The 240,189-nt window shown below is 38.5% G+C and overlaps 5 protein-coding genes across 7 annotated transcripts in view; 2 read left to right on the forward strand and 3 right to left on the reverse strand.

The window, feature by feature from the left end:
- The window catches only part of LOC131974790 (voltage-dependent calcium channel gamma-4 subunit-like), a 19,410-nt gene extending 11,174 nt beyond the window's left edge, over window positions 1-8,236 (reverse strand). Inside the window, exons 1-2 of the mRNA XM_059337262.1 lie at window positions 7,618-8,236; window positions 561-644 (exon numbers count right to left, since the gene is read on the reverse strand). Coding sequence (XP_059193245.1) covers window positions 561-644; window positions 7,618-7,840 — 307 coding nt within the window. The 5' untranslated portion in view covers window positions 7,841-8,236. The remainder of the gene's footprint in view (window positions 1-560; window positions 645-7,617) is intronic.
- A 13,209-nt stretch (window positions 8,237-21,445) lies between these two features.
- On the reverse strand, window positions 21,446-45,959 carry LOC131974795 (voltage-dependent calcium channel gamma-5 subunit). The gene is made up of 6 exons (XM_059337275.1): window positions 45,840-45,959; window positions 33,804-34,044; window positions 29,082-29,168; window positions 26,315-26,455; window positions 25,887-26,032; window positions 21,446-24,568 (listed from the first exon to the last, which is right to left on the reverse strand). The coding sequence occupies exons 2-6, from the start codon at window positions 33,997-33,999 to the stop codon at window positions 24,305-24,307; spliced, it is 834 nt and encodes a 277-aa protein (XP_059193258.1). The 5' UTR covers window positions 34,000-34,044; window positions 45,840-45,959; the 3' UTR covers window positions 21,446-24,304.
- A 7,557-nt stretch (window positions 45,960-53,516) lies between these two features.
- On the reverse strand, window positions 53,517-223,193 carry prkcaa (protein kinase C, alpha, a). 3 transcript variants are annotated; one of them, XM_059337286.1, is made up of 18 exons: window positions 222,846-223,192; window positions 220,308-220,339; window positions 164,371-164,453; window positions 131,950-132,061; window positions 129,174-129,302; window positions 113,621-113,777; window positions 111,737-111,871; window positions 111,418-111,511; window positions 108,152-108,178; window positions 103,887-104,030; window positions 103,602-103,775; window positions 100,080-100,171; window positions 99,574-99,636; window positions 99,113-99,251; window positions 79,662-79,742; window positions 76,669-76,776; window positions 70,435-70,575; window positions 53,517-57,535 (listed from the first exon to the last, which is right to left on the reverse strand). In XM_059337286.1, exons 1-18 carry the CDS (start codon window positions 223,010-223,012, stop codon window positions 57,371-57,373), a joined length of 2,043 nt encoding a protein of 680 aa, XP_059193269.1. In that variant the 5' UTR covers window positions 223,013-223,192; the 3' UTR covers window positions 53,517-57,370. The 3 variants fall into 3 exon arrangements, with proteins under 3 accessions (XP_059193269.1, XP_059193277.1, XP_059193285.1); XM_059337302.1 differs by lacking the exon at window positions 53,517-57,535 and adding an exon at window positions 65,638-65,738 and having other exon boundaries at window positions 222,846-223,193; XM_059337294.1 differs by lacking the exon at window positions 108,152-108,178 and having other exon boundaries at window positions 222,846-223,191.
- A 4,803-nt stretch (window positions 223,194-227,996) lies between these two features.
- LOC131974827 (beta-2-glycoprotein 1-like) lies at window positions 227,997-232,916 on the forward strand. The gene is made up of 8 exons (XM_059337313.1): window positions 227,997-228,158; window positions 228,491-228,670; window positions 229,764-229,860; window positions 229,980-230,056; window positions 230,213-230,398; window positions 230,550-230,729; window positions 230,969-231,166; window positions 231,589-232,916. The coding sequence occupies exons 1-8, from the start codon at window positions 228,089-228,091 to the stop codon at window positions 231,696-231,698; spliced, it is 1,098 nt and encodes a 365-aa protein (XP_059193296.1). The 5' UTR covers window positions 227,997-228,088; the 3' UTR covers window positions 231,699-232,916.
- An 837-nt stretch (window positions 232,917-233,753) lies between these two features.
- Window positions 233,754-238,560, forward strand: LOC131974837 (beta-2-glycoprotein 1-like). The gene is made up of 8 exons (XM_059337322.1): window positions 233,754-233,994; window positions 234,216-234,392; window positions 235,093-235,189; window positions 235,609-235,685; window positions 236,009-236,197; window positions 236,287-236,466; window positions 237,673-237,870; window positions 238,267-238,560. Exons 1-8 carry the CDS (start codon window positions 233,895-233,897, stop codon window positions 238,329-238,331), a joined length of 1,083 nt encoding a protein of 360 aa, XP_059193305.1. The 5' UTR covers window positions 233,754-233,894; the 3' UTR covers window positions 238,332-238,560.
- The last annotated feature ends 1,629 nt before the right edge of the window (window positions 238,561-240,189 follow it).

A 240,189-nucleotide genomic window follows, 5' to 3' on the forward strand; every position in this document is an offset into this window, starting at 1 on the left:
AAAGCGCCTCAGGTTGAACAGATGAATGCTTCCACAAACACTAAGGCCTGATTAGCAGACGTCCCTGCCTTCCCATGACACTAACCAAGAGACTTTATGAGCACATTGAAATTCATCATTTCAGACAACAGCAAAGACGGGAACAGTTGCTTTGGGGTACAGAACATCAAACTAGAAGCCAAATGTGATATTCAGAGTGAAGCTGATGTGAAACCTCAAGCAAATTGGAAAGATGGACTGTAACAACCCCCATCAACCATTGTGTTTAGAACAATTTTATTGTTACCACTCAGGGTGACACGTCTTCATCAAACTACCTTGGTCAAATGTGCTCTCAGTGAGTAAAGTCATGTTTTCGACCTATTACTCATCAGCACACTACACACTCCATCATCTCCATAACTCCAATTACTGTCATGACATCAGGCTTTTATGGGGGAGGAATAGAGATGTCATGACACATTAAGTACCCTTGTGATAACTCCATCACCACTCCAAGAAAAAAAGACAGAGGATTAAGGGTTTAAGTGTTTGAAGATGAAGTGGTTGCAGTGACTTACGTAAGATGTACTCTGAGCTGTCTGTATCGTAGTCGTTATCCTCTGGAAAATGATTGATCCGAAAACAGCTTCCTTTGTTGATACCTGCAGAGAATCCAAAAGCACAGAGTGTGAATGTGACTGATGGCAGTAACAGCATGTGTAGGGACAAAAAGCTAATAACAGCTAAAGGGAAATACTATGTCTTTAAAGTGGAGCAGGAGATTCTCCAAGAGATTCTCCAATTACGACAGATGGTGTGAAAGGAACTACAAGTTGACCATGTGCTAGATCAACACCCAGCTTTTATGATCAAGAGACACATAGGTTATAGAGTCTCTTTTCTGTAAAATAATATCCAAACTGGTGGTGAACTGTCTTGTTTTCACCTCTAACCATGTCAGAAAACATTTGAGGGTAGGCTGCTGTAGATCTGAGGTTCTGAAGTTCTCAAGCCCTCAGGCACCTTCTATTCAAAGACCCAGTCTCTTCACCGAGAAAATCTTCCCTCCACTTTTAACAGAATAAAACATAGGAGCATTATGAATATTGAAAGGTTAGACTTTGAATTAAAAGTCAGACGTCTGATTTTTTGCTGCCGCATGCTGTCATTTCTGCCTCTGCTACTGTGGTAGCTGTTCTGGGGCCTAGACATCCATAACACACCTGTGGATGTAAACTGAAACTGAAAACATGTCCAAAAACTAGACAGATTCTCTCATGCAATGAACAGTGAGAATGTAGCAGCAGTAAGAGCTCTTTTCTATTCTGGTAACAAGGAAAATTTCAACATTCCATCTTGCAAATTCATTATTTGGATGTTAAAATAATGTGATTCAATGGAGAGGATGAATTGACTGTTTGACAGATCACAAATGAGTTAAGGAAAGGCGACTTCCCTAGGAGGAGAGCTAGTGGCAACTCCAGACACGGATCCACAACCCTGGGTGTAACCTGTGTAACTGCAGAGTTAGCTGATCCAGCAGGGGCGGTCTAAGATCAGCAAACGATCTGTTGCTGCTGTTACACAGATTAGACCTAGTGCAGAGTTGCTACCACCGCTAAGTGAATGTTGGGTTTGTGCGAGCTGGATTCCTCAGACAGAAGTGGTTATGGTTACATTTAAAGTAGTTTGGCAAACAGGCCAAAGTATGTCATGCAACAAAAGCATGCCCTTAGTAGTTAGATGCCCCTGGTAATTCATATGGTGCTTAACTGTCTTGTGAAGTGCTGAAAAACTATAATTTAATTCAATAATGCAACAACCAAAATGTACACAGACCTATTTGGATCTTGTAGCATGTGATACTAGCAAGCGACGTGCCAACAAGGTAGGTGAGTAGAAGAGTGCAAGCTAGCAAAGCTCTAAATAGCTGCAAGCTTTTCATGAGAAAAACAATGTATTCAACAAGTTTGTCTTAAACATTACACATTATGCATTAACAGTGAATATAAACAAAACTGCTTCACAGAGTTCCATTACAGCCACTGTTCTCTCACTTAAATGTGCTGTTGCAAATATGGGTATGTAACTTTTTAGTGATTGGATTTTTGAGGGCATGTACACTCTTGCTGTGGGATTATCCAGTGGTGACCTGTGTTCTTAATCAAAATCAATGAGAACATTATCTGTTAAGTGGCAATCACTGGCTGATTCTTTCTATGCCTGAGTGGCTGTTTGCATCCTAGTTAGCAATGTTGTGTCCATCAAAAAGTTGTGGTAGACAGCTCATCTAGATGAATTACAAGTTTTGTGGCGGAAATTACTTATGAACTCAGAAATGCATTCACCTTGTTAGAACATAGAATGCATGTGATTTGTTTTGATGAGTAAATGCTGAATGTAAACAAAACAAAACTGATATTGTTGACAAAAGGCACCTTTGACGTGTTTCTTACCAAATATTGCAACAGGATTTCATTCCAGCCGTCAGCACAAAATTCCAATGTCACATTTGTCTGCTAAATTTTCATGGCTAATGTCTGAGGCTGCTGGGGAAGAGAGAGTGAAGGAAAAGCAGTGATAAAGTGATGAAACATCCCTAACAGCCCAGACTCTCAGAGACTATCTCCACTCTCTCAACCTCACTCTTCCAGTCTCTTTAAACTCTCATCTTCGGTCTCTTTTAACAACACTCTTACCACTATCATGTCTCAATTATCCACTTCTCTCTCTCCCATGTTTTAAAATGTTTTCACTTCAACCCCTTTTCACTTTTCCTTTTGATCTTTGAGCACATTCTCTGGATCGATACAGAAGCGCAACCAGCGTGTAAAATAATCATTATACTGTGTGTGTAACATGCATGTATTTTATATCCATAAGATCAGTGTTTCAGTGTAATTGGGTGTCATCCAAAGAAGGATCTGGGGAAAAGCAGTGACAGGTGCAGGGAAAAAGAAAAGAAACAATCAAGATTTGTAATTGTACAATTAAAAAAAGAAGTTGTTGGTGTCAAATAATTGCATTAATGAGTGATACATAGGAGGCCAGTGAGTTAATAATCAGAGGAATGACGGTGAGAGAAACAGAGAGAGGAGAGAGAGAAAGAGAGTGAGCTCAGTAGGGGAGGTATCTCCCCAGAGCCCATCTGTCTGAGAGACTGGAGCCCATCTTTTATTACTCAGCATAGCTTCACCATGGCAACCTCCCCCCGGCAACCCAGAATCACATTTCTAACTCCGCTTCTCAGAGGACGCCTTTGACATCTTACTAATGCATTCACCAGACTAACACACACACACACACGCACGCACATATGCACGCACATACGCACGCACACACACACACACACACACACACACACGGGTGCCCCACAGAAACACACCAACAAAACAGGAAACCACAAAGCAGCTTTTCTGACACAACAATCACATAATGGTGATTAGGGTAATTTTTTAATTATTAGATATCGCAATGAAACTTCTCAAACTGATTACTTAAATTAAAAAAATACTTTTTTTTACTTTTCTGCAATCTTATGTTCAAACATTGAAATGATTTTATTAAATATGTGCTGAACATTGAATAAAGTCAGGTTAAAAACACTTTTATCACTATATGTATCAGAAAATACGGTCACCAGCCATACAAAATTATTTTCGCCATGTTAATAGGAATAAAATATAACATAAATCAGGCTATGAATGATGTGTGAAGTGTGTAAAAGCGACTGAGTATTTTTAAAAGCACTATATAAATCAATTACTATTATTATTATTATTATTATGAAAACCTTCAGAATATAGATAGCAATGAAACTGGAGAGTTGGGTTATGTAAGTGCTACTGAACTGAAGATTTTCTGGCTCAGAGTATGAGAAAAACAAACCAATTTTGCTTTTAAAGACAGCTTGAAAAAATGTATTGTAAAATGAAATATTTTGTGAAAGGCACTGCAGTTGAATAGGGTAAAAATATAACTAATAGACCTGCTGAAGACAATTATTTTTTCTATCACAAGTTTTCTGAAAACGTATGTCTAAACATGCAAATGATGCAAAATTATCTAATGCTAACTTTTTAAGAAGATATTTACAAATGCAAAATGACAACGTATAGTAAACTACAAACATAAATGTGTATTTATGTTTTTTCTACATTTATGGAAGAAAAATAGCCCAAAATCTTCAAATTGACCACTACATGATATAACAATGACTCACAGCAAATCAGAGGGAATTGTTCATTTGAAGTCGGACCAGAAGTCTGTCTAAAACACATCATATCTTTTCCTGCCACTCCAGCATGCTCAGCGATCAGAGGGTGTCTGCCTTAAGTGAGAGTTCTTGTCGTATTTCAGCATGACTGGCTGAAGAACAAGCCTTCACTGTTTCCTTTAAAAGCTCATTTGCCATCAACTTCAGTGAACCGCCTCCTTGTTCAACAAGACACAACACTCATACAGAAGTCTGTTTTGCACAGGAGACAGACAAGTGAAATTTCTCCTACAAGGTTAGCCAACATGTCCCGGGGCTTACCCATTATTTAAGCTGCACATTTCACCTAATATAACTTGTTGGACTCCATCTTGTTATTTGTTCCTGGAAGAGATTCTCTCTCAACTGGGCAATAAAATGAGCAGATGACTAAAGCTATGACCCTTATCCAGTCTTTCTTTCTCTCAAAACGTACACAAGCTAGGTGGGAACTCAAATAATTTGTTTTTGACATTTGAAGAATGCATTTAGCCAAAGGAGGACTTAACTTTAGGGAATGTCTCCCAGCTGCCTATATGTATGAAAGTCATCTTGTCATCTTTAAAGTTTGAGTGTTCTTTAAAGTGATCTTTAAAGTCTTAGATTGAATGTCATGAACACTTTGATTAAGCCTTGAACAGTCCTTTGGGCTCAGCTAGCATCAGTTGTAATTACAGGTGTGCCACCAGAGGCCAGTCAAATTTCACGACACTGTGGCAATAGTGCTGATGTGATGTATATGTAAGATAGAAAGTAAGAGAAGAAGTTTTGTGTGTAACATACATCCAGCAAGATATGCGGCGAAAGAGAAGATGGTGAAAAAAAAGGTGACTGATGAAGATAGCGAGCGAGCACTCCGTCTCACTTCTGCTGATGATACTCTCAAGGGTTAGAAGCGAGCGAGATGGAAATGTATCTTTTGATTAACTTTACAGGAAATCCATAAATAGGAATGCATTTAAAATTCCAGTACGAGTAGTTACAGTGCAGAGCAAAAGTGCGTGGAGTGTGACTTTTTAAATGGCTGCATTCAGCTGCATATGAAACAATCCTCTAACCTCAAAGCACTCATGCCATAAATTCATCTAAAATGTTACATGGTTTGGCTGAAATCCAAGTTTTCCCATATGTCAAATTCTGCCCCACAGGAGTGTTAGTGCCATTTCCACTTGCATGAGATCAGCTGATCACCTTAATGTAATGGTCCTGTCTTAAACACATTGTGAAACTGTTGCCGTTTGGTTAGGGTTAGGTAACCAGCTTCAGGTTAAGGGGAACAGTACCTAGGCACCACCCCATGTGCCACCTTGTTATCCCCGTCTATAAATCCAATCTGCCCTTTTAGAGGCAGGACCAGAAACTTCTCTATTTTAATTTTTGTTGGTACTTTTTTTAAACTGTGACTGTACTTTTGAACATGTTTTCTTGAGTATGTAGCCCATTTTAAAGGCAAAATGTATTTTTAAGAGCTAAAAGACCAAAGGATGGAAGCTTTACACTATAATTGCATGGTGCAACTTCTGTTTAGTGATTGGTAGGTTTATTTATCTTGAATTCCAATTAAAAAACACAGAGATGGGAAATCAATGTAATTCTGATGTGTGTGTACACACATACGTACTTCATGCCAACCCTGCCTTAGTTAGGTCCACTACTGGGGCAGTTTAGAAAAAGTTGTTTAAATAAGGTAAATAAATGGATGTAACTCCCGGAAGTGAGGTAGCTAGTGTTATGTAGGTGTGACATAGCAGTTACGTAACTTGTAATAACAACATTAACTTTTGGTTTCACACTGGACATGAAGACTGGTCTCCTGGCTCAAAGGAGCACCCTCAGTGGACCTTGTCATTATTATTTTTTTTACTAATGACAAGGTCTTATATTCGACTGCTTGGACACTGTTATGTCACTTGCACATTGATGGCTTTTATTTTACAAAGGCCACTAGAGGGTGCTGCTGACTATAAACATAAATAAGGGTTGTTTTGACAAGTGTTTTCTTCTGATCATGTAGAACAATGGTGATGGAAATTTGTGATAATTTTGCTACATTAAGTGATATGCTTATTATCAAAGAGCCAAAATCCAATCACAGCACACTACAAATGGGAACATCCTTTTGGCTAGAAAACATATATAAACTGTCATAAACATATCTAACTACCACCAAGAGACAAGTGCGTAAACATCCCAACTGAAAGCAGAATTTAGTTGATCAGCTTTTACAAAGAGAATATTTTACAAGTCAGCAACTGACTATTTCTAGCGTAAAGTGTGCCCTGATTGGTCCCCTGCATCTGAGGTTGTCAGTACAGTTATTTATTTATTTACTTACTTGGCTTGTTAGTTAAAAGGAACAGTCAGAGTGGAGGTTTCAGCACCAGCAGCAGTGGACAGCGCCACAACACTGATGGCAGACGTCACTTGCGACTACTTTCACGGATCAGCTGGTTGATCTCATTGATCAGGCTTCTCTCTCCAATGAAGCAGTCGCGCGCAATGGTGTGCAAACGTGTCCAAACAACAACTAGCTGCTCAACAAGCGCAGGAAGCCCAGCCCGAAACTCCTCAGGCGTGTGTAGTGGGGAGCATGGATAGGCTGCACAACAGCTGAGGGAATATTGACAGGATTTCACGGAGAAAGTCACTTTCTTGCTGAGACTAATGCAGTTGAAGATTATTTCATCCGTCTATGCAATTTTATGGAAGTAGTTGCCAAGCAACCATATCGAGTTAAAGAGAAAATTGGGGCGAATCCTTAAATTATTGCTGAGCAAGCGATATTTCCTGTCCGTAACAAAGTACAAAACATTAAACTTGTCTCTACGTCATGATCTGTCAATTTAGCCTTTTTTTCAGTGATAAACTAAACCATTTAAAAGGAAAACTGACGCAAACGTGGCATTACGCACGCACAAAACCGCCTTTGCGCGCAACAAGCAGCAGTTTCCCTCCATTTGTCCTCTTAAATATCATTCACAGATAACTTTGTTGGTGTTATTGCTTTTGTTATGCTGTTTAACGCATTGAACAATAGAGATGATTTATAATGAAATAAGGATGCGCCCCTTGTCAGAGTTTTGGTGCGGCGTCACCAAACAAAACACATTTTCTTTTCTTTTCTTTCTTCTTCTTCTTTTCTTTTCTTTCAAAAAAATCTAAGCTTTTCAAGTATTTTCATTCTCTTCCCTGTTGGAGAATTTTCTTGAATCCAGTTTATTTCAATGACAAAACAATCACACTGCGTACATTGTAAAACAAACAACCAGAAGCAGAAGCTTGCTCATCGCTGGACAAGTGCTCACCTGTGCCAATGAGCACAAAAAGTAGCATAAAAGTTTGCTGAATAACGGCTACTAAGTTATTAGACTTTATTTTACCTTCGATACAGCAGATCCTCCACAGCCCGGAGTGCGTCAGGTCGCCTTTGACTTTCTTGGTTTGCATCTGGGTGTCGTCCGCCGAGGCATTAGTGGCGTTGCAGATGTACGCCCGCGAGTAAAGCCAGTAGTCGGTGCCGATGGCGATGGTCATGAGACTGAACGCGGCGAAGGCCCCTACGATGGCCAGCAAAGTCTGAACCCCTCGCTCACACCATGCCATGGCGTCTCATAATGTGTGGCTCCTCCACAGCAGCTTACGCACACGGCGAGGAGCGCATGGTGCCCATGATCGTGGTCAGAGAGAGGAAGCGCTCGCGTCTCGCGGTTTTTCCTCTTCTCAAGACAAGTCTCGATGCTTCAACTGTTCGATTAGTGCTCCTCTGCTCCCTAAACTTCAGTCGGAGTTCAATCCAAGTTTCAGAGTTTAGCACGATCGCAGCTTTCGTTGACTTCCTTTGAGTTGACTGGACACAGCGTCAACCCCTGCTACAGGTGGGAATGGAAAAAAAGGGTAACGCATCTCTTGAACAAACACACTTTTATGCTAAATTTAAAGGCAGTTTAAAACAGCTGTATCAATCACACGCTGCTAATACTTCTTTACAGTTTACTGTTCAATATTAGACTGCACGGTTTAACAAAGGATGCAGCATCGTTCATCCAGACCACACCTTCCACGGGTGTAGCCAAACCAATGAGAGGCGGCGGAGTGAACAGCTGCTGGAAGTGGAAAACATCACAGCTACACATACAGTAATGGTAGATAGCAGGAGAATTTAGCCACTTTCGTACTTTGTAGTTTGTAAGGTTTGTAGTTCTGTTTTCACATATAATAAAAAAACAAAACACAGAAGGTATTCATCCACCTAAAAACAAACAAACATACACATGCATGTTCTTGTGGTTAAACTGGTTTTAAAAATGTTTTCCATAACATTTAGAAATCAAGCAAAGGATAAAAACACCACTGACAGCAGAGGAGAGATTAGAGAGATTTGGTTTGTGGCTGAACTACTCTAGCAGCAACTTAAAAGAAGTTGAAAGCATCACCACTGATTAAATATTTCTTAAAACTTCCATCAAAACCACTTTGAAGTTGGAGCAGTCTGCTTTGCAAGATCACCCCCCTCATAAGAGTAGAAAAGTAAGAAATAAATCTTCGCCACAACCAGAAACGAATGTACTAAATGAAAGTCTAAAGTGTTCGTTATAGGGTCAGGCCTGTCGCTTTAAGCCTTGGGCTGTTTGCAGTTGGGGGTCTCAGTCTGTAGATGAATGTTTTTCACACTGACACAGTGAGAGAGGGGGCCAGAGAGGGCCTGCTGGGTTTGGATGGGGCTTTTGCTGTTTGTACTGTCCAATCTCTTGGACTGGGAGCCTCATCCTTAAAATCCCAGAGTTTGAGTCACTTCCTCGTCCATGCAATGACAGCAGAAAAGTAGAGAGTGTGTGTCAGGGTCCGAAAACTGGAAAAAGTGTGTGAATAGTGATGATCAGAGGATAAGGTGAGGAAGAAAGGAGATATAAGTGAAGGAAGGGAATGGAAGGGAATACTTTTAGTCATTTAGCAGAAACTTTTATCCAAAGCAACTTACAGGGAAAAAGAGTATCAAGGGTAACAATCAAGGTATAGTGCAATAAGAGCCGTTAGTGCAGCAATAAATGCTAGTGACAATTCTTTAAGGAGTAGAATTGCCGTGTGGTGCTAGGAGAGAATATGCTCTCTGAAGAGCTGGGTCTTCAGATAAAGAAGTAGGATGCAAAAGGAGTCTGCAGGATGATGGGAAAGAGCTCACTAGTTTCACATTTTGCATACTAAGACTGGAAAGTGACAAGAATGTATTTGTGCCATATTTTGGCTGTGATGCAGCAGAGAGGGCTTAGCTCTCAGTTTGTGGATCAAGCTGGAAGGTGTCCACTGGACGTCAATCATCTTAACAAAGGGGTGAGAGTGGGGGAGGCACAGCAGGCGATCAGACAGACTGAGACGTGATGTTTTAGATTGCATCATCAAACTGAAAAATGTGTACAATCCTTGACACAGCTGCTCAGAAATGTTTTACGAAACCACCTACCGGTGTTCTTTCTTTCATGCGAGTCTAGGGTAGTTTTTTTTTTTATTTCATTCCCAAATGCTGCCTTGCCTTTCCAGCTTGGTGCAGGGTCTATATACAAAATTAAGTCATGTCGATTTTAGAATGACATACAGTACAATTGTTTTTTTCTTTCCTTTTAGGAGCTTGGAGATAGCTCCCATGATCATCTTGTCGAGTTGTGTTTTATATAACCCAATATTACATTTTCACAACAAGATTTACAGGCGCATAGAAGCTATAGCTGCCCAAACTCTGAGCAGGTGTTTTGTCCTTCCAGAAGATGATTTATAAAAGATCAGGATAAAATGTGCACCATTTAGTAGCAATACAATATACAATAATCTTCTGTAAGATTATAAAAAAACAGCATTATAAATTGAAAATTAGCCAAAGAAAAGGGTCAAATGAACAGTCTGCTGAGATAAGTCGAGTGAAATAAGATAAAAACCTTAGAATAAGTATGATAATGAGACTTTTTTCCACAATGCTCCACCTGATCAGGGCCCAGAACTGTAACTGTAAGGGACCCCTCATGTCATCTGAACCCTATGAATGAATAATTCTAACCAGAAATCAATGTAAGATAACATAACTCCTTAACTTTTTGACAACCTTCTTTTTCTTTCGGTACCTGCAGTTAGTTCAGTTTTAAAGCTACAGCTGGTATGATATGAAACTAGAAGATCTATTGGTAACAAAATATCACTCCAAAGTTATGCTTTTAATGAGTGAAAAACTGACTTTTCAAAGGGTTCCCTTGACCTCTGACACTAAGATATCTGAATGAAACGGTTTCTATGGGTAACCATGAGTCTCCGCTTTACAGACACACTGTCCCACTTCATCTCAGTCAGTGTGTCTGTGGTGCTTCCAATCATATGCTGTATAGTTTTCTAGTGCTTTGTCCTTGGGCTAGTTTGTTTTGCATCCTGACAAGATGTGATTTTATTTCTCAGTGAAGAATGACATGCTGACTTCTCAGCTAGCCTGTGTAAAGTGGCTGTGATAATGAGACTTAACAGAGGCCACTGATAATGAGGTTAACTCTCATCACTGTGTTCCCAAGTTCTTTTCAACTTCACTGCTTCCACTTTCCACTCCCCAGCTCCTCCATTGTCCCTGCTTAACTAGAGAGAGTGCTTTTGGCACAGCTTGCCATTTCACTCTGGTAATTGAAGCCTTTGCTGCCAGCTTCCTCTTTTCTCATGTTGTTTTTTCTACCATACAGGTTTTGGCCAGTGCAAAGAGCGACTTCTCTCTGACCTTGCTGAATTCGTTCTACAACTATGGCAGTTTAAGTGTTTCTAGCGTTTCTTAAATACCTTTTTTTGCATTTTTTTTCCATTCAGTTTGAGTAGCTGCCATAGTCTGGCCTATCCAGTGATAGAGATGAATGCTGCATGTCTGCCTGGCGTACATCATTCAGTGAATGTGCTAATGTGCCAGGGCTAGAAAATTAGAGACCCTACCTCGGAAGTAGTTGGGTAATTTCTTTTGAAATTATTTTGTCAAAATTCAGGGTGATTTTGGCAAAATTGTAGGGTGTAGGAGGAAGCTATTTCTTTTCAAAAGCAAATTAGAGAAAGCGGAACCAAGTAAGATAGAGGAAACATTAAAACTTTGGATTTGAAAAGTAGATATACAAGCCGAGTATGGTGGCAAAAGTTCAGCTCCCATTCAAAGAAATTGATTTTAGGACTCTGGAGAAAAATGCACAAAGCAGCAGTGAGGGGATTTTGATATGTGTTGTTTTTATCTCTGGACCTGGACCACAAGCTACAACTGTTGGATACATGCTCTGAGTTTGAATAATAGTCATATTAAAATATTGGTTACTCTTAAAAACTGTGTTTGACGGTTGAACTGTACAAGCTGCACGTTTTGATATACAGTCATGGAAAAACTTATTAGACCACCCTTGTTCTCTTCAATTTCTTATCAATAATGATAACAACAAAAATAGATCTTACGAGGTTTATTTAAAAGCTGATATGTAGCCATTTTTCATGGTTTTCTTGATGATGATTTTGGTATGGAAATAGACTAGATATCAGCTCTTAAATTAAACTCCTATGCGTTATTTTTGTTGTTATCATCATATTTGTCCAAACAAATGTAACTTTAGTTGTACCAGGCATTAAAATGAACAAGAAATTGAAGAAAACAAGGGTCTCATAATTTTTTCCATGACTGTATATGACATTGTAATATACACTCCTGAACAAAATCAAGAGCTTCAAAATGCAGAAAGAAGAAACAGGAGCAAGAGACAAAAAAATAGAGTAGGCAATTGAATGAAAACTGCATTTGAACTCAAACAGGCTGTTCATCACGTGATCAAAAGTTGAAAGATATATGGTATGACTGACAAAAAGGACTGAATAACAAGACAATGTCAATGTGTCTTCCATAAAAATATGAACATGATTTGAGAGAATTTTAAAACACTCTTGTGCACCACAACTTGCTCGGTTTACAGTGAACATAACAGAGGATCATAGTCATTATTAATAGACGAGTGGGGTAGTACTGTGTAGCTCCCAGGTGTAAACTACACAAGTAGTTAACAGAGTGAACAGAAAACATTCATGCTCATCATTGGCATTTTTTAGATGAGTGTTTAAAGATAATAACCACTTAAATCCTTGTTTTCTTGCTCATCCTTTTAGTGTTGTTCAGGGATGAGGTAAAGGCACATGGCGGCTGCCTGCTGCAGTCACCAGCAAGATGTTGTGTGTGCAGACAGCGCCTGGAGCAGAAGAGAGAGATAAAGAGCATATGAGATTGGGCTAAAAGAAAGCAAACACAGACTTCGCCCTTAGGCTGCCAGAGGCTTGCTATGCTATGACAAGCTGTAGTTTACACCAGCATTTCTTTCAGTTTTTTCTCATTTCTCACAGTGATATAAATGATACTCAGGTACATATTTAAATGAAAATTCCAGCTCATTGGAGCAGGGTTTTTAAAAAAAAAAAAAAAAATGTATTTATTAATCTTAATAGCAGCAGTAGTACTCAAAAAGTAATTTGTCGGATCTGGGAACAGATAGGGCAAGGAATAAACAGACAATGAGACAGATTGTAGACAAAAATGAATGTGGATGATAATCCCTCATTACACAGGGAAGCTGTGAACGTTAAAAGTTTCCATAAAATCTATGATTGTCTCTTGTTCATGTTGTTTGTGATTATAGATCTCAGAAATATACTTGGTCAGTAAAATATCTTAACTTTTAAAAGCAATGATCAAAACTATGATAAAAAAACCCAAGCTGTAATAAACGGAGAGAGAGGAATAAGAGAGCTTTTAAAGTGACTTTTTCTGAATGAAAAGATGCATTTGAGCCCTAGTAACAGGTTGAGAAAGACAGAAACAGACTTTTCAGTTATCTAATTTTCCTACCCGTTTAGCACAGAGTGGTATCAGCACTAAAGCCTTCAGCCCCTTGGTGGTCACACAGCCCTCAGTTTGGACCATCTGTCTTTGTGACCGCTGACTTTTTAAAACCTGCACGTTTAGGTCAGTGGCAGCAAGCAGTTGCTGCTGTGGGTGGTTTTGGGATTTTGAAAAGGGCTGCATGTTGACAGGCTGTTCTTCAAATGCTAATTTTCAAGTCCCTTGAGTCCAATCAGGCTTTGAAACGGGCTGCACTACATGGGTGATTAAAAACAGGGATTTCTCTCCGAATATTTTAGGAAGCAAAGAGGTTATATCTTCACATTAAGTTGTTTTGTTACTAATTGATTTGGCAATGAGTTTGGTATTTTTCCACTTACAAAAGGTACAAATCAACAAGAAAATAAATTAATTTCAATAAATAGTGATGGGTTTAATAGAAAACGCAGACAGACTCTAAAGCAATTGCTTTTGAATGCTAAGATGTGTTTACCCCTCAATCGTACCTCGACCTTTCTTCATTTCTATTTAAGGGGGACGAATGAAGTGGAGAAATTAGCAGGAAGTAGGAGAGGCTGTCTGAGTGCTAACCTGTGCTGTACTGTAGAAGGAAAGGTTACACACTGGCCAGAAACTTTCTAGTTTCTTCAGTTCATTGGCAGCACATCACCCCCACCCTCATCCACCTTCACTGGCTCCTAAATGATGCATTGAATAGAAACTCCTCCTCCTGACCTAGAAATCCCTTTTACACACCATCCCGAAACCTGAGGTCCTCTGATTTAGGCCTGCTTATCACCCCCCATGCCAAACTAAAAACTTTTGGGGCCTGGGCCAGTTTAGCATGCTAATCTGCTAACATAAGTAATTTTCTGGTCATTTCAGTATGCATGCTATCATTCATATTTTGTACATTATGAAATTTCTAAAAATATGTTCAAATGAATCCATTGGTTATACCTTATGCCCAGTGCTTAACTCGAAATAATAAAATGTTTAGTAAGTAAAAGACTAAAGCTACAACGAGCTTCAGGGCATGATCATACGTGCAATATTAACAACTGATAACAAAAAACTGCATAACCTAGAAGCAACAAATGCATGCACTAGTTTTTCATCTTTCTGAGACAGGATGTGTCTGATTTTTGCATATACAGTACATAGGAGAAAATAGCAGTCATTGTAGTTTGTTTTGTGTGGGAGTGAAAGGACACATCCTGATCAAAGATAACTCAGAGATTCCTTACAATGATGCTGGAGGCCAGGGTGATGCCAATGTGAGCAACTAAGTCTTTAAATCATGGGTTTTGGAAGTGTTTGTAGCTCTAAAATAACTTACTAAAATAACTAAGTTTTGCCTGAAGTTTAATATCAGGACATTGTGGGTCATCCAGGTCTTAAAGAGATGCTTGAATTTTGGTTAGCTGATCAGTTTAATGTGCCTCAATTGCTGGATATAGTTGGGTGTCGTCGGCATAACAAATAATGTTCAGTTCACTGATTCAGATTAGATCCAGAGCTCCTAGAAGCTTGCTACTAGCTGGCCACTACTACCAGCCTATAGCAATGGGTAAAGCCTAGCCAACCTTTTCTGTTGTGGACTTATGGGTTTCCTTGTGTTATTCTAAAATGTGTGTATGTGTTTTGTTTTGTTTTGTTTTGTAATTACATTTATGTTTTTGCACCCAAACAAGCCTGATCTTTTTGGTGGTGTTTCAACACACAAAACAGATAAAAGTATGAAAACAAGACAAACAATGAATACATACACCCATCAAACCAACCAATTATTATCATCACCAAAGCCCATGAATCTCTGTGATTCATCCACATGTAGCCTTTTCTCAGCTACAGTGACATGCATGACACTGTAGATACAAAGTGACTGAAGGAAAACTGTTAGTTTTCTCTTTTTCTTTATTCTTCCTCTCTCCCTTCAGCTTTAATGAGTAAACACAGTGATTTATTCCACAGTGTACAGCACACTGACACATTCTCGGGACCAGTGTTTTTACTACCAATCAGTTAAAAAAGGAAGCTGTGCACAGGCCCAATCATGGCCCAAATGAACACGATGTGCTTGTTAGCAACATCCCTCATGGAATTGATTCCCTGCTTGTTTGTCCTTAATTTTGTTCCAGTAACAGCTTCAAAATGTTGCTTCTTTCTCTGTTATTTTACCCTACAGCTGTTGTGTGCTGTCTCCTCTAGTTTCTAAAATTATACTAAGACAAATAAAACTATATTAACAAATGTAACTATCTGATTACTATTTTTTATATTTCATTTTTGTGTAGTATTAGGGGTGACATCAAAACGCTCCTGTCACAAAAACTTAAAAAATAAATCATTATCAGCTTGTGTAGGCTTGGATATGGATACTCTATTATATTTTATACTATTTTGTCCATTCTTTGCAGTTGTAGAAGGAGAAGTTTTTCAGTTCTTTGTGTATCTCAGTTGAATCTTAAAAGGTCTTTGGTTTGTTCTGGCCTTAGATTTGAAAAGCAGGGGGTTCTCAGTTGGAGGGAAATAACTTGTTCAATCGCTGAGGGAAGAAAAGCTAATCATTTGTGTGTAAACTAAACACACACAGGCCTACAGATCATGTTACTTCAAATTCATTAATTATCAAAGCAGCGGAGCAGAGAGGCCATTTACAGGAAATTCAGCAGGAAACATTAAAAAGCCACAACTGACAACATTAATGAGATGCCCTGACAAACACACAGCCTTGGGCTCTGCGCTGGCCAGTGCTCGTCCTTCAGACCTCCTGGTCAAATGGACCTGCTGTATTTTCAAACAACCTATTCAACAGAAGGCAACAGAAGAGTTTCCTTGTTCCACGGGCAGATAGGGAAAACACAGCAAACAGAGAGATGGTGAAAAAGACGTAGGACTACTAAGGGGAAAAGGCAAGATGGATACATAAACGGAGAAATTACATAAAAGGATTGTGTGTGTGTGTGTGTGTGTGTGTGAGATGGACTATCGATGCATTATTCATGACTTTCTTCCTTGGTCTGTAAGGCTGGACCCATGGGAGTTACTGTATGTTTACATCATTATGGAATTATAATTATATAGATTATTCTCTTGGCCTTTTACCCTCCAATTGAAGTTATTCCATTTTTCAGAGTTATTCATTTAACCTTACTTCCTGCCCACGCCTTCCGGGCAGTATTGTATCAGCAAGAAAATTAGCCTATAAAAGAATGAGTATGAAACTAAGATAAATATGAGATTACCGCTAATATACTGCTCTATAATACAGACGACATGTGCATTCATATTTAAATTGGTATTCAGACAATGCTACACCAACCTGCAGTCAGCATTCTGTCAATTCTCTGTGTTTTGACTTTTGAACTTTTTTTCAGCCTTGTGTGACTTTTTAGCTCCACATAACATCTGCCATGGAGCACACACACACACACACACACACACACACTAGAGGAACAAACTTGATTTTCCTGTTTTTCTCACAGGCTCCCTTCACAAAAATATGCTGCTGTGAGCAGAACCAAACAGCAAGAACCATTTCCACTAGCTTAAATTTTAATATTTTAAAAAAGTAAATCAAATAAGGAAATAACCTGATAAATACCAGTTATATTTTACATGTTTTTCTGACCTTTAAAAGGTAATGATATCTTAAGATGTTGATACAGTGCCTAGTATTCAGTTGTCATTGTTCATTTCATATTAGCAAGGTAATTCTGAATTAAATACATTAAAAGGCATAAATAATTTACAGTTAAAATATATATGCCTAGAAAAGATATTTCATGGTAGGTTCAGTATTTGAAATTTCTGGTTGACCTTCACCGTGAAGGGGAAGAAGGAGGTGTGCAGAAGAAGAATTAATAAAACAATAGCATAGCTGGAGCAGAGACTCAGACATGTGTGTGATAGGTTACTAACTTTCTTGTGTTTATTTGTTTCTGTTGGACTGTTTAGTGCTAGCTAGTGGAGTTAGCTTAGCTGTCACCGTTGTGGGAGCTTGCAAAGGACTGTTAATGCAAGCTTGCTAAAATAAAAAAATCTAAAAAGAGAGTGCACTTAGTTTAAAAATCCCACATTCCATTTATATTTTTGGCATTGAAGGAATTATTATCATTACTATTATTTTTTCCAAAATGAATTGTCTTTTTGAAGGCTTTGACATACTCAAGCAGGCAAGTATGCCCCCAACAAAGTTAAGAAAACTTAGTAATGTTTAATAGAATGGAATTATATTTGACCCATGAGAGGTGCGAGTGACAAACATCAAAAGTACTTCTTCTTCTATTATACTCTTTTGATACATATGGTAGTGTAGTTTGTCCAAAAATATCAAAAACAACATAATATGTGAAATCTAAAAATGACCCCCTCAAAAAAAAGTCTTACCATAGTAAGTCGATATTTGTCAAAAATGTTCAATTTATTTCAAATGCCTAAAAATGCTTCAAATGGGTCAATTGTAGTCTGTTGATAGATATTAGAGCATCATATTGCCAGAAATGACAGAAAAACAACACATCATTTGATGTCCAATAACTGAAAAAAAGTCAATTTTTGTCAAAAATTATCACATTTTAAAATGCCTAAGAATGATAGAAATAGCCCAATTATACTCTGTTGATGCATGTGTTAGTATAGTTTGTCCAAATATAGTGGAAAAAACACCATATTATGGGATGTCCAAAATGACCCGCTTCAAAAAACAGTCATATTATAGTATGTCGATTTTTGCCAAAAATTGTCAAATTTTGAAATGCCCACAAATGCTTGAAATGCTTCTATTATAGTCTGTTGATACATGTGGTAGTATAGTTTGTCCAAAAACAGTGGGAAAACACCATATTATGTGAATTCCAAAAATGACACACATTAAACTCACGGTTGTAAATATACATGCACTTTTTTGTTACTTTGTTACATGAGTATTTTGCCCTTTATTTCAACATGCGGTTTACATGATGTTCTTGAACTGATTCTTTACATGAAGTGATAGCTACACATGAATCCAGTTAAATATTTTCCTTGACATTCAGTTGACATTTTTATAATTGCAATGAAGATTAATATTTTTCATGTCATAGTAAGAAAATGGCACAACTTGAATGTATTTTGTTTCTGCACTGAAAACTTGAATAAATGTGTTGTTATTTTCAATAATTGTATACATATGCCTTCCTTTGATCTGTTGGAAATATTAAAGTTTTTGAAAATTAACTAGTCTCAAAGACCACCCTGAAACTTAAAAAAGTCCACTGTGGATCTTTTAAAAGTCCATCATGGAATTTGATTGAATTTGAGATTTTTTTAACCATGGAATCCTGGGGGCCTGATATATACATACAGTATATACTGTATTGGCAAGTTATTCTGACATAACTTGGCTAACATATGAATGAGTATTACAACAACAACAACTACTTGATCCTGACAAAATATTCACAGTTGAATAATAAAAGTACCTTGAAGATTAACCTTTTTCAGCTGTTAAATAAATATTAGAATAAAAAAAATATATATATATTCCAGATAAAATCATCAGTTCTTAGTCATGTTCGGGAATACTAATTCCCCCCTTTGTTGCTGGTATAGATGTGACTGTTTTATTTTTATTTAAATTCCACAACCACAGAGATCCAGATGTGTTCTGGATTAATTTGGGTTACAGTCAAACCTTACTGTAGCTCTGTCTTTATACAGAGCCTGAATATTAGATAAAGTGCTGCAGAGGATATATCTGCACTTTATGGAGATATTGCCTGACCAGACAATCTACCAATTAATTGTGGCCTTGATTCTTGGAAAGCAAACAAACCTCAAGTGGGCAATTTGCACTTGGTAATACAGACACCACACATTAAGTGGCCTCCGGCAGAGTGAGGGGGCAGGGTCCAGGAGGAGCAGAGGATTGAGGAGTGCAAACTTGCCCTGAAGCAGGCCTACTGATTTAGCATAATGAATGATGATTATGTGAGCGTAGAGAATTGCAGTTGGGCTTCTGTCAGAGATATAATGATATTATTGTTTGTTTATTTACATATAATATTGCAGTGAACATTGTGCACAGGAACGCCTTACAGATCACAGTGCCCTCTGGGTGAGATGTGGAGGTGAAGTTTCCGCTTACGCTTTCAACCATTAAAGGTCAATCTCACAATAATACATTGAGTTTTCACTGTATTGTAAAGAAAGCCAGTCTTTAAACAAAGGATCTGTAAGACTGTTTGTTACAACATTAACTCATGTTATTTGGCAAAAACATTAGAAAGTAGTATAGAAAACATTTTAAACATATTCACTTGTATACAGTGCCTTCATAACTGCAGAAGTTGGAGTAGAAAAGTTTAAAATCCATTTCTCAATGTCATATTTCATACATTTTGGAACAACATAGAAAGAATGCATATGGATTAACTAATATAAATGTTTGAATATATAACTGGACTTTTATTTGGCAGGCACCACAACACCTATTTAAAAAAACAAACATAAAACAACCCAACATTTTTAAATTCAAATTCCATTACATGTTAGTTAGGAAAGTTACCACCACTTGCTTTTCAATGAGAAAGCAGGTTGCCTTGTGTTTCAGAATGGAAACAGAGAAACAAGAAATTCAGTGAAAGTGCTAAAAGACAAGAAAATAAATAAATGTGTTAAATCAGTTAATATCACTCTGAAAATAGCTCTTCCTATTGTACATTAAGCACCACTACGTGAAGAGATGAAGATATCTTGTAATGTAACTCATCACTGATTACTAATGGGATGCTGTGTGTCTCCACAGAAAGGCCACTAGATGAAGCTGTTGTCAAGGTACTGAGCCTTCTCTCAGCAGCAGCAGCAGCAGCAGCAGCAGCCAGAGGACAGTTGTGTTTTGAATTCAAAAATAATAAAACTAATTGCTTTATTCCTTCATACTACAGCAGAGCAGGGAAAGTTAATAATCTAGATTAAATATGAGTGCACAACTAAATGTGTAATAATTATCACCAACAGTGAGATTTGCAACACACAGTTTCATTGTTGGGGTTATTAAATCTGGGAGAGTGCCAGCTCAGCGGGTCAATAGCTGAAACTGCTCATTCAGTTTGTGTGCATGTTGGTACATGATGCAGATTAGATGTTTCTATCCTGCTGATAGCCCCATTACATCTCATTCACCCAGATGGAAGAGTGCCAGTTCTCACAGTCAGAGCAGCGCTGTGTCTGAATCACTGTGGCAGAGATCTAACCTTATCACTGTCGGAGGGGAGGGCCATGTTAATGTGGTTTGATAACACAGACAAATACTTAAAAAACTGAGTAAATCCTCTTCTATGACAGTGCAACTTTGTGGGAAAGAAATCACATTGTGATATTCTTAAGCCAGGTTTTTTGGTAAATCAATTAGCTATGTGAATGAACTCCAAAATCAATGAGAATGTGATCAATGTTACATCATAAACAATGTTTTCAGAGGTATCCACCGTTTCAGGCTTTTTCTGTTATTATGTTACTCTTACCATCTGAGTATTTAGAGCTTGTTCAAGGGCTTTGTTACTGTGACACAAATAATATTTTTCACAGTTTGCCCCTAAGTCATGAAAAAAGTACCAGCCGAAAACTGGATCTTAGAAGTACTGATTGATGAAAATCATTCATTAAAGAGGGCTGAGGGCCAGAGGGGCACAAAAATACCATGTCGGACCAATATGAGTTCTGTATATCAAATGAGAGTACTCAGTGAGATCTTTTCAGTGCCAAAAGTACACAACTGAAATGATGAGCCATAGGTTTCAATTATAAGAGAGCTGAAAGGCATAAGAGTGAAAGAGGGGTTTTGGGGTTCAGGTTCAGGGCTTTTTGACACTGAACATAGTATTGTGGGTAGAGCATGCTGGCTACACTTGCACAACATGACACATATACATACATATGCCCATATTGTATTGTATTGAGTTTACTGGTAAAATTTTGTTTTGTTTTTGTTTGTTTTTGTTTTGTTTTGTAAAGTTTGTGCCAAAAAGGCTAATTTCACTCATTTGCCTTTTTTAAAAATGTTAAAGAAATATTAATTTATTAGCTGAAACGGTAGCAATATTGTTTTCGGGTGATGCTCAATTCAATAATACAGAAAGGTCAAATATTGCCTAAAATTGAAAGTCAATAGTTGACTATAATGTGAGGAAATTTTATTGACTTAAACTGGACTTAAACGTTTTGATTGTAATTGACTAAAACTAGAATAAAACTATGAAGTAAAATGATTATATATATATTCATTTTACTTATATATAATACATACATATAAACACACATGGACATTCCAGTGATACAAAACACAAGCCTTTTGTTTATCAAATCCCATTAAACTTTATTTCGTTGAGTATACATATTCCATTGCACATTTAACATCATGAAAATGACTGATTGTAAAAATACACAGAGATTGACATTTCATTTCATGTCTGACAATGACACCATCTGAATACTTTACATTTATATAAGTATACCATTATGCAAAAACTCACATTCTCAATGTGATGCAGGAGGCAAAGCAGCTGTCACATATACTGCAGATGAATCTACCAACAACAAAACTACTATATTTTTTTTACATGTACTTCAATCTATACAAAAATGAATCTATATACACACTGATTTCATATTTACAGTGTTTAAAATAAACAAAATGAAACTGGTCTATATACCAAAACAGAGTGAGCATAGCTTGGCACAGATTGTTTGTTTGTTTACATGTACTGCAGGTGGAATACCATGATCCAGTGGTGAAATGTTGCATGCCATTAATAATACGTGGAGTTCACACCATGCAACATTAAATACGGACAATAATCCTAATTTTAGTAATATATCAAAGTAACAAAAAATATATTGCACAAGACAAAATGCTTCTCTGTAATATGTTTGTCACACTGCATGAAATGTTTATATTCAATAATTCACCTGTAAGCCACTCAACCTGGATACAGCTTCTTCCTTGGCACACTACATGGACTGCAGTATATTTGTATGTCAAGCATCTAAGAATACTCATTATTATCGGGGGTAAATTATAAAAATATGCATCTATAATTTGGGTAAATAAATCTTTGTAGGAGAGGTATTTTAGTATTTGCAAAAACAGTCCCCTTCAATTTCCTTCAGCACATCTTACATTCATAATGGCTCCATTTCAAAATAGTCTTTAATACCACCTGAATCATTGACATTCTCTATCAAAAACCAAACAGACTCCCTCTTCACCCCTTTGGCCTTATCTTATTTTTTCAATATATAATAAATATTTTATAACTCTTTTATAACTGATAAACACAGTCAGAGTTGCAATTCTGTACTGCTTGTTTTCTTTTTAAATGCTAGCTAAATACACTTTTTGAATAGACCACTGCATACATGAACCATAGGTTCTCAGATAATATAAAAGGTTTATATACATTTGTATGGTTTAAGCAGTCCTGCATTATTCATAATAATAAGTTAACAATCTTAACTTTACAAGAATATACAATGAAACACTATACGTTTATATAACCAATAACATATTCAGATTTAGGCCATGAAAAAGAATGTTACTCATATGCCCTGACTAGCAGCCTATAATACAAACCTTTCCTTTGGTGTCACTACTTAAAGGTTCAGTGTGTGGGATTTTGTGGCATCTAGTGGTGATGTTGTGGATTGCAAACAACTGAATACCCCTCCGCTCACACCTTCATCTCCATGCATGTCGAAGAACTAAGTCGACCTTTAGGTAACATAAAAAAATAAAAGGCCCTGTTTGATTTGTCTGTTCTGGGCTACTGTAGAAATTGGTGCCCCTGGTGCAACATGGCCACTCCATGTGTAGATATGAAGGGTCCATTCTAATCAAACAAAAACACAACAATTCTTAGTTTCAGGTGATTTAACACTAATGAAAACAAAGTTAGAAATATTATATTCCGTACTGCCATTCATAAGATCTCCTTAAATCCTACACAATGCTCTTAAACTGCTGATGGGGACCAATGAAAACAAGCTTTCAAATAAAAACTTTCATACTATGTAATTTAGCTGCACATAAATATGTAAATACAAGCAAAGCAAAGTCTTCCACCCTTCAGTGGCTACATACAAAGTATGGGCTCCTATGCAAATGACCTACACCTGGAATATAAATACTTGCTGTTAACTAAAAACTAATGTGACCTGCAAATTGTTGATACAGAAATCCTCACAGGGTGGCTTAAGAGATGAAGTTTATATGGAAGGTCACAAACCATCTGTCACAAGCCCAGCCTGTTACAGCATGTCAGTTAAAATGAGCCATTTGAATGGTTGAAATTTACATTTAACATTTGTTTCATAAGCTCTAACTGAGTTCTAGCTTCACATAAACACATGATGTGTCTGAGAACAGCCGCGGTATAATATAAAAGCCGTTTTCTGCACAAACTGAGAAGTGAGTGAGAGTTGCACACTGACAGCTGGTGCACATGGACAGTATGTAGAATAATGAGCTATATCAATTTGATTTTGACCTTATCATAAATACAAAGCCTGCACAATTTGTGCAATGATCTTACGAACAAATTGAAAAAAAAAGGTTGAACCACCTTTTATGATAAATTATGCTAATCAACTTTTCCATTCACATGGCAATGTCACTGATTACTTTGCGGTTTCTGGCTGGTTGAAAACCAGCCTCTACATCCATGGCACATAGTTGCCAATCTAATTCTTACCTCTAACCTAAAGTCGCCATATCTGCAGATGTGCAGTGGCGTGTAATCCTGTCAAAAAGCTGAAGCAGTACTAGTGGACTTGCACACTGCAGGTTGAAGCTACTCAAGTTACCCAGTTCAGATGTCTTTACCCTTCAGTTTGTCATTTCAGCCGGTTGCTAGTCACCTATCACAAAAACTAGAGAAAAAGCAGATAAAAGTACAACCTGGTCAACCTTTCCTCTCTTATTCTCTGACAGCTCTCTCTGAATCAAGCGGAGAATAAAGTGAACTGGCTACCCCTCAACTTAAGTTTGCTCCCCATAGAAGCAAAAGTGTAAATAAAAAGATCAGCAGGAGGGAGGGTAGAGAGAATCAGGTCATAGTCAGGACACTTCAAGCTTGATAATATAGAAATTATCAAAAAAATTACTCCAAAATCCAGATAGATAAAACCTAAACAACCATTTATCGTCTGCCTCAGCAAGGTGACGAGGACATTTGTTCATACTCTGGACACTTGAGGAGAGCAGGGTAGTGGGAGGAGTTCATCTGGAGGGAGGCCTCAGAGGAGATGGAGGAGGCACTGCGGCCACGTCCGGCCCAGGCGTCTGGATGGAGGAACTGGCCGGAGTAATCTGAACAGTTGCTGAGGCGAGGCCGGTAGAAGCCCTGATGGGGCCGGTACATTTCCTCTGCTGTGTAGCGCTTCATGAACAGGTACACTGACATGACACCTGCCGTCTGGGGGGAGATAGAGGCAAAGAGAAGTTTAGGCTCTAAAAAACATTCATTTCAGAAATTCAGGTCATAACAGCATTTTCACCATTAAAATTAGTAATTTGTCATAAAATAAATTGCAGCTGAGAGACCTTATTATTTGGTGATTTTGCCTATAATCACCTGCAAAAATCAGCCCCCTAAAGTGAACATTTGAGTCATGAGTCATTAGTTATTGGATTGCATTTGTTTTTTTCTTTTGTCTCGTTTTCTTCATGTTCTTTAAATGACATCATTTTTGCAGAAAAAAATGCACATTCAACATTTGCTCTCCCTGTGACAACAGATTATTGTGAATGACTGACTGCATAGAAAGCAATTTGCAGACCTTCGCTGCTTGGTTGAAAGCCAGAATCAATTATCCACAAAAACAACAGAATAAACATATGAATCATCGCGTATTAACCCGACATTATCATCTTTTATGAGGACTTTTTCTCACAACACAACAGATCACAGTTGTTAATATCTGAAGAAAGGGAATTAGCAAAACTGAAGAAGATGAATTTGTAAATGCCTCATTTGTGCTACATTAATTTTCAGTTCTTTTGTGAACAATGACTGATTACAGCTCTCACACAAAGAAGACTGATTTTAAGTCTTTTTAGATACTAATTTAAGGATAAATGAGAGCATCTGTTGAATGTGCACTGTAAATCCTGAATGCAACAGATGAGTGAGGTAAACTAGCAAAAGCAAACAGATGCCAGTGCTGTCATTTTGAACATTAACACAACTAGGGATGCATAATAGGGATTTTTTTTTCAGCTGATGCAGATAACCAATTACGTGCCTCTCACAGCCAATATCAATAAGATAACCATTTTAAACATTATTTTAATTTAAAAAGGAGTTCATAACCTGCAGTTTATGCACTCTGGGGGTAAAAAATGCTCAGATGTAGTGAAGGTGGATGATTTAACTCTGACCTAACTACATCTAATGAACATCTCTATTGTTAACACAGCAAAACAAAGTACAGCTCGGGCTATACAATTGATTATATATTTTTTCTTGTAAAGTACATAAAGAAACTTCACTGTTTTGAGGTAATCTGTCAAATAAGCCATGCCAATGTAATAAACACTCAAAAAGACCCAAAATTAAGGCTTTTAAAGAACCAAAAGCCTATGGATGCTTATTATCATTTAGTATCGACTATAATTTCATTATTGGAATGATGCATAATAATAACAATTTCCCATTACTGGCCAATAATTGATCGGCTCATGTTGATATACAGTACATACAGTACACAGAAGCAGTAAACAGAAACAGTTACCTCAGTGAGCAGGAAGGAGATGGCAGCAAAGGCAAATGACCAGCCGTACTTATAGCTGAAGTAGGCCTCATTAGTTTTGGTTCTGTTCAACATTTCATCATTAATGTTGGAGATGTACAACACCAGACCAACCACTAGGGAGAGACCTGAGGGAGGCAGAGAGAGAGAGAAAATGAAAGACAAACTCTAATGACTATGTATGGAAAGGTGCAACTATTGATAACATCTTTTAACAGAACAGAACATATCAATATGTTCTGCGGTGTTCCTTTAAATACATTTAGTGTCACTGTTCTGTTATATATAGAGCAGATATACGAAGGATGGCACAGTCCCCTTCTCATATGCGAACATCACTTTTGAATGTTTTTGTAAGTGTGATTTATTGATTTGGGGATGTTGTGAGTAAAAGCCAAACAAGTGAGTACCTGACAGTATGAAGAAGATTCCAGAAACGAACGCCAGGATGGTGCGATGGGGTCGGATGTGGCCGATGTTACTGAGCACAAAACCAATGAACATGAAGAAGAGGCTGACCAGCGGGAAGGGCGTGGCAGAACGAATCATCTCTGGAAGAAGACAAGGAAAACTGATCAGCGTTTTTGAGACTGAATTAGAAACCTGCACTTTCACCGATTTTGATTTGATATACAGCAGTTGTTGACTACATTTTCTTCTTTTTTTGTAGCTTTGTATTGTAACTTTATTGTAATTTTTTCCCTTAAAGCATCAGCATGATGTTTTTTCCACTGAGGCTGGTCTTACTCGTTGAGGCAGCATCTCATGGGATTAGGACATGGTTCCTTGTTTATATCAAGAGGAAACTAGACCTCCCCACTGTGAGAAAATGGTAAAGTACATCCCAGAAGTAAAGTGACTGTGTACTTCTTTCCAGACCCCCATGTGTTCTCCATTACACAAAATGTTAGCCCTCCAGCTAAGTGGACCAGATGTTTAAGATGTTTAAGACCATAACCTTAATGGAATTGGTTATTTAATTTGTTGGGTAAAGTTTGGATTGAGTGGTAAAGTTGGCTTTTGTTAACATAAACTCTTGTTGAAAGGATAAAATATGGGAAAAGTGAGTCTTTTTGAATTCATGTTCAGCCCAAAACATGGGTAAAATCACTTCCAAATAGAGTTGCAACTATTACATACAGTATGTTACCAACTGGTCATCAAACTATGGAACTGCCATTGCCATTTAAGTCATCTTAACCAAATAAATAAATAGTTATACCACATTGCCTTACTTTATATAAAAAATTATATTTAATAAATATGGACTTAAATGGCTTAAATGGAGTCCGCACATTTTGTTCTCTCATATTTTCATTCACCTTTTTCTGCCTTCTTCACCTCCACACCTTCAGAAACATTCTCCTGCCTCCCACTCCTATCATCTGCTTTTCTCTTACACTATTTAAAATAATAATCACACCTTTGATATTTTTACCTTGCTGACATATTAGGCACACCAGAAAATGGGTGGATCAACTCTAAGTGTTTTCAATATTAAAATCCCCACAACCTTGCATACTTTAGTTAATGAGGTCCCTAATGTGCTATGACAACCTTCAGAGTGTTGAGAGGTGTGTAAATGTACCTTGATGATCAGCTACTTTACCTTTATCTATTTCTCACTTCTTTGACACTAAAACAGACAGCTTGAAGACACAAAGGACACAAGGGTGAAGACACTCTCTGTAGTCCTGAAGGCTTGTCATCACAGTAATTACACTATGTGTATTCTTGCATTTCTTCCAGCAGGGGTCCTCTACAAAATGAAAATGGCACCCTTGAATTTTTCATACGTTCTCAGCTCTTATCTTGAGTGGATGGCAAGCATATATGGCAGCAAAGTGCAGAGACGTGACTCAAGTCACGTGACTTATACTCAAGTCAGACGTTAGTCATGCATACTGTATGATGACTTCAGAACTGACATTACAGAATCAGTAAGGTCTTATTTATTGCATACCCTTCAACACTATCCCTACAGTACCATTGGCTTGGAAAGGGCTGTAGACAGACATCTACTACCTCAGTGCTGCCTCAGTGACCGCTGGTGTTACCAGACACTTCTTTCACCTGCCAGCCATGTGCCTCACTGGGAGGCCCTAATGCATTGGCAGTCCAGGCCATCTCCCCAGTACCACTCACCACTGTGCAGCTGCCCAATAAAACATGGCAGACTGGAACTTGATTCTCAGGGCTGCTAAAATGCACATGAAGGCGTTTTACCAAGATCCCAAAAACCATTTAAACAGCCCAGTCACACCTGTTCTGATTTCTGTCACTCAGATTAGAGATTTTAGAGATTCTAGGATTGTTTTGTTCTCTGCTGTAATACTGTATCCTCATATCTGCACCATTGTATCCTGTTCACCACCCACTAGTGCAGTGCAGGACTTAAAACAAGAAAACTCATGGGCTAAAACTAGCAGGGAGGCTGGAACCTCTTTCACATACTGCATGAAACAATAGCATAAAGTAAATATTGCAATTATTTTGTTAGTCTTAACTTAAACATCCAGTTTAACAGTTATCACTGTTTTACTGTTGCTTCATAGTACAAGCAGTGTACAGCAGTGATGGCATGGGTACCGAAATTATTTTCTCAAGTAAAAATAAAAATCACAGTTTGAGAAAAACTACAAGTAACAGTATAAAAGTACTTTACTTTAGCTACTACTGAAACCATGTTAGGTTAGACCAAGCTTTTATGGGCTAGAAGCAACCTGCTAAATCTATTACTAGGTTCTGAAGGCCATTATTTGCTATAAACATGAAACATTTGCAGTGTTAAACACATGGCAATGTTTAGGCATCAAAATGTTTTGGTTAGGTTTAGGAAACCATCATGGTTTGGGTTTAAAAATTAAAATGTAATCTCACTTAAGTTTCACTTCTGACACTTTTGATTAATCCATCCATCCCAACATCCTCTGTATGCAAACTTTGATGTTACATTAGATACTTAATGTATACAATCTCACATGACTTCCTCCCTTGCTCTCTTCATACCTTCTACTGCCACTAGAGGTCCCCACCAAACTATTTACAGCCTACTGAGCCAACCAGGAGGTAGACAAGGGCCCTACCGCTCACATATTTGGTCGTGATTACCACTGATAGCGCCCATTTAATAGGCTGATAGCATTCAAACAAGGTGCAGAGTGAACAGTCACTTACTCAGGACACTAACGGTGGATTCAGAAGTCATCTGGACATTAGTGGGCATCACATACTCGATGGTAAAACATCGGCCTTTCTCCTCTCCTGGAACAAAGGACAGGGAAAGAAATATCTTCAGTAGAATTTCATATAAATCTTGAGTGGAAGTAGGATTCAGAACTACAGATTAGCCATTGAATTGTTAATTAGTCCAGTGACAAAAAAGTTAAATTACAGGAGCATGTACAGTATGCTAGCATGGTATATAGGTTGCCCTTGCATGATGATGCCTATCTGGAAAAAAAGTTATGACTGTTTTCAGTAATTATACAGGATTTATTTTCATACACAGGCATGAATTAACGTTGTGCAATGGCTGCAACGCAATTTCATCTTTTTCCTTTGTGAAGCTGTTGAATTCCACTTAAAAAATGACCTCACAGCAAGTTGCAAGTGAACATGAAATCCTCAGCTTGTTTAATACAATACACAATTTCTGCTGTCAGAATTTGTGTGAGGAACACCCAGCATTAGATTTAAGCACCTTTCCCTTTATCACTTTGACACATATGGTACAAAGTCTAGCACCAAAACACGCTGACACACAAATACACACTATTGTAACTGAAGTCCTTCTCAACACTTTATTAATGCTGCACACTAGGAGGTGTTGGATAAGGTGATATTTTGTGGCTCAATATATGCAATTAGCTTCAGTAAGGCAAGTTATGCTATCACATTACAAGACTAAGGGTTAGTTCAGATTAAACTTAATATGAATAAATACATCCAACATTAAATACTACCATTAAGCATTTGTGAATTGATTACAGTGCATGCTGATAATACTTACTGGTACATAGCTGAACTACTTTGGCTGTATAAAATATGTACATTTTTATCAAAATCAAACTCATAGTTGCCCATGAGGTTCCTAGAACAATTACTCCTTACAGCAAGCATTAAATGTTCCCAGTGTTTTATAATAAAGGCTGGCCTGCCCTGAAAAGCTCACCTCTGCCAACAGCATACAGTTGATGATGTATTCAATAAAACATTGAAAATATCAACCTTTAATGGGTTTCGCTATTGTTTGTTTATGCCATCATTTAGTAACTATAAATCAGTCATGAGATGAAATGAGTCAAAATCAGGGTGGTTTACCACTGAGGCTAAACAACTTCCTGTCAAGAACCCTGGGATTTAAATGCTCTGAATGCATCGTAAATAATGTAGATGAATGAGGACTGAAAGAGTGAAAATAAAACATGAAGGCAAGAACTGGAAGATCAGGGAATGTGTAACAGAAATGTAAAGGGTATGCGAGAGCCTGTCAATTATCTCTCTCCCACTCTTGCCTTTTATTTAGCTCTTGCTTTTGGCATTAAGTACAAATTTAATCAAAAATAGAAAATAAATCCTCACAGTTCCAACCTGTTATGTAGTGTCAGTGAAGGTCTCTATTGTTCCCTGGGCTTCCTCTCTCCTGAGTTATTGAAACATTACTTAAAGGTGTGGAAGGTTTCCTTAGTAACAGTCACGCTTGTCACGCTTTGTGTTGTAGTGTGACTCTGAAGCTAGTGTTTTTTTAATTATTATTTGGCAGAAATAATTCTCAGTCAATTCAAATGTAACTGCAACAGAAGGAAAATGTTGATTAGGCTTCATAGAGCAGACTTAACGGGTCATTTGTAGTCAGTCTTGAAGGACTCCAGCTATATGCCAGGCTTACAATAGAAAAAAAAAAACATTTGTAATGGAATGAAAATGCATTAAAATCTATGCAAATGCAATCCTAATAATACTGTCAGGCAGCTCCTGCAAAGCTGAATTTACAGTGTAATTCTATGAAGGGGGAAATGTTTTGTTATAAATATTACAAACAAGAAATATGTACATTTCTAAGAGTGGTTGGTAATTGCAGCACAATACAAAAACAGTCCAGTACCCTATATTGTGCATGATATACAGAACTCCCAGTCACAGACTAACTGCTGGCTGTAGAGATCCTCTACATGAACTTGTGCTGGAATAAACAACCAAACACCCGATGAATTCAAACCAAAATCAATACCAACCAAAACACCATGCAACCTCGTTCACGTTCTTTGACATAACAACATACTGTGGTAGAGTGCAGCAATTGTTTCTGGGTCAAATCAGAACAGTTAAATGGGCAATAGGGCCACTCAATTGCCTCTAAAACACACACGAGATCATTAGTCCATTTATACTGTGGCCTGCTACACAGCAGGGAAACATTTGTTACCTAAACTGGATTGCCTACATTTTTGCCTGACAGGGCAGAGCGGGTCAGTGTGGAGCAGGGGTCATTGGGTTAATGGAACAATTTAACAAATGGAATAATACAGTTGCATTACAGGATGAATGAACTGGTATATTTACAAATGATTTTTTTCTAAAAGACCAAATGAGGAACATCATTGAGTGCAATGTATTACATCTACAGTACACAACAAGTATGACAGCATATTGATTCAGTTAACTGTTGCCATCACCAGAGAGACCCAAGGGTTAGAGCAAAAGTTGATACCTGGTTTACTTTGGGGCAACACTTGTCTGGAGGGTTGTGTCTCTAAGAGAAGAATAAAATCTAACAGTTAGTGTTTCTTTTCCAATCAGGACCGCTAAGCATGCCTTTGTAATTTTCGAGCTGGGGAGGAACGCTGTTTTGCAAAAAGGTTTCAAAGCATGCACTGTGGAAATATGCAGTTTTTCTGACTTTATGTAATACTTGTTTTTCATGTGAAATGCCATGGAGGAAAATAGATGCAGGTCAAAGAAGGAAGACAGAGGAAAATAAGTCAATCAATTCAAGCTGCCTTTGGTGCCACAGAACAGAAATCAGCAACTGGGTAAGTCATGAGGGAAGAGATCTAGCAAAGCCAGCCTTTCAACTGGAATGAAAATACTTGACACTTGCAAGGATGCACCTTAATATAAAGTTGAGTGTTAAAATCAAATATGACAGGAAATGTACTGGTCGCTGCACAGAGGTTACAGCAAAGTTAAAATAGTCATGCAAAGCAAGACTAGTGTTCAATACTTGAAGCAGTTTACTGGTTAAAGACAGACCTATCATGGTCAGTGAGTTGTTGATTGAAAGAAGTTATTGACCTATGTCTTTCCATATTTTCTTGCTAAAGATCAAGGTGGTGCTGCTGAATTTACTGATCATTCTCTGTTTACCGTAAATACTTATGTAGAACACTTATAGTCCCATAACAATGGCATTGAAGGGACAGTTCATTCCAAAATCAAAACATATATTTTAACTACCTGTAGTGCTATTCATTAGGGGTGTAAATTGTGTGGGTCATCACAGTACAATATTCAATAGATTAATTTGCCAAAAAACTTGTTAAAATAAAACCTGTTACATTTATGTAACTCAAAAACCAACTAAAATATGGATTTACCATTTTATTTCGGAGGTCTTCTGAGTATTTAAATAAAAAACAATACATTGTTTTTTTACTACTAAGAATAAAATAAACAGTTCACTATAAAGTGCCACATTCCATTTAAGTGCAAATGGTTAACTTAAAGAGGTTGTGATAATCTTTAAAGTATGGACATAGATAATTCCTAAGGTTCAATCTGTTTGCTCAGTTTACTTCTGAAAACAAAACAAAGAGATATGCATCGAGAGTTGGACATATCAACACCAACAATGGATTTGAAGAAATCATGACCCGGTTTCTCAAGATTATATTAGTATTTTATATTGCATAAGGAACTCTACTAGAAAGAAAACATTAAACTGCTCACAGCAGGTTCTGTAATTATCGTGAGTAAATGGGTCATAATTTGCTGTTGAGTTTTTTCATTGTATTTTTCTGTGGTTTTGAAACCACAGGCTGAGTGGTGTCTGGTTACATTACATTCAGTATGTCTGCATGTTTCTCCAACACTCTGTAACTTACACCAAAACAGTCAAGATTGATAAATAGCTCTACAGATGAAAGGAAAACATATGTATTTTTGATTTTGGGATGAGATGACTGTCCCTTTGCATACAATATTTTCATGCAGAATGGCTAGGTTGGCTACTCTTGTAACAATGTGTGTAGTGTGTATTTATTTGTGCCAGAAGTTTGTTTGCATGTATTTCTGAGTGAATAAATGTGCAAATTTAGCTTGCACAGGGATCTTCCTCTCTTCATCAATGGAGACTGTGTGGAGAGGGTCCCCACCTTCAAATTCCTGGGGACTCACATCTCAGAGGACCTCTCCTGGTCAAACAACAAATAAGCAGTGGTGAAGAAGGACCAGCAGCGACTCCACTTCTTGAGAGTACTGAAAAGGAACAGACTGGAGGAGAAGCTGCTGGTAACCTTCTACCGCTCCACCATCGAGAGTGTGTTAATGTTCTCCATCTCTGTGGTTTGCAGGCTGCTCAGCAGCTGATAAAAAGAAGCTGCAGAGGGTGATAAGGTCTGCCGACTCATGCTGTTTTGTTGTTTTGTTTTGTGTTATGATTGTCATAACTATGCACCTTATGCAGTGGCACTTTCAATTTCGTTGTATAGTGAACTATATAATGACAATAAAGACTATTTGATTTGATTTTGATTTGATTGATGAATCTGGTCTCTTTATTTTGTCTTTTATCGGCTCACTACCCAATTGGTCATAAAACTCTGTCACAGAGCAGATCCGACTGAAATTAATGACATAAATGTAAAATATGTATGTTTAGACTTCATACTAACTCACCAGCCAAGAAGCAAACCCTCCAGAGGCCAGAGTGGAGGGACATGCGTACCTCAGTGCTCTGGTTGAGGGGAAGGATGACGCCCTCCTCCAGGTAGAGCCAGTAGTCGGTGCTTACAGCGATCCCCAAGAGGCCCAGGGCGCAAACAGCGAACACGCTGCTCAGCAAAGTCAGCGCCTTCCTGCCACATAGGCTCATACCACAGCCTCAACAGCAGGGGGGCGCCGCTGGCAGAAAGGGGATCTGGGAGAGGGAGAGAAACAGAAACATCTTTACCATGGTCCCCAAAGAAACAAGTTATCAAACTGTCCTGAAGGAAAGAGGATCGGAAAACTGGAGGAAACAAGTTAAGAAACAAAAAAGTACAATGACATTTTTTAGAAAAGTAGATTTTTATTTTTGAGAACAATGCTTGCACATGCTGTCCCCTAAAAAAACAAAAGGAAACAAATTACTCCACTGAGTCACACTTTGAAACCGTCATCCAAATGACAATGACAGTAACATACATGATTAATGCATAACCATGTGATTAATACTTGCGGAAGATGGTGTGTCTGTGGGTTGTTGGATGGTGAGACAGTCTTGCTAGAGTATTATTATTCCATTTTAATGCAGGTTTATAATGGAGATCTTCCACAGCTGTCTCCAGTCAGAGATGAGTTGGACATAAATGGAAAGTAATAAATGGGAATATAATAAAAGATAGCCTTTACAAAGGACTTTCTTCCTGTTAGATGAGAAAGAAATCTGGGAAAGGGTCTCTCTTCTCCAAGTCTCATTATAATTTGAATAACCACATTGTGCAGGGCCAAAAGCTTAGCGGGGCATGTTTGGAAAAACATTATGTAAAGTTTTTCATTTGACTGCCCTCATGTTGCCTGCAGCCAAAAAACTGCATAACTCATAACACTGATAGTGCTCAGAAGAGAATTGATTTTCCTACATTTTCTGCTAAAATCTCACACAACTCCTCATACAAATCTACTTTTACACTGTCACATTTAGTGATGCAGAGGCAGCACTGCAGATGGCGTACAGTATGTGTCACTGTATGAATGCTTGCGCTCATCACACAATGTGATGGATCTCTTCGTATGATCGCTGATGCCCACATTTGCCGGAAGCTGGAGTGCTGGGGAGCCTGGCATAGGAGACGTGTTGAAAGGAATTGATTTTACATAATGAGTTCTCAGTGGGCTGCCATATTGAGAGCCCACTGGGAGACTGGAAAGATGGAGTGAATATGTCAAAGGATTTTGAAGTTTTCACAGGATTCATGTCATTTTTCTTCTCTCCAAGGATCAACATCTTGTGCCATGACTGGATGTAAAGCCTCGGTAGAATAGAGTATGGAGATCTCCACACATCTGGCAGCTTGCAGTGCAGAACGAGTGTCGAAACAGACGGAGCAGTCAGATGTAGAAGCGCTGGGATGTGGTGCTGCTAGTGGTTATAAATAAAGCTTTTAAGAAGATGCAGCAACTAGTGTTTCATCAAATTCCATGTTTTCAGCTGAGAGGAGACACTGGCAATAAAATCCCTGAACCTCTTATAGCTGCAATATAGATTATAAATTAGCCTTACCACACAAATATCCAGCCATCCATCCCTTTTCATTCACTTATCCGGGGCCAGTTCACAGGGGCTGGGTTCTGCTCTTGTAGAAGCCATAAAGCTCTTAACTCTTGAACTTGACATTTCATTCATTTTACGGAACATTTACACAGAACATGTCTACTGCTGCCTCAGTTGCTTAGTTGCTTAGCATCTTCTGTGCTCTGCAATGTAAAATTTCTATTTTTGTCAAAGAAGTCTGGTACATTAGATAATGGCTTTAGTCCCCATCCCCTTGGGTGCATGCTGACTGCCATCTTCTATAAGTGATACACTGACGATGAACAAGTACCTTATAAAACAATTTCAATAGATTAAAATTAACCCTTGAAGTTCCTATTACTCATCTTATTTAGCCTGAGAATAATAGAAGGAGGCATATTTCACCTCTTCCATTTTCTAATGTGAAATTACTTTTCTAAGATATGTGAGTATAACAATAGCCTTGATTCTATCCTTGAGAAATGCATGATTTATGACCACAGTCACACCGCAGATAATATAACTTTTTATGATACCTGTTTAAACCAATGTTACTACAGAAATTACACACAAAGAAAATTGTACAATTATGCAAACTCATTTCTCAACTATTTTTAGGCAGTCTTCTTCGTGTCTCCTCAAACTGGACTGATGGTGATTGGAAGCAGATGCACGTATAAGCAATCAGAGTAAAGCACAAAGGACCAGCATTAATGAGAAAGAACCAACATTAAACCTCCTCAGCTATTTTTGACCCCGGTGCAATCAGTGGCCATTCATTTACAATGTCCACGGCTCTATTTTCAGTCATTTAGCATCAAGCTTGAGGACAAAATGCTACTCTCCATTCATAGACCTTTTTCGTGTCACTGCGCAGGACCAGAAAGCTGTTTTTAGTCATACAGCATAGAGGCTCACATTGAAGTGCTGATTGCACCTAAATATGGGCCTCCACAAATAGGGTATCATTACTGAAAGAGTAAGAAGAGGAGTGATTTAGGCTGGCGGTACCTTTCAAGCACTGACAAAAATAGACAAGAATAGTGTAATAATAGCGATGATGCTTAAAATAGCCACACTTATTATCACTGAATTTTTTTTACACTTGAGTCTGAATTTAAAAGTTTAAAAATGGGTTAAGATAGACAGCATAATGAATAAAAGCAATTATTTTACCATGCCAGGTAGCAATTAATCAAAAAAATATTGTATATCAAAATTTAAAGCAGCTAGCCATGAGCAGGAGAAGTTTGTCTATTTTGAGAACAATGCTCCATGAGAACAAGGAGCTGCTGAATGACACTGTAGCTGTTTCCCCCCCAAAAAGCTTTCTCTTGAAGACAATTACTTTTTTAAGTAGGTACAGGCAGTGCTGAGTAACACTCCCCTGCTTAGCTTAACTAGGAGTTAAGGATAGAAGTCTGCGTTTGGACATTTTTTTCCCGTTATTTTTTCCCAGTCATATAAGCAAATTACTTAGTAAAAGAGCTAGAGGCCGCTATTGCCGTTTGGGTAAAACTCAAACATAATCAACATCAGCAGCATGTTTTTCTGTGCCAGCAACAGTGCCTCTGATAAAACCCTTCACCACTCAGACCACCACATGAGCCAACTTAATAAGTATTACATTTCTGTAAAAATTCGTTTAAAGGTAGGCTACCATTTGTAATTACTGGCCCCTCATTCCAAACAAATAGGGGTCAGTATCTTGAGTGAGGATTACATGATTTGGACTGTTTTCATGCTGTCTGTTCGCTGGCAAATCTGGCTACACCTTACGAATTGCACATTTAAGGGGTCCCTGGATTCATCAAATGTGACTTAGCTGGCCATTGTTGACTTGGAAAGAATAGCATCTGATTAACCCAAGCCTTTAACTTCAGAAAATGCAATCAATTAATGGACAGAAGGCCTTCAACGAAAATGTTTGTTAATTTCTGTTTCACACAGGTTTTAACTTAGATTTAAACTAGGCTTGTCTCGTCTTGCTTTGCTTGGAAATTATAACAATGACAGGCATGTGTGTACTGAAGTTTCAGGATGAGACCCCCAACATCCAGACTACACACAGACACACACACACACACACACACACACACACACACACACACACACACACATTCTTGTACTTCTATCTTTGTGAGGACCCTCATTGTAATAGTGAATTCCTTTGTAAGGTTATAATAGTTTTGAGTTTTCCATTAGTTTTAGTTTTAATTTTGTTATGATTTTTTGTTTTCAAATTCAGTTAGTTTTAATGAGTTTTTAGAGTGAGTTTGCTAGTTTTAGTTGAGTATTTATTTTTTTGAAATGCCTTAGTTTTAGTTTTTTGTAATGGGGTATTTGTTGGGTGGGAGATTAAAAAAAGGTCACAGTAAATTTTGCCTTTATTTCCTTTGTCTTATCCATCTTCATCATGTATGAAAAAAGTTGACAAAGACAAAAGTGAAGGACATTTTCACTATAATTTTAGTTAGTTTTGTAACCACACAATACAGTTTCAGTTAATTATCATTATCATGTAACCTTAACCTTTAAAACAAAGTCTGAAATCTCCAAAAAGCCTTTAAAGAAGTGAGGACCGGTCGAAATGTCCTCAATTTGCAAAAATGTCCTCACTCTGTTGGTTAAAAACGTGTTGTGGTCCTAACTATGTAGGAAGTACAAGAACACACACACACACACACACACACACACACACACGCACACACGCACACACACACACACACACACACACACACACACACACACACACACAGTGTCATTGTATGAAATCCTTCATGAATACTAATATTTCTACTTATTCTTCTGGCTCTAAAGGATTATAAATGGTGCCTGATCTCAGTTGAGAAAACAGGTACTCTTATTTTTCAGAAATGTTTTTCATTAGACGTCAAAGCCACTGCAAAGCCTTGTTGTCCTCCCTGCCTGCCAAGAGAAGAACATGTCATTGTCTCTCCTGCATAAACACCAGCATTATTTTAAACTGTTTCAATCTGTGACCATACTCGAGTCCCCTCATCCCTAAACATGGTGATTAATTAAGCACAGGCCTTATCAATTGTTTGTGTCACCTAAAAACAGAAATATTAATCAAGCTCACACATTTTTACTAAAGAAATTTAATATCCACACTGTAAAAACCTTTTTCAAAAGGATTTTACTAAAAGTAAACAACTCATTTTCAACCACTAATGTGATACTGAACAAAGCCACTAGGGGTCCAGAGGCCATGCTGGCTTCAAGTGAGGCAGAGGCACACCACTGCTAGAATAAAGGGCACGTCATCACCAAAAGTAGGGCATTCTGTCTACTTTGTTAACATGCAGCTAACCTCCTGTCAACCTTAATTTAAACAGCTTACCGCCAAAAATACCACATTTTCCAAGTACAAACTGGAAGTCCAATAGCAAGGCAAAGAGTAACACAGATGTCTCTCCACCCCTTTCAAATGTTGTAGAATACTATGGAGAAATACTGACCTCCAGGGAAAATCACATGTGTGATTGGTCAAAAGAAGTAACGGAAAGGAGAAAGCTCACCCACAATGCAACATGATTTTATAAATTATATTTTTTTCTGGAAAAAAGAATATAAAGGCTTGTAAAAAAGCTCAGGATGACAACTTTTGTGTTAGGCAATTGTGATCAACATGATTTAAACACATTTTATGATATAAGAAACAGCCTTTTAAAATATAGTGTTCTGAAGCTAGTGACGTTTCTTGGTTATTGATGGTGAAACAACTGCAAAGACAAACAATATGTCCCAAACTGGTAGGACAACCATTTTAAAGAATGAATGGCTGTTGAATTTGCTAAAATAAGCCAGTATTTATTTGGGTAGGCATGATGTTTGATTGTGGATTTTTTTTTTAAATGTATCCTTTTCTGACTTAATAAAAAATGAGTTAGTTGTCCTATCCAGATTGTCCTCCCCCATAAAAAATTACCATATAGTTTGTCTGTGCAAGCAGTTCATAACCCATATTTACTGTCATTGTTACACAGCGATCTCTAGTAGCTGCAGTAATTATGATGAAGTGTATAAAGAACGACACAGTCCACATTTGCATGGTTGTGTCAAACAAAGAGGACACTCACCCAGGAGACCGCTGTTTATGTCCTTTGTCAGACCAAAAGTCAATGTTCACTTTTTTAACATACTAAACTGAGCTCTTTTACCATGTTCACTTATAGCTGGTACTCTCCAGATGTGATGCATTTCCATTTGGGAGTTATTGCCAAACAATCTGTTCTTTAATTTTGTATGAATGTTTGTATGGATATTTGTTGGACCTGTGCCTGTAGTAAACATCATTGATTGTCACATCAAAACAACTGACACCATAATTTGAATTAGTCTCTGTCGAGGGTTTGTCAGTGTCAGCATGGATCTCTTTTGGCATGCTTATTTACCCAGCTACTGTGGCTGTAAGAGCGTGGCTCTGAGTGCAGTCCCTCTGCGTCTGATGCAGACAAGCGACTCACACTGTGGGAGTTAGTTGTTGTTGGTTGATGTTGCCAGGGCTGGCTGGAGGAGCCTGAGGACAATGGCAGTCCAATGCACAAGAGAGGAGATATGCCATCAAGCCATGGACACAGCTGGATGAGGCTGGCAGCCCCCATCATCAGCCTACTGAGATCTGCTTGTACAATTTTAGCAGACGTACCAAAGGGAAAACACAACACATGTCTACAGTATACACATCATACATACTTTCTTACATGCACACTTGTGCATGAAAAAATCATCATACATTAAAGTGCATTTCAGTGACCCACAAACTGTTTACAGCCCCTCCCTGTTTTCTTTGCTTAATGTGCCGTGAGTATTATGGAGGGACTTTGTCACTGGTCATAACAGTACTTAAAAGGATGATTATTTTTCTGTTTTTTGGCTTTCCAGAATGTCTTAAAAGCAAAGCTTAAATAATACAAAAGACACACATGGGTGACAACCATTACGCACAGACCAACAGCGGTATTATTTTTCGAGATGTGACTTTTTAAAACTACTTCATACATAGAAATAATAAAATACCCAATAATAACCTTAATTTAAAAACTATCCTGTATGTAAAAAGTAACCTGTATGTCATACAGCTAGGGCTGACCAAATAATCAAATTTTATTTCAATCATAATTTTGGCTTCAAACAATTATAAAAACAAGATAATTGAGATAAAACAATTATTCTGCTGCATTCCGTTTAGAAACACATTTTGTCTTGTATTATAACTAACTCGCACAACCCTTAGTTTCAGCGCTGCACTTTCAACCATTTTTTGTTACTAGTTACTGACTAGGAATATGATGAGTATAGTTTACCAAAATATTGAGTATATGTTTTCTTGTTTTCTGTAGGTTGTGGCAGTGCACTAAAATATAATAGATATTAATAAAATAATATTTTTTTTTTACATTTGGTTTATAAAAGTCAGCGGGTCATCATGTTGAATAATCAGGACCTCAATATTGACAAAGATAGTTGACATTATGGTTTTTGCCATAACAGCCCCATCTCTAAAACAATTACAACATGGATGACATATTATTTATAATTTTTGAAGTCATGAATAGTAAATATTGGAGTACACCGTATAGAAATAAACCTACACAAACCTACATAACCACGTCAAGCACATCTAAAAAATATTTCCCCCATTACTATAGTAACCATTATGTCAATCTTGAATGCTGTGGGTCTTTTTTTTTAAGGAACACTTTTTAACCCCTGTTAATTGTTAAGTAATTATAATAAAGAGTTCCTACAATACCCAGTTTGAACAGAGGCATGCCTTCTTCTAGTATATTAAACTAGGCCTTGCAGGATAAATATTGTAATGGACTGTGTATCGATTAGAGCAACTGTTTGTTTTGTCAATAACACAACATAATATCACGATCATCATCAATTCTTTTGGTTCTTTTTCTTTGGCTTGGTTTGTTATTCTGAAGGACTGTAAACACAGCAGCCATTTGTTGTCTGATTATGTGAAAGTAACAGTTAACGTTATATCACAGAGGACATTTTTTCCGTATGCTCTCATACATCAGCCATTATGTTTGAGCTGTGCCAGCCTCCACCAGGGATCGAACAAGCAAGAATGATTTCTCAGTGGTCTAATTTTCGAGATGCCTCAGCCCCCCCTTGAAGGCATGCCTACCAAAAATGAAAAAATACAAATCTCTGCTGTGGGCCAGACAACTTACAATGCATCATGTGGCGAACAGCAGAGAGAGGTGGCGGTGGTGCGAGCTGTCAAGATGGAAAATGAAGTGGAAATTTTGATGTCATCTTTTTCTCACCTCTTCTGCACAGTGAATTCACAAGATTGAGGGCACAAAATCAGTCAGCTGGCTGTTAAATGTTGTACCACATTTGCATAGAAACAGTTGAACCAGTTGACCTTGTGTAGAAGGAAGTGTTCTCTTCCTTCGCCCTCAAGACTTTAGAGCAGACTGCATCAAAACGCAGTACATCTGTAATGTCAGATCATCTTAATTTGATGGGGCAGCTCTGGATATAGCCCTAGCCCTTCATGCTGTTCCAAAGGCAGTTCCCTTATGTCTTTTAGCAAATGGTTTTGGCTTTGAGCTGTCATCCCCTGCGTATTCCTTCATACAGTATCATGATCAGAAAGGGTACGGATAGCTTGTCAGTCAGCTTGTTCTCTGCATTTTAACATCTTCTGATAAGCATACATAAGTAATAGCAACGATATAATGTGGAGGCAGAACAAAGACTTTAACCGTTCTTCACTGCAAAAGACCCTGTTTGCTTTACCAAAATACTGTGTACATCAGGGACAATAATTCTAAACTGCTTTATTCTGCCTAGACATATTTGTAACAAAGATGACAGACGGGTCTATTTAATCTAATAAAACCAGTGAATGGCACAGGAGTGATCTCTAAAGGGGTTAACACTCAATAGACTCTGGCACAGAAAAACAGTGAACCACAACACTAACATCTATTTTCCCGTGTTTGTTGTGGGAACAAGTATCCCATTTATAAGTGCTTGACTTGGCCCTGTCGCCAGGCAACACTATACTGAGTCCTCCGAATTAGTGAAGCATGAATGGACTGATGAGCAAGTTCCAAAACAAGGCTTTCTATTTGGTAGTGCATTTTACATGCTGGAGTGGGGATACAGAGGCAAACAACAGAAAAATGCAGAAATACATGACGGAAGATTATAGAATAACATATATATTACACACGTCTTGTAGGCGCTCAAACACAGAATAAAAACAAGGAAGTACAGCTGCTTGAATATGAAACTGTAAAATATTGATTTTTTATAAACTTGTGTATGCTGTAATATATAGTTGTGGCAGCAATCACTTTATGCCGCTCCCCAATATAACAGGAAATGAATGTGTTATATATTAATCTTCTACTGTCCATTTCAGCACTTTCACTTTCAGTAACTTATATTTAACACACTTCTTGGTTACTGTATCAAACTGTGCCCCCCTAACAGGCATCTCAGTCAAGCTAGGAAAGGCTACTTCTCAAAATCTACTGGTTGTATGGCATCAGTGTTACTGCTGTTTGGTAAAGTTTCTGATTTTGGTGGATAACTCACAACTGCATTTTTTTCTATGTGGCCCTTTATCATAGGCTGTCTGCCTAAATTGGCACTTTGTCATCAAAACTTTGGGCGACCCTGCTCTTATACACACTAGTCTATTGTACAGTTACATTTGTCCACATCCAGAAGAACTGAGTATAATTCCTGTAGGACCTCCAGACAACCAGAGTCTGTGTGCAGCCACAGTAATATATATTAACAATCTAAATTAAAACTAAATAGTGGATCAATGTCACAATTTAAAGTTTAGAAATATTAGAACCACTATATCTTGCACTAGAGCACTAGTAACTCAGACCAAAAAGAATGGGTGCTTGGCCACACGCGTATTGGACTCACATTCACTAACATGCACACAGCCAGCCAGACTTCAAAAACAAAGACCAGAAGAGCTCAGATTACAACACACACAAAGGAAGTGTAACTTCATTCTCTGCTCAGGATGTCATTATTCCACTTTATCTTGACACAGAAAACAATTCTTTGCTGCTATATTCATTTCCAAAGTCTTAAACATTTACTGTGTTTGAAAACTTAGCACCTCTCTCAGCTTTGATCACTGTGTTCAGTTGTTGAGGACATTCCCATCAGGATGTTAATTTGAGCCTGAGTGATCACTGAAACCAGCGAGGTACAGCCAAGACAGTGGGCTGAGGCTGCAGGGAATGCTAATTTACTGTGCGTAACACATTTCTTTAACTGCTCTGCATGCTTCATTTCACCCTAAAAATAGTGAGTGATGTTTTCAGATCATTAAGAAAGGAAAACAAGACCCTATCCCACGGAAAATTGCTAAGCCAGACTCCTTTTTTTTAATAAATATGTATTCTCTTTAAGTCATGAACATAAGCAAAAAAATCAGGAATTACCAGTTTCACTAACCGAAACTTTATCATTTTTTTCTTTCTATCTTTTATTAACTAATATTGCCATTAAGTGATATCAAACAAACTGTTTGTCATAGCTGATGACCTACAGATGTGTTTACTTGTCGGCAGGAGTGACAAATTGGTAAACTGTGAAGACTGGTGTTGCTGAGTTAACAAGACACAGGGGCAGAGGGAAATGGAGGGAGACTGCATGCTTTTAATGGCAGTATAAATGGACAAGGCTATAAAGCCCTCTGTGGATCTTTGAGCCTTTGAAAATCTGCCCATTATGACTGGACTGTAAAACTGCATGAAGACTTGCATGTCAGAAATAGCAAATACAAAGATCCACTGACAGCCAGGGGTTTAATGTGTTGTTCAAGTCAGTAGTTTAGCTTCTAAAACACAAAAAAAAGATTCAAAGCAATGCTTGCAAGATCAATCAAATAAATTGTCTAACAAACAGAAGGGTTTACACGTAGGTTAACTGACCTTTAATTAAATCCTGAATTTATTGCCTTTTACCTTACTGGATAAAAGGCTTGTACAAGAAAAACTGTCCATAAAAACTGAGTTGCCAATATTACAAATGGAACTTTTGAAAAACTGAAACAACATAAAATGTTACACAAGCAACATTTCTCCAACTTTGACCCACAGTACTACAATATTAAGTCCAGATAACATGGACAACATATTATATCAGTGTCTGCCTCACTGCAACAAGTAAACAACAATTCTCATCCAGAGAGGGTGTGAGTTGGCAGCCTGTATTGAACAGTGGCTATAAACCATTTTTCTTGTGCAATTGCAGAAAAATAATCCCCTGCCTGCAGCCCACACTATCTCTGTCTAAATGTGTGCTATAACAGTATTTGTTTGGCTGGCACTCTGAGGGGTGGCTGTCAGCCAAGTAGGCCTGTGGGCTACTTATTTGTTAAGCATTGTTTTCTTTGAGATAACTTTTTGTGGCAGTGGTAAATGGAAAGAAAATATTTAAGACTGTTAGTTGCTAATCAAATTACATAGTATGCAGCCTCCACAATAAACGAAATGTCAAAAAGCATGATAAATTATGAATATTACAATACATGTTGGTGCTTATCCTCCACATCTGTGTATTTATTAATTTTTTTCAGCTAATTTGCACTTTAAACGTAATTGTAGTAATTGGTCAGTAGTATCAGTGTGTTTAGCCGGAGTCTGTTTGTTGGCTGGATCCACTATGAAGTAATCAGAGCCAGCTGTTTGTTACGCCTGCCGTTTAATCTTTGGCTCGAGCTCAAATCGCTGTCCGCGGTCCTGAAGCTCTCACTAACGTCCCCGTGCTGAACAAACAATCAATAATGAACTTAGTCTATTGAGCGAGTTGTTACCCACGGATATGGGGGAAGCCAACTCATCTAACTCATCTTATTTTTTTAAAATTACCTGTTAATTGTTAGCTGCTGGAATAAAGTATCTATCTATCTATCTATCTATCTATCTATCTATCTATCTATCTATCTATCTATGATATATCTAAGTTATATTCATGTGTGTTATTACGACCATAGGCTTGGCATTTGGTGTAAAGTTATTAAATTCTCAAAATTTCCGTTTTCTCTTTATATCCTTTCGGTTTCTTACATCTTAAAAACGAGAAGTAACATCACACCACTCCTTCTCCCTTATAACTCGATTAGCACATCTACTGTGTTTACTACGAGTAGACTCTTCACACAGAGATGAGTCAAAGTGATGGTAAAAGCTTCCACTCTCATTACGAGTGCAAGGAAATTGTAATTTTTACGATTCAAATATGCAAACACGCCACAGTTTTACTCGTATAAAGCAAAATATCCCAAATATGACAACAAACAACAACAAAAAAGCATTCCGCGCTATCTTTGAAACTATCAACTGCGTCTCTCTGCCCAAAATGTCAAATATGATATTCATCTTTAGAAAACTTAAATTATGTATTACCTTCACGAAGAAGACTCTTAAAGGAAAGCACTGTTCTTCCTCTTCTTTTATTCTTTCTCCTGTTGTTTCTCCCCGCTCAGTCGCTCCGTGTTGTCTCCGGTTTAGCGCGCGATAAGCCTGTGTGACGGACGGGACTCGTTGCTGCTGCGTGTAGTTTGCGCACCACATTCACCACTACTATCCAAGCCAGGACTAACCGCGTGGCGCGTGGCACGTGGGGCCAAACTCTGCACTCCATCTCTCCTCAGGTGATGCTGCGTGTGATGTAGTGACCAGTGTGATGTGGGTAATGATGTGATTATTGTGCCATTGGGCTATATGTAAATGCAGGATATTGCTTGGGAGCACATAAAGAAGTCTGGCATATTGGGATGTTTTTTTCCAACTATGACACTAATTAGAGTAAGGTATCTTTTCATCAATAAAAAAATAAATATTAGAACAGGCACATACCTGAATTGTTTATTAATTGTTTCGTTTTTTTCTCCCTACGTTCAAAAGCCATGTGGGTAGGCCATGTATTGCCAAACATAATAGCTTAACCCATAAGAATCCAGGTGTGACGGTTGTAACAAACACTTTAAATCTTCTATAATCTCCCATATTCAGCTTCAAGCTTCACTTTAACTCATTTAATTGCTAAGCGACATATACTCAACACCCTATTGTGGTGGTCATGTGACAGTCATGTGACTGTGACAAGAAGTGACTTCTCCAAAATGTGGCTGTGACTGGGAACAGAAATCTAAAAAATAAGCAGCTAATTTCAAAAAGCTTATTTTTTGTTACTAGGCTAAGTTTAAACCCATTTAACAATTCTAATCCGTTAATAGGGTGTCCTTTATTGCATTTAACCCTATTAGAGTTTGTTATTTGTTTTTATTTATTGTTTTATTATTATAATGTTGCTTAAAAACAAATCTGACTATTAATGTCACAATTTTGATAAATGCTGTGGAGATTTTTCTGTAAGCAGAAAAGGTGTCAAGTTTATTTATATTTAAATAAGAAATATCATAAAAAATAATACCATAAATGCCTAATGTGACATATATGTCACATCACAGATCTTTGACAGTTAGGGGTAGTATTTAAAAAAAACACCATAAATGTGTTCTATGTGGTTTTCTTTCAAGGATAAATGGGTCTGGGTTCTTATGGGTTATCCTTTCATGTAGCATCATTTTAAGTATCTAGAACACATATTTGAAAATGCATCAAATGGTCAGTTTAGCTGGCGTTTCTCAACGTTTCTCCTTGGGGGAATTTCCCCCCAATATCCCCCATCAGGGGCAAAAGGCAAAATTGGAAATTGGCCTCCCCAATTAGTTTAAAGTTACTGTCATTACAGTGCAGTCTGATTGAAATCAAAACCTGCCAGCATGCATTATGTGGATGTCTACTAGACATCCACATAATGCATGCTGGCAGGTTTGACTTCTAGACAGGAAAAAGCTGCCAGCTCCCAAAAAGCCCCCATCTATTTTTTTTCCAATAGAATGCTGTTCTAATATTATATTACGCAACCAGATTTCAATTGCTATAGTAACACAGCAAAAAAAAAAAAAAGAATGTTTATTTGCTTCTTTAAAAAAATGGCGGCAGTAGGAAAACACATCATAATAAGAGTTAACACTGACTCTGATGATAAGCCTTTTTGGCAGTCTCTGCTTTTCTTCCCTTATGTTTCTGCCCCTGTAAATTGGCTTCCACATTGAGACACAAACTGTGGTTTTGTCTGAATTTTGCATGCTGTGCCTTTCGAAAACCGAAGGGAGTATTCTTCTGCCAAAGAAAAAGTCTTCAACAGAAACATTAAATGGCTTTGTTTTTGTTTTGTTTTTTGTATTGCCACTCCTCAGTAAAAATGCATCTACTATGTTGGTTCACACTTCATGCAGATACAGGTATATATTGTCCATCACATGCTTCTCCATGAAGTCAGGAATCTCATGTAATTGCAAAAAACAGTGACTGGACAAAAAAGGATGTAGTTATCTATTTAAAAAAGGAAGCTTAATTTGTGCTAAATGTGAAAGTTTCATGATTGGTCACATGTTCAGGACGGCACAGAAGAGCTGCTGTCTGATTAAATTCAGCACAAAAGTCTCAGACCATATGGACATTCATCCAGTCATTTAGGAGCATCTGGTGAATCCCATGCATGTATATGACTAACGGCCACATTCTGTTCCTAACAGATCATATAGTGTCGGAGTGAGTGAAGAGGCTATCATTAGATTGAAACATAACCTCTCAATGACCTCACAGGACCTTTCTCACATCATTTTGCATCACCTCTTCTCTCAGAAGCTCATTTCTCACACATTTCATCATATATACTGCTAACAGAAAGGTGGTCTCTCTTCTGCTATTATCTCCTCTGTTTTGACCACCACACATCAAAGCCTGAAAAGCAAAAATCAGGCAGGCAGAGCACAAACGGCAAACATGAACTTTCCTGGCATCCTGCAGGTATTTGAAAAATACTGATCTCCTGCTGACCAGAGCAAGGTGAAGCAAGAGGAAGGCTTAAAAAAGTAAACACCACAGAACAAAGCATGCCTTCTAGTTTTACTTCAATAATCCCTTGTAAATCAGAGTCTCTTGTCTACAATAATGTGGAGTTGATTGGACACAATTTTGACGACATGCAGAGTCAGAAAAAAAATCTTTTACATAATATAAATCATTCAGTCAGCTTCTGATAAACACCATGGCTCTGTCATCAGACTGTAACGACAACGCATCTGTTTTACTTAAGGCCAGAACAGCTCTCAGAAAAAGACAATATGGTGGTATATGGTTTAGCTCTACCAGTTTCATAACAGATGAATGTGTATGTAGTATATGTACTGTATGTGTGTGTGTGTGTGTGTGTGCATATGTGTGTGTGCGTATGTGTTTATATGTTTGTGCAATAGAGTGAAGATGTGTGAAAGCAGTGGACTGAAACATGTAAGGTTTTTAACAGAAAACTCACACACCAGCTGGTTCCAGAGTCAACACACTGCGGGGCTTTCTCTAATCACATGGCAGCTATAGTCGGTAAACATGTGAAGAAATGAACACAAGTTTAGTCATTTTGTCTAGTATGTGTTAGCATTACAGCTATATTCTAAGTCAACAGAGATGAAATCCAGTTTTAATTGTTATAAACAAAATGCAATAATTAAATAAAATTGGAAAGATGTTTTTTCTGATGCATAATGTTATATTTAAGTATGTAACAGGCTCATATAAGAACAGCAAAGCAAGGATCGAAAACTTGTGTATAGTATGTCATCACATTATCATAAATGAGTCATTATATGTCATCAAAAGTACATGAAAAAAGTCATAGTATTCCATACATTTTTCATAAAAAAAAGTATGTTTTAGGATTGTGGGAGGAAGCCAAAGGACCCAGAGAAAACCTATACTGACAACATGCAAACTCCATACAGAAGGACCCAGACCCAAATTTGAACCTGTAAACCTTCTTGCTGAGAGAAGACAGCACTAACCACTGCACCACCATGTAAACCTAGTATAGTAGGTCATCTCATTATCATTAAAAAAGTGAAGTATATATCATCACATTTTCATAAAAAGTCATAGTATCCCACGCTGACACAGGGAGAATAGGCAAACTCCACACAGAAGGACCTTTGAACCTCTCATTGCTAATCACAATGTTATGATACACAACAATGTGCTGTAAAACCTCCTTCTTTGCCAGCTGAGAGTTATAGTAATTATGGGTCCTTGTTTAAGACAGCATCAGTAAGATAAATGAAAGCTATCAAGTGAATAGTGAACAGTCTGAGGATATTTATAGTGGCTGCAGTTTTGTCACTATCAAGATAAAGGAGAGTCCAAAATGGAGAGGTCAAGGTTGGAAGAAATTAGTGGAAAACTTTTCAGTAATCAATACAGCAATGGGGAACAGCGGTAAGAACTGGAAACTGTTTTTCTTCTCTGAGCATTACAGTTGATCTCTTCCAAAAAATGAGCATATGCATCTTTCTATCAGAACATCTACAACTGTCATGGCTTTAGCTTCTATTTCATGAAAATATAAATCTGTGACAGGTATTTAGTAAGGTGAATTGGGCTAAGCTGCTAAAAACTCAGTGCAGCCCTTAAACTGCCAAATTGCCTCAACATAAGTCCTGCTTCACAAGAAAGCCCCAGGTGTTTCTCAGAGCCCAATTTAGATGAAAACTAGTAGAGATGTTGCAGTGTCAGCAAAGCAACCGGGCTCCTTCTTCTGACAGCAGTGAGTGCTGCACTACTGTCTTCCATAACTAACACCCCTCTGCCTTCAGCAGAACTTAAGCTCACCTATCCATCTAATGAAGGAGTCTGGAACACACGCACCCCACGCACACTCACACCTCTGCATATGCATGAAGTCATTACTCACATGGCATCATAAAACTATACATGATCCATAATGATACATGCTTACTCCCACGCCATGGACATGTATGGGGACAAACTCTTTCTTCAAATACAATCATTTTGTGCAATAATTCAGCTGGACCATACTCTTTTGTTGTTTTGCGTCTCTTTGTAGTCGTTATACATCTTTTTGTGTCTATTATAAAGTCATTTGGTATGTTTTTTTGGTATCCCTTTGCACTCATTTTGTGTCTATTTTCTGTATCTTCTTTGGTCTTGTTTTGTGTTTCTTTGCATTCATTTTGTGTGCCTATGTTGTTTTTTTGTATGCATTTGTTGCCATTTTGTGTCTTTTGTGGTAATTTGTGTCTTTTTGCAGTAAATTTGTATCTATTTTGATTGTTTTGTGTTTCTTTGCAGTCATTTTGTGACTATTTTTGGTATATTTGTGTTTCTTTGCAGTCATTTTGTGCCTTAATGTAGTTATTTTCTGTCTTTTTTGGTCGTTTTGTGTTTCTCTGTAGTCATGTTGTCTGTTTTTTGGTGTTTTTTTTGTGTTTTTCTGCAGTCATTTTGTGTCCATGTTGTTATTTTGTCTTTTTTGGTAGTTTTGTGTCTTTTTTGGTGTGTCTCTTTGTAGTAATTTTGTGTTTTTTTGTGGTGGTTTGAGTCTCTTTGCAGTAATTTTGTGTCTTTTTTGGTCTTGTTTTGTGTTTGTTTGCAGTCGTTTTGTGTCTATGCAGTCATTTTGTTAAATTTTTTGGTATTTTTGTGTTTCCTTGCGGTAATTTAGTGTCTTATTTGGTCACTTTGTATTTCTTTGCAGTCATTTTGTGACCACATGTATACATTTTGTGAGTCTTTGTGGACTTTTTATTTCTCTTTTTAGTTTATGATTATTTTGCATCACTTCATGGTTGTTACCATCTCTTTGGGTGAAAATTTAACAGGAAAGCAAAAATAAATACTTTGATATAATATAATTTGCTGATTTGGCAAAAAATAAACACTCACTTGCAGACGCATGGATCTCATTTTCCTTTTTTTTAATTTGCATTATCATACATTAGGTACAAATGACACAATCAATTACAAGGTAAGTAGCTCAGACTTGTTTTAAAGGTTTCAGGCTGACAGGGGAAGAAGAAAACAAACATACACCATTTGCAAAATACAATATATTCTTTCTTTTACAGTCTATGAAGACATCTACTGTAAGTCATTTATGTACAGGGACAGGGGTGCTGAGATAATAAATGAACAAAGAGAGGAGAGTTAGAGACCGTGTTACTGTAAGGGTCACGGGATAAGGCATTCCTGCACATCATGGATCCTGTGCTCTGTATGGCCAAAAAAGATGGCAGCTCACCTCAACTCTCTTATATCACAGCAAACAGGACACAGCGGAGAGTAATGACTAACTACAAAGAAGAAAGACGTCACACAAGAGTCATCTAAAGCAAACAGGAACATAAAAGGAGGACTGGAAGAAATACTAATTAAAAAAGAAAAGAAAAATCACATCAGACCTCTGTCTTAACATCCTCCATTTAAGATCAAATCTTTACATCAGAAAATTACTTCATTATCTTCTGGCCAGCCTAATTAAATTCAAAACAAAATGCTGAGGAGATCATACAGAATGTAAACAAAGTAAAACACTAAATACATTTGGCTAACTCCTTTCCTATGAGGGTGAACCAGTACAGAGGAGGAAAGGGTGGAATTGAAGTCGACTATGTTGAGCGAATAGCACGAGAAAAATCAACTGTTTTCCTGACCTGATGGGATTTAAAGGGTGAAAAAGGAGGAGCACGCTGTCGATAAAATGATGGATTGACTCGGCCCAGGCACTGAGGAAGGAGGAAGCGGTAGAGTGACAGAGGGCGTTCAAGAGAAGATGAGGGAGGGATGGTTCAATGTGACGAGGCACAGGGGTCGTCCTTCAAACAAGCCATTATCATCTATCCTTTTCGTTCATTTAACGAAACCCCATCAATCACCTGTTCATTGTTCCTTCATTCCTCCAAGATCATCCTTTGATATTGTCGATACACATATTAGCTCATTACATCATTCAGTCGTTAATAGGCACAGGGAGGTAAAGGTAAAGCAAGCAGACACAGGAGGATGAGTTAGTTTTATGGCTGTAAAGGTTACTGGCGTCAGTCAACAAAATGTGCTTAAAATTCTGATTTACAGACCATTTGATGGGAAAAATAATTGATGTTAACAAAGCGTGCAATGTTTTTTTTCTCTCTTTTTTTGAAACTTTTATTTACATTCATTCATTTGCAAGAGATGCTGAAATGCTAATATGGTGTAAAGCGAAGCAGAAATAACTTTACTAGACTACTATGACAATGGATTAAAATACAAGTTGTGAAGTAAAGGTAAAGTAGTAGGGCTGAACAATTCAGAAAAAATATCGAATTGTGATTGTTTTGACTGATATTGGGATTGTGATACAATTCACGATATTTGAGGGAATTGTAATTGTTCCATCATTATTCTGAGAAGGATTTGAACCAAAGTTTTTTTTTCTTATGTCTGTAAAGTGAATACGATTTGTAGGCATAGATGTCTCTGCAGCAACACAATACTTCATTGAGAAGGTATTTTGACACACATACATATATATATATATATATATATATATATATATATATATACATACATACATACATACATACATACATATATATATATATATATATATATATATAAAAAATAATAATTATATATATATATATATATATATATATATATATATATATATATATATATATATATATAAAATTATTATTTTTTTTTAACCAATATTGTGCCTCCTTTTATTTGGATACATCACATGTCCAGATTGCAATTTTGATACATTTCTATGAATTGTTTAGCCGTGGTGTGGAGTAAAAATGGAGTAGAGAGTTTGAATAAAAGCGAGTATGATGAAGGTTAAGTTGAAGATGTACAGTATGTCTGTTCAAGATGGGAAAGGCACACAAGGGGAGAGTAAGTCATATTTTTTTCATGCCCACATTGACTGTGACTAAGAACATTATTTAAAGACGATCGGGAAGCAAGTAGTCAGAGATTCTATTAAAGGGATGGATCTAATAACTCAGCACATACAGAGGTGCAAGTTGAAGGGTAAGACTGTTGCTGAGTGAACTCCGAGTATGTACAAGGAATATTTTCTCTCACGTCTGTGAAATTCACTGTGGATGTTGAATCAAATGCTCCACAGGTTGAAATGTTTTTCAGACACAACTCTGCCCAAGGCTAGACAGGGAGGGAAAAACTAGTACCGTGTATGATGAGTCGTTTATCGAACTGACTGGCATCTTAAGCGTACTGACACAATGTGCACTGGTATACTCATGGCAGCATGCTATATGTTATGTGGCCAACAGAGTGTACAGCAGGAGTGGCTTCAGGCAGCTCTCAGGCCTGCACAGGGGAGAAGCTGCCACAAAGAAGAAGTCGTCTGTGTGACTACAGCTAGTGCAACGCTGCTATTGTCGGGTTTCTGGCGGTTTCCAGGTTTGGCACATGCAAAAGGTTATATACTATAGGAAACACGGTAGGAGAGCACAACTCTTAGAAAAACATGGAGAAAATATTACAAACATTTCAATAGTTCCTATCTCAGTCAGATATGATATATTCTCTAATGTGATACATCCTTTGAAACATTCCTGAATTTCTAGGCAGAAGCTTGAGAAATAACAATGACCACACTGACAGCAACTGACAACAGCAAAAGCAAAAAATAAAATAAAAGGGACAACATTAAGATTATAACATAAACTGCATTCATGGACACCAAAAAGCGAGTGGTCCCCCTGGTCTAGCAATGAGCAGTGAGTCACAACTCACCACAGATTTGGGTTCAGTGTTCCACATCGCCTTATAAAAGGTAAAGCTGATCTAGATCCGAGGTCTACGTCTCAGGAAAGTCTTTTATAAAGTTGTTTTAGAATCAATTTAGATTTATAAACTATAATAACTGTCTATTCTATGTTTTCTAGCCCCTGTGATCTGCATTCTTTTGGGAACATCACTGTTGTTTCCCGTTCCTGCTTTTACACAGTTTACAAATCAGCCTGAGAATTAGGCCTTCGCTGCTTCATGACTTCTACCAGACTGTAGCCCTGTTTCCATTACATTTTTTCAAGTGAATTTTGAGAAATTTTTAGATGTAGAAAAAAAGGGATTCATGGTATGTTTTCATCACCTGGTTAAAAGTTAATAAACTAGGCTATAGCACCCTTTGGTGCTAGAGGCTACAGATGGCTGTAATCCACAAGTAAACAGAGGAGAAGACCTAGATACTGAGAACCAGAAACCAAACAAGTTGCCTTGGCCATCTAACCCATCTATATGAGAAAAATGGTCTTCAGGAAATTTGGTGAAATTGCTCTTAATTTGTCAGCTAGAATTGATATAGTCTGAATCAGACTGTATCAGTTGGTTAAATGTTTGTACTTTGTAGTTTTTGTAGTTTGTACTGTATTTATTGCACAAACATTTCAAGAAGGGCAAAAGCCAACTCAATCAAGGGTAAAAACTTGTTTGCGCAGAATAATTTTGATTAAAATATATTTTTTCATTGATCTTATCCATTTCCAATCAGCTTTTCTTCAAATTTCACAAAAAATATAAGAGTGGAAACATGGCTTTTGTCATTGAAACTTGATTTATGTGCAGTACAGTTACAATATTCCTATCACCTTTTAAAGAGTCTAGCTGCTCGAAAAACAGCACATTACATTTGGCCAATCTGGAGCTATACTTTCAGATACTCCACATTTAATCTATCCTTTGAGTATCAAACATTCACATGCTTGAATTTTGACACTTTCCACCTTCCTGCAAAGCTGTCACGATTGGACTCCTTTGGAAGCAACATGAATCTAAGCTATGGCCATTATTCTTCAAGAAGGACAAAGCAGGTACAAACTTTCAAGACAAAGGACTGATTCTTACCTCTAAACTTAGGTTTTGAGTGGAGCATCACTTTGAGGTTGTACTGTAACTCTTAGGACTGTTATACATATTAGCATGCAGCCTTTAGCGGATCACGTGCATGGATGATGCCTACCAACAGCATGCAGATACAGAGGGACAGTCAACAGCCAGACACGCATTCAATCAACACACAATTTGCAGTCAAAATCATTGAATATGATTAAAGAAAATAAAAGTTTTGATAAATCTGCCAAAACAAGTAGAACAGATATATGTTGGTATAAAAACTGTAACTTGCTATACTCTTTTTAAATAACTTGTGATTATTTACAAAGGAGTTAGATAGTAGACGCATTAAAATATCAGTATCTGATCTAATGGAAAAATATGTATGAGATCACAAAGAATAAGAGAGTAAAACTAATCTATTGTTAAAGACATTAAAGAACCTAAAAGGGATGCAAAAAAGTAATTAAACATATTCCTAATGAAGGATGAGTTTGTTCTCAGGATAACAAAGCATTGTAAGAAGAAATGCTCCTATTGATTTGCAACTTCTGCATCTAAGAAAACTAACAAACGTGTTTTATGTACGCTTCTGGACATGATACTGTATGCAATATAACATTGGATGGTTAATACACAATCATATGATGTTATATTCCAAAAACAAACAACAGTTTATCAAAATGTGTTTTTTGTTGATACATTTATGACCAATAGGATGCTTTGGAGTTATGGGCATCGGGACAGAGACGGTGGTTAACACTGACTAGTGTTAAAACATGACAAACTGTAAACGTTTTAGGTTTGATTTTTTTTTCTTCCTTTTTTTAAGGTAGATATAAGAATGTTCTACCACTGCCCACTTACTAAACGGATTACTGTGTGTCCACATAGTGTCCACAAAATTATTGACAAGGAAAGGATACAATGCAGCTCAAGTTAGGGCTAGAAAATAACCGTGTGAATTATTACTTTTAAAAGCAGTAAAATGGGATGATAACAGTGAAGCTAAGAAGCTTAAAATTGGAGCCAACCCTGACACTTGCCTACAAATGGGTGACAAGTCTCTGGAACTCTACTGGAGGGATAAAGACTATTCTTATAAAAGATATTCTCTCATTTGGTGTTTTGACGATGGTGGTGGAGATTGCCATCTAAGACATTGGGGAATTGTCATTCTGGAAGAGACCACCACCATCAGTACATAACTATTTCATTATAAGATAAAAAGAATGTCATATAGGATATCAGTTGCTTTATTCATTGTGTTTCTCTACTCATTCAGTTAGGGGTTTCCGTTAATTTGTCACCCTTCTGTAAGTGTCTCACATATTTGCATTTTTACAGGCTGCATATTATCTAATTACACAACTGTTCGTTCTTAAGTTGATTTGCTACGCACACTGGAAGTTGAGACTGGCTAGAATCAAATTGTACTAAAATAGACTTTTATACCATCACCATGAAATCAAAGAAAACTGTAAACATGATACAGGAAACATTGAATCACAAGGTGCTGTATCAACGCCTGCACCACCTGTCCTTCATATTTGGCAAAATGTCTACACTGCCTTATGTGAGTGCTTTTCAGGCAGTCACATAATATCTAAATTCTGATAATTATTTATATTGAAACTGCGAACCACCAACTAGATCTTTGGACCATAATAATCCATTGAGATTTGTAGGCATTAAAACATTTTCCAGAATCACTTAATCCATGGCTTGAATGCTATCTTAGTTTAATGCTCATCTAATATTGTCTGGCTTATATAATATACAGCCAGATATTAATTTATTCTTTTCATCATGTACTCTTCAAGATAAATAAGGCCTGACAGCCTTCTGTCTCAGTGCCTCTAGTTATGGCTAACCTTCATTACAAATTGCAGCGTTAAGGAAGGACATCCTAGTCTACAGTGCATGCTCATCATTAAGGAAAGGAAATTATTTCTTGTAATGGCAGAGAACCAATCTAATGTATAGAATTTATACTGGCAAATATATTGTAAAGAACATATAGGTATGCCCTAGAATGCTTATGAATAAAACCAATAGATAAAGGTTTTATAGTGGGCCTTCATCACATTGTGGTCAGATGTCAGGTTGGCGGTTGCTTTAAGTGGGTGGCAGTGAGCAGGGAGGTTCTTCAGGGAGGTTTCCCGTCCTTCTCATACGCTGTTAGTGAGCGATGGGTGTACAAACTGTGGGTTGATGAAAGAGAACCCTGCAAACTCAGCCTGGTCGATGTTGGCGATAACGAGCTCGTCGGGCGGTGTGAGCTGGGGCTGGGTGCGTGTGAAGAACTTGTCAAAGTTCTCTGCTGCTTTGCCACACTGTAGGAAAAAAAGAGAGAGGAGAAGGGCAAGTTCAGATGTAAGGTATGTAAAGTGATATAAGGAGTGCAAGCAGACCGACATGACAGAACAGACATGGAAAATCTGGAGCACTGGAGGAAGTGTGCGCATGGCAGTTCTGAAAAGGCGAAAGACAAAAGAGACTTCTTGGAACTTTTTTAACAAAAGAGCTCAAACCATAGCATCATCAAACATCAGCAACCACTACCATTGTCATCACCGATCATATTCCTTAATAAAATCACACTGGGCTGTCAACTGGACAATGTGCATGGACAATACAACAAGCAACATTTGTGCGTTTTCTCACATCAACCTGTTGACTGATTACAATGCATTTTCACCTGCCCCCTGACCTACATAGAAAAACAAAGAACAGTTCACACCTGATCCCCCACTTTTCCCACTGCTACATGCAGTAGGAGGCTCACAACATCCGATTACATGCTCTACATCTCAGTCACCTGTATCGCAATGCACCGTTCTGCACGCCGGCACAGCTGTGGAGCAGCATTGCGGTTTCCAGTAAACATGGCCCAGGATTGATTCTATGGGAGGAAATGGTGTCAGGACCTCTGCAACAGGGCACACTGTGTTTGCTCTAACCTCATAACTTGCTGTGATGCAGCTCCTTTATCTCAGCTCAGATGTGATAAGTTCGTACTTTTGTGCATTTGACCCCTCAGATCGTAATTATCTTACAGAAGAATAAAAATGATTCCTTGAACGAAGATAGCAGCAGCATCAAGGTCACAAAAGGGTTAATTAGTGTGTTCATACGAGGGAGGCAAGCTGTCAGTATTTAAAAGGAGACATCAAAGGTTTCCATGTTAGTATGATGAAAGGATAATCAAATTAAATCAAAGACATGGAAACGGATCATGTCACATGGTGGGTGAATTAGCACTTAAGAGAATTTCTCAGCAAAGGATGTTCATGTGCATGTTCAGAGAGGTGGGTGTACATCTCATTTTGTTGCTGTAGTGATGCTCCGTCCCGACTGAGAAAAATCACACTTGACATGTATGCTTTCATGACAAAAACAAATGTACTGATGTTGCAGGTGCAACTTCTATCGAGTTAAATTTCCAGTGTGTAGGATTTAGGGGGATCTATAGGCAGAATTTGATTATTCATTCATTCTTTCATTATCCTTAACCGCTTATGCACTTGGGTCATGGGGAGCTGGAGCCGATTCCAGCTGACAATGGGCGAGAGGCGGGGTAGCCAGACTATCACAGGGCTGACATATAGAGACAGACAATCAAACTCTCATTCACACCTATGGGGAATTTAGAGTCACCAATTAAACTTAAGTGCATGTGTTTGGACTGTGGGAGGAAGCCGGAGTATACGGTGAGAACCCACGCTGACACAGGGAGAACATGCAAACTCCACAAAGGAGGGCTGCAGGCTGGAGTCGAATCGGCGACTCTCCTACATATTTATACTTTTATTAGTGCAAATCACCTGAAATTAGGAATTAGGATATGCCCTTCATATCTACATAGGGAGCAGGTCCTCTTCCATGCAGCTGGCCATGTTGAAACCACCATGTTTCTGCAGTAGCCCATAAGGGACAAAACAAACCCTGGCTCTAGAGAGGGTCTTTTGTGTTTTTATGTTACCTGAAAGCCACTGTACTTTCTCTACACTCATGGAAAGGGAAGGGTGATTTAGTTGTATTTAGAAAGTTTCTGTGATGATTAAGTAATATAGTGCAATTTTTAGGTCATGTAAGAATACTGACATTTGCATTTGTATTGCTAATCTGGTCAAACCAGAGCAAAACCACATATTGCAAGACTTAGTCATCTTACGTGCTATTTTAAATGTTTTACTAAGCGATGCACACATTACCAGATGATGATAAAAAAAATTACACCAATGTCTGTAATGTAAGCTTTTTGTCTAATAACCATTTCCAACACTGGCAAATGGATATAAGACCATGGAACATGGAAGCCAGATGTTTTATCTCCTTCCAAGTTAATCTCATTTATGGTGCTGTATATTTCCTTGCAGTGATTGTGCGCTTGCCATTCGAGGTTATCTGTGCTTTCTTAGGATTAGCTTTTATGGTGGATCTGCTCACGGGTGCACTCTCTTTTTTAAAAAAACATAATTGCCAGCATGCCCTGTTCCCTACCTACCATTCTTTTCATGGAGAAGAAACAAGATGAGCACTTTTGTTATGACTGATGTCAGGCCAAACCACACAGTCTGTCTAAAAGAAGTTGATGTAGCCTCTGTGACATCACCCATTATTTTGTTGACCGCAGTTTTAAAGCCTTAGCTTTTTTGGCATTTTGGCCATCATCATGTTGTTTTTTTGACGCGTGAAGTGACCATAGTTGGACAAATGCGTGAAGGTGGGGAGCAGCAAGGTGTAGATCTGACAGAGAACATTAAGACACAGCATAACTTGCCTTATTGTCTATTTTTCTTCAAAATGGGACCATAATCTAAAAAAAATGTGTTGAAGAAGGCTCAAAATGTGTGCTTGAGACCATAAACTAATTAGGAAAATGTTTATTGAGGTAATATATCCAGTGAAAAGTAGGGTCTTTTTCTCAATGACTTTAATACAATTAGACTTCTAGTGGAGTCGCCTCCTGCTGACCATTAGAAAGACTGCAACGTTACAAGACTTGAACACTGACTTCACTGTGGAAGCTACGCCCACTTCTTTAATACAGTCTATAATCTAACCCTGCACCAGCACTGTAAACATAAGACCACATATTTAAGAAAAAATCTGCAAACCTAGCCTTTGCATTCATAAATTGAAAGCTTTTAGTATCGGTACTTTATGTTCTTATCTGATCACTGTACACCTTTTAGAGCCTGTTAACACAACAGCATCAATGTAGAAATGTTTCTGTGTCTATAACAGGCTACCCTACAAATACAATATGTTTGCTGGCTGCAGTATTCCTTTTTACTGAAGCAAATCTTGTACAAATGTTATTAGGACATAGCAGAGGAAATAAACTACTTGGTCCATGAAGAAGATTTTTTGTCTCTGCTAAGTTATTCTACTGGACAAAGACCAAGAAGAAATGAGAGTGTATGAGTGAAAGAGCAAGGCAGAGAGCAGGGCTGTACATAACATCTTTCTCTATCCTCATCAGTAAGTCCACCTACACACCAGGCTCACCTAAACGGATGCATGCATTCCCAAACACACACAATCATACACCCCAATATGCACACACACACAAACACACATATACTTCATGCTAAAACCTGGTGCACCACTTGATAAGTATTCATGTTCCCTTGGGAGCTACTGTTCTGTAGCTGGCTGTGAGAATAATCGACTTTGTGAAGCCAAATGCCATGGGGCTCTGATGCAGGGCTTGAATAGAAAGAAAGGAGGATGGCAACCAGAGCACCTTTGGCACTGTTGTCATAGAAATAAACACTGGTGCATTAAACTCAAATGGCTGTTGTGCCTGCAAAGGTAATATTTCACCAAACATTACATCAGGGTTGAAGGTACTTAAGCATACAATATAAAGCATTCAAAATTAGGATATTTAACAGCTTCAACATTACCCAGTGATTTACCCCGCTGTCTAATGCTAGTTGCTTGATGTCTACTCTCGAAAGTATAAACCCTTCTTAAACCAAAAGACACAATCTTGCAAAAAAAGTTAGATTAATATAAAAGACTAAATATAGATAGTGGATAAAACTACTGTGACATCACTCATTTTTAACACAACCAAAATGCTGCAATTAACTTTCAAGAACTGAAAACACACTGTAAGGTGAAAGTACCCTGAAGCATACCCTGGTGTAGCATCTTTTTAACTCTAAATGGAACAATTACTTACAAATTCAGCATCATGCTGTATTGAAGAACACTTGATGGAAGACATTGAGATCATAAACTCTATAGGAAAATGTTTACTGAGGTAATAATTCAAGTGAGAAATAGGGTAATTTTCTCATTGACTTTAATGCAATCTAACTTCTTTTTGCAGCCAGTGGTGTTGTCCCCTGCTCGCCATTATAAAGAATGCAGGTTTAAGGCATGCAGATACAGAGTTTAGCACTTGAATATCATGTTAGAGGTGTCTTGCTGTATGTGTGTAGTGCAACCCTGATTCCAAAAAAGTTGGAGCACTGTGCAAAACGTAAATAAAAACAGAATGCATCAAATTCAGAATGTGTATATATTTCCAAAAAAGAACATTGGGTGAAGGTTGAAAAGGATTTGCAAATCATTGCTCTCTGCTTTCATTACATTACAGTGTCCCTGCTTTTTTTGGGATTGGGGTTGTAACACTGACGACACAATATTAAGCCTGTTAAACTTTTCCATGACAAGATAGATTCATCACCATCTATTTAGCAATGTAGAAGCCTTTCCAACTTTGTTTTGTCCTCTTTTTTTAAGTAGCAGTGCTATAAGCAAAGCCCTCTTGGCATCTACTTATTTCTGCTTCACCAATCCTGTTCACTTCTTCAAAACAACCCAGCAGACAGAAATCTCCAACATCTAAACATCTGTCCCTTTTCTGGATGATAAGAGCTATTACAACTGACTGAACACCAGTGATTGCCCTTGACTATCAAAGTCACATTGACTGACTGACTCACACAGGTTTTTATCGAGTACAGAACCTGTAATCCCAGTGGAATTTGTCTACACTGCAGTGCTACAAGAAACATGTACCATGGTACACCCATTTACATCAACTTTAATCGTTGCTATATGACTTCATGACGTGACCTGGCATTGAAACTCTTGACTAACTTGTGACTAATTGACCTTATCCACTGCTGTCCTACATTCACAGACAAGAGATGCAAGTGTGTGTTGCGTAAGTGCATCCCTGTGTGTGCAAGGAACTGCTTGTGTGTCTTTGTTTAGGGACTTCTTCCTGTGTTGGTAAAGCAAACAGACAGTGGTTTGAAGGTACAGACATTTCCTTTTTCATTCCATTTTTTTTAATGGTGAGGCGTAATGAGAATGAAAACATAAAAAATATTAAGACACAGACATTTCCACACTCTGTATGTGAGTTTTTTTTTTTAAATGTCCTCCCATGACTGTTGTCCTTGACAGGTGACGTCCACTCCAAACCACTACCACCCTGTCAGAGTGGAAAGCAGGCAGGACATACACTTTAAGATGTGTGTGAGTGTTGTCTCTGAATGTACCACACGGCAGATACCTGATGGGTAATCTCCACTGCTGTGTCTCTCCGTATACTTGTCTTCTTCTATCCATCACTGACCATCCGTCGCTCAAGTGAAGCAACACATTTCTCACTCTGACCTCCACTGACAATTGCCAGCACCAAGATGTGCCTTTTTTGGATCACAAAACAGTGACTTCTTGTGACATCAGACCTCTGCTCACAAGCGAAATACCACTGTGTAAAGTAAAGCATATGTGGGATGGAGCTTCAGCTGCCAAACTGACACAGGCTGAACGATTTGTCGAATTTATTTATATTAATTAATTCTGGTCGTTTTTAACAGGAACAATGTGGGATGTTGTGGGGAAGTAAAAAGTTATGAATATATTTTTCTTGAAACAGCATTACAGTGTGAATACAGGACCTTTTATAGACTAGGAACTATTTTATAAGAGCTGCTCTCATGAGATAAGTGAAGCTGAAAAGATTAGCCTGACAAGAACAAAAGGAGAAAATTAGATTATGAACCATGGTCATGAAAATCTGCACCACTGCCTTTGTGATTTTTTCCAGATCCCTAGACTTGCCCTTTCAGAAAAGTGCAGCGCTGGTCTAACATCTCCTATTTCCATTGTGCTATTCAGCCAACCCTTATGGGGTGAGACCGAAGCTATTACACTGTTGATACATCCTCACATACACGGTGACATATTGTCCTACATGGGATTTTTGACCTACTTTCTCTCATCTTTAATCTCTCTCCCTCTCTTTCTGCAAACACAGACGCGCACGCCTCTGCACTCAAGCATATTAAAAGAACACTCAGCTACTTTGGATGGTAAATGAGTGCCTGTATCCAATAAGAGTTGTGCCATGACTCTCTCTCCCGCTCTCTCCACCTCCCTCTCCTTGAAGTCACTGGCACGGGAAGCTATTCTGTTTTTGTCATAATCTCCAGAGTATCCTGCTTTGTTCTGATGAATTGTTAGCTTGACATTAGCAGCGAACAGCTTTTAGATGGGCATCAGTCCTTTAAATTGATTGTATCTCTAACATTCGGCATCTCACACAAACAACAAACATTTTTGGGGGAATTTTGGGGTGAACTGTCCCCTTTAACATATATTTTATGAACTTTAAACAGAAATAAAAATATTTTTAATCCATATACAGTGAGTAGAGTGGGTAAGTAAATAAATTTACAATGAAGTAATTTAGTTAGAATTTGAGTTTATTACAGAAATGGTCCCTAAAATGCTGCACTATATTGAATTATCTACTACTTAACTTTCACTGCCTTATTCCATGAATGTGTAATGTAAAACATCACAAAGGACATTTGACTCCATGGGTTATTGGTGCATGTTCCAATGATTTTTTTAAGACTTTTATGTCATTATTTTACAGTAATCATAAAATGATTAACTCTTGCATCTACACCGATTAAAAGTTCATATTGGCAAATATTTTCAGGATGAAAAATTCATACCACACGTGACTTTGTTTACAAACCTCAAAGCAATTACGAATTGCATAAACCCAAATGCTTCTGACACTCAACATCTATTGAGAATTTACCAATAATTTTTTACCAAAAATGTGGTAGAAAATACCATTTCTCATGACTCCAACTTAGGAAATAAATAATGAAGAAAAGAAAATACACAAACAAACTGAAACTGCTCTCTGTGATATCCCATAAGCTAAAAGAGGAAAGGCAGACATGCTCAGTCAAGTTGCAACAGCCTGTGTTTCTCATTTTCTTACAGCTACAGTGAGTCACAACTCATCCATATTGCCATCATTTTCTGTGTGTATGTGCATCTCTCTCTGTCTAAGTGTGCATGTATCCCATCAGGCATGCGCATCCCTTCCTAGGACACTGTTCCAAGACTTCTGTGCAGTGACTAAGTCCTCCCACTCTTTCTTGCCCCGACTCCCTCCCTTCATTCACTGCTCCCATCACTATCAATCAGCAGCTTCCGATTTGACCTACTTTCTCCATCCTTCTCTGCTCCTTTCAGCCATGAAGACGTCCATCCATCCACAAGTGGGCATGAAACGCGTGGCCGCTAATAGTGTTGTACTCAGGAAATTAACCTGATTTAAGGTCGACACTGCTCGCTGGATGTGGCTGACATTTAATTACGCGCTTGTTTTGTTACCTGCAGTATAGATGGCTGCACAGTGACACCATCCAGAATTTTAAATATGGATCAACAATAACTGAGCCTGCACTGACACTCATTCTACCACACACACTGTGTCCTCCGTGCTGTCTGAGGCCCTGATACAGATGGTTTGAATGTCTCAGCTGGGTGCAGCCGGTGTATTGATTGCAATTCCACAGCTGTCACGGGCGGATGAAGTGAGATTGAGCGGGGATAGGAGAAAGGAAAGAGAACTAGGAGTGGATTAGAGAGGCAGGGTTAGACCTGGTGAGGGGTGAGAGGAAGGTGTATTATGATGCCATTTGGTAGCAATGGACTCAAATACAGGGCTGTATTACATGGTATAGTGAGATGGACACAATGGATTGTTATAGAACAGGTTACGGTGGTAATAGAGAATGCTCAACAATGCTTTCTTATTCTTTTTCCACCTCTCTCATCTTTCACCCTTAGCTGCATCGAATATCAGACCCATGCAAGCAAGCACGGTGCAAAATGACATGCACGTTTGCATGCATCCACCTCCCTGCAACTTCAGCGTGGACAAATATACAAGCACAGAAGCTTTCCTTCCTCCCTCCGATATTGATTACCCCCACCGCCCCACCCTCACACACACACATTGCAGCAAATAGACACAGAGACGAGGCGTTCATGCAAGGAAATCTTCCTCCCCTGCTTTTCTCAATCTCTTTTAACCTTCACTTTCTTGAACCTTCCCACACACGTACATTTACACTCGCACATACACACACAAAGCACACACAGCATTTCCAGGACACCCAGCACGTCCACTCAGCAGGAGACTACATGGACAAAGAGGTCAGGATTCACCTTATTAGAGGAACTGGAGCCCTTGAGGGTTGAAACAGAAGAAAACTACAATATTTAAACTGAAAGTTTAACACACACACACGCACACACACACACACACACACACACACGCAGGACACTGAGTGACCTACATATCGTTGCACAGTCTACATGAACTGTATGATTCTGTGTATGTATAAATATGGAGGGGGATGATAGAAAGACAGAAAGTGAGTGTTCCCTGCATGATCATGCATCAGCTCAAGGGATTTCAAAACTACTTCTTATTGTGCAGCAGAATGTGAGCTATATGAGATATGCATTCATAATAAATGTATGTTACATTAATTATACATTCGGATGAGAGGCTTTGAATTTACTTACGGCCCATATAACACATGCCTGAAGAAGCCTACGCTTGCAGCTGTTATGGCTATACAAAACAGTGTCATGTCAAAGCAGTATTATAGTCCACATCAGACGTCTTTTTGTTTAATGTAATAATTCTATTTAGTAAGCATAGCCCCAATTCATCAATTTAGCTGGAGAATATATATAACTTTTGCAATACAATGCTAGTGTAGTTTCGACTCTGGTTTTAGGGTACTTGTAGGCCTTGCCATGGGGAAGGCCACTTTGAAAATGTATAGAGTAGCTCAACATATTAACATTAGATCAACTGAAACTCTCAATTCATGTTCGTGTGTAACAACTAGATAGTGCTCTAGATAGAGAGCACAGAAGTTTCAACAGTCCAAATGATTAGCTAAAAGTAACGTAATGAAAAAGGGCAAAATAAAACATAAATGGTTGAAGTTATTTGCTTAAAGTACTGACTGAAAAGTAAAAAAAAATCTTGAAGTAAATCTTGAAACAGTTTAAACAGCTAAAAATATTAGATAAATAGTGAAAATGTTAAATGTTTTTGATAAACAGTTAGCTAAAACTACTGGATACATGGCTAAAAGAGTTAGCCTAAAATAATGGATAAATGGTTTAAATAGTTAACTAAAAGTAATGTAGGCTATAACTAGCTAAAGTACTTTATTAAAAGTGATGGTTAAATGGTCAAAATAGTTAGCCAAAAGTAATGGATAAATGGCTAAAATAGTTAGCTAACAGTAATAGATAAACGATTGAAACATTAAGCTTCACTCCAAGTAGTTGGCTAGTGGTAGTAAGCCTACAATTGCTGACCAAACCAACCAAAATACTGACAGTTGTATGTAATAAAACAACAGTATCCACTTTTCTGTTAATAGTGTTATACATTTGGAATAACATTGGGAATCGATGAAAGGGGTATTTGACTTCACCTAATTGTAGAGGTACTTTAGACTAAAAAAGCTGGGAAAAAATGACTTAAAAGACATTTGACAGTGGTAGAAGACTACACTAATGCTATGACTTCCTCCTTGCGTCATTCTTTACATACATCTGGTACCATTAGAGACTCTTAATGGGAGTGTTGCAAAGGACAACAGTCAGATTACATCATCTATCTCAACACATGAATACATCCTGTATAATGCAGTTACCCTAATATGATGACAGCTACTGTAAAACAAGCTGTAGGTCTAGTAAAAAACAAGTCAATAGTAATTTACTACACATCTCCAAAACACAAAGAGTGCCAACAACACTCTGTGACACATGTATTGGTAGACATGTGATGCTTGTGTAATACAAGAACATGTATCTTGTGTATACAAGAACAGTAGTATTATATCATACTGTAGGCTCACAGAAGCCCTGTTATGTATTATGTATAAATTACAGCGACCTGATGGTGTGTACTGCCTGTTGACCCCCATGACCCTGCTCAGAACAGTCAGCTGCAGGAAATGAATGGATGGATGTTTGTCGTGCATCAAAGCAAACAACAAGTTCTTGGTAAATGGCATGTAATTACAGCACAATTAGAAGCGAGGATAAGTTTCAATTAAAGTGAGGTTACACAATAAAGCCACGTCGTAACATCCACCTGTGTCCGCAAGTGAACACTGCTAACAGTTGTCTATTCTGTCCACCTTCAAGCTCCAACAAAATGATGTCACTTCATTGAAGGAATCACCTTAATCACAAAATATGTTTTTCAACTTTTGGAACTATACAGATAGTTTTATTTGCTTAGATCTTGAGACTTTTGGTGTAACACACCAAATACGAAAACTACTTTTTAGTTTGGGACAATTACATGAAAAGTCAATGCAAAAACGCAAATAAATCTGTAATCTACACTACATGGAAGTAAACCCCCCCATCATTCTAGAATTTCATGAAACACAAGATCCTGCAGTCAAGAAAAACAAGATGAACATTTGCTGAGCGTTTGGTGTGAGCACAGCATTATGTAGCTCTGGTAAATGCTTCAAACTGCCCTTTCACATCTACAGAATTACAAACCATCTTTGCTCTTTTGTCTTATTTTTTACAAGATGTTTCCCCGTTATTACATATAAAGAAGATCTTCTGAGAATTATTTATGAAGATACATTTTTAAACAAGGGGCATGTTGTAGTTCAGTGGGTTTCATGCCAAGTGCAGTACTTAGAAATAATGGCCTTATATATGTTCATATATATATGTTCATATATATATATATATATATATATATATATATATATATATATATATATATATATATATATATATATATATATATATATATATATATATATATATTTTAAGTCTGACAGAAGTTTTAAATCAATAGTTTGCCAAACAAGAGATTCCAAAACACTGACAGAAACATGTTTGGTGTGGAGAATGTAGCAAAACAATACTTATGGACATTGTGTGTGATAGTCTTATTTTACTTAAACACACTTAGACAAAGAGAAAAGGAGAGGGAAGGGGTGGCCTGTAGTTTCTAGTTAATCTGCTTTTACAGCAATACACTGTGTGTATGACAACTTCAAATTTCATATAAGATTGTGTGATATGCATATGCATGCATATGTGATCAGTTTTATGAACATTTTTAGAATATTAACAAATGTAGGATTTCCTGAAGTGATAAAGTGAATTTTAAGTGCTCTAAATGAGATTGGATAAAATGTTAATGACAATCCTTAAGGAGAGTGTCCCTATCGTAAAATGTGGCATGCAAAGATAAGGATTATCTGTATGTGTGTGAGTGTATGCTTGGGGGTGTGGTCCTTCAAATAATCTGAGGAGTTCAGATTTAGGCAAGAGATCAATAACAGAGCGGTAAAGACAGGAATATGTTTGTGTAAATCTCAGTTTAAGCATCTCATTGATATTCCACAAAGTTGGTGTTTAACACATTATATAACTTTCAAATAATTTTGTCTGGATTTCTACATTATGCACCACCTGTTACTTTTCATTTGAACACTGTGTATTTAACACTGCCCACTGAATACGTGATCATGTACTTTCATCATTCGTAAATATAAATCCATCCTGTAGTCAACACTTAAAAGATATTGAAGTAAAGTATATATAATCACTTAGAAAAAAAAATAAGTCTTGTTTTTCCAGTGCAAGCAAAGTTTTCAGAGTTTTGAAAGGGTCAGATAATAATCAAAAACCCAAAGAAATACAACCTCAGTAAAGCTGAGAGAACAAAATGCAGCAGAATCAATGGCAATGAGGCAAAGGAAAGACAAAGTGTGCTAATGCGGTGCATGGTGCAAAATGCAGTCAAGTGTGCTGTGTGCAGTGAGTGGTGTTGAACTTTTGGTATTTTTGGGGTAGTAGACGTTGAAGGGTTCAACACATTCTCACACCTAAATGACAGAATAGGTCTTTTGTTTGCCAATGACACCAACAGCACATATATAAGTGTACTATTTAACATTTGAACACCTTGTACAAGTTGTATAACAGAAGTATGGGTAGATTTAAACACCAAAAGTACTTGGCAAGGTTTAGTCAAAGATCATCGTTTGGGTTGAAATATGTTTCTTTTGTAGGTCACGTAATACATGACATGGTTATGTAACAATGTAGTTACATACATATGTTATAATAACTCAATGTGACTTTTGGTTTCGCACAAACACGGACAGTGGTCTCCTGGGTGAATGTCCGACATCTGTCTGACCTAGTCATCCACCACGACCTCTTCCATACACGGATTTTGCCACTCTTTATACTACACTTGATGTCCTCATTTGCTCCCATTACAAATTTTCACACAAATAACCCCACATGTATATATGTGCTGTATTGTTTTTTTATGCTCCATGTATGTCATAGTTGATAGAGTCATTTTTCCATCTCAGCCAAGGATAAAACACTTTTTTGATATATTTTTAACTTTTATTTTCCAAACGTGTTTTGCCACTATGACTTTTTGATACCAAGATTGAAAAATGTGATGCATCACACCTCATGATGCTCCTGCAACTGTCCCCCACTATTATATATAGTTGTGATGCACGTGTACTGATCGGGTTGAGGTAAGTTAATGACTGCATCTCAGGAAAATGCATCTTAGCCGGCTCCATTCTGCACATTGCACCATGCACCCATATGAAAAAAGAGCTCGAAGTAGCAGCATTCCCTTTGTGACAGGAACAGACAAGTGTAATGGGAAATGTGGTCTTATTTGAATGAAGACGAAACTCATGTTAGAGAGGCTACAAATCATCGTCACCTTGGTTATAGTAAAGTATACCAATCGGTTATGTACTTAATCAGACTATGAAGTGTAAATTAAACCCTGAGCAAGTTGCCTACTGTAAATGTGTATAAGCACAGTACTTACCACTTTGGGCTTGAAGGGCGGCTGTATTTCCCTGTTCTGGAGGCGTTCCCAGTCGATACGTCTGAAGAAGGCGTGTTCTCTGATGTCCCTCTCTCCCTCAAGGCCGCAGCCCAGACGCTTGGACGGGTGTTTGGTCATCAGCTGCTCATAGAAATAAATAAAAAGGAGGACATTCAGTTAGAACAAAGAATATAAATTAAAGTCACTCAGCATAGCAGTAGTGATTCATCTTACTGTGTTGAAGGCATGACTCACATAGGATTTTTATTGGTTTCCACAACTTAATAGAAGTCTTTTTTATTTGTTTAATTTAAAAACTGGAGTAAATTTCACTTTCAGTCATACAGAGCGCAGAATGCAGATTTTAATTTTGCAGTTCACAGTAAAAAAATGAACATCAGCTGGATGTATCGCTCATCAGGAATGCCCTCACTTTGTTTACTCCCACATCTGTGTTCTCTCACTGATGTGTTTTGTAATGCGATTCCACCTCGTTTCTAGGTCAGTAAGTGACAGCAAAACAGATGGTTCTGAAAAAGAGTGATATAATTGTTGTTTTTTTTCCCCCTGTCCCTCTGCTTGTTCTGCCTTTAGAGAAGTGCTGCCACTTCGAATCGCACCACAGACAGCATGAGAACACAGTCTGCACTTTGTTACAAAACAAGAAAATAAAAGCATAACCAACAACAAACTTTGTCCCTGTGAGATTATGGAGGAGCATACTGCTTTATTATTTTAACACAATTATCCAAATAATTTGTCAAAAAAAAAAAACAAGCAATTTAAATTTGTCAAGCTTACAATCTTGTTGATTGCATAAACACAACATGAGTTAGTCTGGAGGAGTAAACAAACCTATTTTAAATGCATTAAAGCATTTCCTCCTCATAATGAAACATATTTTTGACTGGCTGCTTGTTTTTGTAAGTGTATATATGGGATTTCATCAGTTATATTTACATAAAGATTTTTGCATTAACACTCCCACCTCACTGCAGTGATTTGTCCTGATTGAACTGCCAAGGAAGGGAGAGATGACGGACAGAGAGACTGGTGGGTTTCAGTGCTGACAGTCCAAGGACAAAATGACTTATTCATGCACTGCACTCTGAAATGGAAATGGTGCTTTGTCGGATTGCACTAGTTTAAATGCCTAAATAAGCTCAGTTCCATATTAATGTGCCATACAGAGACACACATGACTTCAGCACCTCCAGTTAAATCCCTAATCTGTGATGCACGCCTTCACATGCAGCTCAGTCACCTTGGCAGTTTTTCTGAATTATACTATGTGTTTTGGAATCATGCTAAGGGTGTTTTATTGTTCTTACACAGAGGGAGGGCTCTGTAACCAATGTGAAATTATCTTACTAAGAAGATTAATACCACTCTCATGTCTGTATGGTAAACATGTACACACTCCACAGCTGCAATGGTAACATGGTTGCATTGTTTTTGGTTTTTAAACAACCGTGAGAGATGACTGGCAGCTGACGACAACATGCCCTTGCTTTTCAGTAACTTTGTCAAATGCACAGAAAAAAGTTCGGGAAACAACCTCATATAAAATTCAAGCTGTCAATGATCCCTGACACCTCGCTCTGCTCAGATATTTATGTATTCATGCAATGCATTGTATTGCATTGTGCAGTATAGGTGTTTCTTTTGTTGTGTTCATCCTATGTACGTATATATGTAAACTTAAATTAACGGAGACACTACACCTGATTAGGGTGAAATTTTAACGATTGATTGATGGATAAAATAATCAAACTTCCCCAGTTGATTAATAACATTAACACAATTATTTTTGTGCATTACAAGTTGTCTAAAATTTTACTTTGTTAAATATACACTAATTTGCATACATTTTCTGAACAGAAATCTGAAGAAAATAGCATCAACAGCCAATAGAAATAGAACAGCCAACATATTTCTCACATTTATTCCTTTAAGATAATTATTTTCATCTTACATGTTTTCTGAAATTTTACATTTGAATATGTAAATGAGGCCCTATCTAATGCTAACTTTTGGTTAATTTATTAGAAGTACACAGACACAAATAGACAAAGGGATTTAAAGATACCTAAATCTGTATTTTGTTTTCTTACACAAGCCTGAAAGAAGAAAAAAGATAATAGCCCAAAATCTTAAATTTATCATTGAAGGTACAAACTAAGTTTAAAAAATATACATCAATGCCTGACAGATTTTCTTTTAAATGCTTTTCAAACCTTTTCAAACTTTTTAAATGAAATGCTAAACTGTCAAACTTTATTCAGTGTTGAATAACTGCTTGCAGGATTTGTGCAGACCAGCTTTCCTGCAGTGAGCCCTATTGACATACAGGCCTTTGGGCTGGGCCACATCTGAACTAACAGTGCATCCAGCTGGCAGAGTACATCAGACAGCTGTTGACGAGGATGAAAAAGTCATTTGCAGCTTTCTGAGTGTTCACAGGACTGTCACTGAGAGTGAGAAAGCATCCTGCTGCAAACACGCTGCTGTCACCATTAAAAAGACACTCCTTACACACTGAAATGTCCTTGGAAGTGACTGACTGCTGGCCTGCCACCATGTCCATCAAACACTCATGTTCCTTTTTTTAACTTGTGTAAGTGATAACGGACTCCAGAAAAAGAAAAGTTGGTGTTGACATTTCTTGTGGAGCATTTGATCGTTCTGTCTGCAAACTGTTAACACTCAAATCTCAATGGCTCCACCACACCATGAACTGTCAGCCAAAGATTTGGTTGCTTGTGTTCAAAAAGTGTACGAAACTCTAAAGTTACCCTGCTGTTTCTGCTAAGAACATCAAATCGCTGGATTTCACAGGACAGGAGAGAAGGGAGACAAAGAGAAACAGAGAGTGATGTAATGAGAGAAATCAGATGGGGTTTCTGGGGTAGCAGGGAGTCTGGCCAGGTAAAACTGTGTGATTCAATACATCAACAATCATCATCCTTTAGAACCCAAATTACATCTAAGTCACTATTTACACTCAAAACACAGTTTTCGTGTACATCTGTCTCATTCTCATTCTCCCCCAGTAATCATAATGAACTACAACAGCATTCCAATGGGCGACCTTTAGGTAGAATCCCATTACTTAGATGGATGTGTATCTACATCTGTGACCTATTTAGAATGTAATGAACTGTACAGTAAACACTGGCATGCTAAAAATAGAAAATGTCTAGCTGCACAATAAAACACAGATTTACTTTGCAGTTTGTGTCCTTTTCACTGAGTTACTCTTGTCATCCTCGACTGCTTACTCTGTCAAAATCTGTTTTTATTCCTTCCATGCTTTATCTCCCTCTAACCACTGTCTCTTATTTCTATTTTTTTCATTCTTACCATCCCTTTCTTTTTTTTTTTGTGTGTGTCAGGCTGCTGGCAAGCACTATGTATCCATTAAGAGGAAGTGCTGCAGCCATGCCAAACATGGGTTGAGATGGGGACTTGGGCTGAGACCAGGGCGCGCACACGCACACGCACACACACACACACACACACACACACACACACACACACACACACACACACAGCTAAGAAAATAAAGGAGGGAGAAATGAGAAAAGGAAAGAGGGGGACAAAAAGAAACAAGTGGAGTTGAGGAAGGGACAAAGAGACAAAGCGTGTTAGTGCACAGCTCATTGAATTCGCACTGCCTCTGGACAGAAATAAAACAGCCACTATGGCTATGAAATTCCTGGTTTGCACACACATAACACAAATATGTGCTTTTCTGTAACCCTTGTAAGTATTTCTGTACAATTCAAGGAGAGCGAGCTTTATTTACACATGTTTTATAATCTTGATGTTGTTTTCTTCAGTTACCAACAGTCTCACTGCATCTTCTGCAACCTGGAACTGAACCAGAGTTTCTACTGCTACTAACAGGAGCAACATGAAGAATGCATCTTAAGTAATTACCAGCCCAGCATGTGTCTTGTTTTGTTTTCAGCTTGTGAATCTGAGTGTGTGCGTGTTTGTCATCATGGCAAAAAGAGATTCTGGAAACACCTACTGAGGCAGGAACTACCACAGAAGCTGAATTTAAGTACTTGCTAGTCACGAAACGTTAAAGACGTTTAGTTCAGAATAAAATGAAGGCTGAGTATAAAGACGGGTGCGGTCGGAGCAAGGGCTTCAGAAGCAAGGAGTGTAGATGGAGGAGAAGACATGGGGTCAAATGATGTCATATCATTTGGGTACAACTCCTGGGCAGTAAAATCTGTCCTGCACCTGCTGAAAGGTGCAACAGGTGCCGCACAATCATAGGACACCTTGATCTTTTCAGGCTGAGTGCACAGTAACTAGACAGAAACCATCCTATAATTTCTGATATTATTTATAACCCTCCAACACTGCAATTCTAGTTAAACTGTGCATGTTTTGTAGCCCAACAATATGACATTATTTGGCCCCATGTCTGTTTCCTTGGTCAGAAGTAAGGGTGTAGGAATTACGGAAGAGGCCACTGGCCCCTGCACTTTTGACCCCTGGCCCCAATGATGTCACAGCTGGTGTGATCCCATCATAACATGATCTCTAGTTTTTGCCCTAGCATTTTTTCTTTGAAGTGATGAAGTGGGGCAGTGTGAAGTGAAACAAAGTTTCAGTGATAAGTGTTCTAAAACATCTGATATATATTTCTTATTACGTTTTTTTTCTTTTTTCCCTTTTTGCTTTAAAACATTGCTGTTGCCTTAAATGAGACAAAATATTTGCCTGCTTGACTTGTACTGACCCACTGTACTGGTCAGCCCCCTCTGTCTCCATGGTAGTGGAAATAGAAACTCATTAACACATCGCAACTCAAAACCCAAATCAGTTTAATGTAATGAAATAAATTCACCACTGAGGCCAGTGCTGGGCTAGAACAATGAATGCCAATCCATACAGAAAGTATAGTGTTGAATTTCAGCATGAAGATTTTAAAGATAAGTGGTACTGACTAGAAATGAATCAACTTGGCTTGATCCGTCTCATCTTGCAGTAATCGCACCACTCATTATAGGTGCAAACGTATCTTTCAATTAAATTTACCATTTGAGACTAAATGATTCTTCATTTGTGGACAAACTATCAGCAGCAGCAACATAAAGTCTAGAATACTGTGACAAAGTCTGCATGTGTGCACAAACTGGGCAGAAAACAGAAAACAGATATAAAGAGATGAGTTAAAGGGGAGAGATCGTTAAAAAAAAAATCTCTCTCAGCATGTATATAAGTTCTGGCAGAACCTGATATTTGAATGAACAGTGGATGCTTTTGTCCAGAAGCAGTCTGATATAAGACAGCTGTTATGGAGTTTTCATGGTGGGTTTAACTGATAAGAACAGAAATGGTGTGTTCAGCTGTATAACTGATGCTTTGCTGATCAATTTAAATAAAGAGTTTCAGTACACAGATTGATGACATTTGTCACCAGTATTGATGATCAAAATTAAAATACTTCTAAAAACTATATTTTTTTCTACTGCACAACTTAAATGTTTTAGAATTTCAACAGAACAACACACTTTGTAAAATGGCCCTAAAGCATTTGCATTAAACTTTAAAAGACTAAACTCATGTAGCTTCTTTATAGAAGGTGCCACGCTTGTGAGTAGTATGCTGGATGATCTGATAGGTTTCCCTTTAATGCTTTAATAATGTAAATGTCACAGACACGAGAGCTGAGCGGGAAGTGGAGAGGAAACTTGTAGACGGATTCTCAGACAGTATTTTTTTTTTAAAAAGCCTACACTTCATTCTTACAGCAAATGGAGCTAGACTTCCCATATGTTACATCTAACTCCAGAAGGCTAAAAAAGCCTTCCAGCAGTCTGTGACGCAGCCTGTCAGTTTCTCTCCGTGAAGTTGAACTAGCAGGAAGGGCTTGTAGCCGTCTTACAAGAAGAATTATTTTGGCTTCAGTGAGGAGCGTGAAAGACACAGAGCTTAAAATGCTGATTGAGGATTTTCAACCCAGGTGGGAAAAGCTTCAGGGAGAAACAGTCCCCGTTGAACAGGACAATAGGCTGAAAAGGCAGGTTTCATGTCAGACAGTTTTACAATGTGTAAAACGGAAGAAAAAAAAAGGAAAAAAAACACACACTGACAGCAGGAACAATGTTACCCTTTAAGAAACTGACTTACCTTTACTATATTTTTATGGATTTTGCTTAAAAGCAGAAAATAGTTTATAATGGCAAGCTTTTTTTAACCGAGTCCACTCACCCCTTTGCAGATGGAGACAGCTTCTTTGGACAGGGACTTTGGGTAGGACACGTTGTGCTCCATGATGGACTGGAACAACTCGTCTTCATCCTCACCATCAAATGGAGGCTGTGGATGGAAGGAGGATATTGAGTGTTGTTGGTGTTTCATCCATTTTCACACAAATGACACAATCTGCTATTTATGAGTGTGAAGTGTGACCATGTCGCACCCACACAAGTTTTTGTGTCATTTATGCCCTCTCTATTTTACAGGTAAACCAAATTTAGTGAAAACTGTTTTTTCCTCCGAAGATAAAGATAAAAAAGGTAGAAAACAGGACACGAACAGGGTGCCTAGAGGAAAAAAAGGGGAGAAAAAGAGAAGAGAACACTAAACAACAAAGACATGAAAAAGAGAAAACAACAAGGAAGAGTGCAGAATTCGTGCGAACGAAAGTTTCACAGGAAGACCTTGCAGGGCAAATGGAGTGGATGACCCAGCTTTTTCCCCCTGCTCACTGGGTGGTTATCATCAGTAACCATAATGTGGGTGTTTTGACAGTCCATAAAATGAATTATTCGTCATTTCCACTCCACTGGCCCCTTCGGGTAGAGATAGCCTGTCTGCGTCATGCCCTCTTTACCTGATTTCACACAGGGCAGGAAGGGAGGGACAGAGGAAGTGAACATCTGAATAGGTAAAAACTTTTGTTAATTGTTTAACAGCTGACACTTTGAGTTCATTTAAGGATGAAGAACATGCCCATCTTCATGTTTTGTTTTGCCCTTGCATGTTCTTACACTTTGTTTTTGGCCTTTTGGAATGGAAGTAACTTTATAAAAATATGTTAATAAGTCATAAATGTCTTAATAAGTCATGTAGTGCTGAATTTTAGTAACATGTTTTATTAAGACCTGTAAAATCTTCTGATGATTTTTTAAATTTTCTGTAAAGAGGAAATGTTGATCTTGAAGCGATTAACACCATTAGAGAGATATGAGTGAAAAACGATGTAACTGTGGAAAAGTGAGCTTTCCAAACGGGTAAGAAGTGTCATAAACAAGTGAGAAAATTAAATTCCATAAATTTTTCATAAATGGTGGGCTGCACAAACAAGGATTTATTTCTAAACCTGATGAAACCACGTTGCACCAAACTTAAAAACTAGGTTAAAATTATGAACATTTGAATTGAAACCTCTCTTTAAATATCAGTTTAATTTTTACTTACTTAAGATTATATTTAATTATGCTGCAACAACACTTCAAATTCCAATTTAATGTGTGATCTGTATTACCCTTAAACTTACACTTGAGGAGGTTTAACTTTTCAAATGGCTGCCTTTTTGAGATGGATTGAGCAAAGTAATCGTTCCTCTAAGTAAAGTTAAGGGACAGACTAAAGCCAATTCCCCAGCTGACACTGGGCTAGAGGCGGGGTACACCCTGGACAGGTCACCAGACTATCACAGGGCAGACACATACAGACAACCATTCACGGTCTCATTCACTCCTACGGGCAATTTAGAGTCAGCAATAAAACCTAAGCTGCATGTCTGTGAACTGTGGGAGGAAGGCAGAGTACCCAGACAGAATATTTGATAGTTTTGATCAGGACTGAAGTTGATTAAAAGATTTAACCCAAAAAAAGTTGGAAAAAAATATATATATGTGACATTTTCATAGCGTTTTTTGGAAGTGGACATGTTTGCCATCAAGTGGCCATAAAGGGGTTTTTACATTTTAAATCTTACACTACACAAAAACTGTAAATGCATCAAAATCAATTATGTCGCTAATCTTTAACATATCCAAGGCTGTGATAAAAACAAATGCCCCAGCCAAAAAATATTTATTATATGGAAAAATAATACATTTTCATGTGTTTTTTTCTTTGAAAAACAGTGACATTGTGTAATCAAATTTGAAGGGTTAAAATTCTCAAAATATTCAAATGTTTGGTAGTTTTGAGCAGGGCATAAGTTATTTAAGAGGTTTATGTAGAAAAAAGTAGAAAAAATATTAATCTGTACATTTTTTATTGCATTTTTTTTTGGGAAATTGACATTTTCAGCCTGAGGGGTCTGAAAGGGTAGTAAATTAAAGTTTCTATCTCTTAAAGTTAAACTTGAACTAATCTTGGATTAAATAAACCATTGTTGGTGTAACCCAGCCTCAAAAACATAAAGAACACAAAAAGGGTCAGACTGGCAGCTGCAGCACAGCTCAAGCTTGGTGCTCTTCTTCAGGAGGCAACTTCAGAACAATATTGACACTGCATGTCCTCCTTGTCTTGACTTGGTATACCTGTATCTGATTCCAAAAGAAACTTCTTCTTAAGCAGCCAACACATTATTGATACGTTCACTTCAGTAGCCCAGAGCACTGTTCAGAATATCGACTCGTGTTCACAGGCAGCACACCATGCTGTACTGTATCCAGGAATAAACAAACAAACTACACAAGTAGGGTTCCTAAACAGGTCAGTAGTAACACAAAAAATGTAAGAAATATGAGAAATTTACTGCACTTAGCTTGTGCACAGGCATTACAAACCAAAAAAAAGGGGGATGAAAAGCAACATGATGGCTGAAGATGAGTTGTAGCCAGATTTTTTTTTTGTGTTCTTTGCAACCTTTTGGGTCGGCTGAAAGTGGCAGCTGATGCAAGCTCTATATAAGGCATACATAGCATAACAATCATAAATTTGTAAGCCCAGCTGACCAAATTTAAAAAGAGGCGAAAGGTTACACTAAATAGTATACGGCCTGTGATTGGAGGGTATATAGGTCAGTGTTTGTTATTAGTGTTGGTGGGAAGGTCTTAAGGAAGGACCACCTGAGTACATTTAGGCCTGCGTAGAGCCTTGTGGGAATAATGTGGGTGTGAGCAGTCTGTCAGCAACCTGTCTGTGTAAAGTTGTAGGCATTATCTGTAGCAGGCAATTACATAACTAGTAATGTTTGCGTGTGTATGTGTGTGTGTGTGTGTGTGAGTGTGTACACCACTCACCTGTCCTGCCAGCATTTCGTAGAGCAGAACTCCATATGCCCACCAGTCTACAGAGCGTCCATATGGCTGATATGCAATGATCTGTGGAAGAAGTAAGAAAAAAGGTTTAGAAGTTCAGCCTAACTCAAACAACTTGACTCAGTCATGTCAAAGGCATTTGATATTCATCAGACAACATTGCACTACTTTACTGAATCTGTTCATAAGTGAGACACTAGAAAAATGTTCTGAGAAAGACTGGGATCCATTTTTAAACTACTTCATATGAAAAAAATCAATGTACTATGTGACCACTTTCATATTGTGACACTACCTGGTAAACCCAGATAACAACATAAACGTTGGATCTGTAGATTAAATATGCAGCTAGTCATACATCCTAATATTTCTGCTTATTATTCATCCATTGCATGTTTCATCATGACTGGTGTCCCCTAAAAAACAAGCATATGGGTTGCTTGCACAGTCAGCAAAATACGACCCATATTTACGTTTTAGATTGTCCTCACTTCGCCCTCTAGCGGGCGTAGTAATAATGACTGAGTTGAAGTTTAAATGGGAGTGGTGGTGGTTGATGGGTCCAACAAATGGAGAACGGGATTTGTGTCCCATGTGTAAACAAAAGTAAACGATGGGATTAAAACATCACTGATCTTCTGTGCCTCACGTTTTCCGCATCACTTTTTACGTAAATATGTCACTTCTGGTAGTCACGTTAACCTAGTAACTACTTCACTTCCGACATTTACGTACATTTATTTATGGTTTAAACTGTCTTTTATAATGCCTTACCAGGAAGTTTCTGCCTTGAACCTAGGTCAGTGGGTCTCTAGCCTAAATTCACAGAAACAGCAGCCTTTTTTACAACCGCAAACGGTACATGTATGTATAATGACGTGTGTGCTATTTTTCAGAATGCACGGTACAGTGAGCCGCTAAACGCTCATATTAGTCGTTATGGGCGGTATTGACAAACAACCTATATCGTTCAGGTTGGAGATCTTGTTGGTTTCATCACTATATTTGGTTACTTCTGTCTCCATTTAGTGTAAATACAATCAGATTTTAAAGAAATAGCATGCTATTCACGCACAAAGTATGCCCTCCTTCTGTGTAATGTAATTTTGTCTTATTAAATCCAGCACAAAACAACTCTCCATTGTATTATCATCTTTATATTTTAAATTGCATTTGCTGTATGTGAACATGATCAGGTCTCCCACTAAAGTTAAATACATGTGACTCTAAAACATTTTAGCCATATACTCTGTGAGCCTCTTCCCAGTATGGTTGCATATCTTTGCATGCTTGTCTCATATTTATCCAAATCTAAATGACTGTGGTATTGTGGCAGTTCAGAATGATACATTTATTCAATGCAACATCAAAAGTTGTTGCCAATTTGTGCTTATCTAAAGTCTTTGATACATTACCAAATGGTAAAGTAGGAGACATTTTTTTTATAGAAATATTCAAACTGAAGTTTGACAGCACTGAAAATCCTTTTTCATGCATTAAGAACTCACAGAACACAGCTCTTCAAACAGTGATCTGACCTAGACAAAGAATATGTATAAAGCAGCAGTGTGACCACAGCTGTGGGCAGAAAAGCTGGATGCCCCCTGAGTCACATTTATTTCAAATTATCTGCAACAATAACTTCTGCCATTATTGCCCAAGGAAGATAAGAAGCTAGAAATCTTTGATGAGGAGCGAGCATTTGGTACGTAGGAAGTGAATACATAATAACACACACAGAAGAGTCACTGTACTGTATATCATTAAACGAGACACAGAGACAGCTCTCATAAGATGATGTTGCTGCAGCTGAAGCTGAAGAAAAACAGTTCACACTTTTTCCAAATAAAAACAAGCTCAAGATGGGAGTAAACAGTGAAGCCACTGTGAATAACACTCTTACTGGCAAGTGTTCTCACATTTGGATGGGCTATTTTTGACATTCGCATTTTGTTTGTAGAGTCCTTTTGTCCAAATGTTATGAATACTGTCAACAGTAACATTTTCCTGATGTTTTTTGCCCCAATCCTAGGTCAGTGGTTTTGTAGCCTAAATTCACCAAAACGTCAGCCTGTTTACAACCATGAACCGTACGTGTGCGTGCTATTTTAAGAAACTCTATACTTTGAGCCGTGAAATGCTCATATGTTTCGTCATGGTTGGTAATGACAAACGACCTATTCTGTCGTTTAGGTTAGAGATCTAGTGCAATATTGATATTACACCTAGTGCAAAATAGTTTACAGCATTGGTATCTTGAGACAACAGAAAACAATTGCACCACTGACCAAGAAAAACCTGGTCTAAGTCAATGGCACAGTATTTTCCTGCTATTTAATTGGCACATTATTCCAATAATGTCCATGCACTCTGTTTGTTACACACAAGTGGACAAGCAGCAGTCCCCCTGCTCCGTTCAATAGGTTATTGTTGCATTTTCTCATATTTAGTCAAATTTAGTTGTTCATGAGACAGAGGTTTGAGAAAACCTAGGAAAAGTGGAGTTGGTAATGCACTTGCACCATGGGCTATAGATCATTAAAATAATATCCAATGTCTACTGATAAAGGACAAAAGTGATCCAAATTTCCTGAATGTCATAACTCATGAAATAATTGCTACAAAAATTGCATCCCAATAATATTTGGACACAGAGAGAAAACAAAGGAGGTCGAGACACAGGAAGTGAAGGATATCAACAAAAAGAGCTCGTAAACCTCCATAGGCTTCACAAGGAATTAAGCCTCTCTCCACTGTTACATGTTCACTGGTAACAAAATGATTTTCCTTGGGTTTCTCTGACACTGGCCAAGGTTAAAGCCTTCACCCACGTTGATCCTATTCACACCACTCAAAAGACACACATAGTGTATTTACATTCCCACTCACTTACACACCCGACCATTTCTCTGGAGCCTCTTGTGCCATGGAACAGCAGTTGCTGCAGCCATGTGCATGCAAGCAATTCAGGCTCACATACAGCACATATGTTAAGTCCAAGCATTCATGCGCATGCAAACACATACAGGAAACATATGGTGACCCACACTCACAAACAACTTTAGATGCATAACAGCAGTTGGGTCATGGGGTACATAGTTCTATGGCCTTTGCTGACTAACGTCTGACCTCTGCTGCACACATACTGCCGCGGGACTCTCCTCCATCAACAACACACACATATACACAAGTATGGAGAACATAATGTATAGGAATAAACAAAAACTTAACATGCTGATGACACACACGTACATATGAAGCAGGCATACAAATGTGCGCAAGCGTGTATAAGCAGGTCTGTCCTTTATCACTCTATAACCTTCGCTGCTTAACACCTGACCTCTGCCTTGCCCAGGGGAGCCCCCACACACACGCACACAAGAACACTGAGGCGGACAAACACACCTCCAGCTCTCCACTCCGCTGTCATGACGCTGTCCTGAGGGTGGATGGGAGCCGGCTGGACATGCAGTGCATTCACGTGTTTACCCTCATACTCAGAGGCATGTGCACAAACTTGCATGCTCCTACACTAATGTGTCTTTGAATGTCACCATAACTGTGAGAGTTATAGAAGCAGAAAGAATGTATATAGCACATTTATTGTCACTGGCTGTGTGGCGTGACCAGTTCTTCTTCAATGCTTCAAAATTTCTCTTTTTATTCTCTTCAGAATTTTGACATAAAACTACATGCAAATATCTCTGAAATTAGAAAAATATACAAAATTATACTAAAACCATCCTGTAACAATATGTTAAAAAAAATCTTTGCCCTTGTGCACACTTTAAAATAACTTATTTTGTTATCTCAGACGACAAAAATGTCGTTGACATGAAATAATATTGGAATACAGTGTTTTTCTTTTTTATTTAACCAACTTAAGTCCAGATCATCACGATCAAATATTTCTTCAGTTTCATTATTTTAACCCTAAATGCCAGTTTGTTTACATAATGCCACTGTTGTGATGGGAAAAAACACCACAGAAATTGAAATATATTCTGTATTATGTAATTTCTTTTTTTCACAGTATGGAATATGTCAATGATTAGCAACAACACATTTTAATTTTTCCATTATAGAGCAGCAATAACTGGAAACCAGAAAAATAGCATGCATTAGGGAAAATATATATTAAAAAAAACGTCAATCTGGAGAACATTAGTAACAACTACAATTCAAAGCTAGGGCTCGAGATTGAAAACCTGCTGGTTTAAATGAGATCCAATGCGGACATTTTGGTCCTGAAGGGTCTCAGTGTCTATATTTTGTGAGATATGTGAAATGCTTCATATCTCACACTTTTGCACTTCCACACTTCCACACCCTCAACATATCTTGTTAGGAATGCAATAGAAAAGGAGGCATTTCGGGTGACAACAAATTATTCATTTACAGGGCTGTCATGACATTATTTTCCATGCTTTCAGTTATGTGAAAGTCTCTTATCACAATACCTCTATCCTTGACCCTTTTTTTTGACATGTTTCATAAACTTCAGAGGCTCAACTAACGTAAACAACATACACACCTTACATAAGCATTCACACGGTCACCTAACCCTTAAAAGCCCTTCCTGCAGACCCCCCATGTGTTACAGCCCTGCAGTTCACAAAGATGAGGCTCGTTTTACTCGTCCTGCTCGGCTGCTGCCTGTCTGCAGCGAACGTCCTGGGACACGGGTTCACTGCTATCACGCTTACTCAGGATGAGTCTGCTCAAGCAGATAGCTTCGCTCTGCTCAGCGAGATGATGGCCGTGTTGGATGAACAGAGAAATGAGCTGCGCCACACTAAAGAGCAACTGGTGCAGCTGCAGAAAGTACAGGGTATGTGCAGGAGGTGGTGGTGCGGCTGTATGCAACATTAGATTTGATAGAATCAATAGTATTATCACATAATATTTCACATTCACTCATACTGCATTGCAACGTTTGTGTAATTTACTGTACAGAACAGGCATCCGGGCAGACACTCTATAACAACCAGGGGGAGTCACTCTGGGATCAGTTGGACAAACTAAAGAAAGGCTATACAGGTGCAGTTACACAGCATAACACAAAATCAATATGTTCACAATATATAGCCATTTTCCATGGTTTTCTTGATAATAACCAAAATCATTATCAACAAAACCATGGAAAATGGCTAGATATCAGCTCTTAAATGTCTTCTTATGATCTATTTTTGTTATTATCATTATATTTGTCCAAACAAATGTACCTTTAGTTGTACCAGGCATTAAAATGAACAATAAAGTGAAGAAAACAGGGTGGTCTAATCTTTTTTTCCATGACTGTATGTTTCTTTTGACATTATTCTTTGTTATTATTATTTCTTTATTATTAATATGTTAAAAAGACCATGAGGCCAGGCTGAGAGTCATTGAGATGCAGTCAGACGAGCAGAGGAAGCAGGTGCAGCAAGTTGTGCGACAGTATACAGGTAAGATTACTTTATCTACACGGTCGGTCATAAAGTTTGAACAATTGTGTTTTCAGACACAATCCTCTAATTGTAGTTTCATTTTCATTGTGATATGTTTGAAAGAGGTTGGTAAATAACGCTTTGAGAAGATATACACTTTATCTGTCAAGAACAAATCACATTGCCACAATCATTACCACATCAAATCTCAACTGAGGTACATGAGCACTTCAAAAATAAAATAAACAAACTTTTTTTAAAATATAACCAATACAGTTGACTCCCTGTATGCACAGTACATTCATGTGTTTCCTCTAATCCTCTCTATTCTGTGCTCACTGAGCAGAACTGGAGGCCAGACTGAATGCCAGTGATTTGGAAGGCCAAAGTAAACGAGTGGAACAACTGCAGAGAGAAAGTAAAGGTAATACAACAAACAACTCAATTATTAATGAGCTGCAAAGTAGATTTCCTCCTCATCTCGGCTCATCTCATCTCGCCTCGCCTCATGATTTATCTCTGACTGAATGGTTGAAGTCATTCAGTATTTATTCCCTCATTTTTTAACAAATAGAGTTGAAGGCCAGACTGGCACAACTCGAAAATGAGCTCGGAGACACAGACGCGGGAGTGAAGGCGCTGCAGGCTGCTGATCAAGGTACATTCATTTTGCATGATTATTTGTATCAGTATATATGCAGGATATATATTGGATGAAAGGTAGAAAGTTTTTTGTTTATGTTTTGCTTTTTGAAAAAGAATGTCAGCGTGTTCATGAAATTATCTGTGCAAATAAGTATTTCATCTTTCAGATCTGGAAGCCAGATTGAATGTCACTGATGTCCAGGCGGAGACGCAAAGGACACTGGTGGCACAGATACAGGTGGATATTAAAGGTAACACACATTTATGGATTATTATATGAATGTCTCCTTGGATGGGCACCTAAGTTTGGTTAAATCTGGCTTTAATTTGTTGAATTTGGGATCTATGTTCTGTCAATTTTATTTTTCAGAGTTTGAGTCCAAACTGGAGGCCAGTGAGAGTCTGGAGGAAGAGCTGAACGCCCGCCTTCAAAATGCAGAGACAGAGGTGGAGGCTCTGAAGATTACTGATCAAGGTAACAAGAGAAAAGGAAAGAAAGAGAATAAAAAAGGTCAGGTCCTTGTTAAAATACATTTATGCAAAAATGTGAGAACTTGCTCCAATAGATAACATAAACAAGGAATTATACAGTTTTGGAAAAAAATATTGGACCACACTTGTTTTCTTAAATTTATTGGTCATTTTAATGCCTGGTACAACTTAAGTTACATTTGTTTGGACAAATATAATGATATCAACAAAAATAGCTCATAATAGTTTAATTTAAGAGCCATTGATATCTAGCCATTTCCCATGGTTTTCATGATTTTGGTTATAATCAATGAAACCATGGAAAATGGCTAGATATCTGCTCTTAAATGAAACTCGTATGAACAAATGTACCTTTAGTTGTACCAGACATTAAAATGAATAAGAAATTGAAGAAAAAGTGTGGTCTAATATTTTTTTCCATGACTGTATTTCCCTTTTGTTTTATTAACCTGACCTCAATAAACCCTACTCCATTGCTCACACAGTAACAGCAACCTGTATATGTAATTACAGTCTCATATGCTATCCATCATTCATTTTTCGTATTTTTTGTATTTTTTTATATTCTAATCTTTCTCCCCTCTCTGAGTAGAACTGGAGGCCAGACTGAATGCTAGTGATGTGGAGGGACAAAACACACGAGTGGAACAACTACAGAAGGAAACTAAAGGTAACACAACAAACAAGTCAATTATTAACACAGAGAAATGGAGTACTCTTTTCACCTCAGCTCATCTCATTTCACCTCATGATTTATTTTTGACTAAATGGAGAGTCATGCATAATTAATTTCTTTTTTTTTTCCTTTTTTACAAATAGTGCTGAACATCAGACTGACAGAGCTGGGGAATAAGTTCGGAGATGTGGACACAGATGTGAAGGCACTGCAGACTGTTGATCAAGGTAAATAAATCACATGTTTACCACATGTTACCAATACTATATAATTGTATTACAAACTGATGTTTAGCTTTGCAGATCTATTTGTTAAGTTGATCATTTCGACTTTATTTTTCCATGTAATGACCAGAACTGGAGGCCAGACTGAATGCGACTGATGTCCAGGCAGATGTGCAAAGAACCCTGGTGGCACAGTTGCAGATGGAAGTCAAAGGTAACACATGTAGAATGGATATTGTATGTGTGCACTCACATTATGAGTAAAAACATATATCAGTAAAAAAAAGACTCAAGACTGGGCTGTTGAAATCTTGAATTAATTCCATTCCTTATTTCAACTGTCAGAGTTCGAGTCCAGACTAGAGTCCAGTGAGACTCTAGAGAAGGAGTTTGCTGCCCGACTTGGAAACGCAGAGACGAAGGTGGAGGCGCTGAAGACTGCAGATCAAGGTAAAGCGAGAAGTGCATTGCGGACATTTTTCTGTAGCTGCCATATGGTTATAAAATATTCATAATATCAAGACTGTTTGAGGGGTTACCCATAGGGCTGGGTATCAGTGGGTACCTTTAAGGTATTGACCAAAATAACCCAGTACCAAGTAGTATTGAAACTTCTCCAGTCAAACGATGCCTGCATTCTATCCTTGTTGGACCTAGATGGAGAAAAAAAATACTATTTGTATGGTTTTTCTTGCAGCCAATGACATGTGATTGGTGCACTACCACATCAGCTACAACCCATACAGTCTGGTGTCTAGTTCAGGGTTTTTAACAGGGTTGGCAGTTCAGTATGTAATGTATTATTTAAAAAATGAATTTGGATGGGGAGGAGATTCTGAAGCTCGATGCTTCCATTCACATGTTGGGTATTAAATTAAGTGATTTAAAAAAAATATATATAAAAAAAAGAAGACCTTTCTTTGTATCACTTTAAGGCTATTGGTGTTGGTACTGGAATTTTCATTTTTTAAATTCTCCAAAGAATAAATGTCATGATTTTGAACATATATATGACCAGACTGCTTTAACTTCCAAACCCCCTTCCTTCAACCAAAGGGTTGGATTCCAGGTTGTCAGCCAGTGAAAGTCTCACTGGAGATCTGAAAATCAGCCTTGAAGATACACTGAGTCAAGTGCAGACACTCGAGACAGCTGATCAAGGTACAGTAGGCCTCGGGTGTCAAAAATTACATGTGAATGAGTAATGATGCCAGCATGGTGATTGAAATGTTAAGTATCGTCTAATTGTTTCTCTGGTTTAAATGACATATAATGGCTGATTTCATGCTGTTTTTTCCTCCACTACAGAGCTCCAGTCTAGAGTGGAAACCACTGAGGGCCTGGCTAAGGAAATGAACATGCGGCTTGAGGTTACTGAAACCAAAGTGGAGGCACTGGAGAAAATGAATCAAGGTAATAAATAAACATTTTATGTACAGCTACGAGCTTTTTTTTAAACACCACTTCACTGCCATAATATTATCAGGCAGTTCAATCAATAGTGTATATTTTCTAATCCCTTTCCATCTCTCCCACGACTCCCACAGACTTCGATGCTAGACTGGATGCGGCGGAGCTTCTGGGCCAGGAGATGAACACAAAGCTCGAAAAAAACGAGGCGAAGCTGGAGGAGCTTAAAGCAGCTGATCAAGGCATGCAAAATATTGTGATATATTAATGTTCTTTACTGTATTTTTCCGTCTGACTTCAGAAGGAATTTGATTGTTTGATGTATTTTCATGATAGAGTTGGAGGCCAAACTGGAAACGAATCAAGCTGTGCAGGAGGAGCTGAAGGATAAGGTTGAGCAAACAGCTGCAGCAGTGGAAGAAGTCAAGACAACGATAACTGATGGTAAATAAATGTATACATCAGCATTTGTTTTTATGTGTCTATTTTGGCCTTTAAGACAATATAACAGCTGTATTTGCACAATTATTTATATTTATACAAATTTACACAAATAGACTTTTGTTTTGTGTAGCTTTAGAAAAAAACCCTTATTGTTAGTATGTTCTTTGCCAGAGTCTAGCAAAGAAAAATACTAATACCAATTCTAAAATACTAATAAAATAATGATGAAATAATTTTAATTTGTCACTTTGTGCGCCTTTATTGAGAAAGAATGATAGTGAGAGTGTAGCGGTGGAGAAGTGGTGCATGCTCTCCCTACACATAACAATGAAATAACGTTTTGTCTTGGGTTAAGATTAAATAGCAAATAATTGTGTATAAGTCAGTGCTGCTATTGAAGCAAAGAGTATCCAGTAACTTTGATATAGGTACTTGATTTGTATTGTATGGAGCATTACTATACTTACTTACTTACTCAGAAAAGTAACAGAATTACAGTAATCAGTTACTTTATAAATATTTACCACCAACACTGAAGTTAAAAAGGTTGCTGCTACAGTTGCAGATCAATGTCTTGTTGGTATTAAAACATATTGCAAAGGTATTAAAACCGGTATTAAAGAGTAGTCAATTCAACTTAATATTTTCTGTATATACCCTGTAGATAAAGTGGCCTTCTCAGCTGCACTGGAAGAGAACCAAATGCACATTGGACCGTTTAACACAGAGACCACGCTCATCTACAAGAAAGTCATCACCAACATCGGTGACAGCTATGATCCAACAACAGGTAATGAACTGCAGGAACCGCATTATGTAATCACTGAATTAATTAACAGCTTCCTTGTTTTCCACCACCCTGTCATATTGTGTTAAACTTCATACCTCGAGCTCTCATTTATCAACTATTTCACTTCCTGTGAATAACATCATTTTTTAAAAATGACTTATCGCACACTTTCTTCTTCAAACTTCCTGTTCAGGCGTCTTCACAGCCCCAGTCAGCGGAGTTTACCACTTCACCCTCTACTCTCATGCTAACGGAGGACACCCTGGCTTCTTGCTCATGTACAAGAATGGTGAGGTTGTTGTTGGCACCGCCGAACATGCAACTGCCTCCGACCTCACTGATAACGGCTCTAATGGGGTGGTGCTGCTGCTTCACAAAGGAGACCAGGTTGATGTGCACATGGAAGCCAAGTCCTGGGTCTGGGCAGACAGTGATCGCAACCTCTGTACTTTTACTGGTATTCTGCTGTACAGTATGCCCAGTGAGGTGCCCAAATCCATTTTGTAACTTCAATGTTATACTTGCAGACCATGTTGGGCAACATTACTAGTTTAACTTCATTTCTCAGTTGCATCATTGTTTTCTGAATCAAGAAGCAATCAGTATATTTACTATTTTACTGATCAACCACCATGTGGTCCATAAAAGCTGCATTTTCCCAATTATTTCTGAAGCTAAATTGCAGCAAAAACACCAGTTAAACATGTAAAAAGCTAAACAAAAGGCTATATTTATTTTCTACAAAACAATTATAAAAGTAGGTGTTGGGAGGTGGGGGGTGCAAAAGACAAACTTAAATAAATAACCAAAATTCACTTCATATGAGAAGGAAGTGGTTGAGAAAGAGTGAGAGAACAGAGGGAAAGTTGAAAAGTTTAGTCCAAAATACACTGAACGGAGTATTTTTTGCCAACTTATCTGTTTGACTGGTTTTATTGGCACCTGAGATAGCATTGACTTGGAATGAAGTTGGTCCAAAAAAAAAAAAGAACAAGAAAAGGAAGGGTCAGGGTAGGAAAGCTTAATTTATGTAGAGTAACTGGTAGCTCAGCTCTCCACACTGTCCCAATAGCTCGCCCAATAAATAACCTGTTTCTATATCCTTTGTACATGAGACTACATTATGCTCTTTCAAGATTTCAACTGCACTTTGTTTTTTCAAATAAACTGCTATTCCAGTTATGTTCAGTTAATTTATTTATTGTCACTCTACACAAAATCATTCACATCCGATCTATAATCCACAATGTATCAAATGAGCTCAAATGAGTTCATACAACGTGTATTGTACTTAGTGTTCCATCAGTGAATGTGTATAAGTGCCTCGAGATCATACACACATGAAACAGATTAAAATGAGACTGTAACCCAGAGTGACAGCACAATGTTAAATTGACGCCCATCCCTTTGCATGGAAGAGAACACTGTGCCTTGAGAAGGTGGGAAGTGCTAAGCCTTAATCCTCAGCTTTCCTTAGTTCTTTGATAAAAAGGCAGGAAGACACAGGAAGGAAAAGCCCCTTTCCTTTATCTTGCTTCAGTGTTTTAAATTAGCTCTAGAGTCAAAGACTCCATGGTGAGGGAAACCTCTGGGTGAATTCCCACAGGTTTCCTTTTCAAATCCTGCTTCCTGAAGGAACCATGCTGACCTTCAGCCTGACCTGACAGCTGCCAGAGAATCAGCCTCTGAAGATTTCTTTTTCACTGTTGACACACTTAATATGTGTGAACAGGGATGACTCCTTATCCTTGTTAAGTAAAAGCAAAACAAGCTTACTGGGAAATAGATATACTAACTTGTTTTGGTTTTCTCTAGTCACCTCCAAACAAAAACAGCACAGATGCCATATATTTAATGAGGAGAGTCAAGTTGTTTAATACTCAACTGATTTGCTTTAATCATGACAGGGTGGACGAGGTCAGTGCTAGACAGCTCATCATCAAGGACATGTTGTGGCATATTTGTTGCAGTGTGTCACTGAGATTTGACCTCACAGTCTCTTAGAAAAGCACGTGCAATAAGGGAGTATAGCGTGGAAAGCATGGAGACACATCAGGTCAGTGTTGCAAGGAGATTTGCAGCCTCATGTCGGTTTGTGTCATGGGAATGAAAACAAAGAGGAAGAAAGAGAGAGAGAGACAGAGAGAGACAGAGAGAGACAGAGAGAGAGAGAGAGAGAGAGACAGACAGACAGACAGACAGAGAGAGAGAAAGAGAGAGAGAGAGAGAGAGAGAGAGAGGGAGGGAAAAAGGGAGGGAGAAAGAGAGAGGGGGTAATATCTCAGGGAAGAGAATCAGATAGCGAGAAAAACAAGGTTTTCTTTTCTAACACTAAGGACACTATAACTTTTAATTATTTATTAAAAGTAAATAAATATTAGCATAATGCATGACATCCCGTTCAGCCTCAGCTGCTTAGAGGCTAATTAGCAAATGCTACCATGGCACCACTCTAAACTATGAGGATAAACATTACCTGCTAAACATCAACTAGCATCACTGTAAACCCCTAGCTTTGTAACAAAGAGCAACACAATTATTTTTGTCTTGTGTCATTAAAGCGATAAGACAACAGACAGTGAGAATCAAAGTTAAACATTTAACTCCATTCTGCATACTTTTATGGGTTCTTCAAATAGAAGTGCCCAGTTAGCCGTTAGCAAAAAGCAGGGATGATTTAGCTAAGCTTTGCTAGCTGGATGCTAGCATAGGAGAGTCGTTTGGAAAGCAAGAATTAAGAATATTAAAAATATTTTTTTCACTGGTTTACCTCACCTGTCTGACAGGTAACTGAAGTTGTTGTATCACTCTCGTCAATGCCACCAGACACAAAAAAGGTCTGCCGCTGCTTGTGACTTTAGGATCTGATCTAAAGTGCCGTCCACAGTCCAATTTACTGCTGTGTCAAAGTAACCTTAGAAAAGATGGCTGATGTTTTACAAAATCAGCTTTGTCACATTTTGTTGCCTGTGATGGTAAATCTGGTGCAAATTTAGCATTTAATTGAATCTGTTAGTGGCTCTAACTTATACAGAAAACGTTATTAGAAGGGTTTGGGAAAATAGCATTTTGACTCTGAAACATATGTACTTTGACTAAAATGTATATGTTTGTATTTGAAAACATAAGAAACACTACAGAATGAGGAAAAAATAGTGATCCCTTGAAAAAAATCTATAGATTCCAGAAATAAATATTTACTGCTGTATTCTGATGTTATTGTTGGACTGTCACAATGATTTTTTCTCTCAGCCGTCACTACTTGCTGTGAAGAAAGTAAAAAGAGAAAGACTTAAAGTCAGACGAGGACGGACGAATCGGATTCACAGTCATAGCCAGTGTCAGTAAAAGAGAGGCAAAAAGGATGAGAAAAGAAAACAAAATAAAAAAGGGCAGAGGACAATTAGAGTTCAGTAAAAAGCGACTGTTTAGATCAGTTTCAGGCCATCGTGCACAGAGCTGCGCTAATGTGACGCTGCTGTGACTCGCTGCCCTTGCCACCCATTGCCTGTCTGCACCAACACCAGCGGACATTTACAGTTTCAGGCACGGTGACCTTCGTGCTCTTATAACCAGCATGTTGAGTCTACGTCTTCAGCCTTCCACTTATTTATCATGTCCAAAAAGATGTTTGTTTGCTATTTCTGTTTGCATTAGACTCATAAAGACATAAAGTGCTCTCTGCTACAGCCAGGTCGTGAATGATGGAAAAAGACCATCGTGACCTGTTTTATTTTATACTTTATTGTATGAAAGCCTCTGGCCAGTCGAGCTGCTCTGATTCACTGCGTGTGTAAGAGTATTTGTGTGCAGGGAGAGAGGGTAGTTTCATTATGTATAATAAGCTTATAAATGTAGGATTCTGAATATATTTTCTCTATAATGTGTTGTTGAGTTAAGACGTATTTTATAAGACTGTCGGAGTATCTGTGTGCAGCTGTCTTAATTTGTATACCTGTGCTTGAACAGTTTGTGTGTGTGTGTGTTTTTGTGCGTGAGCATCGCTGCAGACATTTCTCCCCCATTAGCCCTAATGCTTCATGACAGTTGTGGATCAGACTGCTAGCTATTCAAGGCTTCTCTCCTCACTACACACACGCATACACACAATTGCACACAAGAAGGCTTCCAACCCCTGCTCCCATCAAGCTCATCCTCCATACAGAAACAGTATGGTCGAACACTACAGCGCCCTCGTGACCAACAATGTTATAGGGTGCTACGTGAATATCTGCCCTTTTGTTGTTATCACATCCCTGTGAGGACTGTGTGCTGTGGAGCAGATACAGAGTGCATCAGGCCGTGCTTTAATAGTCTGTTTTTGAAAGCTTTTTCAGTACTATATGTGCCTGCTGTGGTTGGTTTCCATTCTATGGTGATATTACTTTCTTTTTTTTTTAAAAAGAACTGGATCAGGCTGTACTCGTGTATAATTTCCTATGTAAGGTACTGCACTGGAATTCATAGGTACCCCACGGAAATTTGTTGTTAGAAGTTACAGTATGTCTGGAAATGTGGTTTTTTTCATACGCCCAATCCTGTTCTTATTTCCTAACCTTGGAGAGTGCTTTTAAACCTAACCATTTCATAGGATGCCACAGGAATGAGTTCTTAAACCAGGAAGTAAGTTAGCATTTTAGCACCCTGGGGTCTATCCTCTCAAACACAATGAGGATTTTGAATGGGTTTGAGGTTAAATGCCTGAAATAACTGGTATGTTAGCCTCGTGCTCTTGCAAACCCTTGTACATTGTAGATAAGGTAACTTTATTAGGCTATAGTTTCGCCTGTCAAAACCGCTGGTTAGCTTGTCGGAGACAGTCTGAAACAAAGCAGTAGTGACGCTCAAGTCATGCGACCGTGGTGTAATTCTCAATGTTTTTACTTCTGTCGGCTGCATTAACGCTATATACATCATAAAAGTGGTGTTCATTTGTGAAGATTATCCTGGTGAACAAAGCATCAGAAACACGTTTGCCACAGAGCTTATTTTCTGCAATGATCCAAAATTCAATGCAGAAATCCCATAGGCTAATTCTCAATAGACCTCATGGTGATGCTGCTTTCGGGCTGGCCTACAAATATGTCATTTAGTTTGCTCTCTATAGCTTGAACAACATTTTAAAAACAGCAATCGTGACACATGTCAACAATTTGTTGTCAGCTTGTCACATATTTTGTAGAATATCATCCGAATCCTGCAGGAAAAGGTTTTGTAGGATTCATACAAACTCTTTCCTGAGAATACATTGGTTGGTAACACACATTTTTCAAAACTGAGTTTATTCATTTAGAACTCTTCACGTGGTCCGGTGCTTTTAACACATGTTTTTAGTAAACAAAGTTTTTTTTAACTGATTTCTCTGTGTATTTATAATCCATTTTTACATTTTTTCCCCAAGTTTGCATAATACTGAAACCAGCCCCAACTGTATTCATGTGGTGAAAGAATAATTGGACTAATTAACTAATTAATTAATGTTTCTATATTAAGGCAAATAAAAATATCACAAAGAAAATTAATGTCCCAGACAAACCACTTACAATATAAGATTGTTTTGCATATTACAAGTGCTGTTGGTTTTACTCTTCTCCAATGAGCATCTAAAAAGCAACACTTCTGAAATGACTACATTTGTACTATATCACCCTCACACTATAAACACCCCAGCCAGTCCACAGAGGAGTGAGCAGGGAAGTGGACACCCATGCCTCGTAATGCCACACTGCAGTGGGGACCAACTAGGGCGTAGAGGGAAATGGCCCTTGTCAGACAGTTAAACATTCTCAAATACTCTCCTGAAATGCCACACAGCTATCATGAGGCCACTCTTTCTCATTTCAATCCTTCATTTCATTTCTTCTCTCCTTCAGCGTCCAGCTACCCTTGTCCCCTTCTGGTCTTTTCCTCAAAGTTAATACCTTATGTCACGTTTGTGTTCCCTTCTCTTCTCTTTATGTCTTCCTATCTCTTTCTCTCTGTGTCAAAGTCATTGAGGTGTAAATTCACATTAGTGTGAGCATTCCTCCCAGACGGGAGTTACCAATGACTGGCTATATAGGTCAGAATAAACAGTGTACAACCGTGTGTGTGTGTGTGTGTGTGTGTGTGTGTGTGCGCGCACACGCATTTTATCACATGTGTGCTGACAACCACTGCTACATAGAAATGTGCCCCCTCATGGAGTTGTGAGCATGTGGGCAGGTGTGCGTGAGAAAGAGAAGTGTGAAAATATTTCTCATCCCACAGCTATCTCACACATACTGAGATACAAACACGCATAAACCTGCTAACACAGTTTCATTTCACTATCGCAGCTCATAGAAACACAGACATACAATAGACTTTTCCTCAATCAAGGTGACTGGGGGGTCCCCACCTCTGGTGACTATATTGGTGGATCTCAACCATGGCTGGAATAATGAAAAAAATCAAAAACCCTTTTCTTCCCTAACCAATAGTCCTTACCCTACACTATGCAGGCCACAAATGTCCATTCAGATAGGTGGAGGAGCTTAAATCAAATCCCGACAAAGGCCTGAAAAGTGAAGCCAATGTGGAAGTGCCTTAGACCTGCATTCTTTCTAATGGCCAGCAGGTGGTGGGGGGACTCCATTGGCTGCAAAAGTAAGTCAGATGTATAGAAGTCTATGAGAAAATGACCCTTCTTTTGTCATGATTTATTACCTCAGAAAACTTTCCTAATGAGCACGGTCTCTGTTGCTAGTTTAAAGTATTTTTGAATACAGCATGATCCTCTTTTTGTAAATTATTTTCCCACTGAGAGTAAAATAGAGAAGGTGTATTTTCAGTTCAAAAGACACTCTAAGGAGTCGGCTATTCATTTTTGCATTTTGCAATAACTTCTGGTTCCAAAAACAAAAACAAGAAGGCAATGGTCAAACATATCAAAGTCAAGGCTTGAAAAGCGTTGTCCACCAACCAGTGAGTGACCTTATGCTGGCTTCACCCACTTCTTTAATTTAATCTATGCCTTTGACAAAACTCTTAGTTGTTCATGACTGATATGAAATCTCCTGGTTCTTCTGTCACACATAATTTAAGGAGCAAATCCCCTTGATTATCTCTGAAAATGTCACCACTGTGAGACAATTTTTAAGGTCAGCCTCCACTTAGAAGTGTGTGTTCAAATGTATTCATGATTGGGTTTGTGTGCGTAATGAAAGAGTGTAAGTGCACAGATATCTATCTGCGTATAAAGATTTGTATGCATTTGATGCTGTCCTCCATTTGACTGTGACAAATCATTTGTGTGTGACTTTGCATAAAGTAGACAGTGTGACATTAAATATGTGCATTGGCTGACATTGCTATGGAAACAGTAGGTGCTCTGACCCCCTGCTGTGTCATCCCTGGCTGGCGCATTAGTGTCAGTCTGAGTCTGAATGGTCACAGCATGTTCACTCTGCGTCCGTTGGGTGGAATTAACCTCCCAGTCTGTCAGAGGGGGTTTTAGAAGGGATCAATAACTCAACCCACCATTAAACAGAGCCCAGATAACTGATAATGGCTGGAGAGTTGGAAAAAACTAAATGGGCACAGTAAGTATAAACTGCAGCAAGCTGAATCAAATATTTCCTCTTACTATATTGGGTCAAATAAAGAGGGACTGATAAATAGATTAATGGCATTGAATTATGGATACTTAGCCTGGTTTCCACATTCATGAATCATAGGCAGCACTTTTGTTTAGAAACTCTTTGGGGATGGCACTTTCTGTCTTTGAGATGGTTTAATTGTGTGACTGCTTGCTGCAACAGCTTGGTCAGTGTTAAACCAATGCAGAAATAAAAAGGCAAACTAGGTTGCTGTGTCCTTAAATTAGTCAGTAACTTCACATTTTTGAAGAATGACAAAACTAAGATTTCGCAGTCTGTAAAAATAATTTCATGTCACCATTTGTCATTATCTCACGATTATGTCATCAGTAGGGATCACACTTAATTGTGTCATAAACATTAAGAATTACAAAATCTTGTGTTCCAAAAGTTGGCAGAAATGTGCTTGCTTTTTCTGCTTTACTTATACTCTAATCTGACATTTCCTAATTTGAATTATCGTTTTTTAAGTTTACAATGTATTTTATTTTGGCAAAGACCTTGTTTGGGTTTCCTAGAGCAATGTGTTGATTTATACCCAGCAACTGACACAGTATCATGATGGAGATTGTCCTGAATAGTCATCAGTGGGCTTGTCAACCATTCAGTCAGTCAACTTTGACATATCCTGTCAAAACCTCTTACCATGAGTGAGTGCAGGGTCAGGCTCCATTCACTGGGATCGGATCCAGTCTCATTTATACAAAGTTGCCACATCAGCTGATGAACAGTAAGAGACTTGATTGATAGAGATTGGCACTAAAATGGTTAATAAATGGGCATACACTGTTATTGCTGTATGTAAACATGCTAGACTAATCCTCCGTGGGACCAACAACTACAAAAGACATATTCAACAAGGCTGTGTCTAATGTATAAATGGTGTTATCCAATGTCAATATTGTCAGTATTTTAGTAGGTGTAGGTTGATATATATATATATATATATATATATATATATATATATATATATATATATATATATATATATATAACTATTACTATGCATTTATATTCCTGTGCTGCTGTAACGCAAGTTTTATTATTATTTATTATTTTAGTTATTTTTTTCTGATATATATAGCTTTTTCAAAACCAATATGGCTCACTTCAAAAATGTAGTTTCAAAACAAAACTTCTCATATGATTTTGACATCAGATGATTTGCTACCACTACACTTCGTAGTGATGTTTGTTCAATTTTAAACTCCATCCATCCATCAGTGCTGATTTTCAAAACCAGGATATTAACGTGTGCAAACTATGCCCACATTTTGATCTTGATGTTGCCAGTGAATGCAGACAAAAGCAAGCAGGTATCTAAAGTGAAATTGTCAAGTGAAGTTGATATGTGTCCTATGAAATAATTATCGCAGAAATGGACAAAAAACAACAGTCTGATAGAGGATAAAACTTGCTCAGGAGAAAACCCACTGGGACACACGGGGACCCCAGCTTGTGTGTTTGGGTTATGTTTGGACTTGCCGGCGGACACACTGGGCGTCTGTCTGACTGCTGATGCTTACGTCATGAGAGAGCGCTTGCATGTGTCTGTGTGTGTGTGTGTGTGTGTGTGTATCTGTCCTGAGGCAGTGACCTTAATCTGGAGCACAGGGGTGACACAGGCTCAGACCAGACAGTGACAGAGATGACCTCATGCATCAAATCACGCACGCGCCCACATCTCTCCATGCTCAGCCTTACCTCTGGGGCTATGTAGTCTGGAGTGCCGCAGAAGGTGCGCGTGGTCACTCCTTCTATCATGTTCTCTTTACACATGCCAAAGTCTGCAATCTTAATGTGTCCCTCAGAGTCCAGCATCACATTGTCCAACTTCAGATCCCTGAGGGAAGCACACAGGCATTCAATATATCCTTGAAGACTTTTCTTATAGAATTCCTTTCAGCAGCATACTTCTATTTCTTAAACTATTTGTTATAAAATAAACCCAACTTCCTGCTGTTGGGTGTTTTCAAGACAGATGTAATAAAATACTGGCTGTTTGGTTGAGCTTTCACTATCTGATTTTTAATGCATTTTATCTGTAGTAGTAAAACAAATATTTATTATATCACAAAATGTCTGCATTGTACTTTAAATGGAGCCACTGAATTCATAGTACAGTGCACACTGTGTATCAACTGTGTATACTAGTTAACACTCACCTGTAGATGACTCCTTTAAGGTGCAGGAAGAAGAGACCAACAGCGATCTCTGCTGCATAGAACCTGCAACAACAACCACACATTTACAGACTGAAACACGAGGAAACGTGAATTGGCTTCCAGAACCTTTTAAGCTTGGCTGCATTAAAGACATAACTGCATTAGGTATATCACACTTTTGACAAGATGGCCATATTACAGTACAGGACAGTAATAATTAAGTTTTCACCTTGAAAGCACTATACAAAGATGTTTTAGAAAACTTCTAAATTTTCAAATAGAATGAACATGAAATGTTTATTCATAGAAACAGAATGAAAGAAGATTGAGCCATATAAAAAGAACAAGTAGTCAGTCAAAGGTCTTTGCAATGGCAACAGTACACATAAAAATGGCCGCCACTCTGACCAAGCTGCTATTATGATTTGAATGGGAATCTCCATTCTACCTTCTATTTCTATGTGTCTATTGACAGTTGAAATTATTTGTAAATTGACATGTCTTACACTGCCTGAGGTTCCTTGAACTTGCCAACTTGTTGGATATGGTACATGAGGTCTCCCCCATTCACATACTCCATGACAAAGTACAGACGGTCCTGCAGTCATAGAGATAGAGAGGACAGAAGACAGAGTTTAAATATGCAACATAATTAATGTGCACAAAAAACAACAAAGCACACAAAAGCAATATTCCTACAATTCTATTCACTGAACAGGAAGATGCAGCTCAGTGTTGCAACCTCCCAATAACCCAGCTGTCTGAGTCACTCCATCGTGCCTGCTACACTTTCCATGACAAGGTGACCTAAAAAGCCCACAACAAAGCGCTTCATGGAAAAAGAAAACACTCAACACAGACATCTGTCAGGAGATATTCTCTTTGTCTCATAGTGCTGGTCCCTTACTGTCCATGACAAGTTTGGCCTGACCCTGGTCACGCTGTGTTTGACAGTCCATCACGAGCAAAACACAAACCAGCCAATACACATAGCAGCAGACCCGTACTGGCGGCAAAGCTGACCTTCCATCAGCTTTGACAAAGCAGATCTGACCCTCACAGCACTACAATGACGGACCCTTGAGCATAATGCACACTGCCTCCTCTCTTGATCTCTGGAAGTCTCACATTCAACTTTTCTGTAGGCTTTGGTCTTGCAGACGTGGTGTTTTCACTCATTAATGGGTCAGAAAATATGCTTCTGCTGGATTTGATTGTAATTAATTTTGACAACATGCTGTCTTAGCAAACAGACAGCAATATACTGTTGGTGTATTTCAGCTAATTATGCTAAAATGTCAACTGGTGGCCCTTTTGTCTGAGGACACAGAAATGTTTTCTCTTTGTAGTGTTTGTTAATGAACCTAAACTTAAATCATGAGTGTGACTTTATACATTGTTTATATGCTGTGGTAACATTTAGGGACACATTATTGGCTGATGGCTTTGACATGACCATATTTGGATAAAAGCGTGGAGCTTAGGAGGAGGACCCTAAGTTATCAGCTAACTAGCTAACATTACTCATTTTTAGATGACTAAAAATTAACAAATAACTTTGACCTATCAATCCCAAGACAGCCTCGCCTTAAAACATACCCTGCTTTATCAATTATACAAGTGATTAGGACAGCAGGGAGCGGGCGACTGCATGTCGACAACGCTCAGTTACAAAACCAACGCACAAAACGGCGGCGATGCCAGCAGGTTAACACCGAGCAAAGCCAATGCAGTTCGTGGGGAGAAAGAGCTGTTCGGAGACGACACCCACAACAAAACTTGCTCCGGGACCGTTAACAACCTCCCGCAACAACAGAAACTGAAGCCAGATTCTCAGCCCTTCAAGCCCAAACTTCGAGTCGGAGCAGGGGGCACCAGAACAGCGGGAACCCCGCCAACTCTGACCTGGGCGACAGATTGGTGGCTTCTGTTCGCAGCCTGTCCGAGCGCCGACCAGCCAGCACGGCCTCTGGCTGGACTCCACCCAGCCAGAGGCCACATGAAGCTGCTCGGGATGAAGGAGATTTTGGGCTATCTGAGCGGCCAGGAGCGGCTGTCGGAGGAGAAGCTGACCCGAGGCAAAGTCAGAGTGGTCATGGAGAGAGAGGTGGCGAGGGCCAGGCCGCTCTAAATGGTTCCATAATTTATAAGCATTATGCTGTATTGAAGAAGACTTGAAACTAGTGAGTGAAAATCTACAAAGTGGGTCGTTTTCTCATTGACTTATATACAATCTGATTTCTTTTTATAGCCAGTAGAGTCGCCACCTGCTGGCCATTAGAAAGAATTTAGGTTTAAGCTCCTTACTTTTCTCAGAACAAGTTATAATATCTTAATACAATAGTGCTGGGAAGGATTCCTTCATTCTAAAAAGGCTGCAAAGAAATTGTGGAAATACTAAAGAGGCTGTGAAAGCGCTGTTTTTGTATGTGGGAGAATGAACTGTGAACTGTGTGTGTGTGTGTGTGTGTGTGTGTGTGTGCGTGCGCGCGTCTTCATGAATATGCTATGAGTGATGCCAAGCTGTGTCTCTTCCTATTTCCTCTGTCAGCCTGCTGGTGCTACAGCTCTAATCAGCTGCTATAGTTCAGTTTGGCCTCTCTGGGAATTCTAACTGCTTATAGATGTTGATTTTACATCCAGTACAAACTGCAAAGCTCTGTGGATTTACCAAGAGGCTTTCTGATTTGGTTAAATTATGATTTATTTCACTTTTGGGACTGAAATGCCTGTAATGAGTGGGACATAAAGAAATTCACACAGCTGCCACTTCTATATCTTCATGCAATACCTCAAAAATACAGAGGACTATGCAGAGAGCAAGTTACAGATCCCTGGTTTTAAGTTGCCAACTACTACTTCTAAATGTAAATTTGTGAATTTCATCAAACCTAACATTAACTGATACAACTTTATTTGTCCTGAATGCATCAGACTGTGTTCAAAAACCATTGAGAGGTTAATGACTTTTCAGTGTTGATTCTGTTATTACTTACGGAAACTTACTTTAAACTTTCGATTTAAGCTTCATGTATGCATTTTGGACTTACAGTTCTTCTGTTATGGTATATATTTTGGCTCCAAAAAAATCCTAACTCACCAACAAGCAGATGGGTTTCAAGAGGTTAACACTAACTGAATGTCTAACTGGTGACATTTGAGAGCGCCATTACATGACACAAAGCCTACATGTGTCAAGAAAGATCCTCATGTGCATGCAGACCAGTCCACCAGCTATTATTGCCTCTATTGCTGAGATTATTACACTTCAGGTGAATCTTTAAGACAGTTAAGCTACAAAAAATAAAGGAACTTAATCTGAAGAAGATTTGGTTTAGGATTTAGGAAGTTCCATTTCCATTTCTGGGTAGGTGTTAAAACAGAGCGGTAAGAAATATTTCTCCATGGCTGAGTAGACATACATGAAGAAAAGTAAGACCTGTAAGTGTATGGCTTTGTGCGTTTACACGAGCCACATTGGCCAGCCTTGGTTCTTTAAATCAGAAGATCTAAAGCTTAACAAGGCAAGAGTCGGAATTGAAAACAACTCGTATTACAATTCAAAGCACACACAAAGTATGCATGTGTGTGCACACGTCTGCATTTGTGTCTGTTCTTATATAAGCAAGCACAATACACTTCTACGAATAGACGCAAGTGTGTGTGCATGCAGGAAGTACACAGTTCCTGTCTCTTCTCTTATACTGTGCTCTCAGGTTGTGTGGTCTGGTTTGGGCATGACTCAAAGTCAACACACACACATGCATGCATGCACGGACAGACTCATGCTGCTGTCTACACACATGCACAAACCTCAGCCTTCTAATTAGGGTTTGTTTGTTTCCCCTTCTCTCTGTTTTTTTTTCTTTTCTCTTTATTGTCCTTGTCATACACATCCTCTACTGCTCTTGACCACACTTCATGACTAAGCTGTTTAGCTAAAAGCCCCTTCATGAATTAATCTGACCTGACCTGACCTGACCTGCAGTGACTTGTCCCCCTTGCGTGTCCAGGAGCATTTTACCTACCACAGTCTGGAAGCACGAGTGGAGATGTGTGAGGAAGGGCGGCTTGTCCTGCTGGGCCAGGACTCTCTTCTCCACCATGGTACATTCCACGTCATCGTCCTGGATCACCACGTCCTTCTTCAGGATCTTTATTGCATACAGCTCGTCAGTGGCCCTCATCTCTGCCAGCATGACCTTCACAAAGGCAGATACAGAAAAAAAGATCATTTCTTTGTATATCCTATCATCCTTTAGATCTCATGTTGTTTGTTTCGAGTGACACCAAGAGCTCCACAGCTGCCTCACCTTCCCGAAGCTCCCTTTCCCCAGCACAGCCAGGAAAGAGAAGTCGCCGAGTTTGACCTGGTCCAGGTTGTTGTTGGGCAGCTGACTGGAGTGGCTGTCGTCAGTCTCGGTGATCACCTTCTTACCTGGGCCTAGCTTGGCTTTCTGTACTCAGGGAACAAAGGGCAGTGTGTAAGAGATACACGTTTTAAAATGCACTTTGAGTAACACACACACACAACATTAAGCTTCACTGTGTTGTTCAGACAAGATGACTAATTCCTGAATTCCTAAAATGTGGACCTTGTTTTAAAAGTTATTTGATGCATAAAATGTATTTAAAAGATACTGAACCAATGGGAAACTTAGACAAAGCTTCTCTGTGGTGGATTCCTCTCGAAGTGACATGTGAGAAAACGCTTCAGGACCAACACACACACATTTCCCTGGTCGTTTTTTTCTAACCTCTTAAACTCTGGATTTTTCACCAACATTTTGGGGTAAATTCACAAGTTACTCCAATTTTTCCAAATCCCCCATATTACCTTTGGAAACTTTGGTTTCTCCGCTAGAATTTTACATTCAGTACGTTTAAGCAGACCTAAACAGAGCTTAAGAGGTTATACAGTTTTACCACTATAGCCAATATTGTACACATACATATATTATATTATATCTCATATGTTTGAATTGCATTCCTAAAAAATATCCACTACATGTGCTCACACACTCACACTGCTCATTTGCTCACTCACAGCCCCAATACACAGATTGATAAGCAGAATTCAGAATCAATGGAGTGAAATGAGACCGCGATTGTGGAGCAGATACACACAAAAATGGCTCCATACAAACAGATACAATTTGTGTACTGAATTGTGGCAAAAAAAGGATACATTGACATTTATTTCTTTTACCTTATCAAATTATAGAACAATAAATAGTAAAAGCTGTAATCAACGCCTTCTTAAAACATAGTGACAAGTATTTTTTTATTCAAATGAATAAAAACCTCTATTTTCTTTTGACTAAAAGGACGAAAAGTGAGAAAGATGACATATTAATACAGTAAGTAAAAACTTATTTGGAGTTTATATTTGAGACTTGGAGAAAAAACTAAAATAAATGTTTCTCTTTAGAGGAATATTTCACTTGTCTTTATATCACCATATATACAGTCATGTAAAAAAAAAAATATTAGACCACCCTTGTTTTCTCCTTGCGTTTTTGTTCATTTAATGCTTGGTACAACTAAAGGTACATTTGTTTAGATGAATATAATGATAACAAAAATAGCTCATAAGAGTTTAATTTAAGAGCTGATATCTAGCCATTTTCCATGGTTTTCTTGATAATGATTTTGGTTATTACTGCTGATTTCATCACTGTAGGAAAGTAGCACGGCTGCTAGAATAACAAATCTTTTTCTATGTGCATGCACATCTGGTCATGACAAGAATCTTCCATGTTCACCTGTTTTCTAAAGATTATCTTCTATGCACTTTGTTCATGCCAAAGTCATGCGTAATCTCCCAGTAAAGCAAGATGCTCCAAGAAGAAAACGACATTGCGTTATGATATATAATACACAACTTGGTGGTGGTTTGAAACAATAATATCAGTTGTTTTTTTTTTACCTATCTGCACAAGAACACAACCAAGATCACCATATCCAGTAATCACACTCAGCCAAGGCCAAACACAGATCCAAACTCATGCTGACCCTCGACACAATTTATAATATAATCTACACCCATATGCTATACACAGAGTTTAGCTTTAGCACTATAATAAATTGAGTATCCCGTACTGCTTCCTGGCTATAGAAGATCCTATTTTATATCTGTGTAAGTAACAAGGCATTCATTTTGAGCACTTTCATCCCACTGCACCTCAACTAGAAACTATGCCAATGAAGGTTGAAACTTTAGCTTTCAATACACTACAAAAATCTGTAAATTTAATTTAATTCCTGAAGAGGAAAAACTGTGTGATATCAAACCAGCTAAAATAAGACACAAAACACAAAATAAGCCCAATTAAAACTATTTAAAGCTATTCTGAAAGAAATAGGACATTTAACTTGCTGAGCAGCTTTAGTTTGGTTAATGGCATCTACCACAGTCTGCTCTTAATCTGGGAGAGCAGCAGAGAAACGCAAAGCAGAGCAGACCGCACTACATCACAGCACACCTGTAAGCTTTAGCCAGTGAAAAGAGGCTGGCCGAGCCGAGCGAGCAGCAGCCTTACTTCTTCCGTCTCAGACACACCTGATAAGAGTCTTCCTCAACCGCTTGGTCCTGAAACCACAGGGAGAAGGGAGCCAAAAGGGCCGACTCACTTAGTACACTCGAGTAAAGGTTTGAGCCACAACGGCTGACTCAACCAAGACACTTTTATTGGCAGATAGTTGAGGGCTGATTCACAGAGTGCAGCTCATACACACAGATACACAAAGAGAATATGAATGAAGATGCAGTGATCATAGTCATCAATTCTTGCCCTCATGTTACATAAAACTGATTCCAATGCTGAAATTTGCATCAGTAGAGAAAAAAAAAGATCTATCAAGCCTTAGAGGGATAGTTTGTATATACTAAAGTGGCATTGTAAGAGATACTTATAGTCAGTGTATTCCCTGCAGTAGATGGCGGTCACAGCCACTTTGAAGAAGCAGGCAGGAGTGCCTGCAAGCAAAGCAATGTACTGCTGACGGGGGAAGTAGCAAAATGTATATTACACGCAAAAGTATTGTCACCACTTTACCTTGCTGTCATATAGCGGATTTAAGCTGTGGAAACTGAAGCAATTCTATGCTATTGTCAAAGCCACCAGACCCTTTAGAAAACAACTATTTTACCTGGCAGAACATTAGAACTGCTTGCTTATTATGATACTTTGGAGGCTGGTAGATTTGACAAGAGCATACTCTATGCGTCAGAGTGCTGTCTGACAGCAAATTACTGCAGTGACAACATTATAAAAACAGCCTCCACATAAGGTGGTTAAAATATGTTTTGCTGCTACCCCCATCCATAGCAGTACATGGCTTAGCATCCATGCCTGCTTCTCTAAACTGGCAGCATGCCGACCGTCATCTACTGTAATAGCTCATACAATCCCACTTCAATTAATACAAACTTAAGTACTACTGAACAACTGAACCACACCTGTACTGTATCAACAACATGTCAGAATAAAAAGTACAAATAAGATCTACAGATGTAAGTGAGAAACAACTTAATGTTGATGTGGAATCCTCTGGTAAGAAGAAGAAGCAAGTACACACACAGATGAAGGCCTAGTGACACTCTCTCTCTCTCTCTCTCTCTCACACACACACGCACGCACGCACACACACACGCACGCACACACGCACACACGCACGCACGCACGCACGCACGCAAGCATCGCACGCACACACAGGAAAACAGCTGCTCATTGTTCTGACAATTGGACTGGGCAATGCATGTCAGGTCAATGCTGACACCTAGTGGTGACAGTTTGTTTTGCTTGTGTTCACCAAACCAAAGATTTTCCCAGTATGAAATACTTGTGTAGTTTTTGTCAGTCTAAATGTGAAGTGAGAAGCAGAAAATACAGTAGAAAAAGCTTAAGCAAGTTGTGAGACAAATTAAATTAGCGAAACATCTGTAGTGGCAATGACGTGAGCAAGATGTGGACAGACGGAGTGATCCAAAGACAAGAACACAAAGACACACGTGGACAAATGCATAGCCATGGATGGTGAGCAGTACATTGTAAGGATTTACTAACAATCCTCTGACAAACTCTGAGGGACAAGAAGCAGGGAAGACAGGGAAGAGCTAATGTAATCTCACTGGACACACCTTTGCCCAAGGGCTCAATGATGCACTTGTAATGCACAGTAAGTCAGTTACAGAAAGGTTGATTTTTTACTATTATCAAGTACAAAAAAAGAAGCAGCAACTAAATGTCCATTGGGCCTGTACGAACATTAATTTATTGGACCAGTATTTGCTTTTGGATTCATCTTAAATTCTTTTCCCAAAACTCAACCCACAACCAGAACAAATTGTTAGTAAATTGGATCTATTTGCAGTAGCTTGGAACCACATACAAATGATCAGACGTGAGGAGAGGTGAAGGAACATGTCACCACAACAAGACAAGACAAAAGAGGAGAGGAGAGGAGGGAAGAGGAAAAGAGTGGAGAGGAGAGGAGAGGAGGGAAGAGGAAAAGAGTGGAGAGGAGAGGAGAGGAGAGGAGAGGAGAGGAGAGGAGAGGAGAGGAGAGGAGCTACCTTTAGACTAAAGTTAATTTGGCAATCCTGAGAGCAGGGGGCAAGAAGGGGAGAGAGGAAGAGAGAAACTCTTGCATTAAATATGACAATGTGACACAGGATGAAGAAGCATTTGTACAGTATAAGTCTCACCAAGCACACAGGAGGGAGCAGGAAGCTAGGGGAAGAAAAGGGAGAGAACCACAGAGGGGTTTATGAAGAGGAAAAAGGAGAGAGTACTTTCTCGAGGCCACAGAGTCCAAAAAAGATACAACAAAGTCAAGTGACACATTGTAAGAAGGATGAAGACTGAAAAGCTTCAAAAATAAAAACATGTTGTTTAGTTAGTGTGTGCCAAACAATTATTTTAAATGATAATGGTACATATATAAGGTTAAAAAGAAAATTGTTGGTTTCGAGTTCAAGACTGCATAAAAGAAGTGGACAGCCTCCAGGTCTGAAAAGTTAAGCCAATGCGGAAGTGCCTTAAACCTGCATTCTTAGTAAAAGCCAGCAGGGGGCAACCCGGCTGGTTGCAAAAAGTTGTAAAAAAGTCTATAAGAAGAACTGACAACAAGTCTGCTTGTCGTGCCGTTTCTCGCTGTAGAGATTCTGCATACTCAAGTGAATTTGATGTGATTACTGTTGGAATCCAGTGAGTTCTGATGATACGTCATGTATTTTACATCTTGACGGCTCCACTGGTTCACATTGATCTCGCCTCAAATAGTCTTGCCAATTTTATGCCTCTATTACTACCTCCACAGACATAACAGAGGTGCAAATATCATGGCTTGAAACAGCAGTCTGAAAGGGGCTTATGACTAAATGACCCTACCTCTCCCTTGGTTTATTACCAGTAAGTTTATTATCTCAATCACTAGTTTCAAGTCTTCAATACAGTATGATGTTCATTTAGTAAATTATTGTCCAATTAAGTGCAAAATAGATAATACAGCTTTAGGGCCTGACTATCTTGTGATTGAACAGTTGGTGCCCATCAGGACAGAGGTTAAGCAATATATTACTGTGGCCTTGTGTACGTTGAAATAGCTGTGAACTTGTTTATGGGTGTTTATGGTTGATCCAGAACTTATCTTAGAACTTTGACAACTTTCATAGTTTGTTTTCAGTTTAGGAAGTTGTATTGTAACATTATGGTAGCAAGCTAGCTAGCTAGTGCTAGTATTAGCTGGTGACTTAGTATTTGCTATGTGGCACCTGGCCCAAATGGGCTGGTAATCACCCTCTCGTCCAAATATAGTCACTTCTGGCTCAGGTTGGCTTTGGCCCAAAAGTAAAACTTGAGGCTTCAAAACTGTCAGCAAACCGTGTCAAATCTGGGTGGATATGTCTACTTTTTTTATCCAGTCTATGGTTCAAAGGTGATTTATGGTATATACTATACCTGCAGAATGTCTACACTTTGGGGACTCAGAGAGCATACTGTATTAAACTACTGTGTGTATTTTCGAGAACAAACGAGAAAAGGGTTGGGATCACCTCCTTTTTGTATCAGGTGTTAGCGCACAATAAGTGCAAGCTTGTGTGTGTGAGGAGAAGAAATGACCAGCTTTTGACAGTGACACAAACAATACTTTCACCTCTTTTTTGGTCTTCCTTCAGCATAACATTAACCTCACATCCTGTATGAAGATGCAAAAACTCCTGTCCTGCAGTGAACATGTTTTGTGTCAGTTTAATTACAGTGGTGACACTTAAATATTTGGTTACAAGGAATAATGTCAAATTTACACATTTTTAAATATTATTATCATTTATAGATAAATAAAATATGTATAAAGTGTTTTTTTTGCGCTTTTATGACCAAAATTATAAAAACTAGTGCTGGTTTCAAACAATGATGACCTTTCCAACATCCAGCCTTTCCATTCTTTCTGCTTTTACCCCCTTTTCTCCACTATATGTGGCAGAAATGTCATGAAAAATAATTTCCCAGAGACCTCGGCTCACAATCAGAGGAGCACAAAGAGAGCTGCTTCACTCTCAGCAGGTCAGACACACCGATGCAGGGAATTAGATGAAAGAAAAGGCAACAGTGTCTCATCAGTGGTGGCCTCCACTGAAAAGGGTCTTTTACAGTGAAGTGTGTGTGTGTGTGTGTGTGTGTGTGAGTGTGAGTGTGAGTGTGAGTGTGTGTGTGTGTGTGTGTGTGTGGCATTTGAGAAGGGGAAGTTGAAAAGAAAGATTTACCTATGATTAGATACTCTAATACTCTTCATAAAATTCACTTTAAGCATCATTCCTGGAATTAAGACGATAATCATTATCAGCATTGCACTTCATTACCATTTGATTGAGAAAATGATTTTCTATAAATCATTTTGGATTCTCATTGATCATTATATAATTAAAAAAGAAAAACTTCAGGGGGAAGAAAAGGGCTGTTCATAAAAATGTTTCCATTCATCATAAAATTTCCATAATGACCAAATACCTACAATCTGTGTGTCTTAACAGTTACAGTGCAGTGAGAGCTAGTTTGTTGTCCAGTGAAATCTTATATTTATTGTAACATAGGTTGGGTTAAATTCAGTTTTTGACTGTTGTATGATGAATAACACAAATTCAATCTTTAATTCAACAACTTGTGTTACTATGAACTAAAAAGTAAAGAAAAAAAAGAAAAAAAAAGAGTAAAAAATAAGTACGGTAATAACAAAAAAGTCCAATTTAACATATTCAACTATCCAAGGCAACTATCATTAGCTGGATTATTAACTAACCAATGGTACAAACTCTTGAAAAACACGATCAAGTATCAAAGTATCATAGGCCTTGCATCAAATAACCAAATCTTTAACAAAGAAAATGCTTCTGTAGATTAATAGACAGCTGTCACTGAAACAAAAAGGACATATCAAAGGGCTTTTGGTGGGCTGCTTTGATTCAACTCCAGGCTCGAAATCTCTCTGATGGAGGAACAAAACGCTAATAATCATTGACAAACACACAACTGGCACTCGGGAGGTCTTTGAAAGCTGCAGCTGTCACACTGTCATTTTTAATTTAACAGCTGTAGCTACAAAGACGTGAACATTTGATGTGATTTCCAAATTCTATTCCACATGCTTGTTTTAGAGCTTAGAATGGCTGGACCAGCCATGTGCACAGTCATACTCACCCATTTACAGAGCATTAAGGAAATGTTATCCGGATGGGATTAACAAGGTTAGTGTGATTCAAGAAAAATGTTGTCAGTGGTTAACAGCTGAGTATAATATACATATAAAAACATCATATATTTTACATGTTACAATGCTCACCTCAAATTTCTGCCTGAGTTCCTCATTCCCGTCATCTTCCTCTGAGATGGGAACATTGTAGTACTCCCCCTCCTCCTGGCACAACAACTTATACCTGAAAGAGAGACACAAGAAGAGAGGGATGGTGGGGGAAGAAAGACAGGGAGAGTTTTATTGTTCAATAAGCGTTTTCTGTCTGTTCTAAGAAGCTCACTTTTTATTGTGTCCACAACACAACTAGGAACAATCGTAGTTCTAAGAGCTTAGAACTGGCAACTACAACACTATGTGATCTGAAACAATACATGAAGGTCAACAACAACATGGAAGATAGCATTACCAGCCACAGACTGGAGCCTTCATGAGCTCTGATACTCCAAAGGAAAGGGCACCCATGAAGTCATTCCTGGTGGTCCTGTCCCAGTCCCACACCTCCACGGACAGCCGGCGGTCCTTATCTGTAGCCTTCAGCTTGCTATACAACACACAGATGGTACACATGGTGGTTATGTCTATATGTCTTTTTTTCTGACACAGTTATACTTGAAATAAAATAAGTCATATAATTGTACAACACTGCACTTCTTTGTTATATGGGTTATTATTTGCAGTGGTGGTAAGTAACTAAGTACATTTACTCAAGTACTGTACTTAAGTTCAATTTGAGGTACTTGTACTTTACTTGAGTATTTCCATTTTATGCAACTTTATACTTCTACTCCACTACATTTATAGGAAAATATTGTACTTTTTACTCCACTAATGACTTTTAGGTCGAGATTTCACATAAAAAACACATTTAAAGTGATTCGGCTTGTTTTTAAAAATAATTAAACCTCATAACTGTATATTATGAGGTAGTAGTTGAAATGAGGCCTATCTTGATAAAATGAAATGCTGCTAACATTAATGCATGATAATAATAATAAAAATAATAATAATAATAATCCAATAATATATTTAGAACATATAAAACAATTTGAGTGGGTCCATTCTGCATAAAAAGTACTTTTACTTTTGATACTTTATGTACATTTTGATGCTGATACTTTTGTACTTTTACTTAAATAGGTTTTGAATGTAGGACTTTTACTTGTAGTCGAGTAATTTCACAGTGTAGTATTAGTACTTTTACTTAAGTAAATTATCTTATTACTTCTTCCACCACTGATAATTTGTAGTAATAGAAAAAGCAGTGGTGATTACACATTGATAAATATCCAAAAGTGTAGTGCAGCCTCTGGTCAGACAAAAAGGGTGTTTCCTCTACAGCCCAATACCCGGAATGAGGCGGGTCTCACTCACTGAAACACCCCTAATCTGAATATGAGCCGTCCTGATTGGTCTTTTTTGGCCCTGTCGAAGATAGGGCCATTTTTCTCCCCTGAAAAAAGCCTGGTTGCTGATTGGATAGAACACTAAGCAAGATGTGACGTAGTACTCGACGCCTCAACAACACTCGCCATTTGTAAAACCCAGCGAAGCAGTGTTGCCAACTTAGCGACTTTTCAGACCCACTTAGCGACTGTTTTTCAAAAAAGCGACTAGCAACAAATCTAGCGACTTTTTCTGGTGTTATTGGAGACTTTTGGAGACTCATTCTTACTCTTCTTAACGAGCCACAGGGGCCGGTGGCCGGAGTCGAAGTGGCCCAGTCCTCCTGCAGCAGTCTCTCCCACCTGCAGTCACAGAGTCGGAGGGGATGTTAACCCCTTAGCGTCCAGTCTGTAAATTGCTAACAGGCTAACAGTTAGCTCTGTAGCAGTACAGTGTGTATGTGCTGCAGCAGGAGGTGTTCACTTAGCGATCTCTGTTTATTTAAAACAAGCACCGAACACTCTGTGCACAGTTAGCGATGCTGGTTAATTCACAATCATTACATTTATGATCAGTGGAGACGCTGTGCATAATTAGCCATGCTGCCTTTTTTATGATCAGCTGCTGACGTTGTGCACAGTTAGCAACGGTGGCCACAGTTGTCTACCGTGTTTAATCTGTCGCTTTGTGATCACAGATCACGGTCGAAACCGTTGCTAAGCGATTACGCGATGATCGAAAACCATATGTCACCCCTGGAGTCCCGTAAATCCCTCTGGGGGCCTTTTGTAATGGAGACACGCTGAGTGAGTGGACATTTGAGAGGGCGTGGCCTGAGACTTTCCCGGTGGCCACTCTTCCCCCTAAAGGAAACACAGCTAAAGGTGACAACAGGTCATTTACTCACAAGTTAAAGGTCTCGTTCCATTTGGGGTTGAGGTTGGAGCGGATGGTTTTGGTCTTCTGCTTGGTCTCATTTTTGGGGTCTGGTATGAGCTTGAGCTTGACATAAGGGTCAGACAGGCCATTGGGGTCCATGGGAATCAAGTTTTTGCCTTCACCCACTGATGAGGAGATAAAGAAAGACAAAGCTCTTTAGATGAAGCATCTTCAGCAAAAAGGCACACATACACAGATAAAAGCTCACTTCCATACCCCAATAACACAAAAACAGTACAAAAAGTAAATAACAGAGCTTTTTAATTCATCTTAAATGTGTAGCTGTATGTAAATGCATGTACACAATAGAGATTAACTATTTCCATATTACAAGTATAATTAGAAGCAAGAACAGGTTGTTTGAAGGTAAGTGAAAACTAACAGAGTAAAAAATATAAATTGGTCTATAGAGACACGGATTAGCTCCATAGAATTTAGGTGACTGTAAAACCAGTGTTTAATTTGCACCACTGTGAACCACACCTCAACAACATGTTGAGCTGTACGTTATTATACTGCTACCTGAATTATTAAATTAGCCTAGTTTCAATAGCTAAATTAACACATTTTCTTCATTCATAATGTGCGTGCTTTCTACATTACAGATCATATTGGGCAGGAAAAACAGATGCTTTTTTTAAAGCAACAGGTGAACATCAATAGAATAAATTGCAGGTGTTAGAGATCAAACAGCAGGTCACGGCCTATGAGGGGTTGCTTATAGTTCCCAGCCATAAAGGGAGCTAATGCAGGATGTGTTATTAGAACAGTGATTCAAAATTGCAGGCTGTGACATGCTTAAGTAGGCAAAGGCTCTCTTCTCTTCCTCCTGTATTTAGCTGTTCAGTAAACAAGGGCACATCAGGGACATTAGCACTCCATTAGCACTGAGCATTGGAGCGCTGCCAGACCTGAGCTACAGTACAGCGCACACACACGCACGCACACATACACACACACACACACACACCTTTGTACTTCTATCTTTGTGAGGTCCCTCATTTAAATAGTGAATTCCCTAGCCCCTTACCCTAACCTTCACCATCACAACTAAATGCCCAACCATAACCCTAACATAAACCTAATTGTAACCTTAAGCCTACATCAAAGTCTAAACTTTTAAATGTCCTCGCCTCACAAAAATGTCCTCACTCAGTTGGTTAAAAAAGTGTTACGGTCCTCACTATATAGGAAGTACAATAACACACACACACACACACACACACACACACAGAGTTACACATACTGTGCTTATCTACACACAACGCAACCCCAAAGGAACAGTGTGATTTCTTGCCTTGCTTGGCTAAGCCTCGGCCTCTGGAGACCTCAGCAGCCACTCCATATGGCCCTGTCAGTCACACCACAATGGGAGTCTGGGTAGCAAAGATGCTAAATGACCTTTGACCTGGAGAGGGACGGCACAAAGCCAGTATGTATAACAGAACAGCTAAAGCCGGTGTCTTAGCTGGAATACTCTAAATGAGATATTGACAGGATTAGGAGGGATAAGTGAACATAATCAATGAGAGATTGTCACTGCTGAGTTAACACAGCAACTGTTGCAAAGGCCATCGAGAGCAACACTGAGACGAAAATAACAACACATACTGCACGATTCTTTCTCTCATGGGATGCAGCAAAAGTTATACAGTACAGTACACTAACAGCCAACGAGGTTATGTTTTCGGCTCAGGTTGTTTGTTTGTCAGCAGAATTATGGAAAATCAAGAGGCCTGATTTTCACGAAATTCGGTAGAAGGGTGTGGCATGGTTCAAGGAAGAGCACATTACATTATGGGGCAGATCCAAATCACTGGGTGGGTACAGAGATGACTTTTTACTTGCATTAACATTGCAAGACAGGGCAATAGTTCAGCATTCATGTTTATTGTTCATTAACTGGATTCTCATTAGGTGGTGCCTTTGGGACTGCTAATCTTAGACATAATACATGACATAAAACATTCCGGTAAAATACAACATGGAACAAGATTATGAGTTCCAAGCCATTATTGAAAAGCAGATAACTGCACATTTGAGGAGGTTTATTATTCATGTGGTGTCGGAATATTTTGCAAATGTGAACGTGAAATCATATTTTACATATTTCTTACCTGATCAATTTCCTTTGCTCTTTGTAATCTCATAACTACTGAAAACAGCTATCAATGTGTTGATTCAATGCTCCATGTTTTTCCTGCAATATCAGTTAAAGCTCATGGACAAACCAAAGTTGGAAGAACAACTTCCCAACTCTGGAAATAAGACCATCTGAGGAGCTTGTAAATGGACTGTTGGCCTTATTGGAGTTGTGCACTATCTGAGAGCCATTTTAGTTCATGTTATGATGCTATTCCATTATTTTATCCACTGCTAAAATCCTACATGACAAAGTTTTATTTCCCCATGTGGTTGCACCAGTAGAACCAAATGGCTATTTAATAAGCCTTCCCTTAATATCTTCCCATTGTTTGCTTAGATTCTGAGCAGCCATGGAGAGGGATTCAGGTGTTGAGTGATGGTAAAGAGGTGTGAAGTTTGATGAGAGATTGAGTGAGCTTCTGCAGAGTAGATATAAAAACACATACTGAGAGAAAGAAGAGAGACATCGAGCAGCTTACAGCAATAAGCAACTCGAGGTGTGGGAAGGTATTGAGCGAACCTTAGCTGGCAACCCTCTGCCTTTGCAGAAATCCAATAGAGAAGTGTAAAGCCTGTCTACAGGCACCAAAGAACAACTCACTGTATACTGTATTTGCACTTGAGTGCATTTTTATATGGATGCACTCTACAACATAGAAGACACAGGGACAAGGCTGTCTTGCTGATTTCTTTGAAGTTGTGATAGAAATTGAACCTTGATACCTCTCCCTCATTCCCATCACTTTGCATTTCATCAAAAGAGGTGGAATGAAACAGAACTGAATGTAATATGTGGGTTTATTAAGGGTTTTCACATTTTGTCCGTTTCATCTTCTTGATGGGATAGCAAATGGTCTGTGCATTCACTGCAGAAGTGGTAAAAGTAACAACCGTGGGATAGATGTTGATGTGTGCCCGAAACACCAGCTGGCTGCTCATATAGCTTGTGTATCTGAAGAATTATTTTTAGTGTAAACTCTAAATAGACTGATGGGATGCATGTGGGATGATTTAGCAGTGGCTAGAAACGTATACAACAGGAAAAAATATGTAGTGGACATTCATAAGCACTCATTAAATCTTAACATCGTCCTGTCTTGTAGTAATGTACAGCTGTAGTGGAAAGTCACCCTGACTGTGATATTAATCCACAAAGACAATCTATGCTGAATGTGCTGTATGGTATAGATGTTACATCTGAGTGCAGTTCCATGCAACGGAGGCTTCTTTATGTAACTTCTGTATGAAATTCTTCCTTCTTCAACTTTTAACTTTTGCATTGTAAAGGTCACGTTTTGAATATCATACACTGGCTGTATGCATGCAAAGCCACAGCATCCAAATTACATTTGTAAAAAAGCCTTCAAAGAGCCCTACAAAGGGACACTGTTCAGTGTTTGTGTATGAGACTTTGGGAAATAATCAGTGGTCAAGCATGATGTCATGTCTGAATAATTAGGTAAATGGACTGCTTTTAGTCTTAACAACCACTCAAAGCGCTTTAACACTACAGACAGCGCTCATTCACCCATATACACACATATAGGCAAAGGTTTAAATGGTGACTAAATTGCCCGTAGGAGTGAATGAGAGCATGAATGGTTGTCTGTCTCTATGTGTCAGCCCTGTGATAGTCTGGTGACCTGCCAGGGTGAACCCTGCCTCTAGCCCAATGTCAGCTGGGATTGGCTCCAGCCCCCCGTGACCCTAGTTCAGATAAGCGGATAGAATAATGGATGGATGGATTAATCATCGTGTGCAGGAAGAGTGGACTTGACTTTATCTCCACTAATGATAAAGGAGATGTCAATACAAAACAAAGTATCAAAGTTGTACTCTAGATATATATACACTTGATGTTATGCTGGACAATTATGGGATAATATCTCCATAAAAAATGTATATATAAGAGTATTCAAACTGGAACTAAGGTGCCAATATATAATCTTCTTTTAAAGTTATACTTTGTATTTATCTATTTATGTTTTTACTATTTCTGATAGTGAACCCTGATGGTATGAATGTGTGTGTAGGCTGAAATTGAAGTTTCCTTTGACCATAACATTATGAATTATTGATATCAGACAAGAGAGCATTAAGTATCTCGTTTATGGCAAACTGCATTTCCAGTGATGACCAGTAGGGGGCATTCTAGACCGTCCAATTTAGCTTGGCTGGCCCAGAGTTTTTCCTTCCATATAACTGTGTGGCACATAAACCAATCAAGGTGTGTATAGTCCTAATTTCTTTCAGACTTACTGCAGAGCCACAACCTCACAATCCAACTTATTGTTGGCGCTGACCATTCCTAGAGTTCAAACTATCTTTGTTACATAAAAACAATTGTACTGTAGTCAGTTATATATATCTCAAAGCGCACAGTGCCTAATGACTCCATTACTTTGTGTACAAGTGAGTTAGGAAACCCATGCATAAGCGAAAAGAAGCTCACAAAAACACTAGGACAAAGGAAGCAGGGGTGTGTGTAGGGGCCGTAACATGGTTGCTTGGATACGAGTCTTCACAACTATCTTGGCTCGCGTTTAAACAGCAGTGCAAGCATCTACAAAAAAACAAGTTGAACTCTGTTCTATCCAACCATGCTCCGACTACTCTGAGCCAAGCTGAACACCCACCAAACATTAAATATGTTATTTTATGACAGCTTAGTATTTAATCAACATCTTAAACTCATCTAAACTTATGATGGCTAATCACAGATGATTTTACTCTGTAATCCTGACTGCCTCTTGAAATCTGCTTCCAGTGAGGCTTGCACTGCATCTACTGCAAACTAAATAAAGTTTTACTCCCTTTGACTGTCACATTTAAGACAAGTCTCTACAGACAGATTTTATTGTTGATTTCCTGGTCACACTGGGTGGTTGAACTGATGCACAGCATGTAGAACACCCAATATGGTGTAGACTGAAATTACTTAAGAAGTGCCAGTAGGGCTGGAAATAAAGTCTGCTCTGTTTGGCTTGCAGAAAAACAAACTGGGAAAAAAATGAATCAGTTTATATTTATCGCTTTGAAAAAGGCCAGCAGACAATAGAGATACACTTCTGTCAAGTTTGTTGCAAAATGAAATTGAATGAAGAATGAAAGACAAAACGAAGAAGAAAGAAAGGCCAAGCGAGACAGAAGGAAAGTGAGACGATGAAAGGCAGAGGCATATGTTAAAATGCCGTGAAGACAGAGCGCAACACGCTGAGAAGAGGGAGCTGTGGCAGAGCAGCAACGACAGACTGGGAATACCAATGACATGACTTCTGGGAGTCTGGCAGCAGAAATCACACGGTAACAAAGTTCAGCTGTTCTATGAACTCCTCAGAGACACTGAAATCAGTCTGTATGTGTGTCTGTATATGTGTCTTAATATGTCGGTGGCAAACGACAAATGGTTCATACCAAAATGGGGAGTTAGAATGATAAGAATAAGCACCCCGGTTCTTACAATGTCTTACTATCAAAGAAGGTGTGTGTTTTCTCACGATTGAAAAAAAATTAATGATTTTGAGTTAATTTTTCTGTGGAAAAGAGGTTACACAGAAAATTTAAAAACAACATTCCCATCAAAATACGAAACCATCACCCCCCTAAGAACCATTCCCCTAGGTTAGTTGTACAAGCAGCCTTTTAAAACCTATATTTACACTTATTGTGGTGGCAATCTCTTGTGGCCATAGTAATTATGACAGAAGCAGAAAAGATAGTGAGGTGATGTAGCATAAAGAGCGACAAGGTCCTCAAAGGGAGGAGGTCAGGGTTAATGGATGGGTCAAACAAAAACAGGAATTTCCCCCAGTAGATCGCCTTTTCATGTGAAACCAAAAGTCAGTGCTGGATTATTTTAAGTAAACCTGTAAGTGAAGTTACATATCCAACTATGCCAACATTATGTACATTAGCCATACACTACATTAGTCATATACGTAATAATGCCACATACTTGCATACTGAACAATAATAACATAACAAGCAAAATATTTATTTCAACCCTAACCACAATCTTTTCCTTTACCTAACCAAGTAGTTTTGTTGCTAGTTTAGAAACACTCCTGTGGGTCTGATAGAGAGAAGGTGGGAACAATCAACTTATGTAGTCATACGGGCTGGAGGACTGTTAGTGTACAATCCAAGCCAGTGGGGTATTTGAGGAGTCACTTTTCGATCTTTCATCGTTAGGATCTGCGTTCCTGCCCTGCACAAGATGTTTAAAGTGTTCCTGTGTCACTTTGATGGTGCACAGTGAGGCAATAACCAACTCCCTAAATTGCAGTCATTCCTACGTTCTATCAAGAGTTTACGGAATGTGTGAAAGCACACAGACAAACACCCAAAGCCCTGTCTTCAACTGACACCAGATGACCCTAACTCTGAAATGAGGCAAGCCATGTTTGTTCTTCACCTCCCTGTGCAAACACAGTCTGTAAACCACCCTCTCAGCGTAACACTGTGCTCCTCCGACATCCCACTGCTTAAAAACTGCTAAATAGCATGCTGAACAGCAAGCCTGTTGGCCTCATATTGTAATATTACATCAGCATAAAGGAAGTAGAGTGACCAGCATGCCTCCAGTATTACACACACAAGATGACTTTTGGTCTGTATGTGCTGGAATAATCACAGATTAATTTCTTTAAAATTGGAAGCATAATTTTCTTTTATTATAATATCTTCATTAAAATGACAGGACTGTTGTGATGGATTATATCTTAATTACAAGCACACAGTTAGATACAAGAAGCAAACTGCGGAACATTAAGACAGGACACTGCTGTCCCAGTAGCCAGCTCCCTGCAGTGGAAAAGTGCTGGCACTGGTACAAACACAAGTGCTGTCAGCTGTTCCATCTTAACTCTGATTCATTGGGAAAATGTAATAGCAGGATTTTACGTAAATTTTCTCTTGGCAAGAACCTGTTGGCTTTACTGCACTGCAACTCTATAAAGAAATGGAAATGACTGTAAGAAAAGGCTAAAGAGTGGAAGCAGTGGCAGTAAGTCAGTCGCATTCAGAGCATAAGGCAGTGATTATCAATAGGCAACCCGCAGGCTGCATCCAAACCCCCCCTGACGGAAACCTTGATCACACCCCAACTCTGCCTTCCAGCAAGTCTTCCTTGGATTCAGGGAGCCAACAGTGGAAGGCAGGATATCATTTTTGTTTGAATAATTGGCAGACTGAATGAAAAAGTTACTGGTAAAATAGAAATGATGAAGAAGGGACAAACTGCCTCTGCAAATCAAATTTCCAACTGTCCTTGGACAAATCATGTGTGACGAACACTTCTATCAGGAAAAAGAACCACATCTAAGCAAAGGGTGATATTCCATCAATGAAGCATTTGCACAAACTGTATCTTGTAAAAAAAAACCAACATAATATTGTGCACTCCTCTACACACATTAGAAGCCATGAATGAAAATTACTAAGACAACTAACTAACATGGCTGCTATTCAGAGAAACTTGGACTACAGGTTGTTTATACAGAGCACAGAGGAGAGGGCAAGAGTGGTTGAAAGTAGAAGGTGGTTTAGTTCCAAAATTAGTAAAACTTGTGGGCACTTGGTAAATGTTATAAATATAGATAACATTTGTTATTTGTTTTTCTGTTTTTAATGATTCGTGGTATTACAAGTTTGATATAGTGTACAAAAGAAAATTCTGAGCTCTCCAGACCTCTAGTCATGGAGATGCAGGACTTATATATGTATTGTTGTGAAAAAGAAGGCAGTGAGTTTACTGTGACAGCAGCAAAAAAAAACATCCTGAAACTTCTTGGGGTCCTTGGGTTAAATAAAGTTTGAGAAATCACTAATTTACTGGCATGCAACCTGTGACCAGGAAGTTGAAAACTGTGGTTGCAGTGCATTCTGATATCATCTCTTGCATATATTTCTCCTGATGCATCTATAGAAAAGTCAGCATTAAAGTTTCAAAAGCACGTTTCTGATGTAACACTTTTTACATGTGGCCAGTTATCTACGGTAATAATAATATGCCGAAAGCAGCAGCAAAATAGACTTATTATAAATGCAAGGTAGAATGATGTTATAGCTGCACCGGCCAGAAGTTGTTATCAGTATTTAGGCTGCATTTTGTCTTTCACTGTTAAAGGGCCGCTACACCTCCAGAACGTTCAAAAGTAAAATCTAGCTTCCCTGATCCACCCACATCTATATCTACTCTGAGCACCAATCTGACCTCCACACACCTACACTGCACCTACATATAAAACACATTGACACCTACAGCTGCATTAGTGCAGCAGAACACATTTGGACTTCGAGGCAAGTCGAAAAATCGAATGAAAAGGTTAAAGCAGAGTGAAGTGAGAGGGAGAGCGGAGGGCTTGTTAAATGAGGCTTTTCTCCAGAACTGGGTGAGTCAACGAGGGAACAAAACGGAAATGTAATTATTACCACTGTCTCTCACACACTCCCAGAGGACTTGCATGTGGCAGGGGTGCGTGCACACACATACACTTTAAAACACGTTGATGAGGAGAAGTAGGAATAAGGCAAAATGGACTGAAATCACAGAAATGGCCTCTCCCAAGTGTGCTCTGGATATTTGCATGGAGTCAATGGAACAATAGGGTGCCTGAAACAAACACAAGGCTGGCTTTCTCAGCACCAACAGACAGAGAGGAGCTGTGTCCCTGCAGGAATGAGAAGCGGAGGACGAGGTTGGTGGGCTACGTCTGTCCTTCAGAGACAGAACTTGTTTTGTCTCCTTCCACATCCCTCCTCCCCATCTCCATTTCACCCTAATTGAAAAAAATGTTTTCTGGAAACTGCATAAATAATCTGTGTTTCTCTATGATTCCTTATGTAATCTAGCCATAAAGTCTGTTTGTTTGTCTCTATTGTTTTGGTTATAGTGTATGGGTTTTATAGTACAGCTGCTTCCTCTGACAGGCAGGTCACTTCCTGTTGAACATTTTGGCTCTGGTTATTGGTGAATCACAAAAGAAACCTTTCACTCAAAGTTAAGTGTGTGCACTGAGGGTTGCTTGGGGGATTCTTGCAGTAATTACTTTGTACTTAAGCTTTCCCTCTTGACTTCAAGGCACCATGTTACATTGCTTTTTACAGGAAAAGTCTCTCCACATGTTTTGTTCCATTATGAATTGTTGTACCTCTGCAGGGATTACAGACTTGTCTGGCCTCCATGGATAACAGGCAGTTATGTCCAGAATTCTCGCTATAAAGTCTGCTGGTATTACAGAGACTACTCATGTCAAACATAGTCAGATAATTCATGGAGCGCAAATGTTCATGAAAATGTTTTTTTTTTTTAGGAACATGTGCTTGTGCTTTTGACCAAATGTGCATCTCTTTTCTGAGTGTGTGTGTGTGTGTGTGTGTGTGTGCGTGCATACAAAAAACTCTTTTCAGAAACAACATCAGATATCAGTGTGAACTTTGCTCTTAAACAGACTTCATCTGGACTGGGGAACAAAAAGAACCATCCTCAATAGAAGCCAAATAAAACAGTTTTCAGTGCAATTCAAGCATGTTTTTCAGCTGGCTCAAATGAACCTTTTTGATGTCTGACAGAGAAGAATGGGAACTAAGAATTTGTCTCAACTGCTTCACCCTCTGAGCGTAACATGTAACTTGCCCAACAATTTAATAGTCTGGCCTTTAACCCACACGAGCGTTCAGTAGACCAAAACATGTGACACCATCACTTCAGTGGATACATGGGAGGCTATAAATTTATTCCTACGCTGGTGAAGGCAGAGGGTCCTGCCTTCACAGGATTAACACCATGTAAGCATTTTAGGATTACACAAGCTATGCTGAATCCAGCTGGTCTTCTTTTTAAATGTTTGTTATTGCATCTATATCAGCAATAATTGCAGTTGTGGTTGCACTGGTTTCTCTGGAAGACGTTATTATTGTCAAGCAGCAGCTTGTATTTTACGTCATCATCTACAACATGGTCCCTGATTGGTTGTTTACGTTGTCAACTATGGCACAGCCTCTGATTGGTCCAATGGTACATCTTAATTTCTTAAAATAAGGTGAAATGGGTCAAAGGCAATCAAGACTATCACATAGAGCAAACAGACATGTTGAGCTCATGTGATAGGATGGTTGCTTTACAGGCAACAATCATTACAAATAATTTACAAATGTAAACACTTGAATGCAACACAAAATCTAAAAAAAATAAGAAAAGTGAAAAATTATTTCTGTATCTGCCCTATGATTCAGATATGCTAATATAGTGGGTCACCTTTGGCCCACGCTACACATTCCGCCAAGTTTTCTATAATTTGGACAGTATTTTTTTCTGGAATTCTGCTGAGAAACAGACAAACATACCAAGATAACATCCTTACATTACTTACTTATTTTTAATATTTTAAAATCGTATGTGTTCAACACGTGCATATATAGAACACAAGACATTAGCGTAACATTTAAAAGTATTTACAGATTATACAACAGTTAACGTAGCCCTGGTGTCTGCACAATATTTGTGGATGAAATTCAGGCATGCAGTGCAACACACCCTATTAAAAGGCACACACTAAATCTGAAAGTGATGCAAAAGTTTCCTCCCAGCCATCTACTGCAGCTTTTCCCTTCTAAACCCACCACCAATGGAAAACAATTCTGTTTGGCAGGCTGTCTGCAAGGCGTCTACAGCAGCTAATGTAATCGATGATACAATCTGGCCTGAGTGGGCCGTAGTGCTGGTACAGCAGTTCTATACACACGCCTACGCACACACACACAAGCAGAAGAGCACATGCAAATGATAACATGCCTGTTTTGAGCACATCAGGAAATGGTTACTATGTACCACAGAGGGCCAAGAGTCCGCACTACTGCAGGTGATAATGGTGGTTTCCCATCCCTGGTGAACACGCATACACATTCATGTGTCCGTGCACACATACAAAAGTGTGAAATATGCATTTTTTTCACACATACTGTATATCATTATCATGTGTTTACAGTCTCTGGCAGTGCGTGATTCAGAAAAAATAAAGTGATAATGGACTAAAGAAGTTACAAAATCTGAGAAGAGAGTCAGTCAGTGTTGTAGCCTTCTTCTTATCCAGCAGGATATTATGACTTCTTGAATTTCTTTGAGAGCAGATGAGACTGAGCAATAAGTTCTCCAACATAAACGCTAGAAGAGGTCCTGCCTCAGTACCACAAATTATGGCACGTAGGCACGTATCGTGGCTTGCGTTTCAGGGTACATATTAAGGTATTACATGCGGTACAACGGCATGTTCTAAAAATATCACACACGTACGCCCATGGTTGTGAAAAAAAAGGCTGTGGATTTATGTTGTAAAACCACTGACCTTATGTTTAGGGCAAAAAACTTCTGGTAAGGTGTTATCAAAGAAAGTTTAAACAATAAATGAACGTACGTAAATGCCAGAAATAAAGTAGTTACAAGGGTCATGCGACTGCCGCAATTTACGTAAAACGTGATTCACGTAACTTACATAAAGAACGTAACTTAAGTAACTTAAAAATCATTTACTTCTGTTTTCATAGGGACGCAAACCCTGCTTTCCTGGATGAAAGGTTGTAGCTTGTTTGACCTATCCACCACCCCAGCCTCCAATAGACTGTGGGAATCTGCCCTTTTAAACGTTGCTTGGCTGTCAATCACTATTACATCAGCAAGATGGTGGCGGCCCCTGAAATTCGTAAATATAGCTTGTTTTTCGCTGCCTGTACACACAACCTATATTGACGCTTTGACAGGAGGACAAGCTGGACTGAGGGTCCTTTTTAAACAATCTATAGAGCACGGTCTAAAGTGCAAGGCGCAAGTGCATTTAGGATGTGTCCACTATTGCTAGTTAAGCGGTGCATGACGTGGGCACAAAGCACGACCCGAGGGGCAAAGAGGTTGTGTTTATTCTCTTAATTATTCGTAGGCGTGTATGGATTAAACCAGTGCCATCTCCCATCCCCTTAAAAAGCCAGGTGCACCTGTAGCTGATGCACAGCTATTTACATAGCGGATTCAGCAAATTGGAGAAGCGAGAGGTTTTCAGCCTCCTTCGTCTCCCAGTGCTCTGTCCCATCAACAACTCTATTCGAGCAAATGCACTGATAACCTGTCTAAATGAGTAGCGCTGCTGCACATCCTTTTGTGTGTAATAGTGATGATAAACTCTAATATCATCCGCACCATCCACCCCCACCTACCTGAATTCATTATTTCTCCAACTTAGAGACCTGCACCGACATTGGTATTTCACTCCCTCTCTACCAGTCTCCATAAGATCTGTTGCTTTTTAAAATCATGAAATTTAAATTACGCATTGTATTAATCCCGTTCATGTGTTTTGTTGTACTTTGCCGTTTTGTCCAACTTAGATTTCACCTTGAAGTTCAGTTCTCTTTTTCAGCTCTATAACTGTAAACATCCTTCTGCCTCCAAATGCTCAATAATACTCCTGTAGACATCAACAGTGTATATACAGCATTAACTGCACATATTCGCAGATGACTGCCCTGTGAGACATTAATGCATGTTAAGAGGTAACACCAGATGGAGAAAGAGAAATGCATGCTCTCAGCCCAAAATCTCAAATAAATATTTGTGCATTATTTGACCAACTCAATATGTCTTCAGTTGAACTGTGTTTAAACTGCTGTCACTGCTAAGCTATTACAACACTTGCCCATGAAAGCACTTTAGAAGCTTCAAATTTATAAACTATTATAAGATCCTGATATGATAGACAGTATTTACAGTAACTGGAAGAAACACAGTCTCTGGCAAAGTAAACAAGATTTGAGTGTGTTTGTGTGGTACAGACAGTTATGAGAAAAGAAAACTGGCCAAAGGTGATGGCCAGACAGATTTGGTGAGATCATGCATGATATTAATCATGCCCGATGATAATGAGCACAGAAGTTTCCATCTTTTTTTCACTGTTTTGAGTTGCAACTGTGTGCAAAAATACAAAAAACTGCCAACATGGAGAGCAAACTTTAGTGAGCTTTAATGGCCAGATAACATGCAAAGAAATGTCGTGAATAAGACAAACATGCACATGACATTTTGTTCATTACTCAAATCGATGTTTTCTAACGTTTGTGTTGTGTAGTCATGGGTGTGTGTTGCACCACTTCCCTGCCCACATTCACTCTGTCCCTGCTGGTGATAATTTCATAAGTGAATAAGTCAGTGAAGTTCAGTGCCAGGGTCTTGTGATTCACTGACTCCTGTTAGCCAGCTAATTGAATGATTATGTGTCAGCTCTTTGTCTACTATTGTTCTAGCAGATGTGCTAATGCACCATTACAGCCAGGGGATTTATAGCATGCCTCGAAATACAAGGCAAAATAGGCTCCTATGCCAAAATACACTGTTATACTACACTGTTCCTTAATAAACCCATACAATGCAACCACATAGAAAGTTTATTGTTAGTTAAGCCAATGTGCATGCATTTTTCTTCCATCCATTTTTTAGTCTTCTAGAGTGAAGAGTCAGTTTTAATCAATTCTATGCAGTTTTATTCAGTTTCAGTCTATCTGTGTTCCTGCACAGAGGGCTGCACAGTATGAACTGCCACATGCAGGTAGATTCGTGCATCATCATTACTTCATCACAATATGAACTAAAAGGGCACCTGGAGAGTGCAGACCTCCACCAAGACCATGCCCTATCTTCCAATGTTAAAGTGAGAAATAATTGCTGTAACTGCCCTGTGATTCTGATCTGCTAACAAATGTTTCTTCCTTGTTCCATGTTACACGCTTTCACCAAGTTTCATGAAAATTGTGCCAACAGTTTTTCCATTATCCTGCTGACAAACAGACAAACAAGCAAACAAACCGAACTGAAAACACAACCTCCTTGGTGGCAGTAACTAGTGCAACCAGTCACTACTCATAACAGAGCAGCTTTAGTGATGCATCCAGATACAGCCATGTTGGAGGGCCACAGCTCTCTCACACCAGTATAAAACAGACACTGTTCATTTTATGCTACTTTAAGACAAGGATTCAGAAGATCACACCATTTGATCGATTATGCATGAAACTTTCTTAACCACAGTAAACCATGTGAAATAATTTGTGATTTACAATCTAAAATAATTAAGACTGCATCTTGTCAAAGCAATTTTTGTATCTGAAAAAGGGCCAAGGTGTGCAAGAGATTAATAAACATAGAAAATAAATAAATAAATAAAAACAGTAATAAACAGCAAAGCGTGGGAGGTTCAGGTAGTGGAAAAAAATAATTTTATGGATAGCTTATTCGGCAAAAAAAAACTTGCAGTTACAATTAATTCTGCTGATATTACTCATGCCAAAAAATCATGTTTCATAGACACTGACAAGGAAGTAGATTTTGTCAGAATCTTTATTCAAGGGGTTAATGTATAGATGAGACATGAAATGCAGATGGGCTTACTCTATTTCTGGCTGTTTTTTGGCAATAACAAATTGCTCTAAGAGGATTTCTAAAGAATGTGAAACATCCCTGGCATATTACATCACCATTGATTACACCACATTAAGTAAATGCTATTAATAGCATCTCATTATATCCTTTTCTGAGCTCAGTAGGCAAGGACCAGGTGTGTCTTTGAAACCGGAGACATTAGTAATTAAAACTGGCTGGCATAGCCGGTGATATGATCATGTAGAATAGCCTTCAAATGAATAATGGGAAGCCAGTTTATTGTAAAACCACAACTAGAGCACTCAGATCCTGTCTTTGTGTCATTCTGATGAGACATTAATTAATATATCAAGTGTTCAATTTGCTTTTGCAGAGAAATTCTGTTACATCAGGAACTCCAGCCAACACAGCAAGTCGTGACTGTTTAAAAAAGGTAACAACACGAGGCCCACGCAGCAGACCACACACCACTGCAGGACTTCACATTTGGATTGGGATTGCCTTCCAAGCGTGTCGCAACTGTGAATTGTTTCTTACAGAAGAACGGTGAGCAGGAGGGGCTCTATCGATCTGTGCACTAAAAGGGAATAGCCTTTGCAGCATACTGATAGCTGATAGTCGCAGGGCCAGTCATGCATTAAGTCAACACTTGGATTTACCGCATCACAAGCACGGTTAGGAGGAGGACAAAGGTTCAGTTTAGGTATAGGGAAAGTGAATGTCTGTCTGAAATTAGACAGTCGGGGTTTATCAACAAAAAACGGTGAGCGTTGATATTGATCCAGGGTCTCAATCGAAATAGAACAATAGCGTCTGCTACCACCTACACCCTCATCCCAGCATACCTGCAGTGACACACATACACTCACAAACACATCGCCATCAAGCATCTGACATAAACACACATCGGTCCTTTCTAAATCCATTCAATCCAGAGAGGGGCAGTTCGACCTACCTGTGACCTGCAGCTTATCCACAGTGACCTCACACTTGAGGAAAAGACGCCCCCTCCTTTCGGTGTGATCGGTTCCACACAGGCTGGGCACGTTCATAACACACTGTTTATGGACATTCATATCGCAGGCTGGAGGGACAGAGAGAGGAGATAAAAGACATTAGTGAAGACAGCTTTATATAGATACAGATTAGCTTCATGCACTTGATCCAAATCAAACACACTGAATGGCTCAGACTGAAATACTGATGGTGTTGTATGGATTATGCCAAGGACTGAAACTGGCTTATTTAATGATTATATAAAGTTTTTATTTGTGTATTTTGAACATATTTTTTTAAAGCTATATTATGATAATGATCCACAATGTTAACAGAATATCTGAGTTTAGTTAAACACCATATTATATGGCATATTACATGTGTATGGCCTATAGTTTGATGTTCAAATACAGAGAGCTGATTCAACCCTCTGAATCCATTCATCAAATTCACCAGAAGCCAGAAAAGCGGAAATTATTGTCAGATTTTCAAATGTAGGACAGTCCTTGAATGTGTGACGAATGCTTTCATCAGAAAAAATAGCCAGAATTAAACTGAAAATAGTGAAAAAAATCACTTTTATCACTTTCTAAAAGCCGGATTCAAAAATTTGCACAAAAGAAACCACTTGAACTAACCAGATCCTGTAAAATACATTAAATTATACACTCCTCAACACAACTGGGAAGAACCTTGAATGACTCAGCAGAGACCAGCATGTATGTGAGGAAAAAAAAAATTAGTGAAATTGTGACGGAACTGAAGGCTGTCTCTCTACACACAGTGTAGAGAGAGCACAAAAGAGGTTGTATGTAGAGTTGTAAACATATAAATAGTTCAATATTTATAGCATGTGTGGAGCCAACCTTTTCCCCCATTATTGGTTACACTTTTGCACATTTGGAATAATGTTGAAGTCATAGATTCCAATGTTTCCCCCATTTTTGTAAAATGTATGTTTGTAAATTATCAAAAATGTCACTTATTTTTCAGTTTTTTAAATAATGTATTACATTATAACTGTGTTATACTGCACAAAACACATGTTTGAGTCCTCCTTACTTCTACCCATGATTGTGCTCTTTCCATAAAGTTGCAGGACTTTTGTATCACAATGAAAACAAGGCCCCAGTTAGTAAATGTATGACAAAAATGCCCTGAAACTGCGTGGGTTTCAGAGGGTTAGTAATGCCCTCTAGATTTTCTTTATCTCCTGTATATAGGAAAGGATTTTTAATTTCCTTCCATGTATCATACATATTGGCACAATATTAAAGGATGTTGCTTTTTTTTTTGGAAAGCTGCATGAAAGAAGAGATAACAAGGTTATGACCCAGATTAAGCCCTGTGATGTCATGCATACATGGCATGTTTGTCAGCCAGCTGAACCACCCTGCTGTGGATTGGGAACAGTTACCAATGGATTACATCATCATGCCTGCAAGTCACTAGGGAAGTACATTTTAAAAAAGTGTCTCTGTTGCTATCCGATACTCTATGGGAAGTATTTAATTTTTTGAGCATCACTGTAACAGTCCTGTGCCTCAGCGCCACTTAAAAATACTACAGTGCAATCTTATTGTGGTATGATTAGAGGTGCAATTGATCTGCCAAAATAATTTGCCGCTCCACATCGCTATTCATGTAGACCCTGGAGCAATCATTAGGCATAACTGGTGGTCTGTAGCAGGTGGAGGATAATGTATTTAGGAGCTCATTAAGGCATTCAGACTAATCCACTAACAGAAGATTAAAGGGAAGAAGAGTGAGGGAGGGATATTAATAAAGACTTGATAAAGCTTTTCATAGCGGGCCCATTCAGGGTGCACGGAACATAGCTGCAGACTGAAAATAGACCATGTGTGATTTTAATGAGTGAACGTGAAAGAGGATGGGAAATGCAAAGGCCAATGATATTCAGTGAAGAAGAACAATAGGATTTTTTGACACTGATGCTGATAAAGTGGCTCTAAAGCAGACTCAGAGCATAATCTGTGGAGAGCTACTTATAGCAAACCATTATTTTCCTATGTGTGCCATACTTATGCCTCATTGACCTGTAACAGTGCAGGATTCATTTCTCTCGTTTAGGGTTTGAGCATCACACCACTTGATACGCAGAATTGACATTACGGGTGCGACAGTCCACACCAAAATCAAATATACATACTTTTTTTTCTCAGCTGTAGTTTTTTTCATCCATGAATGTTGGAAGGATATTGGAGATATCATCATTGTCTTGTACATAATGGAACTAAATTGAACTAAATGGCACTCGATGCAAAAAATAATACATTCGAAAAACTCAACAGCAATGTCTCTTTCCGAAATCATGACCTGGTAACTGAGGATAATCTCACTTGTTGTGAGCAGTTTCATGCAGGAGCTATTTTCTTTCTACTGAATTGCACCCACATACAGTTTAATCAGGAAGAGGGAAGCTAATAACTCAGTACTGCTACTCACACAGTGATACAGACAGAAAATAGCTCCTACATTTAATTGCTCACAACAAGGTCTGTGGATTATCTTGACAAGGCTGTTGACATTTTCAAATGTATATTTCTGCACTTTAAGCACCAACAGAAAGTGCCATCTAGTTCAATTATATTCAAAAGTAGACAGACAGCTCTATGGTTGATATCTCCAACACTTTGCAACTCACACCAAAAGAATCTAGATTGAAAAAAACACTACAGGTAAGAGCCAAGAGTGAAATTATATGATGTACTCACAGTCGCACTTCATGCCCTGGTGGATGAGACCATAGAGCAGAGAGCCACAGTGGTCACAGAAGGTGGGGCTCCCATAGGTGTGGATCTTGAACTTGTGCTTCGTTCTGGGATCCTGGAAAAATGGCAAAAAGAAAGAAAAAAGTCATTAAGAAAGCCTGAAATCATGAAATAACTGAAAAGGCAAACCAATTACCAGCTGTCAATTAGTTACAGCTCTAAGAATACATGCTCTATATGTAAGGTAAACACTGGAAACCAGGAGGTATAAAAACTCTGATTATGTATTGATTCAAAGTTGAAAAGTCAACTGCAATAACAGTTAAAATGATTAATACTGCTTAAGGCATTTCTCAACACAGTATCATTGTCAGTGGCCTCCTGATGACCCCAATAAGAAGAATGGTTTAATAAAGGATTTTGACAGTTTGACATTATGTTCTGCAAAAGTTGACAGATATGAAAATAGATGTTGGTGTTAAAGCTAGTGTGTAATTATAAGTTTTGCATACATTTTGTTAATTTTAGTTAATTTATGCATTTGTAAAGCTGTCATAGTGTTGGAAGAAGAAAAACTGCATTTTACCGAATCAAATGCCGCTAGAATGTAATAAAGAAATGCTAATTAGATGAAATTCAGTGCATCCCTGGACTAACAATGTTCTCTATATGTCGGAAAAAATAACTTTGTTCTGTCAGGCCATCATTTAAAAAATTACCCTGAAAAAAATGACTCCAGTCAACAGCCACTCAGCTTTCTCCCTCTGACACTCACACGTTATTGAAGGAAAAATGGAAGTTGAAATCAACCTTCTGCATCACAGGACACCATTGTGTGTGTGACGGAAATGAAAGTCACTCGGCAAGACAATTTATCGCTGATTGCCAGCTGACCGCAATCACCACTTCTTTTCTTTTCTTTTGGAACTTGAAGTGTCAGCCAATCAATCTGCAGCAGCCTTCTATTAAACCATTGTTTGGAGGTCGTCTTGCCAGCTCCACTGGCCGCATCAATGAGTGAGAATAGAGTTGTTTGAACTCAGTCGGCTTTGCACTGAATTCAAGAGCGGCAAAAAGGAAATACAGCTCATCGAACAATTACAATTACATGATTTATTTTTAAAGTTATACATATCTAAAGTTAAACCAGACAGGATTAACCATTACTCCATTGTAACTGTCATAAACTTCAATGTATGAGAATGTGTGCACTGTACAAATAACCATGTATTGTTGTTCCTTTGGCCATTCAGTATGTGCACATACTGAATGTGTAAATAGTCATTGAAGCCAAGAGCTTTTCATTCATTACTGGCCTCCCATTATCACAGTTCATTGCTCCAGGCTCTCTACATAAATGCTATAATAGTCAGAGTGAAAAACATTAGGGTTAAATGCAGAGTGCACTGCACATGAGTGTGTGTGACTGGGTACTCAAAGAGCTGCTGGTAGTAAGAGCCTGAATCATGTCTTTGTGAAGATGATACACTTTTTGCTTTCAGCTTCTGCTGTGTTTTACTATTTTCCTACCTGCAGGACAGAGTCCATAAAACTCCATCCTCTGTTTCAGTCCCTGGTACTGTTCTCACATGCTATGAAAAACAATTTGCATGTTTATATATTGAGGTTTATGTTTTTGTTTTACGAAGATGATGTGTCTCTTATCTAGAGGATGTCCAAATACCAGGAAAAGATATTAATTTCCCAGTCAGATGTCGCAGGTAGAACTGAAAAGCCTGAATTAAATTGTGAATTAGTCATAAAGCAACCCCATCAGGAGTTATCAGACAGCTGTTACTTTACTATACCAGAGGCCTTTGTGTTCTCTAAATATTTAGGTGCAAGAAATTCTGCCTGATGTTTTCAGCTCAAAATTGCCCCCAAATGAAAAACTGTGGAGTGCAATGAAAGAATCTGAATGGGCTTAAAGGCCAATACAGAAAGAAGGCCATATGGTAGGCAAGGGATTTAAACTGTGTTTATGATTAAAGAGCAAGGGAATAAAAAAGGTTTAGCCAGGATTAATCTCTCAGTTCTTTAATTAAAAGTTCTGTGACTTTATAAGTTACTGTTTTGTTTGCATGTTTGTTGTTCTAATAATCATTTTACTCATCTGTCTATTATTTTCTCAATTTCTTGTTTGGTTTATAAAATGTCAGAAAATTATGAAAAACGTCCAATCCAGTTTCAAGGGAATGTCTTTAAATGTTTTGTTTTGTAAGTCCAAAGTCATAGGTGATCCAGTTAGATATGTATATAAGGAAATATGTATTTAGGAGGCCAACAACTACATTATCTACCATTACTGCATGAAAAGTTATATTAACATTCGATTAATAAAATAGTTTGCGATTTTCTTTTTTTAACAAACTCATCATCTACTCAAATTATCGTTGCAGCTCTACTGTATGCTGACACTGTTGTGTGAACTGAACTTGTATTGTAAGACAACATGAATGAAACAAATCATCTGTTGGTGTTAAATTTGCATTTATTATTCCTGAAAACCAGCTCGGCAATTTGCAGTTTCAAGTAAATACAGAGTCCATCTTTTTTTCATAGGGTGCTCATCACCACTGGCCTGGCTTGCAGCATCCATTGTAAATTTGGAAAATTTGGATACTCAAATAAGGGAAATAGTAGAACAGGCAGCGATGGGGGAAGATGAGGCAGAGTTAGGACAGGTCAAATATTCAACTCAGCTGACAGAGAGGGCTTTAGTGGTTGAGATGACAAATTAACAAATTAGAAATGTTTCAGTGGATTGAGCGGAACAAAGAGTGTTGCTTTAACTGAAGGAGACTGTCTCCCCTCACTATCCTCCGCCATCATCTTGCTGACGTAGCAGTAATGATTGACGGCGATGGAGAGTTTAAAAGGCGGATATCACACTCGAGACGGGAGGTGGATGGGTTGAACCAGCAGCAGACTTTCACCCAGGAGAACGGGGTTTGTGTCCCATATGGAAAAAAAAGTAAATGTTCCATTGTTTATGTAACTTCTGTAACTTTCTTGGCTCACGGTTTGTGAATCCCAATTTTTTTTACACAACTTCTGTGGCATACGTCACCCTCGTAACTACTTTCCTTCCAGCATTTACAAACATTTATTTACTGTTTAAACTGTCTTTCATAACGCCTTACCAGGAAGTTTTTTGGCCATAAACCTAGATCAGTGGTTTTGTAGCATAAATTCACAGAAACTGCAGCCTTATTTACAACCATGAACCGTACGCATATGTAAAATGATGTGTGTGCTCTCCGCTGACCCGCTTTTGACAAACGATCATATGTGTGGTTATGGGGGGTATTGACAAACAGTCTATTCTGTCTATATAGGTTGGAGTATCTTGTTGACTCAAGATAACAGCAACCCCAAAAAATAGTACATCAAAATGTAACAATAATAGCTGCTCACTTTGTCTCCTCAGAACTTTTATAACTGAATAACACATGGTGTCAAACTGAACAAATGGGTGGGTGTTTAGTAAATGTTTTTTTAATATGTTGAACTAGTAGAACCAGTTATCACCCTGTTTTAATCTTTTGTACACTGAGCAGTCAATAAAAAAAGAGTGAGGAAGTCAATGCAAACATCACGATGTATGCATCAGTATGGCCCATATGGCAAATGTCACTTAAAGGTAAGTTGTACAGTACAAATCAATTGATTACAATGCCACTGCAGCACTTACTGTAAGTCATACAGTGTAGGCTCCTTGTCACATGTATACATTCATTCATCTCATGCACTCAACTCGCAGGTTATAAAGACTCCCTGTAAAACTGGAGGACTGCCACTTTTCCAAGTGCCCGTTCAAAGTGTTTTCCTGCTCATTGTCAAATTGTGCTGCACTGTAAATCTCTTCCATAGCTGGAATCTTTTTAAGCTTTGCATTGAGAGTGTTATCCGAGTAAGTCTGCTTTTCTTTAGCTGCATCCATTGATCAGACAGTCTTTGTATTCGCTACAGTTTCATTTTCTCAGGAAAGAAAGAGACCATTTTTTCTGTATCTTAAGAAAGACAATATCTAATGAAAAATGACTGAAAAGAGCGTAACCCAAGAGAAATAAATCATCGGTAAGGAGAGCTGCGTGGCATATATCTCAGTGAGAGCTGACAGTATCACACGGTGAGGCACCACACTGATCAATGGTGCTGTTTGCCATTTGAGTCAGTTTGACATACTGGCCTCTGGTTTAATGCAACAGAGTCTCATTCAGGCTCCTCAGATCTGGCTTGCAATCTGCCATTTCTCCGCCTGTCAGGAGAAATGCTTCCTTTGTCTGTCTTTCAGCCGTCCATTCGTGTATGTCATAGGTAGAGTAAGTACGTTTCCTTACATGCTGTAGACATACTTAAACAACTAATTTTGATAGACTATATTACATTTTGAGTAGCATAAAAGTAAAATTTTAAAGGGACAGCAATCCAGCCCAGGCCTCCTTTTTCTATTGGAAACTAAGGAATTGAAAAACATCTTAGACACAGCTTGCAGCCTGCATCTAGGACTGAAAACTGTCCAGGAAATTTACTTTTTATTTTTGTATTTTTTTTTACATGCAGCAAATCTCAGCCCTGATGAAGTAATCACTGACTCATCACAATTGATCAACAACAAACCAAACCATCCACAGGAATTATTGTCATTTAGTGATAATGAACAATAAAACCTCTCTTACCTCTCTCCATTTCTGAAAAGTGAAGCCAATGCAGAAGTGCCTTTAACCTGCATTCTTTCTAATGGACAGCAGGGGGCGACTCCACTGGTTGCAAAAAGGAGTCTGATTCTATGGAAGTCTATGAGAAAATGACTCTTCTTCTGACTTGATTTCGTACCTCAGTAAACATTTTCCTAATGAGTCACAATCACTAGTTTCAAGTCTTCTTCAATACATTCAGTTCCTAAAAGTTAACATTTAGGTCACCTAAAAATGACTTGCTGCGTACAACTTTATTTTAGCAGGTTTATAAACCATTGATGAAATGTTTGTACAGTGCTCATAAATGCCTTCATTACCTTCTTTTTCTGCTCTACGTTTCTGGATGAGTCTGTGATTGCTAATCTCACGGCAAAGTGTTCTCTGACTGCCAAACTAAAGTCTTCTGACATGAGCAGTTAGATGCTGATGGTCTGCTTATCTGAGATGCCCATCATCTTGAGTGACTTTAAACTCCTCCATCACATATGACAGAGTAAAGACACAGTAGATGCATAAGCAACACTTCACAGCTAAGGCAATCTGCAGGAAGAAATTGATCTAAATCAAATCAGTCAGGTGGAGTGTCGTGACTGACTTGCATTAATTAAATTTGGGTGCAAAAGAAAACACGTATGCAGGATGTGGCTTTGACAGCAGCTCTGAAAACTCTCCTGCCTGCAGCTTGGTTGCTTACCCCAGGAAGCTACAATGACCATAATATTTTTGTCATTTTGTCAAATTATCATGTTCATGAAGAGGGAGTGAAAATTACACAATTACATACAGTGCACACAACCAATTAGCTGCCCCAACCCTGCTGCGTACAGGCCAGCAGTCAGTGTGTTAGTTAAGGACAGACAAGAAAGAGGTAGACAGACAGTAGAGAGATAGGAAGAGAAAGAGAGTGACTGTGCCCCAGCTGCACTTACTCATGTCCACCCACACACAGCTGATCCTGAAGGATAATCCTCTCTCACCCCCCCACCCCTCCTTTGCTTTGTTCCCTCCATCTACATGAATGAACTATGGCGACTAAGAGCCACATTCAGCTGCAGATGGATCATACATTTTATCAACGGTCACATCAGCTTTCGATGGGTGAAACATGGCTTAAATGTTCCCAGAAAATTGAAAATACTGACAGCAAAAAGACAGAATGATAGCAGGTTAACCAAGGTGATGGTGGTGAATCAGCACAAACGTCCAGTTCCTTGAGCCCTGAGAGCTGCTTGACACAAGTGTGGCTGCCAGAATGTAAGAAGTGGTCAACCAGCGCGACAGACCGTGAAAACTGACACCTGCCCTCGTGAATTGGCAAAATTATAGTAAGTCTGTAAGAGTGAGAGTTTCGATGTGTCAAGCTCAGTTCCTGTTTGTGCTGTGTCTATAGCCATTTTACACCAACCAAAAAAAGCAACACAAATGTCTTCAAATTGTTTTTTCTCTCTAACCAAGAGTCAATAGTACTACAGGTCTACAGCCAAACTGAAACTGTACTTAAATGATGAATACTAACATCAGCAGGTAAACATACTCAATGACAAAGCTTTTTTGCGGATGTTTAGAAGGCATAATGTTTCCATATTCACCCGCTTAGTTGTGTTCATGAGCTTTAAGTTGTAATGTGGAAACAACGTGGAGACTGCAAATACGATGTGTTGTCTTTTAATACTCAAAAGATATTTAATTACCCAACAGCATGCTGATAGCAACTTCCAGTATTTGTGTGAGCCATGAGATATGATGGGGGAACTTTATTCTGACACCACCTCAGGTTTTTAGTCATAAACCAGTATTGGACTAATTTAAATTTTGACCTGATGGTGGCACTAGAGGAAAAGTCAGAGGATGATCATGAGCTAATGCACCTGATCATGCAGATGACATAAGTATACCAGATTTTATGGAAACCTATCTTATAGTTGTTTGGACATATCACTTAAAACCAGAAATATAAACCTCACAGTGGCACAAGAGGATCAGTTGAGGAATCCCCAATGTCTTCATCATACATCTTTTCTGGACCAGGAATGTCTTTACAGCGGCTGAGCTATTTCAGTCTTTACCAAAGTGGTGAATCAGTCATTTGATCAACCACACCTATGACCGTTCAGTTAAATTACACATAATAATCATACTAGCTACTGCATCACTTTCTGATTCTCCACTAGCCAACCTCTCAAATAAAGATGTCAACATCCAGTCTGGATTGGTGTACACTCTCAGCTGTGACTGATTAGCAAGTGCCATTTAAAGATTCACCAGGGCAAGCTGTAATGTACAGAAAATTAAACCTCTAAATGAATGTACCCGACTACACATCACTGAGCACACTGGGTTGTCCATTAACACATCCTTTCTGTGAGCTGTGGGATGGCAGGGTTTACCCCTGTGGCTTCTGTCCCCTATTACAGCCTAATTGGGTCTTAATGGGAAATTCAAGACAGACTGGGTGGCGCTGCCCTACCAGAACAGCAGGGAAAGCAGAGCATTACGCCAAAAGCAATGATGAGGTCCATCATAGGCTCAATACAAGAAGGTCATAATGGTAAAACAAAGCCAGGGGGTGTTGGTGTTGCATGTTGCTGGATGATGCAGCAAGGAGGTTGCCCTTTGGCTACAGGTAATATGAGAGCCAATAGGATTGATGTGGCATGAACAGACAGGGAGCATCATGTTGTACATAGAGTCATAGAATCTGGATTGAGGGCCTCAATACAACACAGATGTTATTTAGTTGTATATGAAAATGTTCCCATTAAGCCAAATTTATAGTTAATTCTGATTAACATATGGAGAGTAATCAGTCACCTCCATTTAATATCAAACAGAAACAATTACAATGATTGATGAGGATAATAAAGAGGGGTATTGGTTAGCATTCTCGCCTCACAGCAAGATGGTCCCACAACTCCGGCTTGTGGCTCTTCTGTGTGCAGCTGTGGCTCAGTTTGTAGATCAGTTTCCCATTGATCGGACAATTGGTGGTTTGACCCCAGACCATGGCAGCCTACATGTCGAAGTATCCTTGGGCAAGATGCTACATTCATCGGTGTGTGAATGAATTCCCAATGGTGGCAGGTAGCCTCGGCCACCAGCATGAATGTGTGTGTGAACGGGTGAATGAGCGCAGTCTGTAATGTAATGTGCTTTGGATAAAAGCGCTATATTAGTGCAGTCTTTTTACCATTTATTTTCTCCCTGTGTCAATGTGGGTTCTCTGTGTGTCCTCCGGCTTCCTCCCACAGTCCAAGGTTTTATGGTAACTCTAAATTGTAAGAGTGAATGAGAGCATGAATGGTTGTCTATCTCTATGCATCAGCCCTGTGATAGTCTGTCCATAGTGTACCCCTTTATCGGCTGCAGCCCCCCTGAGTTCAGATAAGCTGTTAAGGATAATGGATGGATTGATGAATCCAAGTAGGACCATGGGTCTGAAAAATGAAGCAAAGGTGGAAGTGCTTTTCTGCTGCTCTTTGAATGACCAATTGACACTCCTTTCAAAAGCAAGTCAATCCCCATAGACCCCCATGTTAAGATGCCCAACTTTACTGCAGAAATAAAGATTTTGACAGCCTAAAAAACAAAAGAGTTTTGGTCTCTGTAGCTTCTTTCCCCCTTCATGACAACTGTATGGTGTTATCACAGGTGGCATGTTTCAGCAACCACTTTTGGATTACCCGGGAGTTCAGTGGAGTCATGCACTGCCAAGTTGGTGACAGCTGAAGCCAACAAGCCTCACGATGGCCCTTTAGAAACCTACGGGCGAGGTCACGGAGACTGAGTCCATGTTTTATACAGTCTATAAAGGAAACAAACTTTTTCCTTTGATATGTGGCAGTGCAACACATTCCTCCACCACAAATGCACCTTAGCTAACATTAACCATTTTTATAATGGTCAAACTCCCTCCTTTGAAACATTTACAGTCATAGAAACAAATTATTCTTAGTTCAAATTCATAAAGACAGAATTGGCAATCAATTTTTTTTTATTTTTTTTTCTTGTTTTTTTTTTCTTGTTTTTTTTTCCAATATACTCAGAGCTCATTTTCCTTTAACCAATGCCTATATTTATTTTGTTATTCACCTTGTACTAATCCCAGGCTGATTTGCATGTGAAGCCACAGATCAAAAACAGACACAGGGCAGAAGGCTGATCAAAAGCTGGAGGCAACCAGGAGATAGAGATGAAAACAGAAGCACAGGGGGTCAGCACACTGATGTCGGCTAATTAGACAGCCTCTCCAATCCAGTTTAATTAGCAAACAGGACGCCAACCAGCCCTCGTTAATAAACAGCTTGGCAGGGTGAAGCTGAGCAGGGGCTTCCCAGCAGAGGGTGGGTGGGTGTGTTGGGGGCAGAGATGGATGATGTTAAAGACTAGGGTCACCCTCCATCCTGCCTCCATCCTGCTCATCCTTCTGTTTAAGTCACAATGGGATAAATAATGAAATCTAGTTGTCTAATACGACGTAGAAAGCCTATTAATTTTACAACCCTCAGGACACTGGATTGTGATTTTAAGTACCTGATAAAGTCTGGTGATTAATGACTCATTTTGAATTCCATTACAGAAATGGCAACTTCATACCTTAAGGAAAAACATGTCAACATGTGACAACAACATCCTTTGTTTAGAACCATGCAGGGACGTTGAATATTAATACTTTAAATATTTCAAGAAAAGCAAAATCTCTAAAAAAAATAATAATGAGGACTAAAATACCTCTGTAGCACCACTGTAGTGTTAATCAGAAGGCCAGATGCTGCAGCTACATTTACCTCATTTCACTTAAAAGAAAAAAAGCCTGTAATTGAGACATTATTGCACTGTGCATCTCACATCTGGTCAACAAAGGGAACTGACACCTGCAGACCGCATTTAGAAAGAGCAGCAGACTGGACAGACACAGGAAAAGAACAAAATGAATGTGGAGATTCTCATCACAATGCATTTTAAAGCTGGCCACTACAAATTAATCCACTTATTTTGGAGTGACAAAATATAGTTTTAATTGAATGTATACATCAAAGGGTGAGGAAATAATCACATTGTTATATTTACATTTTAGAAAACAACCCAACTTATTTGGAATCTGGGCTGTATGACAAAAGGTATTATGGGCTCACAAAGCACATTAATAAGTACAGTAAATTAGCATAGCTAGCAGGTATAATTGTCAAGAAATGGCACTAACATATGGGCTGTGAAGCTACCACACAGATGCAGTATTACACAAAAGATTTCTGAATTTACATAATGCATTCTGGAAACTGAAGAGACTTGGAGACTAAACAAGCAAACAGCATTCTGCAAACTCCCACAAAACAATTGATTATGTTAAAATATTCCTCTGTTTTCAACCGGTGTCCATTTTATGTGGTGTAAGCAAGACATACTCTAGATATGTGGGACACCATACAGCTTGGATAGAAGATTTTGGAGGTGCAGACAGAGAGGGAGACCTGTGTTCTCCTCTGAAATAACCCCCTGCAGGGAAACTTATGCTTTGAATCTGGAGACATCGATGGTAAAATAGTCAAAGTGGGACAGAGAAAAGACAGTCCGTAGGTTTAGATGCACACTCTGAGAACTCAGGTTACTCAACAAAACATTTAACTATCCTGAAGTAATCGTTTTAATCTACCACTGCCCTCATTTTGGAAGCATTTGTTTCTTATTTTAATTGTAGTGATACATTCCACTGCCTCCTTCTGTGATTGTTTCATTTTATCAGCTGCTCAGTGGAGGATATCAATTTAGACTTCTACGAGTTACTTTGTGTTAGTTTCATCTTGAGTTGGACTTTGCATTTATTCATTAATTCATTATCCTTAACTCATTATCTGAACTTGGTTGTGGGGGGCTGGAGCTGATCCCAGCTGACACTGGACGAGAGGCGGGTACACCCTCGACAGGTCGGCAGACTATCACAGGGCTGACGACAGACAACCATTCACACTCTCATTCACTTCGGGCAAAATAGTCACCAATTAAACCTAAGCTGCATGTCTTCGGACTGTGGGAGGAAGCTTGAGGACCCAGAGAGAACCCACGCTGACAGGAGGAGAACATGTAAACTCGATTTGAACCCTGCAACCCTCTTGCTGCGAGGCGAGAGTGCTAATCACTACACCACAGTGTAGCCGACTTTGCGTTTAATTATTCTGAATAGGTGGATGTAACACTCTGTGGTAAATTTCCTGTAATCATGCCACTCTGCTGTCTCAGCAACAGTTCCTGTCTTAAGTCTTTGTCATGCACTAAACGTGAAGCCAATTAGAAACGCAGTAATGCGTACATGTCCAATTAATTGTCTTTCTCCAAGCAGGAGAAATACAAATGCATGCACACTGAGTTAGAGTGTGACTGCTTGCCAGTCTTTGAATTGATACTATTCTCTAACAAGATAAAGACTTGTCTTGTTAAACCTTCTACTCTAAAGGGTATAGCAGCTATTCAGAATCAACTGGCAGGTCTATTTTTGGATTTTATTGCACGGACGAATAAGAAATGCAAAGTGTGACAATCATCAAAGAGGCTGGGTAGCTAATACAGTCCACCTGTATCCCACAGAGTCAAAAGAGATCCACCTGATGTGACATTTGCAGCCAGAGAGAGAGAGAGAGTGTGAAAGGAGACACACTGATTGTCACTTCATCTTTGTCGACTCCTATATTCATTCATCTCTTTGACCCATCTGTTCCCTACAGGACTGAGAAAAAGGTTGTTGCTTGAATGTGAACAATTTATTTAATATCCAGTGCCAGACAAGCACTGACCACCACTAAACTCCCCACTGAATTCTCTCTCTTTATTCACACCCTCATCTAATGCCCTCTTTTACCCATCATCCCTGACTGGGAGGTGACATTTGAAATGGATGTAGCAGGAGGCTACTCCAGGTACCAGTTTTTGAGTCACTCTCTCTCGTGTGTGTGTGTGTGTGTGTGTGTGTGTGTGTGTGTGTGTGTGTGTGTGTGTGTGTATGCACTGCTATAGACATATGCAAATAATCTTGGAAAGGCATAGCAGGGTGGCTTTCAATTACTGCAGATCGCTGTATTGGAAAGGGTGAGGAAATATTTGTGCTGTAATCTCCTAAATCAATAGCTGCAGGTTGGTGAATTGCCATCAAAACAATTACTTAAGGGCTTTTTTAAATGAGCTATTTTGGTTGATTTTGTTGAGTTTTAGTAACAGTATCTTCTACCTGTGTTAAATATTACCAGACTAAACACAGCAACTGTTACTCATTGTCAAAACCCCTTCACATGTTACTAATGACGCCGTGACGCAGTGTCTGTGTCACCTAATTCTGTCACTGTAATTTAAGTGTAGCCCGTCCAATTTTAATCATATTTTTCATCATATTAATCGCATTTCCCTCCTCCCATCAAACCCTATTGTATTAGAAAAAAACTGTGCCACTCACACATCCCAGTCACTCATGGATGGACACACACATGCGTGTTTTTCGAAATGTTGAAAGCACCATGGCAAATAACACGGAGTTGGTATGACTCGATCAACCAGCAGCAATCAGCAGCTAGCAATCACTTTAGTCCCACAGACACACAGGCACAAACACACACTTTGCTGCTGGCTACCTTCTAGTAAATATATCCTCGCCTTGGACGACAGCTATATAAGTAAAAGCTGTGGTTGCTAAGGTGAGGAGAGGCTTTGAAGAGAACAAAACGAAGCTATCATTTATCCAGACATGAGGTGTTGGGCGAGGCAAGGTTACTATTTTTAGCGTATAAATCACCACCCTGATTCCTCTTGGCCTTTCGCTAAGCTGCTGAGTGCTGAGAGGGAGGGCAGGTTGCCACCACAGCTCACAGGGGGTTTTCCTTGCCGTGTTGTATCTGTTAACACATCTGTCTGCTAGCAGAGCTCGAGATAATAGCTGACATTTTTAACTGTTGTCACGGCACAAGTTGCCTTTTGGACTGACTTTGTGTAATTTGATGCCATCTATCACAGTGCTTGAATCATGGTGCTTGGAGGCTCTTGTTCCTGCAATATTTATGGACAAGCTTGACAATATGTAAAGTTAGTTACTCAACCCTTCACTGGTTCAGAAGCTTAGATATTAAACATTCATTGAATCACCAACAAAGCCTGCTAAAAAAAAAAAACATTTTTTGGGAACGCATTCAGCAGATTTTTTATTTTCTGCCTTTAATTTAAGTTCTTTGATGCAACACATCTAGAAGATTTTTGCCTATGTTCATTTAACAAGAAACCTCTCTGAGTTGTAGTGACGATTCAACGCAAAATCAAGGCATCCCTTGTGGTGTACCTCTAGGGTCGTTCCTGGGTCCACATCTACTTAATTTAGTTAAATTTAGTTCATTGAGACACATGAGTAGATTTGAACTAAAGATGTGTGTTCCAAACCATTTGTCTATATCTGCTCAATCTGGGGATGATGTTTTCAGTCTAAATATAAAATCAGTTCAAAATGACGTCTATGTCATTAGAGTCAATTGAAAAGTAAAAAATATTCCTTAATATTTAAAAAAAAATAACATTGTAGAACAAATTCAATATCTGTAATAAACACAATATCCAACATGTATTTTTGGAAACCTCGTACATTTATTATTTTCCTTTTTTAAGTTACTACAGTCCAAGTCACATTTGAAGTTAAACATCTGCATTTGCCTCAATAATGGCTTTCAGTTATCTCTCTTCAGTTAGCCTTCTTCACACATAATTCCTGTTATTTCATACTGGGTTAACCTTTCAGCAAATGGTGGTAATGAAACACTTATAGATGACATGAAACTCAGACTCATTTTCAGGACCATGGGGGAGAACCTGCTTTTGTCTGGTGCCAAATGTCTTGAATTATATTTAATATTGAACAAGCTCAGCTGTCAAACCATCCCTCTGTTTGGTTGTCCCTGTAATGTTACTGCATTCACAACAAAGCCATAAGTGCATTTTTCCTGAAATATTAGGGCTAGGGTTAAGTCTTGGGGTGGCATGTGCAAATTTCAGGCATAGGCTGCATGTGTGTATGGGGCTTCTGTTCTGTTGTATTTATAAGAGTGTTAAGAAGTTTCTTCCAGCTGAATCAGGAGTGAGGTGTTTTTTCTCTTCAGCTTTCCACTCCACAAGAAGGAATTAGCCTTTTAAAAAGAAGTTGTTGCACACAGTGACACAAACAATCCGAGAAATCTTGTGTTTGAACAAAGTACATGTGCCATTACTATCAACTGAGAAAACATAGCCAAGGTGTTGAGGAAGACAGTATGTGGGCCCTACTTAATAACAGAGTCCTTAACTCCCGCTGTGTTGAGCAAGCCTTTCTAAACCTCCTGCTGGACATCAGACCCAATTCTTGTGAGGTATTATGGACACACACTTAATAACACATATAAACATGAATATACAGGGAGGACAATCATTTAAGTATGATTTATAATTTCCCACTGTCATTTTTAAAATTAATAATTCTGTGACGTTGTCGGTCACCTGCAAGGGCATTTGTAATGTTTGGCTGTTAAGTGATTACTGTTTGCACAACAGCTTAGCAAGAACCCAAGTGTCTTACAAAATATAATTCATAGACACGGTTTATATAAATGGGCCACTGAGAGAAAGGCTCTGCATGAGACAGACTAAAGTCAGCTTTGAGACCTTAGAGCCCTTTGAACAAACTCTCCAGCTTCCCTTTGCACAGCTGGAGAAAATTGAACTCCAAGATAATACAGCATCCGTACACACTGAAGAGATCTGTTCATTTGCAGATGCTGGGTCATTAGCATAGCCGTGCACACTTGCTGTGACTAACATCCACAAGGTCAAGAGAGGACATGAGGATCTGTCACGGCTGTCACATCGGCTGGAAGATGACTGCACTGTTTACTACCTACTATTCCAACCTTTTTTTCAGCAGGGTAACAGGTAGAAAAGAAACAAGGGGAAATAATGAAAAAGAAGACCTGCAGGTTCATTCGGTCATGTTGCTAACGCCAGAAGCCAGAATAAATTGGCTTATCAGACGCAGACCATCTGTCAGGTGCTTAATAATTAAAAGAACTTCACAAGATGTGTTCCCAAAAAGTTATTTAATAGCCAAAGTCTTGGCAGAGTCTTTTTTCACAGTAATGAGCCAGCAGACATGTAGCAGTGGCACGGCTGTTCACCTCTGCTTTCTGTGGTCTTCGCCCATGGTTTGGATTGCAGGAAACTCAATAAAAGTTAACTTGTGTACATGCAATCAATTTAGAGCCTGCACCTGCAGCTGTGTGTGTGTGTGTGTGTGTGTGTGGTTGTGCGTTTGGGGATTTATATATGGCCTGGAGGAAAAGATACTTTGGCTTCTTTAGCCTTGTTCTTTTACACTGCTGAACATCAGGTGGCCAGGGAATTCAGCACATACACTATAGTGCCTGGTGTGAAAGGGAGTGTGCAAGGAGCTTCATGAGGTGTGCATAGAAAAACCGAAAGATTCTAATTTTTATGTTTAAAGGTGTTGTAAAAAGGGAGATTCCAATGTATTTTTTGATTATAAAGCAAGTCTAAAGGCTATATATACTGTGAGAGTTTCAAAATGCTCAATCCACAGAGAAACACACACAGCCCATAATCCAAAATTGTGCCTTTAAATGAGAGGTCAGGAATTCTGTAAAGTTATGATGTCACAACCATGCTGGTAGAAAGGGACGCTGACCAATCAGAGAAGACTTAATCAAACCAATCAATGCTAAAATGGACCACTTCAGCCAGAGGTATACAGGAATATTCAGACAGTATTGGAAAATAATGTTTTTTAAGATAAAACCATCCTACTCCTGGGATCTAGAACTTAATCTAACTAATAATAAGCATAGGAAATGCAATAGGCCAACTCACACATGCTTCTATTTACAGAAGTCAGGCCCATGTCTGACTGAGGGACAATGACTTTGTTTAAGGAAATGCTTCCTGTGTTGACAACAATGGCTTAGAGTAAAAAATCTATTTAAAAAATGCTGAACAAATCCACTGGTGGGGACTGCCATTCACATACATTTTTAGTTTAGTTGCTTTGACGCACACAACTGTTTAATTTCTCATACTTTTTTTTTAATGTAACATAGCACCTCAAGTGAATTAGTAATCTACAATGAGCATCATGATGTTTGTCAGCTGGTGAGTCAATATTCCTTCAATCATGCTGTCAACAAGAGATGAAAGGAGCAAAGTCCTGAATTCAGACTTGATCCAGTACATTTTGTGATAGTAACTAATTTATGCAGTAATCAGTTGATCACAACTAAACAATCATCACAGAGGTTTAACGTAAGAGTTTTAGTACAAATCTGGCAGGCTTCAGCAGGCTTCATTTATCTGTCGACCTGTTGGAAACACTTCAAAATGATCACATTCCAGCTTCTAATCAACTGCTGTTTTCTTGGTGAGTGCTCAGCTAATAGCTTGTTTTTCCTCGCCTGTTGCACTGCAAGTACAACTGTAGTTCACCTGCGACGAATAGCAAACAAGTAGAGAGAACTCCACCAAGTCTCCTGAGATACAGAAGGAGAGCGAGAGAGGCAGGCTAAACTATCTGGAACTTGTATCATTCTATTTCTGGGGTTGAGCTTCAGACCTACTGCTGGTTCAGCTTCGGGCCTCGCTGTTACATGTGAGGTCAAGTTTAGACTTCAGACCCTCTAAGGCTTCTATTCTAAGCGTTTTTGTGTTCGCTGACATGCAGGACAGTTATAGCACATCTGCCTGTTTGACAGGATCTTTAAAAATTACGACGGATTAGGCCACCACCCAAATATAGTCGTTTTGCTGCACCCAGGTTAATTACAACACATAACATAAAATATTGGTAACAAAGGTAAGATATAGTCAAGAATCATGGATCCCCAATCTCTGAACAGTGTAAAATAAGTTTATTTTTGAGTCGCTTGCAAAGAACTCAATATAAAACTGAGGTTTTAAAAAATGGTAATTTATAGGCTGAAATCTGCAAAACCACTGTGTGCCTAAGACGTAGATTAATGGGTTATATATTTGCTGGCAGGCACTGGTGAGGACAAACTCACGTCCTGCAGAAACCGTGACACCGAGTTGATCCGGGGTCAAGAGCAGTTCCAACTCTCCCATGCGCTGGTCATTAGTAATACTCAGCATAGTTGGAGCAAGACTGGATACCAAATACTTGCCGTAAACTAACCTCAGAGGGACGGATGGAATGTGTGCTTGTGCGTGTGTGCGTGTTCGGTGCACTGCTGTGTGTGGCTTTAATGCACTGCACCGTCTGCACTGAGTGTTTGTATTTGCAAAATTTGTTTGTGAATTTTTATTATGCTTTTGGGGCTTTGTTTGTGTGTGTGTGTGTGTGTGTGTGTGTGTGTGTGTGTGTGTGTGTGTGTGTGTGTATATTTCTGGTTCCCATCATACTGAACAAACAAGGCCGTGACTGTTTAGCCTCGAGAAGCCCAGTGCATTCTGGGTGCTTCTCGCACACTGTCAAGCTGTGATGTGGAGAGTTCTTAAAAGGTCCCTATTATGCTAGTTAGAACTGTGTAATATGTCAGATGGGCCTTTAAATCAAGATTATGAACTCAGCTTTTTTTAAAAACACACACATTCAGCCTGACTGAGCTTTCTCATACCGGTAGTTTCAGCCTCATTGACTATTGACACTGTTTTGAGTGGGCGGGAAGGCTATGTTAATGAGGTGCTGCTCTGATTGGCTGCCTGATTAATTGCCGTGGAGGTGGCTACACTCTCTCTCAACTGTGGACGACCGTAGTAACTATAGTCTGCAGCTAGCAGCCATTTCACCGTCACCAGACAGGTACCCGATTCACATGTAATGTTTGGGACTTTACATGTTTTTAAAATCACTTCTTAGAACCCACTTTTATAGACTTGCTTTTATGTAATGCTTTCCATCTTACTACTATTTTTTACTTAATACTCTTCATTTGTCCTTCTAATTCGATTCTTATTACTTTATCAGTCTACTTTTCCTCTGTATCTGAGAATGTCTTGTGATTGATCGTACACTGTCTTTTATTGTTTTTTTTTTTAATGCAAGAACCACTACTCTAGCACTGCTCTTGTTTTTTACATGAACTTCAAGCAGACAAACTTTCTGTGCAGTGTGTGGTAGTATATGTACAGTGTAGGTCACAGTTTATAAGAGCTGCCGCGTTTATTCATGGATAAAGCTGTGCTGGCCCCCTCCTACGTTACCAATCGTAAGTTTGGACACACCTCCTCATTCAATGTCTTTTCTTTATTTTCATTATTTTCATCATTGTAGATTAATACTGAAGACATCAAAACTGTGACAGAACACATGGCATTATAAATCATAATAACCCCTTATTCTACCTCCAGGTCACTAAGGTTGTTTGACTTGGGGACTTGTTTGACTCGGTCCAGCAAATTAACTTCTGCTCAGGGGGGACAGTGCTTTTGCTGTTGCAGCCGCTAGATTGTGGAAGGGCATCCCCCTACCTATCAGATCTGCCCCCTCCATTGACTGTCAAGTCCCGGATCAAAACATACTTTTATTCTCTCTCATTTGAGTGTGAAAAATTTTAGACTGCTTCCTATGTTTTTTATTTGTCTCTTTGTGCTGTACTGTTTTTATATACATGTCTTTTATCTGTACAGCACTTTACTGAAGTTGTTTTAAATCTGCTTTAAGCTTGACTCATTAGAAAATGTTCTCTTGTCTTGCTTCCCAGCTGCTGGGTAATAGGGAAGGGAGAGTCTATGGGATTACAAAGCAGAGAGCCCTCTGTCCAAAGAGCAGCTTTTTCTCCTCCGACTGGGTTTCAAAATGTCGAAATGTCGGATATTCTTGCGGTCAGAATAAGTCTGTGAATAAAAACTCATGACTCATGACACATAGTCTTTAGATGCACAGGGCTGTAAGACTTTAGTCCTTGAAAAGTGTTTTTAAAAGTCTTTTATTGTATAGTAGGCATTAGTGATTTCTTGACACACAGTAAGACAACCGCCCAGTGGGTGGGAGGTTGTTGCTCTCAGTTGCACATTACAGGTAGCATTAAAGAGCTATAATAATACCTGCAATGAGTTCTTCCAGCCGAGAAAACATCAGTTGGAGAACAAAGCTGCACTGTGCTGTGTCTGGTTGTTCAAATTACAATAAAACTCAAACTCAAACAGGGCTTTGTGTGTCCAAAACTCTCAGTGTGCAGTGATCAAACTTGTACACAACTGTAAGCAGATCAACTGTGGTGGCAATGCATTTTAGCTGAGAAACTATGCTTCTGGCTCTTCTTTGGCTGATATCTCCATAATGGCACATCTAAAAGGATTCCCTCTGATTCTGAGGGGACTAAAAAACTGGCAGATTACCCTGCCACAGAGCCACCAGAGAGGTTTTCAAAGGGGCTCTCAGGCACAGACCCACATGATGGTAACTTCACACACTTCCATCCATTTTCAACAAGAGTTGTACGCAGTCCAAATGTCACATTATATATACTTTTTTATTGGGTCCATGTCTTCAGAGTTTCATAATATCCTTGTATGTACATCAGCACAGCACAGGGCTAAGTTTTGACAATATCTGCTTCAGTGCATCTCTTGGGTTGTCTATTATTCCCCAGAATAGACCTTGCTCCTGTTCTAAAGCTTGAATGTAATGACAAAGGCAAATGATAAGACACTATCTCTTTGATTGGCTCACTGGGCTTCCTGTTAAGCTAGTTGACAGTCAAAACCATTGCCTCCACTTAAAAGGTTACTACTGCATTTCTCTGTCACAGTGTGCAAATGGATAAGGGAAACTTGATTTCAGGCACTGGTGATGACAATTTTGCTCTGTAGGCAGCAAAGAACAAGGCACAGCATCTTGCCTGTCTATTGCCACATACATTACAGCTTTTGTGTCTATATGTATGTGACTTGGTTGGGGATGGGGGGAAGCAAACCTTAAACCTATGCCCTTTTACAAAGACTTAAAACTGTGCATTATTGTAAATATGTTTCTATAGTTTTTAAACAGGTTCCCAGTCTGATCTGCCCATGCACCAGTTGCAAAAACCAATATGGCAAAAGCCATAAGATGCTTCAAAACTGGAGTCCACAGATCATCACTGTGATTAGTTCTTCTATTTATATATAGTTCAATCCAATTCACAAGGCAGACAATCAAATATTAAAATCTTTTTTTTAAAAAGGGAGCATAAAACGTGAAGTTGCAAAGTGTTTTAATCAGGTTTTTTCTTATATGTATCTGTATGTATGTGTGGAGAACAACGTAGGTGTGGTGTGCAGGAAATAAGAGTCTGCGTTCTCTGTCAAACAACAGTATATCTTTCAGAACTGCATCAGTGTTGAAAGGTCAAACGGATGACGCACAGGTGAACAAAAGTTTATTAGAAGCCGTGGAGATTTACACTTCAATGTGCCGATTTAGATCAAGGAATGCATTATTCCAATGATTAAATTGTAGCCGATGAAAAGAGCTGATAAAACAAAGCCAAATTGCTTTTATTGATTTAGAATAGCTGTCCCCCAACCCTTTTCCATAGCAGAACAGTCTACCATATGCTTATTGCTATTTCATCTGCAGACTAAGCAGCCATAGGCTATTGGTTCTATAAAATACTTTAATTTGGTATTAAATACATTGTCCGACGTGACATTAAATACATTATGGTAAACAATTTAATTTGAATCATTTTGCAAAGTTTAATTAGATTTGGTCATGTCAGAGTTAAAGGATATTACATCATCCCTCTTTGCTCAAAACATCTTAGCCTGTATTAGCATCAGGTGTGATTAAAAAAACAGGTTATGAACTTCTTTTTCAAATACAAAACTGTGACACTACCGGTTATCTTATCAGTGTTGCCTGAAACAAAATCTATACTGTGCATCCCGATTTAATTCTCCTCCAATGGGAAATCTTTAACAAAGAAGTGATTCACAAAGCCATCCTCTAACACACACAACACACACACAAAACACAACACACACACACACACACACACACATTTGAGAGTACAAGTACTTAAAACCTTCCACAGCGTCTCCCTCAGCGTTTAAAACCACATTCATTTTAGACGGGCACGTCACAGACCATTAGCAAGAGAGACTCAAGATCTGTTAGTGTTCATTAGGATCCTAGAGTATATAAATACCATCAGCAGGCAGCCCAGGGGACTCTTTATCAACTATAAGTCAACAATGATAAACACAGCAAACAATGATATATTTCTGTGACAAAACAGTATCTCTTATTTCTTAACCCATAGAGTGAAACAATTGATTTTGTGAATCGGTTAAAAAATGCAAAGGACAAAAACTCAGGTTTTGGACAAATGAATCTAAATTAAAATCTAAAACCTGTTTGAAGAAGAGTAATTGAAAGGAAATGGGCTTCAAATAAAGGTGAGATTTGATCTTCAGTTGTAAAACAAAAATTACCTCACATTGTGACACTGATAGACACAAAGAGTACAAACTTTCTGGTCCACTGATTGCCTGGAAACCAGACAAATCTGCCAAGCTCATTTGTATTTGCTATGGCAGATGAGTCCGGGCACTCTCCTGTTCAGATTCATTTCCACCGGCTCTGACCCCCATTGGGCCAATTTGCAGGTTTCATTGGATGACTGACGTCCAGCGCAAGTCATAAAACTCAGATCAAACTATCAAACTTGGCAGCATCGGTCAAATATCAATCAAGATTCTCGCCTCAGATGTTTTCAGGACCACATTTTTGGTGACTGTTTACCTGAAATTTGAGAAAATTTGTGACCAAACCGCCATGTTTCTCCTGCTTGAATACAGACCAAGCATCACCCCACCTCGCATGTGTCAATCAGCGCTACGTCACATGTTTCGTTGCTACTGATGGTTGTAGATCTACTCAGGGGCATTTTTATCTGCACCTGTTGATAACGCCCCGTAGAAAACAAAATTTGAGAGTTGTTCCAGACTAATACACATTTATTCCACTGACAGCCTCTCTATGGAAATCAGTGGGTAATAAGTATGTAAATGATCAATTAAGACACTTAAAAAGTCAGAGAAGGATTTTAATGTCAGCAAAAGGCGCCGCAGCAGATGGCACTTTCTTTGGAAATAACACGCTCAATTACAAATGTCAGTTAACAATTTGAAAAGATATTATGGGCAACAAAAGTTGAGTCTGAGTCCTTAGCTGCTCCCTGAATTGTTTGCGAGTCCATAGCATACACTCTATTCTCCTAGAGGAAGAACAATATAAGAATATAAAAGAGGACATACAAATCCTCTGGGTTGAGAGTAAACTTTGCCACATCCAAGCTGTCACAGCATGTCAAAGCCTCAATACGAGCATTATTTGAAGAAGTTCCACATCAACAACTGTACATACTCGTAAAAAATAGAAGAAATGTGGTTGGTTTTGTTGAAGAGTTTGGTTTGGAAGGTCCTGATGTATCTAATGAATCTGTGTACGGACAGCAAAGGTTTTGATCATATTTCTGTTTTCATAGTTTTTTGATAATTTGATAGTTCATGTTACGACTGGAGTGGATTTGTTTTTGCTTTCTCTTTGTCTTCTTCTTAGTGTTGACTATTTTCCTTAGACTTCTTTTCCTAATTGTATGCATTTTGTTTCTGTTTGGTAAAAAGGGGTTAATTTAATATTGTCACTTTCTGTTTAGAAGGTAGATTTGAGTTCTATTTGGTCGTTTGTAAGTTATTATTTCCTTTCTTAATAAATCTTTTTTTTGCTGACACTGTTCACCTAGATAGTCAACTTAGGGACGTAACATATTGGGGGTTCTTTGTAAAAAGGTGATTGGTAATTTGACTAATTGTTTACCTAGTGTTTTTTTTATATATATCATCTCCAGTGGTGTTGGTGGTGAGTATTTACGTTGGTGGGCTGGGCAGTTTTCAGTCTTTCCTTCGGGCACAAAATTTATTATTTTGACTATATAATTTTCTGGGTAAATCCTGGGCAGGAATTGATGTCTCTGCTAGGGGTAGGCTTTTTTTTAAGGGCCCTTTTGCAGGAGTTGATGCTCCTCTCTTACTGCTGAGTAACCTTCATTTACTGATCCAAGAGGTTTGAGGCTGGAAGTCAATACCTTCTATCATTTCAGTGTTTACATGCACACATGAAGCTAATAATAATGTGACGTCAATCACAAAAAACACGGTATTCAAAGGTGACTTTCATCAACCAAACCTAACTGAATTAAGCTGTTGACATGAAGCGTGTTTGAGCAGCAGTGTCCTCATAATCGCATAAAGATAAAGGTACTGTTGCGCAAATAACATAATTGGAAATCAATCCCTGCTTTTCTTCCCGGTATCTAGGGAAGCTTCTGATAAAGGCTATTTTTCAGCAAACCACAAGCACAGACACAACCTGCTCTATAACAACAGAAACCAGACATAAAAAGACAGGGGGTATTAGGGTTAGAACACGCATCAAACAAGCTTCTCATGCTGTGTCAAAAGAGCAATAACACATCTCTTGAACTGCCTTTTTACACAGTATCTATGGAGCATGAATCTCTAGGGACAGACAGTTCAAGAAACCTGTTAATATCCATAATCTAACTCCATAAACACTTCCCAGACAGATTAATAATCACATACTGCCTTGTTTTTATGTCTGTCACAGAGCATGAGAACCTAATATGGCATCTATTCTCATCTGTCTGTGGTCGACTCTGCTTTCAGTGACAAAAGCTTAAAGCTTAAACCTCAAATGTGTATTATGACTAGTGTGATATTATCTCCACATATCATCATGTGGGGGGTAGAAGTGGATTTTGAGATTGCCTCTGTCAGCCCACACATTTGTTTGTATTTTCCTGTGTTCCCCTCGAGAGACCTAACTCCTTCAGGGTCTGAGATTAGAAAGTTTATGAGCCAATGTCTTATCAGATACAGAGCATACTGCAAGGCAGAAGTCACAAAATATGATGCACGGTCAATATTTTGAGGGGAAGTACATCAGCAACTTCATTAAAATGTACCATTTTGTCTCGGCATAGAAGAAAAGGCACATGAGCTGAAAACATTGACCATCTATCAAAGCCTAAAGTCATTTTTGTTAATAAAAGCAGAAGCCCTGAGACAAAACAAAATCATCATCCAACAGATCTAGTTTCAGTGCATCGACAGTAATTACCAGGAGGATTGTTCAAACAGGGTGCATTACAGCAAAGATCACGGGATAGGGCTTGACATTTATGCAGTGCTTTATGTTGTCCTAACTGCTTTATTATCAGGAAATAATCACATTTCCATTTCCCTCTTCTTCTTTTTCTCTATCCTAAACCCTTGTTTGGTCAATGATCACCACATTGTATTGCCAGTTATGTGTCTTTTTTCTTGTCTTTAAGGATTTTCTTACTTCTTCCTTGATTTCTTACCTACTACGCTCTCTTTGCAACTGGTGTTTATGCAGATATCGGATGACGAGCTTTGCACACTCATCTCTGACAATGAATATAACTTGATGAAAGAAGCCAAACTTCATTAGACACACTATATGAGTAGAGTACATTCATTTATTCCCTGTAGAAGGACGTGAGAAGCCACTATGTGTCTCCTCTCATGTGCCTGGCGTTCTGCAGGCTGCAGTTCTACCAGCTACCAGGCACAGAGATAAGCCTATCTGGCTCTTATCACAGTGTGATTTTATGTGCATGTTTTATGTGTTTGCATCTTATAGTGATTACATTATGTTGAAACAGTGTACCCTGACAGGGCTCTGCACGACTTGTCACCACTCACACAACAAAATAAAATCAGTGCACTAAGCAGATTTATGTAGCATCGGGTTTCTTTGTGACCCTGCTTCCTTGGAAGCAGTGCCATGTGCCAAGGCCTCCATAGGGGTGTGTGCTAAAAGCATGTGCAGGGATTCGGCTCAGTAAGGAGTGGGAGGCTGTCTTATGCTGACACTGATATAAAGGCTATTATGTCACAAGAAGCTAGATTTACATTCAGATACTTTTTTCTGGACTCAATATTGACTTTTGTGCTTTTTTGTGTTGTGTTTGCTGCAAATGTTTGACAGGCAGTAGGAATTGCCAAAAAAAAAACTATATTTCCCAAGCAGCCATTCCAGCTGTTCATATGTTATTTTAATAATAAAATAATTTAACGCATAAGGTTTATCTCATTGCAATGTTTTGTTAGCAGAGACTGAAAGTCTATTTTATTTGTTTTGGTTGTAGTTTATTTATTTATGTTTTATTCATCAAGGAAATTTTAATATTTCTTTTCCACATTTCAATTCCAATGTTTAATATTCTCAAGATTTGAAAATCCATTGCTGTGGAAAAGGATATACTTATTATGCTCTTATATCGTTATAAAAGTAAAACAACATCGATACATGATAGTTTCTGGGAAAATATATCGTCCTAAAAATGTGTTAAGGTGACAGGCCTAGTTGTATGAGGTACTTATCTATAGTCAGTGTATTACCTACAGTAGATGGCAGTCTGACCAACCCAAATTTGGAGAAGCAGTCAGGAGCTAAGCAATGTACAGCAGTGGGCAGGGGGCAGCAGCAATATCAATTTAAGTATACACTATATTTAGAATATTTTCATAGCTACAGTATATATTGCCGTCAGACAGCCATGTTTAAGTTTACGCAGGGGGGACTTGTTGACTATGCTCTCTTGAAAGCCACCAGACTCCATTTACAAAAACAGTAATTTAACCTCACAGATCATGGGAGTTGCTGTGTGTGTGTGTGTGTGTGTGGTTAGTTGTTTATGTTACTGTGTGACTTTGGTGAACCCTTTAAAAACACAAAAGTGACAAAATAACACAAACAAACTTAAATCTCCAGGCAGCAGTACACCAGCAACGTCTACGTTGTGTGACTCCTGTGTTCTCCAAGGCTAAATTACTATTTTAGTTAATGGAGTCTGGTGGTTTTCAAGAGAGCATTGATGGATACAACAGCTTCAGTTCCCTTGCTGGAAATAGCTGTCTGATGGCAAGTTACAGTGGTGAGGTGAGAATGCTGAGATTGAAGCCATTAAATTCAGTCTTCAAGGCTACAGACTCCTGTGACAAAAACAGTATTTAAACCTTGCAGAAGACAGGAGTTACTGGCCTACCGCTGCCTCAATCAGTTAGTTTGTTTGTGTTATTGTGGAGTTTGGTGCTTTTACTCCTGACTGCTGCTCCAAACTGGAGGTGTGCCAGCTGCCATCTACTGTAGGTAATACACCGACTACGGATAAGTACCTCAAACAACCCCACCTCAATAAATCTGAACTGTCCCTTTAAGTAAAAAAGCAACACAAAAAATGGATCCAAACCAAAGAGTGGAAACTATATCTAGAAAACAAGATAAGAAAAATAGAGAAAGAAAGATAAAACAGTGCACCAGTGGCTGCACCAGTGGCTGGCTGGCATTGGTGAAACCATGACCAGGTGTTAACAGACAATTTCAGGCCAGAACAGGCCTGTTTCAAAGAAATGGCCGACACCCTCACCAACGGGAAAAACGACTTAAAAAACAAACAAATGAAAAGCTACATTGCCTGTGACAACCCAAGATGCCTGTGGCACAGATGATGTAATTTAGCTCCACTCCAGTTTAATCTTGTTTTCAATTCCCAATAAGAGTCCTTGTAATGAGAAGGTGTGCTTGGGAACAAGTCTTGTCACCAGAACACCTATTTTTCCCAGACCTGCTGGGGTCTGCCCAAACCATCTCTTCCTGTGTGATTTGCCCTTTTAAATATTACATCACTGCTGCCTACGGCATTATTCATTAATATTACAAATTAGATTTCTCTCAGATTAACTGAGGGCCTGGTTACACCTTCTGACTGCATCCTTTTAGTGATTTAGAGGGTGTGTTTTGGATACCATTTAACTGGTTGATATTGTAAAGAAATAAGGGTTTGAGCTCTGCCAGACTGTCACCCTGAGGTCAGTTCTGTCTTTTTCCAAGCAGAGAAAACAGAAAGGCCACTGTGCTACTGCTTAACTATGTTACTCTGTCACAGATATCTGTGCACTGAACAGCCCAGAGGGGCTAGGGCTGATTGTCTGTATATGTGTGTGTGTGTGTGTGTGTGTGTGTGTGTGTGTGATCAGAGGGGAAATCAGTGCACAAAGACTTGCAGATTGCCCCGGGTCATATGTGCTGCACTGGTTAAGTGGACATCAATGATGCAGCAGCCACACACCCACGCCAAAGCAAGCACATCAAACCTCTTAGTTTCATCTGCTGAGCCCCTGTAGTGAAACGGGAAGCTCTTACATTATTGATAGTCTTGTCCTGTAAAGCACTGAACTTACTCGACCTGCCGGTAACGTTACACCCAGCAGGCAAACGAAAACAATTTGTTAGAGTAAGTGCTTTAATCAGACTAATTGATACTAGCATGGATTGTGCTTATAAGTCATACGATTACAGACTCCTACAAATGAACACTTTAAGGCCAGTTTTTGATTACAGTGGTTATAAGGTTAAATATGCAATTTGGTTGTCACAGATCATATAGTTATAACAGTAGACATCTAGAAAGAAGAAACCCACAAAAGAGTTATATTTCAATCTCAACATGTGTCAGCAATGTCATTTTATACTCCACGACACTGTGCCACTTGGCTGGCCTTTAACAAAACATCACTATGGTGCCTCGAGGCAAACAGCAGAATATTCAATTAAATTTGACAATTTGTTCACATGCTCCCAATAAATAAAAAAAAACAGCAAACAAGCAGCTGTCTCAACATAGTTCTGTGCATACTATTTTTTTCCATGTACTTTTGGGAACATTTTTAATGCTATGATGCAATATAAACATACTTACAAGTTATCATTATCTGCTTATATAATTAGAGTTATGAGCACGCATACATATCTGTAATGCCTTGTAGAAATAATCACAGCACATTTTATAATGACTTATTAGGAGGCATATCATAATACTTTGTTATTTCTGTTTTTTTGCAAGCCCATGTCATAAATGCATTATAAACAAAAACCTGAACCCTAAACGCAACATCACATTGTAATGCATTTTAACAGTGATTATAATGCAGGGTAAGAATATTAAGTTACAACTATGGCATTTTTAATACACTATGTTCCTCACAGAAAATGTCAGTAATTGATGAGCAATTATGAAGTTTTATGATTTATGATGTATTATCATTATTGTTATAAAGCATTATGAATATTCACCAGTGGTTATAACTATAATTATGCAGTGCTATAAACAGATTATAAATATGTTCATTTGAGAATGTATGCATGTATGTATAAGTTGTTGTTTTTTGTTGTTTTTTTTACACGACAACTTCAACAATAATGTTAAATCTGTCATGCAGAAATCCAGCCAGTGACCAGACAGACATCCACTCCAATGCCTGTGAAACTGGGAGATGAATCAAGTGTTAGTTCTCTCCTCTAAGATGGCACACTCAAACTGAATCTCAAACTGCACCACTGAATGTGCTCTGTGCAAACTACTCAACCGACCATCCAGAGCAATTCTCACGTGTGCACATGTGCATATCAGCAGCCTACCCTGCCCTTGAAACAACACCCTGAGGCTGTGGCTGTGAGCTTTTATTCATGGTAATTTTTCCCGGTCAAACCAAGGCTAGCCGCTCATGATAAGCTGCTGCTGAACGAATCCGGGGGCATTTTTTGGCATCTTTGTGCACACTTTACTTCTTCTGGTAGCAGAGTTATAAAACACACACATGAGTCATAAAATGCAGGTAGCCTAGATACTGCAAATCTTCAGGATATTTGCTGGCCATGGGAGTTATTGCCTTCCTGGATTGCACGCCTGGGAGGCAGCAAGCCATGTAATATGTGTGGTTGCCCCTGGCAACAGTACTGCTAAGTGCACAAAAATGTATATTGAAAAGGAAGCATCAAATATTCTAATAGAGCAAGAGATAACACACTCACGTATTGTAAAGAAAGACATTTGGTTGGTGGTGGCCATGTGGCCACATGATTTGTTTTAAAGTCATAAAACCAGAGAGAGTGCCTGCATGAACAAAAGGCTGAGAATAATTTAACAGTCTGGCGCTCCAAGTGAAGTCTGCTCTAGTCAGATTGGATTTCTACACATTAGTTCCACGTCTGTGAGGTGTTAGTATATTATCTGAGTATATAATACAGCACATTATCCTAACATGTAAGTAAGGCAATGATGAATGCTATAAAGTTAGAGGCTCAAAAAGAACTGCTTGCATGTATAGCGGTGAGAATTCTTAGCAGTGAGGATTTACATTAAGAAAATAATTTGAAAAAAAATAGAACTTTTAATGTATCAAACAGGAGAGAATGGGGAGCTTCTAGCAGACTAATTAACACAGATGCAATTGCGTGTACTGTGCAACATTAATTGGAAAACTGGGGTCACTGCAAGAGACAGATGTCAAACGTGGTTAAATGTCCATTTTTATTTGCCGTGAGGGGTCCCTCAATCAAAACAATAACACACCAAGATGTTGTGAAGTAGCGTGGGATGATGGGAGCTGAAGGGCCTCAGAAATAAATCATGCTCATGGACGAGATTATTAAAGTTTTATTCATTGTTGATTAGTATAATTTATTCATGTCATTTCATTGTAATGAACGAGTCAGTACTTTTACATGACACTTGAACAAAACAAATTATTGCCTTAATCTGACTATAACTGGACAACTGAAGTGCATGTAAACGTGTTAGTCCAACTGATGTCGGTCGCCTGAGGTCAACCGGAAAAGGGGCCATATTAACCTGGTGAAACGACGCATATCGCCACCCAGTGTTGAGGAGGAGGACATGTTCCTGTCAGTTATTCAATTTTCTCAGTTGCATGTAAACTGGGACAAGGGCAGAAGTCCTATTAGACGCCAATATCCATTTTTAAGCATAGCTCGATTAAACTGTGCATGTAAACGCACTGAGTGGCAGTTTGTTCCAAAGAAATTCAATTTTTATTTGTTATGCTAGCTGACAAGAGTGTGTGGAATTTTATTCATTTAGTGGCTGAGTAGTTAGCTTGCTAAATCCACACCTCTCTCCCCACCTCTAGGAGACTAACATTACTTCACCAGGATGTTTAGTTAGCCGATGTAGCAACTGAAATTCAGCCAGTGCACCCCCTGCCCCACTCCGGGTCTGATCCCAGACTTCCCACCAGATCGGCAAACTTTCTGAAACAGCCGTTAGCACTGCCGTAAACCAGCAGCCCACTGTGAGCTCCAGCATGAGGCTTGAGCTGGCAACTGAAGCTCCAGAGCTGCTGCTGGAGGAGCAGTTGAATGGTCAACGTTTGTATGACTGTAGCAGTTGTGTCCTCAGGGAAGGACTGTTTTGACTGTTTGGCTTACAACTTGTTTTTTATTACACTACATCTGTTGTTCATGTAAGCATCTCATGGTATATAAGATGTAGTATGTGGTGCACCAAGGGGACATGGGATGCACGATCTAACTGTGTGAACATACCATTAGTGTACTTCCCATACAGCTACTGCAGCTAGCATTATTTGGTGAATTCAATCTTGTTGTTACATTGTAACTTTACGCTTTAGCTTGGGAGCTGGAATGAGACACTTGTCTTGGTAGCACAGTTTGGATGGAATTAGCATATCAATAAATCAGGTGTCTTCTGAAATACTGTGCTGCAAAATGCAATTCAATTAATGCAAAATTTAGAGCAACAACAGTGGGCAAATTGAGCCTTTGAATAAGATTATTGAACACTGAACATTACTGGATACATTCAGGGTAATGTAAGTACAGTTCAACTAATTATTTAACACATGTTGTTGTTTTTAGACATTTCAATGTGGAAATATTACATAGTATATCTTTAAAGTCAATTTTCCTGCTTGAGATGCAACTGATGTCCCCTCACTACTCAAAACCCCAGTGCCTGCTCGAATGAAGAATCCCCTCGGCTCAGACTATTTTCTGCTGTTACGGCTTCTGTGTCATCCGTGGCGTGCTCTATTTAAAGAGTCTGGATTGATGATCTTGAATGACACACTGACATATCTCCAGTTACAGTGGCCTGGCTGTGTCGCTGTAACGCTGAGAGGCTATGCATGCCTGACAGGCAAGCAGGCATGTAAATGAAGTTTCACACTTAGCAAGCAGGTAGGTAAAGCAGTGGCTGGTGGCACAAAGCCGGTATACTCGCAGCTGCAGAAAAGGGGAACGAGAGATCATTGAGTCTGTCATATACGCAAGAGCTGATTTATAGCGATCATCTCTAATAATCTCATGGTGCAATGAAAGACCATTTTAATGCATTTAATGTTTGTAATAGAGAGATTATGGTATTCCTCAAGCCCCATTTTTAGATTAAATTACTCAGCAGAAAAAAAATTAAAAAGAGCTTCACTGAATAATATCGAGAAGCTACACTAATTTAAAATTAGCATCTCTACAGTGTGCTCGGTACATCTGGACTACTATAAAATTCTATCTAGAGTCTTGTTTTTCGTTTTATATTATCATTAGTTCAGACAGGTGGAAGCAACCAGCTGTATTGTGTGTTTCTCTGGCCAAGGCGGATGTGGCTGTGTTGGCTTTGGCCACCACTCCTACATTTCCCATCTGTCTCTGGGACAAAGCAGGTCATTGCTAATGGCACAGTAATCTGCCAATCGGCTTTTCTATGGACTCAGAGCTGCTGGGTGATTTATAAATATTATTTCGAGTTATACTATGAACCCCATTACCTCTCCGAGGTCACTGTCAGTGTGTTAAGATGACACAACCTGATTTTCTAAAATGTTTTTAATTCAGAGGAAGAGTATTGACTGCATTATCACAGGGAGAGAATAATCTGAAGTTTTGTTCTTCTTAAGGGGTTCGGAAACAGTGACTCACCAAGTGGAATATTTTAATCACAGTGACTCAATCGGAACATTAACATTGGATGAATTGAATTAGCCACCTGCTGCTCCTGTAATTTAATCATAAATCGACTGAATTTAAAATTTGAATGGCCTTCTTTGAAGGGATACTACTAGAGTCAAAGATAAGAGGTTTACTTTTGAGAGCAATAGAAGTAAGATTCTAAACTTGTATTATTAATGTGAACTATATTTTTTTTCTGTTTTATCTGAATTTTATCATTTTTAACAATTTAGATGTAATTCAAACTTCTTTTTTCCTTTTTTTCCTTTTTTTCATTTTAGAATCTTTGCATTTGGCCATAAGGAAAGGTGCATACAAAAAATAATGATCAATAAATACATTTAATTGAATTAACTATATATTTTGATTATTTATGTGAGTGAATTTTATCATATCTAACAATCTACATGTCATTCATTTTTTTTCCTTTATTAAGAAATGTACAAAGACAGTTTTAAGATTGTTGCATTAGACCATTAGGTAAAGGTGCATACGAAAAAAAAGATAAATGAACAAAATTAAATTAAATTAAATGAAGGGGTGGGACTCATATTCTCTATTATGCTACGAAGAATGGTTGCTTTTTGATTTTTCATACTTACATAGCTTTCAGCAAAGACAAAAATTCATTATGAAACATACTAACGTCATTCAAGCTGAAACTTAAAAACAACGACAAGGACACACAGCAGCTCCGCGGATGTCAGAGGGAGTACGAGTGTTCAGTTAAGAGGCTGCATACTGTATTGGTGACACTGCATATGCACTTCAGTGTAATGACAGGAAAGGCACCTCGTCAGTGACAAACACGTGAGAGGGAACAGCTGGGCTTTGGTTACTTACGTCTGTGTCGGGCCCCTTATCTGCCCCTGGGCAGCTGAATGTGACTAATTCATGGCACCTCTTGTGGACCACAAAACAGCAAACTGCAGGGGGAGAAAAAGAGACGAGAGAAAGGCGTTAACACAGAAAGATTGCGAGAAAAATAAATATACGGACAGATGGAGACAGACAACAAAAAGAAAGAAAACGTGAAATGGTTAAATACAGTATGATTACTGATTGATAAGTAGACAGACAGCAAAAGGAGAAAAAGATTTGATAACACTGAGAGGGATTGGAGAACCACTGATGTCTGGGCTAGGCTCTTTACCATGTGTCCAGATGGCCAGTCCTGCCTGCAGGCTGACTGCTCTTATTGCACAGTACAGTGCCACCTCCTCACTGACATGACAGGAGCTAAGGCAGACACCACACACACACACACACACACACACACACACACACTCATCCACACACTTTTGAAGGCGCACCCAAATGCAGATAAACACATCCTCAGACTGACACAATTGCTGAACATGTATCCACATCCAGGCCTACACACACTGTCAGAGCACACAGTGTCACTCTCGTGGACAAACTGCCAGGTCACTGGGTGCACTGTAGTCTACAGCCAAGCAAGCAGCAGACTCAAGGAGGAGGAAGGCGCCTGTTACTGGCTCTCAAAAGACGTCTGACACCAAGACGAGACAGGGCGAGGCGGGCTAATAACGTGCAAGCTGACCAGTATACATGACAAAAACTGTCTATTTCCACTGTTCTGCATTGCATGTCCTCATTTGTTCACCATGCATGTGCAAGTGTTATGTGTTATCTTCTTTCCTGTAGACAGACAAGGACGCCCCTCCATTTCTTCTAAATGTTTCCAAGGCCGACTCTTGCGGCATGAGATGAAAGCATCTGAATTGGTGGTTTTCAATAGTCTTCACTTAGCACTGAGTGACCCTGAGTAGACTCCATTAGTGGTTTTGTGTTGCATCAGTGATGTGATGCATTTTCAGAGGCCTTGCTTGATTTTTTTTTCCAGTTTCACTGCCGTTTCAGCAGAGAAGCAAAGTAGTGCGCAGCGTCTTTGTCTCTCACTCTTGTACATGCATCCACCTACAGATCACTTCCTGCTGCATCCCTCTTACACAGCTCCACCCAAGCACAAAGTACTGAAGATGAGCTGGGACAAAAGCCTCTCACAGCATCATCATCAACAGAGACTCCAAAAAAGGCACATGAACTCACCAAATTAACAAGTGACATGTAAAGAATGAAGGTGATTCCTCTAAAGGTGATGTCACCGTTATTATCTGGACCACTCACACTTCCGGGGCCATTCATGCTTTATGTATTGCTTCCATAAACTACCCGTTTATGTCCTCATTCAGTCTAAAAATCTAAATCATGATTTAGCCATGCAAACACAAACTGACATTATTATTTTTGACTTCTGATCGCTGTTGTTTTGGAGTGAGTCAACCCCTCTACACCCATCCACCATCTGTCCCATCACAGAGCTGCCTCCCCGAAAAGCATGAGCAAAGACAGAAATTTATGAAAGTAACACACCATTAGCATAGCAAATATCCATAATTCTTGATGCATATTTTGCATTTAAAATTGTATTAGATTCAACTGAAATGTGGCTCAATTTACATTCTTAAAACACATTATTGTCCAAGTTATGACAATGTGAATCACTCCTGACTTGTCAAACCGAACATTATAATAATTATGTGTCCCCTTTGTTATTTTCTTGATTTACACACACATATGCTGCAGCTCAGTACCCCAAGCAGTTAGGGGTGCAGTGCCTTGCTCAAGGGCACCTTGGCAAGGCTCTGGGTTTAAACTAGCACCTCCACAGCTACCAGTTCACACACCACACCTATTCTGTCTGAGACTTGAACCGGATACTCTCTACTCCCTACAGACTGCACTTTATGTTACACAAAGTATATATTACTGTATATATTACCTACTGAGTCATTGGTCATCAACAATTATTAAAACATACTTAATATGTTAAATCATCATAAAGCTGAATCATCGTCTATTCTTTTTATGTCCATTAATGTAGCTGGTTGCTATCCTGTTTCTGTTCTACATATAACAGCAGTTTTGCTCTTTTGTTTGCAGCCACATTGCTCTGCAGAAAAACATGTTGTGAGCTTTCTGCGTGCATAGTCTGTGACATCAGTATTTCTCAGAAGGCAGCAAAAAGAATCAATATTTATTCGCCCTCTTGCTAAGAAATGTCAGTGTTCAGCAGAGAATTGGAATTATCAAGCCCTGCTAGAAGCAACGTGATAACACATGTGGAAATACACTGTATTTACTCCAGTAGATATTTGATAAAATTACTGTTAACTGATTAATTAAAGACACGTATGAACACGTATGTCCCTGACACTGCCTATGGCATTTTTCTTCAGTAGAGGGTTGTTTGATATGTGGGTGGCAGGCACCCAGGGTAAACAGTGTCGTAGACATGCTTGGGTCAATACTAACAGTATTGTTTGGATTTCCTCTCCAGGTATCAGTTCCATGTTGAAATTTGCCTTTCTTTTTGCACAAAAATGCTGCGAGAACATCAGTCTCAGTATTAACATTGCTGATTGCATTGTGAATATTTGATTAACATGGTTTGCAAGAGATGCATCTGAACATCTGACGCTGTTTAAGAACTTGGCAGGACCTGCTAATGTTTTTCTTTGGAGCATTTTCTCTCCAGCACCATGGCTACACTTGTAAATATTCACACAGAAGCTCCAGGAGTTGTTGTTGTTGAGCCAATCGACTTTCCCGGCCAGGATTTCTCAAGTAAAGGACTAAGCAACTGCAGCTCTGTGGTCACTAGCCAGCTTCTCTACCAATGATGCCACAATCAAGAGATAAAAACAAACAAACATAAATATATGCCATAGTTTTGACTAGATCTGTATCTCAGGTAAGAAACCAGAATACTTTAGAGTAAAGGTGCACGCATGTTTGTATTTACATGTAATTTTATGATGGCAAATCGATACAACCCCCTCACCCAGGCTTATTACACCACCACAACTCAACCCCTGCTACCCCTCCATTCCTCCCAGGAGCTATCAGTCAGTACAGTCAATAACCAGCATTAAAACCATGACCCATAACTCACAGCACTGCCAAACCACAACCCAGACATGTCATTTATCTCACTGATTCAGTATGTCCATAATTCATCCTACAGTAAATAGCCCCAATTCACACCAACCAACACAGGCCAGCACTACTTCAACCAAACCTTTGTCTCCTTCTATTGATGAAGTTTGAACTTCTCTATGGAGGGCTAGTTTCCTTGTCCATTTAGCAGTCAATGCTAATCAGCAGCAATGATTCTCATGGATACTACGAGCACTTTGCTTCACAGAATTTATCCTGCTAAACGCTTACCAGGCATGCATATTCTAAACATCTTATAGAACATCAGGCATTTTGGACAAAGCAGAGACTTTCTAGATTCATATAATGAATTGCAACAGCCCCCCGCCACATTACTCTACATGTCCTGGATATGCCTCATTTTAAATTCATATTGGACTTTATTTTTAAACTCTATATCTATGAGGTGGTGAGCCTGCCCCTACTCTTGTGTCCTTGATTTGAGGAAGCAAAAATGTTGTTGAAATTAAGATTTTGTTGCATTTATGACTGTTATTGCAAGACAATTAGTCTTATTGTTCCAGAAGAAGCCTGGTTGAAATTAGACACATTATACAGATATAAAGTGTAAGCTGTAAAACTCCTCTCCCTACTGCATGAAGGAAAACTGATCATTTTTATCATGCATTTTATCATTTTTGCAATATATGGAAAATAATATATTTACCATCGTGTGCACTATTATGTTTAATGTCAGATAATGTTAACATTGTGTGCTATAGGATGTTCAAAACCAGGTGCAGTATTACTTCTTATGTGCAACTAGAACACTTTATTTATTTATTTTTATCACTTATCTGATATGCTTATTTTGGAAAGAAATCCAAAGAATTTCCTTTAGGATTAATAAAGTTCTAGCTTATCTCATCTTTATCAACATCCACATTCTATACATTCTGACCTTTCTTCCAATGTGCGGAAGATATGTTGCTATGATTTCAGGGGTAATTGATGCAAAACCTTGATGTAGACTGTGGACTGTTTGTCAATACCACCCATAACAACTCATATGAGCGTTTGTCAAAATTTTCATTTCATGGCTCATGGTACAGTGGAGCGTTCTAACAGACATTTTAACCTATCTGCCCAGAGTGAGACATCTGTCATTTAATATCCGCCTCGCCGTCAATCACTACTACTACGTCAGCAAGATGGCGTTGGAGGAAATTCTAAAATTTAAATATGAGTCATATTTTTCTGCCTGTACAAACACCCTATATTAATGTTTTGAGGGGAGACCAGTCTGAACACATCAAATAGGCTACAGTACATAAGTACCTCTAAGTTGTTGATGAAATTTAAAGAAAATACACAGATTTATGTCTCAATGTTTGCACCATTTTGTGTGTCTACAAGTGCATAAATAAGACTTACAGGAAAATATTTCATGAAGTGGATACAGTGTGAGAGAACACACTGTTATCATCAATAAAATCAACCATTATTTTAAAGGAACGTGTGACAGACGAAGAGTAGGAAGCAGGAGAAGGTATAGATGTGAGCTGCAGAGGTGAAGTGAGAGAAATAAGGAGGTCAGAAGATGAAGGAGGTCGAAACTCATCGGCTTGTGCTGTTCTCATTAGAGCTCGGCTGCCTGTGACTGGTCCTCCCAGCGGTCTAGTTCTGGGGCGACACATACATCACCTCTGACGCCATCTTAGTGGAACATATCTATTAGGGCGCTTCATAGTAACTGCAGTACAGTCAGGGAATAATGTAGTCCAAATTTCAACATGGGAATGGTTAATTAGTATATCAATCCAAGTTGTTAATCTTAGCAAATCATTAGGCTACTTTACAATGCTTGTAAAGCAAGAAAATAAGGCAGATTGACAGCATCAGGGGTCAATGTTGTCCACCTTTATTAAAAGCTGTTTCTATTAGTGGCTATTGGATTAAAATAGGGACTTTGGGGACTGTTTCAATCGATATAAAGCAATTAAGTGTCAAAGTCATGTATACATGTAGGTGTACCAGTATCTTAAATGCTGCAAATAAGGAGATTACTGGATATGAGGTGTTATCTCTGACAACAGCTTAGTCACCTTTGAGAGAAGGAAAACAGCTAGGTTGCGTTTTTTTTCAACAGGTAGGGGAAATGTAGATATTTATCTGACTCTGACGCACAGTAATAATTCTCTTACTCTCTGGATAGGATTAATTACACAGCGAGTGAGAGTGTAATGAGGGTTTTCAAATCAATACTTATTGCCTTCCAGCACAACAGACTGAAAAATCACTTTTCTTCCCAAAAGATAACATAGCTCAGGCCCACTCCTTACTCCCACTCTGGAAAATCAATTTCTTCTAAATCTTTTCCAGGTCACGAGTTCATAGGAGCAATTTCCTGAATACAGGCAGGAAATGAGAAAAGGGGATGATTTTCTTTGGTATGTAGATGTGAATTATTTCAGAGATACCTCACTTAAACAAAGGAAATGTAGTGGAGAAGGCCTTTTATATCCAATTATCAAAAGGCCCCACAGCCCACTGGTGCTCCTGACAAAAGCTTCTCTTTCCAGGCTGAGAAGCTTTTATTAATCCCAGAGGTTCTTATCTCCACTTGAATGCTTGGACCATTTTCACCACTGTTACCAAACACTAACTCCACATCCATGAAAAGGACAATGAGAAGAATCATTAAACAGGAACCATTTAGATCTCAGGACAAAGGTGTATATCTAAATGGCTCGGATAAAGGTTTTTATCCACGACTTGATATAGTTATATGCAGCTTTTTTGTCATCCTAGGAGCACTGCTGGTACAGATGCCTGGCCAATCAGACATGTATTACAATCTGCCAGATTTAGTTAGTAGGGTGTCATATGTACTATAATCTGAACCAATCAACTGCTAAATGATTGAACCAAGCCTCACAAGAAGATATAATGTTTACATGGTCAAAATGAGCACAATAATGGAGTAATAATGAACACTGCAATTTAAATCTTTACATGACAGGGTTTTTTTTATACTTTGTACATTGAACAGTATATCACAATTGATTAGTGTAAGAGTGGATTACATTACAAATGGAGATACATTTTACAAAAAGAGCCTTTCCTATTAAAGGGGACCTATTGTGTTTCCCCTTATTTTCTTTCATATTTATAATGTATAATATACAGATAAAGGTGGCTGAGGCTACCCTAACTATGTCCATGGGCTATCTTGCTCAAGGATACTTGGTCAGGCGGTCAGGGACAGAACCACGACCTTCCGATCAGATCTACCAACTGAGCCACAGCAAACATGGCCAATGTGTCGAATAAGCAATAAATGTATGTAAAAGTTGTCCTCAGTGTGTGAAGACTAATCACGATATGAAGCAACATTCTAAACAACAATGGTGACAGTGATAAAGACGGTGATTGACAGATGGTTCCTCCAATCACCTGCCAAGTATTTTTTCGAAATTTTAAAACCTAGGATGCATAAAGGTGCTGCAATAAATAAAGTGTTATTAACATTAAGGGATGTAAACATTTTAGTAGACAACTCAGATAGAGGAATAAGCATAATGAAGTCCCCCTTAATGGTATCTTTTGGGTTGCAATTTCATATAGACATCGATGTCTTAAATTAATCTAATATTATTTAGCTATCATGAGTAAAGCTAGAAGCTGAAAACTGACAATGCTACTAAAACCGTCCCCTGCAGCGACCATGGTTTCAGCTGCAGTTACAGTGTCGATGATAAAATGATGTTAAAGGTCAACAACATGAGGTGGCTGCCTCGGCATTATTAACATCATTTATAAAGCGTTTCCACATGATGACTCTATTCAGTATCATAATAACCTGAAGCACTGGATATTAAAGCTGACAATATTGTACATTAATGTAACAGGGGTCACATCCAATTTATAACAGGATGCCCATTCATCATCTGAACTAACACCATGGCAGAAAATGAAAAAATTATAGAGACATTATTTAGCATTTTGATTTATGGCTACTTAAACCTGGCTCGATCATCCCTGTCTTTAAGTAAAAAGAGCTGCTGAAATCGCAAGTTCTGCTAAATCAATTCACCACTGCTTCCTTCTGTATTACTAGATACTTAAACATGACGGGTTCTGAGTTTTGATTATAATGTTGGCTTGTCTACATGGTAATTATAGACTGGCTGATTGTACAGTAGCAACTTACACATCAGGTTTTGCAACTAAGTTACAATAGATGAGAACTTCCCCTTTTTCTATTATTTACATTACTGTCATTCTGTTAATACTTTGATAGTGACATGAATGCAAGACTATGTTTGGGAAATAAATTGTAACACACAACAGATCAAAGTTACAATAAATCTTTTTGCTGCCGATTCCGATTTTGGCCAATACCATTCAACATACATCTTCAATGTGTGAATCTTATTTTATTGAAAAACAATAACACAGCAGTAATTTTCTTTAACAAATAAAGGAAATCACAATGTCTGAGGTAGTTAATAAGATATTGAACTTAAAATAAATAGCAACAATTTACAGGACAAACTAACAAAAGAACTGCAACCATAAATAAAGTGTCCTGGGTTTTTGGTTTCGTTATAGTACAACATACATACAACACAGTCATGCAGAAATATGTGTAGGTGCAGACTTTCAGACCTTTGCGGAGGTAGATAAAATCGCTAGATAAGATCGGTTTGACGTAAAAGAATCAGCCGTTCGCCGATCCTGCAAAATTAAGGAAATCGGTGCACCCCTAATAGTAAAGTCATACAGGAGAGGTAATTGAGAATGGCAATGTGTAAGATCATCAATTACTGCTAAAAAGGCTTTCATGAGAACACATAAGTAGTCAGTGGGTCTTGATAATTCCCCTAGGAATGTATTTTAATCAAAACACAATGAAATATTTTACAGCATGCTAAGTTATAGTATATTTTCATCACATTTTTAGCATGACTCAAATGCATACTGTGTTTGCAATAGCAATGAAATATCCCTAAACATGCAATGAAAATCTACATATTTTGTTTTGAGAGAGACAAAGGACAGACAATCCTGTTCAAGGGCTGGATGCTTCGGAGTTGCGACGGATCTCAACTCAACAGATGAAGCCATAAACTCCACTTGTTTGTTCTCGTTAGCAGGCTGAATTTATTGGGAATGGCAAGGCATTACAGGGGAGTGGAAGCTTTGTGGACATATTTGCCATTCAACCTGGTTCACTGTTTGCCGATCACGCCTCATGTGTTGAAGATAAACACCATGACTCGTACTGTAAACTTGAGTACCATGGAACCTGGCCTAGTTTCTCACCCGTATTTACACTTTACACTCAGCTGTTTAAGGTCAACGTCCTCGTCCTGAACTTTGGAAGACGATGGGCTACACCCTACCGCGCCGTTAGTTTTGCTTTCTGTGAGGCCAGAGCGTCTTTTATGGAAGTCAGGGGTTCAGCTTGGCCTTTGATTTCTCATCCACATCACCCATAAACAGTATACTGTCACCGGCAAATACCTTCACATACTGCTCAAAGAAAATGGAAGAGGAGAAGATTGTTTGCCACTGATGAAGCAAACTACCTTGTAATCCCAAATGTTTAGAGAGGCATGGGCATGCTGGGACACAGCATGGATAGTTTCCAAGGAAACAAGGAGGTTATCAAAAGAAATTAAGGATTGTATATTACAGCAAGAATTAAAGTCTTGGGCACAAAACTGAAAGGAACCACTCTTATTGGTAGTCATTTAAACATGTATTTATGCTCCTTGAGTATTGTTTGACTGTATAAATGTCAATTATTACATTTAAAAATAACATAAAAAACTATACATTCTAATTTGACAGTAATGGACATATACAAGCTTGCTTTATACAATTAACATCATGAATACATTTTTAATAGACCCAGAAAACAATAATTTCTGAGCAAAAAGTCCTCAACTGCTGCACTATCACTGACTAAGAGATTGCAGACACAAATGAAAATATACACAGAATCACTCCATTTAAGACAGTAATTACCCTGCCTTTATAAACATGATTCATAGGTCAGCTAGTTTACAGTACGCATAATCAGTGCACTATCAATGTAATCTTTCTTTTGTTTGCCTTATTACAAACAGCACATACTCAATACGAGGCAGTGAAAAGGCACAGGGGAAAATTCACAGAAATAGTTACCATATTCGGCAGAAAGCTAATTCAAAGAATCCATCTTAAAAAAGCAATTTAGTCTAGGAAATGTTCTCTAATGCCCTAGGAGAATTTCTACCAGCGTCCATACCTACAGTATCAGCTATTCTGCGAAATGGAACTTAAGCTGCATTTAGCAATCACGTTGTTTACTGTGCAATGAAACAGAGCTCAGTTTGATATAAGCTCACACACTCCAGCTGAGAGGCATTCACATTCTCATTAGTCTTTGGACACCATTGTGGGTATTCTTTGCCCATAAACACGTATTAATTATCAAATATTCCCATCAAGTAGTTATATGGTCTTTGCTATGAGGCCGGATGAGCCCAAGGCCGATCTCCATTCCTGTAACTGCACTGTGCAATTTTCAGACAGGCATTTATGTAACCAAGGTCTAGCGGAAAAAATTAATTTGCAACACATACAAAAGCAACTCAGGTCCCTTTCAACTGTACCTTCTTTAACACTGTACATGGATCTTAAAACACCGACACAGCTTGTAGGCTGTGACCTTGGACAGATTGAGTTAAAGAGTGTGTGGGAAATTTTCAAAAGATGATTTTTCCATGCGCGCACTGCTGTCTCCAAGTTGTTCTAAAGACTGAGGTCTAACTACAGTAATGCTTGTTTATATGACTGACTTCCTCCCCTGCACTTTATTTCCCCATGCACTTTTTGAGCATTTATACAGAAGTTCCAATGAAAATCCGCTACGTTTTAATCTTTGCCCGAATGTCTCCACTGGGGATCGAACTATTGCAGAGAAAGATTTTCAAACCTGATCCAGTTCAGGGAGCAATTGTGCTGACCAAGTTCTGTATTCAAAATAGCATTTATGTTCCATCTGTTATCAAAAGCTCCTGATTGTAATGGAGAACATTGGGGATTTACAAATCAATGCTCAGGAAAAATGGATGCTTATAGTGATGTCTATAAGGAAATATATTTTGGGCTGGTAATTGGCTGATCGTGAGAAGGAGTCTTATCCACACTACACACATAATGCAGAAGAGTGGTCATGAGGCATGGCATGCAATGAAAGAATGTGGATTACTGTCTGCACAAATTACACAATGGCAACTGAAAGAGAACCCTTGCAGCCATAATGGTAGACTTCTGTGCAACATGTAGGACAGAAACAGCAGTGCAGAGAGTCAGAGGTACAGCAGTTGTGAGGGGCTGTTCTGAGGTGAATGGGGCATGTGAATGTGCACATTAATCATCTTATTCTCCATTCAAACTGAAACCTAAAACGGCAAAGGCTTTGGAAATAATGGTGGCAAGATAACGTCGCAAAAGGTCAAGAGCCAGCACTTGTGAGCATGCCATTCATCATTTATGATAGTACTAAATACAGAAAGTCAGTGAAAGAATTATAGCAGCATTCAGAACGATGTTTATAACTGGAAAACACATACAACCTTGAAAATATGAGTACAGAAAATATGAGAACAGAATAATAACAGAGATAAACATTCAATAAAACTATAAGTTCTGACTAATCCAATAATAAATATTAACTTACAATATATACAGTATTTGTTCAAAGGGCATTCTTTCTATCTGCATTCATGTTTTGAATTTCTCATAATGAGAAAATCCAATATATTTGGAATAACTGTGCCAAGTGCTGCAATTTTAGAACTGAAAAACAGATCTGTATACAATACATTGACCAGGCAGTGTACTTATGAATGGGAATACTTGTTGCACACTCTTTTCTTCCTTGATAATAAGTATTTGCAGGCCACAGTCCTTTGTGCTGATACAAGAATGGTTTAGAATTTACTCTAAGTGCCAGTAATATTATATTGAATGTGATTCAGAAATAGCCCAAGTTTAAATGCAGCTGAATTGATTATTGATAAGTTATGTGATCAATGATCGTTTAGGAAATTGCTCACTGTTAGGATGGAAAGAATCCAATCCTGGCAGACATTATTTATTATCCATCCTGTTGATTGGACTCACCGGTCCTTACCGTAAACACAGATGGGCTTGGATGCAGTGGGATGGCAATTCATCGAATTAAACTGGTTTTGCGTGCCGAATGGCTTGTGACTCGTTTAGGTGTGCAGGTGTGTGAGCATGAAAAACATTCTGCTCAAGATGCTGCTCATGTCTGCTAACCGGCCCTTGATAAATGCCTGACTGGCTCCTTTGAGGTAAAGAAGGCCTTTTCACACATGACTGGCTTGTTTTGAAGAGCCAGGGTGCTTTGGGCTGTATAATAAATGTTTCTATAGACGCTAATGGCTTCTGCTGGAAGAAAATCAACAGATAGGGACAATCTTCCTGGACAAAACAAAACAACCAGTGTGCAATTATGCAGAAATTGCAAGTATGTAAGTACATAAAAATCTATACGGGTTAGAGAGCTGGTTGTTGTTTTCATGTCATCTGCACATCATTCTGGTGGCTTCTAAAACAAAGAGTGAACAAATGAGCCAGAGGATGAAAACTGTTGCACACAACACTGGACTATAAATAATCCGCACAGCCACAGGACCATCTTACTTTAGGCATAACATGCAGGACGCAGCCTCTATACATCTTATTCTCTGGCATTATAGTTGTCCTTAAAACAACCCCATGGCTGGTCCAGGTGACCTACCAGCCCTGATCTTTCTTTAGTTCTAGCTGTGTTTCGGTGTGATGCTTGGTCAAGTGTCACATTTACATGTAAACAAAGAGAAAGACAGGTCAAACAAGTCTGGCCAATGACAGATACAAGAATGAGAAATCACTTGAAATTCTACACTCACCTAGTACACGTGAGACTGATAGTATGCATGATCGATACTACAATGGACAAATTGATTTCCCTCACCATGTAAGGTCTTAGCAGTCAATAAGTGTCATGGGCATGACATTTAAAACCAAACAATGCATACATTTCCAGTTCAAAGCTCAAAGTCACTGATTTTAAAGCAGCTTAAAAACCCATGTAGACCATCCCAACCAGCAGGACTGTAGGGAAACAAAGTGGCAAAGCTGTCAGCCCACATCTGTTCTGTAGTGTGAACAGGTTCTCAAAAAGGACAGAATCCCATTGGGTGTGAACATTTGTTCTCCCATGAGGACAGCTATGTGAGCCAGAGACAAACCTCAAGTGAGCCTGTGTGGAACATTGTGGATGGACAAGGCTTGTTCTTCTCTTTAGCGACTCAACACTTCCAGTCGAGCATATCAGTGGATTAACCTGACTTGGCTTCATGCCAGCTCTCACACTGTGGCTCCCCAACGCCTTCAGCTTCTGTGGCTTTGGACATTGTGTACAGTGAACATCCCTGAGGACGCTGTGTGATGCCACAACTCAGCCATGCAGAGCAAAAACAGAAGAGATTGAAAACAGTCCTGGGCTCCAACAACGACCGAAATGTTGGCTTGAATGCCAGTGATATTAATTAATAATTCATTCAGACTAAAAAAGCTACATCCTTTTACTGTCTATCCAACATTTTAGGGACTGCTGCATAAAGGCATAGCATTTCCAAGCTGTCACAACACTTCAGCTGTCATGTTGGAGGGAGGTGGTCCTGCCTGGCTTTAAAAAAAAGCAAAAAGACAAAAACTAAGCAGCGTTGCCAGTAAAAGTATCCAATTGGTAAACCCTGCAGGAATCTGACTGTAAAACTGGCAGTTTTTACTTGCTGAAATAAAGTTAATGTGCTTTTGCCTGAAGTTACTTCCCTGTGTTAAAGTTTTATATCTGCAGATTTATGTTAAACTGCTGAGTGGAGACTGAATTGCCAGTAGGAGAGATGGATAAAGCAGATACAATAAATTAATCTTCAAGGCTACCTGACAGTGTTGCATCAAGCTTCCTGGACTGGGAAGCGACTGTAAAACAGTATTGCACGTAGGGTTGCAAAATTACAGGCATTTTCAAAGTTGGAAACTTTCCATGGGAATAAACAGGAATTTATGGGAATAAACAGGAAATGTACATAATTGAAGGTTGGCCGTTAACAGGGAACTTACATATAGTTGGGTAAAATATATTTTAGCATATTCTTGACTAAAGCAACCAGATTTCATGCAAGTACACTTTAATATCTGCTATTCCTCAATCACATGCACATAGCACACTGCTTACTGCAGGGCTACTGAGGCCACGCCCCCTACTGAAGCCATGCCCCATGGGGTACTTAATTTTTGAATGGGACGGGTCGGAGGAGAGAGTAATATTTAACTTAATATTCAAGTTTTTATTGTTCAATGAAATAATTGATTGTTCAATATAATAATTAAAACTTGATACAACTTACAAATAAATCAGTTGAAATGCCATGTTTTTTCAATTTTGAATATTACATATGTCCATGGGAGCTAACTTCCTATGGAAAGTTTCTGGAAATTTTCCACCCCTTTGCAATCCTATTTGTAATTGTTGTACAACACCTTGGGGACCCGACTTGTACAAATGGTTGTTGTGACAGAGCTACCTTTCCAGCCTATATGAAAGTATTAAAAGACACCATTCCAAGATCCTTTCTAACAGTCTGATTAATGGGAGCATTGTTACTTGTCTCCCCCACAAACTGCATATGGGAGCGGCTGCCATTAGTTGAGCTAGAGCTAATCTCCATTAACAGACATCTGCAAATTAACGCAGCATCTGTAGGCAACAGGACCACATTTTGGTTTTGGAACCGTTTCCCTCTGTAGTCTGAGTACTACTGACCAATCATATTTGAGCGAGCTTTAGTCGACTGCTCTCTGTGCGGAGAACAAAAGAGACGGAGCACGCCTCTCAACTCCAACTTCATTCTCAGCTCTCAAGTTGTTAATCGGAGTCTAAACAAAGACCAGTGCATGGAGGAGGAAGAGAGAGAGTCTTGGCTCGGGTATCAGTTGTCAGCATATGTGAGCTGGCTACGCCCCCCAGATGCCAAATTATCATCAGACCGATAGCAGATGGGTTCTAAGACTGGGCTAGAGCAAATGAACTCCATACCTTACAATATAATGCAATTTGCAATAACTGCATCAAGAAATCCATGCAACTCTTACAAACAGCCATAAATACATTATGGTAGTCTACAAATCTATTATTCTGCTATGTCCTTTGCTGGTAAAACATCAGTAGACATCACCTCACAGCTGTTGTAGCCTTTTTGCACTGGCTTCCAGTATGTTTAAATAGATTTTGTGATTTAACTGTTAACTTTTAAAGCTCTTCGTGGGCTCTCTCCCCGTCACATATCTGATCTCTTACAGTAGTACTGAATGCACCAGTACGTACAGGATCGAGAGTGCAGGCTGAAAACTAAAAAGGGACAGAGCATTTACAGTCTGGAACGATCTGCCTGCGGGAATCAAGTTTGCCAGTCAGTGATCTCCTATCCTCAAAGCATACCTTTATCTGAGAGCCTTTCCTGGATTTACTTGAGTTTTAATTTCCGTTTATTACAACCTGGAAATGGAAAAAAAGTTGTCTTATCCAAATCTTACCTTTTAGTACACTGTATTGGTTTTCTTTATACTTCTCTGTTTTCTTTTAAAACCTGATTGTTTTATGACTAGATTCCGTTGTTGTTGTTGTTATAGATTGTCTTCCTTCATTCATTCAGCATAAGACAACTTACTGCATTTCAAGGAAACTGCTGAACTCTTCATTCCCTCTCTAAGAAGATGACGTCATCCTGATCCTGAGCACTACACTGTACCACATGAACCATGACGATGTGGGCCTCTCAGACCCATCTATGACCCCACCTCACACACCTATACACATGCACACACACATCCACTAATCCTTTATGATTTATACAACAAGACTGGCTAGTCAGTGCCAACTTGGCAACGCAAGTCCTTCATTTGAAACTTGAAAACATTTTTCATAACAGATGAAATGAATGTATTTTTTAAAACTCAAGCTGCTGCAGTGTTTCTCCAGAGGATCTCATACCAGCTCTGTAGCATATCTCTCAGCAGGCTCAGAGGGCTGGGCCCAGCTTCCTGTTTCCAGCTCCAGGCTAGCAAGAGGAGAGTCACAGCTGGTTTTTATTTGAGTTGCTTTTCCACAACATACACACAAGGTCTTACATTTACTAAGCATACAGATCTTTTTGTTTTGTCCAAAGGTATTTATCATTTGATATATGGACCGATTGAGAGTATTGTAAAACATTTAATAACACTATTGACGTATAAAGATCTTGGTACAGAGTTGAGTACTGCACTACTCTGTCTTGACTGCCAGCTATTAGGCATGCTGCAACATCCTGCATACAAACATTGTCTAATTTAGTTAGCAGCAAATGGCTTGCAAAGGCCCACCTTACACATGCAGTCAGACTTACTTAGACAGTCTTATGTCCTGTCTTACTAGACAGCACATTTATCACATATTATTCACTTGCAGATACATTATACATGCTTGCATTTTTGATCAAATCATCAGGATGTTTTACCATATAAGTCTAAGTTTTCTGTCCTCAGACAATTGTAGCTCCCTTGGGAAACTGCTGTGGGCAAATGTGCAGCATTTGAAGCCAATTAAACTGATAAAGAAACATGTGCAGATGGGTGTCCAATTTTAGCATAAATTAAAACTGTAAGTTGTTAAAACAACATTTTGTTCTTAAATACATTTGAATGAACAGGTTGTTTTTGCTGCCAGAATACTCGTAATTACATACTGTATTCAGTCCGTAATTAGCAAACTTATAAGCAAGCTTACCCTGACTGAGAGCTGAAGTAACTGATAGCGTAGAGTCTTAATGGGATTTCAAAAAGGCAGGGCTAATCCAAAGCACAGCCACTTAACTCTCTGCTGGACAAGGAAAACATGCCCAAGGGAGGCAAGAAGTGACACTGCTATTAGCAGTAAAACAATGTGTCTTTAGGCAAAAAGTAATTTCTGGTATGTAGTTTTTCAAGTAAAACATAACCTTAAGGGTGTAAAAAGGATAACAGCTTCTTTAGCAGCCTTGTAAATCAGGCTAATCACTTTATATATTCAGACTTGCACTTCAACAGATTTTCTACTTTAATTGACTGTTTGGACACAAATTTGTGTACTGTGCTTGACCCGTCATGTTAGAGAGAGCACATTCACGGCTGACGTGCTTTTAAACACCTCTCAAACCAGGTCCTAGAAGAAGCTTTTGTCAAATTCCTGAAGAGTCAAATGTGTCAACTTGACATTTGCTAGGAGCAAAAACCGCTCTCCCAGCAATACAAAAACATGTATGTGAAGGCAGTGTGTCACTGTATTTGTTATTTAGGACATCCATTGACATATGTGAAGATTTCCCTTGTCTGGATAATAAAGGAATCAATTTTTGTCCCCTTCAATAATTCACCGCAGTGCACTGACATTTAAAGCCTTTCATAATGTTTGACACCTTGACACAGTGACACAGAGGGACATCTCTGTATCATGAAGACACATCGGTGTGCCAGAGAAAGATGCTGTTAAGGTTGCACTGATAAATAAGTGGCACAATAAAATTCATTTTCTAAAGCCTTCAAGGATTCTACTTTAAAGGCCAAAACCGAGACATCAATACCACACTGACTGGTGAGAAGGAACCCTGCTGCTTACATTTTAACTGCTGTTGTAGAGGGAAAGGAGACCCTTTTTAATGGTGTTCGATTTAGACCTGGGTCATTTTCCAGGGGTATTGACTGTGATTTAATTTTATAGTGTGTGTATTCTATTTATTACTTATTGAGGCACTAAATAAGAGTGGTGTATTTTTGATCATTCCATTAAAAAGGTGCAATTTGGAAGCCATCAATCAGACCCAACCATCATTTTTTTAAATTCCCGTTTTTTTCCAGTTAATTTCTGTTAATTCATATGGAAAGTTTCCAACTTTGAAAATTCTCAGAATTTTTGCAACCCTAGCCCTGTCTTACAAATTGCAGCTTCGATTCTTATCCTGACATGCCAGACAGTTTGTTACACAAAACCATCTGAGAAGACGTCATTGGAAACTATTTGGAAAAGGCCAGGCACTTTCAAATATACTTGGCAGGTAATTGGATTACCATTTGTCTATCGCACATCGTTAACTTCAACCAATCAGATCAAACTATTACCAAAGCCAGTAGGGCATTAACACCTTTTCAATCAAGAAAAGCCTTCAGTGCCATTCTTTGCCCGTCTTTCAATACATAAATAATCTCCAGTACTGATATGGCTGATGCTATTGCATCATCTATGCTAACCTCTTGAGGAGCGGTTACTTTTGTCTTGAAGGAACAGGGACATGATTGGTCCGAACAATTGGTGGTCCAGACAAGATGAAAAGCTGGATATTCTATTATTATATTTTGAGAATCCAGCTTCCATGGAAGGAACCTTAATTCCTGCAGGAGCACTTACATTTCACCATAACACACTAAATTAAACATTACTGTATTCACACCATATTCCTTTATATTATTACAACACTGTAATCCCTTTTCCAAAACCCTAGAAGACTTGATGTAATTGTGTGTGGGGGTAACAATGCTAGAATGGGCTTTTCTTGTGCTTAAGCAGTCTGTTTTAATTTAGAATCACACTCCTCTGAGGAACCATGTTCACTTTTGGCGCAGAGTTACTATTGATAAAGTGTTGGGGTGGGAGAAAAAATAGCAACAGGACGTCTGGTAGGGCTTTCTCATTTATCTGCTCATCTAATTAGTCAGCTTGTGTCAGCTTAGGAACAGTTTGAGGAGCAGCCAGTTTTCAAGTATCACTCGGTTAATCAGGGGCTCAAGGCAATGGTGCTGAAAGAACGGGCAAACAATCCACTTTTAGATTATTAACAAGTTTTGATACGGAGGAGGACGAAGGAGAGAGAGAAAAATGAGAGTGAGCTAATGAGGGTATTGAAAGAATTTGATTTTTTTTTTTTTCAGTTTTGTGCTTCTGCAACAAGACAACAAAAGTCTGATCTCAGAAGCACAAAGCAGCTACAAAACACTTCATCCTCTAGACAGTGTTTTGAGGCTGAAATTGGATCTACAACCTGCAATTGTGAGGTCAGACAATGGGAACTCAGGAGCAGACTGTCTAAAAGCACCTCATCAACCATCAGAGCTCCCAAATTACATTTGATGAGAAGAGCTTCAAATTAGGGGGAACCACTCTTTTAAATCAGCCACACAAGAAAGGCTGGATGTGCTAATTGATCTATTGTGCAGAGGAGAAAAATCTACAAGATTCTTTAAAAGAAAATGCAGTGGCTGTGTCAGACTACTTTCTCTGCTCTGAAAATAACAATGCGTGTAACAATAGCGTATCTCTTGGTCAAACCTGTAAAAGTGCTATTTACATAAATATGTATTAGCACATTGTCTCTGAAGGGTGACCTTTCCCTGACGTTGTTGGTGTTTTAGGAAACATTCTCAGAGGGTATGCATTTAACAATTACAGTAAAAGTATGGTTACTGTTAAGCTACTCTTATATATTTTACTATTATACTAATTCTATTATATAGCATTCATTCATTTTTTTTGGTGTATTAAAAAAAAGGTATATATATTATTTTTTTCTCAGGTATAAAATTCTATTACTATCTCTAATTTATTTAATATGTATTAATTGTATTTCCATTTATATTGTTATATTGTTGTCTCATTTTTATGTAATGTATTTATATTTTCTATTTTTTTATCCAGTGCTATTCAGTTTTGATTTATTTTTATTGAAATGTATTATTATTATCATCATCATCATCATCATCATTACCATTATCATTATTATTATTATTATTATTATTATTGCTGTGGTATATTTTTCCTGTTTAATTTAATCTTAAATACATGAAAATACATAATAATTTATGTGTTTATTTCAATAATATAATGGTCACTATAACTATCTCTCTATGTATGGAGGTATCAATCTACCTCAACACTGCACTGAAATTTAGAAACTGATTTGCTGAGCCATGTATGCCCTGAAAATGTTAATAAACAAAACAGTGGGGGAAAAAAGGATGTAGAGGGATGTATATGTGAGTATGTGTTGGTGGTCCAAACAGTGTCTAAAAGAATAATGAATAAAAAACATATGTATATTAAGAAGAAAATAAAATGACAAGAAAACATATTTCAAGGCGTTTTTTTCACATTAAACTGCCACAAACTATTAGTGTAAAAAAGATTACCTTAATGAGCAAAGCACAGCAAGACTATCAAGAACTGCGTGCAAGCAAAGAGGCCCCCTGACTATGTCTCTGGGCCTGCAGACAGCATGCGTGGAATATATTACTCATTACATGTTGCTGCATCCTCATGAAAACTAACCCCATTTATTGATTTAATGGAACAAATCTGAGCAACACAGCACGTGGATCCTGGGATGTGAAATTAGGAGCGAGCACTGAGGGGTCTGCCCTCGCTCGCATCTTCTCTCTATCTTCACAGCCACCACTGCCGATGCTTCATGCACAGTAGATCTTTTCCGGCTGAGTTATTGCTGCAAATGGAGCCGAATGCATCGATCTCTGATAATGTCCCTGCAGTTCCTGGTATTGCTCTTGGATATAAATCACGCTCAACGACAGAACGGACTAATAAATAGAAAACACTGTGACACCGTTTTAGAAAAAAATAGTTTTTTTATTGGCAGTATTCTGGGATTTCATTACTTCCAACGCCCCCAGAATGCCTGCAAACACTTCATTTCTGTCAGCTGAGGCCAGGACGCAGAATAACTCACAGGCGTGAAAGCATAGCCTACAGGTTTGGACCTAATGATGGCAGATATACCACTGATTAAAATAGGAAGTACATATAAAAGGAGCATCAATACATGGTAAAATCTCCCCTCTCGTATTCACCCTGCTGCTAGCGAGGACTTCTCAGCACATATAACGTCTCTCTCCAGAGTGCACTGTATATGAGGATTCCTCTGGAGTGTAGAGGGGTGTGTCTGGTTTCTGCACACTGTGTCTTACCCTCACTACACTGAGAGACGAGGCTTTCCCACCCAGGAGGATAGCGAGCCCGACAACAGCACATTTAACAACTACTGCAGTCCGGACTGACATACTATACAAAGACTTATAGTGATTTCTGGATTTATTAGCTTTTTTAGCAGTTCAAAGTTTTACTACGCACTTCTAATGTAATAAGCCAACCCAGATAAGAAACAGTGGCACAAAAACACACACGAAGATGCATGTGCATGCACACACTTCACACCCCGCGACTAACAAAGCACACACACACTGTTACACAATGGTTTAAACCTTCTCCATGCTCCTGGGGGGGTCTAGCATTGCAGAGGCTATAAATAATCATAGGAGATTACTGGGTGTGGGGGCAGACAGCCTGATTTATGTCACAACCTTTATCAGAGTGTAAACGTTCCAGTTGATGTTCATTACCCTACAGATGAGCCGTTTAAAAGAATAAAAACTAAAAGAAAAAGTGTCTGGCTGAGGTCCAGGTCCATGTGAGGTTAAAGAGGATCCTTCACAAAATGAGGAACAGATTCATTGCATTAAAAATTAATCGGCAGCTTATTATCTCAGGTACAGAATGTGAAATTATGACGGTTCTAATCATAGGCTTAATTCTCACCAATAATATCCCCACACAATAACTCAACTCAAATTCAAGATGAACTGTTTTTAGGGAGCCAGTGAGGCTAAATGGAATTGGAGATTATTGTTAAGGATTCATTTCACTGTAAATCACTGAGAGAGTGTGTAGTTCCATGAGTAATGTGTCACTTTTCTCACACAACCTTCAGTTAGTATGTCATTGGCCTTTTCCATCATGTGTTTCAGTGTCATCAGGTGTATTTCCTGAAAGTTGTGATTTGAAAAACCACTAAAAAAGGAAGTAAAAACTGCATTTGTTTAAAAGACACTTGAGTGCATATCATAGTGCTCAATAACTCATAGATTTATTTATTATGCAGGCATAACGGCATGTGTTTATTCAAAGCAGAGGTGTCTCCTTTATCGAATAAGAGGATACAGCATTCAGGTGTCACTTAACATCGCACTCAGGCAGCAGGACACATACACAGAGCAAGTGTGTGTGTGAGTCTGCATGCATGAGTGTGTCTTTATGAGCCCCGAAGGCACATATTGATTGGCAATTGACTGAAGATAAGTCTGACTGAACAAGTTCATAAAAGAACTGTATTTTCCAAAAGTACCTGAGCCCTTGTGATTAACAGGCAGACTATATCACTGGCAGGGTGTATTGATGAGATACTTAATCAAGTCAATCTAGCAGGCCTGAGGAAGCAAGGATTTCTAAATGAGCCTCACCTTAAAAATACCTCTTGCAGTTTGAGACTTTAGGCTGAATGTCTAGAACTAATTTGAACCATGGCCAAATTTAGAAGTCCTTTGTCACTTTCTAACATACCGGGAAATCCAATTCTCAGAGAGTTTGAGAAGAGTGATACCACTCATGTTTGTACTTTATGAAGCTTCCGCCAGCAGCCGGTTGGCTTAGCTTAGCATAAAAACAGGAATGAGGGGAAACAGCTAGTCTGGCTCTGTAGTATCAGCACTGCTACATCTTAATGATTACCACAAGTGTAAAAACATCACAGGGTGTTTATGTGCCGGTGTTTTTTCTTGGCTGGGTGCAATACATTTTGGGAGTCTTGTTGTGTCCCTGTACAAGGGACATTTACTGTTCATATATAAAAGCATATAGCTTAACTCACCAAACTGTCTGTTAAAACCGTCCTATCAGGTGAGCGCAACATTTTTTTATTTCAACAAATTAAGATATAGTCAATTAGTCGGCATAGTTTACAATGTAACAGGCCAATCGGGGACTGTGTTGTACATGATGATGTAAAATTGGCCCCTGCTTGCCAATTCGTTATGGCAACTCCTGGAGAACCAACACTAACATTAGAGATTTTACAAAAAGCAGCCATAACTTCAATTATTACCGAAACGGATACAATACAAAAATTAAAAATCAGCTTGTAGAAGGCTGACACGTTTTTGCAGTTCTACTAGCTGGATTCGGCATAGCATGAACATTTATCCGTGTTGTTTTTCTCTTGGCACGATATTTTTTTGTTTTTGTGAAGACATGACGCACCACCTCGGCCTTCACCACCCTAGGAAAAAATACCTCTCTCTCTCTCTCTCCCTCTATATCTATATATATACATATACACATATATATATATACATATACATATATATGTACATATACATATATATGTACATATACATATATATACATATACATATGCATACATATACATATATATACATATACATATATATGTACATATACATATACATATACATATATATACATATACATATATATATACATATACATATACATATACATACATATACATATATATACATATATAAATATATATATATATACATATCAATATAAATATATAGATATATAGATATAGATATATATCTATATATATATCTATATATATATCTATATATATATCTATATATAGATATATATATATATATATATATATATATATATATATATATATATATATTTATATATAGAGGTTATATCTATCTATATATATATATATATATATATATATAGATAGATATAACCTCCGATGTATCCCATAAACAGTGTGTCACATGTCTTGTTTTGTCTGTCAAAGGAAGTACTCCCGCCCAGCGTCTGCCTACTGAAAGTGTTTGGAACGAGGGAAAGGCCAGACTATCACGTAGAGTAAACAGAACAGAAACAGAAGCTCAGATGTTAAACAAAACATTACTGCCTTGTTATTATGTCATAATAAGAAAAAATATAATTACATACCACACATATTCTCTTTACTGTTGTAGTGCAGGTAACATGCTGCCTATTTTTAAATGAAATAATCGAGACGTTTTCTACCATGAGTAATACTTTCATAGTCGTCATACCATCATAAAAAGCACGGAAACGTCAACAGGTGGTGACACTAGACAAGCTTCCAGGATTGTAAATCAACTGAGTCATTTAGGTTTGACTGACAAACTTACATACAAGAAAAATTGTTTATTATGAACAAAAAAATCGTTTATTATGAACCAATTTAAACTGCATAACAATGAGGATAAAAAACAGAGAGATAGAATGGAAAGATTGATTAAGCACATGAGACACAGACCCATGACCCGAAACAGACAAGGTGAGCGGGAATAAAAGGCAACATGAGTGCAAGTTGAGTAACTGAGAGGAGAACTACTTGACCTGTAAAAGAAAAGGTCAGCTCCGACAAAAGGAGAACAGGAGGAGAAAGAAAGCGCGAAAAGAAAAGTAAAAGTAGAATATATTACAATGGAAAAAAAAAAAACTGTGAAATATGAGAAAAAAAATCTACAATGACTAATGAGAAAAAGATAAAACTTTAATGTCCCCTATGGTTAATTTTGGTAACAAAATGAAAGACCCCGGAAAAGAGGTGTAGAGAATGTGAAGAGAAATTTAAAACATGCCATCGCAGCTTAATTACAATGGCCTGTTATGATCCGCTCACTCAGACAGTATATCCTCTGTCCCTTCAGCTGCCTCAGCTGTGGTCAACTGGCCAGAGAAACTGCTTATTGTGGTTCTTACATCCTGCAGTCAGACAGGACATTACTCTCCGCAGCCTTCCACTGAGTGGGCCTGTGTGGGTGGGTGTGTGTGAATGTGCGGGGAGGTGCACACCACGGAGCTGGAAATGCTCCAAGATATCACTACAGCATTACTGCCACTTACATAACTCAGCCTCTCTTCTTATTTCCTCTGGGTTTTTTTCTTTCTCCATCTTTCTTTTCACCCACTCTGACAGCAAGTTTATCTCCAGCATCTCCTGTTGACTTCATACTTCACTGTCACACCAATGCCAAGGCAGCAAGAGCTCTAACAGTTACTCTGCGGTTTTTGAGAAATTGCATTAGCCCAAAGCGGCAAAGGGAGCGCAGCTATGAAGAGGCCGCCTCACAGTGCACTGCTGAAATCAACCACATCCTTTGTAAATGTTGCAAACAAAAGGTGGAATAAGGAAAGCAGATCTACCGAATGCAAATGACAAGCTCACATGATCATGGTGCCTTGAATGCAAACAGGCCTGGATTAGTCTCGTCCCTGAATTAAAATATTTAAAGTAACAGTTTAATATTTAAAGCCAAGTTAATATTTAATTATATCTAATACACCTAAGCAAAATTGATTGAGTATATTAGCAAATACAGCGCCATCCACTTACATCCATCTGATTGGATTTTAATTCCCTTTCTACGGAGATCTGAAAGGAAGCAGACGAGGGCAGATGGGAAGCAAAAAAACTGTCGACTTAGAAACTTTTAGTACCCAACAGATTGCATTAAGGTCTGCCAACATGGCCATATTTGAGACATGTCAGTTCAGAACAGATGATGGATGAGCTGGGCAACTGGAACCCTGTGTGTGTGTGTGTGTGCGTGTGTGTGTGTGTCTTCCCTCTGTGTCAGCTTGTTTGGATGTTAACCTAAGCCTCTACACATTTGGGGCCATCCATATCAGGCTATAGCTTCCTGTCACAGAAAATAACAGCCAATAATGGAAGAGCAGGAAGAAGAAAATTGGTGTAAAGGAAGCAGTGACTGATTACATGTCAGGAAACGGACGTTTTCTAGTTCATCTTCATAGCAGCCAGCTGCCAAACGCCACAGTGCGTGGATAAGTTGTCGGCGTTAAAGGCAGAACAATTGAGCGACACATCAGCGTGATATCTAGCTGGTCAGTCAATAATGTGCAACATTAGGCAGCTTGGTACTGAGGCAATATTTTTGCATCACACTGCCTTTGGGCTACATACAAATTACATTATATTAAGGCAAAATGTCTCACTCATCAGACACGCTGAATTTGACATTTTAGATAAAGCAGGAGTGTGAAATGAGTGACGCGTCAAATTAAGGCCCCGGAGTCAGAAGAGTATGAGTGGCAACTGAAGGCAGTAATTAGTTTTGTAGTTAAGATAGGAAGTAGTAAGCAAAATTGTCAAGAATAGCAACATGCCTTTGGAGCAACATATTTTCATTTTCAAATAATCTATCATTCATGAGATTGAGAATCAGGTGTATTTATTCATTCAATAAACACTTCATTGTGAAAATGGCTCATCTGAAGTTCCTAGAGAAGAAGAAAAGCTTTGCTCAGTGTGCTGTTTGAATGAAAATGACTTTCAATTTATGTTCTGGTACCCTTTCTGATAGGAGCTGTGCAGTTCTTTGTTCAGTAAGACAAAAACAGACATAGATTTTGTAAATATGGATGATGCACAAAGACTGAGTTGGCTGTTTACATATAAAACATTTGCTATTACTTGGACAAAGTCTTGGAGAAAAAAGCTCTTTCTGTGAATAAACTGTAGGTTGTAGTGCAGTTAATATATCGAAACTGTTATTTCATATTGGTAATTTGTTGCAGTTTTTTTTTTTTTTTAAATGGTGCTATCCTATGTTGGATGGACCAGATGTTGCATAATACAGAAATAAACATTTCTGATTTGTGTTTGCAAGCTGCACACTGTGTTACATTATCTGAGGAACAAAATTATTAAATCACTGTCAGCACTTACATACACAAAGTAGTATTTTAATATCCACACACATTAATAAAACCTTGTGTTGCACAAAACACACACACACACACACACACACACACACACACACACACACACACACAATAGCAAAAGTCATTCACAAAGCCTGTGAAGTGATTGAGTGTCACGTAGCTCGTTCATGCTGATTCATGTCTGTAACACTGCAATTTATTATTTTTTAAAAAGATGATGACGTGAAGCATGTAAACAGTCTGAGCCACAATGGCCACTTCTGCCAGTCATGACTTCACACCCAATGCACACTCTATCCAAGCACGCACATTTTTCCCCCCTCTGGCTGTCTCCTACACACAGACTAAAGTACACATACACACACACACACACACACACACACACGCAGTCAGCACTGTCAAACTTGTCAACCTTGTAACCACCAGCAAGTCACGACTGACACAAAGGGAAGCAAGCGGCGGCTGGTGCTAAGTGGTGAGGCGGTTGGGGGGGAAGGAGGAGAAAGATGAGGGTGATAATGCTAAAATTAGTACTCTGAGAGAAAGTGACAGATGACCTCATGCTGGCTGTCACCTCGCCCCGCCACAGAAATCGGGTCATCTGGCAAAGGCCTATACCCTCCCCTCCCTCTTCCTCCTCTCTTTTTTTTCCTCTATTTCCTGGTTCCTCGTCTCCTACTCAAAATAACCACATTTCTCTCTTTGCTGGACCTCAAGCCAGAGTGGACTTGGCTCACAGAGTGCAATTATTCACGCGGCATGTTCATTGATGTCGAGATCCAAGGGAGAAAATAAAAATAACCAGTGACAATAACTTTCAGTTTGGATGATTCAGAAGGTTATTAGTCAGTTTCGTATGAAACATGCTACTATTCTGTATGAACTATTGATATTATTTCCTAAAATTGACTCAAAGCATATGAAATGCAACAAGGAAGTACCTCCCTGAACAATCCTGCCTTATTAGTCACTGCACATTGACCTTTTCCTGGCCCCACCACGACACACACAGACACAAACTACACATCATTATCAGCCCACCATCTCCCTGAGCAAAGTTCTATTCTGAAGGGAGAGGCGCCATAAAAACCTCACAATGCAGCAGGTATTTTCAAGGTCCAAGACACCTGAGGAAAGGCCAGAGCTCTGGCATGGACAATGCTATCGCCTTATTCTGCTCCCATTTCACTGCTCCTTCCTGTATTATGTGCCACTCATGTACGTCCCCTGAGGCAGGAAAAAAAAAGGTTCAATCTCTGTGTTAAGGTGCAAGAATAGAAGCAGCTGCACCACCACAGTGGCTGTCAATGCATGAGGGAGACCGTGTGCACAGAGGGGGTGACAGTAGAGAGACAGCGGGGTATAGGTTTGTGATTGTGACGTCAGGAGTAACAGAGGTGAAGTGTGTGTGTGTGTTTACATAAAGCTGACAGGGCAGCTAGGTTAAGCCGACAGAGTGTCTGCAAGCAAATGGAAGAATGGGAGGACAGGGAGGAAGTGTAAGCAGTGAGTATTGCCCATCTATAGCTTTAGAAAGCACACATGAAGAATTACACAAAAAGCCCTAGCAGTTTGTGTATGCAATGCATTGTTGTTTGTGTGATAGTTGTTGTTTTTTTATCTTAAAGATAGACAAAACAATTGCAACTATTCCAAATTACAAATACGGTATTGTGCAAAAGTCTTAGGCAGGTTTGAAGAATTGATGCTGGTTTGAAGGCAAAGGGTTGTCACACCAAATATTGATGCATTTTCTTCTATTCACTCACTTTGTATTTTGTTTATGAACAAAAAATAACTATTAGCATTTCTATTTTTGAAAGCATTCTTATTTTACAGCATTTTTTTCACACCTGCCTAAGACTTCTAAGTACTTCTGCACAGTACTGTACATCAGGCTGTCATAAAATATACAAAATAAAATGGAAACAGTAAATCGTACATGAGATTAAGATGAAAACTAACTAAATAAAATATATATATTGTGTTTTTTTATATTTGTATCACATTTCAAGTGATATTCCTCAAGCCAGTTGAGCAGCCTATACGAATGTGTTCCAAGGCAGCCAGCCAGCCACAAGATGTATGCCACAGAGATAGTGCAGGTGCAGAGGAGGCTGTCCATTTTTTCGCAATAGGTTTAAATCCTAACATAAGGACAGTTTGGATCCCTTCTGTGAGCGGTGGAGTCAAGTCACTCAATACAGAGGGGTTGCCCAAAATGAACTGGGGGATAAAGGGATATTTAAGCCATTCATTTTTTGCATCATGGTTTTCACAGCAGTCCGTGATTTTGGGGCAATTCCAGAGCATCTGCACTTCAGTACCATCCTTACCCAAACACCCCAGCATGTTGTTCATATGATGCTTCTTCTAAGGTTCTTATTTCCTGCCCTCAAACTAAATGCCATCACAGAGCCCCATATTCTTTATGTCTTTCTAAATCTGCTATCAACTGCATAATTGTCTAAATCCATCCAGGTTTTTATCTGCTTCCGAATGTTGTTTGCTTAAGAATGCCTGAGCTTTAGTAAAAATTAGTGCCGCAGCTCAAGACGCTGCCTCAAGCCCTCACTCATGTTTGACTAATATGCTCTATGATAGCTGTGCTGTGTAATGACTTCAAGGGTGGACATTGCTCAAAATAAGCACAGATTTATTTGACACACAGGATGAATTACACACTGAGAGGGGGCATTGGGGCTGTCTAAGATTTAATAGTTTGTGGCATGAAGAGCTTGCATCCTCACTGGTTTTGGATTTGTATTTTATTTGCCCCCAAACTAACAGCAGCCTTCCCATTCCTCATCTTCGTGATGGTTATCACCGTCTTTATCAGTCTCATGGGGATGTTGGCATGCTGTTGCTGCAACAACAACGTCTTGCCAAGAATCTTGTGTGACTTAATTTTCTGGCTGCTGGCAACAGTGCTTCCTTCATTCCTTTACTAATTGCTTTCTTCATTCATCTATTGGATTTTTTTTATTCCACAGATATGCATTGCAAATAAAAACAGCAGATGCACACTTAATATAATATAACAGTTGTTCAGAGAACCGGACAGCCTGAATGTAAAGCTGGGGTGTTCTTGAAACTAAACACTTTGTACGAAATGTCGTCCAAGAAAATGACAGAAATATTCAAATTCTGTTTAACCATCACGAATAGCTCTACCTTTCACCATCAGAAAAACTATAATGAATGTTTTTAGCGCCTCAAGCAAACAATTGACATGTCACTCTATACCATGTCTTCTGTTCCACCCTGTCCATTAAGATCACACATGAACAAGCCCCAGGTCTTTCAGCATCCAATGAAAGCATGTAACACTGACTTGACACAACATTAACACTGGCTGCCACATGTCAGGAGCCTCCCTGTAGCCAGAGCCTCTCAGCTAAAAATCACAATCAACTTGCAAGTCCAGTTCTTTTTAAATCAACACTGGGAAAAAACAAGCTGCAGTATACAAAGATGGTGCATTCACTACCAAATGAATTGGGCACAACGGTATAAGAAGTAGACAGCTCTACTTCATTGTGACACAATGCAAAAGTCAGATTTAGTGAAACACATTGGTGCAAGGGTACTGTTATAATGGTGCACTGATGGTGTCAGTACCAAGGTTTCTCAAATTTCAAGACATTTCCTGTATACACCATTGCTTCCTGTTGCAGAGTTGACATTGCCACCAACAGTATTTCCCCAAGCCACTCCCAACTGGAAGCTCAGGAAGTACGACACTGCTTCATGCTAAATAAACACTCTACAACCGTTTTGGTCTTCCTGTTCTGTGCTGTAAAGCAACAGGCCTGTGTGCTATACATCAATACTGCTGTCTTTTAATTTCTTCATCAATGTGGAAAAAAGTGTCTATGATGGGGAAAAAAGTGAAAGAATAACCAAAAACTTCTATTTTATTGGATTAACATAATATCAATAGACACAGTCACCCATAAAGTAGGAATACTTTTGTTTTCAGACACAATCCTCAGTTAATTGTGGTTCCATTTTCAATATGATATGTTTGGAAAAAAATAATAATAAAGTTTGAGAAGATATACACTTTATCTGTCAAGAATAAATCTCATTGTCACAATCATTTTATGGAAAGAGGTAAAAAAAATTATGGGCAAACTAGTATATTTATTTTTTCAACATAATAATCTGCCAGGTATCCATTTTTTGCTGTGATATTATACAGTATTATTAGAAGAATATTAGTATACAAAGTTGTCAGGTGCATAAGTCAAACATTTATGAAAATATAATATGGTAAAGATTATAAACAAAATAATCCAGCAAGGAAATTTCAGCAGGTACAACTAAAGCAGTGATGAAATAAGGTAATGCTGACCTGCTATCTATCACTTTAATGAGAAGCTTTGCCACCATGGGAAAAGACATGGCTGCCAATCAGATCTATTTCAGTAAAAACCAAAAGCTTAACCGTAGTTACGAGGTCAATCCTTTGACCATAGTTAAGCTTGTGGCTTAAATAAAAAAAATCTGACAACCCCTGCAGTGGACACACGGAGACAGAGTGTCTGAGAAGGAATAACTGAAATAATTTGATGATTAAAGAAAAATGCACTTAATTAGCTTAGAGATCCTCAGGTGACTTCATACGCAGTATGGGGTGGAAGAGCTGATTATATTTCAGCGAGCAGGGGTTTGGCAAGTTGGAAATCTTGTTTGTCAGAGGAGTGAAGAGTGTAAATGCTGCAAATTGAGCATATAAATGCTTCAACTTTCACAGTATGCATTCTCTCAATATCCAAGACAATTTCTGTCTGCACACCGTTTCCTGTGTTAAATGTTCTATAGTAAGTGTGTGAGTGATCTTTATACCCAGCAGTGCTGAAAGAATGCAAAGCCTTGCCCCGAGACCTTCTGCTGATCAGGCTCAACAGGACACACCATTACCATCTGTTCTTTTCGTCTATTTTTTCAAGTCACGCATGGATATGAAAATTAGATAAACAAAACAATAATACAAATGATCAGAAGTTTTATGGACACCAACCACGGGAAGTAGCTTCTGAAATTCTCTTCTCTCATCAGGAGATCATCAAGAGCTGAAACGCTCACAAGAAGAAGTCTGATTGCCTTAAAGGTGAGCGTGTTAGAGCCAAAGGACCGAGCTGTGGGGCTCTGATTTTTAACAGACCAGTGGCCCAAGAAAATAAAATGATGAGGGGTTGGAAAGGACTAAACCATGTGGGACAAAAAAGCAGACAATGGAAAGTTAAAAAAAAACACTTTATGGATGTGGAAACTCTGTAAAAGGAAAGGAATGGCTTGTTATTATCCTGGTACCTGATGTGTGAATAATAAATAAAACAGAAACAAAGATCAAATTTAAATAAAGGAGGTTCTATTTCAGTTTTCTTGAACTAAAATGTCAGGCCTACATAAGAGCAGGAAAGCTAAAAAAATGGAATTTGACTAGTGCTACTTCCTTATGATAGCACTATTGTTGAGAGCTGAAGGGGGAAAGTAGAGTCAGGACAATTTCCAAGAAATACAACTTGGAATGTTTTGGTTGGCTTGAAAAGATGCTGATCCAAAATCACAACCAGAGAGGACAAAGAAAAAAAAATTGCTGGGATCCCTCTTGTACATTCAAAGTGGGTAGTCAGCCTTACCCAATGACATTTGAGGTGATAATACAAGAACATTATCTAAATGAGAATCAAGTTGCAATTGCGCACCAATTCTATTCTCAAATTTGCACCTCATGGTGGCGCTAGGCAAAAAGTCAGGGGATCAGTATAGTAGGATTTAATGTCTGGGAGCTACTGATGTCTGAACGAAATGTTATGCAAATCCATGGGGTAGTGGTCAAGATATTTCAGTCTTGAAAAGTGGCAGATCGACAAACTAACCAGCCGACCGACCGCCGGACATCCATAGAGTGTGGCGACAAACAATTACTAAACAAATACTATACTGTTCCTCAACATCTTGCTGAGAACAAACACATTTCTATTATACGAGCAGCAGCAGCGGCTGTTAGACTGAACAAACAGAAAAGGATTACCGGTTAAATTCAGCAAACTAAACTGTGAAGAGCTCACTGTTATTAAAATGTTTAATAAGTCAACATCGACCTGTTAAATCCACTTATTAAAACACCAATTTAAAGACAAGAAAAAAAAAAGTAATTCAACTGGAGGCCTTGAATGTTTATACAATAGCTCTTTTGTCAATTTTGTCAGCAGGAAATGAGACAACGTAAGAATCAAAGGCATGGCATGTCATAGTTGGGGTGTTTTAAGGTGAAAGCTAAGTCATATTGTCTCGAAAAACCTTCAAATGAAGAGTTATTAGCTGAGTAAGGCATTTGTCGAACATTTCAGGTGAAAGTGTTCACTTTATGCAACAATTGATGTCTGGTGTAGACTAAATTCCAGATGTGTCTTGTCCTGACATACCCCTTTTTTTCGACAAGAACCCTGTTCAGGTCAATGTACAATGTACTCCATAAATTTTAATCCTCAGCAGAGGGGATTAAACACAGGGATTATACAGTCATACAGACAGTAAACAACAGAGACGGCGAGAAGCTGTTAGCTTAGCTCAAAGACACACATGGCTGTCCACTTTGTGCAGGAACCCCATACAGACGACACACATACACGTGAACATGAGCAATTCAGCAATTTTGTAACCACAGTTATGAAAGGGACACCTCTCATGACTGAATAAACAGCTCTAACACCTCACGCTATATATCCACCGTGACTCATTCCTAAAGGGCAACCATCAAATGCTGACTCATGGTGTGGACAACAACAAGTGCTCTCATCTCGCTTCAGGAGTCTATTTGCTTTTCAGTGGACCCATAAACACCAGAAAATGCTCCGTTATTCAGGGTCATCCAAGGGCCACCTGATGTGAACAAACAACACATCAACACCAAAAGTGTGTAGTAATAAAAAAAAGTGTAAATAGATTTTTTATTCATTCATGTCTTACAAATGCTGCTGTCAAGACACATTGTAAAATACTATCATATCAAATGAGGGTTAATCATTGTTATCACCTAGCAGTTGGACAATACAGGACAAGAGATAAAGAGACAGAACCCAACACGTAGAGCATGCAATAAATACTCTAAGACAAACTGGACTAAACAGAAACACAATTCAAGGGTCACTTTTATCGCTGAATTATCACTCCATGCAGAGTAGCGGCAGTCACTCGTGTGCAGGTTGATGAACTGCAGAGAATGAACATGAACAAAACAGGTCCAGATAGGATGATGCAGGTCAGACTGCATAACAAACACATGAAAACAAAGGAAAAGGCTTTCTTTCAAAATATGATGTAACTGAAACTTAAAGGAGCAGTAGTATTTAGGTGGATTTGTTGGCAGAAACTGAATACAATAATCATAACTATGTTTTACTAGTAAATAATCACCTGAAATTGAAACTGGATACAGCATTGGAGGCAAGGCCCTGTTCATTCCTATGAAAGTTGCTCAGTGGGGCATGAAGCCAAAACTTCAGTGTTTAAAATTACTCCAGTCTTATTTATCTTTAGTCACTAGCATTTCCTTTAACCCTGCCTTTCATATTGGTGGACTTTACAACCCTAAAGACACTAAAAAATAACATTTCAAATGGGGGGTTAGTGTGTTAGTGTTAGTTCTGGCAAAATTGTACCCATTTTTTTTCTGATCTACGTTGATCTGACTGAAGTTTCTGTGCAAGACCCCCAAAATATTTGGGGGTCCATAGCAACACATGACACAGCGGGGTGTCCTGGCAGCTTGATCTACAAAGGGGATGGGTCCTGCGGACTAGTTGCACCACCATGTTTCTAGAGTTGGCCAGAACAATGTTGCACCATATAGATATATAGTGGTAGCAATCTGCAACCTACACGCTGCTCATTTAAGCCACAGTAAGCATGGGGGACTCATCTGCACTTGCACCTCCTATGGGGACATACAGTATCTTAGTAGCAGTCTAGACTACTTAACTACGTCTTTCTGACAACATAGAACATGTTGCTTTCAGACATTAACGCTCTTTCCTTAAACAGATAAATTCTTGTGTGTCGGTGTAGTTTCCTGTTGATGCTTTAAACTTTGTTCTCAGTCCAAACAAACCTCACCACTGTTTTGTTTGGAGAGCTTTGAGGCATATTTTCATGCTTAGTGCATTTCTATGGATACTGGGCTCATGATCCAGAGTTCAAACTAATGTACCAACCATGCTTGTTAAAGCCACTTTGCTCTAAGCACAATCAGTCTGGCTGGATGCTTCAGTGTGGGGGAAGGTTGCAGTGAGGATGGTGATTGCTGGGCAGGTTTGAGCATCAGGTCATTTTTAAAGACCTTAATGGTTAAAATGTTGTCCTGTCTTGATTTTGAGAACATGCCATATTCTGTGTGCATTCCTCTTCTTTTCCATTTTACCATGACATGGTTCTAACCAGTTCAGCAGTCATAATCTTCTTCGTTACCATTTTTTCTATTCTCCTCACATCCTGTAAGTCTTTCATTAATGGCAGCTAACAGCCAACTGTCCTCTTAGCCAGTCACGAAACATGTTCAGCAAACTACCCAAGCCATTATGCTTTCATAAAATGTCTGGTGTTGCTCTAAATACATAAAAAAAAGAGGTTTTAAGTTAAATGTGTTGGATTTGTTGAAGCTTTCTAGTTTGGTGAAATATCAGAACAGAACATGGAGAGAATTATTTTTCCCATTTACCACTAAAACCCTTTCCCCCTTTTCACAGCAGAATGGAGGATGAGCTGCTAGGGTTTTGTTGTTTTTTCAAACTGCACAGCACACTTCTGTTGAGAAAATGTATTGTTTTGTTTTTTTATGTTTACACTTTTACATCAGCTTAAAGTCACACCACTTACAATCTCATCATGTCTTTGTGCAAATGGATTATAAAGCACTTTGCAATCTGTGGTGGGATTAACTAGGCATTTAGATGATCTATTAAAGGAACAAAGGGAACTTTTTAAAAATGGATTGTAAAATGCTATTTCCACAAACTGTGGCAGGCTAACTGCACACAGCAAAACGGAACTGGACTTCTATTGAACATTTCTGTCTATGATGTTTTAAAAAGCAACTGTAAAACAATTGAAGAGGCGTTAAAGGAAGTATGTCACGTTCCAATGTGTTGTTTTATTTAATTATCAGTGTATCAGTGATTTATGGTAATCAGTTTCACAAGTTTCCTCCCCCATATCAGATCAAAGGCAAAGATGTCACGTAAGAATGAATCCAGAACGGATAAAAAATCCCTCTGGCTTCATGGTTTAACTTCTGTGTTAATCATTTACTGTATTATTAAGCATTACTGAAAAGGAGTGCTACTTTCTAATCCATATGCCCAGAAGTAGAATTGCCATTCATGAGCACAGACCTCCGCCAAGGCCAATGGTGCATTCAGGTAATCCTTATATGGTCCCATTTCACCATGTTAACAAAACAGCATCTCAGTGGTTCTCTCCAGCTTTGCTCCCATGTGCAAGAATAACAAAAAACATTAAATGTCATCCAAATGACACAAATATTACTGTAACAGTGTGGCCCAGTTGTTTTTTCCAGTTTGCAAAAAATTTGAAAATATACATAATAGACATTTTTATATCCTTTTGACATTATATATCGTCATATCACCCTGCCCTGGCTTTAAGTCACAATGTAGAAACAATATGGACACTACAAAGAACATGTGCTTTACTGCTCCAACACACTGATAGCTCTCTCCCGTCTTTACATGCAATGAAGAGAAAAGGAAACCAATCAAGTGAACCATGAAATATGATCAAGAAATAATTTTCCCGATTTATAACAGCATTTTATAAATGCAGCACAAATGCCCTATCTTGCACTGTTAGAGAAAGTGAAAATGAATTTGTGGATCTGCTCCTTGATTTAGTTCCAGTATGAGTTTTTCAGTAATGCTGCAAACAAACAAATCATTCTGAAAATATAACCTCCATGGCGGATTCAATAATAACCAGTGTCTTAGAAAACTGTGAAAACTGTTGAAACTTCCTTTCCAGAGTGATGTGTTTTAACCAATGTTCTGTAGATTGACTGAAACTAAAAGCTTTATCCTCTAGAGTCAACATTTCGCTTCACCTACTACACCGCTGTGACAGTCAATTAAGGATGGCAAGCATTGACACCAAAATCTGGTCTATTGATGTAGAATGGTGTTCAGGATCTTCAATGACAGATTTGGTGGACCTGTACCAATCAGACAGTAACAGAGTGTTTTTAATCATGTGTAAGATTACCCCCACTGGCATTTCCAGAGGGAGGCTAAAACTATCGAGATGGAAATCTGAACAGACTGAATATTCACACACTGGACTCTTGACTCATCGATTGATAGATCCTGTCTAATTAAGAGAGGGAGCTGTGCAGAAAGGTTTCCAAGATAGAGAGCAAAGGATCAATATTTCTGCCATGCTTTCGTAAAAAACAAATGTTCCAACTGTCAGATCCAAGAATTGTTACCAGCCCTGCATGTGCTTGAGATTGTACTTTAAAAATCAAGGAACTAGTGGCATTTATAATTGTCAACATAAAGTATAAAATCAATGTTTCCATACTTTGATACAGGCTTTTGACAGTGGTTTCTTCAGAATTCAAGATAGAGGCTTTTTTGTATTCAGTGACTAGAAGTTCATATTCAAAGTCTGTTCAGGTTGTCTAACTCAAACAAGCTTTTTTTCATTTAAGGTCTGAGTCATACTCGTGATTCATCTTTTGCTACCAGCCATATTTGCATTGATCTCTGAATGGATAAATTGAAAAAGACTGATCAATCTCAGCACTTCAGGTTAACGATCCGGATTTTCTATTTCAGCCTGTGACATTCAGACTGGTATTTTCCATCTTGGGTAAATTAACAACACAGTTGTGTTGGGGGACACTTCTGCAAAACCCATCACATATTTTCATGTCCTGGTACAGAGAGGTTGTCTTGGTAAAAGACAATCAGCCTCCAGATGAGGGCTCAGCAGAGTCTTACAAACAAAAAACATTAAAATAACTAAAAATGAATGCTTTATTGCTATTCATAGGATTTCACTCTCCAATTTGATGATTATGTCGCACTGTCTGTAGATGAGACAGAAAACATTAAAAAAAAAAAAACAGTAAATTACTGTAAATAAAATAGTGAATGCTGGGTATAAGGCATTACTCCTCTTCTTCCAAATACTACAAAGATAGACAAACAATGGTGAAGGGAATTAATGATGCCATCTGTTGACTGGCTTCACTAACAACCAAGGAAGGGAGTCAATAAATCAATATAAATTGTTTAACCCCGCTACCTGAACAACAGCCTTTTTCGAAGATAGAGCACAGACGCACACAGACGTGTATCCTTGTTTCCTGGTGCTCTGTGAACTGATTTTAATGACTTATCATAAGGTACAACCTGTCATGTAGTTATGCCATTAAAAGACTGAACAGGTGACATTTTCCCCAAAAATTCACTTAAAACCCACTGTGTACCATTAGGTAGCAGATTGTAAGCAAGCATCCAAAAGGAAGCTATTGAAATGGCAAAAACAGCACTGAAGGGACGCAAATATAACAAGATGAAACTGCCGATGGACAAAGCGTGTTCCAAAACGAGCACCTTGGTCAAAAGGTAACGCTTCTGGACTTGTCAAGCTGCAGAGGAGGGGTCAACTTTGAATGTTTACAAACGGCAACAGACGAATCCTACTCATTGTGCCTTTAGCATGACCCAGGGTGCTACTTTTAATTTTATCGGTTGAATGAATGCCATTTGATTAAGAGACAGGAAGGGCCTGCAGTTCTTGACAATAGCTGGAAGGCATGCAAATTACACAAAGACAAAGGCCTCTTCCAAAACAGCAACTGAATGGTCATGTATCAAACTGCAATCCAATCAATATCAATATAATCAAAGACACCCTTTTTACATTCTCGACATTTTCATTGTTGAAAACATCTCCGTTTTAATGAAAGGGATCTTTGTGTAACTAGGGTCAAAAAACATCCCACCAGTTCACAAACCTGTGTAATCACCCTGAGTTGAGAGTAAATGAAACAGCGACTCTGCCTGTTCCATTTCCCCTATCTTTTGTTCTTGGTACAAACCTTCTAGAGCTCTTCCATTAGATAATGCCATTATCACAACAAAACTCAGGGCAATTAAATGCAGATTACACTGTAATTCAGAGCCTGGTGCATTAGTCTGTGCCCCATCATGGAGCTATCTAATACACCTCTAATGCATTCAGACAGTAATATCCCTCTCTAATCCTCGGTAATGTTCGGTACTGCACCTCCCCATGGATTAACCAAACCCTCTCAGTTTTAAAAGCATTCTGATCCGCGCCCAAAGTGGCATGCACCTCTGGAAGGTACACCTTTTATTAAGTTGAATCCGTGCCTCTCAGAAAAGCAGTAGTTTTACAAATGTGCATTATCGCCTTAGCAATAGTGTGCTTGGGGTAAAATTAGGTCACTTACACTTGAAACAGTTCAAACAGTTCATTCCTGCACTGCTGCAGGCTACTTAACTTTGTTATGGTTGATAGAATCGGAAAATGAAAAAAGTCTGTACATCATAGTCACAACATATTGTTACCATCCACTGTGGCCTTTAACCTCCCACAAACTTCCACTCTTGTTCAGAAAGAAGAGGTTTTGAGCTGCTGTGTGGCGCCCAACAAAAGCTGCAATGCTTCAATTTGAAAAAGCTTACGAGGACACGATTCCTCCAAGATTATACAATGTACAACCTTCAACAACTCAATATGACTGATGAGCCGCTTATATAATAGCCTACTTGTATGTGCTGTTCCTGTGCACCCAGAACAAATCATATTACAAGCTATTTTGAAGAAAAAAACAGATATGATATCTTTTGCAAGATATACTCACTATTATATGTCATTGTCTGTTGAATTCTGTTAACTGACCCAAAGCTCTTCCCTGAGTAGTACAAAGTACAAATCTGTTGCTTTTTGACTTTTGTTTTACATCGGGCATTGTTTGGATATAATGAAATAAAAGTGCCATCTGCAGTGTAAAAACTTGCATAGAGAAACTGCTCACCGCTACTACATCACAAAGTGTCTGTAAGGACACATCACAACCATAATGACGATGGTTAAGAGCCAGAGAAATTCAATTGTTCATTCAGCCGGAAGCATTAGCAGGAGCCTTGTTATGATCTCCCCGCTCATGTTACCTCTGAGTCACAAAGATATACCCATGATCTGTGTAAACAGAATGACAGAGAGGTAAACATGCAGACAGGGAAAAGACTACCAATTGTAAATAAAAGGCTTTACAGTCATTAGCTACAAGAGAAAACAGAGTTGCCATCCTTGCCATCCAGCAGCACTCTCTCCTTACAGCTGAAGCAAACCTGGTCTGCATCAGCACCAAAAACACAACATGACTGGAAGCACTGCAAGAAGCAACAATAGCTGTTATAAGCAGTTTTATAGATTTTTTCATCCAATAAAGCTGTTATTCAATATGTACAGTATATCTCAGCTGAATCACACTCGTGTTCTTGGTGGATAATCACTTACATAACACTGTGTCCACCCGGTGATTCCACTATCAAAATCCAGTATACTTGGTAACTGTGGTCTGGGTTATTTCAGGGCTTCAAGGTGTCCGCCTGAGGACTGCTGGCATGTTTACTGTCAAACCACCTCAACTTCAGTGGGCAATACAAACTCAAGGGAACAGGCATGGAAAGAGAGGCAGACACAAAACGAGAAACAGGTCCTCCCTGTTCAGGCAAATATTTAGTTTCTGAGCTAAAAATACAGACTTAATTAGATTTCTGTCCGTCGCTGTGTGGCATGGATTTCAAATGCTACATTATTTTGGTCAGAAGTTAAATTGACAGTCTTTTAAGTCCAGATGGGAAGGTCATCAGCCTGCTGGACTTCTGGATGAAACTACATTTTTCCATTTTATTGCATAAAAGGCACGAGTATAATGAAATGAGCATGACACTTCTTGACAGTTCACCACTAATGCCTCTATAAAAATGTGAGACAGGAGTCTATCAACACTATTTTTAACCTGTACTGTATTGTTCTTCCATGGAGATTGCCACCTGCGTTCTTTCCTAAATGGCTACAATTCCAAACATATACATATACATATACATATATATACACATATATATACATATATATACACATACATATATATATACACATATATATACAATTGGACAAATATATATTAATGCAATATATATATATATATATTGCATTACTATATACTTGTCCAATTGTATATATAATTTTATATTTGTTATTATTTTCTTAATGTTTATCATAATAATAATAATAATTATTATTATTATTATTATTATTATTAATAATAATAATAATATTGTGGCATTTACAAATAACATTCCCTGCCAAAGTAAGCTTATAAGAGACCAATTTTTTGAAAAAGAAACCAGAAACAAGAGTAAACATAAATTAAAAATAATAATAAACAAATAAATAACAAAAGGTAACCAACATATGAGTATCAAAATCAAACAACCATTGCATTCTGTAACCTTTAACCTAAATATGATACAATAACAAACCGGGCCATATGTGTGTATGGATTAAGATGACAGCCACCTCTGACCACTCCCAGAGAGCAGATGTTGATACACAGACTTTTAATAGTACTTCAAATGACTTAAAACCGGTCTGTATGTGTTTCTCTGCATTTGTTTGTGTAAACTGGAGCAACTAATACAGCAGAATGGACAACATATTTTGCATTAAGTCAGGCTTTGCGAATTACATGCTGCTGTTACTAATGGTGATGATCGAGATGAAAGAGCCCAATGATATTTATTGCGGTTATTGAGTAGTCTGTAATCCACAAGTGATCAGTGCAACTGATGGCAGCAATCTGGCACTTTTGCGGCGGTATAATGTACTGAACGAGGGGGGATGGTAATCTACAGGAGGTTAACAAAAAAGCCTGCAGTCAGTTTAATCAAGAGGAATGACTGATGTTAGAGTGGAAGACACTAGGGTAAACAGTTAGAGCATCTATTTCCCAGTTTCATCTCAGGTTTCTCATTCACAAACTCCCCCGGGATGTGACAAAAGAATTTGGTGTTACAAATCTGTCTGGGTAACTGACTGATTTAATCTGCTGCTTCCCCGATCAATTCCACAAGCTCGTTATTGCTTCTTCGGACACCAGAAACATTTCAACAGGTTTCCAAACTGTGTTGAGGGTGAAAAATCCATTACGGCTCCACACCTCTGCAGCTTCCAAGATCAAATTTCAAAGACAAGAAAGGCAGGAGGGAAAAGAGTGGAGGGTCATATGGCCCTATTTTACTTCACCTTATTAAGAGGAAACATATGGGAGGTTGTAAACACATTCACCCCACACATGTACCCAGGCTGCTTCATATATGAACAATTCACTCAACCATTTAAGCAAAAACACAGGAAATTGGTGCATGTTTATGTGAAAGCACTAAAATCAGTTTGTATAGTAATGCTTCAATTTTCTTAATGTGTCTTTGCCAAGCCTGCTCTTTAATGCTGATGAGATGCATGCTACCAACTAAAGGTCAATTCTACCCACTCAGCATCTATAAATCTACAATGATATGGAAGACCACAATTATCAGAGAGTCCGAGGAGATCCTAGAGATGTTGACATGTGCACATTGCTTAAGGTTTATAACCATTGGTGAAAAGCAGCATGCTAAAATTGAGGGTTTAACTGAGGTCTGTGTTAAATGGCAAGACAGACAGACCAGCTTAGGGACACTGCAGTCAGCCCATAGACCCACTTTGCATGCAGACAGATGTGGGATTTGTGGCCTGTCGATGTCACAGCATTGATTCAGAAGTGAAGGGAAGGATTGTTCCCTGCTGCTCACATCCAGCCCAAAAGTTAATCCCAGTAAGCGGGCACACTTCCTACGAGTAAATGACAGAACAACAGGTGGTCCCATTCACAGAAAAACAGCCTTTTATTAAAGTACAAGCTCACGTTAAGCTCCCATTAAGCAACTATGATGCTTTTATGCCACTCAAAACATTACCATCAACAATCTGAAAGTAGATTTAACAATGAAAACGCAGAAGTGACTTTTAATGTCTGAATGGATGATTCTAAAAACCATTATGACATCTGCTCAGGTCATTATAGTGGGTCAAACTAACCTAACTATGCAAAACTGGTACATTCTGAAAGGACACAGTGTATCTGCAGGGATAATGTGTCCTAACACTGGCTTCACAACAGCTACACTTACCATCCTGTTGTTTCCAAGTGCCCTCAGCCTGCCTCATCACCTATGTTATGTTCCTGCACTTGGCTGAATGCCTTTCAACAACACTCAGACAACTCGACAGGAATGTTGCATCCATATTTGACGGCAGAGAGGGCAACACACTGAAGTGATAACATGGTTTGTGGCTGTGTTGCATTATATTGTAAACATAGACAAGCAGAACAGACATTACCATTCAGATATACATAGCAGGATGGTCAGAGTGGTGGCCATTTTTTATATGTACTGCTGCCACTGGTGTACTGACTGTTGTAACGGCTAACTTCCACAAAAATTGGTAAAAAGTGGCTAAAAAAGTAAAATTTAACAACTTAATGCTTCATTTACACACTCCTGTTGAAGCATAAGAGCACATTACTATCACCTAATAAGTGCCTTCATAAGCAACTTCTTTGTGTCACATTAAAGCGTGGCAGGATTAATAGGATAGCTAACAAACTAGCCAGCTGCCTACTAGTTGGCTAGCTTGCTAACTCTACCATTCTTTCATGCTACAGTGGTTACCAAAACTGAGCCAAACAATGGACTTGTGGCCAGCAGAAGGTCCCTTCGCCTCAGTTCCCGCCAGGATAGTTAGCTAACTAGCCAGCTAACTAGCTAGGTATGTAGCCAGCTAGCTAGACAGCTAACTGCTGACACACTTTATGGCCCCACTGACGTGTGTTGTCACTGTAACAACTAATGACAATTGCCATTTATATGTACCAGTCAAATGACCACAACAAACAGTGAAATGTCTGTTCTACTCCTATACAATTGCAGTACACAGGCTGCTGTCAGTGCAGAAAAAGCATCTTAGCATCTTCTCTGATGGATCCCCATGTAGGATTGCTAAACAATGTAGCTAAATAGTGAGTCAAGAAATAAGACTATTCTGGATTAGTCCTGGGACACATTTGATACACCACAGTGCCACGTGTTTTATGGATGTTTATTAGCAAAGACATTACTGTGGCAAAGCAATAAACTGAAAATAATTTCCCATGATAAAAATGACAAATTTGTATTCAAGCACTGTTAAACTCACAAGCCACAATAAATATTAACTATAACCATTCTTGACAAGCCAAAGGGGGAATCACTGCGAGATGAGACTCACCACTTTGGCTCACCATGCTGTATCTGCATGCTCTCATCCTGATTCCATTATGACCAGGCTGCCAAACGCTTCCTCCTGCAGGAGCTCAAGTTCCCCGAGCAAACACAGAGCAGACACCACTACACGAAGCTTCTGGCAGGGGTGCTTTCTTTCACCTGACTCTACAAGGGTATGTTGTCTATACAAATTTATTCCACATACATCAATATATTTTTTATATTGTTTGTTTCTGGTTTACAGGGCCAAGCACGGAAATTTAGTGCTCCCTCAGAACTGATTTACACACTCACTGTTTCAGTTTTTCTCGGTTTTATATCATATCATTATGGCATCATTTTATATTTATACACTTATTATTTATTGCTGATTGGTATATGGAATTGTTTGTTTTATTGTTGATTTTATGTACAGCACTTTGGAGACGTTTGTGTTGTTTAAATGTGTTCTACAAATAAAGGGGATTGGATTGGATTGGATCAAACTGAATATCTCTGGGCTTTGGACTCACAAATCAAAACAAGCAAAAAATGAGTTGCAGCCCGAATGTACACTGTGCAAGCACACACAAAAAAACACTTGTACTTAAAAGTAAGGGCTGATGACATAGAGGCAAACTTTTTCTTATATGCAACATTAATATTAATTCTCTCATAATTACAGCAATACAAATGTATTGGTTGGTCAATATTATTGTCCGATATCAAAGACATATCAGTATCTATTGGTATGAATCAATATGTTGTCCACTATGCACAACTTTTTTATACAGAACATATAATGAAGACAACAATGCATGCACAATGTAATGTCCTTTCCTCTTTCACCTTAAGATGGCTTAAATGCATGAGTGATCAGGCAGTAAGGTGTAGGGCTACTTCTTCATGATGATGATGTTGTTGATAATGTAATACATTGCATAAATTATGTAGAATAATGTAAAATATACTTTTATAAAGTTATTTGTTTGAGAAACCAGCCTTCTAAGTACCTTTGCATACACATATTGATGCACAATCCACATAAAAAGGTCTATTCTCATTCCAGCTGAATGATTGACATTGGTTACCTGTTAATATTTTCCAGCTAAAGATCTGTATCAGTATATGTCTCAAAAATTCCATATTGGTAGGACTCTACCCACAAATACACATCCTACCATTCCAAAAGCCTGTCTTACTTCGGTTACATAAAGTCAAGGCTTCAGAAATGATGTCAGTTCCTTAATGTCAAGCATGTTTGCATTGAGGTTCAGACATATTTCCCTACAGAATCCACCACTTGCCCCAACAACAGTTGAAATAACTGGGAATGGAGTGTAGGCCCAAAACAAATACAGTCTCTGAGCAAAAATTCAAGATCACAAATCCAAAAGCTCAGAGTTGTTTGTCACAACCTGACTACAGTTCAAAGCCATATGATGCTTTGCTAAAGCTTTGTCTTCCAACTGACAGAGAGACGGAAAAATCTGACCATTCAAATGCAATGTGACATCAGCATGACAGCAGGAACATGGACGTCATCCCACCTGGGACTGCTCAGTCAGTCCCCTTCCTGCACTCAAATCCCCTTATCAAACTGTGAAACCGATTTGGGCTACATCATGACAGCATGCAATCAGGAACTGAACAGGGTTCTATTATCTCATGACAAGCAGGTGTCAGAGGATGTATTTCCCTCCATGCAGGAGCTGTCCTGTGCCAAGAGACAAGCAGATTTGCATCAGCGTGTCATCCAGGTCTCCATGGAAGCCCAGAAGGTAATCTAATACAAGTTTAGAGGCAGGGACAGAAGAGCTGCAGCAAGGGAGCAACAAACATCACAACTCTGTTTCAAATATTGACATATTTGACTGAACATCAGCGCTCAGTCACATAAATTTACAAGCAATATTTATAATGAATGCTCATTTTGTAAGCACTGGGATTTACATACTCCAACACAGTCCCTCTAGGCTGAAAAATATCACAAACAGCAGCATTCTTCTGTGTAACAAAACTACCTTACACAGTGCCAAACACATTACAGCTATGAGGCAGAATTTGGAACACAATAGGACATTTCACCCAAATGCATGGTGGGAATTCATGTGATAAATAATGCAGACCGCCATGATGGATTAGTCTAATCTTAATGCAGCTGGTCTGAATTGATTGTCGAGAAACAGGAAGAGAGACGAGAGGCTTTCAGGGAAATCCAAGATGGCCATACAATTTACTTTGGCAATGTGGTTTCTGGTCGGAAACAGCATCTCTAATTCACCTTTCAAAGTTATTATTAAGGAGTGACATTCATTTGTAATTTATTAGCTTTTTTAATATTTGTCAAAGGCATCCTTCTACAACCGTTCTGACAGTTAACAAAGAAATCATCATCTTTGACACGTGAACGTCTTGCAGTCAACACGGTGCAGACGGTGATACTGCACACTGGTGGTCCGAGTGTGTGCGGAGGGTCTGCAGAGGTACTGAGTGCCAAGCCATGCATGTGAAGTCACATACAAATGTGTTATATCCAGTTCAGTTGCAGTTGTTGTAAAGTCGCTATCAGTAAATGACCATTTCCAAGCTCAACTCAAATCTTCAGTCTTCATTCTTCTGACTACAGATTGTCAAAATTGCAGCTGCGAGGATGTTCCAGTCTCTCTTTATGGGCTCGCTGCTTACTTTAGAATTCAATTTTAAGACCTTTCTGATCGCTTTCAAGGCTCCTAATGGTCTTATATCACAGACCTTATTCACTGGCACTCAGCCCCTAGCTCTCTGAGATCTGACAACAAATCTTGAATATCCCACGATTACGACTAAAACTAAAAGGTTACAGAGCTTTTTCAGTTGCTGCTTCAGAACTGTTGAGCCAGTTGCCGTCAGATATCAGATGTGCTCTCTCTATCTCTGTTTTTAAATGTAGGCCAAAGACGTATTTTTATGCACTGGCCTTTTTGGCCCATTAATCCTTCAATCTGTTATCATGGCTATAATTCTGTATTTTTACAGTGCTGTCTATTGTTGTTGATGGTATGTTGTCTTTGTGTTTTTTTCCTACTTTTTACTTGATTGTATTGGTCTTTTATGCAGCAATTTGGTGCTGTCCTTTTCTTTGTCAGCTAAAACTTAAAATAAGCCCTAGAAATAAACATTACTTACTTTAAATTGCAAGTAAAGTCCCGTCCAAACATGGCCAAAGTAATTGAAGCAATTTATGTTGATCATACCTAAACAAAGATATGATAACAATAGCTCACAATGAAATGGATACATTTCTACATGGGCAGAAACCAGATTTTTTTTTTAAAAAAGGTTGGACATGTTTGTTTGGTTTGAGACAATACCTGATGTTGGTTGATGGCTACTCTTGGGAGAATGGTGTTGTATCTCATCAGTCATGCACAAAAGACAAAAGATTTGTAGAATGATGTCACACGAAGCCGTGCTGAAGACTTGTAGTCTTTACTGACAGATATACAAGGCACCTCGGTTGGTTTGTAATTTGACACTAATCTGTATCTTTCTAATGCTACGTTCACAACAGTGTGTAAGTAGTTGCTGGGTTATCGCTGCCTCGATCATTATGTTTGTTTGTGTTATTGTTTGTTTGCTGTTGGAATGCCTTGCTTAGCTGACCCTGCGACCTGACCCCAGATAAGCGGATAATAATGGATGGATGTTTTAAAGGTTTAGTTCAGATAAATCAAAGTCACACAATAACATACACTAATTGAGGAGGCAGCAGACCAGCAACTACCATGTTCTGCCAGGTAAAATGACTGTTTTTGTTAGATGTGTCTGGTTGCCTTGACAAAATAAATAATAGTTTCAGTTCCCAGTTAGAAAAGGCTGTTTGACGGTCTGGTAAAGCCATGAAAATATTCTAAACACAATATACACCTAAAGTGATGGTCTGGATAACATGTTTTGCTGTGTGCCCTCATCCACAGCAGTACATTCCACCTCCCATCTACTGTTAAAAACACACTGATGCTTTTTTGTCTGAGAAGCCAGTAACATAACTCAATGTTTGTTTAATATAACTACCATACAATAATATCACTTCCAGTAACTAACTCATTCCCTGTTAATGTTGGTTTTTACAGTAATGTTGTTTTTCTGCTTATGGATCACACAGCAGTGTAGACAGAAAGTAATAAAAATGAATAGGTAGGAGGTGTGTTTTTTTTTAACTACTTTCGATTTTGAACATGAATCTTTGGTGGTAGTTCTTTTACAGCTGGGGAGGCTTTTGGACTAAGAGGTTTTACTGCTGGGGATCCGCTGGAGCACCATTTGTTATTATAGTCACTGTCAGACAGGCCATATCTCTTCAAGCCCCAGGGAGCATTGTACAGGTCATGGTCCTGATCACTATCTATGATTTAACAGTGTCAAACACAGCATTAGCAATGACTGGTTTCCAGAGGGCACAAATCCCTCTCAGTGTACGTGGCAGACTTTTTCAATAAGGAAAAGAACCACACCAATATTGGTACAGCGATATTGTTGGTTGATACTGGTGTTTAACAGCCTTATGGAAAGACTTTCTGTGGATAGACAGTTTGGAATAGACCCACAACCAATGAGAGTGACAAAATGTGCGGCGTTGCTTTGAGTGACACATGTAAGCTGGGGCTGTTTTGGTCTGTTTTTAAGCAGGAACAACATTGATCCCTGGTCGCAAAGCAGTCACAGAATCTTCATTCATATTTGATAAGCGTACCTAGTTTGAGAGGTTGATCTGAGTTTCGTGATTTGATTGCCAGTCATCCTATAAAACCCAAATGGTTGTGATTGGCCTGCTGGAAATCTTTCTGAAAGGGAGACATACCAGACACATCTGCCAGAGCAAATAAAACATGAGCTTGGCATTTATTTGGTTTCCAGGCTAGCTTGAACATACATCCCCAAGTCAAATCACCAAGTTAACATCTGCAGAACTTGACTTACATGGGTGTCCCCACTAAGCCCTTATGTAATCATACAGTGGCCATCTAAAGAAAGTGTCCGCCTATAAACAGAACCTGCTCTATGCATGTGTGTCTCTCCAGAGGACCAGGGAGCAACTCTAAATATAGCCTACGTTGAACTCTGCCCCCTTCCCTCTCATGTCACACACACACGGACACGCACACACACACACACACACACACACACACGATGCGTCCATTCAAAAGGTCTCTAAATCTTATATCTTGAGCACAAACGCAACCCCTGACTGTTAACTAGCATGGATTTACCAGCTTGAGATGAAGGGGATTCGGTATGTGGGAGTGCATGTGTATAAAGAGAAAAAGAAAGTGGCTATAGGAGCAACCCCATGGGACACGACCCAGGGCAGAGGGCACTGTGGAGCGCAGTTTTCTAGCTGTGAGTCCAACAAATGACAGAGGCCAAGCAGAGAAAAGAAATAAGTAAAAAGACAGATGAAAAGGAAAAGAACAAGCTGGCAGTATACTTGCAACATGAACAAAATGCAGCTGATCACATCAAAGCTGTTAGCAATTAATTTGTTTCTTTGGTCCAAGTACACCGTGGAAGGCCCAAAGAAAGGCATGGCCTCTAAGGTGTAAGAGACAAAGCAACAGATGCAGCATGATGGCCTGTGGTTTTACAGCTCTAACTGAGGCTGAGGGCTATATAAGACAAGTCCCACAGTCAACAGGGCATCCATGTGTCTGTCACGGACCATTTCTTCTCAGAATCATTTCTTGGATGGCCAAATGATGGTATGAAAATCAGGTTCAAGGCTTCCCTGGCTGAAACTGTGACAGAAATGAAAAGTGATACCCAGGCTCTGCTCTGTTTGAAGTTTGAATTGCTTCCCCATATTTGTGTGGCTAAATAAATAAATAAATAAACAAACGCATAACGAGAAAGAAAACAATAAAATCTGTGGAACCAGCCAATTTTGACTTGAAATTCATTTTTAGCATGCCCAGAATCTGAAGGGGCACTTATGAAAATTATAACAGTCCCGCTGGATTAGCACTTCAAGGTTTCATCACTGAGGGATTTAAACCTTTGCTTCTTTTATGCTCACTGCTATTAGACCACCAAATTAATATAATTGTGCTCTATTTGATAGAGGAAAAGGACACTACTCCTTGAAAATAAGCTGTGGTATTTCCATATACTGTATCTATACAACTTTGACTACTAGTAATACAACTAGAAATAGCTGCTTGGCTACTATACTGCAGAGATACGTTATTTTCCGGTAATTTCCCTGTGAAAGCATTACTCACCAATGTACAGCATGGTTTATTTCAGGCCACTTGAGGTTGAAATTGTAATAAACCCTCATGAAAAGATGGAGTTTATTACAGACTGTGTAGCCCCCTGGAGAAATTAAAGCATGAACCAATGTATCACTGTCTGTATGACGCACAAATCTGCCACACAACAGAAATGGAGCTGTGGCGCCATTGGTTGCCTGCTGCTTGATGTTGATACTTTCATATTTTCATTCAACAGGTTGAACAATTTGTAGTCATTGACCAACACTGTCAACTGAGCAATATATTGTAAATCTAGGTCAATGGTTAGATAAGATCACATTCTCCCTTGTCTTTATGGCCAACATTGACACTGCAATGTTGCTGAACCTCATAACAAGGCTTCTATCGTAAGTTGCAGGGCTCAAATGAAGCAGAACAACTGTCAGCTGTGAACCATGTAATGTCTGGGTAATTTAAAAGATAAAACAACAATAAGTAATAGTAGAATATGTGCCAGCTGGTGCAGACAGGGATCATGGACACTCAAGTTTACCTTTCCATGGACTGTCAACAGGGGCCCTGTTGGGATGACACAGTGGCGGATGTGCACAAGGATACTCTGAGTACTGTCCAAACACTGAACAGCACAAGGTAAACAAAGACACTGTGCATTGATGGGATTTGGCAGATGAAAATACTGTAGTCATTATTATTTGTCTGACACTCTAGTCTTACACATCAAACAAGACACTAACCATCAAAGGAACAAAGAGACAGGGCTGATTTATGTATGAGTAATTGGTTGGTTAGAGTTATTATAATGTATGCCAGGTTTATTCTGTAGGTCAGTTTTGTTTCTGTATTAGTTTTTTCATACTCGTAACAGGATCATATTAAAACAAATAATGTGCAAATCAAGCAGGAACCTCATGGTCTAAAAGTGAAGCCAATACAAAAGTGCCTTAAACCTACATTATGTTTTGTGACCAGCAGGGGGCGACTCCACTGGCTGCAATTTGAAGTCCAATTGTGTCGAAGTCAATGAGCAAATCATCCTACTTCTCACTTGATTTATTACCTCAGTAAATGCCAAACTTGAGGCTTAAAACCATATTCCATAAACCAATGGGTGACATCACAATAGCTACATTCACTTCTCTAAAAAGTCTATGACCCAAATGCATTTAACTAGCAGGGAAAAACAGAGGTAAAAAATCCATCAACCTTGATCTGTGCTTGCCCTATGGCTGGACATCAAGTCGTCCTCTTGGGAGACAACAACAAAACTCATTAGCTTCCCCCCTTGCGCATCAGGAAACATTGTAAAGCCTCAGGCAAAATTCAGTTGTCTATAGTCTGCCAATAATTTCCAATCCACCAAGGAACTTAGATGTCCCAGGAAACCACTAAGCAAGCACAAATCCATTAAATACATTGACACTCCAGAAATTATCTATGTTACGAGCAGTGTTTGGAGAAGAAAATTAGACTTCTTGTGACTACAGTGTACAGTAATACTATTTCTACTGGAATAACAATACTATTCATTCAAGCCTCCTGGTTCTTCTTTTTTTCCGTATTCTTCTCAATTACTTATGATATCTAACAAGAATTTACCCCAACACTTCAATTACAGTAAAAAAGTAGCAGTTTATTAAATTATTCTGATTATCTGGGGTTATGTTTTTGGGTCATTTTGTGTGTTTGTCTATTTGTCAGCAGAATTACAGAAAAACTTCTGGCTTGATTTTCATTAAACTTGGTGGATTGGTGCACCAAGGATCAAGAAAAACCCAAAAAGATTTGGAGCAGATCAGATTCAAGGGGTAGCTACACCAATCAAACGTTCCAGTCACATGATGGGTATCGAAAATAGATCTATACTGTGGGTGCAAAAAATAGAAAATAGATCAATACTGTGGGGCTGTTTGTATCAGCTTGCGGTTGAAGGGCACAATGATCTCATGATACCATCAACATTCGGTTAGAAAAGTGACTTTGTGGCAGAAATCTTGGATTTCGCTAGGCAGTCTGGGTCAACGAATTAATGTTACATGAACACTTCTCTTAACAAGTGTCTGCACAGGTGCCTCTGAAGAAGGCACTTGACCCCCTTACACTTAAGCAGAGCTGCTCACTGGCTAACAGGAGACTGCTCGCTATGAATATGTTTATCTGAATAAATGTGAAACAGGTCACAGAACAGGATTGTACTGTTAGTTTAACCTTCAGTAAATCAAAACTTTGAGAGAAACCAGAAAACTCTATAGCCCTCAACCCAGGCTTTCAAGTTTCATAAGACATTGTGAACAAGCCCTGAAAGGTAAATCTGCTTAGTAACATGGGTACAAACTGCCTAGCCGTATTACACTGTCAACTACACTCATTTGAGATAGAGCCAGAGCCTTGAAATAAGACTCCTCAGGTAAAGTAGCCAGGTGGAGACAGACAGCTTGCTCACAAAGAAGATACCATCTAGAAAGCTGGCTGGTGATATGCTTGTTTGTTTCCACAACATTAACTCTCCTCAAAATTAACTTTGCTCTAACATTTCATTACAAGTGTCATGCTGAGAGTGTTTTTCTTTCACCTGCACCCACATAAGTTCATGTTCAACACAATAACACTGCATTATGGAAACATCATGCTTTTCATGAACTTTAAAAAAAAAAAAAAAACTTTTCTTAAACTTTAAATATTACTCAACTGAAAAAATAAATAAAAAAAGATATAAATTAATAAAATTCATTTGAAATAATATGTTTAATACATACTATAAAAAATAAGAAATTAAATACTAAACAATATTAAATTAGATCAAAGTCAATCCAGCTTTGCTGTGTTGTAGCCTTAGTGCACTTCCACACTAACTGAAAACAACTGCAAATGTTTAATATTTTGGTCAACTTTATTGTAGATATTACAGTCAATAAATCAGCATAGGGGTGTGGTGGATTAATATCAACAAGAGCATCATTGTGACACAGAATGCGGCCCAATAGTCTCGATTATCTTATTTTTATAATGATTGGAAGCCAAAATCATAATTGAAAATAAACTTTGCTTAATCACTCTGAATCCTAAGTCCTATCATACAGTAGAAAACTGCCCAACATAATTTTACAAGCCATAAGATGACATACTAAAATAACTTGTTTTTGTCCCCCAAAAAAATTGTTCAGTTGTAGAAAACGAAGAAAACCAGCTGATATTCACATCAGAGAGTCTAAAACCAGTGAAATTTGGGCAATTTTACTTTAAAAAAATGACTAATTCAAAATGTGTTGCATTTTTTACATATCTTACTTATGTTTTTACATATCAAAAACATTCTCAAAAATAACCATACAAGCAGAAATACATTAAATGAGCCTAAATATATAAAACACAACTTTGCTTCATAGAAGCCTCATCAAACGGAACAATTTCAAGCTCACGGCATTAAAACTCCATGTGATGTGATACTTTGCAGCCCACTCTATTCTTAGAGAAGAGACATTTGCAGGACTGAAAATTAAATGCCACTCTTGTTACAGAAATGCCACTCTCCAGTTTATTACTTTGTCATTTTCAAGTAGTGAATGCGAGGCTCGCTGGCTCTGCTGGAGGACCCGACCCTCATTTTCCAGAAGCTTAAGATTAATAATTGATGACTAAACAGATATTATAAAGTGAGGACCTTTCTCTCTTTGAATAGCTGCAGTGTAACCAATGACCTTCATCTTGATAAGGCACGCATTATTTATTTAACAGGTCCAGATATGGATTTATAGTGGGAGAAGAAGGAGTGGTCCTCTGCTCTGAAGAAAAATCTACAGAGCACCATTTGTGCAGAAGACCTCTCTTACACCGTACTGCTGCCTCTCTGACGTCCTTCCAATCATTCAATTTATCATCTCCTGCATGAAAAGCTGTGATGGGAACAATGAGACAGGATGAAAATGACAGCTTGGTGTGAAAGCAGAGGAGGGGGTTGGCGGACACGCTGACGATAATGTCAGGTTATGCAAAAACATGTTCGGCTGTCACCACTCCGACACCTTGGACTGACTCACTGCCGAGCCTGCTTTCACCCGAGTAGGAGCAAATACTAGAGAGCAGACTGCATCTCACCTCCATGAGACGAGATCACGTTGAAAAGTGGGTGTTATGCCTGTCACGGGCTAATATGTATGTTCCTTTATATGAACATTTCACAGACACAAACCCTAAGAGAAACACTCTGAGGCATCTAAATGTATTAGCAACATGAGTAATGATTCAGTGAAGACCTCTGTATGTCTCACTCTCTCTGACACTCTCAGAGGAAGTGCTTCTGAATCATTGAGATCAAACGCCTTGCATGGCAAAGTGTTTATCTTTAACTCTCCAACAGAGAGAGACTGTCTTCTGTTCAACTCAACAAATCAGGAAAAGGAAATCCGTCGAGAGCGTTTCCAATCAAGTCACTCGCTCGATGTTTCATTTTACGGTTCTGGAATATCTGACACTTTTAAAACACTCACCACTGACGGCATCTGATAGTAACTAGTATCGGTGGTGGTTCTATGGAGGGAACAGAGTTGGTCAGTGCTCCTGTAATATTAAGCCTGGAACCCCCTCTGGTCCCCCTAATTACATCTTAGCTGACATTACTCCCTTTTTAAAGGCTCTCTCCATTTTAAAACTAGAGTGAGCATACTGGTATCATATAAAACTTTAGGCATCCATTGGTGACAGGAATGACATGCTACCTTATCAGGAAGGGGACTTAACGCTCCAAATTTTGCAAAATATTATTGTAGCAAGACCACTTTTTAAAACTTAACCTCACTGTATAAATGACATCTATAATCACAACCTCATGAAACTTTACAGCTACAAACTAAAGATGTAGAGCATTCAGAGGATGTGTGTTTTCCTTGGGTATAAGCACAATAAAGGGACAATTCTTGCAAAAATCTCCAAAATGTATGTCAAACCAAATCAACTGTAGTGTGTAGCAATATGCTGCTTGCACACATCTTCCATCTGAGGCTGGTTGGGTGTGGTGGTTTATATTTGGTAGCCCATAAATGACATGACTTCAGCATGGTCCCCCCATTCTAAATGGTCTGGAACCGCCACTGCATAGTACTACAACAACATATTTAGAAAAATTAAAGCAGAAATTACACTTAATGCTACAGCAAATGCCTGTGCCTGTATGTGGGAGTATTTTATTCCAGTGTGTCTGGAATATAAATGATAAACCTTTTTTTGTCTCTGCACATAACTGTGAATGTTTGTTTTGTATATGTTACATTTTCTTATGTTTAATCATAGTGTATTTCTGTGTTGTATTTACTGAAAGCTCTTTTGGTCCCACTTGAGAGATAGTTATGTATTTCAGTGACTGAATAAAAGAAAAAAGGAAATGGAAAAATGACATTTAGATGTCAGGTATGGCGATACTGAAAACTGACTTTTTATTATTCTTTTACCGCTAAAACACCATGAAAGAATCTATATCTAAGTGGAAGATCAGTTTAACATCATCTGCGCTGTTACCTGGGCACTCGCCATCAGAGTCACACTTTGGCAAGCCCAAACATTTCCACATTAGATGAGGAATTCTGAGAGGTGATGCATGCTGAAGCTCAGAATGGCAGTTTGATGTAAAATCCACCTTCAGTGACTTCAGCTGGTGATCATGGGGCTGACGTGGGGAACGAGATGTGCCCATTTATGCGTGTTATTCACCTCTTCTCCCTTATCCTCTATCCCAGCTTCTGTTGCCACTTTTCTCAATAATAGTCTCTCACATGTGGTTCTTTCGTTTTTCAGCTCACTAAATATCAAACTCACTTCAATTAATCTCTTTTTGCCAAACAGTTGGTGCTCAGAAAACCCTCACTTATCAGGAAGCACTTTACTGATAGTAAACAGTTAAATAGCACATTAAATTCCAATTATCACCGTGATAATTAACATTTTAAATCTAATTTAGAACCATGCAACAAGCTCAAATTTACTCGACCATGGAAACAAACAGCAAACCCACCTCTACTATGCTAAAAGCAATGTTATTCTAGGATAATTTCATAAAGGCCACATAATTTAGATACATCATGACCACAATAACAGTACCTGACCTGACCATGACTACCACAGACAAATCAGTCATACAGGTTATTCAAACATCCTTTTGTTAGCAGCACAAATGAAATGGAGCTAGTGTCTCAAAGGGAACTGAACAAAAGAGAAGCCCTTAATGTGATGGTTCATGTGGCATTACAAGAGTCAAGTGTAGAGCAGCAAGGGCCAGTATGTGTGCAGACTTATCAAATAAAACACTGCCTTTAGAGGAGAAAAGCAGCTAAAAACATGTGCTTCACATGCTGCACATGTCTCACACACAAACACACACATAGACACATGGGTCTCATTATATCTGAATGAGTCATGTGTCAGTCAATTTTGTTTTACCTTGGCACTGGAATCCTTGCTTTCCAAACCCCCTGTGAAAAAAAAGAAGGCTGAATTGAATTGTTGTTTTCTCTCTTTCTCACTCACACATACACAGTAAATCCATTCATTCATACATTCATTTATACCAAGGACAGGGTGTTGCATAATGTACATCACTATTGAGGAACACAATCTCAAATACACTTTATGACCAAAAGTTTTTGGTCATGATCAGGGCAACGTATCTTAGTTGTAATTAAGTAGCATGTTAATGATGAAGAATACAGTGATATTTCAGAACATTATGTTGTGTTTCCGCTCTGTGGCAACAGTTTAGGCAAAGCCTTTTCTTTTCATGCCAGGTCCATAAACAGATGCTTTTCTGCTGTGAAAAAAAATGTCACAGAGCCCTGACTTTAACCCAAGGGTCAGACTACGGGGTCTGAAAAGTGAAGCACATGTGGAAGCGCGATAAACCTGCATTCTTTCTTAACACCAGCAGGGGGCGACTTCAAGAAGTTTGACTGTTAAGAAGTCTATGAGAAAATGAGCATCCTTCTCACTTGATTTTTTACCTCAGTAAACATTTGTGTTAATGGCCTCAATGCTACTTTAAAATATTCTTCATTAAAACATTATGTTGGTGTTGTTAATTATAGTCCCATTTCGAGTAAAACACACAAAAGCTTTAATGGGTGGCTGCCTGGTGGCGACCACAGCGTACTGGGATTGTATAAATAGCCATGGACTTTGCAAGCCAAAATGAACATCCCAATTAGTATTTAACAGTTAACCTGAATTACAGATGCAGATGCAGATCCTTGCTAACCAGGCAAGCTACCCCTCTTCCAAATATGGTAATTTCTTTTTCCAAAAAAAACAATATGGCAGGCAACAGCCAAAATGCCAAACACAGGCTTTAAAATGGTAGTCCACAAGCAATGTCACAGTGGCTTTGTATGTCCACTTGGTTTATACATATATGTTTCGACCAAATTCAACATTTTTGGGAAGAATAGAAACAGTGGCCGTAAGCCATGCCTTATTGGCCAACATCACTGACAGCCCCACTAATGCTCTTGGAATAAATTCCTTGCAACCTCTTTCCAAAATCTTACAGAAAGCCTTTTCAGATGAGTGAAGACTTTAAAAGCCAAAGATTACAATACTACAATGTCATTCAGCAGACGATTTTATCCAAAGCGCCATACATTTGAGAGTTCACCCATTTACACCCACGGTAATGAGGTGTTCAGCAATCACATATGGGTGGAATGTTTGGGTGTCAACATACTTTTGGCCATTACAGTGCATGTTCTACTGTTGCCTTGATTTTAATCACATAAACAGCAACCCAACAACTGAAACTGAAACTACAACTCTTACACAAATACAAAAAACCACTCATAATATGACCTTAAATCCCAAATTGAATAATCAAAGCCTGCCTTAAGAGGCTCCCTTCTCAAATATATGCAGAAGAAAGCAACAAGTTGTTAAGTTTCATGCCAAGCTTGTGTTTTGCTAAGGTGTAATGTTTGGGAGAGCACACATTATGCTGTAAACCTATCAATGTTATAAAGGTCATGAGCTCACATTCCCACCTGTAACCACTGAGGACTGTAATCGTTAAAACTTTACCAAGTCTTCTGCAAGTCCCATACACTAAGTTTATATCTTATAAACTGCACAGTAAACTTAGATTTTGTCATACTTTCCAAATACATTTAGTCACTAATGGAAAGAGCTGCAGCATAAAGGAAATACTCTGCATGTTACCACCCACTGAGGAACATGTGCATATGCTGAGACATTTCTCTGTAGTGTAGTGCTTTTCCATATGGGCTCTCAGCACCAGTACACGGCAGAACTTCTCCTTGAAATGTAGCCAGTCGGGAGCTATGCAAGAGTTCTTGAGCAAGAATACTTGAGCTGTAAAAACCCAGTAAATGGAAGGCGTGACTACATGCCAGGAAGGGGGGAACCTATTACTCATCCAAACACTTTAACCAAGTCCAATTCAGCAACTGTGCATCTGTAATGTGTTAATCAGGGAAGACAGCAGGAAGAGTGGACTTTAACAGTTGTCATTCTGTTGCCTGTCGAGACTGATACAATGCCACTCATGCAAATATGTGTTAATTTATGTTTATGCAAACAGGGATTCTGGGAGTTACAAAGCCACATTTTGAAAATGAAAAAAACGCCTGTTTTAATTTCTCCATGGGAATCTTCCCAGAATGTGCTCGGCCCTAAACGCAAGTTTAACTCACTCTGTTATTATTAAAGAGGAGCACTAATAACATAAACAACAGCATTACTCCTCCCATATGGGAATGCTTGGACAAAATCTCAGCAAATTGGGGTCCCTGGTGTGAAATCTACCAGGGAGAACGACTCCTGGACATACACGTTTTTGTCACTTTACTTAAAAAAGAAAAGACTTTGAGAAGTGGAGAGTTGTGTTACATCATCGAGCAGGGTGAAGTCGGCTGAAGTTACCAGTATGCAACAGGCAGCAGTCAGGGGGGTGGAGGTGGGAGACGGAAGGCTTACCAGATGAAGTCGGTGCAGTGGCTGCAGAAAGTCGGCTGCTTGAAGAACCTGGCTGTGAATTTGTGGTTCTTGACTTCGTGGACGTTTTTTTGCCTCAAAGCACCTTTGCGAGCAAACCTATTCGCCACGTCCGCGGTGGACGACTCGTTTGAACTTACATCAGCCATGTCCCCCCTACAAACAAATCAATGCTTCAGCTTTTTTGCCTTGCTGTGTTGGAGTTTTTTTTTTCAGTCCGTTTAGAGGCGCAGCCCTCAGTGTGGAGCCAGCAGAGAGCGGAGCGGCGGTCTTCACCCGAGACACTGTACTTACTGTCTGAGGGCTTTCCCTGCCTGTCGATATTCACTGGGCTGCTCCACTGACAGCTCTGCACGCTGCCAAGCTAGCCACAGTGGGAACATGCTGCATCCGGTCCTTGCTTTCAAAGTAAAAGTATTTTCTCCTTTTTCTTAAAAAAGGGGCAGTTCATCCCCAAATGAAAAAAATAGGCTAAACATACTTATCGTCACCCTGTTAAAATAATTGCCTAACTCATTTCTTCAAGTTTTGCAGGAAACACAAGAAACTTCACCAAAAGTGTAACATATGACATTTATTGATCATTTCACTCAAAAAGGATGTAACAAAGGATGGCTATTGGCATAGTAATAGAACTGTGTGTAAATGATGTAACTAACTAATTTTTTGAACATGTCTTCGTGACTTAAGCAAGATATGGTAACACTTTATTATGAAGGTGTCTACATAAGAGTCACACAAGCCTGTCAGAAACATGACATGACAAGTATCATGAGCATTAATGTTACTTCAAAGTGTCATTAATGTTCATGACACATCCCGTGTCATGTTTTTGACACGCTCATGTTGCACCAATATTAGTGTGGACAATAAAACACTGATTAACTAAACAATCTCCCTCTAGCTCTTCTTTGCTGGGTTCTTATCTGATGCCTATGAATGTGGCAAATTGTCAAAGAAGTGATGATCTTAAAGTAGTATAATCACATGATCTGATCAACTGAGGATGTAGGCGATTTTACCATAGGTGGCCGGCGTCATGAGGAGATGATTTAGGCAAAAAAAAACAATTGCCGATAATTTTAACAGTGTGACGTTATGATCTTACCTGCAGTTCAATTGATCTATCTAGATTTTGTGTGGGTTGCCAAGCGTTACCCGGCCATAGAGATGTCTGTCTTCTGTCGAATAGGGCTGAAAGCAGGGACTTGGACTTGACTAAGTCAACTGTACATCAATGTTTTGATGACTTGCAACTCGCCTGAAAATAAATGACTTGAGACTTGGCTTGGACTTGGAAGTAAAAGACTCATGACTTGACTAGAGAGCAGATGACTCGGATGACTTGTCTTTGTTAGATTCCTGATTTCAATTTAACTAGGCAATAAAATACAAAACATTTTAAAAATATATATAAATTACATCTCAGTATTCATCACATTCTAAAATGTTTGTGTGTCATGTAATGCTTTATTAGGTTGATTTCATCTATTGAATAATGATGTTTTATGTTGTGATCTGACTTAAGACTTGTCTTGACATTATCTGTGACTTGACTTGACTTTCCCAAGAGAAAACAACTTAGGGACTTGCTTGTGACTTGGACCAAATGACTTAAGTCACATGTCTGGCTCATGATCAGTCATGATCCAGTTACTTAAGATAATCCTCAGAGTTTGTGAGCAGTTTCATCCAGTAACTTGTTTTTCTAGTATATTTCATCCTGCATGAAACTTCTCAAATCAAATTCTGTGTATTATTTGGGGTACTGTGATGTTTTTTTCTTCTCACTACAGGTAAGATGTTGTTTGATTTTGGGGTGAACGGTCTCTTGTGGAAGAGACTGTTTTCTACAATAGTAACACAATTCATACTTGATATCTGCCCAGTATGACTAGTCTGTTGAAAAGTTCTAGCCATCCCATAAGCCAGCTTGATATAAGTTCATAAGCAAGACAAAAGCTCAGATTTAAGAAGTAACCTTCTTATGTTCAGACTTGCAGTCCACACCCAAGTGGAAAACATATGTGAGGAGAATCAGTCCTGAGGCTTAATTCAGCTGCTGAAAAGGACCTGACACAAACTGGATCAGCAAGAAACTTCTTTTATGGGGTCTTGTGTACACAAAGGCGTAGACGATATATCTATCTATAAAAGCAAGAAGCGTCTGTGTGTGTGTGTGTGTGTGTGTGTGTGTGTGTGTGTGGATGTGTGTCTAGGGCATATCTCACTGACCTAAGGTTTTGTATGTGGCTTGCGCATGGCACAAAGGTGTGCAGCCTCAATTTTGAAGATTTTTGAATTTATTTTTCAAAATATCATTATTTACATAGGACGTGTTGCGGCATTGCACTGTTTCCGATCGGACGCCTTTTAGGGGAGCTCCGCCCCATTGTGTGATAGGCCTACACCTGGTCAGTAACCCAATTCACTCTGGATTTCCACGCCTGACTCATCTCATCTGTACGTCCATTTAGCCTACCTATCTTTCAGAGTTTTAAAGTGCGCTACAAGGTTCCATTTTCCAATAATATTTTAATAGTTTCCAGCGAATAGCAATGTTCAATGTGTATGTGCTGGATGGTGTGTGTACCTTATGAAAATTAAGTGTTTTATCTTCTTTATCTCCCACTATACGAATACATACTTCCTACAGGCACTGCACTAGTTTCACTCAAATGATCATAAATATTCAAGTTAATCAGTAATACTGTCAAGCCTTTTTGTGCAGGAATTAGTAGAACCCAGCAACTGTGCCTCATGTGCATGAAGCTTTTGTGGTTTTCATTATGAAGTAACACTTTACATAAAAGTATAAAGGGTGGACAAAAAACCACAGTCAGATTAGTTTGTAGCTTACACTTAAGAAGTAATGCAGTGCCTCATGTAGTCGACATTTGTATTAAAGAAGTGAGACAAAATATTTTCCTGTCAGTCTATGATGCAATTTAACAGCACCACAAACCGCAGATCATAAAGTGAAAATAACACCTCTCTAAAACACTTTGAATTGTGCAGGTGAGATTTATTGCACAGCTGCTGAACTGCATTTGCTTTAGCCACCTAATAAACTGAGTGTATAAAATTCACAAACGGTCATAACAACAGGCGTTGGTGTCCTCAGTGCAGCTCTGTAGCGGTGTGACCTTTGATCTGAGTTACAGGCACAAAAGGCGTCATGATGCTCTTGTTGTTAGTAATGTCTCGTTTGTGAATGATTCATTCGAATGAACGTAACGATTAGGTGAACGAGCGGAACTGAATCACTTCCTGAAAAGTTTTGTTCTATTCTCAACTCCAGATTAACTCCCATCACGTCTAGTGTCTCTAGAGTCTACAGTAAGTGCCAATTAAATTTACAAAAATGACCCATAAAACCTTTCTTCATTTGAAATCCTCGACCAATAAACAGAATTATAGATTTGATCAATAAATTATGTCACATTTCATTGCATGTCATCAATCCAAACGCCAGAGAGAATGTTTCTTTCTTTAAAACTTGCTTCAAGCATCACAACTGTGGCTCGATTGTCCAAAAAGGACGTTTTATTTTTTAAGACAAACTTCCTGTTTGTGGATTAAGTATCTTCATGTAACTTGACGTTGCTCCGCGCCGCTTCCTCCTTTTCAATCCGGCTGATGTCACGCAACAGAGCAGGACCCATAGGGAGGAGGTCCCGCTTCAGGAATTTTGGATGTGGAGCGTCATCGTGTGGAATTACAGCGCATTACATATTTTTAGCCGCTCTGCAGAAATTATTAACAACGTATGCTCAAATTCGTTCCACACATGACCATTAATGCTTTGTTTGATTCGTTTTAGCTGTTTTTGTGTTTCTGTCTTTCTGAATAATCTGTCTGGGTGAATATTATGCAGCTATAATAAAAGATAAACCCTCTCACAGAAAATATGGGATATTGATGAGATCACACTGCTTACACCAGGGCTTTTCGTTATGCAACCATTTATATATTTATCTATTTGTATTTTATTTTCATTTTTATTTATTTGAGGTTTTTTTTTTGCATAAACATAAGACTGTAAACTATGTAAAACACAACAGACCACTCAACTAAATAAAAATAAAAATATAATGAGTGAAGAAAAAATTTAAAATAAGAAAATAACCTAAAAAAATTCTGATAAATACAACAAAAACTGACCAAAATAATCCGAAAATCAGTTGACAACTATCAAATCAATAAAAACAAATAAAAATATAAAAAACAATATAATTGGAAAACTTAATATAGGCCTATATATCTTGTACTATTCTTATATTCTCATAGATTCATAGAGAAAGGTCTTAACTTAACTCCTGCACATTTACCCAGAACTGATCGATAGGCCTGGAGTCCAGGCTGCTGTACATCAGTATTTCAAAACCAAAATTTATTAGATAGAAGCAGATGGATTTCCTGTACAAAGCTCACAGTGTTTGTCTTAAGTGCTTAAGTGTGCTGACTGTTCTTAAATATCTTTTACAATAGTTTTGAATATGACTTCCTACACACACTGCTGCTGCTGGTGATGTTTGCTTTAGCTGGATTGCATTTCTTCCCATTTTTGCTCTTTTGACTTGCCTTCTCTCAAACTTTTTAAAGTTTACCAATTCCCTGAGGTTCACTGACCAGCAGAGCAGCTACAATCTCAATCCTTTAAGTGCAAAAAAGGCAAATATTTGCACATTGAATTGGGTTAAATAAACCAGATGTGCTCTTCCCTGAAATCACAATGATTTTGGACTCAATCCTATTTTTATTTTTAAAAAATCCATCATAAAAACAAGCCATAGTAAAGGCACTTTAGCTGTTAGTGGCATGACATATCTCATTCAAATAATGCAGTGTGGCAGGTCACAAGGTCACTTTCTTTTATGATGATTAAACCTCTTCCTCTTCCTAAACCAACCAAAAAATAACTTTTATTAGCCCGAGCTAGAGCTCCTATTCATCAAAAATCTGTACGTGTCTGTGTTTGCACAATGTCTTAGCTTTGTCTCTGTCATTATTATGAGTTGATATCATGCTGCATGCTCTTGTACCAAATCAAGGTTATCGATTTGTTCTTGGTACACATGCAGGAGTTTCGACCTTTGAGCTCAGTCTATAAGAGCTTGCACTAGCATCTGATTGGAGCAGGCTATCGGGGGCCAACAATCTGTGTGTTGGCTCCATCTGCACTGAGACACAGGGCACACTGAGGAGACTCCAGTCCCAAGAAGATGGCTCCGACGTTGATGTTGCTATTCCTTTGCCAAGCAGCTTTATACACAACTGTAACATCCAAGAAGGGTAAAAAGGAGAAGGATCATTGCTTTATTTGTATTTTAGCACAGGGTTACTTTATTTGAAGAGAAGAAGAGTACTTTATTAATTTCGCTTCTTAGTAGTGTGCAGCTGTAACTATCTCTTTTTGAATTGCTGTTCGTCACTGTTCACTATTTCAATTATCTCTAGTGCACCTTTCCACATGATAGACAGTAATGCATCAGAAGTAAAGTGTGCACAAATTTCAAAACATTCTAATCTACAATGTGTTATGCATTATAGGCTATTGTGACTGTTTTGTGAATATTATTCCTGTGAATCCTTATTTAATAATCACTTTCCTGGTCTTTCAACAGTATGTGCTCGACCTCTTGTCACTGAGGGGATTGATGAAATCGGCCTAAAACGTGTGTATGACGTTGGAGAAGAGGTGATCCTTAGATGTGAACTGGGGTACTTGCCTTCGACAGATGCTGTCCGGAGGATTACCTGCACCGGCACAGGACAATGGACACAGCCAGAGCTGACATGCTCCCGTGAGTTTAGTCGCATGTTGGACTTTCACTCTACTGCATTTTAACAATGTAGTTTTGGTCTTTTTATTCAGAGTATGACAGGAGTGCAACACTAGTTCAGGTGTAATTCTTCAATATTGTTTGGTGAAACAACAAAAAGAACATGTAATACCTTCCCATAACCCCTATCACATGTCACATGATGTGGTCCAAATGCTGTTTCATAGGCTTTTTTTCTTTTCCATGATAAGAGCAAAATTCTGAAATTAACTTTTTGAAATATTCCCAATTTACAGTATGGATCTGGAAATAATTAATTTAAGAGTACAGACAAAAAATACAACTATTTACAGTTGTATTAAAAAATATACTAATACTGGAAATTACACATATTTTAGTACTTCTACAACATAGAACAACATGAATTAGAAGAAAATAAATTAACACATAAAATGTTTCATTCTGCATGTAATGAATCTATATAATGTGTTATTTCCACTTTTTGAATTGAATTACTGACATAAACACATTTTTCTATGATACTCTAATTCATTGAGATGCACCTGTACATGAGAAAGAACAGAGAAAATTTCTCTGTTCATGACACATCATCTGGGCAGAACTTTTTCCTTGTGTGGTGACTGAGAACTATTGTGTGATTGGTCAGAAATTTGAATTTGAATTTGACGTGGGCTTCAGTGGGAGGGCCCTATGAGGACTTTCTTGTGAAGTATGAAATGTCCTGGCCAAAACTAACTATGTTCTTGCCATCTCGAGAGAAAAAAACTTCCAGAAATTCTTCCACTGCATGTTGTAGAAGTACTCAAATATATGTAATTTGTATTGTAAGTATATTTTTAAGAAGATTAAATTGTGATAAAACGTTTTCATTATTATTACTCTTAAATAAAAAAAATTCCTGATCCATACTGTATATTGGGAATTTTTTAAGATTAATTAATTTTGGTCCAATCATGGCAAAAGCTATGAAACAGCCAATTGACTTTATCATGTGACAAATTAATCAATTCCAATTTTCTTTCATTACTATTGTTATTAAGTTTAATTTTCATAATTTTCTATACAGTAATAAGGATGAAAATGTTTTCTGCAGCTAAGATGTGCCCAATCCCAGAACCTCTGCGGCCATTAACAATGGGGAGGACAGAAGCTCCATTCAAGACTGTGCTTAACTTCTCATGTGATGACGGGTAAGACTGAATGCTGATAATAATAATAATAATAATAATAATCATTATATTCAAAAAACACATCATTACATGTTGTGTAAATGCTAATATATGTTCAAAAATGTGAATTTCTTTGTTAGGTATGTCATGCAGGGAGCCAATAAGAGCAGCTGTTTACCTGATGGTACCTGGAGCGACTCACCACCTGTCTGCAAAGGTACTGGAGTAAAATATATTTCGTGCAAATGGTAGAACAGAATCAGAGAAACAGTATGAATATATATGCCGACAGCTGCTTAATTTGGATTTTACACAGCTCACAAAAAATTGCTATGTCAGCATAAGTAAACCATGATCATTTTTCTTCTTACAGCTGTGAACTGTCCGCTGCCCAAGCCACTTAGAGATGGAAGAATTGTCCATGATAGGCCAGTTACTACAAGCACCACCATGTATGGGCATGGCTGGACATATGAGTGCAACCCACCCAAGGCTCCAAGTTATGAGAGAGGATCCTGCATGGCTGATGGAAGTGCAACCGAGCCACCGGTGTGCAGAGGTATGTGCAGACGATGTCTCCATATTCTCTACAGGATTGGCCACAATGATACCAGCCTGGCAACGCTTTCCACAGTTTCTTGTCATAGACAGCAATCCCTTTACATTGTAACTACTAAATCATTCCTCCTCGCATTTTTTTAACATCCTAGAGGTGAGCTGTGCCATCCCAACAGCCATACCAAATGGAGTCATCACCTTTGCTGTGATGAGACAACATAGCTACAAGGACAAGGTTAAGTACGCCTGCAATGAGCACTATGTTCTGGATGGTGAGGCTGAGATTCAGTGCCAAAATACAGGAAACTGGTCTACCAAGCCAGTTTGCAGAGGTGAGTCATGAGAAAATCACTAATTAGATACTAATATCAGGCTAAATTTCTGAATGTTTGATTCTGGATCAGACGTCACAAGTATCCAAATACACTATAAATCCTTTTTAATTTCTGTAACAGATTTTTAAAAATAAAAACGCATGTATATTTACAATCATTTGCAGAAGATTGCATTATTTGCATTACTCTGTGCATTTGCTGAAAACATGCTTTAACTGTTCTGCTTTTACACCCAGCTCCCTGCACAGTTGGCATCAAAAGAGGCCGAATCTTCTACAATGCCAAGAAGCTCTGGATCGCAGACCTTAAACCCAACAGAGTCCTCCATGGAGAGCCTGTTGTCTTCTATTGTCAGAACAGTGCTGAGAAGTGTGGCTATCCTGTGGCCAGCATCTGTAGAGATGGAACCCTCCCCATCCCAGAGTGCTTTGAGGGTGAGTTTTTGTCAGCTCGATAAATGTAATTCAAATGTCTGCAGCACAACATAAATGTATTCAAAGGGTTTAAAACGTTACATTGAGGCACCATAAGCAGATGCAAAAATTACAAAAAATTTCACTTTCATAACATCATACATTGCTATGTTATTTAATAGGCAAGGGAAGTTGTTGTATATACTGTGGCTGCTTTATCAAATTTGGCAAACATTTTACAAGAAGGGTTCTGTATGTTTGACCCAAAAACTGAGTTTGGGAACAATGTGCCCCTTTTCACAATTCAGTGCTCATTCACCTAAAACGCTTACATAATAAGTCAGATGGTTAACAGATGTTTTGGAAAAGCATGTCATGTTTCCATGCAGCCCTGCTTTTTATGATCACAGTAATATATCTGCCTTTCTTTTTATTGCTTTTAGAACCAAGCAGGACACAGTACACCTTAAAGCCCAAAAGCCTTCCATCGGAAATCGCAATGTGTGCTGCCTCACCTCCTGCAAGCCCCACAAGCGCTGCAAGACCTGCATAACTGTGCACAGAACAACCTGAACCACCATAACAATTATATGAACCACTGGATCATGAATAATTGATGTGTAACAATGTGTTACAGGGACAAAGGCCATTTACTTTATATTACCCGTCTAATAATAAAGTAATTATAAAAAAAATATGGCTTTCATTAAGGATGGAAAATGGTGGTTTGGTAGCTGAGAGAGTATCTGGGCCTCACAAAAGAACATTTTGTATTCTTATCTTACTCACAGTAATGAAATATAGAATCCATGAGATAATAACTGCACATTACTCCTAAAACATGTACTCCTAAACTTACATAAAATTGTTTGTGCTTAAGAGAATATTGGAAATACGAGAAAATTGTTGAATGCATATCAAGTTATAATCACAATCTGAAGAAAGTATATCATTTTAGTTTTCTGATACATACCTATACTCAGTACTAAGGTTACCATAATAACTGAATATCTGAACTATGTGTGCTATCCTTTCCCACAAGAGCTCATACCAATTCACAGCTTATTCGTGTGTGAATTAACGTGAGTCTGATCTCCTTCATAACCTCTATATGTGACCTTAAGCACTCCTATCAAAGTGTGAACAATCCACACAGGTGCTTAGACTCCCCATCTGCCAGCAGAACTGATGAAGTGATGAGAGGTGAAATGCCCTCAAGACAATGACACGGAATTATACAAAGAGTGAGGCCAGAAAAAAATCATACTTGTATAGTTCTACCTTCTTGCTTTTAACCAAGTCTGTGTGGTTATAGCTGACTATGTTATCTCTAAACTTATACTGATATTGCATTTAAGGAGATACATAATTCTAGGCCACATGCTCCAAAAATAGGGGGCAGTAATTCAACTTTTTGCAAGAATTACATAATTTACTACAGTTTAGGATGCAGCTGCACACAGTCCTGTCTGAGAGCAGCCTGGACCCGACAGTGACTGCCTAACGCCTCTTGAGACACAAGTGGTATTACAGGACAGAATGGAAACATAGACTGTGTATAAATAATGGTTGTAATCACCGTGATGTCACCCGTTGGTGTGTGGACTGTCTGTTTGAAGCATTGGGTTCGCCGCCATTTTTGTTTTTTTGAAACCGGGAGAGAACATATTTGGACTGGGGAGGCGTGCGGACAGGATTATCTAAAAATAAACTCTTAATGCTAAAATAAAATGTATGTAACTTACTGGAAAAAAATAAACAGCTGACTCCCTGGAGTGTCTTTTAGTGCAAGCAAACGCTGAACAAGATGTCCAATAAGCTTTCATGAAATGAAAACACAGTGAAAGGGTCAAAGTTCTGAGACGAAAACACAACAAACAAGTTCACGGCTATTTAAATGAACACAGTGCTGTGGATAAGCATTTTTGATAGCTTGCCTTGTAAGCGACCTGTCAATCAAAGGTAGCCTTGCCCCAAATCATACCCTGCTTTACCATCTCTTTTTTTTTTCTAAATGGGACCATTATTTACCCAGTTAACATCATGTTGTCTTGAAGAAGACTTAAAAAATATAGATTGAGACCTTAATGTTGCATCTGGAAATTTTTTCTTAGGTAATAAATCAAGTGAGAAGTTGTCTCATTTTATTGAGATAGATAGGAAGAAGAAGCTTGCCTACTGGGTGGAGCTAGAGGTCTACTGGTTAGCATGCTTATTTCAGTAAATACCTCAGTAACAAAATGACATAATGCCAAAAAAATGTTACTTTTTCACATTCTGTTGTTATTGCTAAATTCTTAGTATGTTTTGAACTAAAGTTCTGGACATATCTTCCATTTTGCCCTAAATGCTCTTGGATGAAAACTGATTGTTACACCTCATTACATGAGCAATTTGTGCCAGTAAATGATCATTATTCCATGGTATTCTTTTTAATGCATTCCTGTTCTTCAAAATGATAAAAGCAAAAGCAAAGTGGGGCCAAATGGGACTGATGTTGCATAATATTCCAGTAACTAGAAAGTCTTTAGGTGGAGCTTCTCACTTCCCGTAAAATGTCACGGGGATTACAATCTGTTATTGCCAAATCCAAGCAAAAAGAGGGGGTAAAAGAGCAGAAAAAGAAACAAAGATCCCCAGTCCGTGGTTACTTCACGCTGTTCTTCTCTGTTTACTCTAGAGAAACACAAACAGCAGTGAAACAGGACAGAGATTCAGTATTTGAACAAGAAAACACAGGAAAGAACCGATGGTCTTTATATTTCTACAAAAGATGGAACTAATACCGACTTCATTTCTGCTATGGCCATTTGTACTTTTTGTCATCAGGACATCTGCACAAGAAAATGGTATTGTCTGTTATTTCTTCCTTTATTTTGACATTATAAAGCTTAAACTGCATGTATACACATGTGTTACTTTGCTGTTTTGATGACTTTAGCATCAGGTCATCTCTATATGTTATAAACAACAGATTCTGAAAGGTATTTGGTTGTTGTTTTTTTACGTCTTTTCTATCTATCTATTGGAGTCTCTGCATAATTATCCTTAAATCCATTTGTTGTTTCAGTATGTGCTAGGCCTGAGCTGACTGCCAACATTGAGATGGATGGGCTCCAGAGGTACTTTAACCCCGGTGCAGAGTTATGGCTGTCCTGTAAACGGGGATACACCTCTGTGTTGGGCCCTCGGAAGATTGTTTGTGGTGACAGTGGACAATGGACGAAAACCAAATTAATGTGCATACGTGGGTCTCCATTTTTCTAGTGAGAACTTAGGATCTTGTACTGCATATTTATTCACTTCATAAACTTAGAAACATTAACCTCTTTTTACTACTAAGAATTGTTTCATTAAGGATTCATCAGCAGATTATTTTCTTGATTAATGTTTTGGTCGAATGTCAGAAATAGTGAAAAATGTCTATCAAAGTCCAGGGGGATGTCAGTACAAAACCCAAAGATATTCAATTTAATTTGAGAGAAAAAAACAGTGAAAGGCAGGAAAAATTACTTTCACAATAATTGATTATCCAAATAATTGGTATTTCTTTTTCTCTCAATCAACTAATTGATCGGTGGACTAATGGTGACGCTCTATTAAAAACAAATTTTTATAGTTACGTCGTTTTGTCACTATAAATCAAGACTTATTTTTGATTTGGCAGAAAAATAGACAGGCAGATAAGTAGGTGAGCATTGTTGCTTTTACAAACATTTAGTGGATTTCTCTTTCATGCCACAGTATAATATGAATATAGTGAATATTAACAGTTTATCCAGGACTAATCAGTAAGTTATTAGCTATCAGTTCAGTGGCAAAACAAATAACAGCGAACATTAGATGCAGATGGTCTGCAGAACTCGATCCATGACATCATTATAGTTGTACAGAACTGTAGCATTTCATTTACAAGTGTGATTTCTGTACTGTCTTCTCCCCTGCAGCCAAACGATGCCCCCCTCCTGATCCACTGTCTAATGGAGAACTGTACTATGAGGATGTTGTGTTCCAGAGTACGATTAACTACACTTGTAATGAAGGGTAAAGCAAACACTTGGTTGAATTTCATGTTTTGACGTGTCATTTTTCAAACAAAAACAAACAAGCATTGTTTTTTAGTAAAGTTTAAGCAACGAACATCATCCTGTGAGTGAAGTGTGAAAATAAACCTCAGATAAATTGAATGCTGAAACTAATTAGTTGATTTATAGTTCTGAAGACAAAATCATAATCCTGATCCTCAGTGACAGCTGTCAAGTGTCAAGACCAAATAAAGTGCAAGCAATTTAATTAATTTAATATATTCCATCTCTATGTAATCTATTCACCAACAACATCAAGTTAACACTCTGTAATTAAATTCTCATTATATGTAGGTTATGTGATCAATAAAGTCAAAATAATAACCTAATATATATTGTGTGCATCTGACAACTATATGATATGGCTGCTCCGCACAGGTACATCTTGACTGGAAACAGCATGGCTGTGTGTCTTGCTGATGGAACATGGAGCACACGAGTACCAAAATGCAAACGTATGTAATCCTTCTGCAAGACTAGGGTAAAAAATGAGAATTTATTAAAACGCACAATAAAGAAGTGCTCTCGTATTTATTGTGTGTTAAACACAATACACAAATAAATTCTCATTTTTTATATTTTCTGTGGTTTAAAAAGTCAATAATTTGGTAAATGCTTTCCCTAATAGTGATATAAGACAAACTAAGCTATCATTTCTCAATGCTGTAAATGCTAAATAGTAGGCCTATAAAAAAATATGTGCATATTTATACTGATTACAAGCATGGATTCTATAGCTATACATATAAACTGATATGTATTGTCTCTTCTCTTGTAGCTTTGACCTGTGGTCTCGCTCCGATCCCACAGTTTGGGATGATCATTTATGACAAGAGGATCAGAGGGAACACCACTGTTTACAGCCTCGGAGGGACGTACAGATGTCTGCCTCCATACGTACTTTTTGGCAACGTAAGAGCAGAGTGCACCATCAACGGCAACTGGACAGAGACACCTGAATGTCGAGGTACAAAAAAAGCACAAGCTGCTGTAATGAGACTATGGAGAGTGATTGTTGCATTGCAATAAGTATGGACTTAATTGTTTCCCTTTCAGTGGTGACCTGCCCTCCACCGGGGAACATTGACAATGGATACATGTCAGGTGACGTAAAGAAAGACTACGACTTCAAGGAAACTGTCAAATATGGCTGCAATGGTGACTATGTACTGGACGGAAGCCTTGAGATCGTTTGTCAGGGGAATGGAAATTGGTCTGAAAAGCCATCCTGCAAAGGTAGGGCTACATCCAAAATATTACAGTTATTCTATAGGCCTATTACAAATGTTGGTGATGGCTGCAATGAGATGAAGACTTACTTCTAGCTGTTTTTGAGAGTTTAGCGTTATATAAAAGAGTGGCATAGGGAAGTATGTTTTTGGATGTGTGTATTCCTGTTCCCAATCTTTCTTGGGCTTTTGTTGATGATCCCCTTTTCACCAAATTCATTATATTTACCTCCAAATTACTTTCAGCCACATTTGTTTTTTTTTTATTCGGGTTGACTAAGAAAGAAGTGTAAATACAATAGGAAATGCATTTCAATATTGGAATGGCCATTTGAAGGCCTCTGCATTTGACCTTAACTGACTAACTAACTCAAATGTCAATTCATATCTACTCCAACATTAAAATATCAGCTCAGATTAGCGTGTCTCAATATTGTAAGACAAGATCATCTTAATACAGTCATGGGAAAATTATTAGACCAGCCTTTTTCCTCAATTTCTTGTTCATTTTAATTCCTGGTACAACTAAAGGTACACTTGTTTGGAAAAATATAATGATAACAATAAACATATCTCAAAACATTTTCCAGCCATATATATCGATATATAGATATCCAGCCATTTTTCCATACTTTTCTTGATAATAACTAAAACCATTATCAAGAAAACATGGAAAATTTCTAGATATCAGCTCTTAAATGAAACTATTATGAGCTATTTTTGTTGTTATCATTATATTTGTCCAAATAAATGTACTTTTACTTATACCAGGCATTAAAATGAACAGGAAATTGAAGGAAACAAGGGTGGTCTAATTATTTTTTCCATGACTGTAGGGATTTTTTTTTTTTGATGTATGTATTCCTGATCCCAATCTTTCTTGGGCTTTTGTTGATGATCACATCTCCACCCAGATCATTTTCCTTACCCCCAAATTAATTTCAATCCCATGTGTCTTTTCTATGCAAGTTGAGAATTAAATAAGTGTAAATAGAATAGGGAATGCTTTTCAATGTTGGAATGGCCATTCAAAGGCCTCAGCATTTGACCTTAACTGTCAAATACCAATTCATATCTAGTCCTCCAACATTTAAATATCAGCTCAGATTAAACTGTCTCAATATTGCAAGACAAGATCATTTTAATAGGTGAATGTAATAATAATGTGATAAATATCCAGTGTAATGTTTTTTCTTCTTCTTGTGGCTTACAGGTCCTTGCCATGTTGGCATACAGAGAGCACGGATATTATATAGAGGACGAAAAGTCTGGATCAAAGACCTGCGCCCTAACAAATTGCTACACAAAGAGATTGTTTCAGTCTACTGCAAGGACAAGGCCAGGAACTGTGGTTACGCCGTGCAAACCCAGTGCTTCGATGGGGAACTCCAAATCCCTGAATGTTTTGAGCGTAAGGGATTTTTTGTGAAAAAGCACAATGTATCCCAATTTATCCCAACTCAGATTTCCAGTTCAACAATCAATCGATGGCATAGTGTTTAGTAGTATATTCATTGTATCATACATTTAAAAAATTAAATGCGTTTGATATATTTACAGTCTCCTACAAATTATAACTCCTAGAGCAATTTTCAAGCCAGCACTCACTTCCCATCAGACTAATTATCACTCAACCCTGCAAAAAAAAAAACAACAGAAAACCACAGCAGGACAATATTCCCTCTGTTCCTTAGATTAGAAAAGAGAAACATTTTGATTATAAGAGATCTGTGCTTTGATTATGGTAAATGTAAACACTCTAACCTGTTCTTTGTGTCTTGTGTGTTTGTTTCTGTCTATTTTCTAGAGCCCAGCCGTGCTGATTATGACCATCATTTAAGTTCACTTCCATCAGAAATCACACAATGCTGAAATGGCAGCAGACATCTTCTCTGATGTTAAACTGCTGCAATATGGGCAATAAGTGTTTTGTGTGTTATGGTTATCCTTCTGCTTTTCTTCTCAAACTTTAAAAAAAATCCACCAATAGATATCTTGGAACCAAATTCTGAGACACAGATTGAAAACATCTAAGTCTTAAGTATAAAGTGTTCTATTCTTCAGATTTGTAGACAAGCTTAATAAAGATGTGAAAAATGAAGGGTGTGTGGATTAAGAATGCAGACAAAGAAAATTGTCTTCCAGAATCGTTTTTTTAATTTCATGCTTTCATGCTGCACTCTTCCTGATTGCTCAATAATGAAAACACTGAGAGTCACTGATTGGTTATGAATTAAAAATGTGATTGTATGCAATTACACTTTCACTCTTATGGAGGCGCTATTAAACAAGGAAACTACATTACAGACCTGAAACTCTTGCCAACCCGTACCTCACCTCTGCAAGGTGTCCAGTCACTCTTTTACGCTCTAGTATGCACAGGTCATGATGATCTGCTACCTATCATTATATACTTTCTTAAAATAAAAACACATCTAGATTGTTTATTATGTAAATAACCCGATTTCTGTCAATCCCCCTCCCTTTAATACTATAGCAGTACTAAATAGCATCTCCATTGAAATGTAATGGTTATCTTAAGTCATACAAGTATACATTTTAATATTTAAGTTTAATTTAGAAGAATATATTCACTGATTTAATTTGATAATTAAAAAAACTGCATTCTTCAGCAGTCATCCGATAACTCACTTCTAATGGCTCCAAAGTAAAACTGATTATACGATAATATACGCCCATAAAGTTGGAGTCATTTGTTTTCAGACACAATCCTCTGTTAATTGTGTATTAATTTTCATTGTGATATGTTTGGAAGAGATTGATTAATACATATTTGGAAAAATATACACTTTATCTGTAAAGAATAAATCACATTGGCACAATCATTTAATGGAAAGAGGTAAAAAATATATTTTATTCCAACTTTATGGGCGACCGTGTATAATATGACATATAACATCCTGTTGCAGATTTGACTATGGAAATGAGTTGAGTCCCAGTTAGTAGCACCTCCTCTTCACAAGTAGTGGCATTACCTTTTTCATGTGCATTGTATGTAAGTGCTTTAACAATGTAAAAAGTGCATAGGTAATGAGACCACTCCATCGTTACTTTTGTGGCTGTAAATCAGTGGATAAATGGTTTTTGAGCATCAGGTCAGGCCTTTTGGGCTGGTTAATCAAAAAACAAACACTATATACCAGTAGATCCTGTTAAATACTTGTTTCTCTTGTGGCATAACAGATAAAGTATAGCAAATATAGGATAACAAAAATATAACTACCCAATGTACAAAGGCAACATAATACTTGCCTCCATAAACTATAGATGCACTGGTATAGAGTGAATAATTCTATTACTGATTTAAATGGTATCCTAAACTTTTAAAAGCCTGATCTCAGATATAGCATACTGTATTCTCTTCAGTCAAATATACAGGTGCATCTAAAAAAATTAGAATATGATGGAAAAGTCCAGTGGTTCAAGTCAAATGGCCTCTACCAAGTATTGAGTGCATATACAGTCATGGGAAAAAATGTTAGACAATTGTTTTCATTAATTTCTTGTCATTTTAATGCCTGGTACAACTAAAGGTACATTTGTTTGGACAAATATAGTGATAACAACACAAATAGCTCATAAGAGTTTATTTTAAGAGCTGATATCTAGTCATTTTCCATTGCTTTCTTGATAATAACCAAAATCATTATCAACGAAACAGACATCCAGACAGTGAAATTCATTGATGGTCATAACTTCCTTTGATCCC

The sequence above is a fragment of the Centropristis striata genome, chromosome 1, assembly GCF_030273125.1.
Source record: "Centropristis striata isolate RG_2023a ecotype Rhode Island chromosome 1, C.striata_1.0, whole genome shotgun sequence".
In the NCBI taxonomy this organism is placed as follows: domain Eukaryota; kingdom Metazoa; phylum Chordata; class Actinopteri; order Perciformes; family Serranidae; genus Centropristis; species Centropristis striata.

Bases quoted from the DNA above. Each gene is read 5' to 3' on its own strand.
- LOC131974795 (XM_059337275.1), bottom strand. From the start codon at position 33,999: ATGAGCCTATGTGGCAGGAAGGCGCTGACTTTGCTGAGCAGCGTGTTC. The intron at 29,169-33,803 runs GTGAGTTAGTAT...CCTTTGTTCCAG, and splicing joins GAGGGTTTGCTTCTTGGCTG to GAGAGGAGAAAGGCCGATGT. The intron at 26,456-29,081 runs GTAAGTGACTGT...GTCTTCTTCCAG, and splicing joins ATCCACCGTTAGTGTCCTGA to AGATGATTCGTTCTGCCACG.
- LOC131974827 (XM_059337313.1), top strand. From the start codon at position 228,089: ATGGCTCCGACGTTGATGTTGCTATTCCTTTGCCAAGCAGCTTTATAC. The intron at 230,399-230,549 runs GTATGTGCAGAC...TTAACATCCTAG, and splicing joins CGAGCCACCGGTGTGCAGAG to AGGTGAGCTGTGCCATCCCA. The intron at 230,730-230,968 runs GTGAGTCATGAG...TTTTACACCCAG, and splicing joins TACCAAGCCAGTTTGCAGAG to CTCCCTGCACAGTTGGCATC.
- LOC131974837 (XM_059337322.1), top strand. From the start codon at position 233,895: ATGGTCTTTATATTTCTACAAAAGATGGAACTAATACCGACTTCATTT. The intron at 233,995-234,215 runs GTATTGTCTGTT...TTGTTGTTTCAG, and splicing joins GACATCTGCACAAGAAAATG to TATGTGCTAGGCCTGAGCTG. The intron at 235,190-235,608 runs GTAAAGCAAACA...TGCTCCGCACAG, and splicing joins AACTACACTTGTAATGAAGG to GTACATCTTGACTGGAAACA.
- prkcaa (XM_059337286.1), bottom strand. From the start codon at position 223,012: ATGGCTGATGTAAGTTCAAACGAGTCGTCCACCGCGGACGTGGCGAAT. The intron at 103,776-103,886 runs GTGAGGCAGCTG...GCCTTTGTGAAG, and splicing joins GGAAAGGGAGCTTCGGGAAG to GTCATGCTGGCAGAGATGAG. The intron at 99,252-99,573 runs GTGAGTGTTAAC...TGCTTCCCTCAG, and splicing joins CTTAAAGGAGTCATCTACAG to GGATCTGAAGTTGGACAATG.